This window comes from Macrotis lagotis, chromosome 1, assembly GCF_037893015.1.
Source record: "Macrotis lagotis isolate mMagLag1 chromosome 1, bilby.v1.9.chrom.fasta, whole genome shotgun sequence".
NCBI classification, from domain to species: Eukaryota; Metazoa; Chordata; class Mammalia; order Peramelemorphia; family Peramelidae; genus Macrotis; species Macrotis lagotis.
In genome coordinates this window covers 740,207,534-740,495,891 of record NC_133658.1, presented here as the reverse complement: position 1 = coordinate 740,495,891, position 288,358 = coordinate 740,207,534, and the positions used below count along the sequence as shown (strand labels likewise).

Sequence of the window (288,358 nt, the reverse complement as noted above, 5' to 3'; positions counted from 1 at the left end):
GGGAGAACGAACATAAATCAGCATCTCAGATCATATATCAAGACAATCTTAAAATAAAGATTTAGGGTTTAGACCCACAGGGTGACATCATAAACAACTTAGTGAAGCATGGAAGAAATTATTTGTCACTTCTATGGATAGAGAAAGAGCTTATGACTAAATAAGAAAAAAATTCATGGGAGATAAAATGGATCATTTGGATTATATTAAATTGAAAACTATACACAAAACCAAGGCAGCTAAAATTAGAAGAAAATCAGAACAATGGGGAAATAATGTAGCAACTTCCACTGCTAAAGATTTTATTTCTCAAATAAGTTGGGGATTGAGTCAGATTTGTAAAAGTTAAGAGTCATTTCCCAAGTGATAAGTAGTTAGGGGATATGAATAGGCAGTTTTCAGAGAAAGAAATCACTGCTAGCAATAGTCATATAAAATACTCCAATCACTAATAACTGGAGAAATACAATTAAAACCACTCTGAGTTACTATCTCACATGCATCAGATTTGGTTAAGATGCCGGAAAAGTAAAGTAACAAATATTGAAGGAGATATAGAAAAATAGGTATACAAAGTACTGTTGGTAAAGTAATGAATTGCTCTAACCATCCTGTAGAGTATATCCAAAAGCTATTAAAATATGTCTACCCTTTTAACTCAGCAATGCCACTACTACGAAGTCTATATCCCAAAGAGATCAAAAGAAAAAGAGAAGGACTCATATATACAAATACAATTTGTACTAGCTCTTTTTGTCATGGTAAGTATTAGAAACTAAGGTGATACCCATCAAATGGGAAATGGTTGAACAAGTTACTGCTTTGATGGAATGAATAGCAAAGGGTATAATTTCAGAGAAATCTGAGAAGGTTTATATAAACTGATGCAGAATGAAGTAAAAAAGAATCAAGAGAAAAATTTATATGGCAACTACAATATTATAAAGATAACCAACTGAGGGGGGCGGCTAGGTGGCATAGTGGATAATGCACCAGCCCTGGAGTCAGGAGTACCTGGGTTCAAATCCAGTCTCAGACACTTAATAATTACCTAGCTGTGTGGCTTTGGGCAAGCCACTTAACTCCATTTGCATTGCAAAAAAAACTAAAAAAATAAAAAGATAATCAACTGTGAAAGATTTTGTAATTGATTATCACAATATCACACCACGATTCCAAAGGATTCATGATGAAAAATGCTTTTCATTTTCACATAATTTCAGAGTGAAAATTGAAACATATTTTTTTCCTCTTTTTTTCCACCAAATATTGCAAATGTGGAAAAAAAAGAAATGGAGGAGAAAAAGGCAAAAGTGAAGATTGATGGGCTTCTATTTCAATGAGTCTAGTTGTTTAAATAAGGAGAGATATAAAATCAAAGGCTTTTTTTTAAGTATTAAGAAATTTGAACATATGAATATAAAAGAAGGAGAGAGTCAATAGAAAGGGAGAGATTGATGTGGGGTGGAGTGGGAATGATAACTAGGGCAGTCCAAAAGAAAAAATTGATTGGAGGATATGGAATCAAGCATAAATGTCACATGTTGGCCTTATTGAGAAGAGTGGCTTCTTCAGAGACTGGAATAAAGGAAATAGTGGAGAAAGAAGCCAAGCAGTTGAGAAGCCATGAAGAAGGAAGAAGAGGTCTCAGTGAAGGAAGCAGCTGTATGAAAAGTGGACACATGAAAGACATGACCACCTAGATGATATGATTCCTTTCCCCAGATATATACTTCCTAGACTTAATATCACACTTTCTTTCCCTTATACATTGTATGATTTTCTCTTAGAATGACTGTCCCATTTAGAAAAGCAAGTTGTAGATCATGCCCAAAAGACAATATTTATAAAGCTCCTAGAGAAAGTTTTTAGCTTCTATCATTTAGTCCAGATTAATTGGCAGATTTACTTACTGCTATTTCAGAAAACTCAGAGAGTCTAACCTTAGAAATGTAAAATACAGGGAGAAAGGAAAAAGCATTTATTAATTGTCTACTATTTGCCAGGGCCTGGAAATTCATTCTTGGATTTCAGGGGACAATATTTGGATTCAGTAATGGGTCAATAGGGGGACCTGGGCAGTTGAAATATAGCTTGAAGGCATTGACTGAGATGAGTCAAGGTGACTTAAAGTGCTGCATATGATGGAGCACCAAAATGGTGAATTTTTTAAAAAAAGAAAAGTACCAAAGACAAACAGACTATTTCATTTTTCCCCCATCATGTGCACAGTCTGTGTGAGCTATTCACTGCCTGGACTCCATAGAGAGTTCCAAGACAAAGACTCCCTAGTACTTCCCCACCTTCGTTGTTGTTGTTGTGTGTAACCCTAAGTAAGAGGAAAAATGAATATGGAAGGGTCAAAGGGATACTATTCTTTTTCTATGAATCCAGAAAACGAGAACTGTAAAAGAAAAGTTAAAATTCTACGAATGAAAAAACAACCTATCAAATTGAAAGAAGTCAATTCTGTGGGGTTTTTTTTCCTTAATCAAACTTAAACTAGCTTTTGGGGCCCCTTCTCAAGTACTACCTCTCTAATCTCATTTCTAATTATTCTTTAACACATATCTTCTGATATAATGCAGTCATTATCATTCTGATCCTAGCTTTTATCTTACAGACTCAGAATTTGAGAGTTGAAAGGGTCTTGAGTGGTCATCTAATCAAACAACTGCTTGAAAATTTTCAAGTAGGAGCAACTCATAACCTCCTGGGACAACTCATTCCACTCTTGGACAGCTCTTTGTTAGAAATTTTTTTTTTCCCTGACATCAAACTTAAAATGAAAACTTTGCCACTTCCACCCATTGTTCCTAGGTCTTCTTAAATCTAATCTCTCCTCCACAGGACAGCTCTTCAGATACTTGAAGATAGATCTTATGTCTCCCATAAGTCTTTTCTTCTTCAGGCCAAAAACACACAGTTCCTTCAACAAATCTTCAGATGATAAGAATTCAAAGCACTTTCCTACCCTGATTCTCCTCTTCTGGGTGCTCTCCATTTTATTAATGTTCTTCTTTAACCATGGCAACCAGATCAGAATACAATATTCTAGAAGACATCTGACAAGAACAGACTACAGTGAAACTCCTTATTCCTGTCTCAATGCAGCCCAAGATTGAATTAATTTTTTGGCTACTACATTTCTTTTATATATTTTTTTGATTTCACATAGTTGACTCTCATTAGGTCATTCTTGAATGTAGTGATTATCTTTTAGTTTTCTTTTTATCCTCAGAACTTAGTACGATAACTGGAACATGGTTAGTGCTTAATAAATGCTTATTGACTGATTAACAATATATTGTTAACTCAGATTGAGCCTGCAAGCCATAAAATTGCTAGATTTTTTTTTATCAGAACAAGTGTTATCTAACCATTCTTCCCCCATCTTGTATGTACTTTGAAGTTGATTTTTTTTTAATCCTTGAGACTTTAATTTATCTGTATTAAATTTTATCTTCTTTGATTTGGACAATACTCTAGATTATCAAGATCCTTTTGGATCCTGTTTCTATCACCTAGTGTGCTAGTTAATATTCATATCTTTGCGCCATCTGAAAATCTATTGGTTGTGATATTTTTGCCTTTATCTGAGGCACTGATAGTAATATTAAACAACACAGGGCCAAGCACAGGTTTATGGGGTACTCCAGTGAAAATTGTTGACATTAGCATTAAGTACTGTTTGAGTTCTTTTATCCAACTTGTTCTGACTGACTAACTTAATTGCATTATAGTTTAATCCATATCTCTCCATCTTTTCATAATAACAGTATGAGTAATTTTACCTCTGTGCCTTTGATTGTTCCATTACCTCTTCTAGGAAAGATTCCTTTACCATTCATCCAATAGTCAAAGTTTTTCACTTCTTTTAAGACCTGATTTAAAACCAGTTAGTTTCCTCTAAGTTTTTTATGAACTACAAATCTCTTTACTTCCCTCAGTAACACAAACTAACAAATTTCATGAAGTTGTCTTGAAACTTAAATAAACATTTGTTCATTGTTCCTGGTCCCACTTTCTACAAGGATCAGCTCAAATCCTATCTTCAGCAGGAGATATTTCCTTTCCTCTCCTTGTCTTTCCCCAAACTCTTCCCTCCTTTTGAAATTACATCAGGAGTAAGCTATTTATTTCTCAGACAGATATAGTTGTCTGCATATCTCCTCTTTCATTAGAATGTGAGCTCCTTGAAGGCAGGGTCTGCATTTTTTTTTTTTGCCTTTCTATATATCCTCCAGCATTTAGCATAATGAACTTTATAAATTCTTATTGACTTATTAACTATAGGGAATACCAAAAAATGACAAGATATGGCCACTGCCAACAAAGAGCACACACACTATCTTTGGAAATAAAAATAACATGTGTGAAACAGTGCTAAATCATATAGTACTAAGACAGTATCATTTATGCAGAAAAGGGAAACATCAATATATACAGGAGTAGTGAGTGAAAATTTCATGGTGGAGACAACATTTTAATTGGACCTTTTAATATGAATAAGATTTAATTGACAGAGAGATTGGGGAAGAGATGAATTCCAAGGTGGGGGAAATACACAAAGATGTGAATTTTTGTGAGGAGTATGGAATAAGTTTGTCAGATTGGAATCATGAGCAAATGCTTGGAAGTAATGGAAAATAATGCATTCTGAATTCCTAGAGAGGGATCAGATCAGAGTCTTATAAACTAGAAAGAGGAAGGTAGAGCTAAGATGGAGGAACAGTTGGAAGAAGTGGACTCTTCAATATCTCCAAACAGATTTTTAAAATATACGGACAAAATTCTGATCCAGAAATCTAAGGGGGAAAAAAATCTCAGTGAGTCATTTTTCTAACCCTAGTCAGCTTAGGGAGACAGACTATCAAAGAGATCTGTTGACCCTGGGGACAGAGTGTAGGCAGTAATGGTTGCACAAAGCATTCCAGACATGGAGAGGTTGTTTACATAGGGCAAGGAGAGTTTCCAGATCCAGCAAAGAGGGGCCCAACCTTGTGCAAGGTTCAGGGATAGATGCACCTGGCAGCTATTTCTCACTACCTCACAGTTCCAGGTCACAGATCTAGTCCTGACTGAAGAGAAGACCTTCATCTAGGGATGATACTCATGGATTAATCCTGGGTAACAAGCAAGGAGCAAGTTCAAAATCAAGGAACAGCTATATGGTTTTGACCCCCAAAACAGAATAGAGTCTGAGTTACAGGCACCAGTTCAATCTGAAGCTTGCAGTCCAGTCTGAATATTGCAGTGGAATAACTATGGCAGAATTCTTGAACCTTTTGGGAGACTGCAAAGTTGTTACTCTAAACCAGCTGAGCTTTCCAGTTGACTGGAAGGAGCTGAATCTTTCTACAATCTACTAGAACTCCGACTGGGTAAGCCAACAGGTGAATTGCTCACAGGTCAGCAAATTGCTGAGCTCAGATCAAAAGGGCAGAAATTGTTTTGCTATTGACTCAGGTCATTTTGGAAGAACTGAAAGATTGCAAGTCCACAGGCTGAAATGTCCCTAAGATTCTAGAATAATTCAATAATCACTACCCTAAAAAAGCAATAGTAGGATCAGCCCGGATATTTCCTCTAAAAATGCAGAGTCCTTCCCTAAAATAGTCTAGAAGAATAAATTTTTTTTAAAATTCATCATGAAGAATTATGACAACAGAGATTCTTTTAAAAATATTTAATTTATTTATTTTTCCAACTACATATATAAATAGTTTTCAACATTTTTAGGGGCAATATTTTGATTTTCACATTTCTCCCCCTTCCCTTTCTCCCTTCCCCTCCCCCTCCCCTGATAGAAAGCAATCTAATATAGGTTATACATGTAAAATTATGTTAAACATAAATCCATATTAATCATGTTGTGAAAGAATAATCAAATTGAAATAGGAAAAATTAGTGAGAACAAAACATAATATAGAAGATAAATTTTAAAAATTAAGCTTAAAATATTAAATGTTGCATTTAAACTCCATAGTTCCTTCTCTGGATATGGATGGTATTTTCTATCACAAGTCTTTTACAATTGTCTTTGATAATTGTACTGCTGAAATGAACAAGTCCATCATTGCTGACAACAGAAACTCTTAAGACACAATCCCAAAGGGAGAGAATGACTCAAAACTATCTATAAACAGTTTCAAAGAAAAACATCTTAAAAACAATTTCAAATAAAATTCCTATATGGAAAAAAATGAAGCAAGTGTTTAAAAAGGAGCTTTAAATTTTTTATTAAATGAAATGAGAATGGGTACTAAAGGGAAAATTTGAAATGAAATTAGTACTATGAAAAAAATAGAAAATGAATTAACTTAGTGCAAAAGGTACAAAAATTTTACCTAAGCAACTAAACTCCTGAAAATTAGAATAGACCAAATGGATGCTGATGCAATGAGACAACAAGAAATATTAAAATAAAAACAAAAGACTGAAAAGAGAAGAAAATAAGAGATATCTCATAGCAAAAGCAACTGAAACCCCAGGAAACAAGATTAGGAGAGATAATTTAAGAATCAATGTAATACCTGAAAATTATAAACAAAAAAAAAGAGCCTGGACATTATATTTAAAGACAGCACTAGAACAAAACAAGATGAAAAACCCTGACAAGATTTTCTGGAATTAGAAGGAATCTACTAGTTGCTTCTTGAAAAAGTAAAAAAAAAAGAAAGAAAAGAAAGAACTCCCAAGAAAATGATAGCCAAAATCCAGAGCTTTCAGGTAAAGGAAAAAAACTGCAAGTTTCCAGAAAGTAAGAATACAAATGCTGAGAAGCCATGATCAGCATCACACATAATTTTTCAGCTACCACTATGAAGAAGGGGGGAGTTTAAAATACAATTCTCCAGAAAGCAAAGGATAAGGGCTTATAGCCAAAAATAATCTATTAAAAAAAACACTTCAGCATGATCTAACTGGGGAAAATATAATTCTTTAATAAATTAGAATCTTTTAAGTATTCTTTTTTTTTTAAGGTTTTTGCAAGGCAAATGGGGTTAAGTGGCTTGCCCAAGGCCACACAGCTAGGTAATTATTAAGTATCTGAGACCAGATTTGAACCCAGGTACTCCTGGCTCCAAGGCCGGTGCTTCATCCACTACACCACCTAGCCACCCCTCTTTTAAGGATTCTTGATGAAAAGTATAGGGTTGTGTAGAATCTTTGAAATGAAAACAGTGGGCAAGAGGAAAATGGTAAACATGATCAAGCAATCATAAAGATCTAAAAAAGAATAAACATATTCTAATATATATTTATATATATATATATATATATATATATATATATATATATATATATATATATATATATGGAAATGATGCATTTGTCCTCTCAGAACCCTATAGTCATCAAATGCCATAGAAAGACAGAGAGGTTGGGAGTGATCCTATTATGTTCTGATGGTTTTAGAAAAAGAATGGAAAGAGAAAGGAAGAGGAATACATTGGGTAGGGAGGGGAAGAAAAGGCAAATGAAAGTTAGGGAAATTTATCTCACATAATAAGTGTGCACAAGTAGAAGTCTATGTAAACAAAGAGGGAGGGGTAGGAGGAACTACTCAAAAGGGGAAAAACATACTCACACATGGTTGAGAAATAGGAGGGGGAAAGGGAGAAGGGAAGAACAAAAAGGTAGGTAGATTGATGGAGAGAATAGTATTAAGCAAAATAAATGCTAAGTATGTATCAAAATATTTATGGTAATTCTTTTTGCAGTTAGAAAGGGAGTGACAAACAATTAAGGAATGTCTGATCAATTATGATACATAATTGTGATGAAATAGTATAAGTAATATAAATAATAAGTAATATAAGAAATAATGAAAGAGAAGATTTTCAGGAAAACCAGGGAAGAGTAAGTTGTACAAACTAATACAGAGTAAGGTGAGGAAAACCAGGTGAATGGTTTATACAGTGACAATATATAATGATAAATATCTTTTTTAATTTTTTAAAATCTATTTTAGGCAATGGGGTTCAGTGACCTGCCCAAGGTCACATAGCTAGGCAATCATTAAATGTCTGAGGCTGGATTTGAACTCAGGTCCTCCTGACTCCAGGGCCAGTGCTCTATCCATTGAGCCACCTAGCTGCCCCTTGATAAACATCTTTTAAACTTTAGGAACAATTGTATATTTTTATTGATTTAAAAATTAATATAAAAAGAAAAAACCTAGAGAATGTTATTTTCTAATTGTTTTCTGTGTTTGCATTTTTCCTCTTTAACTAGAGTGTGGACTTCTTTAAGGCAGGAGCCATATCTTCTTTTTCTTTCAGTAATCCCCTAATCCATGAAACACTCTAATTGTTTGATGGATGAATAAATGAATGCTCCAATATTTTGATGTTCAAAATCTCATTTAAAAACCTTCTCCATTGGGAGCAGCTACATGATGCAATGGATAGAGCACTGGCTTTTGAGTCAGGAGGACCTGAGTTCAAGTCACTCAAGCCCATTGCCTTACAAAACCAAAAAAAACAAAGCCCTCTTCATTTCTTTGGCAAGATCCTTGGTCATTCAGGGAATTAATATCTAGTTGTAGTTAACAATGCAGCTATCATCTTTTAAAGTCCTTGATTCTGAATACAAATATATGAATAGGAACTTGCAGAGCTAAGTACAGAATTAATATCAACTCTATCATCTACTAGATTCATTCTGATGAAAACTTCAGCTGAAAAACAGTACAATCATTGATTGGGGTGTGAGGTACTTTGAAGGAGGGAGAAGAACTATCTTCCATATTCCATAATAATTCTATTGTGTCCTTCTTAAGTTAGTACAGTTAGCAAGTGCATTCCTCTGAGTTCTGGTATATTACAACTTTCTATGACATTATGCTGGAATAGCAAACCTAAGAAACTTATTGAAAAAATGTTGCAAGCCCCTCCATCTATGGAAAAAAGATGTTTCAGACTTTTGGTTTCCAACAAGTCCAACAGGATAAGGGTGACTATTTAGCAATCCTGGTTTACCTGCAAGTTTGAGGGCAGACAATGAAATGCCAAGGAGTTGGGCATGCAGGGCCTCATTCTCTAAATTGTTTCTCTGCTTCACAGATGCGTAACAAAGTATGTGGTTGCATAAGGCAGGATTGCTTCACAAGGAGGAGGCATTTTTATATATATGTATATATATATATATATATATATATATATAATTGAGCAAAGCCCAAAGAAACACTGTCAAGATACAAATCACACTTTATACTCAAAGAAGTTCTATGTTGACACCTTACATTATAAAGAGGAAAAGGTTTGCCAGGACTGACTTCTCTTTTTATTGTGTATTAATTTACTTTTCATGAAGTCAGTTATGAAAGGGATATCAACCATCTCCCCGTTATTTTCCACTATGTTTATTGTCAACTTTATTGTCCTTCCTCAGTAAGCATAAATTGAATGCCATTATGATCACTCTTCAGACATTACATACAATACTTACAGGGAAGTATTGTATTTCTATCCTATGACCCCACAGAAACACACACGTATACACTTTCAAACCTTTCTGTAATATTTTTTACTTCCTTTTAAAATTTTTTACTACAATAAAGTTTCAGTAAAAATGTGTTTTATGCAAGGGGCAAAAATGTAAGGCTTCAAACAAATTGCTACTGCTGCTCAGTGTGTGTGTGTGTGTGTGTGTGTGTGTGTGTGTGTGTGTGTGTGTGTGTGTGTGTGTGTAGTAAAGGAGGAGGGGAAATGATTGATATCCTTGACTCTCTCCAGTTGTTCAGATTCATATCTGAATATGACCCAGATTGCACCAGAGTAGAAAGTGAGGTCAGTGACTTATCACAGAACTCCCTCTTCACCACCCTCCTCACCCCCCCAATCCCCCAGTCCCCACTCAAATCCAATTCAAATGCATGTCATGGCATCACCTCCCTGACATCATGGTCTTCTTCAAGAATAAAGGACAAACATCAATCATTATCGTCATCACCATCATCATCATTAGTGCTTTAAAGTTTGCAAAGCACTTTTCCAAATATTTTCTTATTTTAGTCCTCAGAATAACCCTGGGAGGTAGATACTAGAATTTTACAGATGAGGAAAATGAGACAAACAGAAATTAAGTGATTTACCTAGGATCACACAGCCTGGATGTATCTTAAACCAGATTTCAACTCCTCTTCTTAACTCTAAACACAGTGCTCTATTTACTATCCTTGTTGCTTCTAGTTTCTTTATTAAAAAAAAATCAGAAACAGAAGTGAATTCATATAACATGTATCTAACTAGCATAATTTAAAATGAACTATCTTCTAGAGGGAAGGTAGGTGATCAGTGGATAGAATGTTGGATCTGGAGTCAGGAAGACCTAAGTTCAAATGCAATCTCAGACACTTAATAGGCAAGTTCCTTAACCTTGTTTACCTTAGTTTCCTTATATGCAAAATGAGCTGAAGAAGGAAATGGCAATCTACTCCAGTATTTTTGCTAAGAAATTCCCAAATGGGGACATGGAGGGTTGGACATGACTAAACTACAACTTTCCAGGACTTTTTTAAACCTCATATTTAAGGTCACTACAGCATATTATTATGGATTTAGTTCACAGTATCATAGATTTAGAGCTGGAAGAGAACTTAAAGTCTATTTAGTTCAATTCTCAATTTACAGATAGGGAAACCAAAGCACAGAGAGATGAAGTGACTTGTCCAAGATCACACAAGTAGAAATAGTAGAGCAATGATTTGAACCTAGGTTCTGTGAGTTCAATGCTTTCTCTGATAACCTTTTGTTTTTATGAAACAATTGCTTTTTAATTCAATTCAGACATCAAAATAATATGTTGATACTGTGGTTTTTCAATAAATGGTTTTTGATGAGGATAATATTATGATAACAATGATATCCCACCTCAGGAGGAAAGTGGGCAATAATGAAGCTGTAATGGACAAGCACACTGAACTTTCAGGAGAGCTGCTAGCTTGAGGGGAAAAAAAAACCCTATAAGGGAGTCAGTAAACCAATATTGCTGATGTTATTAGATAGCCAGTAATCTAAAATTAGGGATTTGAGGATGGAACTTGAAAAATGTCCTGGAACTGATAACCTCAAAGGCCAAGAGAATGTTCTAGGTGAGAAGCTCTGTTGCAGGACTGGAGATATTTGAATGGGGGAAGGGTGCTTGGGGTGGGGGGGGGTAGGTTGGGAAGTTTGGTATTTAAGGTATGTAGAAATGGACTTTGGAAAAGAATAGGATAAGGGTGGAGATATGAGGAAGATAAATCCATAGAGGTTAAGAACTTGTTTCTGAAATGAGCAAAAATGTCCTAAAGATGATATCTAGGTTTGAATACAATGAAAACAATTTTTTAAAAAATGGTATATGTTATCAAGGCATAGTTTAAGGAATAGATGAAACAAAAGAAATTAGAGGAAGAATTACTGTGGATCAAAGGAAATTCAAGAGTTATGCAGAGAAGATGATAATGGTATATGTTATCAAGGCATAGTTTAAGGAATAGATGAAACAAAAGAAATTAGAGGAAGAATTACTGTGGATCAAAGGAAATTCAAGAGTTATGCAGAGAAGATGATAATTCCTGAACTTTAACAAAAAAAAAGAATTTCCTGCTATCAGCTAAACGTTTTCATTTGAATATCCCACTGGCCTGACATCTAATGCCCAAAATGACTAAAAGCACCCAATATCACCTCCACTCCAAAAATCAGCTCTTCCAACTCCTATCTTCTCTATTTCTTTTAGTAATTTACTATTTATTTTCATTTTCTTTTGTATGGATGCCTGAAATGGTCTTCTGTTATCCCTACCTTCAATTCTACATACCTGGTTAATCTTGAAAATTCCAGGTTTTGATCATATCAGCATGATTAAAAGAGGAAGAATAAGGAAATCTGAATTTTGGTCTTGGCTTTAATACTAACCAATCTCATGACCTTGAAAAAAATCATGTAACTTCTCTAATCCTGAATTGTCTCATTGGCAAAAAAAGAAAAGAAAAGAAAAGAAAGAAAGAAAGAAAGAAAATTGAATTACCTAGTCTCTATGTCTTCTAACTGGAAAGTGTTATGGGTCTATGATTCCGTGTCATTGTCCTATTCAAAAATATTCCTTGTTGCATCCCAACTAAGGCCTGTATTTAGCTTGGCATTCACAGACCTTCACAATCTGGTTTCAATCTATTTCCCCTTGTTCAACCTTATTTCCTACTATTTCCTTACAGGTATGACAAACTGCAGTAAAAGGAGAAAACTCACAGTTCTGTGAATTCCATTCCATTCATCAAACATTTATTAGCAAGGCATAAGATGAGGATTGGGAACTGCAAAGATATAAACAAAAACACAAAAATTTTCTGCCCTCTAGGAAATCATTTTTCAAAGGGGGAAATAACTTGCTAATAATTTGGGGATCAAGATACACCACCTAGGTTGTGTTTTGAATATCAATCATGCTTTTATGCATGCCTTTAGATCTCTCCAGAATGGCCTCTCCCCATATCTATCATCAAAAATTCTAACCATCTTCTAAGGCCCAGTTGAAATATCATCTCCTTCTTGAAATCTTCCCTTACTATTCCAGCTGAAATAGATCTCATCCTCCTACTACCTTCAGATATCACTTGTTGACATTTTGTACATATGATGTATCATAATTCAAAAATTTAGAATTGGAACCAGGGAGGTTACATTATTTGCCTAAAGTCATAGGGCAGGTAAGAAGGAAACAAGGTGATTAATCACCAGCTGTGAACCAAACTGTACTAAATGCTTTGCAAATAGATTTCATTTGATCTTCATAACAACCCTGAGAAGTAGATGCTTCTATTTTTCACATTTTTCAGATGAGGAAACTTAGGGATGTTTAATACTTGTCCCAGGGTCATGAAGCTAATTATAGAAGGTAGCTTCTGAATTTAGGGCTTTCTGATTTCAGATATAGCACTCTATCTACTGTACTACTGGACAATGTGGTATATTTTGCAAATTAACAACAACAATAATAAACAATTCATTTCTAGAATGCTTTCTATGTACATAGATATACTTATATTGTGATCTCATTGATGCAGATTTGTTATCCAGATTATAGCCCATGGATGCCTTTTTATCTTGTTAAGCCCTTTGTCCAAGACCTCTCATCAATTCTTCACAAGAAAAGGTGCTGGCATCCCATCTCTTATCTCTCTCGATAATTACTCTCATTATGTGACTGGATCTGGTCATTTGCTTCTCAGGTAATATTCTTAATATCGTTTCTTTCACACATGAACAATTCCTTGTTAATAGTATATTGCTACTTTCTCATGTCTATTCTTTCACTTTCCATTGTCTTTTGGATAGTATACAATTTTAATTCTTCAGATTGTGATAGTTCATCACTAGAAGCTATACACTACCACTGGAAGACTATTGATGTTTTTTTTTAATAAGCCTTTGTTTCAGAGAGAGTCTTGTGATTACTAAAAATATGTTCAATTTCCCAAAGTAATCCTTGCTCTCTCTTCTCATGACCCATGAAATTCATTGTCCCTTTGCAGTTTCTGTCCAAAATTCTAATATATTTTTTCCACTGTAGATTGGACTCATGATTTCCTCTGTGTATGAAGATCCCAGTAAGGCACTAATCTTCTTTTCTTCTACACCTTATTGCAATTTATAGTGTTTGTTTCCTGTGGCAGTAAGAGGTTAAGATTGAATTTGAACCAGCTTCTTCCAGATTATACCAAACTGCCTCTCTGGAGTTGCACTTACTCTGCCAAGAACAAACAAACTGGAATAGCCTTTAAACATAAATATACTAATAAAACAACCAAATGGTTCCTTTTTTGTTTTTGTTTAAGTTGTAATTCCTAAGCTTTGGGGAGATGATATAATGTTTTGTCCTTCATTTTAGAAGAAGACCATGACATCAGGGAGATGATGCCATGTTAAGAATATGAATTGGATTTGGGTGAGGGGGTGCTGTGCTAAGTCATCAGCCTCAATTCCTCCTCTAGAGCCATCTGGATTCAGTGGCCAGATAAAAATCAGGACAACTAGAGATAGCTCTAGATATGAGGCAATTGGGGTTAAATGACTTGCCCAAGGTCACTCCACTAGTAAGTGGTATTTGAGATTGTTAATTCCTGTTCTCCTGACTCCAAGACCAGTGTTCTATTCACTGTGCCCAAGAAAAGAATGCCCTTTAGCAAAACAGTTGTTTTAGGGACTTGAAGGTAGCTAAGTGGCAAAATGCACTGGACTTAAGAGTCAGGAAGACCTGGGTTCAAATCCAATCTCAGAGATTTATTACTCTATAACCAGGACAAGTCCCTTAACCCTATTTGCCTCAGTTTTCTCATCTGTGAAATGAGCTAGAGAAGGAAATGACAAAGCACTCCAGTATTTTTGCCAAGAAAATCCCAAATGGAGTTACAGAGCATTGGGCACAACTAAATAAGAGTGATTTGACCAAGATCACAGCTACAATATGTCAGAGGTGGAATTTGTCTGATTTATTAAAAATGTAACTTCAGAGAATTCATTACTATTTTCAACTACAGGTTCTCAATACACTAAGTCCTGCACTTGAGTTCCTATCTTAGATGAAAAGTTGGAAGGAACCCAAAATTTATCTCAGTTCAACTCCCTCATTTTATGATGAAGAAACTGAGGCCCAGTGAAGTTAAGCAACTTGCCTAAGGTCCCATGCCTAAAATCATAAATGGTAGAATTCCAAGCTCTCTCTCTCTCTCCATATTGTCTCAGTGCCTCTCTATATGACATTATAAATATATGAATTATAGACTATTTTCCAGACCACAGTATAATCAATCAATCACTAAATATAAACATACTATGTGCTAGAGATATAAAAAAGAGGCAAAAGAAAGTGTTGCTCTCTAGGAACTTACAATTTAATGGGAATTGTCAGTTAGCAGTCAGTAGGTATTGATATAATATTTCCAGTGTGTCAGTGGTGATATCAAAAAAGGGCCATCACCACTCATTTTAAATATTGAAATTCAAGAGCTCCATTAAAAGGAAAAATGGAAATCTTGCTCAGATCATATCTACAAATACATTAGCAAAACTCCCAAATCCCCAAAGTTGAAAAAGAATGAGGAATGAGTTCTCTTCTAAATCAGATAAATTATGTTCCATCCCTGTTCCGATGCTGTTAAGTTTTAGACTTAAGGTTCCAACTTTCCGGTTCCAATGTACTTCTCTAACTTCACTCTTGTAGTCCAGGTTTGAGCCTGGGGGTGGGGAAGGAAGGATGAGGATGATCTCAGTTAAGTTTTAATAAATGCCTTCCAGCTTAAATGCTAAACAAGACTGCAACAGAAAGGAAGAGAATCACAACTAAAATCTGGCAAGCAAGAAGCAACAGAAGAACAAAGGAAGAAGCCAAGAATGGTGAGACCAAAAGCACATAGAAAGGAGATATTAAAGACCAGAACAATCTGTGAGGACTGTAAAAGAGAGGGAGAGACAGACAGAGAGGGAAACAGAGACAGATATATATAAAGAGAGAGACTGGCCCAGAGACAAGAGACAGTCAATAAATATTTATTAAGGGGCCATGGTGCCAGTCATTGCACTATACTTTCTGGATATGAAAAGAGGCTAAAGAGGAAACCCCACCCCTCAAAAAGCCCACAAATCTAATGAGGAACTCAAAATAATGAGAGTGTTACCCTGTCACAGAAACACAAAATTTTTAAAAGGCTGAGTCATTTTGCCCTCTTTTCCTCAGAATGTATCTTCCAATAATCTTTTCAGAATACTTTTAAATGTCAAGTATATTTTTATTTAAATAAGGTTAAATCTCAGCAGATCACAAAGTTAGTGCCTTTTAATTAGTGGGCAGTGTAGAAAGAGGCAACTAAGTAGTAAAGTAGACAGAGCCCTAGAGTCAATAAGACTCATTTTCCTGAGTTCAAATTAGGCTTAAGACACTAGCTGTGTGACACTGGGCAAGTCACTTAACCCTATTTGCTTTCAGTTTCCTCATTTGTTAAATAAGGTAGAGGGGTGGCCAGGTGGCACAGTGAATAAAGTACCAGCCCTGGACTCAGGAAGACCTGAGTTCAAATTTGACCTCAGACACATAATAATTACCTGGCTGTGTGACCTTGGACAGGTCACTTAACCCCATTGCCTTATAAAAAAATAAGGTAGAGAAGGAAATGACAAATCATTCTAATATCCTTGCCAAGAACCACCCCCCCCCAATAGAATCATGAAGAGTCTATTGGTCAGAAAATTGGGATTAAGTGTCTTACCCAGGGTCACACAGCTAGTAGGTAACAAATATCTAAGGACAGATTTGAACTGAGGTTCTCCTGACCCCAGGACCTATGCTTGATCCCCTTAAATGTCACAAAAGTAAGGACATAAGGATTTTTTAAAATGCCAGAGCCCTGGGGATGAATCTATGGCTCTTTCTTGTGAAAGTTAAATGGGACCACAAATATTAAGACCTTGGTTTTTAACTGTAGGCAAAATAAAGTGTAAGCCAACTTCATGTTTCCTGTCCTTCTTCAGTCATCTTCCACTTAGCAGATGAATGCCCTCAGGCCTGATTATCCTGTAGTCATTTCCTCCACCAGCTACCAAGGAATTCCCACAAAGCTATTAGCTTCTGTTGATTCAAGGTGTTAGACACTGTCTTTTTTTAGATATCTTTCTTTTAATAGAAGACTTTTATAGATGGAAAGACTTTTTGGAAGAAGGAAATCATTCCTTCCAAAAAACCAGAGATGAGAAGGAAATTTGACTTACAAACATATCAAACAAAGAAACAAAGAAAAGGTAAACATTGTTAGGAAGATAACATTATGAAGTCACAGTTCTAGTCTAGACTTTCTAGGATGACACAAAATTAAGTGTCTCCCCCAATTCCACCAAAAAACCAAAATAAAACAAAAAACCAAAGCCCCTATACCCTCTCTTTAGTTTGAGGTCCTGAAGAGAACAAAGGAAAAACTATGGAAGAAATAATGTAAGGGGTAAAAAATATAAAGGGTTTAAAAGAATTGAGTTCAATTAATACTCTCTAAGTAAAATTCTCATTCCCTCATGAATAAATCCAATAGTTGAGGAGTTTGGAGAAATATAAAGGAATAGAGGGAGCCAACTACACAAACGGACCCTACCCTTGGACTTGGGCTCAAAATAGACTTGGGCTTAATGTTTTGTTTCATTCCCCTCCCCCAAATGGAAAGTTGGAACCATAGTCTAAACTCAACAGTGTAGTAGCAGGGATGGGTTCCATTTGGGGGAGAGAAGCTCAGTAGGCTTCTGTGCCCGTACACCTTATGGGAGTATCTTGGGTACTTGACAAGGATATATATCAAATGGTAGGATGAACTTTTTGAAGGACTCTTCAGTTCTCTTAGTGGTCCTGTTCCAGAGAGATTTAAAAACAGCTGCTGTAGTAGAAACCCATATCCTGCCAGTTTCTGAGTCTTGATAGCTGCCTGTCTTCCCCAGTTGGGAAGAAATACAATTTCCAGAGTACTTACTGACTTAAATCCTCTCAAAAAGCTGCTAGTCCAAGTCTTTCTAGGTTTCTGCTGTCCTCTCTTGTTTCCTGGATTTCTTTTCTTGTAGTTGTCCTCCTATCTGTCTGATTACTCCTCCATTTCCTGTGCTGACACATAATTCTTATCAGACTCTTTAACTTTGAGTGTTCCCCAAAGGAATTCTATTAGGGTCTGTTCTCCTCTTCTATACTTTCTCTTGACTGTAATTTCTTGAGCTCCCAACAGTCATAATGCAGATGACTCAAAATATGTGTATGTATCCACATATACAAACATACATATGAACATATATCTATGTATGTGTAGCAGTGTACATATAAATATATGTATATAGAGATATCTAGATATCTATACACACACACACACACACACACACACACACACATACACACACACAAACACAGTTCGTCTCTCCCTTGAACTTCAGTTCTGTATTACTAATAGTATTTTGGACATTTCCAAAAAGATGTCTCCATCCAGAACAGAACTTATGCTCTTCCTCCCAAAAAAAATTTCCCCCTTTTCCATACTTCTCTATTTCTATCAAGGATAACACCTTCCTTTCAGTCACTTAGGTTCACAACCTTGGCCATAACTTCTGAGCTCTCCCTTACCTCATGTATCAAATCAGTTGCCCCTTGTTACCAATATAATGTCCATAATGCCTCCCTCATTCTTCCCCTTCTCTTTAGTCATATAGCTAATATTAATTCAATTAATTAATTTTATTTCAAGTCCTTTACTACATAGCTGCAGTCCTCCTTTTAAATTTTCTAATGTATGTCTCCTCTTCTTGCCTTATGTAGTTCAGTCAAACTGTCCTCCCTGCTGTTCCTGATAGAAGGCACCCATCTCTTGTCTAATTGCCTTTGTACTGTCTGTTTCCTCATATCTGGAATGCATTCCTTCCTCATCTCCACCCAGTGTTGTGTTGGTAAATGTTTAATAAGTGGCTCTCCAAAAAAAAAAAAAAAACCCTCCTCCAAAACACACACAACATCTACATTATTAGCATTTTCTCCATCACTTTCTTAAATCTAGACAATCAACAAAACACAACTCTAGCTCTGATTTGAGGTGTTGACTTTCAGGAGCCAGGATAATCTGGCTCCAGTCTACTCCTGACTCCACCTCATGGAATCCCTTATGTCCTTCAAGACTAGTTTAAGCACTTTCTGCATAAAACCTTTTCCCCTCAACTATTAGTGCCCTCCCTTTTCAGTTAGTTTGCATTTATTTTATATTCTATAATTACTTCTGTAGACACGCTCTCTTTCTTGATAGTATGCAAGCTTTTTGAGAGCTGGAACTGTTGTCAATTTATTTTTATATTCACCATGTCTGGAAAACAGTAAGCACTTAAAAAATGTTTTATGATTAAGAACATCATGAATAATAAGCTGAAAAGCAAATAACAGAAGTAATATGAAAACATCAAAGAGAATGATAATAAGGCAACATTCCAAAACATATGGGATACGACCAAAGCACTCCTTAGAATATCATTGAAGTATATCAATTAAAAACATATCAACAAAATAGACAAAGCAAGAGTTAATGAGTTGAACTTGCAATTTAGACAATTAGCTACCAACAATTCTGTAAGCAGGATTAGAAGGAAAGCAGAAAACTGGGAAATAATTTTTACAGTCAGTGTTTCTGATAAAGATCTCATTTCTAAAACATATAGAAAACTGAATCAAATTTTAAAGAATGCAAGTTATTCCCCATTTGATAAATGGTCAAATGATATGAACAGGTAGTTTTCAGATTAAGAAATTAATCTGAAATTAATCTACAGTCATATGGAAATGCTCTAAGTAACTATTAAAAAGAGAAATGCAAATTAAAAATAACTCTGAAGTACCATCTCATACCTATCATATTGGCTAATGACAGAAAAGGGAAATGATGAATCACTATTGGAGTTGTGAACTGATTCAACAATTCTGGCAATCCCAAAGGGCTATAAAATTGTGCATACCCTTTGATCCAACAATTCCACTACTAGGTCTATATCCCAAAGAGATCATAAAATGGGAAAAAGACTATCATGTATAAAAATATTCATAGCAGCTCTTTTTGTTGTGGCAAAGAATTGGAAATTGAGGGGATGCCCATTAATTGGGATATGGCTAAACAAGTTGTATATGAATGCATGAAATATTATTATTCTGTAAGAAATAATGAGCAGGAAGATTTAAACTGATGCTGAGTGAAATTAGCAAAATAAGAAGAACACTCTACACAGTAAAGGTCAACATTGTGTGAAGAACAATTACAATAGATTTTTCTCGGAAATATAGTGATCAAAGACAATTTGATGGAAAATGCCATCCACATCCAGGGAACAAACTATGGAGTCTGAATGCAGATCGAAGCAGATTATTTTTATTTTTTTAAAATTTGTTTTTCTCATGGTTTTTCTCTTTTACAGCATGACTAAAAGGGAAATATGCACATGATTGTGCATGGACAACTTATATCAGACTACTTAGGGCAGGGAGAAGGGTGGAAAGGGGGAAAACTTTACAAAAATGAATGCTAAAATATATCTTTACATATTAATGTAAAAATAAAGTGAATGAAGGCAGGAGCACCAGACTTCAAGTTATATTACAAAGTGGTAAACATGAAAACAATTTGGTATTGGCTAAGAAACAGAGCAGTGGATCAATGAAATAGACGAGAAATGCAATACACAATAGTTAATGATCACAGTAATGTACTGTTTGATATAACCAAAGATCCAAACTTTTGGGGGAAGAAGCTATTATTTGACATAAACCAATGGAAAAACTGGAAAGTAATCATGCAAGAATTAGGCATTTAACAACTTCTCACAATGAATATCATGATAATCTCAAAACTGGTACATGATTTAGACAAAAAAGGTGATATGATGACCAAATTAAGGGGCCATGGAAAAAAATTACCTGTCAAGTCTATGCAAAAGGGAAGAGTTTATGCCCAAACAATAGATACTGAGGATTATGGAAAGTAAAGTGGATAATTTTGATTATATGAAATTTAAAAATTATTGGGGGTGGCTAGGTGGCACAGTGGATAGAGTACTGGCCCTAGAGTCAGGAGTAACTGAGTTCAAATCTGGCCTCAGACAATTAATAATTACCTAGCTGTGTGGCCTTGGGCAAGCCACTTAACCCCATTTGCCTTGCAAAATCCTAAAAAAAATTATTGCACAAAATACCAACACTGGCAAAATTAGAAGGAATGCAGAAAACTGGGGAAAAAATGTATAGCAAGTTTCTCTAAGAAAGGCCTCATTTCTCAAAAAAAAAAAAAAAAAATATATATATATATATATATATATATATATATATAGAGAGAGAGAGAGAGAGAGAGAGAGAGAGAGAGAAGGGAAGACAGTTTATAAAAATAAGAGCCATTTCCCAATTGATAAATGGTCAAATGATAAGAACATTTTTCAGAAAAAAGAAATAAAGGCTATCATTAGTTATTATAAAAATACTCTAAATTACTGTTGATCAGAGAAATTAAGATTAAAATACCAGGTACCACCTCATACCTTTCAGATTGATGAACAAATTGAAAAGGAAAATGACATATTCTTGAGGGAATGCGGAAAAATAAGGACACTAATGCAGCTAGGTAGCATAGTGGATAGAGTGCCTGGCTTGGAGTTGGGAAGACTTGAATTCAAATTTACCCTCAGATATTAGCTATGTGATCCTAGACAAGTCACTTAACTCTTTTTGCCCCAGTTTTTTCATCTGTAAAATGAGCTGGAGAAGAAAAAGGCAAACCATTCCAGTATCTTTCAAAAAAAAAAATGCAAAAAACAACAAAACCCCAAATGGGCCTTATATAAGCAAGGCTTAGAAGCAAAAAATGACAATAATACATTGTTAATTTAAAACAAATAAGAACTATTTTAAAAATAGAACAATTTAGCAGAAAGCAGTTTTATTTCATCCCTAAACTACAGGGAACTCAAAATAGATAAGGAACTAAAATGTAAGGTTTAGAGAAGATTAGATGGAGCTACATTTATAATCATGGATGTGAAGGGAATTCATAGCCAAACAAAGGATAGAGGAGATCTCAAAAGACAAAATGCACAAAATTCTTTCACTCTCTGCCTTTGCACAGGAGTTACTCCAAAAATGGAGTATTCCTATTCACTTCAAACTATTGTCCTTACCTTTCTTCAAAGATTGAAGGACAGTAATCCTTATCAACCCTCAGACTCTTACCTCCAAGGTAAGACCTTTCCTGATAACAGTTATGGCCTTTCTCTCCTTCAATTACTTTATATCTACTTAGTATTTACTTATTGGTGTGTATTTTGTATACCCTTAGTGGTGTGTAAGCTCCTTAGGGGCAGAAACTATTTCATTTTTGTCTTTGTAAACCCATAATTATTTGTTCCTTGGAAATTCTTAATAGATTTTTTTAATTCAAATTCAATTTTGAACATAAGAAATACAACACTTTCAACCATAAGAGAAATACCAATTGAAACACTTCTATGGGAGCAGCTAGGTGGCACAGTAGATAGAGCACTGTCCCTGGAGTCAAGAGGACCTGAGTTCAAATCTACCCTTAATAATTACCTAGCTCTGTGATCTTGGGCAAATCAGTTAATCCCATTGCCTTGCAAAAACTAAAAAGCAAAACAAAACAACAACTCTATTTTTCATTTCACTTCAAGTAATTTCACACTGCAAATTGGCATAAAAAAGAAAAGGGATATATTTATACTCTGTTGGTAGAGTGATGAATTAATCCAACTTCCTAAAAAACAATTTAGAATTACATGAGGAAAGTCACTAAATTGTTCATACATTATAACCCAAATATCCCATTTACTGGGTTTCACAGAAATCAGTGACAGATAGTTTTTATATACCAAAACATTCATAATAATACTTTTTGTAATACCAAAAAACTCCAAACAAAACTGGAAGCAAAGTGGAAGTCCATCATATGCAAGATGACTGAATAAATTGTGCTTATGAATGTTATAGAATAGTAATATGTTTTAAGAAGGAATTAATATGGAAAATTTAGAGAAGTGTGAACATAGGAAGATTTCTATGAACTGATATAGGGAAGAAAACAGAACAAAGAGAACAATATACACAATGACTACACTAATGTAAATGAGAACAATGTTCAAGATAACCAAGCTCAGATGAAGTGCAATGACTGGTTTTGATTCCAGAGGATATAGTACACTTTCATCCTTTAGTAGAGAGGCAGTAGACTATAGGTGAAAAATTTTGCATGTCCTCTCTTACAAGGATGCCCTTAAACTATTTTTCCTTGTTATAAGAGAGAATTTTGTTTTGAAAAAATGAACTGTGATATAAAAAACAGAAGCTTTCAATAAAATATATTAAAAAAATGAATGAATTTCTCATAATAGAATTTCAGTATCTATCAAAGTTGCTAGATATTTGGGAGGGATGTCTATTTGATGCCCCTTAAATCCTATCATAAGAACTGATCCTTCTTTGCCTATTTATATAGCCAAACTCACTTTAGTAGAAAATTGTTTCAGACATTTTGGGTCCTAAGCAATGTGCTTATGGTGCTTTTCCAATTTCCTTACTCATCCTTCTTTCTCCTAGCCCTTCTCCTTATGTTTATGTTCCCCCCAAAATAAAAATTCACCTTCACTGACCCACTTTTGTTACTTTCAACTGACTTGTCAAGGTTTTAACTTAATTAAGTTGGGCTTATCACTAGGAAGGTTGATAAATCTTTCATCCATAACAACTCTACAAGTTGCTCAGAATGGTCATAGGGAAATTGTGGTCTGTATAGGTGGAATAAGTAACTGTAATGAAATCATAGGGAGGCAGCAAATTGTCATGGTAAGGGAATGAACAGGACAGACATAGGTTTCTAGCCTACCTCTGACTCTTACTAACTATAGAATCATGGGCAAATGACATGATATCTTGAGTGTCTGTTTCCTTATCTGTAAAATGAGAATACCTGGGTCCCATCATGGAGCAAGTCCTTAAACACAGATTTGTAGAGAATTGCATATACAGGAAAACAGGATTAGAACCTTAGAGTTCTAATAAATGTAGATAGATAGAGAACTTGAGTTCAGTGTATAACCTTGAGTACATCATTTAATTTGCCTGAAACTAAGTTTCCTTATTTCTAAAATAAGGAGATTGGTCTAGTTGGTCTCTTCAATCTCTTCTCATTCTAGACCTGTTATCTTATGATCCTTTCTGTAAGACTAAAGAACTGCAAATTATCTTATTATTGTTGAGTTACGTCTGACTCTGCATGACCCCATTTGGGGTGTTCTTAGTAAAGGTACTGGAGTAGTTTTCCATTTCTTCTCCAGCTCATTTTATAGATGAGGAAACTGAGGCAAACAGGGATAAGTGATTTGCCCAGGTTCACACAGCTATCCTAAGCTAGTATGATTTGAGCTTAAGTCTTCCTAATTCTGGACTCAGCCCTTTATTCACTGAACCACCTATCTGTTTCCAAATGGTGATATCCTTTTCTAAATATGATACCCTTAGAGAAAGTACTGGAAGGCTCACTCTAGTTACAATTTGTGAATATGGCTTACTTAGTCTGCTACGTAATATAGAATAATCCTGTAAAACTAAAGATAAACCCTATTCTGTCCCTATGGGTCTTCAATTCAACAAATCAAATTATCTTCTCAAATCTGGTAAGGGGAAATGAATTTTCTGCTGGAGTTAATACCATATGCTACCAATTATAGAACACAGTTGCATATTTTTAATAACAATTTTTTAAAAGCCTAAAACAAGAGCTTTAGGATGATTACTAAAGAAGGCACAGTTGTGTCTGGAAACTCACAGATAACACATTGCTTTTCTCAAAGACCTTTAGTTTGATTTTGCCTGCTGTAGGAGAGGAGAAGGATCTAAAAGAATTTGGGGACTTTGACTGGAATTTCCCTAACCTTAGGAAGCTATGCCCCAGGCAATGTCAGTGCTGCCAGCTGGGGAATTAATTCTGAGCTACTTTAAAGTTTGATGATTGTTTAGTTTGGAAAGAGTTAGGAAACTGAAGCTCTCAAAAACTGGGGTTCCCTTAACGGCTATCATGGATTAATTCTAGCAGCATGAGAAGAGAAATGTAGGTTTAACACAGTCTAGAAAGCCATCAGTGACTTGGAGTTTGCTGACATTTTATTTGATGATTTTGCTACTTCAGAATCTGGGGAGATGTTTGTTTGTTTTAACATTAGTCACATAAATGAACTGATTTTTTTTTGAGAGTCAGGCTTTATCCTGATTCAAGGGGGAAAGATTGATATCAGGCTGAACTGGAAATGAGAAACTAGCTTCTTTCAAAAGGGCAGCCCCTTCACAGCACCCGATGCTGGCCTCCGCCCTGTTTGGTCAGTTCACACACCCAAAGGAATGTGTCACTGAAAAACTCTTAGAATGTCAGGAAATAGAGCTTGAGGGTGAAGAGAGATGGTCAAATGATTTCAATTCCTTCCCTCCGAGAAGCAATTCCTCACCCCATGTGGAATGTTCAGAGGAATTTGCTCTTTCATTTCCAGGAAATGGCTTCCCTATCTCCCATGCACTATCTGAAATGCCAAATGGATGGACAGAGAAACAAAAGCCAATAAGGGAGAGAGGCCCAGCTTACAAATCTCCTGCTAGTGTTTGATTGCATTGTGCAATGAAGTGATTTTTTTTTGCAAACTTGTTCTACGGCAAGATTCAAGGGGATAAAATATTGAAGATCTTTTCATTGGCTTAGAATATAGAAAAATTCCAAATTCTTTTCACAGTCCAAAAGGGATGTTCGGTATCAAACAATCAACTGATTAAAATTTGATTAAGTAACCTACTATGTGCCAAGCTCCCTGGGAAGTCAGGAAAGTCAATATATGTAGTGGAGGAGGGGGAGCATTCCAAGCATGGGGTTCATTCAGAGAAAATGCCTAGAACCAAGAGATGGAGTATCTTGTTTATGGAACATCTAGGAGGCTGGTGTCACTGAGTCAGAGTGCAGGTTAGAGAGTAAAATATAAAAAATTGATTATGTTAGATTATGAAGGGCTTTGAATATCAAGGCATTTTGTACTTGTTCCTGGAGGTAATAGGGAGACACTTAAAGTTTATTGAGTGGGGAAGGTGGGGACATAATCAGACCTGTGTTTTAGGAAAATCACTTTAGTGACTGAATAGCAAATTGCTTGAAGTGGGGAGAGACTTGAAGCACGTTGATTTACCAGCAGGTTATTGCAATAGTGCTATGGGTCTATACAAGGGTAGGATCCTTGCTGGGGAGAGAAGAGGGTATATTCAAGAGATGTTGCAAAGGTAAAGTTGGCAGGCCTTGACAGCAGATTGGATATAGGTGAGTGAGAGATAGTGCGGAATCCCAAATGACTACTAAATTGCAAGCCAGAGAAACTGGGAGAATGGTGTTGTTTGTTACAGTAATGGGGAAGGTAGGAGTGGGAAGGATTTAAAGAGAAAGATAACAAGCTCTGTTTTGAATATACTGAGTTAAAGACATCTATTGGATATCCAGTTGGAGATGTCTGAAATGCAGTTGGAGATGGTAGTTTGGGGTAGAGAGAGATTGAGGCAGGAAAGGTAGAATTGGGAATCATCAGTATAGAGAGGGTAATTTAATCTGTAGGGGTTGATGAGCTCATCAAGTGAAGAGGTATAGAGAGAGAAGAGCAGAGAGTCTAGGACAGAGGACCATCTACATTTGAAGGGTATAATGAGGAGATGGATGCAACAAAGGAGAGGGAGAAGTAGAGAGGTACAGGAAAGTCAGGAAGAGGTAGTGCTCTTAAAACCTAGAGAGAAGAGACTATCAAGGGGGAGTAATCAACAGTGTCAAAGGCTGCAGAGAAATCAAGGGAGATACAGATTAAAAAAAGCCATTGGATTTGGCAATTTAGATCACTGTAAATTTGGAGAGAACAATTTTGGTGTAATGATAAGGTCAGAAGTCAGATTGTAAGAGGTAAGAGAGTGAGAGGAGAGAAAGTAGAGGTAGCTATTCTAGATGGTCTTTTTGAGGATTTCTAGATATAAAGAGCAGAAGAAATATAGGACATGGGGGTTGGGGGGGGGGAAGCTAGTTACTACAGTAGATAAAACCCTGGAGTCAGGAGGATTTGAGTTCATATGTGGTACTTCCTAGTTGTGGAACCTGAGCAAGTGACTTAATCCTGATTGCCTCCAAAGTAGAAGGGGGGCAGAGAACAATAGCTGGATGAAAGAGTCTAGTGAGAGCTTTTGGAGGATATGGGAAATATGGGCTTGTTGATAGGCATTAGGAAATGATTCAGTGGAGAGGGAGAGATTGAAAAATAACTAAAAGAGTAATGATTACAGAGGAGGCAATCTGTTGGAGGAGACAAGGTAGAATGGGATCACTGGAACAAGTAGAGGGGTTAATCTTGGTAAGGAGAAAGGTAACTTTATCAATGGAGACTGGATTGAAGACTGATAAGTGGCAGAAGGCACCTGGGTGATAGGAGAAGTGGAAGATGGGAAAAGAGAGAGCTCATACAGAATGGCCTCGATTTTTTTCTGTAAAATATGAATCAAGCTCCTCAATTGAGAGTTTGTGTATGGTGGGGGAGTCAAAGGTAGTATGAATTGTTCAGCTCAAAATTCCCCTGCAGAACAGAACAATGGACTGACCATTAGAAAAATCACTTCTCTTGGAACACTCTCATATTCTGCAGAAGCTCCTGCCTGGATAAAGGCTAATGAGGATTAAATGTTTCCTAATATTTTCTAAGCTTCCTTAATATAAAAGGTAAATCATAGGCACTATAATTTATAAAATTCTTCCTGGGAGTTAGATGAAAATTCAATACTTAGTTTTTCTAAGGGTTATAACAAATAACCTGAGAAAGGACTAGGATCTCAGTCAATATTTATAGAGCACTTGATATCATAGAATCTATGTTTCACAAGTCCCAAATCAGGACACAAAATCTGACATTCCTTTTGTAAAACCTCCCTAAGGGTTCACTTTCTTTTCTTGAAATCTGGTCCATCCCAGAAAATCATCATCAACAAATAACATTAAGGTCTGACTATATATAAGGACCTATGCTAAATGCTGAGGAAACAAAGAAATGCAAAAACATGATCTCAGCCCTTAAAAGGGTTGGGGGGGGGATGGTTAGGTGGTACACTGGATAGAGCACCAGCCCTGGAGTCAGGAATACCTGAGTTCAAATCTGGCCTCAGATACTTAATAATCACCTAGCTGTGTGGCTTTGGACAAGCCACTTAACCCCAGTGCCTTGCAAAAAAAAAAAAAATCCTAAAAATTTTTTTTAAAAAAAGGGTTGGGGGTACACTCTAATGGGGAAAAACATGCAAACAACTGTTTACAAGAAAAATTCAGAGTAAATGGGAGATAAACTCAGAGGAAGGGAGCCAGTATGGGGAGTTGGGGTAGGGGGGAGAGGAAGGGATGAGGAAATTCTCTTGTTAGAAAGTAGAAGGCCTGAAGGAAGCCAGGAAGCAAGAACATTTCCATTCTAGACATGGGAATCAGTCAATGAAAATGGAATAAGGGGATGGAGACTTATGCTCAGTGTAGACCAGTGGTGCCAGGTTGTAGAATACAGGATAGGGAGCAAAGTATAAGAAAACTGGAAAGATAGGATGAGGTTAAGTTGTGAAGGGTTTTAAAATCCAAATAGAGGATTTTTTTTATTTGATCCTCGAAGTAGTATGAAGTCACTTAAGTTTATTGAATAGGGAGGTGATGTGGTCAGTCAGTCATGTACTTTAGGAAGATCACTTCAAAAGCTGAATAGAGAGTAGACAAGAGTAGGGAGAAACTTGAAGCAGAGAAACTAGCCAGTAGAGTCCAAAATAATAATAATGCTAGCTAGAATTTATATAGAGTTTTAAGGTTTACAATGAGCTTTATGCACATTACTCATTGGACCTCTTCTTTTTCCCCCTGCTGAACTCTCATTCTTGGTGGTGTTTTGGTTTTGGAGTTAGAGGCCAAGGGGTTCAAATCCTGGCTCTATCCTCTACTACCTGTATTACCTTGGGAAAATCACTTAACCCCTCTGGGCCTAAATTTCTCAGTCTGTAAAAATGAGTGGATTGATATGAATGACTTCTATTCTCTTTCAGTTCTAAATTTATAATCCTAAAAGGAGTAGGTAATCTGTCTGATTCTACTAGGAAAGTTATTTTCTCTAAAGTGTCAATGATTGACTACCTAGGTATAATCACATTTTAAACCAAATACATATCTAGTTGATGGGATTTGTTACTTATGTTTTTTAAGTAGATATCCTTAATGTGCTCCCTTAAACTTATACTATACTCTTTGACAGAGTAGTTTAAATTGTTGGATCATAGATTTAGAATTCAAAGTGAGTTTAGAGAATTACTCAAAGAGTTCCATTTATTTTACAGATCAGAAGCCTGATGTGGTATGGTGCAAGGGAGAGAGTACTAGGTTTGAATTTAGAGGATCCAAGTTCAAATCAGCCTCTTACTTTTCCCTATTGCCTAGGGGAAGTGATTTAATCTTTTTTGTTTTTAAGGGTTTTCATTTATAACACTAAGAAGTTTTCTGATCACTAAGATCCCTCCTAGCTCTAAATCTATGAGCCTATGGAGCCCAGAATTGATATGTCTAAAGTCATATAGCCAGCAAATGACAAAGCCACCCAGGTCCTCTGACCCTAAATCCACACTTTAAACTTATTTCATTCAGCAATGTCTTGAGTACTATATTAGGTTCAGAATCAAGCAAATTTAAGAAATCTTTTTAAAGGTCTGGTTCACATTTTATCATGATGTTTTGGAATTAGGGTAGACCTACCCTTTGAAGACTGGTCTGAACTGCATGTCTCACATTATTTTCAGAATAGAGAACTTTATCTTTTTTCTTTTTCTTTTTAAAATTTGTTTTTTTTCAATGAAGAAAGATCTTTCTCTATTTTCCATCCCCACCCATGAATAATAAAACAAGAAGAAAAATCTCTTTTAACAAATATGCACAGTCTAATGACTATTGGCATTGGCAACATCCAAATACATGCATATGTAAACACATATACTACTTACATACACAGGTATATAAGTATATATACATATTTGTATATATATATATATATGTATATATGAATTCTGCACCTCTCAACAAATGAAAGGATTTCTGAGTCCTTATGAGAAGATCAAATCAGTTGTAATCCTTACATACTTATATATTTTTTATGAAGTTGTGTCCAGCAATATAACATTATGCTTAAAAAAATGGCCAAAATGCCCATACTCTTTGATCCAGATATTACATTGCTGTGCATATATTCCAAAGAAAGACAAAAGGATCTTCTATTTACCAAGATATTCATTGCAGCACTTTTTATGGTAGCAAAGAATTGGAAACAAAACAAAAGCCCATTGAAAGGGGAATTACTAAACAAATTATAATATATGAATATTCTATTTGAATAATATACCATAAGAAACAATAAATATGAAACAATTCAAAGAAGCATGCAAAGATGTATTTGAATTTTACAGAATGATGTAAAAAGAACTTGGAAAAAATTCCAAATGGCTTTTGTTTATTTTTGGGGCAAACCTGTGATTTCATTGATAAAAGGAACTCCCTCCTGGATGAGGAAATCCCATTTTTATCAATGCTAATCCTCACCTACTCTGCAACCTATAAATTAAAGTTATCTGGGACACTGAGAGGTTAAGTATTTTTTTTTTCAAATCACCCATCAGTACATATCAAAAGTGAGTTTGAACAAAGGCCTTTGTGACCCCAAAGACACCTCCCATTACACTATACCACACTGCCTTTTTTCCAAACATAACTGAACAATGAGTAATTATAATAAACAAATTTGGATCGGGAAAAGAATTTTTTAAAAATACATTTTTTTTATAAGGCAATGAGGTTAAGTAACTTGCCCAAGGTCACACAGCTAAGTAAGTATTAAGTATCTGAGGTTGGATTTGAACTCAGGTCCTACTGACTTCAGGGTCAGTGCTCTATCCATTGTGCTACCCCTCTATCTCCCTTTATCACAGAGGTTTGGGACTTTGAATATGGAATGTTGCAAGCATTATCAGACAGGGCTGATCTGGTTTTGCTGAACTCTTTTTTTTAATCTTTGTTATAAAAGAAGACTTGTTCAGTGGGTGAAGGAATACATTTCTGAAAATTAATGTGATATAAATATAATTTTATTTATAAAATATAATTTTATAATATAATTTTTTTTTGCAAGGCAATAGGGTTAAGTGGCTTACCCAAGGCTATACAGCTAGATAATTATTAAGTGTCTGAGGTCAAATTTGAACCCAGGTACTCCTGACTCCAGGGCTGGTGCTCTATCCACTGCGCCACCTAGCCGTCCTGTCTTTAATTTTATGAAAAGAAAAAGAAAAAGAAAAATATGTAGGAACTGCCATCAAAGACTTTAGACTCTAGTTTGAGAAAGAGGTAAATAACTTATCACCTCCCTCCTTCCTTCTTATCTTCCTTCTTTCCATTTTTATTCCTTCTTTCCTTTCTTCTATCTTTGTCTTTCCTATCTTCCTTCCTTCTTACCACCTTCTTTCCCTTGTTTCCTTCTTTCCTTGCTTCCTTCCTTCTTTACCTTCCCCCCCCTTCCTTCCATCTTTCTCATTTTTCCTGTTTTCCTATCTTCTTTCTTTCCTGCCTGTCTGCTTTTCTTTCTAATTCCCTAAGTGACTAGATGTCAAGGATGTATTTGGAATGATGTACTTGATTCAGGAGTATTGAACCTAGGGTCAGGAAGACCTGAGTTCAAAGTCTGCCCCAGACACTTCTCAGATGTATGACCCTGGACAATTCACTTATCTAGTTTACTTCAGTTTCCTCAAATGTAAAATGGGAATAATAATGGTCCCATTGTGCAGATCAAATGAGATATTTGTAAAGTGTTTAACATTGCCTCAAACATAGCAGATGCTAATTAAATGCTTGCTTTCTATCTTCCCCTGAATTCACTTCCCAACCACAAAAAAGAAAAAATACAGTGAAACAAAATGAATACACATATTTGTCATATACAAAATGTATTTTTCCTTCTACACCCTGAATCTATCACTCTACTTTTAGAGATGTACAGCATGCTTCCTTCTCAGTCCTCTGGAGTTAGTGTTAATTATTGACTAGGGTTCTTAAATCTTTTAAAGTTTTTCTTTCAAATGTTTTTGTTATTGTACAAATTGTTCTGGTCCATTCCACTCTGCATCAATTCATATCTTCCAAAGTTTCTCTGGAACTACCTCTTTTATAATTTTCATTATATATTTCCTTTACATCCATATACCACAACTGGTTTAGCAATTTCCAATGAATGGGCACCTTTTTTATTTCCAGTTACTATAATGAAAAGAGTTTCTATCAATATTTTTTGTGCCTATGAGTCCTTTTCCTAATTCTTTGATCTCTTCATGATATAGTCATAATAGTAGTAGTATCACTGGTTCAAAGTATACTCACATTTGAACTGCTTTCTAGAATCTTAGAACAGTTTACAATTCCTATACAAAGATTTGGTGGGAAGATTTTTTTTCTCTCCACCTTCCCCATTCCTGATCCCACACCAAGAGTCTTCTCATGCAGAGAAGAAATACAGTTCCCAGTTGTTTTCCTTAGAATTTTAGTTATATTAGGGGCAGCTAGGTGGTGTAGTGGATAAAGCACTGGCCTTGGAGTTAGGAGTATCTGGGTTCAAATCCAGTCTCAGACATTTAATAATTACCTAGCTGTGTGGCCTTGGGCAAGCCACTAACCCCATTTGCCTTGCAAAAAAACTAAAAAAAAAAAGAATTTTAGTTGCATTGATTTTGTCTGTGCAAAAAACTTTTCAATTTTTTGTAATCAAAATTGTCCATTTTGATCTTCTATGTTCCTTTCTATCTCTTGTTCAGTCAAGGATTCTTCCCCTATATATATAGCTGTTAAAGGTATTTATATCTAGTTTGGAGTTTATTTTGGTTTATGGTGTGAGTACTTGATCTAACCCTGATTTCTGCCAGATTACTTTTGTTTTTTCAGAAGTTTTTGTCAAATAGTAAAGGAAGTCAAATAGAAGAAGGAAGTTAACATAACAGAAAGGGGGAAGTCAAATTAAAAAAGCCTGAGATTAAGACCCTTTTAGATCCCCATCCCACCCCCAGTACTAGTTTGAGTTCCCTGGCCACAGCTAATCAATACCTATAGAAGGTGGACTATACTCAAGTCTCTCCAAAGCATCTTTTTCCATGACTCTCCCAGAAACAGGATTCAAGTTTCTTCCTTGTGGGAAATGGCATCATCAATACTCTGGACATACTTGAAGGGACTGGACTCATTGGTCTTTTCCTATTATAATTGTTAATTCAAAGGTCTAGATGAATAGACCTTGCTTTAGTAGGTGGAAGAAAAAATTCCAGACACTTCTGGTTTAAGCAGTGACCAGTCTGCTTTAGAGATAATGAGATTAGCTCATGAGAGAGACAAAGATCCAAGTTCCATATGGCTTCTTTTCTTTGTAAAAGCTAAAAAACAAAACAAAATAAAAAATCTTTAAAATTCAAACTGAAAATATAATAATTAATTTCTCCAAGTCTCTAGGAAAGTCAGTTGATTGCCAAGTCAAAATGGTGTTCCCAAGGGAACTTGGCATAGTCACTCCCTTCTCTCCATTGCTGTCTGTTTAACAAACAAACCTAGGTTACCTTAAAATCATCTTATCTAAATATAGCTAACCACTGCTAAAAGGGTAAATAATCTGTAAGCAAAATGTTTAGATAACAAAGTAACCCTCAGTTATCAACCTTGTAGGTCATTCTAGGGGTAATAAAACACAAGGGGAAAAAAGAGTGATATCAATTCATCATTGCTCTTTGGACTGTTTTAATAATCTGAACTTTGGACCAGTGAAATATAAAGGTTCCAGTCTACTCCAAGACTTAGAGATAGATTCCTGGGAAAAGTCATCCATTTGCTGCCATCAATACCTATACCCTGTCACTCTTTTATCAATACCTTGTATTCTCTCTCTCTCTCTCTCTCTCTCTCTCTCTCTCTCTCTCTCTCTCTCTCTCTCTCTTTCTCGGACACACAGACACACACACACACACAATACCCTACTGTCTCTCTCCAGAAAGATTTTTCAAATTTCAGCTATCCTGGGAAATTTTCTCTCCACCTTCCCCATTCCTGATCCCACACCAAGAGTCTTCTCATGCAGAGAAGAAATACAGTTCCCAGGATCTTTATCAACTCAGACCTTCTCTGAGGCAGTCATTCCATCGAGAAAAGCTATTATAAAACCCTGTTGCTATACTCATTTGTTTATGTATGTTGAGTAGTTTAATGTTTTACTGATTGAGTTTTCTATTTTACAGACATTAACAAATAATTTGTAAAAGTGTGTGAAAAGTACCTACCAAAAAAAAAAAAGAAAGAAATGTAAGGTCCTGGAAAATGAATCGACAGTATGAGAAATGCCTTAGGTCTAGGGTTTTTTTTTTTTTTTTAGGTTTTTTGCAAGGCAAATGGGGTTAAGTGGCTTGCCCAAGGCCACACAGCTAGGTAATTATTAAGTGTCTGAGACTGGATTTGAACTCAGGTACTCCTGACTCCAGGGCTGCACCACCTAGCCGCCTCTTTGTATAGTCTTTTAAGTCTCAATTAGGGCAATATATAAAAAGATGTGTAGTTTTTAAAATCAGTTTTGTCCTGCCAAATAAGAGTGGTAAAATTTAGAGCATTATAAGTACAGCTTATACAAACATTGTTAATAAGGGGCAGCTAGGTGGCGCAGTGGATGGAGCACCAGCCCTGGAGTCAGGAGTACCTGAGTTCAAATCCAACCTCAGACACTTAATAATTACCTAGCTGTGTGGCCTTGGCAAGCCACTTAACCCCATTGCCTTGCAAAAACTGAACAACAACCAAAAAACCCCTAAACATTGTTAATAACAGAATTTAAATCACTGAAAGATTTTCAAAGAAGTAACTGTATAGCTAGGTCATTTTCTATGACAAAAAATTAGTTATAGTCATTGTTATAACTGGTGGGATTCTTAATATCAGTTTTGATGACTCAGGATCAAAATCAAAATTTAAAAACAAAAAAATCTTAATAATTATATTTTTTTGGTATAATTTATTATCACCTCTTTATTAAAAAGTTTGCTCAAGCTATGAATAATAACAATAGCAACAACGACTAACATTTATATAGTGTTTACTATTACAACTATTATCTCATTTGATCCTTACAATAACCCTAGGAGGTCAATGCTATTTTTTGTTATATTTTTTAATATTTAATATTTATTTATTCTCATTTTGTACAAATAATTTTTATACATTAATAAAATATTCTTGTTTAAGAGTAAACAAAATACCCCCTCCCCCAAAGAAAGTAGACTCTCTTGAGCAATAAAGTAAAGGGGAGAGAAAAAAATTAAAATTAAAAAAATAATAGTAATAATTGTAGGTATGGCCAGGTGGTGCAATGGATGGAGCACCAGCCCTGGAGCCAGGAATACCTGAACCCACATCTGGCCCCATATACCCAACAATCACCCAGCCGTGTGACATGCAAGCCACCCAAACCCCACTGCCCTGCAAAAACCAAAAAAAAAAAAAAAAAAAAGACCCAAAATAAAATAAAATAGTAATAATAGTAGGGGTGGCTGGGTCCAAATCTGGCCTCAGACACCCAATGGTCACCCTGCTATGTGGCCCTAGGCAGGCCACCCAGCCCCATTTGCCCTGAACCCCCCCCCAAAATAATAATAATAAAAAATGTGCTTCAGTCTGTTGTTCCAACACCTCCAGCTCTGTCACAGGTGGATCACATTCTTTATGATAAGTCCATCACAAAAGTTACTTCCATATTTTTCCACTGTTGCCATTGCTGATTGCAACTCCCTCCTTTCGTATTTCTCCACTACCATGTACTATATTTTCTCTCTCTCTCCTTTCACTCTGACTCTGCTGTAGGGTAGTTGAGTGGTGCAGCAGACAGATCCTCAGCCCTGGGGCCAAGAGGCCCCGCACCCACATACCATCCCTTACCCAGCATCCAGCCAACTCTACGATCCTGGCCAGGCCATCCAATCCCAGCCCCTTGCAGGAAGTAAAAAAGAAAATGTGTTATATCTGACTACTCTCCCCCTATGGTCCATCCTCTCCTCCATCACTCACATTCCCCCCCCTTCCCCCTGCCCCCCCCTTACTCTAGATGCCTATACCCCATTGAGTATATATGCTCTTTCCTCTCCTAGCCACCTCTGATGAGAGCAAAGATTCCCTCATTCCCCCTTGCCTCTCCCCTTCCATATCATTGCAACAGCTCATTGTAATAAAGAAAAATCTTATTATATGAAATATCTTGGCCCATTCCCCCTCTCCTTTTTCTTTCTCTCATTACATTTCCCTTTTTTCTATTGACTCCATTTTTACACACTATTTTATCTTCAAATTCAGCTTTCTCCTGTGCTTCAACTATAAAAGCTCCTTCTACCTGCTCTATTAACTGAGAAGGTTAATATGAATATTATCAGTGTCATTTTTCTATGCAGGAATACATGCAGTTCATCATCATTAAGTCCCTCATAGTTTCCCCTTCTCCTCCACTCTCTGCTTCATCTGAGTCCTGTATCTGAAGATCAAACCTTGTGTTCAGCTCTGGCCATTCCAACAGGAACATTTGAAATTCCCCTGGTTCATTGAAAGTCCATCTTTTTCCCTGGAAGAGGACATTCAGCCTTGCTGGGTAGTTGATTCTCAGTTGCATTCCAAACTCTTTTGCCTTCCAGTATATTATATTCCAAGCCCTATGAGCTTTCAATGTAGTTGCTGCTAAGTGCTGTGTGATCCTGACTGCAGCTCCACAATATTTGAATTGTGTCCTTCTGGCTGCTTGTAATATTTTCCCTTTGACTTGGGAGTTCTGGAACTTGGCTATAATATGCCTGGGGGCTTTTTTTTGGACCTCTTTCTTGGGGAGATCAATGGATTCTCTCCATTTCTATTTTGCCCTCTGCTTCTAGGATATCAGGGCAATTTTCCTGTAGTAATTCTTTGAAAATGATGTCAAGGCTCTTTTTCTGATCATGACTTTCAGGTATTCCAATAATTTTTAAATTATCTTTCCTAAGTTTGTTTTCCATATCAGTTGTTTTTTCAATGAGATATTTCACATTTTCTTCTAATTTTTCATTCTTTTTTGATTTTGAAGTAATGAGTCCTAATTTCTCATAAATTCATCAATCTCCCTGAGTTCTATTCTTTGTCTGAATGATTTGTTTTCCTCATAGAGTTTTCTTATCTTTTTTTCCATCATGGCCAATTTTGCTTTTTTAAAGCATTCTTCTCCTCCATAACATTTTGAACTGTTTTATCCATTTGAGCTAAGCTGGTTTTTAGCATGGTGTTTTCTCTAGCATTTTTTTCAATTTCCTTGACTAGGCTGCTGACTTCATTTTCATGTTTTTCCTGCATCTCTCTCATTTCTTTTCCCAGTTTTTCTTCTAACTCCCTCATTTGATTTTCAAAGTCTTTTTTGAGCTCTGTCATAGCCTGAGCCCAATTTCTGTTTTTCTTAGAGTCTTTAGATGCAGGAGCTTGTGTTTCCTCATCTTCAGACTGAGTATTTTGATCCTTCTTGGGCTCATATGCAAAATATTTCTCAATAGTGTTCCTCTTGTTTCTCTGCTTGCTCATTTTCCCAGCCTGAGCCTGGTTTTGGGGTGCTTCCTGAGCTTTTGGGACACTCCCACAAGGGTCTCAATGTGTGAGGCTCTGTCCTCCCTCCTGGTCTGTGAATGACCATAAGTGCCCACCTCTGCCACGGGGCTGAGGTGGGGGGGGGGGCCCTTGCTGTTCTATGGGGAGATCTAGACTGCAATCAGGATCTGAATGTGGTCAGAGCCCCAGAGTCCTGTTCCAGGGGCAGAGGACAGAGCTCTGCAGTCTCTCTCTCTCTTCACTCCCCTCCCTAGGTTCAATGGGCTCATGCCTTGGGGGCTCCTGCTTACTGGCTCTGCCTGCTTCTGTTCCTGGATCTGGACTGCCTTGGCCACGCTGCTCACTGTGTGCCCTGAGGGCTGGGCTTCATGTGCTCACTCTGGCAGAGGTCCCCCGCTGTTCCCCCAATTTGTGCCCAATGCTTCCCAGGGCATAGCTCAGGAAACTCCCCTGTTGCTGTAAGCTCCCAGCACCCTGGGGCTGCCTCTGGGAGGCTGAAGCTCTTTCACTCTGGCGGGCCACCCCTCTGGTGGACCGCCCCTCCGACCCCGGGGAGCAGAGCCTTTCTGCTCTTTTCCAGGTTACCTTGAGTAGGAAACTGCCTCACTGGGTCCCTCTGTGGGTTCTGTCTCTCGAAAATTTTTTTGAAGATTTATGAGAGAGTGCCTAAGACAGGATCGCTCTTGTCACCATCTTGGATCCACCCCCGGTCAAATCTATTATTATGCTCACTTTACAGATAAGGAAACTGAGGTAAACAGAAATTAAGTGACTTATCCAGGGTTACATAGCTTTAAGTATTTGAGGTAGATTTGAACTGAGGTCTTAACTCCAAGCCTGGAGCATTATCCATTGTACGAGGACTCACTATTTTCAGAGATTAAACATTAATTATATTTTAGTAACTGTCTCTTCTTATATATTCTCAATCTACTGAGCAATATTAGACCATACAAGTCTATTTCTAGGAGGCAGTACTAAAATCTCTAAATCATTAAAATTGATTTCATGATATCTTTCCTATGGTAGGCCAAGGATGTTTAGATAATGGAATAATTATTCATAGGACAATAGAATATTAGTTTTTTGCATTTAAAGTTTGACCAATAACATAAAATATGTGAAATCTAGTTAAATTATTTTAAGAGAGAGATCATATTTGAGATCACATGTCCAATATTTTCCTCCCCTTCTCCTGCATTCTTTGATGGAAATTTTAATCACTACTATTCTGTTTACTTTGTGAGTGACAGTAGTAAAAGAACAAAGCTGAAACTTTGTGGTCCCAACTCTTCCCATTTCTCTGGGTATTACAGATTCTTTGTGTAAATCAGTAGTTCAAATATACAAACTCTTTCTAACAATGACAGAAATGTCACTATGGCCATAATTTGTCAGATCACTGAACTAATTTCATCTGGAATATATATTTCACTTACTCATCTCTTGTTGCATTAACATCTTTTTCAGTCTTAGCACATTCAAAATCAATTTGCCACCTTTCAAGGACTTAGCCACTTTCGGTATTAGAACTCACCCCTACCAATTTCTGAAAGGAACACTTCTACAAGTCTTTGAGTTATTTCACTATATTATTCATGCACTTAATTAGATAAGGATTTGCTGATACAGAGTCCATATTTCTACTCTTGCATAAAAGGTATCAGATGGGTATACACCACATTGATACAAAATATTATTGATGTCAAATGGGAATATAGTGACTATGATGATACTGCTACCTGAGGTGATGCCTTGGATCAAGGTGAGTTACAGCTCCATATTTAGGGACAAAATGAGGGACAGGGACTCCTCTGGTGTGCTCTAACAATAACCCCTACTAATTTCAAAAGTAACAGAATTTTGCATTCCAGTTATCTCTTATTTTTATCCCCAATATACCTTGGCTTATTTCTTTAAATTTGTTTTTATTTAATTTATTTTTTTTTTAGATTTTTCAAGGCAATGGGGTTAAGTGGCTTGCCCAAGGCCACACAGCTAGGTAATTATTAAGTGTCTGAGACCAGATTTGAACCCAGGCACTCCTGACTCCAAGGCCGGTGCTTTATCCACTCCACCACCTAGCTGCCCCTTTTTTATTTATTTATTTATTTATTTATTTATTTATTAATTTTTTTAAATTTAGTTTTCTAATTCTTCTAAAACATTTTGTGGTTATTTTGATAGGAATTTCTCTTTCTTTTGAAACTTCACTCGATCCTACCATCCCTGTTGCTATTTAGTTGTATCTGACTCTTTGTGGATCCTTTGGGAGTATGCTTGACAAAGATAGTGGTTTGCCATTTCTTTCTCTAGGTCATTTTACAAATGAGGAAACTGAGGCAAATAGAAGTGACTTGCCCAGGTAAGTGTATGACGTCAGATTGGAACTTAGATTTTCCTACTTCCAGGCCCAATACTCTATTTGTTGCACCACTTAGGTGCTCCACCATCCCTAGTTGTTGTTTAATATCTCTCCTCCCTTTGGTGGATAAACTTCTTGAGAAAGTTATCTATTATGAGGGCTTCTACTTACTCTACTCTGCAGGCTAACTTCCAGTTTCATCGACTGAACTGCTTTCTAAGTGATCTTTTTAACTGACAAATCTAATGACCTCTTCTCAGTCCTTATTTTCTTCTCCTGGTTATGCTCTAGGTTTTTGAGGCATTGATCTCTCCTGGTTCTCTCCTTTGAACATTTTTTTCAGTTAACTGATTTCTCAGGAGTTTGATTCAACCTTCTTCTGTTCTTTTATATCTCTTAGTGGTTTTCTCAGCTCCAGTGGGTTCAAAGATCATCTCTAATGGTGATGGTTCTCGATTTTTTTTTTACTGAGCCCTGATCTCTTTTCTGATCTCCTCCATATTGAACTACATATTGAACAAATGTCTCATAGAAAACTCAAACTCAACATCATCAAAACAGAACTTATTAGTGTTTCTTCCTCATTTATGTCCCTAGTACTATCAAGGATAGACTTCTTCCAGACTTCTCACATGAACTTAGCCTAGATACACAATCTGTTGCTGTCTTGTTTTTTCTACCTTCACATCTTCCATTCTCTCTATTCACACAGTCACTACCATGATGCAGGGCCACATTACCTCATACCAACACCATTGCAAAAGCCTTCTGTTAGTCTCATTTCCATAAGTTTCTCCCCATTCCAGATCTTCCTCCACCCAAGATCCAATTTGAGCTTCTTAAACCCAGGTTTGACCATGTTAACCACACCCCTTTCACCACCTCACAGACTCTAGTGGCTCTCTGTTATTTCCAGAATAAATGTTACAAATCTTTAGTTTGGCTTTTGAAACCTTTGACAAACTGTGGCTCCTTCCTATCTTTTCAGTCTTCATACACTTTGCTCCTCTTCACAGATTCTAACATCCAGTAGCACTGGCCTTCCTTTTTGTTCCTTGCAAACATCACTCCTTTTCATTCATCCCCATACCTAGAATATTCTCCCTTTTTATCTCTTCCTCCTAGCTTCTCTGGTATCAGGCTTCATCTACACCCTTCTTCCCAGTCCCAGAGATAGTGTGATCACTCTGATTATTACATCTCATTTACCCTAAATATATTTTGAATGCACATAATTGCCTACATAGTTTATACATTTTGTATGAACACAATTGTTTCCTTCATTAGAATGTAAGGACCTTATTGTGTTTTTAATCATTTTTTGTATCTCCAGTGCTTGCATGATGCTGGCACATAGCTGCTAGATTTTGTTGTAAATATACAGAAAGAATGATGATTTGTGTAGTCTTATTTATAGCCTGGTATTTTGCTGAAGTTCTTACTTATTTCAATTAATTCTTAGTTGACTTTTTAGTGCTTTCTATGTAAATTATAATCTCATCTGAAAAAAGTGTAAGTTTTGTTTCTACCTTGCCCTTTGTTTATGTCCTTGATTTATTTTTCTTATATTGTTGCTATAGCTAGCATTTCTAATACTATATTAAAAAGTAATGAACACAGTATATGAATGTAAAAAAAATCATGCATGATCAAACTTTAGAAAAGCCTGGAAAGACTTTAATGAACTGATATTGAGTGAAGTAAACGGAACCAGGAGAACACTGTATACATTAATGTCAACATTGTTGCTGAGATGATCAACTATGATAGACTGCAGCTTCTCTCAGAAGTTCAGGGATCAAGGACAATTCTGAAAGACCTGTTATAGAAAATGTCATCCACATCCAGAGAAAAAAGCTATGGAGTTTGAATGCAGATTAAAGTATACTATGTTCACTTAATTTTTTTTTTATTTTATGCTTTTTCTTTCTTTCTCATGGTTCCATATCCCCCTTAGTTCTAACTCCTCCTTTATAGCATGACTAATATGGAAATATGTTAAACACAACTGTACATGTACAAATTAAATAAGATTGTTCACTGTCATGGGGACTGAGGAGGGAAGGGAGAATGGTAGAAAAATGTGGAACTCAAAAGCTTGCAAAAGGACAAATGTAGAAAAAACGATGAACATCCTTTCCTTATCTTATTGTGCTTATAGTTTTCTTAATAGTGAATCAAACTTGTATTCAGTGTATAAAACCTATGTTTTAAATTATAATAGCCTCTTAGCTAACATTTTATTCAAAAATTGAGGGTTGGTATTCTTTAGAGATGATGTTCTAAAAGTTTTCTTTCTTTGATTTAACTGTCCTTGGTTCAAGTTCTAAGACTATTCTTGTCCCAAAGTAGAATAACTTCTTTTCCTGTTTTTGCCAACAGTTTATATAACATGAGAATTAATTATTAATGGACAATTTATATAACAAGAATTAATTATTAATAGAATGTTTCACATAATTCACTTGTTAATTCATCTGTTCAGGATTTATTTTTTTCCCTTTAGGAATTCATTTATGACTTGTTCAGTTTCTTTTTCTAAGATTAAATTATTTAGGTTTTTATTTTTTGTTCTATTTATCTGAATATTTATGTTGTTTATAGTTCATTTATTTCATTTAACTTGCCAAATCTGTTGGCATATAGTTGAGTAAAATACTTTCAAATAATTTTATCTATTGTTTTTTTTTCACAGTAAAAGTTGTATTTGTAAAGTCTTTGGTCATAATCACAACACCATTATGACTCTTATTAGCTTTGGTTTATTATACCTTTAAAAAAATGCTTGCAGTACTGTTTACTTTTTAGGTGTGTCCTTACAAAGTCATTAAATATACTCCTTTCTAATAATCTAACTGAATAAATGTGTGAGCTGGACAGCTCATAAATGCTTTTCTCCTGATACACTCCCATATCCAAGGACATTTGTAGAAATTAATATTTTTCTCCTTAACTCCAAATTGATGCTTTTGTTCTTTTCTTAATTCACTGGAAGGACTTTATAACTTGATTTTTCAGATGTTCTTTTATAATTTTTTTACAATTAATAAGCATATATTTTATCTCCCACTACAACTGGGGGAAAAAAGAAAAAAAAAGAAAATCCTTGTAACAAATAGTCAACAAAAATAAATTCTCATGTTGACCATGTCCAAAAATGTATGCTCATTCTTCATTTTGAGTTCATAACCTCTCTGTCAAGAGTTGGGTAGCATTCTTCCTCACTGGGTCTCTAGAATTATGGTTTGTTATTTATTTGATAAGATTTAGATCAATCTTTCAAAGTTCTTTGTCCTTATGATGTAGTTGCTATTATATAAAATACTTTCCTGATTCAGCTTATTTCACTCTATAGAAGTTCGTACAAGTTTTCTTTTGTCTAAAACTATGCCTTTTGTTATTGCTTACTACACAATAGTATTCCATTAGCCTATGCTGTTATTTTGTGATGTTTGTATTTGTTTCAGTAACCTGAGATTATCATTTATTATCTAAAAAATTTTAGGTGCTTTCTGTCATGCCATGCTAGATCTATTATCAGTGTCAGACTTAATGAGAACTTGCCCAAGACAATTTGATTTGTTCAGCCTTAGAAATTCATTAGAATTTCCTTTATGTTTTCTGTATTTTTTTGGTGATTTCTTCCTTTGCAATTTTGATAATGGAAATTTGATTTTCCCTTATTTTTAAAATCAATTTGAAGAATGATTTGTTTATTCTCTTCAAAAAAAGCCAGCTCCTATTTTATTCATAAATTAAAAATGAATTATCAATAATACTTTTTTGCTATCATCTTTAAAAACTTCTTTAGGGGCAGCTTGATGGCACAATGAATACTGTATTAGCCCTAGAGTTAGGAGGATCTGAGTCCCATCCTGCTTCAGACACTTAATAATTACTAGCTATGTGATCTTGGACAAGTCACCCCATTGCCTTGTAAAAAAAAAAAGAAAGAAAGAAAATCTCTTCCTTGACTTTTAGAATTTTTATTTTAGCATTTTATTAGTGTTCTAGGTTTTTTTGGTTGCATGCCCCATTCATTGAACTGTTCTTTCTCTTTTTAGTTGCCAAAATCATTTAGAATATGTTTTTCTATAGGAGTGAAGTTTTGACATATTCTCTAATTTTCATTTTCTTCATTGCAATTTTCTATCATTTCTATGATTTGTTATTTGACACATGAATCTTTTAGGTTTGACATTTAGTATTTAATACATTTTTAATATTTTATTCAAAAGTCCTTTGTTAGATACTGTTTTTATTTCACTGTGGTCAGTAAAAGATGAATTTACCAAGGTTTCTTATGCCCTAATACAGAGTAAGATTTTTTTTTTTAGTTTTAAACATTCACCTTTATAAGATGTTTAGTTACAAATTTTCTCTTCTTCCCTACCTTTCTTCACCTATCACCAAGTCAGCAAGAAATCTGATATAGGTTATATTTATACAATCATATTAAACATATTTCCACATCAGTCATGTTGTGAAGGAATTAGAACAAAAAAGAAAACTATGAAAAAGGAAAAAAACTAAAGAGTGAAAATACTATGCTTTGATCTGCATTCAGACTCCATAGTTCATTCAATGTATGTGGATACCACTTTCCATCACAAATCTTTTGGAATTATCTTGGATAATTATACTGCTGAAAAGAAATAAGTCTTTCATAGTTGATCATCACTTTGTTGAACATCATAATGTTGCTATTATTTTGTATAATGTTCTCCTGATTCTGCTCACTTCACTCAGCATCAGTACACCTAAATCTTTCCAGGTTTTTCTGAAATCTGCTTGCTCATAATTTTGTAGTGTACAATAGTGTTCTATCACAACTTCTTCAGCCATTTCTCAACTGATGACTCTGCCCTTAATTTCCAATTCTTTACCACCACAAAAAGAACTGTTATGAATATTTTTGTATACATAGGTCCTTTTCCCTTTTTAAATGATCTCTTTGGGATACAAACCTAGTAGAGATATTGTTGGATCAAAGGGTATGCACAATTTTATAACTCCTTAGGAATAGTTCCAAATTGTTCTTCAGAATAGTTGGATCAGTTCACAATCACATCAACAATGTATTAGTACTCCAGTTTCCCCACATCTTCTTTAATATTTATTATTTTCCTTTTCTGTCATATTAGCCAATCTGATAGGTGTGAGGTGGTACCTCAGAGTTGTTTTAATTTGCTTCTCTTTAACCAATAGAGTATTTTTTCATATGACTACAGATAGCTTTAATTTCTTCATCTGAAAACTCATCTTTCTATCTTTTGATAGGGAAATTCACATCTGAGAAATATGCATTTACCTGTTTATTCACATTTATTAATTATCAGGGATCCATTATATTTATCTTTTCTAAAATTTTGTTCATGTTCTTATCTTCTTTCTTGTTTACCTTTTTTAGATTTATCTTTTTGCAAAAGGTATGTTGAAGTCTCCAAATATTATAGTCTGAATATTTTTCTTCCTAAATTGATTTATTTTTCCTTTGAGTATTTAGATACTATGTCATTTAATGCATCTATATTAAATGTTGATTTTAATTTATTATCTATTTTACCATTAGAAATGATGCAATTTTCTGTGGAAATTTTTGGCTGTTGCTTTGTCCAAGACTATTATTGCCCCCCCCCCCATTTTTTTAAATCATCTGAAAAATAATAAAATTTATTCATTCCTCTATTTTAACTTTGTGTGATTTTTTCTATTTCAAGTGTTTTTTTGTAAATAACAAATCATTGGATTCTGCTTTTTAATTTTGTGAGTTCATACCATCAGGTTTATAATGTAATAGAAGATTGGCAAATACAAATCCAGTCCTTATGCATATGCTCAGTGTGTGCCTACTAATACAATCTCTGATTTTGACTTTGGAGCATGCAAGAGTATACAATGACTGTTTCTTATTTGTTTACTGTGGGGTGAACAGGACTCTTGTGATTATCAACTGAACTGCAACAGAGTGATCATATAAAAGGCATCAATTGACTTAATTGGTCTCTTTTTCCTCAGCTCATTATAGTGAGGACAACCAAAATAATGTAAATTTTTGGATGGAGGCTTTCTTCCCCACTTTGTCACCACATTGCTCAGAAGCCCCATGGCATTTGTTATTGTTCATCCTTCATTCTTGAAGAGATCAGTGATATCATGAGGATGATGTCTTGACTTGCCCATGAACTGGATTTATAACTTAGCAAATAGGTCAGTCTCATTCTTTCTCCTTCAGGGTCATCAAAGTTCACCGGTGAGACAAAAGTCAAGTCAACTGGTGATGGCTTGGGATGTAGTGGGTAACCTTCATTAGTTCAATCTGGACTCAGACACTTATGTGACCTGGGCAAGTTTCCATCAATGTCTGTCTCTATTATTTCTGTTCTTTCATTTTCTTAGGTTAAAGAACATTGTGAGATTCTGAAAGTTGGAGAACCAGTGTTCCAGTGACAGGAATTCATACCAGAGTTTGCCAGAAGCCAGTTCCAGTGCAGAGGATGATCTGTGAGTTCAGCTAACAGTGAATGGAGATGTAAGAATGTTGCCATTTTCCTTCAAGTAAGGGAGCAAATGGTGGGTGGTATATGCTGTATTCAGCATATTTTGGTATAAATATAATTTGGTATAAATAGTAAAAATGCCTTGTGGCTGTTGTTTATGTTTGAGACAATTCTCCTCAGGGACCAAGGTATCAAAAGGAACAGTGTACCCTCAATAAGGGGAACTAGAGATATGTTCCTATATCTTCAGTCAAACTTCCTTTGTAAAATCAAATTGATTTTAATTTGCTAAATGATATTGGATTGCAAGTCATTGGGTCAGCCAGCAGTCAGTTAGTTCTTGTTCTTCTTTATCAAAGAAGACCAAAATGACATCACTATGTTTGAGACAAATTACAGTGTGTCCTACTGTGGCTGATCAGACCAATACAAGCTTGGAATACTCTGCCACAAATAGTTCATGTGAACACCTGGGGTGGGTGCTCTAAACTTAGGTATGTCACTTTTCCTTTGAGCTGCTTCAATTCTGCCTTCCTCATAGAGAACAACCCCCTCACTGATGAAGGCACACCATGCTGGGGGGTCCTGTGCCAGTGTCTCCCATGCTGAACAATCAATTCTAAAGTTCTTCAATGAGACCCTCAGGGTGTCTCAGCATTGCTTCTTCTGACCCCCTTGTGACTGCTTGCCCTGTGTGAGTTCTCCATTAAATAGCTTTTTTGGCCAGCATGTGTCTGGCATTCTAACAACATTTCCAACCCATCATAGTTGCACTCTCTATAGTAATGTTGGAATACTGGGCAGTTTATTTTGAGACTTCAGTGTCTGTTATCTTCTCCTGTCAGGTGGTCTTCAGAATCTTCTTAAGACAATTTAAATGGAATCGATTCAGTTTCCTGGCATGGTGCTGGGTAGACTGTCCAAGTTTCAGAGGTATATAGCAAAGAGGTCAACCCAACAGCTCTGTAGATCTTCAGTTTGGTAGTCAGTCTGATACCTCTTCTCTCCTATACTTTCCTTCAGAGCCTCCCAAATACTAAATTAGTTCTGGCAAAGTGAGTGTCAGTGTGAGGTGGTGCAGTGGATAGAGCACTGGCTCTGGAGTCATGAATACCTGAGTTCAAACCAGACCTCAGACACTTAACAATTACCTTGCTGTGTGGCCTTGGGCAAGCCACTTAACCCCATTTGCCTTGCAAAAAAACCTAAAAAACAAAAAAAGAACCTTGTGTTTTCTTGGTGTTAATTGTTAGATCAAAATGAGCACAAGCAGCAGAGACTAGATCCATACTTTGTTGCATCTCAGTTTCAGAGGCTGTATTGAGGGCATGGTTATCTGCAAACAGAAGATCATGCATCAACACTCCCTCCACTTTGGTCGTAGCTTTTCAAGTTGAAGACTTCCATCAGTGAAGCATATAAAGATGATATACCAACTGAAGCTGATAACTGACATTGAGGAGAAGTCTTAGGACTTCCTATTGAACTCTTTTGTGTAAATGATAGTTTGGATAAGGAGCACCAGAGTAACTCTATATATAATATACCATAACAATAATGATTGTTAATTATGTTTTTCTCTCCATCCCATCCTCTTGTACTTTTTCCTTTCTTTACACATACCTCTTCTCAATAATTGTCTTCCTTTCTCCCAGACCCCAATCACAGATTCTTGCTCTTTTTTTCTTTCCCTTTATAATCACTCTTTCACAATACACCCTTCAAAGTTGGAGTTTGTTTGCCTGTAATTAATCCCTCCCTTATTTTACCTTTCCTTTTATGCTTCCTCTGCTCTCTTCCTTTTCCTGCCTGGAAAGTGAGTTAATAGGAGGTCCATTCCCTGTCTTCTCTTTCTCCAAGTTTATGTACTGTTTTTCTCAAGCAATCCAATTGCATAGAAATAGTAAGTTCCTCCCACTTTCTCCCTTTTTCTTCTTTGGTATATTTCTTTTCCCCACCTATGCTTTCCTAGATCATCTAGTTGTCTTATTTGACTCCCTTTATAACCCTTAAAGACTTAGGATTCTGAAGGGATACTTGTTTCTTCTTCTCCAGTTTCACTATAAATACTTTATTTGTAGAATTCTTTCTAATTACTCCAATGTATTTGCTTTTCTAGGTTTCTCTTGACTCTTGTGTTTGCTTTTCAAAAATGCTATTCAACTCTGGTATTTTCATCAGGAATGTTTGGAATTCCTCTATTTTATTAATGGTCTATTTTTTACCCTGTAGAATTATACTTAGTTTTTCTAGTAAGTTATTTATGATCATAAGCCTTTATTTATTGAGGTTAAGTCACTTGCTTCGGGTCCCATAACTCGTACGTGTATGGATTTGAGCTCAAGTCCTCTTGACTTCAGGGCTGGTACTCTACTTATTTCACCACCTAACTTCCCCTATGAGCCTTTATCTTTTGCCTTTGGTAATCTTATTCTAAATTCCTGTTCTTTAAAGGGCTAGCTTCCAAGTCTTTTGTAGTGCCTGACAGTAATTTCTTGGGATTTCAACTTTTTCTTTCTAGTTACTTCCAGTATTTCCCCCCTAATCTGGAAGCTTTGTATCTTGACTGACTATTCTGAGATTTTTCATTTTAGCTTTCAAAAGATGACTGGTGGATTCTTTCAGTTTTTACTTTTCCCTCTGGTTCTGATGGGTCATGGCAATTTATATTCATGATTTCTTAGAATATAGTAGTCATTGATTTGTTTTGGGTTATTTGGACAAACTTTTCTGGAAGTTGATTCTTAGAATCATCTATTTTTCCATCCTTTTGATTTTCCTTTAATATTTCATATTGTCTCATGGAGTCACTTATTTCCATTTAGTCCATTCTTAATTCCAGGGACCCTGTTACTTTTTAAAGATTTTGCATATCCTGCACTAGTTTCTTGTCCTAGAATACTTATTTATTGTCTTTCTAACCCTTCCCTCTATAGTTCTCATTTCATTTGTTATATCCCTTCTAAAAAAATCTTGTTTCATTTCTTCCAAGAATTCTAATAAACCATAAGGAAAGGAAAGTCATACTCTCATCTAAGACTCTGGCCATGGAATCATTCTAAGCTTAGATCCTATCATATTTCCTTGAAAAATAAGTCCTAGCATGATTTTTCAGTATGTTTGTAATATAAACCCTACTTCAAAAATAAGCCCCAGTTAATATGGTCAGCCAGACAGATGCATTTAGTTCATCTATTGTAACATATGACAGATGAATTGAATTATGAAATAATAATATTAATATATAATTAAATATAAATATATATTATTGACATGAATGCTTAAAATAAATGATAAATAAATCATAGTTAAATATCTGTAAATACCCAAGAGGACACCATTGGATGAGAGGTAAATGCCTTTGTAAACACGAGAACTCAAAATTTATTGCCAAATGACCCATCTGAGTACAGACATAATGCACAAATAATGTTCACACTTGATGACATCTGGATGGACAGAAAGCCCCACCTCCAATCATCACTAAGGACAAGAAAGATAAGATTGAATGTGTTTCAGGCATTTATGTTCTTGAAACCAAAAAAATTTGGTGCACAGGTTGATTTAATGCTGCTACTTGTTTTGCAAAGAGGTCTGCTAGTCTGGGATTCAGCCAGACCTCACCATACTAAAGTTATGAAGAACTTCCTTGAAAAGAGAAGAATAGATCAGATAGCAATTCCTGCAAGAATGACTGCCTCTCTCCAGATATCCCCTGGAAATAAGTCCTAAGGAATCTTTTGGAGCAAAAATTGATATTAGACTCTGCCTTATTTTCAAGGAAATAGGATAGATGTCTGTGGAGGCATAAAATTTCTTTATTGAGAATATTTTCTTCAGTTTATTCATTATTTCAAGATTTTTTTCCTGACTTGAAATTTATTTTTTAAATCAGGGGCAGGATCTTCTTGTTCCCTAGGTGGACTAGTGGGCCCCTGTATGTTCTCAATTTGTATCATCTGAGTTTCTGTTACTGGCCCTCCCATGGCTGATATTTGCTGCATACAGAGTTCCAGGCACACCATATATAGGATAAGGAGGAATGAGCTCTTCAGAAATACTAGGAATAATTCAGTTTTGTTACTGCAGACTTACAGAGTTGCTCAGCTTTGTGCACTGTTTTTTCTTTTTTGCTTTCCCAACTGACTCCTGGTCTGTTTTTCTGAGCATTTAAACACTCTAGGGCCTATCTCATTGGAGCAACCAGTCTTCTGGTTCGGATGTGCTTGACCACTGTGGGACTACTTGCTTGGAGTACTCCCAGGTAATGGCAGCTAGGTATCTCTTGTCCCAACATTTCTGGTTGCCTCCCTTCCCTTAGTATTCACAGGTTTTCAGTGACTCCCTTTCCAGATAAAGGTACTCATCAAAGTTTCTTTATTTCCTACTTATTTTTTTTTTTTTAGTTTTTGCAAGGCAATGGGGTTAAGTAACTTGCCCAAGGCCACACAGCTAGGTAATTATTAAGTGTCTGAGACTGGATTTGAACTCAGGTACTCCTGACTCCAGGGCCGGTGCTCTATCCACTGCGCCACCTAGCCGCCCCCTCCTACTTATTTTTGAATCTGATGATCTTTTATTTTATTTTTTTCTGAAGCATATGTGACGGAAATGGGGTGCTCTGCTTGGGTTTACCTCATCATCTTGACTGGAAGTGTGACACGTTAGTTGCAAAAAAATACCAGAACCCAAGTTAAACCACTTAATGTTTTAATGGATAAGCATCTAGTCTATTTTCTTTTTATGCTTTTGCAAGACAGTGGGATTACGTGGCTTGCCCAAGGTCACACAGTTAGGTAATCATTAAGTGTCTGAAGCCAGATTTGAACTCAAGTACTCCTGACTCCAGGGTCTGTGCTCTATCCACTGCGCTGCCTAGCCACCCCACATCTAGTCTATTTTTTAAAGTTATTAAAGATCAAATGAGTTAACACATACATATATCAAGCATTTTTGAAATTTTAGAGAACTCTATGCATTAGAGTTCTACTATAAAAGGCTACTGTCTGTACTTTTTGAGGAGATACAAAGAAAGTCTAAAAAATCCCAAAGAACAAACAAGCAAAAACCCTGTTCTCAATATGTCCTTGCTGAATAGTTCTCCAAAATCACAACCTCTCCAACTAATGTTTTTCCATATACTTCAATGATCTTCAGTGCTAAGAAATGATAACGAAAACCAAAACCCCAAAACATTTAAATAGTATTTCTTTTGCTTTTTTGTTTTTTGCAAGGAAGGCCATGGGGTTAAGTGACTTGCCCAAGGTCACACAGCTAGATAAGCATTAAGTGTCTGAGGTCACATTTGAACCCAGGTCCTCTTGATTACAGAATCAGTGCTCTATCTCCTGTGCCACCTGGCTGCCCCTAAATAGTATTTTTGAAGTGTGAAAAATACCTTGCATTTATGATCTCATTTGATACTCATAACTCTGTGAGGTAGTTTCTGTATATGTATATTATTAACCTCATGTTATAGATGACAAAACTGAGAGATTGAGAAATTTACAGTCCATGCTCATGGTTATAGAACTAGTAAGTGTTTCATATATATATATATATATATATATATATATATATATATATATATATATATAAACATATGTATACATAGATGCACAGAAATATTTAAAAAGGATATTGGCAAAAATGATTCTTTAAAAGAAAAATGCTAAAATAAATTTGGTTACACAGCTAAGATTAAACACAAAGTAAAAGACATTAAGATGAATTAAGGGAAATGAATGTGGTAGGAAAGATATCTACAGGAACTAAAATGTATTCCAAGAAACAGTTACCATTGTGAGGCTCAGTCATGCATACCACTGAATAATAAAAACATCTGGCTTAGACAAAGCACAATATGGTTGAATGAAAAACAGTCAGCCACAGGCAGAAAATTATGTAGAGTGGAATTGAGAGATTAAGGAACGTAACAGAATATGTTTGAAAAATTATCTAAGTGCAGATGAAAGTATTAAAAGATTGCTGGATGAGATGGAGCAACCAAACTTTAAAGCATAAAGAACAAGAGGTGAGTGAAGTCTGTGGAAGAGATAATGCTAGCACAAGCTACCCCTATGGAATTAGGATGGTTTTGGTCACTCTTCAAGTTCTATCCCCATTTTTCAAAGTTCCTTCTTCTCATTCAATTTCAGGAACAGAGAATGGAAAGATGAAAGGAAAAAGTGTTAACTGATAAGACACTTCAACCAGGTCAAGTTATTTTCTAATTAGTATCCATAAAAATATGTGCCTAAAGGTGGAACCAAGATGGTGAAAGAATTGAGGATTTCTGCTGAATTCTTTCAACTCTCTAACTTTAAAAACAAATACCTCAAATCAAACTCTGAGTGAGATAATTTTTTGAAAAGCTATATAGTGTCTTATTTTTCCAACTTAGGATAGCTTAGAAGGACTAAAAGAGGGGTCAGCTTGTGGACACCAGGTAGGGACTGACCAGAAGATTTGGAGGAAGCAGCTGTGGCAGCAGCAGCAGCAGGACAAGCAGAAGCAATAGTGGCACCAAGAGGGATTAGCACTAAATAAAGAAAACAGACTCAACATTTGTAGGCTAAACAGAGGACTCCTTCATTACCTAGCTCTGATTGCAGTTCCAAGGGGGAGAAGAAAGGTTACTTTAATAGTAAGAAGGATGCAAGAGTCCTATCTGGGTAAGGACAAGAGCACAAACCAAGAGGATAGTGACCAGAATTCTCCCCAGATCACACTTCCTTGGAAACACTGAAAATCTACTGACCCCCAGAGCCAGCCACAGAAGCTTAGACTAGCTATTTCTCTCTCAGAGGTGAGAAGAGCCTAACTCTGACATAAAGTCTAAAGCCAAGAAATAGGCTGGAAAAATGAGCAAAAGGCAAAAAAGAACTTGACCATAAAAAGCTTCTATGGAGACACAATAGCTCAAGACACAAACTCAGAAGACAATGACTTGAAAACATACATAAGAAAATTGAAGACCAATGAAAATTCTTAAAGGAATTAAAGAATTTTTTAAAATATATTTTTATTGATGTTTTATTTTTCTAAATATGTTATGAAGGATTTTTTTTTAGGTTTTTGCAAGGTAAACGGAGTTAAGTAGCTTGCCCAAGGCCACACAGCTAGGTAATTATTAAGTATCTGAGACCGGATTTGAACCCAGGTAGTCCTGACTCCAGGGCCAGTGCTTTATCCACTGCGCCACCTAGCCACCCCAAGAATTTTTTAAGAGAACACAAAATTATTTTAAAAATCAAATCAGAGAAGTAGAAGGAAAACTGGGAAAAGAAAGGCAAATAATTAAGGAAAATTTCAAAAAAAGATTTTATTATATATAGATGATAGATACATAGATATATGCATATTTATACACATATATATATATAAAATTATAAAAAAAGGTTAAAAAATATCACCAAAGAAAAATCATTCCTTAAAAATTTGTATTGGTCAGATGGAAGCTAATGACCTTATGAAACATAAAGGATTTTTCTAGGTATACTTCTGTATCTATACTATAGATCTATACTTCAGTTCAGAGACTTTTGAAAGAGTCAAGGGGAAACAGTGATTATTGTTTTTTGTTTTACGAAATTTGTTCTTCCTAAACTTGGAATCACTCTGAGTTGGATTTTGGAGAGTCCAAAGGAGGTTGTAGTTTATCATGTGGTTTTGTAAAATTTGCTAAGACTGATTTTCACTGAAAAAATAAGATTCACAAAAAAAAATCTAAAAATATTAGAGATGCCTCCCAAAAACTAAGCAGTTAGGGGAAAAAAAGAGAGATCACCAAATAGATGAAGGACATTATGCAGTTCTCTCAAGATTGGGTACTTTCTAATCCATAGCTATATGAAAAAATGCTCTAAATTATTAATTATTATAGAAAAGCAAATTAAAGCTTCTCTGAGGTACCACCTCACACCTCTCAGATTGGCCAATATGACCAGCAAGGATAATAATCATTGTTGGGAGGGTTGTGGGAAATCTGGGACACTACTACACGGTTGGTGGAACTGTGAACTCATCCAACCCTTCTGGAGAGCTATTTGGAACTATTCCCAAAGGACAACAAAAATGTGCATACCCTTTGACCCATCAGTACTACTACTGGGTCTATACCGTGAAGAGATGATGAAAAAGGGTAAAAACATTACTTGTACAAAAATATTTATAGTAGCCCTGTTTGTGGTGGCAAAAGAATTGGAAATCAAGTAAATGTCCTTCAATTGGGGAATGGCTTAGCAAACTGTGGTATATGTATGTCGTGGAACACTATTGTTCTATTAGAAACCAGGAGGGATGGGAGTTCAGGGAAGCCTGGAGGGATTTGCATGAAATGATGCTGAGTGAGCTGAGCAGAACCAGAAAAACACTATACACCCTAACAGCAACATGGGAGTGATGTTCAACCTTGAAGGACTTGCTCATTCTATCAGTGAAACAATCGGGAACAATTTTGGGCTGTCTGCAAAGGAGAGTGCCATCTGTATCCAGATAAGGAGCTGTGGAGTTTGAACAAAGTGCAAGGACTATTCCCTTTAATTTAGAAAAAAACAGATATTTTATTGTCTGATCTTGTTACCTCTTAGACTTCTTGTCTCTTCTTTAAGGATAAGATTTCTCTCTCATCACACCCAATTTGGATCAAGGTACAACATGGAAACAAAGTAAAGACTGACAGAGTGCTTTCTGTGGTGGGGGGAGAGGGGGAGGGAAGCAAGATTGGGGGGAAATTGTAAAACTCAAATAATATCTTTAATAAAAATAAATTTAAAAAAAAGAATTGAGTACTTTCAAAATCCTAGTGACAGAGATATGTCTCTGTGAAACACTGGAGAAAAAGACCAAAGGCAACTAGGACAGAGGTACCTGACTCTGCTGCCCTTACTTGTTTAGAATGTTATTTTTCTTAGCTGAACTCTATATTTCTATAAAATGCCCTGGGGTTTAGAAACCTTCTATTTCTCACTAACTCCCTAGATATACCCTAATGTGAGTTAACAACTTTTTAATGCTTTATAAATAGATTTATCTTAAGCATCTTTCAATCTGACTCAGAAAGTCATTTTATGATGGAGCATTATAGCAAGTAGAAACTAGAAAGATACAATTTTTGTTAGGAACTATCATAGGCAATACATAAGGAATGTATGATTTTGTCAGTGTGGCAGCATGCACAGAGTTCACTTAGAAGAGAAGTTCCTCAAGAGCTGTCTGAGCCACATGGGTATTTGTGACTCACTTAGGATCTTATTGCAAGATAAGTCTCAGGTGAAAGATTTGAATCTAGACCTTCTTAAATTCATGCACGATACTTCTATCACACTGTCTTTGCTAACATTGCTGTGTAAAATTTATTAGTTTTGCTTCCTTATAAAATGAACTTCCTAAGGAAAGCAATATTTATAAATTTACACACAATATCTTGAGTGTAGAAATCTAACACTACAGTACCAATAAAAGGGACATTTTAATATAATATTTTGTGTTTTAGTCATTTATTTCAATTGTATCTGAATATTTATGTCCCCATTTGGAGTTTTCTTGTCAAAATTACTGAAGTGGGGTGCTATTTCCTTCTCCAGCTCATTTTCTCAGATAAGAAACTGAGGCAAGTGGGTTAAATTGCTTGCCCAAGGTCACATAGCTACTAAGTGTCTGAGGTTGGATTTGAACTCAAAAAGAAGAATCTTCTTAATTCCAGGCCAGCCCCTTTTAAAGACTTAAAATGTTTCAAAATTTGGAGAGGAAAACAAAGATGGATTAGTAACAAAGCAACTACTTCATAAGGAGTCAAAGAAAATTCAACAATTGCAGACTTTTGAAATGAATGATAGAAAAGGTATCTTTAAAAGAATTGAAATCAAAAGCTTAGGGTTGGCTAGAAGATATAGGGAGTGGATACTTTGATACATCTGTGTGTGTAACTACCCCTGAGCAGCACAGAGCCTATAACCTATCTAGGTCATCAAATCCTGTATAATGCTTGCCCACATCTTCTTGCAAATCTAAGAGGTCAAAAGATATAAACAAACAGTTCTCAAAGAATCGCAAGTTATTAACAATCCTGTGAAAAGTTGCTTCAAATCACTAATAATAAAAGCTATGTAAACTAAAAATAACTTTGAGATTTCAACTCGGCAAATTGGCAAAGATGACAAAAGATGGAAATAGTATTGGAGTGGTTGAGGAAAGACAGGCATACCAATATGCAGTTGGTGGACCTGTAAATTGGTTTAGTTGTTCTTGAGAGCAATAAATTGATTGTACTTTTTGGTCTAGACATCCTACTGCTAGGCATATCCTCCAGGAAACATGGGATCATCATCTGGAGCTGGTAAGGACTTTAGAGACCATTTAATATAATCCTTTCATTTTACAAATCAGGAAAATGAGGACCATACAGTGGACTTACATACAGTCACAAAGTAGTAAGTAAAGGTATTAGAATTTGATCAGAGGTCCTATAATTCCAGGTACAGTGTTTTATCTCTCTCCCACACAAGGTCTCAAATAGAAAAACTATAAAAAATGGAAGGCTCCTCTTAACTAGGGGAAAGTTAAGCAAGTTGTGGTGTAGGGATCATGGGCAGAGGAGGAGGACTGGCCAATAAGCCCAGTCCTTATAAGCTTTTAAGCATGCTTGGCAGATACAGTCCCCATATGGACCTTAGAGCACAGTCAGTTAAGCCGTAACTGATTCTGAGCTACTAACCGAGTGATGAGGACGTGATCTATTGATTGACTGCTTAGTTAAAATTAGAATGCTTATGACTTGGGTTGGAAAATACCATCCACATTCAGAGAAAGAACAATGGAGTCTGAATGCCTACCAAAGCATACTATTTTCCATTTAAAAATTTTGTTTTATGCTTTATGATTTTTCCCCTCTCATGGTTTTTTCCCCTTTTATTATGATTCTTTTTTAATAACATGACTAATATGGAAATGTGTTTTAATATTGTTAGACATGTATAGTCTCTATTAGATTATTTGCTGTCAAGAGGAGGAGGGAAGGAAGAGAGGAAGGGATAAAATGTGGAACTCAAAATCTTACCCAAAAATGAATGTGGAAAAACTATCTTTGCATGTAATTGGGAAAATAAATAAAGATATGTATGTATGTATGTATGTATTGAAAAAAAGAATTGGGCTGTTTTCAAAGGGCACTAAACAGTCTCATTCTACCTGTGTTCAAGTGAAGAAGCAAGTGGTGGGAGGGTTCCCAGGACTTTATTAGCTCATCAAGGCCATGTGATTTGTTATTGATTTTATCTCTATTAAGCCTATTCTTTATTACTTATAGATAAAATCATTGTAGAAAACAATGACCTTGAAAACTTTTGAAAGGTTGGAGGATCACAGCAACAAAAGTCTGAGATTGATGCTGAGATCTGGCAAAAGCTAGATGATGAGGGGTAATGTCCAGAGCAACCTGCTTGGGCCAGTCCAATAGGAGCAGAGATGTAGACTCATTCATGCTTCAGCTAGGCTGCATTTGCAAATACTATGTAGAAACAATTTTAAGTCCAAGCCTATTTTTTCCTGAGACTGAAATGAGATAGAGAATATAAAGAAAAGTGTGCTTCCCACATGCTGAGGAATAAGACTTGGAATTTTTGTATTTCTTTTCTTCATTTATCTTTGAAGACACCTTTTCTAAAAGGTAATTGATTCTAATTATTTAAGTGAACTATAGTCTGATATGGGATGGGGGCTCAAGATGATAATAGTATACCCTCTAGAAATCCTATAACATATCAGTCTCTTTCCTTAAAATCATATTAGTGTTTTTGGCTGTCATATCAACTGTTGACTCATTAAGTTTGTAGTCCATTAAAACCTCAGATTTTCTTCAAATAAATTGATGTTTTACTAGATTTCAGTTGACATATGTTTTTTGAGTTCAGGATTAGAGAAGAATTGGGGCAGCTAGGTGGTATAGTGAATAGTGCACCAACCCTGGAATCAGGAAGGCCAGAGTTCAAATCCAGCCTCAGACACTTAATAATTATCTACTTGTGTGACCTTGGACAAGTCACTTAACCCCATTGCCTTGCAAAAGCCCCCCCCCAAAAAAAAGAAAATAAATTATATAAATATAACTTCCAGGTAGCCCTGGTGAATGAGGTTGGCAGAGTTTTTAATCATCCTTTAGCCTAAAGAGCCTATCTGAATGTATGCTTTGTGGAATTTATTCCCTTTTCTCTTCATAGTAATGAGGTCTTCTTGTCCAGAAGCTCACATCCTACTTCCATTTGGCAGGTATAATTGATTGTATTCTCTTCTGTAGTCTTTATTGACTCATGTCTCTTTTGGGAAAATAATTAAAATTAAATAATTCTCCTATCTCTTAATCCTTGAAAACTTCCCCAATTTTCACTGGAAATAAGTTTACAAAATCATCCCCCAAATCTCTCAGTTTTATGTGGAGGAAGGAGAAATTGAATCCAATTGCTTTTTCAGGATTCCTGAATTCAGACCCAGGACTCTACCTACCATGTCACTAACACAATGAGCTAACATCTCATTGCAAGTCATAATCTTGGCAGCAAGAACTTTTTAATCTATTTTTTTTTTTAGTTTTTGCAAGGCAATGGGGTTAAGTGGCTTGCCCAAGGCCACACAGCTAGGTAATTATTAAGTGTCTGAGGTCAGATTTGAACTCAGGTACTCCTGACTCCAAGGCCAGTGCTCTATCCATTGCACCACCTAGCCGCCCTTTTAAATCTATTTTAATCTATTTTTTGACCAATGTGGACAGTTAGGTTGATCCCTTTCAGGTTAGCAAGAATCTCATTGAGAAAGTCCTTTTAGTATTCTAAGACTCCAGTCAGTTCATATATCATCTGAAAATAAGAGTATTTGGAGGACCTTTAAGGTTTTATTTCTACAGTTTTTAACCAAGTCAAATTTAAAAAAAATAATAAACAAATAATGCAGTGGGAGCTGATATTTTCTACATCTTTCAGGAAGTTACGTATGAGATATGTTCTGTTCTAGGAAATAATCTGTAAAAGTCTGACTGTTCCATTTTCTTGTTTCCATCAAAGATGCTCTCAAACCTGCATTCTCATCAATGTGAGGAAGCAGGCACAGATGGAGATCACAGATGGTAATATTTCTCCCCCCTCCCAAATGACAATGATCAGACATCAGCAACTACTGATACATTTGAGGCAGCTAGGTGGCAAAGTGAATAGAGTGCTCTAACTAGAGTCAGGAAGAACTGAATTCAAATTTGCACAGCCTAGGTGTGTGTCTTTGGGCAAGTCACTTAACCTCTGCTTACTTCAGTTTCCTCATCTGTAAAATGGAAACTATAATAATAGCACCTATCTTCCAGACCTATTATGAGGACCAGATGAACCAATATTTATGAAATGCTTTGCAAACCAAAAGGTGTTGTATAAATACTAGTTATTATTACCGTCCTGTTTTCTTTCCTTGATGTGTCCAGCATTGTAAACTTAAGGAAAATCTCCCCTCTTAAGAGCAATCAGGGCAAAACACTTTTTTGTTTTCAACCTATGATATTTCAAATAAGCAATATTTAGGGGAAACAGATAAAATTAGAGTCCCATACACTTTCCAGAAATTGCTCAGAAATTTCCCAGTTTCCAAACTAATCTTTGATGAAACTATGTCACTACTGGGCTTTTACTCCAAAAAAATCAAGAAAGAAGAAACAGATCTATATGCACAAAAACATTTATGGAAGTATTTTTCAAGGTAACCAGAAATTGGAAACTGAGTAGTATCCTCCTTTTGGTGAATGGTTAAATATATTTTGAGTTATAAATATAATGGAATATAATTACATACCATAAGAATTAATGAAAAAATTCCAGAAGTAAATGTCAGTGTGCTGATATAGAGCAGGAGCAGAACTAGGATGACAACGTATATAGTGTCAATAATAACGACAACCTAGAGGAGAAACAACTTGGAAAGACTTGAGAACTTTGATCAATGCTGTTATAAATCATAATTTCAGGAGACTGAAGAGGCCATACGCAATAACTTCCTGCCTGAGGTGATGGACTTAGAATTCAGAAACACACATTTTTAGATAAGGCCAGTGTGGGAACTGAGGCAGCTAGGCAGCTAAGCTCATGGGATTGATTCTTTTTCCTGAGTTCAAATCCAGCCTCAGACACTTGCTAGCTCTGTGTCTCTGGGCAAATCACTTAACCCTGTTTGGCTGTGTTTCCTCATCTTTAAAATGAGATGGAGAAGGAATTGGCAAACCATTTCGGTATCTTTGTGGAGAACCCCCCCCCCCCCAATGGTGCCATTAAAAGTTGAACAGGACTGCAATGATTGAAGAACTACAAAAATGTGGGAATTCATTTCAGTGAACTATGCATGTTTTTGATGATGTTTTTATTTCTAGTTTTATTATTGCTATTCTATTGGGGAGGGAAAATGGGAGGGACAGATTATAAATGCATGCAAAAGTAAATAGATTTATTACCTTAGAGGTGGTGGGGGTGAGGGGGAGGTTTATTATAGGCTTAGTCTGGGGAAAATGGGCACAACAGGAAACTACCTTTTTCTGAGCTAGGGTCGTGCTTCCCAGAACTACAGTTCACTCCAGGAGGGGAGATGAATGTGTCCCCAGGAGTGGAGAAGAAAATGTTTAAAGTCAAGCCCCTCAGGCTACTGGCAAGAAACCAAATGGATCCCTCCTAAGCATCTTTACCCCAAGGATTCAAAGAACTAAAAAGCCCTGATGTTCCAGAAAAAGTTGCTGAACTGGAAATTGAAAAGCAATCCTAAAAGGAAATATCCCCAAAGAGGGATGAATTTTAATTGTTAAACCCTGGTCATTACCATCAGCCTCCACCTTCTGCTTTTGTTCCGGCCACAGCTGGTCCCTAGTACTTCCCTGAAATTTCTCAACCTCCAGCTATTCTCAGCCTTCTTAGAGTAGAAAATAAATCGGACTCCCTTAATTTTTTTTTAAATTGGTGCTTACATACTTACTTATTTTGCAAAGGCCCTACAACAGTTCCTGTCATCAATTCCAATTTTAGCTTTGCTTCTTTTTTTGTATATATTTTATGTCGGCTTCCCTCCCTCAACTCCCCTCTGGCCCCCCAGGATACCCTTGTTGAACAAGATGGAAGAATATGGAAAGTGGGTTTTGGGATTCCCAGGTAGCATTTATTCCTCATATGTCATTAAAAGCAGCAGGCCTCCGATAATAAATAGTCCATGGTCTATGAATAACTAAGCAAAAGCCCAGGGTGAATGAAGATCGAACTGCTACTCCTCCTAATCTCACACAGGGACAAAACAAGCCTTGGATACTTGAAGCCTTCTAATGTCAAAAATCAACAATCTATTACCATCAAATAAAATGTGTATAAAGGAACCCACTGAAGCTTTTTGAGAATGACTATACATTCTCCATGTAAATTGCAGCATAATCACCAGGGAAATTTTGGGTTTTTTAACCATAAATCTGAAAAAAACCCTTTCTGTTCTGCTGAAAACGAGTTTTATTTAAGAGCATAATAGTAAACGAGGAGGTCTTTTCTTTTAGAGACTCAAAAAGCATTAATCAGTGGTAGGTACTCCCTTAGGGAGTTTTTTCCCTCTACTAAGGTCAGTCAGGGTAGATTCTTCAGAGAGAAATTTCAAAATTAACACACAATCTGGTAGCCTTTAAAGGGGAAAGGACTATTTGCTTCAGTGCTGACTAAAGAGAGTATCTCAGCTGGCACTACTTAATTCCCTACTCTCCAACCTCTCCAGTCCATCCACACCCTCATCCTCTCCATCCCCCACTTCTCTTTGGCTTTCTTTGTATCCCAACTTCTAACTTAGTGACTGGCACCTCTGGCTTAATAGTAAATATTTGTTGCTTTAACTTTTGGGATTTGGTTATGGTCTCTTGCTTAGACCAAATTATTAGACAAAATTATTAGAATAATTTTACTTTTCTAGAATGGATAGAGATCTAACAGAAGCTTCCAAAAAGTGTTTTAGAGAGTATGCCATGCTGATGGCATTCTCCCTAAGGATTTCACTGCCAACTAACTTTAGAGAGTCTCAAGGATATTAATAAGTTTAGAGAAATCATTAGGCATAAGGTGACTAGGAAGCCTTCCAATTTCCAAAGGAGAAGGTGGTGTGGCAAAAGGATTTGGAAATAAAAACAGACTTGGGATCAATAAATACAAATTGTAAAGTCTTGGAACTTATGAAAAAGACCAGAGACTGAATTTGGAGGGGAAAAATTTGGGAGAACTTGGGGAAAAAATGAAAGGAGATGGTCTCAAGTGGAATGTCTTAAGTAAGAAAAGACTCAGTTTGAAAAAGGGAAAGAACCTAAGGAGAACAAAGACAAACAGGTAATCAGTAAGCAAAGTGATTAAGAGAAAGGAATGTAGGGAGTAAGTTGTTCAATAGAGCCCCTTAATCAATGTAATTCTTTTATCACAGATTAGTCTCTGAAGGTGACATTTTTTATTTTATCTTCTTTAGTGAATATGACTATGTTGAGAAGCCTGAAAACCTCTTAATAGTATAAATAATTGGAGCTGTCCCCAAGAAGAATGAGTTGGCTTGAACTCTCAGGTAGATAGATAAACTCTTGTTTCAGAAGTCAAATATATACTACTAATACCCAAAGTGTAGGTTTCTCTCATTCCTAGAAGGGGGGGGTGAAGTGGCGGGCTAGAGGAAAATGTCTCCACATTCCAGGATGATGAAGTTTCCTAAAAACCTAGAAGGAGACAATCAATGTGAATCAGTGATCTCTTAAGTACCAAATCTAATAGTCTTTTCTCTCCTCATCTTTTGAGATCAGCTTTGTCAGGTTACCTTCTTTTCATTCTTGTCTCTAAGGACTTCAGTCAGGACAGGGCCACTGTGATAGAACCTGGTTTCCCCACTTCTTAACAGTAGGGATAAGTTTTCCCTAAAGGTAACAAAGTTGTCCCTGGGACTTGATTGACTGCTGCCTCCCTTGATTTAGCTTCCTGTTCATCTAAGGACATAAACAGTCCCACCCCATAAGCCTCTCCCTCTACACCAGTTTCTGTGGATTTCTGAAGACTACACTAGTCACCATGCCCTACTGCCCTGCCTATCATATAAGTTTCTATATGGAGGTTTATTAAGGGAGTTCATTCAGAGAAGTTGATGCTATTGTATCCTTATTGCATATTCTTGCTATGTTAGGGCAAAGTAAACTTCCCTTTGTTAAATGTTCAATGAGTTGAGAGTGTTCATTTTGTCCCAGCATTGAACCAGAACCAAAAGGGTATTGGCATTTGACCTGTCTTGGTACTCTCCAATAATCAGACCTGGTCCCTCTTCTCTTCTTCCTCTGTTTTCTGTTCTTAATCTTTTTTGTGTCATGGACCCCTTTGGCAGGCTGATGAAACCTCTGGACTCCTTAGAATAATTCTTTTTGTTTGTTTGTTTGGTTGGTTTTTAGGTTTTTGCAAGGCAAATGGGGTTAAGTGGCTTGCCCAAGGCCACACAGCTAGGTAATTATTAAGTGTCTGAGGCCGGATTTGAACCCAGGTACTCCTGACTCCAAGGCCGGTGCTTTATCCACTACGCCACCTAGCCGCCCTGAATAATTCGTTTAATGCATTAAATAACATACATAGATAGGGTTACCAAGGAAGTCGATTTATTGGAATATGGTTATCAAAGTATAAAAAATTCACAAGGTCCAGGCTAATAACTCTCCCTTACTTGATTTCTTCAGTTCCTGTGAGTTCAAAGGTCCTCTCCATGTAGATGACACTCATCTTATCCTAATGTAATCTCTCTCCTGATCTCCTGTCACCAATTGTTTATTAGATATATCAAACTCACCATACCCAAAACCAAACTCATCAATTTTCCCCCCAAACTCTCACCTCTTCCCAGTCTCCTGTGATTGCCAAAGACACCACTTTCCTTCTATTTACCTGGGCTGACAAACATGATATTGTGTTCTGGTCTTCTGTCATACTCATCCCTCAAAACCAATTTGTTATCAAGTCTTGTTTGTTTCTACCTAGCCAACAGCTGGGATATAATTGTTCTTTTTCTATGCATTCAGTTACCACACTGATGCATGCCTTCAATACCTCATTCGATGTCTATATGACAATGGTCTACTGATTGGTCTCCCTGACTCATGTCTTTCCTCACCTCAGCTCCCAAGCTAATCATCCTAAAGTCACTCCCTACTCCAATGTCTCCCTAGTAGCATCAGGGTCAAATAGAAAATCCTCTGATTTTTAAAGCCTCTCACAAACTGTCTCCTTATTTTTCCCAGACTTATTGTATTTTTATTGTACTGATTATTTTATGCTTCAGAATTACTAATCTTCTTTCTGTTCCTCAAACATGATAACCCAACTCTTGAGTCCTTGACCTTTTGTTGACTACATGGAGTGCTTTCCTTCCTCAAGTCTACTTTTTAGATATGTTTCCTTAAAGAAATCCCATTCAACTAAAATCCCACCTTTCCACATTCCTCTTCCTCCAGTTCTTTCCCAGTGCCTTCCTTCTGAGATTATCTCCCCTTTATTATATTTCTATAGTTATATCTCTTGTATGTGTATAGTTGTTTGTAGGTCATCTCTCCAGTTAAAAAGTGAGGACCTTGAGAGCAGGGACCATGCTTTTTTTTTGCCTTTCTCTGAATCTGGGTTCTTGACACAATGCCTGATACAGTGTAAGAATTTAATCCAGTACTTGCTCTTATCTAGACTTTACACTAAGCTATCAAAGTGATGTATTCAAATGGTATAGGTATGTCAGAAAGGAATTTGTCTATCTAGCAGCTTCAATTATATTGTCCTTCTGGAAAGATCCAAGCTCTCAGAAGGTCTCTATAAGGTGAAATTTCAAAGTGTTGGCTGTCTAGCAACTCTAAAATCTGTTTCTTTTCAAGAAAGGAGATCAAATCATAGAAAAGGACTACTAATATACAGGGATGCTATATAAGACCTGGCAGGAAAATGGAAGTTGACGGACTATAGGAGGGCTTCCCTGCTGGTAATCCCAAATGAGGTTCTCTTCCAAAGACACAAATCAATTAGTAATTCTTAAGTGTTTACTATATGTCAGAGTGCTGTATAGGTATACAAAAGCAAAACAGAACCAATCCCTAATAGGGACATATACAGGGTTATACAAAACACATACAGAACAGATGTAAGATAAACTTAAGGGGAAAGACATCAACAACTAGGTGCATCAGAAAAGGTCTCACACCTAAGATGGAACTTGAGCTGAGTCTTGAAGGAAACCAGAGATTCCAGGAAATAGAGAACATCATTTTAGGTATTAGAGACAGACAGTGCAAGGGCTTTGAGACTGAAGGTGAAGAACAGCAAGGAAGTCAGTTTGGTTAACTCATGGAACATGGGGAATACTTTAATGACTACTGGGCTGAAAATGGAGGTTGCAGCCAGATTTTTATTTTTTTATTTTGGAGGTATTATTTAATTTTTTAATTTTTTCAATTATTTTATTTTTCCAATTACATATTATGAAAGTTTTTCAACATTCATTCACATGCATATGCATATTTTTGTTACATAATTTCCTTCTACCCTCCCTTCCTACCCCCCCTCCCCTCAGCAGGAAACAATCAATGAATACTATGTATACGCATTTGAGTTTAACATGCTTGCAGATTAGTCATTTTCAGTATGAGGAATTAGGGAAAGAAAACCATTAAGTAAGAAAGATATACATAAGAGAAATTAAAAAAAATAAATGTAGTGTTCATTCAGATTCTGTAGGGGGTTTTTTGTTTATTTTGTTTTGTTTTTCTTCCTCTGGTTAGGGATAGCATTGTCCATAACTGGTCTCCTAGGGTTGTTCTAGCTCTCTGAACTGCTAAGAGGAGCTGCATCCATCAGGGTTGATCATCTCACAATGTTGTTGTTAATGTGTAAAATATTTTCTTGGTTCTGCTTCCTTCACTCAGCATCGGTTCCTATAAATTATTCCAAGCTTCTCTAGAGTCTGACCATTTATGGTTTCTTATAGAACAATAGTATTCCATAGTATACATGTACCATAACTTGCTTAGCCATTCCCCAATTGATGGGCATCCCCTCAGTTTCTAATTTTTTGCCACTACCAAAAGAGCTGCTATGAATATTTTGGAGCATGTGGAACTTTTACCATTTTTTTTTATGATTTCTTCTGGATATAGGCTTAGTATTGGAATTTCTGGGCCAAAGGGGTATGATCAGTTTTATTGGGCTTTGGGCATAGTTCCATATTGCTCTCCAGAATGGTTGGATCAGTTCACAACTCCACCAATAATGCAGTCAGGCTTTTAAAGAGCCTTTGTGACAAACGGAAGTTTCTATTATATCCACTTGGTACTAGGGACCAGCTAGGTTGGGGGAGGAGTGGGGTTGGAAAGTGATTAACACTTTAGGACAATTGCTTTGATTAAGTGGAGGATGAATTAGAGTATTTATAGGTGGGGAGAAACTTGAATCACATAGGCCAATTAAAAGGCTATTGCAATAATCCAGGCCAGAGGTGATAAGGGCTTCTACTGGAGTGTTGGTTGTCTGAATGGAAAAAAGTAAAAGAGAAAGGGGGCGGGGGATGGTACTAAGGAGGGGGAAATGTGTTGATTAATTGTGGCCTATTGTGAAAACTTTTATGTGTTTTATGAAATACCTGTAGGATCTTGTGATTCCTTTGCACCTTTCATATTTTTGCTGGATGAAATAAAACCTGCCAGTATCCATATGTGCAATGTTAAGCTGGTTTTCACAAGATCTGGGGGGCGCTGTTAACTACATCTATGGAAACTGAAATACCAGTTATAATCTGATGCTTTCCAAAGTTAAAATTTGGATGGAGATAATACAATTCAAAGAGATAGTAATTTTTAGGGTTCTCTATCCTAAGACTTGGCCTAGCCCTTGTAATACCAGACTAGGAATGCTAGAGCAAAGATTTGTTTTCTGGTTTGTTTTTTTTTTCTTTTTTTTCTTAGTTTTCATCTATCTATTTGACTGTCTATGTCTATCTATTTTTCTTTCTTTCTATCTTGCTCAAGACATAGGATTATTCTTGAGATCACCAACAAATCTTCTAGTCTCTTAGGTTTCACCCAACTGAAACTCTTCTCTTCAGAGTTAACATAAACATAAGGTCTTTCCCCAACCTCCTTAACCTCTCATCAGTATTTGACATTGTTGACCAAGTTTCCTCCTGGATACTTACTCTTCACACACTGAACTTCTAAAAAATGTTATAAATATTTTACCTATAAAAACTCACATTTAGGGGCAGCTAGGTAGAGCAGTGGATAGAACACTGGCCCCTGGAGTCAGGAGTACCTGAGTTCAAATCTGACCTCAGAAACCTAATAATTACCTAGCTGTGTGGCCTTGGGCAAGCCACTCAACCCCATTGCCTTGCAAAAACCTAAAAAAAAAAAAATAATAATACTCACATTTATATTCTTTACAAATGTGGGAAGAAAAATTTTCTGATCCATTTAGAAAACTTTCAAATAAATAGTTTCACTGGGTTTTAAATCCACTTTTTTTAGTAAATGTTTCCCTTCTACCAGATCCACATTGTCTGCCTTGTGCCACTCACACTGATACCCTTCTCTATCCCTCCTTTCTAGTTCCTCTTTATCTGTCGTCTTTCCCCTTGAGCTTCTTGAGAACAGGGACCATCTTAGTTTTTTGTTTTTATAGCCCTAGAATTTAGAATAGAGATTGGCACATTGTATGAGCTTAATAAAGTTTTTTTAAGTTTTTTTTTTTTAGTTTTTTGCTAGACAATGGGGTTGAGTGGCTTGCCCAAGGCCACACAGCTAGGTAATTATTAGGTTTCTGAGGTCAAATTTGAACTCAGGTACTCCTGACTCCAGGGCCGGTGCTCTATCCACTGTGCCACCTAGCTGCCCCTTAATAAAGTCCTTGCTTTGTCTGTTGGTTTGTCTATAGCATCATTATATTAATTTGCTAAAACAATTAATTGGTATTAGGGAAGATAGAAATTTACTAACTATATTTCAACAAAAATCTTTGCACAATTGGCAAATATGAATATTGTGATTTCAAGATCACTATGAGGTCTCTTTTTCAATTGTATTTATCAAAAGAAACCAGACTTAGAGCCAGAACTTTGAATTGTTGTATTACAAAAACTTACTTTTCCAGACTTCATTCTCTCTGAGCCCCACTGAGTGTCTTTTCTCTGAAATGATATTCTATTTACTATTTACACATTGTTTCCCCCATTAGAATGTGAGCTGCTGTGATGGTAGGGACTATTTCTTTCCCTTTTTTTTTTAAATTGTCAGTACTTAGGAATATGTTGGCACATAGATGAAACTTAATGTGAAAATTATTTTCTATAAATATTTGCACAGTACCTCCTATATGTTCAATATTATGCTAATCACTTTTACAAATCTTATGTTGTTTGATCCTTACAAGAACCCTAGGTAGGTGCTAATATTATTAATTCCTTTTTTTCCAAGAAAACTGAAACAGAGAAGAGTTAAATGACTTGCCCAGTAAGTTATCTGAGGCTGTATCTGAACTCAGATCTTCTTCACTTTAGGCCTAATGCTCTATCTGCTTTGATATTGTTAGCTGCTTGTTGAATGATCTTTCTCTCAATACATATAATATTAATAATATTTTTACTGAGAACAAAAAAAGGGATTTTTGGCCATTAATAAAAATTGTTTTCAAAATCTTACTATATCTTTGGGCCATCCTTTTAAATTTCTCTTTTTGCATTTTATTATTATATTTGTTTATATAATATGTATATAAACAAATAATTGTATAAATATAATTATATAATTATGATAGTAATATACAATATATAATATTATAATACTATAATATATAATGATATATTATTATAATATAATTATATTATATTATATATTCATTTGAATAACAGACACATGTTGGAGATTCATGCTTAAATTTTTTTACTTTGGATCAGAGTGTAAGATAAAACAAGTTCACTCTTGTTGTTTTCAGTTATTTCAGTTTTGTTCAGCTCTTTGTGACCTTACTTTGGATTTTCTTGGCAAAGATTCTGGGGTGATTTGCCTTCTTTCTCCTGTTTATTTTACAGTTGAGGAAACTGAGACAAACATGGTTAAGTGTCTTGCTCAGGGTCACACAGCTAATAAGTGTCTGAGACAAGATTACCCTGATGAAATTATAAGTTTCCTATAAATAGGAGAGTGTATTAACATAATCCATCATTTTTATACTTCCTAGACTTAGATTAGAGAAGATAAGCCTTTGAAGCAAATAAGAGCCCTGGAAAGAGAAATCTCATGTGGGAAGCTGCTGACGTTGAAGCATTCAGACAATGAAACAGGCCTAGGGAAATTGTGACTTGTCCAAGATCACACAGGAAATGGCAGTGTCAGGATTCAAACAGACAGTTCAGTGTGAGTTTGGAGAAACTGCAGAATGGAAGGGAGCAGGTGGAGGATATGGTCTCTGGGAAAGTGTCCAAATTTGCTTACAGAGCTTCAGAAATTTCAATCTGCTATTGCCCATCACCCACTAGGCTGTGGTGATATTTGTCTGACTCAAGGAGGGTGAAAACTCAAAAAGAGGGAAATTAATCCTGTTTTGTATTCTGAGATTGTAGGATGCCTTTGTGAATAATGATGATGATGATGATGATGATAGCCAGCATAGCCTTTTAAGGTTTGCATTTCTATTAGCTCATCAGTTCTCAAGTTTGTTTGTCTCAGGACCCCTTTACACTCTTAAAAACTACTGAGAATTTCCAACCAACACTCTCCCCAATACACCCCAAGGGTGTGCTGAAAACAACTTTAACCATTCTCAAAAGCTGATTGTAAATTTTCAGTGTGAACATTTTCACCTAGGAAATCTGCAAAATGCCACAAATCAGGGCTTGATTGTTTCTTCCCCAGATTTAAGAAAGTGATGGAGAAGGTGTTGATTATTCAGATTAAACTTAAAGCTGTTTGTATATGCATTTTTTATTTTTAGAGATCCAGTTGCTGAATGTTTACCAGCCCATCCCTAAGTATCTTATCCATATATACTGTCTGAGAAATGTAAATATCTTAACATTATAAAAATAGTTTTGACCTATAGAACTCCATGAAAGAGAGTCTTCCAGACCACACTTGGAGAGCCACTATATTAGCTAATTTATTAACTAATTCACTAACTTTGCAATAAACCATGTGGGGAAGGTAGTCTTCTCAGTCCCATTTTACAGATGACTACTTTGTTAAGAGAAATTAATTGACTTGAATAGGATAACCCAGCTCAAGTCTGAGTTAGGATTGGAAATCACATCTCAGCTTCCTCTAAGTCAGACCTCTGTTCATTCTAACAACCATCTGACTCACTCTAAATGAGGAGCTTCTCTTGACCCTCCCAGTATATTAACCAGGAGGAAAATTTGAGTTCTGGTCTTAAATGTGCTAACTTTCTACTCTTGAGAAAGTCAATGAATCTTTCTGAATCTCCATATAAGAGGATTGGATTGGTAGCTCAGAGATTCCAAAAGGGTGTGGGGAGGAAGCCCATTGGGGTTTATGTGGGAGAATATTCACAGGTCACCTCAGTCAAGCCCAGAAACTCCAGAGAAATTGAGAGTATAATTTCTTCTTTTAACACATGTAATTCCATGTACATATGTTTGAGCAATGAGACTTGAATTAGGAAAATTTATTTATATAGATGCTGTTAGGGATATTCTAATGGCTAATATTTAATAGTAGCTAGAAAGGGACAGCTAGGTGGTACAGTGGATAGAGCACTGACCCTGGAGTTAGGAGGACCTGAATTAAAATCCAACCTCAGACACTTAATTGCCTAGCTGTGTGACCTTGGGCAAGTCACTTAACCCGTTGCCCTAAATAAATTTTTTTAAAAAATGAAATAATAGTAACTAGATTTACATAGTATTTTAAGGTATTCAAAGAGCTTTACATATATTATCCCATTATGTCCTCACAACAAAGGGAAGACAGTACTATTATTATCACAATTTTACCAAAGAAAACAGGCAAGAAGAGGTGATTTGCCCAAGGTCACACAGCTAGAAACTGTCTGAGGGTGTACAGACCTTCCTGTTTCCATGTCCAGTACCCTATCATCCATGGCATCCATGGTTTCTAAAAAACAAGAAGAAAAAAATTAACAATATATTTGTTTATGTTTAAACAATGTGTGGTGAGAAAAGGGAAAGGAGATGCTCCTACTAGGTGGGAGAGATCTTCAAACATTTGAAACATAAAAACAAAACACACAAATAACACTTTTAAAAAGAGCTGTAAGACTCTAGTGATATTTATAGGAATAGTTTATCATTTGTATTTTTATCATACCTTGCAATAATTTTCATGTGTACTATAAAACGAATAGGATAGTTTAACTATGCCTTTTATTTTATTATGATACTAAATATCTGTTCATTTATTCTGATCCTTTGTGGCTTGCTACTTACATAACTATTTGTTCCCGGTTTTAAAAATTAGAGGAAACATTGCCCTGTACCATCCCTTATTGCTTTTCCTTTGGGAAATGCTTTCAATCAATTTATCTAGTGTGAACAGGGTTGAGGTTTCTGAAATTTTTTAGGAATATAAAGGCAATGTAGCTTTGTAGATCCAGTGCTGAGTCTGGAATCCAGTAAGTACTGAGTTCAAATCTAAACAATGGACTAGATGCTTAAATTCTTTGAAACTCAGTTTCCTTATTTGTATAAGAGGGATAATAATCCCTGTAGCATGTACCTCACTGAGTTGTTGTAAGAATCAGAGATAATGTCTGCAAAGTACAATGCAAATCTGAAAGCCCTCTATGAGATATCCTACAAATCAGTCTGGTGGAAACTTTTAAAGATAATCTCAGGCCATCCTGACTCTATGAAGTTTACAACTTCATTCACACTTTTGGGTTACCTTGTACTATCATGTCCACTGTGCTGAATGGCATCTCAGAATACAGATTATATGTCTTTAAATTTTTAAAAAAGGCAGCAAGTTTTAGTAGATTGTGTGCTGACTCTAGAGTCAGGAAGATATGAGTTCGAGTCTAGCCTCTAGCATATAGCAGTTGCATCCCATGGTTGAGTCGCTTGATCTTTCTGATATTAAAACCATGCTACAGAGGATTGCAGGTCTACATTGGTGGAAGAGGACTGGGCTCTCAGAGAAAAAGGAATCATCAGCATCAGAGCCTCAACAGACAGACAGAACTGTATCCAAAACCGGGCAGTGCAGCTGCATCTTGACAATGTCTAGTTTGTGGTACTCAAGGAAAAAGCTTTGGGAGAGTGGAAGGGGAAAGGAAGAATTCAGAGAGAAATTAAAAGCATGAAATCAAAGTGCCAGGAACACCCAAGGGAATTTTTTTAAGACATCAATTTAGAGGCATAGTAATTATAGTTTACAGTTATATAGTGTTTTATGGTTTCAAAGGGATTTCCTATATATCAAATCAAGGCAACAAGCTTTTATTTATTAAGTACCTACAATTCACCAAACACTGCTAACTGCTAGAGTCACATACACACACACATACACACACACACACACACACACACACACACACACACACGAAAATAGTCCCTTCTTTCCAGGAACATATAGTCTAAAGGGGTGGAATATGTTGTTGCTCAGCTGTGACCAAATCCTTTGATCCCATTTGGGGTTTTTTGGACAAAGATCCTGGGGGGGGGGGTTGCCATTTCCTTCTTCAGCACATTTTACAGATGAGTAAACTGAGGCAAACAGGGTTAAGTGACTTGTCCAGGATCATATATTAAATGTCAGAGGCTAGATTTGAACTCAAGTTTCCCTGACTCCAGGCCCAGTGCTTTATCTATTGTGCCACCTAGCTTCCCAAGGGGTAACATATAAATTACTATGTACAAAAATTTATATACAAAGTTAAATTTGAGATGATCTCTAATTGGAGGGAGGACACTGGCATTAAACAAGACTGGAATAGTCTTCTTGAAAAAAAGTATTTTATGGGCAGCTAGATGGTACAGTGGATAGAACACTGGCCCTAGAGTCAGGGGAACCTGAGTTCAAATCTAGCCTCAGACACTGATACTTATTAGCTGTGTGACCTTGGGCAAGTCACAATCTCATTGCCTCTCAAAAATGAGAGAGAGATTTTAGCTGGAATTTGAAGGAAAACAAAAGGTGGCTATGGAAGGAAAGCTCGTCATAGAAGCATCATGCTATCATTGAAAGAATATGGGATTTGGGGTGAGTTGGGTTGAAATACTGACTTTGCTACTTATTATTGGGAGCATGGATGAAATTTGATGTTTTTACCACAACCAGTTAATGCCTAATTCATATTGTACCTTGAATACCTTTCCTCCCCACCTCTTTGGGGAGAAAGAAGAGTCAAGACTCATCCTTAAAAAAAATTTAATTTTTAAAATTTCTTTTTTAAAAATTTGAAACTTAAAAATACAAAATAAAATGAGCATTTCTACAAAAAGTAGAATAAAAAAGGATTATACATGAAACTGAGAATTTCTATTTTGTATAGCTTCTTTTTTTTGTATAGCTTCTTAAAGCAATTTTTCAATCAACTCCTCGGTGTGTGTGTGTGTGTGTGTGTGTGTGTGTGTAAAGAGTCAAGAGTTTGAGTAAAGGAGCCTAATTACTTTATAACAGGGTATACATTCCTAAGAATGAAACCAGTTTCTCATATATGTGCAAGAGAACATTCTCTTTGTTCACATGGTCCTGGTGAAGTGGGGAAAATTGTTTGAGGGAGGAAGCTTGAAAGTAAGTATAGGTGGAAGTTCATTTATCAGTTAAGAAATCACAAGGCTAGGGGCGGCTAGGTGGCGTAGTGGATAAAGCACTGGCCCTGGAATCAGGAATACCTGGGTTCAAATCCAGTCTCAGACACTTAATAATTACCTAGCTGTGTGGTCTTGGGCAAGCCACTTAACCCCGTTTGCCTTACAAAAAAAATCTAAAAAAAAAAAACAAACAAAAAAGAAATCACAAGGCTCTCTGACTCAGAAGGGTAAGAAAAAGTCATAATTTTTAGCACAGGTTACTGCAAAGAGTGACAAGTTAATTCTCAGAGTTCTTTGGGAAGGCAGCAAGGTAAAGAAAATAAGTTTTTAGAAGATAGTAAAATTAAGAAAAGAAGAGAAAGCAGTTGGGGGAGGGGAGGAAGAGGAATACAGCTAAGATCAGCAAAAATTCAACATAAAGAAGAGGGTGAGCAGAACCTTTATGGGGAGCCTAGCCCCCTTCCTGTGCAGGGAAGAGTGGGGGGGGGGGTCAAGGAGTTGACTCACCTGAACATGACTAGAGTCAGGCATATTACCTTGGAAGGCTACATGCCGGACAGGTGAAGAAGAGCTAGGAGAAGGGGGTTGAGGTTGCTTCCTATTATCTTAGTTACACTTCAGAAAAGTGATAGACTGAACAATGGGGAGGAAGTCAGAGGCTCACAGAAAATGCCAAACACAGATCCTTAATATAACAGGAAAGGCTAGATAAATATGTCCCAAATATTTCTCCATCACTTACATAGATGGGCTTATTCAACCTAAACAATTTGTGATGGACTTTTGTGTAACTAGTTTTTGGTGGGAAGGAATTAAGCCTATGGATTTAAGCTTGGACTTGATTCTCCCTTTTAAGCAGGTGTATTCAATTTGTGGGCCTGCCAACCAATCAGCTGGCATTTTGCATTTGTTGTTGTACTTGTTGGTAGTGTGAGTTGCATTGCACTCATGAATGCATATTGAATTCTGTATGCGGCCCTTGAAGGGTTGTTGTTGGACAAAGCAGACCAAAAGAGCTAAAAGGTTGGACACTCCTGCTAAGGCATAGTGATAAGGAAAGTAGCTTGAATCCAAAAGGAAATCATTTCCCTAAACCAATCGATAGTAATTGTATTTCTGGCTCTCCTATCAAGAGGAGAATTAGAGAGGTCAGACTCATAGATTATTCTGATTCCTACCAGTTTCGAATCTTAGACTTAGCAATAATAGAGCAGCTAGCTAAGTAGTACAGTCTGGAGTCAGAAAGACCTAAGTTCAAATCTAACCTCAGACACTACCTGTATAACCACCTGGGCAAGTCATTTAATCTCTACTTACCTCACAAAGGGCAAGAACCTCAAATGTAAAAGTGAATAACAAATCTACCTCATGAAGTTGTGGTGAGAGTAAAATGAGATATTTCTTGAGCACTTAATAAAGTGGCTAGCAAACAGTGGGTGTTTGTTCCCTTTTCTTCTTCCCTAGTCTCCTTTGAAAAAGGGAAGAAAGGGGGCAGCTAGGTCACACAGTGGCTAGAATATTGGCCTTGGAGACAGGAGGACCTGAGTTCATATCTAGCCTCAGACATTTAATACTTACTTAGATATGTTACCTTGGGCAACTTGATTCCATTGCCTTGCCAAAAGAAAAAGAAATAGAAAAGAAAGATTACAGAGGTAGCTATCAATGCGTCCCTGTGACTACCTTTAACCATGAACAGCATACAATTTACATAACTATATAAATAAATATCAGAGAATTTGGAGAAAGCACCAACAACTGAAGAAAAGGCTTTATGGAGGAGATAGTTCCTAAATCTTCATGGAATATAAAGATACCAGAAGATCATGAGGGAGAAGTATGTGACACTCATTGGGTATACATTATGTGAATGAATAGAGGCAGGAAATAAGTTTTCAAATTCAGGAAATATTTAGTAGTACCCTTTGGCTGTAACTTAGTTATTTTGTGTAGTACAATATTGTGTGAAAAAGGCTGGAAAGAAAGGATATGTTAAAGTCAAATTATGGAAGATCTTAAATGGCAAAGTAAGGAGTTTTTCATTCATTGTAGAGGCAATAGTCAATAAAAGTTTTTGAGCACAGGAATGATGTGGTCTATATTATGCCACTGGAAGATGATAGCAACTATGTAGATGATGGATTGGAATTAAAAGAAAATTGAAAAGGGAGCTAAATTAAGAGACCCTAACAATAGTCCTGGTGAGAGATGGTAAGAATATATGTGAATGGAAAGAATGGGACTGATAAAAGATTTGCTATAGAATTAGACCCAACAGTATTTAGCAAGAGATTGGCCATGATGGAAAACGAAAAGACAATATGATTCCAAGGTTACAAATTTGGATATCTAGGTAATAGGAGGAGGAGCTGGTCCATAAGGGAAGAGGATGGATTTAGTTTTGGTCACATGGAGTCTAGAGGTGAGATATCCAGTGAAATATCCAAGTTGAAATGCCTGGCAGGCTATTGGAGGGTGTATGCTAAAAATCATCAGATTACTTGATGATTTTGTTCCTTGTCATTTGGATCTATAAATGTCATGGGGATTAGCCAAAGACTGCTCTAATGTAGTACACTGTAATATTTTTAAAAACCAGATGTCTAATTATTAATTCCTGTTTCTTTGAAAATAATAGAAAATTTATGAACTGTTATGATTGTTCTGTTCATTTCTTTCCATTCTCAAGTTTAAGTACTTAAGTGAAGTTTAAGGTTCCTAGAAGAGGGCACTAATGCAATCCATTTGCCATCATAAATGTGTGTTTCCAATATTTACCTTGAGAGAATCTGAATACATTTGGAATTCCATTACCTGATATTCAGATAATTTATTATATTTAGTATGTCTCTGTATCTGTTTCATGTTCCACATAGAAATTCCATCTTCATATTGAACTTTAAAAAGAAAACAATGAAGTTTGAATCTCATAACAATGAGCTTAAATGAACCATTTTTCATTCCTAAAAAATTAAAAAGTTATAATCATCTTTTCTGCCTTTTTCAATAATTCCACTATTATTGATAGCTACCTTCTAGTTTGGTCACTGGGTTATACACGCACACTTTCCTGGAGAGGCAGAATAGCTTGTCTTTAGCTGAAATGCTTTTGCAGTCTATAGGTATAACAACATACTATCCATTTTGGTGCCATTAATTTAGATAAGGGGGCAGCTAAATGGAGAAGTAGATAAATTACTGGAGTCAGAAAGACCAGAGATCCAATTTGACCTCTGACACTTACTAGTTCTGAGACTCTCACCTAACCCCACTTGCCTCACCTATAAAAATGAGCTGGAGAAGGAAATGGTAAATGTTCCAGCAACTTTGCCAGGAAAATCCCATGGACAATTGATCCACAGGATCATGTAGATTCAGATATGACCAGATGATAACAATTTGGATAAACGGAGAGAAAAAAGCAAGTTTTATCCCCCCCCCCATCTCTACTAGACTTTTGATTTCATTGGTATAGGGAATTCTGGAATGGAAGTTGGAAAGAACTTTCTGTTCCTCTGCATATCAGTTCCTAATCTGAAATATATAGTCTTAGACAGTTACCTGAGGCATTGAGAGGTTAAATGATTTGTCCAAGGTCACATGGGCATAACACATATATCATAACCAGAACGTGACTCCATATCTCCTCAACTCCAAGGTCCATCCATTACGCCAGATTACCTCTAAGATATATGTTTACATACACACACATACATATCCATGTATCCATACATACATACATACAACTTAGAAAATATCCTCTCAATCCAAAATACTCATTCTAGTTTTTAAAAAATATTATGAATTTGAAAAACACCAGCAAACATGAACATTTCCTTCCATGAAGAACAGAAAAGGACAATTTTTTAAATATGTAGAATCATTCATTTAGAGTTGGTAGGAACCTAGGATGAGGAATCTTCACTTAGAGAAGAAATGCCTGTTATATACAAGGCTCTGAAAATTGATAGATTTTCTTTATGGGAGAAGAGATTTTAAGGGATTTTTCCTAGTCTGATGACTGGATTATGAGTGACCTTCCTTTTAAGAATAGCATTAGCTTGGGTCTCTGGGATATTTAAGGTAAAAGTGAGATGACAAGGTCCGTTTTCCTCTTATGGGGAAATGTAGCTCCTCAGCTTTGCATTCTATTGAAAGCAACAAACTGTAACAATTTCTTACTCCCAAATGACCCTTTGAGTCACACCTTTACTTGGCAATGACCAAGTGGCATCAATGAGACAGGTGGAGGAATATTCCATAGGACCAGAGACTGTAAGACACATTCATTTACCTAGGAGAGACTGCATGCATATCATACAACTCTAATGGGGAATAGGCACTGTCCTAGATGCAGGACATCAGTAGCCTTGCAGTATCAGAGCTGGAAGATTCCCTTTCATATGTGTGGCCTGGTTATTCAAGTTCTTTCTATATGTGTATATCTCTATATATGTGTCCTGAAGTATTCTCTATGTGAATAATCTTTCCTACTTGTTCATAAAAAAAAATCTATTCTTTTCTATTAGACTGTACATTTGTAGGGGGAGTGAGTCTATTTCAAGGTTATGGGTGGAGATTTTTTCCTTATTACTTGTTTTGTACTATTTCATTAAATACCATTGCTTTGATTTGTGTTGCCTAGAAAAGTGGATAAAAATAAGCATATCAATAAAGGTTTGAAAGATATGGTTATGAGTGGTTGCAGATCTACCCAGTACTCCAAACCTGGATTAACTTGTTATGGTTTTACTGTGTCATTCTCTCCATAACATATCTATTTCTTTTTTGGACTGAACCTGTGATTTCATTGGTTTTGGGAATTTTCCAAAGAGGAAGCTCCCTCCATTACCAAAGGTCAGCAGCTGCTCTGTAATTTATAGTCTTAGACTTCAGTGTTAGACCTATGGTCACAGGGCCTCAGGAACTGAGAAGTTAACTAACTTACTCAATGTATGTAACAATGATTTATCAAAAAGAGGGAACTTGAATCTTGATTGGTGTGTTTGTTTTTTTAATTTAGTTTTCTTCCCTTCATTTTACATATTGAGGGAAAATTTTTTTCTAGTTATTTCAACTAATCGCACAGTAAACAAACACTTTTTAAAAAAGTGAGTATTTTCTACCTCTTTAGCTCTCCAAAAGTCTTTGCCCTACCATCTACTCTTCATAAGGAAAATTTTTATTGGCATTGGTGTCAGAAAGATGGTAGAAGGTGAAGCTCAAACCAGTTTTACTATTATTTCTGGTAAACATTTTTTTTTTAAAGGCAATGGGGTTAAGTGGCTTGCCCAAGGCCACGCAGCTAGGTAATGATTAAGTGTCTGAGGTCGGATTTGAACTCAGATACTCCTGACTCCAGGGCCAGTGCTCTATCCATGCCACCTAGCTGCCCCTCTGGTAAACATTTTTACCAAAAATTGAATTATTGGCTAGAATGAAGTTTTGAATTAGAGATGCTAACAAGCTCTCAAATGGTCAAAAGGCAATTGAAGAGAGTATGTGGAACTAACCCCCAAATAATTAAAAGTTTTATAAAGATGGGAAAGTCTTTTTGATTATAAAATGATTCATTCATTTAACCAATAGAAACTCATTACACAGATAGGTGAAAATTTCTGGGGAATAACAACAGAGAGGAAGTACTTTCTCACTCTATGCTTTTACTTGCTGCGGCAAGTTACTTAATCTCTTCAAATTTCCTCTTATGCATGTGTGAAAAAATAATAATGATATTTGCTTGCACTGTCTAACCTTACAGAGCCATTGTGGGAATCTAATGAAAGTGTTCTAGAAACCTCAGTGCAGTTTTAAATTATTAAAACTATTAAAGCTTAAAACTGAAGTAAAACTTCTGGGATACCCTGAATGTCAAAACCCTTTGTCACTATAATCTGATACTCTGAAGGATCTCAGTCATATTTCCTCCAACAATGTATTAAGTTAACTAATCCAAAAGCCTAACCATCCTTTGTCCTTTTCCCTCTATAAATCCTACCTGGGTAGCCAACTCAGTGGCTGGGGACTTTCTCAGCAAAGTATAGATCCCAAAGGAATAACCAGAATGTCTATCAGTTATCCCTGGTTCTCATTTCATAACCAGCTATCTTTTTTTCTGCTTTTATAACTTTCTGATAATAATTCTGTGTTGCTTCACCTCATCTGTAATGCAACTCTCCATAGCTCACTGGGTGAATCTTAATTTTGTTTCTTCAGAGAAGAATTTTGCAGAATTATGCAAATTACTGAAAATCTCAATAAAAATAAATGATTAGATTTATTATCATTATTAGTATTATTGCTAATATTATTATTATTATTACTTATTGCTTAGTTTCCCTGTCTGCCTGCTACTGGGACTTGTAAAGTTTGGTTAAGCAACTTAAAAAAAAAGTTTAATAAACAAAAAAATGATTGGTCTGATTAGTGAAGAAGAAGAATGAAGACTGGAAACAAAATTAAAAGGCCCTAAATATGGTTCATATCTTCTTCGACCTGAAAAGGAAAAGCAACAGAAATCAGTTTGATATTTATTCATAGATCAAGGATTATGGACATCATGCTTAGTATTTCCTCTGCCTACCAGCCATATCGTTGAACTCAGCCCTGACCTGTTGGGACCACCCTCTCCAGGAATGGAGATTATTTATTGTACATCCTGTTTCAGGCTCTCTGACCTCTCCCACACAGCAGCTGCTCTATTGTAATTGAGCATACTCACACTTTTTCTGCCAAAGAATTAGAGCTTTGCATTATCATCATTAGAGGCCACCGGGAGCTTGCCTGGACTAAAGTCAAGGACTGGGTTTGAAAATAATAAATGTATGTAATTACAGTTTGTCTCTTTAACACTGGTTGGCCTTTTAATCACTACCCAAGGAATTAGTGTATTGTTGTGATCCTAAAGTTAAAGATGAATCAGCTTCCCTTGGGAGTGGAGTCAAATTCCTCTTGTTTTAATTAAATTTAAAATGTTATGATGATGGCAATGTAGACTAATCAGGGATGTCACGGACATTCTTTGTATGTCTCTATGGGGTCTATAGGTTTAGTCTTTTGTTTTCTACCCCCAGTAACTCTAACCCAATATATAGTTCGGTTGAAAGGGTGACCCTGTTTTATATTTATTTTTCTTAGACTTTATTTTTTATTTTAAATAAATCTTTTGTTGATATATTTTTACATAGTTATCATTTCCTTGAGACTTCTTCCCTCTGCATCATAGAATTCTCCCTTGTAACAGGAACAATTTAAGCAAAACAAACAATACATGGCTGTGAATAATAACAATGTATGCCTCATTCTTCATTTGCAGTCTACTATATTTCTGCAGAGAGGAAGGAAGCCTACTTAGCAATTAGTTCTCTAAAGTCCATATAGGGTCATTGCATTATCCCAGTTCTGAGGTCTCAGAATCCCAGAGGGAGCCAGATGAGGTGATACACCCGGGTATCCTTGTTGCTGGAGAAGGCTGAAGCTGGTGGATAGATTAGGAGGGGGGCTCCGAGCTTCATTAGGGCTAAAGACAATGGCATATCCAGTCTAATGTCTATCTAGCAACAATAGGGAGAATACCTGAGAAGTGAAGGACCAACTAGCTGCCTAAAGAGAGATGAAAAGACCAACAACCGAGAAAAAGAGCTGGTCAAAGCTTCTATGTCAATTAGAAGTGGGTTAGGGTTCAGGAATGGCCCCTACAGTTTCTTCTGGGCAAGGTTGGGAGTTGTTCAGTTGTTTTCAGTCATGGCTGACTCTTTGTGATCCCATTGGAGTTTTCTTGGCAAAGATACTGGAATGACTTGCCATTTCCTTCTCCAGCTCACTTTACAGATGAGGACATTGAAGCAAGCAGGGCTAAGTGACTTGCCCAGGGTCACAGAGCTAAAAAAAAGTGGCTGTGTGCAAATTTGAACTCAGAGAGATGAGTCTTCCTGACTCTAGGCCTGGCACGCTATTGACTGTGCCACCAGAGTCAATCTCAAAAAAAATCACATAGAAAGAAATATCAACCTAGTCTAAGCTAAACACAAAAGGAATCCCTTTTTACTTATACTCAACAAGTAGTTTTTTTTAAAGCTAATATTTGAAGACCACCACACCCTCTACCCCAAAAGGGGGAGCACTTACTTCATTCCAATTTTGGACAATTCTAATTGTTAGGAAATTTTCCCCTTTGCCATTTCTAATTTTTGCTCCTGGTTCTACTCTCTGGAGACAAATGGAACAAGTCCAATTTCCCCTTCATATGACAGCTCTTCAAACAATTGAAGAGAATTCCCATGCTCCTGCTGAGTCTTCTCTTCCAGGCTAAACATTCCAGGTCCTTTAACTGATTCTCATGTGGCACAGGCTCAGGGTCCTTTGCCATCCTAGTTGGCTTTTTCAGGACACTATACAGCTCATCAATATCCTCCTTAAACTGTGGTCCCAGGGCTGAATTCAGAATTCCAGATGATAGCTGACAAAGCAGAGTACAGTGAAATCATCATTTCTTTTGCAGAGTGCAGCCCATGATGAAATTTGCTCTTTAGGATTACACTTCTCCCTACTGATTCCTGACTTTCAATCTTCTTTTCCTTTTAATTTTTACACATTGCTTTCATGGTTCTACTTACTTCTTTGCATTAGTTCATTCATGCCTCAACAAATTTCTCTTGGTTCTTCCCAGTCCTCACTTCTAATGCCATCATCATGTTCCACCTATATTCATATACCATGATTTGATCTGCTGTTCCAGTTAATGGACACCCACTTTGCTTTCAATTCTTTACTGTCACCAGTGTAGATATAAATATGTTTATTCATATAGGACTTTTTTCTTTGCCTTTCACCTTCTAGTTGTGTATGTAGCAGTGCTGTTGTGTCAAAGGGGATATCTGGTTTAATGACATTTCTAGAAAGATTCCAAATTGTTTTTCAGAAAAATCAGAACAATTTATACCATCATTACTTGTGCCTATCTTTCCACAGCCTGTCCAACTTTTAACATTTTAAACTTTGTGTAATTGTCAATCTGATAGGCATGAAGGGAAACCTCATACTGTTTCAATTTTATTTACTTTTCTAAACATAGTTCCAAAAAGATGCATGACACCAGAGCAAGAATATTGGCTTTAGAGTCAGTTGTCCTTGAGTCATTTTAATCATGCCCAACTCTCTGTGACCTCATTTGTGGTTTTCTTGCAGAGTGGAATGGTCTACTATTTTTTTCCTCCAGCTCATTTTATAGATGAGGAAACTGAGGCAAATAGGGTTAAATAATTCGCCCAGGGTGACCCAGCTAATAAGTTACATCTGAGGCTAGATTTGAAATCAGGTCTTCCTGACTCCAAGACTGACACTCTATCCACTGTGTCACCTAGCTGCATATATATATATATACATATATATATGTATATATGTATATATATATATGTATATATATGTATATATATAAAATATTTAAATGTATATGTAGGTATGTGTTGGTAATATATATTATATATGTATGTATTTTATATATATTGTATATATTAAATTTATATGTATGTATGTTAGTAATATATTATATATATATATAAAGTAAATAAAAATATATATATATGTATTTTTCCTTTCCTTCTTTAGTCCTCAGAGATATCTTTCTTCTTAATTCACCTAATCTTATTAGGACATCATCAGTCACATCTCATTTTTACTCATACAGACCAGGGTCCTCCAAATAATCCACTGACATATCTATGTCACGTGATGATAGTGGGAACTTCAATTTAGTCCCAGAACAGTTCCTATACAAACTAAAAACTTTCTTATTCAATTCCCCCCACTTAATAACTGCTCTTGGGTTTTCAGTGCTACAACCTTTGGACAATAAAGAACAATTTGCCAATTTTCTCATTAATGCCCACATTCATGAATTATAATTATACCACAATTATCATTATTATAATAATAGCTAGCATTTATGTTTTATCTCACTTGATCTTCATAATAACCCTGGGAGGTGAAATCTGTTGGATAGCTGGGTCTGTAGTCAGGAAGAATTAAAATCCAGCCTCAGACTCTCATTGACTCATTGACTATGTGACCCTGGACATGTCACTTTACCTCTATTTATCTTAGTTTCCCCTCTATGTAAAATAGGAATAATAATGACACATACCTATTAGGATTATTGTGAAGATAAAATGAAATAATATTTGTAAAGTGATTTGTAAACTTTAAAACATAATATGAAGCAAGTTGTTTTTCTCAAGAATGTATTGGTCAGAAGAAAGATCCCTTTATCAGCTCCCTTTGAATAGAGAAGTGGCCAGTTTACAACATCATCATTAAGGATACCTTGACATCTCTGAACTTTGGCCTAGTTTTCACACTTAGCAGTGATAGTTACCATTTGATTTTGATTTGATTATGTCTTTGTCTTTCCCTCTCAAAAAGGGCCACAATATCAGAAGTTGATGCCATGACAAACACATGAATCAGATTTGAGTGAGGGGGTGCTGTGCTAAGTCACCAGCCTCACTTTCTCCTCCAGAGCCATTCAGGTCCAGTGATCATATATGGATAAGAACGACGATGGTCCTGGATGTGAGGCAATGAGGATTAAGTGATTTTCCCAAGTCACATAACTAGTGTCAAGTGTCTGAGGTAGGATTTGAACTCAGGTTCTCTTCACTCCAAGGCCAATGCTCTTATCCACTGAGCCACCTAGGTAATTACCATGGCAATTACATCCAAACTCTATGGATCATAGCCTATATCTGGGTTTTGAGCAGAATGTATTTTATTAGAGGTCATTGAAGGAAGAAGGAAGTTGTTCCTAAACAGGTATCTTAGAAGCTGACCATCACTGGAAATTGCCAAAAAAATTTAGTTTCTATATTATATTATATTACATTTGGCAACTTTTCTAGGACTGAGTTATAATCCCAGGCTCTTTCATTAATTTTCTGTATGATTTTGGCCAAGTGACTTGACATCTCTGGGTCTCAGATTCCTCATCTATAAGATGAAGAGGGTGAAATAGATAATTTTTAAGCTCTAAATTTATGATCTTATGATTCAATTAATGCTGATTTATTAAACATTTACCAAGTATAAAACATTGTGCTAATCAAAGTTCTATTATACTATAAATTTCAAGAAGCTTATAATGGGGAATGGATGTGGTGACATATGCAAAGATAACTAAAATAAAGAGAGTAAGAAATAAGCACAAATGAACCATCCAAGGAAAGTACACTGGAGAAATACAGAGAAGAAAGGTAATTTTCTGTAGGAAAACTGATGGAAGAGGTTAAGGAAGGTTTCATGAAAGACTGGTCAGTAGTGGAATCTTGACAGGGGTTAAGGCTAATTCTAGGCATTGATAGAAGGGCCGTTGAGAGCAAAGTCAGAGAAATACGACAGAGTAGAATAAGACAAGGAATGGAGGGGTTTATGAAGAAGAGTGCTATGAGATAAGGCTGGAAAGGTAAGTTAACATCAGATTGTGGAAGGAATATTGAGTACACAGTTTATATTTTGTTTGTGAAAGAATGAATGTGTGCATGGAAATGCATTTATTAGGCTCTTACCAAATCTTGAGTCAAGTTCTGGACATTTCCAGTGCTAGAAAAGCAAGACAGCCTTTGCTCCCACAGGGCTCACATTCTAACAAGGGGAGACAATATAACAGAGTTCAGTTGCAAGACAGATGGAAATGTTTGGTGATCCTTATGGTGCAGTTACAAGGCAGATGATAATGCATCTTTTTTTAAAGTGTCATTTCTATTGATAAAACCATCTCCATTTCTGACACTGAGTCATTTGACACTGTCAATGATTGGTAGTATAAAACTTTCTTTTCTGGGTCTTCAGAAGACACATGCCTGCTAAGGAATCATGGGATGAAGCACTTTAAAGATAGCTGGGTCTTTGTAGGGATTGCTATGTTGGACAATGGTTTCAGAAGCCTGGCTGGAAGCAAGTCAGGTGTCCTAGGGAGATAATGTGCTATTCCCAAGACTGATAAGGAGGAGGATATGCCTACACATTCCTATTATGAGGTAAGAGGAATGATTTGACCTTCTTGAAATTTCTGCTCTCTCTCTCTCTCTCTCTCTCTCTCTCTCTCTCTCTCCCCCTCTCCCCCCCATCTGTCTCTGTCTCCCTGTGTCTCTCTCTACTCCTTCCCCTCTTCCTTCTCTTTCCCTCCTCTTCTCTCCCTTCTTGATTTACTTGGTGGAGCCAAGATGGTGGTATGAAGCTAGGAAGCTCCTGGAGCTCTTCCCAAAACAATTTTAAATGAAGCCTCTAAACAGATCCTAAAGTGACAGAATGCATAAAAAGGAGAGTGAAACAAATTCTTCACTCAAGATTTTATGGAGGATCTTCAAAAAAATGTCTGTCCCATGTGGGGGAATGGAGCATAGGCTATAGAGTTAGGAAACTAACAGGAGTCTCTTAGTCATAGCACAATTCAGATTCTGGCTTAGTAGTCAGTAGTGAAGATCCCAACAAAAACTTGGAAGACAAAGTTCAAGCCCAGCAAAACTGGTGAAGCAGAAGGGACTAGTTGGACTGCCATGAGGACCTGAGATGCCAGAATGGAAAGTAAGGCAACAGACCCCCAGTCCCCAGTTCAAAAAGTTTGGATACTTCCTGGGCCCCAGGAGCAGAGCTCAAGTATCAAAATGAGCAAAAAATACAAAAAAAGAGCATTAACAAAAATTAGAAAGCTACTATTCTAATTGGGATGATAAAAATGCCATTATTTATTCATTCAAGAAAAAATGCCTCAAAGGGGTTTATGAATTGATCTCAAAACTAAAAAGACCTCTCAGAAGAGCTCAAAAAAACATTTTAGGGGCAGCTAGGTGGTGCAGTGGATAGAGCACCAGCCCTGGAGTCAGGAGTACCTGAGTTAAAATCCGGCCTCAGACACTTAAAAATTACCTAGCTGTGTGAGCTTGGGCAAGCCACTTAACCCCATTGCCTTGCAAAAACCTAAAAAAGAAGGAAAAAAAAAGAAAAGAAAAAAAATTTTAAAAAACTAAAAAGAAAAGAAGAAAAATGGACAAAAAGAGAGAGTCATGCAGGAAAATTATCAGAAATTGACTGAAGAAAACAATACTCTTAAAAGAAAAATTAGCCTAATGGAAGAAGAAATCAACTCCTTTGAAAGTAAAAAATGACCAATTGGAAAAGGAAAGAAATTCATCTAAAATAAAATTAAGCAACTGGAAAAGGAAACATAAGAGTTCACTGAATAAAATAAAAGAAATCCTAAAAATTAGAATTGGACAAATAGAAATTAATGACACTATGAAACTCCAAGATTCCATCAAACAGGTCAAAAGGATGAAAAAAATAGAAGAAACTGCAAAGGAGCTTTTAGGGAAAAAATGACTGTCCTGGAAAATCAATCCAGGAGAGATAATTTATGAATTATTGATCTACCTTAATACCATGATCAGAAAAAGAGCCTGGAGAATATCTTTCAGGAAATTATCATAGAAAATTGCTCTATTATCCAAGAATAAGATAAATAGTTCTTGAAAGAATTCATCAATTACCTTCAGAAAGACATTCCAAAATAAAACTCCAAGAAACATTGTAGTCAAATTCAGAATTGTCAGCTAAAGGAGAAAGCATTACAAGTAGCCAAAAAGGAAAATTTAAATACCAGGGAGTCATGGTCAGGATTATACATGAATTATCAGAGAACCTAGAATATGATAAACTGAAAGGCAAGGGATTTTGGATTGCAACCAAGAATAGACTACCCTGAAAAATTCAACATATTCTTTCAGGGGAAAAGATGAATTTTCAATGAAATAGAGACTTTTCAAGGCTTTCAAACTTGCCTGATAGAAAGACCACAACTAAACAGAACATTTCATCTTCAGATCTTCAGATATAAGACTCAAGAGAGTAAAAGGTAAATGGAAAAAAAATGTTAGTCAATAATACTAAATAATCTACATCTTTACATGTGAAGGCAATACTTGTAACTCTTAAGAACTGTATTTCTCTTTGGACAGTTGAAAGGAGCATAATTAGGCAGAAAGTAAGTGTAAAAATTGACCATGACATGATGGTACTTTTTTAGCTCATGAGGGTTGTATTTCTATTGGGACAGTTGGAGGAAGTACCTTGGAAAGAGGGTATGGGTATAAATTGATGAGAATTGTTGATGAGACAGTTGAAAGGAGTATATTTTGACAGAGGGAATGAATACAAAACAGGTATAAAACAATTAAGATACAAAAAAAAAGGATTGTACTAGGAGAAGAAGATGGGGTCCTTAGAGGATGAATAACACCACATGAAATGTTGAGAATATCTTATTCTCAAGAGATTTAGCTCAAAGAGAGAATAACATACATTGCCAATTGGGTTTAGAAATTTATCCTACCCTACAGAGTGGCAGGAGGGGGAAGGGAAAAGGGGAAAGGAATATTCAGAGAGACAGCATTCAGAAGCAAAACATTAGAGAAAGGAGAGAGAAAAGAGATAGGATGGATGGAAATAAAGAATTAGTAATCACATTTGTGAATGGTAATAGGAATGGAAATGATATGAACTCTCCCATAAAATGGAAGCAGAAAGCTAAGTAGATTAAAAAAACAATTCTACAATACATTGTTTACAAGAAACACATTTGAAGCAGAGAGATATACATAAGATAAAGAATGGAGCAGAATAGATTATGCTTCAGCTGAAGTATGCAAGGGAAAAAATTAATTACATCCTCCTAAAAGATACCATAGGCAATGAAGTAATATCAATATTAAACATATATACACAAAGTGATATAGCATCTAAATTTTTAGAGGACAAGTTAAATGTGTTACAGGAAGACATAGATAGCAAAATTATATTAGTGGGGGACCTCAACCTCCCTCTCCCAGAATTAGGTAAATTTAATCACAAAATAAATAAGGAAGAAGTTAAGAAGGTAAATAAAATTTTAAAAAAGTTATTTATGATAGACATCTGGAAAAAACTAAATAAGAATAGAAAGGAATATACCTTCTTCTCTGTGGTACATGACATCCACATAAAAACTGACCTTTTATTAGGGCATAAAAACTTCAAAACCAAATACAAAAAAGCATAAATTTTAAATGCTTTTTTTCAGATTATGATTCAATCAAAATTACATGCAATAAAGGGTCATAGAAAGATAAACTAAAAATAAACTAAATAACCTATTTCAAAGGATGAGTGGATTAAACATTAAAGCACAGATATAACCAACAAATTCATCTAAGATAATGACAGTGATGAGACAGCATACCAAACTAGTGGAATGTAGTTAAATATCTCTAAATGCTTACATGAATAAAACAGAAAAAGAAGAGATCAATGAATTGGGTGTGCAACTAAAGCAATAATTAGAAAAAGAACAAATTGAAAAACCCAACTAGATATCAAATTAGAAATTCCAAAAACAGAGGAAAAAATAATAAATTTGAAAGTAAGAAACTACTGAACTACTAAATGATACTGAGTTGGTTTTATGAGAAAACCAATAAAATAGATAAAACTTTCATTAATCTTATTTTATTATTTCCAATTTTTACCTATTGTTTATTCTTTTAATTTAATCTTTCAACATACCTGTGATGAGATGTAATTTATATCTCATGCCAAACCTTATCAAGAAATGTTTTCTCCATTGTTTTTTACTGTTTTATGAGACATTAATGCTTATAATTTTCTTCCTTCTTTGAAGTAATTTACAAATGCATATTTATAATTTAAACAAAAGATTGTTTCTATTGGCTGCTATATCATTCCATTAGGCAAGGAAACAAGTGTTTACTGACAAGTGTTTTCTGGTCTCTTTGGGCTTTTGATAGTGATTACTTTAAATTAACTTAAATTGTGTAGAAAATTATAGAAATTCATGATGACGTCTTTCCAATGTCCATTTTCTTTTTTTTTCTAAATCGGTAGCTCATTTGAAAAGGGAGCTATTATAATTACCTGAGATATCTTCTTCTCAGTTTTTTCTTTTTTTTAGTTGTTTATTTTTTTGCAAGGCTATGGGGGTTAAGTGACTTGCCCAAGGCCACATAGCTAGGTAATTATTAAGTGTCTGAGGCTGGATTTGAACTCAGGTACTCCTGACTCTAGGGCCAGTGTTCTATCCACTGCACCACCTAGCCGCCCCTCTTCTTCTTCTCATTTTTAATCTGATTTTTTAAAAAAGAAGAAAATCAAATTTCCAGTATCAAAAATCAAAAGAATGAATTTACCACCAATGAAGAGGAAATTAAAGTAATAATTTGGAACTATTTTCTGTATGCCAATAAATTTGGCAATATAAGTGAAATGGACGAATATTTACAAAAAATATAAACAGCCCAGATTAATAAAAAATAAATTTCTTTAGAAATTCCATTTTTGTGTTGGAAGGGTTGTGGGAAATCTGGGACACTATTATACTGTTGGTGGAGCTGTGAACTCATCCTTCTGGAAAGCTATTTGGAATTATGCCCAAAGGGCAACAAAAATGTGCACACCCTTTGATCCAGCAATACCACTACTGGGTCTGTATCCTGAAGAGATGATGAAAAAGGGTAAAAACATTACTTGTACAAAAATATTTATAACATCCCTGTTTGTGGTGGTAAAGAATTGGAAATCAAGTAAATGTCCTTCAATTGAGGAATGGCTTAGCAAACTGTGGTATATGTATGTCATGGAACACTATTGTTCTATTAGAAACCAGGAGAGATGGGATTTCAGGGAAGCCTGGAGGGATTTGCATGAACTGATGCTGAGTGAGATGAGCAGAACCAGAAAAATACTGTATACCCTAACAGCAACATGGGAGTGATGTTCAACCTCAAAGGACTCGCTCATTCCATCAGTGCAACAATTGGGAACAATTTTGGGCTGTCTGCAAAGGAGAGTGCCATCTGTATCCAGATAAGGAGCTGTGGAGTTTGAACAAAGTGCAAGGACTATTCCCTTTAATTTAGAAAAAAACAGATATCTTATTATCTGATCTTGTTACTTCTTAGACTTCTTGTCTCTTCTTTAAGGATATGATTTGTCTCTCATCATACCCAATTTGGATCAAGGTACAACATGGAAACAAAGTAAAGACTGACAGATTGCTTTCCATGGGGGTGGGGGGGGTGGGGGAGGGAAGTAAGATGGGGAAAATTGTAAAACTCAAATAAAATCCTTAATAAAAATAAATTTTAAAAAAATTCCATTTTTGAAAAAGAAATTGAACAAATCATCAATGAACTCCCAAAGAAAAAATCTCCAGGGTCAGAATTATAAATGAATTCTACCAAACATTTAAAGAACAATTAATTCTAATTCTATATAAACTATTTGAAAAAATAGATGAAGAATGAGTTCTGTGAAATTCCTTGTATAACACCAACATGGTGCTGGATACCTAAACCAGGATGAGCCAAAACAGACAAAGAAAATTATAAACCAATCTCCCTAATAAATATTGAAGCAAAAATTTAAAATAAAATTTTAGCAAAGAGATTACAACAAGTTCTTACCAGGATAATACAACCATGATCAAGTAAAACTGACCATTATCAATAGCAAAATTAACAGAAATAGTATGAGATTTTCTCAATAGATGCTGAAAAAGCCTTTATAAAATATAGCACCTGCTTCTATTAAATACATTAGAGAATAAATGGAGTTTTTTCTTAAAATGATAAGCACTATCTATCTTAAATCATCATTAAGCACCATATGTTATAGGGATAAAGCAGAAGTATTCTCAAAAAGATCAGAGGTGAAACAAGGATGTTCATTATCACCACTGTTATTCAATATTGTATTAGAAATGTTAGCTTTAGCAAAAAGAAAAGAAAAAGAAATTGAAGTAATTAGAATAGGCAATCAGGAACCCAAACTCTCACTCTTTGCAGATGATATGATGGCTTACCTAGGGAACCTTAGAAAATCAACTAAAAAAACTTAATGAAACAGATAACTTTCACAAAATAACAGGATAATAATAAACCCACATAAATAATCAGCATTTCTATATATTTCCAACAAAATCCAACAACAAGAAATTGAAAAAGAAGTTCCATTTAAAATAACTGTAGCCAGAATAAAATACTTGGGAATCTGCGTCCAAAGACAAACCCAAAACCTATATGAATGCAATTACAAAACACTTTTCACACAAATAAAATCAGACCTAAACAACTGAAAAAAATGACAATTGCTCACAGATAGGCCAAGTTAATATAGTAAAAATAATAATTATACCCAAATTAAATTACTTATTCAGTGCCAACCCAATCAAACTACTAAAAAAACTTTATATAGAGCTCGAAAAAATAGTAACAAAAGTCATCCAGAGGAACAAAAAGTCAAGAATATTGAGGGAATTAATAGGAAAAAATGCAAAGGAAGATGGCCCAGCTATACCAAATATAAAACTATATTATAAAGCAAGAGTCATCAAAATTATCTGGTACTAGCTAAGAAAAAGAGTAGATCAATGGAATAGTTTAGGTACAAAAGAAATAGTAGCTTCTGGGATAAGTACTATTTTGGAAAATAGTATGGCAAAAATTAGGCATGTCTAGACCAACATTTCTCAACATATACTAAGATAAGGTCAAAATGGGTATAGGATTTAGACATAAAGGATGATATCCTAAGTCAAAAAATAGTCTACCTGTCAGATCTATGGAATCAGGAGAAATTTATAATCAAAGAAGAGATAGATAATATTATAAATTCCAAAATGGATAATTTTGGCTACATTAAATTAAAAGGATTTTGCACGAACAAAACCAATGCAGATTAGAAGAAATGCATAAAGCTGGGAAACAATTTTCACAGCTAGTGTTTCTGATAAAGGACTCATTTCTAAATTATATAAAGAACTGAGTAAAATTTATAAGAATCATTTTCCAGTACAATACAAGTTAAAGGATATGAACAGGCAGGTTTCAGATGAAGAAATTAAAGCTTTCTATAGTCTCATGAAAAAATGCTCCAAACCATTACTGCTTAGAGAAAAACAAATTAAAACAACTCTGAGATAACTACCACATACTTATCAGATTGGCTAAAATTACCAAAAAAGGAAAATGATCAACATTGGAGAGGATGTGGGAAAAGTGGAACACTAATGTACTGTTGGTGGAGTTATGAAATAATCCAATCATTCTGGAGAGCAATGTTCACAAAGGACAATAAGGCTGTGTATAGTCTTTGATCCAGCAATACCATGACTAGGTCTATAACTCAAAAGAGATCATAGAAAAATGTGCTGTATGAATGTGATAGAGTGCTATTATTCTGTAAGAAGTCATGAGCAGTCAGATTTTAGAAAAGTCTGGAAAGACTTGCAATGACTGATGCTGAGTGAAGTGAGCAAAACCAGGAGAACATCATACACATTAACATCAATGCTGTGAGATGATCAACTGTGATGGACATAGTTTCTCTCAGCAGTTCAGTGATCAAGGACAATCCTGAGAGACCTGTTAGGGAAAATACCATCCATTAAAAAAACAACAAGCAAACAAACAACAACAAAGAAACAGCTAAGGAGTCTAAATGTAGAGCAAAGCATACTATGTTCACTTCTTAAAATTTATTTTCTTTTTTCTTTCTTTCTCATGATTTCCCCCGCCTTAGTTCTCATTTCTTTCACAACATGACTAATATAGAAATATATTAAACACAATTGTACATGTACAGCTTATATAAGATTATTTACTGCTCATGGGCATGGAGGCAGGAAGGGAGAGTGGTAGAAAAATGTGCAACTCAAAAACTTGCAAAAGGATGGATATAGAAAACTAACTTTATGTGTAATTGGAAAAAATAAATTTAACAAACTTAAAGAGTACAAAAAAAATTAAAGTTCTTGCCACCAAAGACTTGAAACTAATAGGATTTTATCAGTGGAAATGATGGTAAAGCAGCTTCTTTGTTATTACATCCTAAGGCATTTGGGAACCTTTCCATCTGACTTGCATCTGAAATTTTCCTCTCCATATGAGTTCAATGAGAGTAGAGACAGTCTAATCTATTTATATCCCCAGAACTTATAGTGTTTTAGTATACCATAAGCAATGAACAAAGGTATCAGCAAGACCATGTGGACTTCATGGCGGAGCTGGTTAGAAGATAGTAATGATCTGCTATGATAAACTTTGCTCCTTTCAGCAGTTTAGTGATCAAGGATAATTCTAAGAGACTTGTGATGGAAAGTGCCATCCACATCCAGTGGGAAAAAAAAAGTATGGAGTCTGAATGCAAATCAAACCATGCTATGTTCACTTGGTAAAACTTATTTTTTTTCTCTTTCATGGTTTTTCCCTTTAGTTCTGATTCTTCTTTCACAACATGACTAATATGAAACTATATTAAACAAGATCATATATGTACAGCCTATATCAGATTCCTTGTTATCATGGGGAAGAAAGAGGAAAAGGTGGGGGGTAGAAAAAGTGGAATTCAAAAGCTTACAAAAAGTTAAATGTTAAAAACTATCTTTTCATGTAATTGGAAAAAATAAAATTAAATAGCATTAAGAGTAGGACCATGCTCTTGCAGATTGATACTGGTTCTAAGTGAGTGAGGCTTACATTCTGAGACTTATGGCTTATCTTTCTCCCTCAAGCACAGCCAGGCAGGAAAGAAAAAGAGCTCAGCTTTGGTGAGTTGATGCCTTTTTAAAAGTACACCGAATTCCATCCCAGTTTCCAATGATAGATGAGAGGATTAAGAAACGGGGCAGATATAGGAAGGAATGGGTTTTGGAGGGAAAACATAGGACTGTTTCAAAGACTGAAAATACTCTAAACAGAGTTTGTTGGGAGACAGTTTTTTCATCCCAGAGTCCCAGTAGCACCATAGTCACACATTCCTTGCCCATGTGACTATTAAATGTAACAATCTCTTCCCATGGATCTGTTCACCATCCTACTACTTCTGGACCAAGAGAACACTTCAGCTCCACATGAATTGTAGCAGCAGGAAGGAGTACGATTCCCTCCATCTCCTATGGGCTCAAGAATAAAAGATTCTAGTCACATAAATAACCTTTCTTCTCATCACAGTCTTGTGGATATACTAGAAAGAAGACCTTGAGGCCATCACATAGAACAATTGAAATGAAATTACTTTCTTAACCAAAAGCTGAGTAAATACAAAGAAGCCATACCTAGACTATGACCTTGTATCTACCAGTGCAGTCTTCATAGGATTATAAATAGCAAGATTGAAAGATTTTAGAGGAAATCTAGTACAATTCTTTATTTTAAAGATGAGGAACCTGATTCCCAAACAAATCAAATGACATCGTCTAATGTACACAAGTAGTAAGTAATAGAACCAGGATTCAAGCCCTAGTTCACTGACTTCAAGTCCAGTAATTTCCCACTGTACTATGCTACCTCCATCCAATTCAATTCAATTCAACATATCTTTATAAATATTTACTTTGTGCAAAGCATCAAGCTAAGTGCTTTGGGATTCAAAGACAAAAATGAACTAATACCTGCTTTCAAGGAACTTATATCCTACTGGAGAATAAAACTTTTTTCTTGTTTTTTTCTAATTAATTTTTTAATGAACAAAAACTAAGTTTTTTCCTACCTTCCACTATTAAGGAAAAGAGAAGAAAAGCAAAATCCTTGTAATAAATATACTTCATCTTGCAACGTGAGTTTATCACCTTTGTATTAGGAGGTGGGTAGCACACTTAATCATTTGTCCTCTGGAATTATAGCTGGTTGTGAATTGATACACATTCTTAGGGCTTTCAAAACTCTTTTGACCATGTAGTTGTTTCGTGTACAACTTTTTCTCTTGGTTCTACTCACTTTATTTTGCATCAGTTCTTACAAGTTTTTGCAGGTTGCTTTGAAACCACTCTTTTCCTTATGATGCAACAATATCTCCTCACATTATGCTATAATTTGTTCAATTATTTTCAGTAGGTGAGAGCCCCTCTTAGTTTCCAGTTCTTTGCTATTATATAAAGAGCTGCTATGAATATTTTTGTACATATGGGACCTTTTCCTTTTCCTTTGATTCTTTTGTGGTATAGACCTAGTAGTGGAATTGCTGGGTAAAAGCATTTGAACCATTTTTTTAAAATTCAAATTTAATATTTTGTATTTCTCCCAATTATATTTTTTTAGTTTTTTGCAAGGCAATGGAGTTAAGTGACTTGCCCAAGGCCACACAGCTAGGTATTTATTAAGTGTCTGAGGCCAGATTTGAATTCAGGTATTCCTGACTCCAGGGCCAGTGCTCTATCCATTGTGCCACCTAGCTGCCCCCCCCCCCCATTACATTTTAAAACAATTTTAGCATACTTACTCCCCACCTCAAATTTGGAGTTCCAAATTTTCTCCTTCCCTCCCACTCCTTTCTTGTTGAAAAGGCAAGCAATTTAATATAGACTTTACATGTGCAGTCATGCAAAGCATAGTTCCATGTAAATCATGTGAAAAAAACCAAGCAAAAAAGTAAAGAAAGTAAAGAAGAATTATGTTTTCAATCTGTATTTAGACTCCATCCATTCTTTCTCTGGAGATGGATAGCATTTTCATAGTCCTTCAGAATTGTCTTGAGGCATTGTATTTCTGAGAATAACAAAATTATTCATAATTAATTATCATACAATATTCGTGTTATTGTAGACAATATCCTGATTCTGCTCATTTCACTTTGTTCACAGTTCATCTAAGCCTTTCCAAGTTTTTCTGAGAGTATCCTGCTCATCATTTCTTATAACACGATAGTATTACATCACAATCATATACAACTTATTCAGCCATTCCCCCAAGTGATGTAAATCTCTTCAATTTCCAATTCTCATCTCTGAAAAAGCTGCTGTAAATATTTTTTATACATGTGGGTCCTTTTCCTTTTTGTTTTTTATTTCTTTGTTTATAGCCTTTTGGATATAGGATTTGAACAGTTTAATAACTTTTAGGGAATAGTTCTAAATTGATTTTCAGAATTGTTGCACTAATTCACAGTTCCTTTAACAGTGTGTTACTATGTCTGCTTTCTCATAGACCTTCCAAAATTTATCTTTTTCAGCTTAGTAAAAAAAGGATCTGTGGGATCTTCATTGCCTTCCCTTCTGACCTCTCTCAAGTTCTTTGAGATAGTATACACTTTTTTCTTTTAGTAAAGTTTAAGCATAATAATTGCTTCAAAATAAATATACAATATGGGAATGTAATAGAGAATATAAAAAAAAGAAAATCAAAGGCTAAATTCACAAGCTTACACTGTTCTTAAATTCAAGTTCTGTTTAGTCTTATTCTACTTGGCTCTTTTTTGCTTCCTTACTTACTCTTTTCTTCCAGGTCTTGTCCAAAGGCTTTTTTTCCCTGTTGCTATTCTTTCTGGTTAGTTGGTTTGTTTTGGCAAGATAATTGTGAATCAACCCTCTGGCCTCCTTGCTGTTCCTCTCACACAACACCCATCTCTGGACTCCCAGTACTTTTTCATTGACCATCCCCCATGCCTGGAATACTTTCTCCCTCATCTCTGCCTTCAAGATTCTCTCATTTCTTTCAAATATCAGCTAGTCTTACCTTTTGCAAGAAGTCTTTCTTAGTCCTCTCTCTAATCTTAATGGCTTCCTTTGTGAGGTCTCTCTCCAAATTTGTCTTCTAGTATCTTGTTTATAAAGAGCTATTTGTATATTGTCTCCCTCATTAGACTCTGAGTTTGAAAGGACTTTTTTTAACCTTTCTTTATATCTTCAGCACTTAGCACAGTTCTTGAGATATGACAGGTAAGTACTTATTATATAATAAAAATATATATATATGCTAATTGATTTTCTTTCTCAATTTTGCCAATCTGACAGAAGGTCAAGGTTGTTTTACTTGGAACTATTATGGTTATTAGTGATGCAGAACATTTTAATGACTATTGATAATTTGGATTTTTTTCTTAGAAAACTGCCTATTTATATCCCTTGACTATCAATTGTGGAATAGCTCATATTCTTATCAGTTTAAATTATTTCCTTATGTATCTTAGAAATGAGATCCTTATTAGAAAAAGTTATTGCAAAGGTTTATTTGTCAGTAATTTGTTTCCATTCTAATTTTAACTATATTGGTTTGGTTTATGAAAAACTTTTTTTCAGTAACCAAAATTATACATTTAATCTTCTGTGATACTCTCTATCCCTAGTTTAATCAAGAAATCATACAATATCGATACCTTGAAAGATAATTTCTTCTTTGCTCCTCCAATTTCTTTATGATGTCATTACTAAGACATGTGTCCATTTTTAGCTTATTTTGGTATATTGTGTGAAATGTTTGCCTTCAACTAGTTTCTGCCAGACTTCTTTCCAATTTTCCTATTAGTTTTTGTTGAATAGTGAATTCTTACCTCAATATCTTGGTCTTTGAGTATTCTATGTTCATTTACTTCTGTCCAGTTCACTAATTGTCTTTTTCTTTTTCTTAAATAGTACCAAATCATGTCAGTGATTATTGCTTTGTATTATAGATTTAGATCTGATACTGAAAAGACTTCTTTCTGGGCAATACATCATAACACAAGTAGGATAATAGAATACAATATAGTGTAACAATAAATTATAACACAATATAATATAATACAATGTAACAAAATGCAACACAATATAATACAACATAAAATATATTATGATGTGACATGATGTAATAGAATAGTATAGTATAATGTAGTATAATATAGTATAGTATAATATAGTGTAGTATAGTATAGTGTAGTATAATAGTATGATGTAGCTTAGTATAGTGTAGTGTTAGTGTAGTACAGTATAGTGAGGTATAGCATAGCATAGCATAGCATAGCATAGCATAGCATAGCATAGCATAGCATAGCATAGCATAGCATAGTATAGCATAGTATAGTATGGTTGATTCTTGTCCTTCATTATTGAAGAGGACCAAAATGATAACATGATGTTTGAGACAAATTACAGTGTGTCCGCCTGTGGCTGATCAGACCAATACAAGCTTGGAATGCTCTACCACAGGTTGAGCCCATGTGAACCTCTGGGGTGAGTGCTCTAAATGTACACATGTCACGTTTCCTTTGAGCTGCTTCAATTCTGTCTTCCTCATAGAGCACAGCATCCTCACTGATGAGGGAATACCCTGCTGGGCCATCCTGTGCCAGTGTCTCCCAAGCTGTAAAATCAATTCTCAAGTTCTTTAATGAGACCTTCAGGGTGTCTTGGCATTGTTTCTTTTGACCGCCTTGTGAGCGCTTGCCCTGAGTGAATTCTCCATAAAATAATTTTTTTTGGCAAGCATACATCTGTCATTGTAACAATGTGCCCAGTACACTCTCTGTAGTAATGTTGGAATGCTAGGCAGTTTAGCTTAAGAAAGGACCTCAGTGTCTGGTATCTTCTCCTGCTGGGTGATCTTCAGAATCTTCCTAAGACAATTTAAATGGAAGTGATTCAGTTTCCTGGCTTGGCATTGGTAGACTATCTAGGTTTCAGGGTCATATAGCAGCACAATAGCTGTGTAGACCTTCAGTTTGATGGTCAGTCTAATACATCTTCTCTCCCACACTTTCTTTCAGAGTCTCCCAAATACTGGGCTAGGTCTGGCAATACGAGTGTCAACCTCATTGTCAATGTATACTTTGGAAGCGACACTGCCAAGGTAGGTGAACTTGTTCACAGTACTTGAAACTTCTCTATTTGTTATAATCAATGTCCACATATGGATGGTGTGGTGCTGACTGATGGAGCACCTGTGTATTCTTGGTATTAATTGTTAGATCAAAATTAGCACAAGCAGCAGAGAATCAATCCATACCTTGTTGCAACTGAGCTTCAGAGGTTGCAATGAATGCAAATCATCTGCAAACAGAAGTTCATGCACCAACACTCCCTCCACTTTGGTCTTAGATTGTAGCCTTTTCAAGTTAAAGAATTTGCCATCATGTTCATACTCACTGAAGGCATTTGATAACACAACTGAAAACATGCTAAAAAGCATGGGAGCAAGGACTTATCCTTGTTTTATTCCATTGATGACTGGAAAATCACTAGAGCATCGTCCACTATTCAGAACCTGGGCATGCATACCATCATTAAACTCCGAGCAACCAAATTTTGACATAGTTTTCCATAAACCCTCAAGACTCACAGTATCAAAGGTCTTGGTCAGATCTACAAATGTTGTATACAGACCTCTGTTCTGTTTCTGGTATTTTTCCCAGAGCTATCAGGCAGCAGACACCATATTGACTATTCTTCTACCCTTTCAGAAGCCACATTGGCTCTCAGGAAGGTGACCAACTTCCAGGTGAAGGATCAGCCTATTAAGAATGAATCTGTCAAGAATCTTATCATCAATGACTAAAAGAGAAATGCCCCTGTGATTGTCACAGGACAGTCTATTCACTTTACCTTTATAGAGATGGATGATGTAGGCATCCTTGAATTCTTGGAGGATAACCTATTTATGCCATTTAACCTGGAAAATTTCAGTCAGTTTTTGGATGAGTAATGGACCCCCACCTTGTAGATCTCAGCTGGAATAGAATCAGCACCAGGTGCTTTGGCACTTGAAAGGAGCCTAATGTCATTTAAAACTTTTTCTTCAGTTGGAACTTCAGCTAGGGACTGATTGACTTTAACTTGAGATAAGCTGTCAGTAGCTTCTGCATTGATTGATGATGGTCTGTTAAGAACATTATGGAAATGTTGAGCCCACCTCTCTAGGATCAAGTGCCTATCATTAATCAATGTGGATCCATCAGCACTGAGTAGTTGAGATGCACCATATGTCTTTGGCCCACAAATAGCGTTCAGGGCATTGTAAAAGCACTTTGGTCTGTTACTGTCTGTATAAAATTGATTTCATCTACTTTCTTACTGAGCCAAGAGTCCTGAATCTAAGCTTTGCTTTGATTTTACTTTTAATGGAATTAAATGCTGCCTTCTTAGAAATGGATGAATTATCCTACTGGTAAATCCTGTGGAGTTCTCATTTTTCATTTAGCAGCTTCTGTATTTCCATATCATTTTTATCAAACCAGCCTTGGTATTTGTGAGTGTTCTGGTTCAGATGAGTGAATGCAGAGCTGTACACCAGATCACTGAAAGCTGCCCACTCTTTTTCTGCTCCACTGTTGCCAACTGTGTTTTGGCTCAGTTTTTCCTCCAAGTTAGCAACAAACTGTTCCCGCTCAGAGAGACACTCTAATCTCTTGACATTAATTCTTCTAGTGTTCATTTTGCCTTGGGAGCTGCCACTTTGGTTAAATATGAATATGTAGCTTAGAGAGGATGAGTCTGTGGTAAGTCTAGTTCTACATACTTTGCCTTTGTCACACATCCTATCCATCTCTTCCCCTTACAATCACATAGTCTAATAGATGCCAATGTTTGCTTCAGGGTGCATCCAGGAAGTTTTATTGTGTTTAGGTAAACGAAAGTCAGTGTTTGTGATGAGAAGGTCATGAGATGCATAAGTCTTCAGTAGAAGGTAACCATTGCTGCTGCTGTTTCCAACTCCATTCCTCCCAAGGACTCTCTGCCATATCTGCTAATCTGAGCCTACTCTAGCATTAAAGTCACCCAGAATTATAAGCTTGTCCTCTTTTGGTACACTGATGATAAAGGTCTCCAGGTTTTCATAAAATTTATCTTTAACTTCATCAATATTTGTCATGGTGGGAGCATAGGTACTGATGATGATGGCATGGCATTTTTCTGTAAGTGGTAATCTCATTGTCATGAACCTGTCATTTACTCCTTTTTGGTAGACATTTAAGAATATTGACTAGAGTAGTTTTGATTGCAAAACCTACCCCAGCTTCATGGCGTTCTATTTCACTGCGATCATTCCAGAAAAATGTGTATCTAGCTCTGATTTCAGTAAGCTGGTCTTCATTTGCCAGCTTTGTTTCACTCAGAGCTGCTATTTGGATACCATGCTGAGTTTTCTCACAAGAGTTTTTCATCTTTCAGTTCTATTGGATCTTGTGCTACCTATGAGTATGTACACGCACCAATGATAAGTGAAGAAATTTTTGTAGATCCCACACTGTGGGATTCCCTGCATTCTTTGGTAATCAGTCCAAGGTTGGGTAATCAGATAATTTTTAAGGAATCTTTTCTAGCTCTTTCTTCTCTTCAGGAGGTGAACAGTTCAGTCCTTAAAAGGGCTGCTCAGTCACCCAGGGGGCTGCTGAATCTCACTGCTCTTTCAGTGGAGAAATGGCCCTAAGGCCCCAGCTGCCTGTGACAGGGTTGTCACTACAGCTCCCAGTATATCCACATCTGCTGCTTCATCACTTGCCAGTCTCCACAGAACTTATGAGTGATGCCTTTTGTTGCATGTGTAAATTGGATTTAAGTGAGGCACAGCTGCACAAAGCCAACTGCCTCACTCTTTCTTCCAAAGACATCACAGTCCAGTAACAAGATAGAATCAAGATAACTGATGATGGTTCTAGATGCAGTGGGTGACCTTGGTGTCTTCGATATCTAACCAAGCTCTCTCAGCATTCCTCAGCAGCTGCTTCATTCAGCTGCCTTCGTGGCCCTGGAAATGAAATGTTCTTAACTGCATATTCTACCAGTGAAAGACTTCACACACTTGGGGTAGACAGCCCCCACTGGCCAAGGAGTCTGACTCCTTGGTTACCCTCAACCTGGGTTAGCCCGCCTGCCAAAACTGTTTACCAGGGTGTGGCCACTGTGCATGCTACAGCTTCTTGGAACCATGGGTGAGAGTTAGGTGGCTCAGATGGACATCAAAAAGGTGGAAAGCAGCCCTTGGGCCAAAGTACTAGTCTTTCTTGAACACACCCTGTATAGTATAGTATAGTATAGTATGGTATGGTATGGTATGGTATGGTATGGTATGGTATTGTATAGTATAGTGTAGTATAGTATAATTTATAATAGTGTACCATATGTGGTATATACTGGATAATACAAAGGAATTTCAAGGAGGAAGGGTAGACATCAGGAAAGGTCTTATGTAGTCTGGAGCACCTGAGCTGTCTTTTAAAGAGAGCTAGGATTCTGTGAAGTCCAGGTGGGGAGCTGAGTCCTCCTAGGGCAGAATGGACACACTGCCTACTAAGGTACTTCCTACCAGACAGGACACTAAGGTCTCAGCAGCTTTTGACTCTTGAAAATCCCATGAAGCTCATTGATGATATGACAGAAACACTTGATAGGAGTTTGGAGTCCAAGATCCAGGTTTTATTCTGACATCCTGCCAAGTAAAATTGGCTCTCTAAACACTGGCAGCTTGTGTAATCAGGAGCTGGATGTGTTCACCTTCCCCACAATAGAGAGATAACCTGGGTGGTACATGTGCAATTTAGTTTCTATAGCAAGTTAAACTCTCTCTAAAGGGAGGTAATAAGGTATAGTAGGAGCTTAGAATCAGAAAGAGGTTCAAGCCAGGTCTTAACACTTCCTAGCTATTTTCAGGGAAAGAAATTTCTTCTTCTCTCTCTAGACCTTTGTACAATTTGGGGTAAGGGTGGGAAGGAGTTGATTTAAGAGATTCAGGTCGGTCAGTACATCAGAGTCCTGGCAAGGACCAGAGAGTAACTGTATTTCACTTAATGTGTATAGAGAAAACAATGTATTTGATTTTTTTTCCTTGGGGGGGGCAATTAGGTTTAAGTGATTTGCCCAGGTCACACAGCTGGTCCTTAATCTTCTGTGATCCTCTCTATACCTTGTTTGAATTTGACTGGATTTGAACTCAAGGAGCTGGTGCTTTATTGTACCACAAAGTTAACCTGAGGGCACATTTTAAAGTTTAATCTGTCTTTTGAACAATTTCTCCTAAGACTAGAAGACTATGATCATTTTGTCTTGAGTCTAGATAATCAACAAAAAGTCACGATTTGTAGTGATTGCCAATTTCTGAGGTGTCAATGCTCACATTGAAACAATTGGCTCCAGGGAGCTACATGGAATTGGTTCCCGCACACCCTTGTTGTATCACCTCAGTAGATAAACTCTTTGAGGATAGGGCTGTTTGATATCTTCTGCCAGACCTCTTTCCTGTTTTCCCAGTAGATTTTATTCTTACCTCTGTGTCTTGGGTTTTTGAAAATGTCAAACCAAGGGGTGGCTAGGTGGAGCAGGGGATACAGCACTGGCCTTGGAGTCAGGAGTACCTAAATTCAAATCCAGCCTCAGACACTTAATAATTACCTAGCTGTGTGGCCTTGGGCAAGCCACTTAACCCTATTTGCCTTGCAAAAACCTAAAAAAAAATGTCAAACCTTAATCTACTGGATTCATTGGCTTGTGCCTAGCATCCCTAGAAACCAGAGGTAGTGTGATATCTGGGCTGGTCAGATTTTTCTTCTCCTGCCTATTAATAGTGCGACCCTGGCCAGGTCATTTACCCTAACTAAAATTCTGTTGCTGTCAATAAAGGTCTTACTTAGCACTGTGCAAACTAAGCACTATAGAAAGTTTATTCCTTTATTCCTTTCCCAATAGAATTTCCTTGAGAACTGAAATTTTTATTTTTTTCTTTATCTCCCTAGACCTAGAACAGTAATTTTTTTTAGATTAAAGATTTTATTTTGAGTTTTACAATTTTTTCCCTAATCTTACTTCCCTCTCCCCACCCCCCACAGAAGGCAATTTGTCAGTCTTTACATTGTTTCCATGGTATACATTGATCCAAACTGAGTGTGATGAGAGAGAAATCATATCCTTAAGGAAGAAACATAAAGTATAAGAGATAGCAAGATCAGACAATAAGATGTTAGGGTTTTTTTTTTTAATTTAAGGTAATAGTCCTTGAACTTTGTTCAAACTCCACAGTTGTTTCTCTGGATACAGATGGTATTCTCCATTGCAGAGAGAGAGAGACCCAAATTGTCCCTGGTTGTTGCACTAATAGAATGAGCACGTCCTTCAAGGTTGATCATCACTCCCATGTTGCTGTTAGGGTGTACAGTGTTCTTCTGGTTCTGCTCATCTCACTCAGCATCAGTTCATGCAAATCCCTCCAGGTTTCCCTGAATTCCCTTCCCTCCTGGTTTCTAATAGAACAATAATGTTCCATGACATACATATACCACAGTTTGCTAAACCAATCCCCAATTGAAGGACATTTACTTGATTTCCAATTCTTTACCACCACAAACAGGGCTGCTATGAATATTTTTGTATAAGTGATGTTTTTACCCTTTTTCATCATCTCTTCAGGGTATGGACCCAGTAGTGGTATTGCTGGATCAAAGGGTATGCACATTTTTGTTGCCCTTCAGGTGTAAGAACAGTAATTATTAAGCACACAGTAGATGCTTTAAAAATTATTCTTGATTGTGTTAGACCATTCCCTAGGATTTCCCATACTAAATCACAGACAAAAATCTATCTCTTGTTAGAGCAGATTCCTATACCTGGTACCACTATGATAAAAGTACAGATCCTTCCAGGATTTAGTATCTCTAGTGTCTTGAACAGAGAAGACATTTAACACTGTGTTTTCAGTCAATTCAGTTGTTTTTTCGTTTGTGTCTGACTCTTTATGAGTCTATTTGGGGTTTTCTTGGCAAAGATATGGAGTGGTTTGCCATTTCTTTCTCCAACTCATTTTACAGAGGAGGAAACTGAGGTAAACAGATTGAAGTAACTTGCCTAGGGTAACAAAGCTAGTGTCTGAGTTCAATTCTGAACAAAAAAATGAGTCTTTCTGACTTCAGTCCTGTGTGACCTCAGTCGTCCCAATAAGTGTTTATTTAAATAAATAGAATTTCATGATGGAACATCTATATACTTTTTATATAAGTTAGGTTGTTATTCCTTTGCAATGATGTCCATGCCATGTTGTGAACTGTGCTAGAGCAGTAACTATGTTTTCTCTTTTAGCCTTTCTCATCAAAAGCAGGAAATAATTAAATAAAAATTAAATTGAGTTGAACTATGACTTGGGTCATAATGTTTACAAAGATTAGAGCAAAATGTTATACTTCGAGGTGCAAAACTTAGAGCAGCATCATGTTTTAGAAGAATATATATAATTATTTTAATTTATTTACTTACTAATTTTATAATTAATTTTTTATTATTTAATAGCAGAGGTCAGAATAGGATGGAGAGCTTTGGCCTTAGAGTCACTGAAGTTGAAGTGTGAAACTTAATCATCTTAATCACTTCATGTTCTAGTATGGCTTATGGACAAGTCCCTTTACTGAGCTACTGTTTTCCTCATTTGCAAAAATATAAAAAGGGGGCTGGATTTAAAAAACCACTATGATCCCTTCCAGCTCAGATATTCTATGAGTTTATTATTTTGCTTCCTTCAATAATAAAACAAAGTTACCCCCCCCAAGAAAATTATTGTACTTTAAGGTTAGTGAATATTATGTTTTACTAAACAAGAGACTCTCAAAGGTCTGACCCCTTCACAACAACCACCACCACCAAACCCAACTCTTTATTATAATATTCATTGGAATTATCAGCAAAAATGATATTTAAGAGACCAAAAGTCACAACATGAATCTAAAGTAATAAATATGTTCAAAATCAGTTAGTTTCTCTCTCATTTTATTCCTCAACCCTCCCAAAAAAATTTATTTCACTATAATACTAATTTAGCAGCTTCTTTTCCTGCCTCAGGCTGGACAACATAACATCCTACATTTCTGCCAACTGTGGTTGTTTTCACCTGGCATACAACCACTGTTTTCCTTCTTTCAGAACTGTTCTAATTTAGAATGACTTTTTTTTAACTAAAAGTTAGTAAGTTGCCTTGAGCAAAACAATTTGTACACTAGAGTTATTGTCTTCTTTCTTGGCTGGCCATTTTGCACTTTCTTCCATGTATAATGAATGTTTCTCTCTCTCTCTCTCTCTCTCTCTCTCTCTCTCTCTCTCGTTTTCTACCTCCCCCTCCCTCTCCTCTCTCTTCCCCTTAGAGAAAATTGAGAAAATAAGCAATCATATGAACTTGAACCTGCCTGCCAAGAATCCAAGAATGTAAGTGATTCACTATGACCTTCAGGGAAGCAATATTACCTAAATTCAAGATATAGGTGAACAGAAAAGATAAAGTGGATGATTTCAAATGAAAAAGGAAGCAATTGGGGAAAATCTCAAAAGGAAATTTATCTTGATAAAGGTCTAATATTCATGATATATGAAGAATTTATAATATAGGCTTTATAAACTCTGAAAGTCTTTATCTTAGCTCCTAATCATACTGACAAGTTGGGACCCACAGAGAAAGGCCAACTCTTCTCCTAAGAGTTCTAGGAGTCCTCTGAAGGGCATGCAGTGTCTTTCTAATGCTATTAATTCAACCCATTATTTCAGTATATTCTCAACATTCAATCATCAATTTAATCATCAACTCAGTATCTCCTATCACTGATTGGCCCATTGTCAACATACTATCATTTGGTCAATTGACATCAATTAACCTTTACAAAGGGATATTTTCTGAGAAGGCATAGCAAGAATAGAAGCAAAAAAAAAAATTCCTTCCAAAGCTGGGGCACATTTTCCCCATATCACTTCAGTTCCCCGGGGGAGTGGGCTCAACTTAAAAATGGCTGTTTCTAAGCATTTAGCTCACCAGGGTCACTTCTCAATGCTCCCTTGCTTACAGAAAGCAAATCTGGTATAAATACATTGCTAGGTCATGCTCCTCCTTAGCTGTCTATGAACTCCGGCACTGATTAAGGAAAAGCCTTTCCTCAACAGACTGTAAATGGACTAGAATCAGTTACAAGAATATGAAGTTAAAATGAGAGATTGCATTGGCTAAGTATACTACACATGGTCATAAAGACTGGGCAAGACCAACCATACCTTATACACAAATATATAACAAGAACAAATCTATTATAGATAAAGTCATAGGATATGAATAGATGAAGAAATTCAAACTATGAATAATCATGGAAAAATCTTCTAGACCATTAAAATTAGAGAAATGCAAATTAAACAGCTTTGACTTTCTATCTCATACTTCATCAGATTGAAAAAGATGATAATAGAAGAAAATAACCATTGTTGGAGGAGTTTTAGAAGAAATGGCATACTAATGCATTGTTGAAAGAGTTGTGAATTCATTCGCTTATTCTAGAAAACAATTTGAAACTATAGCAAAATTAGTAACGTGTACATATGATTGTTTTTGTCCTTCATTCTTGAAGAAGACCATGACATTAGGGAGGTAATGCCATGACAAGTATATGAATTGGATTGGATCTGAGTAAAGGGGGGCTGTGTCTAGTCATCAACCTCACTTTCTCCTCTAGAGCCATCTAGGTCCAGGGGCCAGATATGAATCAGGATGACTGGAGATGGCCCTAGATGCAAGGCAATCAGGGTTAAGTGACTTGACTGAGATCACGTAACTAGTCAAGTGTCTAAAGCTAGATTTGAACTCCTATCCTCCTGACTCCAAGGCTCTATCCTCTGTGCCACCTAACTGCCTCAACTTGTACATATATATCCTCTGACTCTGTGATAAATTAGGTGTATATCCCAAGGAATTTTAACTAAGGAGAAGATAAATTGTGGTAACAGAATATTGTGCTATAAAAATGATGAATATCACAGATTCAGAAAAATATGAGTCATATGAGTGTTTGCAAAGTAAGGAGCAGCTATTGAATAGAATGCTGGGCCTGGTATATGAAAGATCTGAATTCAAATATGGCCTCAGATATTTACTATGTGATCATGTGTAAGTTATTTCACTTTTCATTTTTTTAACACACTGGAAAAGGAAATGGCAAACCACTCCAGTAACTTTGCCAAGGAAACCTCATGAACACTATTGGTGTCTTAAGATCCATAAGGTCACTAAGAGTTGGACTTGACTGAACAACTGAACAATAATGCCACAACAAAGTAAACTGAGCAGAACCAGTAGAATAATTTCCATAATTATGACAACAATAATATGAAGAAAAAACCAACTTTGAAACAACTCTTATCAAGACAATAAACAAGAGTAACTTCAAAAGAATGATGAAACATAGCTTCAGTCGCCTTGTGATAGGAAGGATAGACTTCAGATACATAATGATATATGTATTCTCAGACATGGTCAAATGATTGATCCATTTTATGGGGCTCTGCATATTACTTACAAGAATGGTTTTCCACCCAGGTAGACAGAGGTGGGGATAGTATGTGGGTTGTGTTTCAGTATTTAAAAAAAAAATCAATACTTTTTTTTCTTTTTAGGATTTTTGCAAGGCAAATGGGGTTAAGTGGCTTGCCCAAGGCCACACAGCTAGATAATTATTAAGTGCCTGAGACCAGATTTGAACCCAGGTACTCCTGACTCCAAGGCTGGTGCTTTATCCACTAACACCACCTAGCTGCCTCAATACTTTTTTTTTCTAAAAAATGCACAGAAGAAAATAAAGAGGTATAGAACAGAACAAAAAAAACATTTTATACTATTCTCTTAAATGCTGTTAAATGTACAAATTGTTTTTCATACAAGCCTTTTTCTTTTTATATATTAAAGTGTTTATGCTTGTTTACAATGTCCACAATAAAAAAAGAAATGTTAAAAGATATTCTTCCCCACCCAGCTCCCAACCCTTCCTTGAACACAGCAAACATAGCTTTTCCTCTGAACAAACAAACTTTCCTGCTCAGAAAAATTCTGTTTTCAATTTCATATCTTCTCAAATTATTAGAATACTTGTTAATAGTTATTCTTAAAATAAGGAAATGCCACTATCAGTGACAATTTAAGCATTAATCTGAATGACATTTACTATCTCTTTATATTTGGATTTCTCAGGAAAATATACTTAAAGCTGTTTTATTTTGTCCTCTGTAATCTGTCTACAGTTTTGGGGGTCAGAAACTGCCATATGGACAGGAGTACTTGAGTTTTAACAGCATGATGCAAACAAGGCATGATAAATTGAACTAAAGATTATAGCATAACTTTTCCACCCTTTTTTTCTTTTTCTTTTTTTTGCAAGGCAATCGGGTTAAGTGACTTGCCCAAGAACACACAGTTAGGTAATTATTAAGTGTCTGAGGCTGCATTTGAACTCAGGTCCTCCTGACTCCAGGGCTGGTGCTCTATTCATTGCGCCATCTAGCTGCTCCCAAGAGATCAAGATTTACATATTTATGTAATTAAAAAAATAATGTTAGTTGAAATAAATAGGACTAGAATGTTCTAGTTTCATAAATAATAAAGAAATGAGAATGATATTATATATATATATCTACATAATTTCCATAATCATTAAATTCATTACATGGGGCAGAAAGATGGCAGAAATTGGGGGGAAAGGCAATGACTACCCTGGTTCTCCCCCAAACACCTTTAATAATGCCAAAAAACAATTTCTGGGGAAGCAGAACTCAAAAAAGGATGAAGTGAAATAATTTTCCAGTCAAAGACAATTTAGAAGGTCAGCAGGAAAGGTCTGTTAGACTCGGGTGAGAGTGGAGCACAGTCCAGCCCAGACCAGGCCCCAGCAGACCAGATATAGGCCTTGGGGGTCATGGGATTGCAACCAGAGCTCTCAGCCCACAGATGGTAAGGGGTCAAACAACTAATCAGAAGGAGATTACCAGGGCCTCAGCTGGCACTGGGGGCAGGATTCTATTCCTTTGCCCATACTAAGATCTGAATCACAGTCCTTAGGGGCAGTTCCAGGATAAGGAGGAAAACTAGCATACCAGAGTTTGCATCTGCAATGGCGTGTAGACCCCATTACAGTTCCAGGGTGAAAGAGAGTGCTTGTTGTTGCTCACAGACCAATGGATAGTACAGGAAAGTAGCCAACATACCTCTTCTTAGATTATACCACCTTGGAAGAACTGAAAACTTACAAGTCTCTGGAAGTTTCTCTGAAACAGCTGCATAAAACCCTTGAAACTTGAAGGGCCAATGCATCCTCCACCCTGGAAAATGAAGTAACAGCCACATGAAAAAATGCTCTGACTCACTATTGATTGGAGAAATGGAAAATTAAAACAAATGTGAGGGACACTTCACATATACTAGACTGGCTAATAGGATAAAAAAGAAAAATGAAAACTTTTGGAGGGGATGTGGGAAAAAAATGAAGCATTAATTTATTGTTGGTGGAGTTCTGAAATGATTCAATCATTCTGTAAGACAGAGTTATAAACCTTGTATCTCCTTTGGCCTGGCAATACCACTACTAGGTCTGTATCCCTAAAGAGATAAAAAAGAAAAAGTGCATTATGTATATACAAAAATATCTATAGCAGCTCTTTTCTGGTGGCAAAGAACTGGAAAGTGAGAGGATGCCCCTCAAGTGGGGAGTGGCTGAACAAATTGTGGTTTATACGATTATGATGGAATACTATTGTGCTATATTCTTATATATATATAGCATCATGTGTAAGATGTTCTTAGAAAAACCTAGAAAGACTTACATGAGGTGATGCAAAGTGAAATGCACTCTGTACAAAGTAACAGCAATATTATAAGATGATTAGCTGTGAATGACAATTCTCAGTAAACAGTAGTACTACAAGACAATTCTGAAGGACTTACAATGAAAAATGTTTTTCATCTTCAGAGAAAGAACTAATGGTGACTAAATATAGACTGAAGCATACTTTTTAAGCTTTATTTTCTCGAGGGTTTTTGGGGGGTCTATGTTTTTCCCCCAACAACTTAACTAATATGGAAATATTTTGCATGACTATATTGCCTATATTGAATTTTTGCCTTCTCAAGGGGGAGAGGTGGAGGAAGAAGGAAGAGAATTTGGAACTCAAAGTTTTAAAAAGTGAATGTTAAAAATTTATGTGTAACTGGGGAAAAGAAAATGTCAAATTCAAAAAATAAAGACATTGAAAGGTAAAAAAAATAAAATTCATTGCACAATTTGTTTCATTTCTTTAATGATTTTACTCATTGACACAAGTACTCTTCAAACATGCATACCATAATCCAACCATGACTTTTCATAATGTGTAATGTACATTCATGGTTTCCCATAGGTCTGTGTTCCCTTAACCATGAAGTCTTGGTATGAAATAGGAGTTCCCCTTTTTTCTTTAGAAAGTGGGTCTGAGTTCTCTTGAACATAGCTTTCAAGGTAATGGAGAAACTAGTATGGTTTAGGCTCTCCCCTCCTCTCTCTGGAAGGCTGGTCCACAACACTCTTAAATCTGAGGTTGATGATGAGGTCATTTGTTAGGTTGATACTGTCCATGATTTTCCTTTCTCTTTCTAAAGGCTCCATGTTAGTAATATGCACTCTTTGGTTCCATGATTTCCCTCTGCTGGGACCATGTAATTGAGAGTGAGTTTTCTTCTGTTGTTGCCTAATGAGAGCTGGATCCACTTCTTAGAGTCCCAAAATTATGGATTAAAGGTCTCCCTCCCTCTGGTCTCATGGGTGAAAGCAGGTGCAACTCCCATGAATTTTGTCACTCTGCAGTCGTTAGTGACTCCTGGAATCTGATCTTAGTTTTGTAAGTCTGAAGTCTTTCCTCCAAAAAGGGAAGAAAATAAAGGGGTGGGGGAAAAAAGCAAAAAGTCAAGTGTGTGAGGAAGTTTCCCTTTTATATTTTAGTGCTAAGTGAGGGAGAGGAAGGAAGGGAGAAGAGGACATTTTCATAACAGTTGAAGCCAGTCAATTCATTCTCAAACAATCCAAACTGAATGAAGATTGGATCCAATGGGCAGTTTTCATATTCTTCGGGAGTAGATATGAAGTGGTATACAAAAGATTTACCTTCCTATAAATTTTTCAAGTTGATCAGGGAACCTGATCAACCCCCCTTTATTGACATTTTCCCCATAAATTAAGCTAAAAGATAAAAAGGAAGTTAAGAAAAATGATTCATAGATAAGGCAATAAAGGAGTTGATATTACATGCAAAGGCAACAAGAATCATCAATTCATGAAACATTTGTCTTGTATTACAGTGATTGTGATGAATATTTACAAAAATGTCACTATTACATATATATTATTATATATATTAGAAGAATTTCAGCTATTTGAAATTATACTAAAAAAAGTTACTAAAATGTTCCTCTTTGACCCAGAAATCTTGGTGCTAAGAATATGCCTAAGAAATTAAAAAACAGAAAGGTCCCATAAATATGAAAACATCCATTTAAATATTTTTTGTAGTAGCAAATAAGTAGAATCGAAGTAGGTACCCATTAATTGGAAAAATGATCCATGAAGGTGATGGAAAACTGCATTACCTCAAAGTCACATATGAAGAATTCATGGAAAGACATTTAAATTGCTAGAGGATGAAGTAAGCAGAACTGGGAAAAGTATATATATATATATATATATATATATGTAGAGAGAGAGAGAGAGAGAGAGAGAGAGAGAGACTATAATAATACATATAGAACAAGAAAAATTAACTGAAAACTATTTCTTGACATCGAAGAAGGGATGGAAAAAAAAAGCATCTCTCCCTTCCCTGTAGCATTGTGGGACTGTGGGTGTGGAACATTACATAAGACCAAGGGTCAGTAAACTCTGGCTCAAATGCCCATTCCAGCCCACTGATGGTTTTTGTATGGCCAGGAGATAATAATAGATTTTATATTTTTAAATAAAGTTTTATTGGAACCTAGCCACACTAATTTGTCCAAAAGTCAAAGTCTAAGGCTGCTTTCACATTATACTAGCAGAGTTGAGTAACTGAGACAAAGACTTAGTATCCACTGCTGCCTGGCTCACTACAAATCTCAGTGACACAATGATAACTCTACAGAATTTCAAATTCCAGGCAAATGGCCTTAGTGACTTTTTTTAATTACCAGTATATAACCATCATCTCAAAATAAGAAAAAAAGAGGAAAAAAGGTTTATTAAGATTTTTGAGCTCAGGCTAACATTGAACTGTTCTAAATGAGAATTTCCCTCAACCACTAACATCAAAACTTGAATGGCTTTGAAAATTAGCTTTTGTTGTAGACCTGATAATGTTTCTTAATGAATTCAAACTATAATTACTAGATAAACCAGTACTTATATGAGAAGCAATGCAGTAAAGTCAATTTGATGACAACTAATGTTTGAATCACAAGTAATTTCAAGCTTCTTAAATTCTTTCTATACTGTAAAAAAAGCAGCACTTTTGGACGTTGATGAAAGTGCAAAAGGAATTTCTATATTTCAAAATACATTTAACTGTGCATTTGAAGAAAGTCCACCTAATCTTCCATTCAAAGTGATTGATCTGGAAGGTAATGACATGCTAAGAGACAAATACCAAGCAAAGACTAATTGAATTCTAGAAAGTAAGAAGTAAAAAAAAAATTAAGTCAATCTAACAAATATTTATGAGCATCTACTATATATCAGTTACTGTGCCAGACTCCCAGTTAGTGATGGGAATGCAAAAAGAAAAATTAACAATTTCTTTCTCTTAGGGAGCTAACAAGAGAGGTCTAACCCTGGTCAACTAAACAAAGTCTCATACCTCTATATTTTAGATATTTTCTTTAAGCAGAGATTTGCAAAGTGCAGGATATGGTGAATTCCAAATAGCATCACAAATTGAAACTGATTGTATTTTACCAAGTAAGAAATAATTTTTTTTACTGGTGAGGCTAATCCTATGTGTAGAGTCAGTCTGTTTGGTTTATTAGAGCAAATATCCATAACAAACTAGAAGGAATAAAAATGACAAGCTATAACATATAATTGAAATAATCTGATCTGTTTTTAAAAGGTGTGAATGCTGAAGAAATGGGAAATGGATAAAAGAACAAATGTCAATCCAGATTCTTAGCACTTATGGAAATTTAACAAACAAAAATCAATCACTACTACAAGGAGAGAAAAGATCTCTGCCACACAGCCAGCAAACATTTGATTTTTTTACCAAAAAGAAAACTATGCAAAATTCATTTGTCAAATTTTATGGGGGCAAAAATGGTGAAAGGCTATAAGCAATATAACCTTATAAAAACAATAAGAAGCTATGGAGGGAAAATCAACATATATAAAGTTTGGCAAGAAACTCAAATCTGTTTTGAAAGGAGCAGGTAGACTTTTATAAAAGATATTGTACAGCAACCCACAAATCTTTACAGTTAAAACTCAGAAAATAAGAGATTTCATTCTTTCTCTTTTTATTCTGAACTTCACTTTCACATCTAAGTAGCACAGAAAAAGATTGCATATGAAACTGTGAATCTGCATTTCAGAACAGCTTGTTTTTCTTTTTAAGTATATTTAAGTATAAATTCAATATGTTCTTTTCAAAGCTTTCTTGTATTTATTCTTTGAAAAAGCATTTAATATAGGAGGACAAAACTCTACCTCAATGACTTTCTTCAATAAGATGTCTCCCAAGCATATGTTAAAAACCATGTAATACTTTTTTTTTAGGTTTTTGCAAGGTAAATGAGGTTAAGTGGCTTGCCCAAGGCCACACAGCTAGGTAATTATTAAGTGTCTGAGACCAGATTTGAACCCAGGTACTCCTGACTCCAGGGCTGGTGCTTTATCCACTATGCCACCTAGCCGACCCCCATGTAATATTTCTTAAAAGAAATCAACAGAGATAACATTATTTAAGTTTGATTACTAACATACATAGACAGGAAGTAGCTGGTGGCACAGTGAATAAAGTGCCGGGCCTGGAGTCAGGAAGATGTGAGTTCAAATCTGTATAGATATTAATTACTAATGTATTGCCTCTTTTTTCCCCCTCAGTTTCCTCAACTGTAAAAATGAGGACAATAATAGGACTTACCTCATGGGGTTGTTGTGGGGATCAAATGAGTTATTATTTGTAAAAAGTGCTTCCTTCAAATTTATAAAGTTACAAGTCATTCTCCAATTGATAAATGGTCAAAGAATATGAACAGTTTTTTTGTTTTTTAGTTTTTTGCAAGGCAATGGGGTTAAGTGGCTTTCCAAAGGCCACACAACCAGGTAATTATTAAGTGTCTGAGGCTGGATTTGAATTCAGGTACTCCTGACTCCAGGGCCAGTGCTCTGTCCACTGCACCACCTAGACACCCCCAGACAGTTTTCAAATGAAGAAATTAAAGCTTATAAAATCACATGAAAAAATGCTCCAAATCATTACTGATTAAAGAAATGCAAATTAAAACAACTATGAGCCTCAAACCTATCAGATTGCCTAAGATGACAAAAAAGGAAAAACTATCAACGATGGAGAAGTTGTGGGAGGATTGGGACATTAATGCATTGTTGGTAATGTAACCATTCTGGAGGGTAATATGGAACTACTGACCAAAGAGCAATAAAACTGATCATAACCTTCTTACCCAGCAATCCCAATACTACCCTATATCCAGAAGAAATCAGGAAAAATGGGGAAAATCCCACATGTTCCAAAATATTCATAGTAGCTCTTTTTGTAGTGGCAAAGAATTGGAAATTGAAGGGATGCCCATCAGTTGAGGAATGGCTGAATAAGCTGCGGTATATAACTGCTATGAAGTACTATTGTTCTATAAGAAACCATGAAAGGTCAGATTCTAGAGAAGCATGGAATGAGTTACAGAATCTGATGCTAAGTAAAGGGAGCAGAACCAAAAGAACACTGTACACATTAACAACAACATTGTGATTTGATCAACCTTGATGGATGCAGCTTCTCTTAACAGTTCAGAGATCTAGGACAACCCCAGGAAACCAACCATGGACAATGCTATCCCCATCCAGAGGAAGACAAACAACACTACAGAATCTGAATGAACACTATGTTAACTTAATTTCTCTTATGTATTTCTTTCCTATCTCTTGGTTTTCTTTTTTCCCCCCTTAATCCTAATTCCTTATACTGAAATAACATATCTGTAAACATGTCAAATACAAATGTGTATGTATGATACTCACCTGACCTGACTGTTTGCCTCTGTGGAAAGGGGGGTGGGGTGGGAAGAGAGGGTGGAAAGAAATTATGTAACTTAAAAATATGCATGTGGATGCATGTTGAAAAACTTTAATAACATGTAATTGGAAAAATAAAATATCAATTTTTTTTAAAAAGTGCCTAGCACATTTCCATATAAATGCCTATTCTCTTTTCTTGCCCTCCCCAGTCATACCAAACAAAGGAGACATATGAACCAAAGGTCTAGCCACTGTCATGGAAGATATTCAACACAGAATCCAAAAGAGATTTCATGCTGATGGAGAAGTCCTTTAGATTTTTCTGCTTTTAGATGACCTTATATTGATTGTATCAAGCCCAGTGATATTCTGAAACTAGATGGCACAGTGGATAGGATACTGACCCTAAAGCAGAAGACACAAGTTCAAGTCCAACCTCAGACACTTAACAGCTATATGATCCTGGAGCAAGTTAACTCCATCTGCCCCATTTGTAAAAATGGGGAAAATAATAATAATAACAATAATAATAACAATAATAATAATAATATCTTTCTTCAAGAATTGTTAGGGGGAATAAGATAATGTATATTGTTATATAAATGCTAGATGTTATTATTATTATTAGAGAGTCTAATAAATTAAATCTGTAATCACTTTTAATAGTTTGGCCTGCATGTATAGGAATAACCAAGCAGATGAAAAATGTCTTTCAGCCAAAGTATGATATACAGGCAGATGGTCAACTCTTTGGAAAATTGTTCGATGCTTTTAACAACCCCATGTTTCTCCCTCTAATAAAGGCTTAACCATCTAAGACCAACAATCTAAGACCATTATGTAAACCTTTCATCATAAAATAACATAAAAATCTGAAAAAGTAAAATAGTGGATTATTCACAAGGCAATGAAGTAGCATATGGTGGGCATATGGAGGGCACATTACAATTTAAGAATTCCTCAGGAGAAGCCACATAAAAACTGTCATGAAATAGTTATGTGATCAGGGGGAAAAAAAGGAGTTACTCCTATAGCAAGATGGAAGAATAATCAGTCTGTCTGCTCCAGGGCTCTATAGAGCATGTCCTGAGAACTAGAGAAAGACTTTGACAACACTGGGTGGGGACCAATGGAGATTTTGTAATTGGTTTTCAATAAATGTTCACCTTTAAGCAAATAAATAAAATCCTTTGGGTAATATGTTCTCTGTAGGTCTATAGATAGGAACTGGATTTTTGATTTCAATGATAATCTAGAACTCCCTCTGGTAGTGTAGGTCAGCACCTTCTCTACAACCTGGAGTCTCAGAAAGTTGACTAGATCATTTATTCTCCTCTCTTCCCCTCCCCCAGCCATGCCAAATGAGGAGACATGTGAACCAAAGGTCTAGCCACTGTCACAGCAGACATCTAAAGAGAATCCAAACTGAAAAGGGATTCCATACCAATGAAGAAGTCCTTTAGAGTCTTCTCCTTCTAGATGATCTATATACAATCTGTGATTGTATCAAGCCAGTAATATTATGAAACTAGATGGCACGGTAGATAGAGTACTGATCTTAAACTAGAAAATCCAAGTTTAATTCCAAGCACAAATAAGTTGTGATCTGCATTGTATGGAGGGATCTATTGGAGTCCAAAATCTAATCAATTATTGAAGCATAATTTAACCATATCCTATGGGAAAACACAATTGATCTATTAGGTATAAGCTGAGGGAAGGAGGATGAATTAAAATACATGCACATTGGCAAAACATTTGAATTCTTTTTAAACATCCTGTTAGTCCTTAGGTTGTTTGTAAATAGTCAATATTTATATATTGCTCACTACCTACTTTATATACATTATGCCATTTGAACCTTACTATAAACCACATTTATTTTCATCTTACAGAAAAGGAACGAGGATCTTGGAAGGGTTAATTGAATTGTCCATGATCACACAATTGGTCAGTTTTGGAAGTGAGCCTTGAACTGAGGTTTTTTGGCCTCTAATTACTACTCTTTCCATCAGGATATACTGCCTCAGTAAAAGTGCCTTCCTGTAAAGGTATAGGGATATCTGGTTACTATCTGGGTCATTTTCACACTACTTATGGTTAAAATAATTGACATTTCTTGAAGATCTTTTATCTGGTATGTGAAAGATGCTTGGGTGTCCCTCAGGGATCCTTTATTTTCTCTTTTAGGAAAAAAAAGACATTCTTGCTTTATAAGAACAAGTGCCATAATGACATTCAAATCTAAGTAATTCAGTGCTAAGTATGACAGGGTAGAAACCAAGATTCCATAATTGGAGTTTTGACCAAGTTATAAAATTATTTTATTAGTCTGTGGAGTACTTAAAATTTCTGCAACATACAAACAGATGTATTTTTATAGAGAAATGACAATCCATATTAATGAATTCCAGGTTTATATTTTGGCAATATTTCTACTTAAATTTATATTTTTGTAACTCATAGTCTATTAGCCCACTGGGGAAAATCAACTGTGTGTTTAGTATGTTTGAGCAGAGGATCTTAATGTATAATATGGAACTGGTATTTTAATGGACTTTATTCTCCCCAGGGTCTAAGGCATTCACTCCCTCATTATAAATGAAGTTCTGAGAAAAGTAAATTAACTCTTCCAGGGAAACAGCATCATTTAGGATGAGTTAGGGAAAATTTTGAGGGTTTTGTGATCTCATTGAGGTGGGTACAATTGTACTTTAGACCCTTAGAAGAATATGCCTCTTTAAATAAATGAGAATGATAACTATATTAAATAAAATTATAAAGTTATATTCATTATACATCAAATTCTTTCTATGAAAACCTCCTTATTCTTAAAGGTTTTCTTTAATTTAAATTGTAATATTTGAGGTTACTGAGGTATTTAGGTAATCCTCAAAAGTTCACAAAAAGGCAACTATGGTATAATGAATAAAACTAGCCTTGGAACCAGGAGGATCTGGAATTGTGTCACCTCTAAAACTTGTTATGTGACTGTGAGCCAATCATTTAACCTCTCAGTGATCTAGTCAGCTCTCTGAGACTCCAACTTGTAGAGAAGATGCTTACCTACACTGGTAGAGGGAGTTCTAAATTATCATTGAAATCAAAAATCTAGTTCCTATCTATAGGGATATATCTTCACTACAGGGAATATATCACTAGAATGCTCACCCAGAAGATTTTATTTATTTCATTAAAGGTGAACATTTATTGAAAACACAATTACAAAGAATAACTAAAGAAACTAAAATTCACCTAAGCTTACTTAAAAAATTAATAGTTAAATGTCAGTTATATATGAATAAATATTGCTTTAAAATGCAAAATTTTCAAAACTTTTAATCAAATATTTTGCTTCTCCTAAAACTCAGAATAATTCTCTCAGCCTTATTTTTTTTTTTTACTAAAAAGTTATCTTTCCAACTGGATTCCCTCCAATCATTCAAAAGAATTTGATGTAATCATTCATACAGGACATAAACATTCATACCCCAAGAAGATGAAGAATATTTATTACCAAAATTGGATAAACTACTTGTCTTGCCATATCTACCATATTTTTTGGTCCAGGACAAAAAGTCCAACTTTACAATTACTTTCTTTTTTTTCCAGAATGAATTTCCTTCCTTTCCCGATTTCAATTTCTGGTCCAAAGACCTACAAATGACTTTCACATTGTTGTCCTTCATTTTTAGGGCAAGTGTTTCCCTATCTCCAGCACCTTCTGCCATATAAACTTCTTGGAAGTTAGAAGTCTTTCAAGACAGAAACAGTTTTTCTATTCAAAGTTAATGGGCCTATTCAAGGGCTGAATCTGTGACCTTGGCTTCATTAGCACATAAGCAAATCAAATAAACTAACAGTTGAAATTATATGCTTCAAGAACAAATCAAGCTTAAACAATTTTAAAGACTCTTTAATGAACCCTTTCCTTAGATATCAGTACTTATATTTGAAAAGGAAAATTTTAAAATTGTTTCCTCTAAATATATCTAGACATTCATTTGTTAAAAGCATTTTCAGACCTGACTATAATAACCTCTCTTCCAGGTAATAATTCTGCTGCCTCAAGGCTTGATTCTCATGGGATTAATTTATAAATATGTGTTTTCTTTTCTTGGTAACAAAACAGGTGCTTTTTTGATAGTATATCTAATACAAATTTTTCCCACCAGAACCTTATGAAGTAAATGTCTATAAATTCCATAAACTTGACCTGCTTGCAAACATACCTGAAGGAAACTGAGTCTTTGATATACCTGAAGAAATTATAACTTTTTTTTGTTTGTTTTTAGGTTTTTTGCAAGGTAAATGGGGTTAAGTGGCTTGCCCAAGGCCACACAGCTAGGTAATTATTAAGTGTCTGAGGTCGAATTTGAACTCAGTTACTCCTGACTCCAGAGCCAGTGCTAGATCCACTGCTCCACCTAGCCACCTTGAAATTGAAACTTTCTAAGAATCTGAAAAAACTTTAATAATCCCCAAAGGAGATTCAAATGTATAACCCAAAGCAGTTTCTAGAAAGAAGCGGAAAATTTCCTTGAGCCCCTTTTGAGAGCTTCACTGTATTTGGATATATTTTTAAGAACCTCAATTTCTTAATTCAGGAAGGCACTCTTACTGATCAAAACAGCAAGAAAAGGAAAAAAAAATGTTCAAGTTGTTAATGACAGACTGAAGAATATTCTGGGAATGTTCCCATGACATTTTTCTAATTTTAATAAGACAATCTGCCTTTTTTCTTCCCTCTTGTCCCTTTCATAATGCAAGGGCCAGAGAAATAAAGGAGAGAAAAAGGAGAGAGAAATAGATAGCTTTCACAGGCTTATTTTCCAATGTCACACATCTTACTATCATTTCAGGGGTTTTTCCTCCTACAGAATGCAGCAATTTCATTATAATTTTATAAAGAACTCTTTCTCAAACTTTTGTTTGACAATATGCTCCCAAACAAAAAAACAACAAATCATCCTTTTCTGTTACCTTCAGTACTGTTAATAACTGGATTGTAAGTGCTTGTAGAACCTCAGTCTGCTATTTTTGGGATTATTCAATCATTTCAGTTATGTCTGACTTTTTGATCCAATTTTTTTGATTTATTTTGTTTTGGCAAATGCTGGAGTGGTTAGCTATTTTCTTCTCCAGCTCCAGGAAACTGGGTTAAGGGACATGTCCAAGGTCACAGAATCAGAAAGTGTCAGAGACCAGATTTGAACATAGGAAAATGTGTTCTAGAATCTAGAATCTAGAATCACTAGATTCTAACCACTTACTTGGAGAGGACTTTTTGTTTTCCTTTCCATTTCAAATATAACTGTTTTTAAAGTCAGTTTTTGTAAACAATAGCAAACATTAATTTTAATTTTCATCTTGAGAATTTTTAAGTTAGTGGAAAGAAGCATGGTATAGTGGAAAGAGCATTGAATTTGAAATTCAAGAATCTGAGTTTGAATCACTACTATAATACTTACTATTTTGTGACCTTCAGCAAATCACTTCCTCATCTGTGAAATTATAGAGGAAGGAATACTGAATTGGGTGATTCCTGGGTTTAGAATGAGGAAGACTCACCTTCCTGAGTTCAAAACCAATCTCAGACACTTATTAGCTATATGACCCTGGGCAAGTCATTTTACCCTGTTTGCTTCAGTTTGCTCATTTATAAAATGAGCTGGAGAAGGAAATAGCAAATTGCTTCTGTATTTCTGCCAAGAAAACTCCAAATGGGGTCATGAAAAGCCAGTCATAACTGAACAACAAAAGGAAGGCATTGGACCAGAAGGTTTTTGAGATCCCTTCCAGGTCCAAATTCTACAAACTTAGGACCAAGTTCTTGGCACATAAGCAAATTAACCAATTCTTCCATTATTATTTAACAACAAGTAGTCCAAAACAACAGAAACAATCTCTAACAAGATCACAATACACTAAAATGTGACCAAAGATGAAATTGAGCAAGGGTGAGTTATTATATCTAGAAAGCAGTTCCTACATTAAAAAAAAAAAACCTTGGGAGTTTTGGTGAACCCTAAATAACTTCATTATAAGCCAGCAATGTGTGATGACAACTAAAAGAGTTAATGACATTGTCAGTTGTGTAATAGAAGTATATGATATTCAGTAATAAGAGAAAGGATAGATCCACTATACTCTGCCATGGTCAGACTATATTTAAAGTTTTGTAACATGCCCAGATATAGCATAGTTGAAAGATAAAAAATAAGCCATAGAATATATAGGAAAGATTGATCAGGATGGTAAGGGGATTAGAAACCATTCCATTAAGAAAATTAGTTGGAGAAACTAGAGATGTTTGGTCTGTAGAAAAAAAAAGAATTAAATTAGACCCAGAAGCAAAGTAGAGAAATTAGGGAGAGAGGTACATTTTGAATTAGTACCAAGAAACCATTACTTAGAATTTCTACATTCCAAAGTGGATTGGGCTAGCTTGGGAAGTAGGGATTTTAATGTCAGTTGAGATATGTAAGCAGAGCCTGGGTAATATGATTATTAGCTCTGACTTATTATCAAGTTTGATTCAGAATTTAGTTTGGGCTTTAGTTAGATGGATAGAAAGTATTGGTCTCTTAAGTAGTTTAGAATCCTATTCTTATGTGAAGCCTTTCTGACCTTAGTGGTCATACTTTTAAATTTTTTTCTTAAAACTCACTTATCTTGAAGAAATTCATGTTTAGTCCATCAATCTGAATTTCAAAAATGAAAAATGATAAACAAAAAACCAAAAAAAAATCAATATATTTAACTCAAATGGTCTAATTTGTGTCTGTGTTATCCTAATCATAGGCAGAGTAGGAGGTTTGAGGTATGTTGAAGAGCTTGTCTACCCAAAAATATCTCCCCAGGCTGCCACTCCTTTGAAAAGTCTGGTCAACAGGACAAAGCATGATATGGTAGCAGTTTTAAGTGAAGGCTAGAAGATTGATGATGTTAGAAAGAGATTGGGAATGGGGTCCAAATGGAGATGATGAGTAACATTTTTTTTTACTGAAATAGGAAGCAAGGGAGAAAACACAGGTGAAGAGAGAGTTATGTTAAGGTGTAAAAGATGAAAAACAAGGGAACTTATTCCTGATAATCTTGATTTTGAAAACTATAATATAAAGTGATCATCTAGGAGTATGGTAAGGTAAGATTTGGGAACTGAGGTCGGGGGAGGTTTGAACTAGCCATGTACTTCTGAGAGTAGACAACAAACCCTATGAGAAGTGAAAAAATAGAAATTATTGAATAGCATTGAATACAGATGAAGCTAGATAACACGAATTTGTTATGAGCCACGTTAGCACAGTACCTGATTTTTCCCAACAGTCTGAAACCAGGATGTAGGAACAGGGAAAGCAGATGGTAGATAGTAAGTGCTATTTGGTGACTCAGGGGTAACCAAGGAGCTATTTATCAGCCTGATAACAACAATACAGAGGTCTGTTGTCTTCCTGAGACACGAATCTAAGATATAACATGCAACTTCTCGAGACTTGTCAAAACAAATGACTGCTATCCACTTCTGGTGGTATGTGTGGGCATAAGAGATATTGCCAAAAGGAACCTAGAAAATATTGCCAAAGCTGGCAAAGTCTTAGGGATAAAACTGAAGACTATTGGGGCACAGGACTGTATTTTTGCCATACTGTCCACTGACAACAAGTAATGCAGGAAAGAAAAATATTCATTTGGGAAGGGAATAATAGGTTAAGAAGATGGTATCTGAGGCAGCTAGGTGGTGCAGTAGCTGAAAGACTGGCCCTGGAGTTAAGAGACCCTGAATCGGACTTCAGGAATAATAATTACCTAGCTGTGTGACTTTGGACAAGTCACTTAAACTCCATTGCCTTGAAAAACAAAAACAAAAAGAAGATGGTGCCTGAGAACATGATTAGGATTTCCAGATCATACTTTAAAATGTAGAATGAAAGGGTCCTAGCAAGAAGAGATCGCACATAACAAAGGCTGATGAGAATGTATTAGTCTACTTCCTTTCAAATTTGATCAATTAACACCCATTTACTAAGTGCCTACAGTTAGCTACTGTGCTAAGTATTAAGGATACAAGTACAAAGAGTAAAATTCCCCACTTCCAAAGAGCATCAGTTCTATTAGGGAAGGGAAGAAGTGCACATAAAATATATACAGTATAGTTAATAAATACAAATACATCCCAAATAGTTAAATATAAGGTAGTTGGGGAGGAAGTACCAGCAGGTAGGGTGTGTCTGTGTCTGTGTCTGTGTCTGTGTCTGTGTCTGTGTCTGTGTCTGTGTCTGTGTCTGTGTCTGTGTTAAGGAAAGCCTTCCTGCAGAAGATAATTCTCAATAGTACTTCAAGGAAGAAAAAGGGACCCTGGGAAGAGGCCATAAGGAGGAAGAGCTTTCTAGGTATAGGGGGTGACTAGGGAAAAGTCATTGAGAAAGTTTGCAAATTTGGAAAGAATATGAGAGGAAGAAAATTGTTTATATATGAAGTTTGTCCTCATATGCATTTTCCAAAGAAAGACTATTTCCTGACAGGTGAGGAAACGGTTGGGTCTAGAAAATCAGTCATTCTGTTCTCCCCAGAGGCTCTGGACTAGATTTATAACTAATATCCTCTTCAACATTATTAATTCAGGGAACATAGTTTCTAGTTTTAAGTTGAACATTTGATTGCTATTCATTTTGGGGGAAGCTTATATACAAAGTTTGACTGTTCCCACCTTTTGTACCACAAGTCAGTTTTACAAAGAACACATGGAGGAAGTAGCAAAGAAACTCATTTATCCAAGTCAATAGCAAAAAAAAGAAAGCCTAAATTAACCCATTGGGAATGAGGCAACAACTGAATCAAAAGAGTCCCAGATCTCACCCAAGTAAAAATTTCCTAAAGTCTTTAGTGAATCAAGTTAGGGATGAAACATAATGAAGACTCCCAGCTTCTCTCCTGATGGCTTCTTCCCAGAGTCTTTTCTCTCTCTTCAGAAACCTGAAAGTGGGTTTGACATTGTCCATCTACTCTTTTGAAACTGTAAGCCACAATAATTTGAAACAATTGCAGAGCCTGAAGAGCCTCTGAAAAACCTCAAACCTCAAGAGTCTTGAAAAGACTCTAAGAGAAAAAGGGAAAAAAGTTTTTATTTAGTACCAGATTGTTTTGATGATTCAGTACCAGTGTATTTGATGATATATACTACAATGTTGTAGTATAATTTGAGAACTAGTACTTCTAGTCTGCCTTCATTTTTTTTTTCATTAATTCCCTTAATATTCTTGACTTGTTCTTCCAGATGAATTTAGTTATTATTTTCTCAAGTTCTGGATAGTTTTGTATGGCACTGAATAAGTAAATTAATTTAGATAGTATTGTCATCTTTACTATATTGATTTGGCCTACTCATGAGCAATTAATTGATTTCCAATTGTTTAGATTAATCTTTATTTGTGTGAAAAACACTTTTTAATTGTCTTCATATGGTTCCTTTTTGTGTCTTGGCTGGTAAACTCCCAAGTATTTTACACTGTGTGCAGTTATTTTAAATGGAATTTCTCTATTTCTTGATGCTGAGTTTTGTTGGTAATATATATAGAAATGTTGATGATATATGTGAATTTATTTTATATCCTGAAACTTTGGTAAAGTTGTTAATTATTTCGATAACTTTTTTAAGTTAATTCTTTTTTTTTGTTTGTTTGTTTTTTTAGGTTTTTTTTTTTTTTGCAAGGCAAACAGGGTTAAGTGGCTTGCCCAAGGCCACACAGCTAGGTAATTATTAAGTGTCTGAGACCAGATTTGAACCCAGGTATTCCTGACTCCAGGGCTAGTGCTTTATGTACTGTGCCACCTAGCCACCTCTTTAAGTTAATTCTTTAAGATTCTTTATAGCCATCATGTCATCTGTAAAAAAGTGATACTTTTTTGTTTTCTTATTGCCTATTCTTATTCTCAATTTCTTTTTCTTGTCTTATTGCTTATATTGAATAATACAATATTGAAAAATAGTAATTATAATGATATCTATGCTTCAACTCCAAAATATTAGACAGGCTTCTAATTTTTCCTCATTATAGATAAATATTGCCCTTGGCTTTAGATAAAAACTATTTATTTATTCATTCCTCTGGTTTCTGGTGATTTTACTAGGAATGGATTTTTTAGTTTGTCAAAAGCTTTTTTATACCTGTTGAGAGAATCATATAATTTGTTAATTTTATTGGTACACTTAATTATGGTGATAGTTTTCCTAATATTGAACCAACCCTACATACCAGTATAGATCCCACCTGTCATAGTGTATGATGTTTGTGACATGGCTGTAGTACCATTGCTAGTATTTTATTTAAATTTTTGCATCAAAGTATCAAGAAAATTGGTCTGTGGTTTCTTTCTCTGATTTAACTATCTCTCCCTGGTTTAAATATCAAAATCATATTTGTATCATAAGAGAAATTTGGTTTGTCCTTAATCTATTTTTTGAAATACTTTAAATAGTAGTATTGAAATTGGTTGTTTCTGAAATGTATGGTAGAATTTGTGTATAAATGCATCTGGTTCTGGAGATTTTTCTTAGGGTGTTTATTTATGATTTGTTCAATTTATTTTTCTAAGAAAATATTCTATTTCCTCTTCTTTTATCTGGGCAATTTATATTTTATGAATATTCATCCATTTCACTTAAAGTATTAGTTTTATTAACATATATTTTGGCAAAATAATTCCCAATGATTGTTTTAATTTCATTTTATTAGTGGTACAGTCACCTTTTCATTTCTGATACTTGTAATCTGGTTTTCTTCTTCTTTTTTTTGATCAAATTAACCAATGGTTTATCTATTTTATTGTTCCTTCTCCCATAAAATCAGCTTCTAGTTTTATTAGTTCAATGTTTTTTTCTTTCAATTTTATTAATCTCTTCTTTGATTTCCAGGATTTTTATTATGGTATTTTTAATTTGGAGATTTTAAGTTTGTTCTTTTTCTAGTTTTGCTTTTTTCTAGTTTCATTGATCTACTATTTCTTTATTCTACTGATATATACATTGATATAAATTTTCCCCTAAGTACAGGTTTGGTTGCCATTCACAAATCTTGGTATGTTTCATTTTTGTCATTATCTTTAATGAAATTATTGAATATATTTTCTATGATATGTCTTTTAACCTATTCATTATTTAGAATTATACTATTTAATTTCCAATTAGTTTTTAATTTATGCTTCCAAGGCCCTTAATTAAATGACAATTTTATTGCATATGGTTGGAAAAGAGTACATTTACTATTTCTGCCTTTCTGCATTTGTGAGGTTTTTAATGTCTTTATACATGACAAATTTTTGTGAAGGTGTCATGTGTAGCTGAGAAAAAAGTATACTCCTTTCTATTTCTATTCAAAATTCTCCAGAGGTCTGTCATGCCTAAATTTTATAAAATTTTATTCATTTTTTTTAACTTTTTTTATTTTAAAGTTAGATTTAGGTAGATCTGAGAAGGATAAATTGAGGTACCCAAGAAATATAATTTTACTGTCTATTTCTTTTTTTTTAGGGTTTTTTTTTTTGCAAGGCAAATGGGGTTAAGTGGCTTGCCCAAGGCCACACAGCTAGGTAATTATTAAGTGTCTGAGACCAGATTTGAACCCAGGTACTCCTGACTCCAGGGCTGGTGCTCTCTCTACTGTGTCACCAAGCCACCCCTGTCTATTTCTTCTTGTAATTCCTTTAACTTTTAAGATTTTAGATACTATGATATTTGATGCATATATGTTTAATATTGAAAATAATTCATAGTTCATGGCATCTTTCTAGTAAAATGTTTTTCCCTGATTATCTCTTTTAATTAGCTCTATTTTTGCTTTGTCTGAGAACATGATTGCTATCCCTGCCTTTTTAATTTCAGTTGAAGCATAAGAGATTTTGTTCCAATTCCTTATTTTTAAATCTATGTATATCTTTTTGTTTCAAGCACCTCTGATAAACAACACATTAGTAGATTTTGATTTCTAATCTATTCTGCTTTCTGCTTCTATTTTATGGGTGAGTGTATTCCATTCACATTCATGGTTATGATGACTAGGTTTGTATTTCACTCCATCCTATTCTCTTGCAGCTATTTTTCTCCCCCCCCATCTTATCCATGTCTTGCTTTGGACTCCTGACACATTAATCTGCCCTCTCTCTCATTTCCCTTCCCTAGTCTTCTTTATCCCCTAACTCCCTTCTACTTCCAGGTTCAATAAGATGAATTTGATGTATGTGTATATATTCTTCACTTTTTAAACCAGTTCAGAGGAAAGTGAGGTTCAAGTGTTGCCTGCACACACTTCCATCCAATATTTTCCTCTTCATTGTAAACACTCTTCTTTGAATGCCTATTTTATGGCTGTAAATTTGATGGTGTTAGGAGGGATAGCTAATATACTGAATGATCCAAACAGGATTCAAAAAAAATCATGACTGATTAGTTGGGCTGAAACTTTTAATATGGAATTCAATAGGCCAAAATACAAATTATTACACCTGGGTTCAGAAAATCAACTTTGCATGTTCAAGATGGAGGGGGCATGGTTAGTTAGAAGTTTGCCTGAGAATTAAAGATAAATGGACTGCAAGCTTAATATGAGCTAGCAGTGTGATGTGGCAGCTAAAAAAATTTAATTTGATTTTGGATTACAGTAATAGTGTTACATTAACTATATTATCAATTACATTATCAACTACAATTATCATTATGTTATAATTATCATTAGTTAATTAGATTAACTTTCCAAAAATAAAATGTTTACTCTGCCCTAGTGCCTGAAGTATTATGTCCTACTCTCTGCATCCCAGAGGGGCAGGTAAATGTCACTATAGTGCACAGAATGTGGAGCCTGGAGTCAGTAAGATGAATTTTCCTGAGTTCAAATCCAGTTTCAGTCACCTACTAGCTGTGTGACCTAGAGCAATCCCTGTTTGCCTCAGTTTCCTCATCCTTTTGGAAAGTGAGTTCGAGAAGGAAATGGCAAAGATTCAGACCCAACTGAAATAACTGAACAACAACAACTCTACATTAGAGTATAGGAAGGGTGTTCATAAACTGTATGATGTCTAGAGAAGGGATAGTCAGGCTGATGAAGTCCCTTGTCATGATGTTAAATGAGAACTGATTGAAGGAACATGAAATGTTCAAGTCTAGAAAAGAGACTCAATGGAGACATTATAGCTATGTTTGGGTATTTGAAGAGCTATGGGAAAAGATTATACTTATTTTGATTGTCCAAATGGTAAAACCAGCATCAATAGATAGAAAATGTAAAGGGAAAACTTTAGACTGGATGTTAGAAAACTATTTTAGCAATCAGAACTGCACAAAAAAGGAAAAAACATCTGTAAGTGCTTACTTACCAGGCACTACTGTGTTTACAAGTAAATATATCATTTGATACAACAACCCTAGGAAGTTAGGTGTTTATTAACAATCTTATTTTACAGATATGGAAATTGAGTCAGACAGAGATTAAGTAACTAATTGCCCAGGGTTACACAGCTAGAAGTATTGGAGGCTGGATTTTAATACAAATCCTCCTAACTTCAGACCCTGTCCAGTTTTCTAACTAGTGGTGGTTTCCTACACTTTGGAAGTCATTAACCAAAGACTGGATGACCACTTGTCAGATATAAAATTCCTTTCAATTAAGGGTTGGTCTAGATGTCCTCTGAGGTCCCTTCCAACTTTAAAAAATTTTGTGATTTTGTAGTAAGGATAATTCAGAGTTGGACAGTGGCCCAGTAGGAATAGCAAACTTTGAAGAAATAAGGGAGCAGGTTTTAAAATCTTGAAGGTAATACTCAAGTTGGACAGGAAAGAGTCAGAAGGGTGCTACGAAATATCTGCCAATTGAAATGTAAATCAGCTCCTATGAAAACTTAATACAAGATATAAAAACCCATGATTGCATGTAGAAAGGCTTAGTTTATGTGATAAGGTAGTTAACAACTAGAAAAGAACAGGGCCTTAACAGTAACCCCATCAATTAATTCTGATAAACATTAGAAGCTGAGAAACTTCCCAGCTGAAAAAAGCTTATATTGAGCAAGAATACCAATCAAAATTCATTGGTATCCACAAAGGACAAATTAACAAAACAAAATAGCGTGCCCAAGTTTCAAAACCTTGGATGTTTTCCCCTCTGTTGTCATTGGTTAGAGTGCCCTCATGTGTCTCTTTGTCTATATATCCTAGGAAATCTTTTGAAGGGTTCATTCTTAAGTTACAGAATAAAAAAGCTAGAATCCTCATTTTATAGAGAAAGCAACTGAAGCCCAGGTAGGAGAAATGATTTGCCCTAAATTAAGCAGCCTCACTATGTCTCTGTTAGTGGAGAAAGCTACAGCTGGAAAAAAAAGGTGGCCTCTATTTTCTACTAAGAAACTAAGATACTAGTCTTAAAGCTGCTTTTTACTTGTTAACTATGATTAAAGATCACTTTCAGATACATCATTGCTCAGAAACATATACACACACTTATAATGGCAATCAAATTCTCATTTAATAGTGTCTATTTTTAATAGCTGCATCAATGATATTTATATATCTATATTCATCTCTATCCTCTTGTTCTCTTTATCGTCTATCTATATCTATCTATCTATCTCTATCTCTGTCTATAATCTTCTCTTTCTCTATCTTCTATCTATCTGCCATGGGGAATCACTAAGAAGTCAGATGAGGCAGGATCCTTTATTGTTCAAGATTGATGTTTGGAGGAACCATGAACAGGAGTAATATAAAGAAGGAGGTGTGAACTAAAAAGGATGAAAAAGAACTCCTAATTGAGAATTTTTTTGGGGGGGAGAGAAAATGTCTGTTTCATAGTTTTTAAAAAGTACATTTCTGGGGGGGCTGGATGGCACAGTGGATGCAGCACCGGCCCTGGAGTCAGGAGTACCTGAGTTCAAATCTGACCTCAGACATTTAATAATTACTTAGCTGTGTGGCCTTGGGCAAGTCACTTAACCCCATTTGCCTTGCAAAAAAAAAAGTACATTTTTGTTTCAGTCCTTTCTTTGAAGTGGGAAGTTAAAATTCACACAATTTCAATAATTTAATTTACAAAATGCTACATGGAACAAAATCACCAGGTGTAGATAATAAAGTGAAATCTAGACAAATAAATCAGTCTTTGCCAGTGTAAGTATAGTTTGAAGGGCTAGTCTTGTATGATTCTCTATTCTGAAAACCTTATTTTGGAAAGTTTTCCAAATACAGCTATAGTGAAAGTCACTAAGAGGTAATGCCCTTTACTTTGGGACCTCAGAAAATCCTGACAAACATAACTAATAAAAGATACAGAAAAGAGGACTGGCCTCCTGGGATGGCAGATGAATGACAAATTTTAAAAATACATGACATAGTTTGAAGGAGTTTTTTTTAAAAGGCCTAGGAATTTGAAATCATGTGTCCATTATAATAACTTTTCCAATCCATTATATTATATCCTTCTAACCTATATTGAGTTAAGACTTCCTCAGTTCTGTTAAATGAAAAAGAATTAAGATTGCCCAGAGTGAGTCAACTCTGCCCCCTTGCATCCATTTCTGATAGGACTTTGCTGTAAGCCTTTAGCCTTGTTGCACCTAATCATCGACCACCAGAAACTTTGACTCCAAACATGACTCTCTCTAGCATTGTTAGGTGAACTTTTGCCTTATCTGACCCAGAAACAGACCTCTACCCCATTTAGGGTACTCTTGTCACCATGTTCCCCAACTCTGGTACCCTCTCTACCTCCTTTCTAGTATCCCTTTGTTCTCTTTCCATTTTAATTTGTGTTGAAAGCAAGAATCATCTTACTTGCTTGTACCTAAAGCCACATAGTAATTACTTAATATATGCATTATCTATCAGTCAATAATGAATAATTATCTATCAATCATTAGTCAATATCCTCAATCAATAATTATTAAGAGCATATTATGTTTATGCTATAATTTGAAGATAACAAAAAGAAGCCAAAGACAATACCTGCCCTTGAGGAGCTAACAATCTAATGGAAGTCAACAAAACAAATACATATGTATAAACAAGGATAAATATCAGTAGGGAGCATTAGTAGTGAGATTAAAAACCAAGTCTTCAGATTCCAAGTTCCTGGCTCTTTTCAAGGCATTACAGTGTCCCATATGATGGGTAATTAATGTTTTTTTTTTCTATTAGGTTAAATTCCATTCATTGACTACTCGTTGCCAAATCTCAGGGTTGTTGAATGAACGTGGAGGAAATCATAAAATCAATCTGAATGAGTCCACTACAAACATGTTATACAACCTCAATTGGACCTTCACTACTGTTAGGCAATCCTTTTATATCTGCCTTCCCAACTTACTATCTCAATCTCCACAGTGGTTCTTCTTTCCTTCCCTCCTCAATTCTTCCTTCCCAGTCTCAGCTAAAATCCTTGGTCTCAAATTTTGCAGGAAAAGAAATTGATTTGTCCTTCTTCTGTATCACCTTTCACTCATGTATCTTCTGCCACTATTTCCTCCTTCACTCCTGTTTCATATGATAAAGTGAATTTACTATTTTCCAAGGTTGACCCCTTTACTTATTCAAGAATCTCATTCCATTCTGTCTCCTCCAAAGGATTTCTCCCTGTCATTCTCACTCTATTATTTATTTTCAATTTCTGTATTGGTTCAAACCTTTACTGCCTACAAACAGCTTTTTTTCATCCTGAAAAAAAATTGCCATTTAATCTTTCTATCCCTGCTTATCCATCTCTTCTGCCCTTTTTAATCTAAACTCCTCAAAATAGCCACCTATAACAGGTGCTTCTACTTTCTCTCCTCTTGCTCTCTTCTTATCCATTTATTATCCAGCTTCTGAATAAATCATATGGCTTTTTCTCAATCCTCATTCTTCCCCCATCTTTTCTCTAGCCTTTGACATTGTTGATCATCCTCTCTTCCTTGACACTTTTATAGGAAGCCTCTCTCAATCCCTCATCCTCTCTTCCTTGATATTTTTATAGGAAGCCTTTCTCAATCCCTCATCCTCTCTTCTTTGTTACTCTTTTGTAGGAAGCCTTTCTCAATCCCTCATTGTCTCTTCCTTGATACTCTTTTACAGGAAGCCTCTCTCAATCCCTCACCCTCTCTTCCTTGACACTCTCTTTTATTCTCAATTCCTCACCCTCTCTTCCTTGATATTTTTATAGGAAACCTTTCTCAATCCCTCATCCTCTTCCTTGATACTCTTTTATAGGAAGCCTTTCTCAATCCCTCATCCTCTCTTCCTTGATACTCTTTTGTAGGAAGCCTTTCTCAATCCCTCATTGTCTCTTCCTTGATACTCTTTTATAGGAAGCCTCTCTCAATCCTTCACCCTCCCTTCCCTGATACTTTCTTTTATAGGAAGCCTTTCTTGATCCCTCACCGTTTCTTCCTTGATACTCTTTTATAGGAAGCCTTTCTCGATCCCTCACCCTCTCTTCCTTGATACTCTCTTTTATAGGAAGCCTTTCTCGATCCCTCACCCTCTCTTCCTTGATACTCTCTTTTATAGGAAGCCTTTCTCGATCCCTCATCCTCTCTTCCTTGATATTTTTATAGGAAGCCTCTCTCAATCCCTCACCCTCTCTTCCTTGATATTCTCTTTTATAGGAAGCCTTTCTCAATCCCTCATCCTCTCTTCCTTGATATTTTTATAGGAATCCTTTCTCAATCCCTCATCCTCTCTTCCTTGATACTCTCTTTTACAGGAAGCCTTTCTCGATCCCTCACCCTCTCTTCCTTGATACTCTCTTTTATAGGAAGCCTTTCTCAATCCCTCATCCTCTCTTCCTTGATATTTTTATAGGAAGCCTCTCTCAATCCCTCACCCTCTCTTCCTTGACACTCTCTTTTACAAGAAGCTTTTCTCTATCCCTCTTGTTTCTAGTGCCTTGTTCCCTCTGATAGTCATTTTCGATATAGCCTATGAATAGCCGGTGCCATCTGTTCTGCATGTTGTCTCCATTGGACTGTCAGGCCCTGGAGGGCAGGGATTGTCTTTTTACTTGGCACAGTGTAGTGCTCCGTATATAGGGGGGTCAGTGGATTAAACAATTTTGGCTACGTTTTTCTAGTAAGCAGATTTAGGCCTGCTGGCCTACCTACCCTCGCCTGAGTGATTTCAGAATCGCCTGAAGTTAACAAAGCCGGGTCGGAAGGAGGTCAAAGAAGCCCAGATTCGACCTTTGGCTCCTTTTCGTCCCGAAAGGGGGAGAAGCTTCGGGAAAAGGACAATGGGTTTTTCGGAGGAAGGAGCTGGGCGGTCGGGGAGTTCTTCCATTTATTAGGCAGCTTCGTTATAAACTCGGTTCAGGAAGTCACACCTCCAGGAGAGTCTTGCGCATTCCGGGGAAGGGGTTTTTCCGCTCAGCGAGGGGGAAACCGGATCTTTCCGGAAGGAGGTGCGAGAACTCGGAGGCGGGAAGGGAGCGAGGCGGGGCCCGAAGCGTAAGCGGGCCCCGCCCTCCGCGCTGACCCCGCCCCCTGACTCGGGGCCCCGAGTGCGCAGGCGCCGTAGGAAGGGCCTGGTCATATCGGGCGCCTGCGCCGGAGGCCGCCTCGCCTTGCTCCGCCTCTTCCCTCCCTATAAGTCTGTCGAGATTCTCCTCGCGAGAGACTTCGTTCATTCATGCTCGCGGCCGGGGTCGGAGGTCACAGTGAGCGTCTAGGAGGCCGCAGAAGGAAGATGGCAGTGGAGTCCCTCGTCACCCAGGAGGAAATTAAGAAGGAACCGGAGAAGCCCATCGACCGGGAGAAGGTGAGGGCCCGGGGCCGCCGGGGTTCCGGCGGCGCCGGAGGCGGGGCCTCGCGGGCGGGTGGGGGAGGGGCGGGCGGCCGCGCCGGGGCGGTGGGGGCGGGGCGGGGCGGCCGGGGGCCCGCGGGGGGCGGCCCGCAGCCCCCCCCGCGCTCAGCCGCGTCCCGCGTGTCCGCCCCCGCACGCAGACGTGCCCGCTGCTGCTGTGGGTCTTCACCACCAACAACGGCCGCCACTACTGAGTCCAGGAGTTCTCCTGAGGAAACGTGCCTTCCAGCGAGCTGCAGATTTACACGTGGTGAGTGGCGGCCCCCGGCCAGGACCCCCTGGGCCTCATCGGGCGGGTCCCCCCGGGTAACAGGCAGTGGGGTTAGGAGGCTTGCCCAAGCCCACACAGCCAGGCCGGTATTAAGGGCCTGAGGCCGGACTTGAACTCAGGCCCTCCTGCCTCCAGGGCCGGTGCTCTATCCCCCCTGCACTCCCTAGCCGCCCCTACCCCCGTTCTATTATGAAAATTGCCATTTTACCAAACGAGGGATAAGTCAGAATTGAATCCGGGTCTTCTGAACCCCCAAATGTATCCTTCAGGCCTCAGTCGCCCCAGCACAGTCCATCCCTTAGCTTAGCAGATCTTGGCTTTCCTGAGTGAGTTCTTGTAGCAGGAAAACATCCCCGTTTCCATGGACTCTTGGTATCTCTGTTGAAATGCTGGGGTAGTCTGGGGGGGATGGGTTGACTATATCTCACTTGCCTTTGACTTTGAAGATTTAAGCTTTGTGATCAGACTTTGAAAAATGTTCTTGTTTATTTGTTGGGATAGACTAAGGAAACTGGATATCAATAGATACAGGAATAACTGAAATTATCTTATGTGAATGCAATATAAGTTTTTTTTTCCCCATAGCATCTCATTTATTTATGCCCTTTCTTTGTTATAGCCCTGTAAGGATAGAAAGATAGGATGTTGGTGCCTGGAAAGGTCAGTGGCTTGCCCAAGGTCACACAGCTAGGTAATTATTAGGTGTCTGAGACTGGATTTGAACCCAGGTACTCCTGACTCCAGGGCTGGTGCTTTATCCAGACTCGTTTGAGCGATAAAGTAAAGGGGAGAGGAAGAAAATTAAAATTAAAAAATAAATAATAGTAATAATTGTAGATGTGGACAGAGCACCAGCCCTGGAGCCAGGAGCACCCGAGCCCAAATACAGCCCCATATACCCAACAATCACCCAGCCGTGTGACAGGCAAGCCACCCCAACCCCATTGCCCTGAAAAAACCAAAAAAAAGAAAAAAAGACTCCAAATAAAATAGTAATAATAGTAGGGGCAGCCAGCTGGCGGACAGAGCACTGGCCCTTGAGCCAGGAGCACCCAGGTCCAAATCCAGCCTCAGACACCCAACGATATCCCTGCTATGCAGCCCCAGGGAGGCCACCTAGCCCCATTTGCCCCCCCCAAATAATAATAAATGTGCTTCAGTCTGTGTTCCAACACCACCAATTCTGTCACAGATGGATCACATTCTTTATAAGTCCATCACAAAAGTTACTTCCATATTTTTCCACCGTTGCCTTTGCTGATTGCAACTCCCTCCATTTGTACTTCTCCACTACCATATACTATATTTTCTCTCTCTCTCTCTCCTTTCACTCTGTCTCTGCAGTAGGGTAGCTGAGTGGCGCAGCAGACAGATGCCCAGCCCTGGGGCCAAGAGGCCCCAAACCTACATAGCATCCCTTACCCAGCATCCAGCCGGCCCTATGGTCCTGGACAGGCCATCCAATCCCAGCCCCTTGCAAGAAGTAAAAAAGAAAATGTGTTATATCTGACCACTCTCTCCCCATGGTCCATCCTCTCCTCCATCACTCACATCCTCCGCCCTTCCCCCTGTCCCCCTTCTCTCCTTATTCCAGATGCCTATACCCCATTGAGTATATATGCTCTTTCCTCTCCTAGTCACCTCTGATGAGAGCAAAGTTTCCCTTATTACCCCTCACCTTCCCCCTTCTATATCATTGCAATAGCTCATTGTAATAAAGAAAAATCTTATTACTTAAAATATCTTGGCCTATTTCCCCTCTCCTTTTTCTTTCTCCCATTACATTTCCCTTTTATCTATTGACTCCATTTTTATACCACAATATATCTTCAAATTCAGCTTTCTCCTATGCTTCATCTATAAAATCTCCTACCTGTTCTATTAACTGAGAAGGTTCATATGAGTATTATCAGTGTCATTTTTCTATATAGGAATACATGCAGTTCATCATCATTAAGTCCCTCATATTTTCCCCTTCTCCACTCTCTATGCTTCACCTGAGTCCTGTATCTGAAGATCAAACCTTCTGTTCAGCTCTGGCCATTCCAACAGGAACATTTGAAATTACCCTGGTTCAATGAAAGTCCATCTTTTCCCCTGGAAGAGGACATTCAGTTTTGTTGGGTAGTTGATTCTTGGCTGCATTCTAAGCTCTTTTGCCTTCCAGTATATTATATTCCAAGCCCTACAAGCTTTTAATGTAGTTGCTGCTAAGTCCTGTGTGTTCCTGACTGCAGCTCCAAGATATTTGAATTGTGTCCTTCTGGCTGCTAATATTTTCTCTGACTTGGGAGTTCTGGAACTTGGCTATAATATTCCTGGGGTTGTTTTTTTTTTTTCATCTCTTTCTTGGGGAGATCAGTGGATTCTCTACATTTCTATTTTGCCCTCTGCTTCTAGGATATCAGGGCAATTTTCCTGTAGTAATTCTTTGAAAATGATGTCATGGTTCTTTCCCTGGTCATGACTTTCAGGTATTCCAATAATTTTTAAATTGTCTTTTCTAAATCTGTTTTCCATATCACTTTTTTTAAAGATGTGTTTCACATTTTCTTCTAATTTTTCATTCTTTTGGTTTTAAAGTATTCAGTCCCAATTTCCCATAAAATCAGTTCTATTCTTTGTCTGAAGGATTTGTTTTCTTCACAGAGCTTTTTTATCTCTTTCTATTTGGCCAGTTCTGCTTTTTAAAGCATTCTTCTCTTCAATAACTTTTTGAACTGTTTTATCCATTTGACCCAAGCTGGTTTTTAGTATGCTATTTTCTTAAGCATTTTTTTGGATCTCCTTGACTAAGCTGCTGACTTCATTTTCATGTTTTTCCTGCATCTTTCTCATTTCTTTTCCCAAATTTTTCCTCTATCTCCCTCACTTGATTTTCCAAGTCTTTTTGAGCTCTGTCATAGCCTGAGCCCAATTTCTGTTTTTCTTGGAGTCTTTAGATGCAGGAGCTTGTGTTTCCTCATCTTCAGATGGAGTGTTTTGATCCTTCTTGGGATCACAGGCAAAGTATTTCTCAATGGTGTTCCTCTTTTTCTCTGCTTACTCATTTTCCCAGCCTGAGCCTGGTTTTGGGGTGCTTCCTGAGCTTTTGGGACACCCCCACAAGCATCTCAGCGTGTGAGGCGCTGTCTTCCCTCCTGGTCTGTGAATGATCATAAGCTCCCCCCTCTGCCACAGGTCTGAGGTGGGGGTTGGCCTAGACTGCGATCAGGATCTGAATGTGGTCAGAACCCCAGTGTCCTATTCCAGAGGCAGAGGACAGAGCTCGGCAGCCTCTCTTCACTCCCCTACCTAGGTTCAGAGCTCATGCCCTGGGGGGTCCTGCTTACCTACTCTGCCTGCTTCTGGTTCCTGGATCTCAGGTGCCCTGGCCATGCTGCTAAGCTGTGTGCCCTGAGGGCTGAGCTTCACTCACTCTGGCAGATATCCCCTCTGCTGATCCCCCAAGTTGTGCCTGTTGCTCCCCGAGGTGTAGGTCAGGAAACTCCTCCCCTTCTGTGAGCCGAGGCTCCCAGTACCCTGGGGCTGCCTCCTGGAGGCTGAAGTTCCTTAGCTCTGGCAGGCCACCCCTCCAACCCTGGGGAGCAGAACCTTTCCACTCTTTTCCAGGTTACCTTGAGTTGGAGAACTGCTTCACTGGGTCCCTCTTAGAGTCCTTAGCTTCTAAGTTTTAAGAGATAGAACCTAAGAGACATCCTCTCTTGTCACCATCTTGGCTCTGCCCCCCCCCATAAGTTTTTTGTGTGTGGTTTTTTTTTTAAGGTTTTTGCAAGTCAAACAGGGCTTAAATGGCTTGTCCAAGGCCACACAGCTAGGTAATTATTAAGTGTCTGAGACCGGATTTGAACCCAGGTACTCCTGATTCCAGGGCCGGTGCTTTATCCACTACGCCACCTAGCTGCCCCCTGTAATAAGATTTTAAAGAAAAGATGAACATCAAGAATTCAGATGGGGGTCAGCTAGGTTGCCCAGTGGATAGAGCACTGGCCCTGGAGTCAGGAAGAACCTGAGTTGAAATCTGGCCACAGACACTTAATAATTACCTAGCTGTGTGGCCTTGGGCAAGCCACTTAACCCCATTGCCTTGCCAAAAAAAATTCAGATGGGCATAGATTTTAATGTTCTTATTTTGACTCACCAGAGCTCATACAGGTGTAACTAGGGTTCTCTGATTCCAAAATTTCCACCACTTCTGTGGTGCACAAATAGTTTCTTTTCGATGAGAACCTAACTGGAAAAAAGGTTAATGTCCTTTATTTTGTGTTTTGAATAGGACACATTTATTATTTGTTGAGTTGAGTTTAACTTTGTAGTCTCTGTAAATTTTATCTCTATGCAATTGTGAAGTTTGATGGTGATTATTTTTTAATTTTATTTAAGCCAATGGGAATATGTGACTTGTCCAAGGTCACACAGCTAGACAATTAAGTGACTTGAAGCTGGATTTGAATCCAGGTCCTCCTGAGTCCAGAGCCATGCTCTATCCACAGGGCCATCTAGCTGTTCCTGGTGATTACTTTATGAACTAACATTGCATATCCTTGAAGTATTAGTAAATTTATTTTCTCTATGTCCTCTACCTACTACAAACTTCATAAACTTTTTGTAATTTGAATTTTTTTCTCTAAACTTGTTGCCTCAAAAATTCATCACCCTTGTGGCTGTAGCAATGAGCCTATCCAACCCTAAGCTAGAGAACGGTATGTTTAAAAAAAAAAGAAAGAAGCTAATAAAAGGATGTATAATAATGTGAGTTTAGTTTGCTGTTCACTGTTCTAGATAAAAGTAGCTTGGGGGCTCTCTCACCTCTCCAACATGTACCTATGCCCTTAGGCAGTTATAAGTTTTTATGACAGCCCACTCTGAATTATTTCTGAGTAGTCTTCCTTGATTCAAATTTCTCTCTTTCCCCTCCAAGGTTATTTCCAAGTGTTGGCAGGATTGTGGGAGGGCAGCCACAATAATAGAATGAAAAAGAAAACAATGCAAAAAGAGTGATTCCTTTACCTCCCTAGGAGATCATATATATAGTTCCTGAATAGGTGAAAATATTCATAACAGTACTTGTTGTGTCAGCCAAAACATGAGGAATTAAATGGATGCCAGTTGATTAGGGAATGGCTACACAAATTTTATATTTATAAATAATAGGTTATCATTTTGCTGTAAGAAATGAGACTTGGGCGGCTAGGTGGCGTAGTGGATAAAGCACTGGCCCTGGAGTCAGGAGTTACCTGGGTTCAAATCCAGTCTCAGACACTTAATAATTACCTAGCTGTGTGGCCTTGGGCAAGCCACTTAACCCCATTTGCCTTGCAAAAAATCCTTTAAAAAAAGTTAATACTTAAAGGTTATTCTAAAGTGCTGCACTTGGGAGACAAGACCTGAGTTTGAATTTTATTCTTATCACTTAGGCTCTGTTATGGTTCTATATGAACCTGTTTTCTCTCTGTCACATGGAGATGAAACTTGCCATAAATCTAGAGATTTATCAGATGAGAACTAATTTTGTGGAAGATCATAAAATTTAGAGATATTAGGAGCCTTGGATTATCTGGTCATTAACCCTAATCTACAGGTTAGGAAATAGACCATGTAGAAGTATGTGTAGAAGTATGTGGTAGAATGGAAAGTATGTTGAATGTGAAAGTCAGAAGATTTGGGTTAAAACGTTAATTTTTTTGGCTTGTGATCTATGTGATTTTTGTGCTGTTCATTTTATTTTCTGGATTTGTTTCCTAATCTTTAAAAATGAGCACTTTGAGGAGATTGACTCTGGAAGACTGATGATGAAATCATCTATTCACTTTCTGAGAGAGGTGATGAATTTGAGGTGTAGTATCAGAGATTTTTTTTTGCTTAACTAAACTAAGGCAGGAGTAGCAGTAAATGATAGCCAAAAGAAAAATTAGAGGACTATTAAAGTTCTTTTTTAAAGCGCATATAGAACAAGGAAGAGATTGAAAGAAATAAAGAGGGAGACTAATGTGTTGAATTTATTTTCATACTTCTTTAAAAAGCTGAGATACTATTTCAGGTGCAATTCCTGTTTTTGGCATATAGAAATGCTCAAAGTTAATCTTTTAATAAAAATTCAAAATAACAGGAAAATTTTTAAAAGGGAGCTTGGATGGGGCAGCTAGGTGGTGCAGTGGATAGAGTGCTGGCCCTGGAGTCAGGAGTACCCAAGTTCAAATCTGGCTTCAGATACTTAATAATTACTTAGCTGTGTGGCCCTGGGCAAGCCACTTAATCTCATTTGCCTTGCAAAAAACCTTAAAAAAGGAAGCTTGGATTTGATAGGATCATAAATTTAGAGCTGGAAGGGATTTTAGAGACTAAATGAAATAATTGTCCACAGTCATATAATGAATAAGTAATAATGCCAGTACTTGAATCTAGGATAAATTTGTTAATGGTTTTTCCAGTAGCTTTCTGACTCTACTTGTATTTAAGACCCTAACCAAAGCTGTTGAAGACAAGCTATTACAAAGCAAGAACAGATAAAAACTTTTTAGTATTAATCCATTTGCTAATTTAAAATAAAGGAATTTTAGTATTTTATTATTCAAGTAAATTGAAATTTTCTTCACTTAGGATGGATGCAACCTTGAAAGAATTGACTAGTTTAGTAAAAGAGGTTTACCCAGAAGCTCGAAAGAAGGGTACACACTTCAATTTCGCTATTGTTTTTACGGATCTTAAAAGACCTGGTTATCGGTAGGTAACTTTTATAAATTTAGTTATTAAGTTATTATGTTTAAATATCAATATAGTTGGGGTGAAAAGACTTACAGCACAGAAACAAGATGACCTATTCAGCTTTGGGGTATTTTAAAGATATATAAGAGGCAACTTTGTCTAATAGCAAATTCTTAATTTTTCTACATATTCTAAAAGTAATTAAGTGTAAATAATTGACACTTTAATTTGTTTCCCATTCTACAGAGTGAAAGAGATTGGGAGTACTATGTCTGGCAGAAAGGGGACTGATGACTCCATGACCCTACAGTCTCAGAAGTTCCAAATAGGAGATTATTTGGATAGAGCAATCACTCCTCCAAATAGGGTGCCACCTACCTCAGGGCGCATGAGACCATATTAAACTTTGTTTACTATTTCTTGCATTTGTTTGACATCTTGTCATTATCAGCTCTTCTCTTTTTTGCCTTTAAGCTTTGGAAGCCCTAAACCTATTTTTAAAAATCATCTGTTTTAAGAATTAATGTTGACTATGTTCTGGTGATTATTGTGTAAATATTGACAGATGAGGGGCCATGTTTCAAATCCTTGTATAAAACATAAAGAACATAAAAGTGCTCTTAGCATTCTGATTGAAAGTGTCTTGCTAAAATACACCCTTGCAGTTCAACTGATTCTGTAATGTAGCAACACTGGGGAACATGGAGATATTCAAAGTACTTAAATTGTTGTCACATGAAATACAAATCTGACAGCCCCAATCCTCAAGTTTCACATTTTAGTTAGAGAATATCAGATCCTAGATTAGAAGTTATAAGAAAAGTGATTTGAAATTATGGGAAAGTTTAAATTGGAGCTTGATGGATTTCAAATTTGTAAATGGTACTAATAGAGATCTAGAGAAAGGGCAAAGGAAGTTAAGGTAGGCTGTTCAATAACAGTGAGCATGGTATGTGGCAATATTTAGACCTAGAAGGGACCTTTGTTGGAGATTATTATGTCCCCTTCTTATTACAGATAAACTAGGATCCAGGAAAATGATTTTGTAATGTAACATTGTAGGTGTCATGGGTAGTATTTTGAGATTCACTAATCTGAAAACTTACTTTCCCACCTCATACCATACTGCTGCCTTCACTGTCTTTTTCTCAGGTCTGCATCCCAGAAGTAAACCAAGAGAGTGTGATTCAGGATCAAAGTGATTAGATTATGGAGTCTGTATTGACTAGGAAGTCTTGTGTGTATTAGGGGACAAATGGTCTGAATTTAAAAGGAAGAGCAAAAAGGTATAATTTTTATGGGTGATGGTATGGTGTGTTAAGATTGATTTTTACTGTGTGCAATACCCTGGCTGAGGCACGAAGAATACTAAGACACTGGTTCCACTCTTCAGGAACTTAAAATCTGAAGAAAAGACTGGAATATATTATTGCACTAGGGTGTAGTATTCCAGTCGTGCCATTTGCACATCAAAAAATACAGAAGAGAAAAAAATGAGATCAATTGAACATTTTAAGCTGAAGAACAATTTGTGGAGGTTTAAGTAGGTTTTGCTGAAGATAGAAGCAGCTTTCATGAAAGCTTTGTCTTCAGCTATAATCTGCTGTTTGGGGATTTTATAATACCATTATTTAAATTCATTTTTGGCCCAGTATTAGATCTGAGTGAATTTTATATTCTTGTATTTCTTTAGCCAGTCACAATAGACCTCAAATAGTTTAAAATAGGAAAGGAATTGAGGTTTCTGGTTATATTTTTTTCAGTGATAAAATGAACTTCTAGAACCAACCTTTTTCCATTACTACTTCTCTCTGATTCTTTACCCAGAGAAAAATAATATAGACATTCCTAATCTGCATTTAAAAATTGGAGAATCCTCAGAATAAATAGAAGAGGTCAGAAAGTATGCCTCTTGTCAGCCTCAAGAAGCATAAGTGGCTAGGTGGCGCAATGGATAGAGCACTGGCCCTCTAGTCAGGAGTAACTGAATTCAGATTGGCCTCAGACACTTAATAATTACTTAGCTGTGTGGCCTTGGGCAAGCCACTTAACCCCGTTGCCTAGCCAAAACTAAAAAAAAAAAGTAGTTATCAAGGACAACTACATAGTTTGGGTCTTTTCTTTTTCCAGTGGATTAAGGCAAACAGGTTTAGTGATTTACTTGGGGTCACGCACCTAGTGGGTAGTCTTGAGCCTAGATTTGAACTCGAGGCTCAGTAAGGATAGGAGTGAAACTGAGCACCAGCCAGAGCAGAGCACATTAGCCTCTACCCACCTTTTCAGGTGCTGCAACACCACCTCTGTGTTTTAGAAGTTGACCACACTTTAAAGCTTGCCATGGATGATGATATTGCCTGTCCTCACTATTGACAATATCTTCAAACTGTTCAAAGCTTCATTGTTGACTCCTCCAGTTATCAAAGTAAGAAAGAGCTACCTTGCTACCTCATGATAAGCATGAAAGATATTCTGACCCTGAGATCCTAACCTAATTATGAAACACTGGTATTGTACTAGGCTCTATTGATGGTATGTGAGCCACATTGTACCCAGATATAAAGATTATGTTCCGTGCTATTTTCTGTCTGGTTGTGATCTGAAAGATTATCTCATAAAGATTCTGACAGGTTATATTGCCTCAGTAACACAGCTAAGAGGGAAATTATGGCATCCAGGAGAAATGTTACCCTAGGCTTCTAGCAAGAGATGACCAATGCTGCAACTAGCCCTTCTAGAGAGTTAGCCAAGAGCTTGCTGATGTCAGGCTATCACTGGCAATGGCAGGTTTTATGACCCGGAAGTTCTCTTCCAGTTATCTTTCTTATACCTGTGATATTCAGAAACTACTTTAAATTCCTCTATAAACTGATGTTTGTAGCTGTTAGATCTTAATTGATAATATTGTATTTTCTGGCTGTGCCATTATGTACTGAGGAGAATTCATCCCTAGCTTCCAGCACAAATCAAAATCAAAAATCATTACCCCACCTGACCACAATTGCTCTGATTTGGAATTTCTATCCTGATCTTTGTCAGCTTTCAGACAGATGTGAATCAGGGCTCTCCATCACCTACTGCAAATGCTACTGAATGGACTTGTGTTTTTATTTTTGTCAAAAATATATAAAACAATTGATGGGTGTAGCTTTATTTTTTAAAACTTTTAAACTATCAATATTTTTTGTGTGTGATTGATTCAGGAATTAAAAATTGGAGTGGCAAAAGTGATTAATAGTCTAAATACATTGAAGACATACCCCCAAGTAATAAAGTGAGTCCTCAGAACTGTATACATTTGGTTTGTAAAAAAAAGTCATTCTAAATAGTGTATAATACAGTATTACAAGGTATTTGAAGGTTACTCTACAAAAAAGGACCTAATACTGAGAGAAGGAGTAGGCTGGTGTATTGCTTACATGTGAATTATGTAATTAAAAAAACCCAACACTTGTATTTTCTGCCTTTATACTTTTTTTTATTTAAATTGTCAGAGCTGTTGGCTCCTTCTTGCCTTCCGTTTCCAACCTATATGTTACTGAAGGCTTTCTATAATCCCTTGCCTCCCCCCTTCCCCCCCAGATTTAATAAAATTGGTTCCAGTTTGGGGGGGGAAGGGGAAGGAGCTTTTACCTTTACACTGCCCTAAGACCAGTTCAGATAAAAGTATATGGTAAAGAAAAAAGACAAGGAAGGGAAGAGGCATCCCCTGAAACTCCATAGCTTTGAGCCACCCCATAAAGAATAGAACTTCAGAGTTAGAAGCAATTCTAGAGATCAGAGAGGTTTAGTTAAACTTCCTAGACTGTAGAAGTTCCCAAATTAGGCACTAGAAATTCAGAAGAGAGTCCCTACCTTCAAGGAATTTGCATTCTGTGGGTTGATTAAAATAAGCAGTCAAGTAATTTCAAGAGGAAAAGAGTCATAATTTGGAGGATTAGGAAAGGTCTTATAGTGGTTCTGCACTGCTAATTAGCAAAGCTGGGACCAGAACATGAATCTCTTGATTCCCAGGCTGATAATCTGGAAGTACCACTTCTATTCCCTAGGAATGATGAGGGTTCAAAAGTGTCATAAGACAAGTCATGCAGTATTAGGTCAGAAGGAAATATAAGAATAGTTTCTGACTCCCCGATAGCCTGTTTTCCCAGGTGCATACTTAGAATGGGAAAAATATTCCAAGACTATATCAATATATATTGTTAGCTATGCCGATTTTGAATTCCTAGTATTGATCACCTCAGTTTCACATGAGGAAGAAATAAAAGAAAGCAAAACTAGAAAGCTTTTCGAGAGATCTGAATAAGATGATCTTAGAAATATAAACAGCATTTTAAATATTTTTGCTAGAGAACTTAAGCACAGAAAGACAGATGAGAAGTGAATAGTTAAGAAGATGGCATATGGAAATGGTATTTGGATGTCTATTCTACAACTTGATATAGAATGAAAGAATTTCAGAGTTGGAAAGGATCTCAATGGCCAGTTAATCTAACCAAAAAAAAATCAATTCAACATAGTAGATAAGTAGTCACTGATATTTTACTTATGGATCTCCAATGAGATGAGTCATTAATTATGATCTAATTGGGTTTATAAGGATGAAAACTTGGTTTAACATTAGGAAAATAATATAATCATTAAAAACAAGAACATCCAAAAGTACATGCTTATCTCATAAGAAGCAGACAAAACATCTAAATCTACAAGCTTATAAGATGACAAAAGTATAATACTCATGCTCAACAAAATATATTTTTTATTATAAAAAGTATCCAGGGTGGCTAGGTGGCGTAGTGGATAAAGCACCGGCCTTGGAGTCAGGAGTACCTGGGTTCAAATCCGGTCTCAGACAATAATTACCTAGCTGTGTGGCCTTGGGCAAGCCACTTAATCCCATTTGCCTTGCAAAAAACCTAAAAAAAAAAGTAAGCATCTTGTGCAATGAGGATATAGTAGCACCTTTCCCAATAAATACAAGAATAAAGGATGTCATTTTATATAGTTATGGAAATGCTGGCAATGGCATAAAAATGAGGGAAAAGATAAAACTATCCTTATTTTCTAATGATAATTATATCTACATTTATATATATGGCTATACTATTAGGTTTGCTTGAAACATCCTAGAGAATCAAAGATAATGAGACAATAGTTTCAGCAAAATTGGTACAATACGACCCCTCAAAAGTTGACTGCATATCATATATAACAATCCAAGAAATAATAGGGAAGTCCCATTCTAAATGCCTACAAAATGAAGAAAGTATCTGGTCATCAGCCTACCAAAGTACACAAAAAACCTGTACAGATGTTCATATAAAATGTTCCTTGAAGAAATAAAGGACATCTAAACTGAAAGATTATTTCATGCCCATGTCTGGACCATGCCAATATTAAAGTGACAATACTACCAAAGTTAATTTATGCTTTTAATGCTATACTGATCAAATTATCAAAGTGAACTTAAAAAACAATAACTTATTTGAAAAAATATCTGGATTATCAAGGGAAATGTTCAAAGGAAGGATTAGAAGAAGGATAGCACTTTTAGAACTCAACTATTTTATAAAGCAGCAGTTATCAAAACTATTTGGTATTGGTTAAAAGATGGAAGTAGATCAATGGAACAGCCCAAAACGGAAAACCAAACAAATTAACTCAACTTTAGAAAGAACTCCCTGATTTAAAAAAAAACAACTACTGGACAAATTGGATATTATATTCCATAATACATTTAAAGTGGATGTGACCTTAATTATTGATGATAGTGCTATTAAAAAAAAAATAAAGTAGCTCATATACTCACAGCTATGGGCAGAATATATTCTTAACCTAAAGAGATAGGAGCAATTACAGAAGTTAAAATAGGTAAATTCAGTTACATGAATCTGAAAAGCTTTTATACAGACAAAATGAATGTACTGAAAACAAGGAAAGTTATTGAAGGAGAAAAATCTTTGTATCGAATTTCTCTGAAACAATTGGTTTGGCATCCAAGATATATTAACAATTAACAGATCCAAACACATAACTTCACATACAAGCACTCATATAAAAAGAATATATGTGTATGTATGTATAAAATCAATAGCCACTTCCCAATAGGTAAGTGGTCAAAAATATGAACAATTCTTAAAAGGACAGCAAAGTATTAAAAAACCACATGAAATAATGCTCCAAATCTTTACTGATAAGAGAAATGCAAATAGAAACAACCTTGAGGTTTTACCTTAACCCTGTCATCTTTGCATCCATTTTTTAATGTGGTAAACATGACAAAAATCAATGTTGGAGAGGTTGTGGAGTGATAAAAAACATGTTTCTTGGCTGTGGCAAATTGATACAACCATTTGAGGAAGCAATCTGGAAATATGCAACTGATGTGACTAAAATATTCATATTCTTTTAATCAAGGATTCCATTACTAAGTTTATACTCCAGAGAGATCACTGATAAGAAGAAAGGCCCCATGTACAACAGAATATTTACAGAAGCACTTTTTGTAATGGCAAAGACCTAGAAACAAAATAGATTTTTATCAATTGGAGAAAAACTGTAGTTCATGAATGAGATGGAATATTTCTGTGCTGTAAGAAATGAATGTAGTAAATAGAAGCATGGAAAGAACCACATGTACTGGTGCAGAGTACAGTACTTAAAAACAAGAAAACATCCTCAATAATGTATACAAACCACACAGGAAAAAAAAATCAAGTGAATATTGGAAAATTATAAAGAAAAATAATAGCTGAAGAGATCTGGGAAGATACTCCCCTTTGCAAGGGTGGAGGTCTACAAATATTTCACATGGCACATACCTTTAGCCTTTTTCAATGTATTAATTTATTTCCTCTTTATCTTTTTTTTTAGGTTTTTTTTTTGCAAGACACATGGGGTTAAGTGGCTTGCCCAGGTACTCCTGACTCCAAGGCCGGTGCTTTATCCACTACACCACCTAGCCATCCCCTCATCTTTTTTTTAAATTTATTTCTAAAGATATTATTTGAATTTTACAATTTTCCCATCAATCTTGTTTCCCTCCCCCCACGGAAAGCACTCTTGTCAGTCTTTACTTTGTTTCCATGTTGTACCTTGATCCAAATTGGGTGTGATGAGAGAGAAATCATATCCTTAAAAAGAAGTCTTAAGTAACAAGATCAGACAATAAGATATCCTCGTTTTTATCTTAAAAAATGCTGTTATATGGGATGTTTCTATGAAAGGAGAGGGGAAGGAGAAAGGAGCAAGCATTTATTAAGCTCCTGTTATGTATAAAACATACTAAATACTTAACAAATATCTCATTTGATCCTCACAACAATCTTTTCAACAACTCTGTGAGGGCTGTGTTCCATGTATAAGGAACCTTTTATTATCCCCAGGACTGTAATGATGAAAATGTTTGTTGTTGTTGTTGCTTGTTGTTCCAAATGTGTCCAACTTTTCATGATCTCAAGGCCTTATGACTGAAGATGCCAAGAGTAAAGGGTTCTCTTGAAAAAGCCCTGGGGGGGCGCAGCTAGGTGGACCAGTGGATAGAGCACAGGCCCTGGAGTCAGGAGTACCTGAGTTCAAATCTGGTCTCAGACACTTAATAATTACCTAGCCATGTGGCCTTGGGCAAGCCACTTAACCCCATTGCCTTGAAAAAATCTAAAAAAAAAAAGCCCTAGGGAAGCCTCAGGGAATGGCAGTGAAGAGCAACTAGCACAGTACCAACCAGTATGGAGCTGCAGAGTTCACACCAGGACATCCCAGGTCCAGAGACTGTGCTGAGATACCAGAAAGAGCTTTGAAGATGTAGTCTTTGAACCTTAAATAACCTTAAATAAACTATGGGAGGAATAGGTTAGCCCATAAACTCAGGGAAAGATGAGCAGGAACAACTACCACAAAAGTGCATAACCTGGCACAAGTACATAGTCCCAATTAATGCATTAAGCTGGAGAGGGGAGGAAGTTTAATAAAACTACAAGCATCAAAAATTACTGCAATTCTAACTGCATAACATGTAAGCAAAGACTCAAAAGAAAAAATAGATTTTTCTACAAGTACAATATATGTAAATATTTGTAAATCTAGAAGAAATGAAAAATGCAGTAGTATTCTTCCAGTTCTTTCAAGAGCTTTTCTTCCCTACTGGAGGAAATTAAAGAGATAATTTGGAACTATTTTGCCTAACTGAATGCCAATAAATTTGATAAACTGAAATGGGAGAGGAATAGAATGGAGGGAAATACAGTTAGCAATAGCAACTGTGGGAAAAGATATATATCTCTGATGAACTTATGATAAAGAATGCAACCATCCTAGAGACAGCTGATAGTATCTGAACACAGAATGAAGTAAATTTTTTCCTCTCATTTTATTTTTTTCTTGAGGTTTCTCTATCATTTTGGAGGGAGGGGAATTATGTTTACTTTAACAAGATTATTGTAGGTGCGGCTAGGTGGTACAGTGGATAGAGCACTGGCCCTGGAGTCAGGAGGACCTGAGTTCAATTCTGGCCTCAGACACTTAATAATTACCTAGCTGTGTGGCCCTGGGCAAGACACTTAACCCCATTGCCTTGCAAAAACCTTTAAAAAAAAACCAAGATTATTGTAATATAAAAATAGATAAATCGTAAAAAATACTACTGAAGAAAGGAGCAGATAGAGAGGGGGAGTATTTTGCCTGACTACTTAACTGAGGGGAGGGAGACTTAGAAAGCTAAATAAAAGGATGAAGGAACATAGAATAAGTAAAGCAAAACTCCAAAACAAGGGAAAGGGTTGAAAAACCAGAGATGGGCTTGAGGGTGAAAAAGAAAACAGCCAATGGAAATAGAATGACTTTACAGAAGAATAAGATAAAAGAATTTGAGACCAAGGCCTTCTCTTTAGAGAAAACAAGGGGGAATCCTAATTTTGAAATTAACATGTTAGAGGAAAAAATAAAGGAAATAAAAATGCAAAAAAAAAGGAATATCAAGGAAACTGATGAAAAAATGTAAAGCAAGGTGACTAAAACAATACTATAAAGCTGCAGTTATCAAAACTGCCTGGTACTCGTTAAGAAATAGAGTAATGGATCAGTGGATTAGGATAGGTTCAAAAGAAATAGTAGTAAATGACTAAAGTAATCTACAGTTTGACAAACCCAAAGACATTAGCTTCTAGGATAAGAACTCACAATTTGATAAAAATTTTTGGGAAAATTTGAAAATAGTATGGCAAAAACTAGGCATAGATTCACATCTCACACCCTATACAAAAATAGGGTCAAGATGGGTATAGGATTTAGATATAAAGGGTGACACCATAGATAAATTAATAGTCCAAAAAATTTTCTATTAGATCTATGAAAAGGGGACAAATTTATGACTAAGAAAGAAATAGAGTAGATTATAAACTGCAAAATGAATGATTTTGACAATATTAAAAAGTTTTTGCACTAATAAAACCAATGCTGCCAAAATCAGAAGGAAAGCAGAAAGCTGGGAAACAGTTTTCACAGCTAGGTCTCATTTCTAAAATAGAGAATTGCATCAAATCTGTAAGGTTCCAAGTCATTCCCCAATTGATAAATGGTCAAAAGATATGAACAGACAATTTTCAAATGAAGAAATTAAAGCTATATAGATAATCATGAAAAAATGTTCCAAGTCATTACTGATTAGAGAAATGCAAAGGGAAAAACAACGTTAGAAGTTGTGGGAGGATTGGGACATCAATGCATTGTTTAGTGGAGTTGAGAACAGATCCAACCATTACAGAGGGCAATACAGAACTATGTCCAAAGAGGAATAAAACTGATCATACCCTTTGACTTAGCAATACCAATACTAGGCCTATATCTAGAAGAAATTATAAAAATGGGAAAAGTTCTACATGTTTCAAAATATTCATAACAACTTTTTATAATGGCAAAGAATTGGAAATTGAGGGGATGTTCATCAACTGGGGAACAGCTGAACAAGTTATGGCATATGAATGTTATGGAGTACCACTGCTCTGTAATGATTAGACCCTAGAGAAGCATAGAAAGAATTACAGAAACTGATGCTGGGAGAAGGGAGCAGAACCAAGAGAACACTGCATATTAACAACATTGTGAGATGATCAACTTTGATGGCTGCAACTCCTCTCAGCAGTTCAGAGAGCTAGGACAACCATATTAGACCAGCTATGGAAAATGCTATCCTCATTCCTAGGTAGAAAAACAAAACAAAAGAAAATCTGAATGAACACCACATTCATTTTCTTTCCTCTTGTGGTTTTTCTTTTCCCTCCATCCTAATTCCTCATACTGAAAATGACTAATCTACAAACATGTTAAACAAATATGTATGTACAACATTCACCAGACTGTTCACTGCTAAGGGGGGGGGGGGGTCGGAAGGGAGCTTGGAAGGAAATTATGTAACAAAAATATGCATATGCATGTGGATGAATGTTGAAAAACTTTCATAACATGTAATAGGAAAAATAAAATATCAGTTGAAAAAATACTATATAATAAAATAATGGTAGAAATAAAAAATCAGGGGTGGCTAGGTGGTGTAGTAGATAAAGCACCGGCCTTGGAGTCAGGAGTTACCTGGGTTAAAATCCAGTCTCAGATACTTAATTACCTAGCTGTGTGACCTTGGGCAAGCCACTTAACCCTATTTGCCTTGCAAAAACCTAAAAAAAAAAATCACTAAGAGAGGTTGAGGAAAAATTGGGAAAAAAATAAGTAATGCAAGAAAATCATAAAAAAAAGTTAACATTTGGTAAAGGAAGCACAGAAAAATACTGAAGAAAATAACACCTCAAAATCCAGAATAAGTCAAATGGTAAAAAAAAAAAGGCAGAAAAATCTATTGAAGGAAAGAACTCCTTGAAAAGCAGAATTGATCAAATGGAAAAAGTACAAAATACAAAAGCTCACTGAAGAATGTAATTCCTTTTTTTTTTGTTGTTTGTTTTGTTTTTTTTGGCAAGGCAATGGGGTTAAGTAACTTGGCCAAGGTCATACATTATGGTCTGAGCACAGATTTGAACTCAGTTCCTCCTGACTCCAGGGCTGGTGCTCTATCCAACTGTGCCACCTATCTGCCCCAGAACATAATTCCTTAAAAATTTGAATCACATTTAAAAAAAATTTTGCACAGCAAGTTTCTCTGATAAAAGACTTGTTTTCCAAATATTAGAAAACTGAGTCAAATTTATAAGAATGAAAGACAGTTTTCAGTCAAAAGCTATCTAGAGTCATGTGAAAAAGCTCTAAATATTTTTTAGAGAAATGCAAATTAAAACAACTCTAGGTACCACTTCACACCTGTCAGATTGGCTAAAATGACAGAAAAGGAAAATGTCAAATGTTGGAGGGAATATGAGAAGATTGCAGCACCAAAGCACCGGTGGCAGAGTTGTAAACTGATCTAATCATTTGCAGAGTGATCTGGAACTATACCCAAATACCATACATATCCTCTGACCCATTCATAACACTTCTAGGTCTGCATCCCTAAGAGGAAACAAAAAAGGAAAAGGATCTATCTGAACAAAAATATTTGTAGCAGCTCTTTTTGTTGTAGTAAAGAATTAGAAATCAAAGGGATGACCATCAACTGGAGAATGGTTAAACAAGTTGTGGTATATGATTGTGATGAAATATTGTGCTATATAAAATGATGAGGTCTATGGTTTCAGAAAAACCTCGAAATCTGACTTATATGAACTGATACAAACTGAAGTGGGCAGAACCAGAAGAACAGTGGACACAGTTAAGAGTATGACTTGGTTATTCTCAGCAGTCCAATGAGCCAAGATAATTCCAAAGGCTTTAGTATGAAAAATTCTATTGTTCTCTAAAAAAGAAACTGATGAGTGTTTGAATGTCGATTGAAGAATACTCTTTTACTTTTTTTAGGTTTTGGGGTTTTTTTTTTAGGTTTTTGCAGGGCAAATGGGGTTAAGTGGCTTGCCCAAGGCCACACAGCTAGGTAATTATTAAGTGTCTGAGACTGGATTTGAACCCAGGTACTCCTGACTCCAGGGCTAGTGCTTTATCCACTACCCCACCTAGCCACCCTTTTTTTAGGTTTTCACAAGGCAAATGGGGTTAAGTGGCTTGCCCAAGGCCACACAGCTAGGTAATTATTAAGTGTCTGAGGCTGGATTTGAACTCAGATACTCCTGATTCCAGGTCCAGTGCTCTATCCACTGTGCCACCTAACCACCCCCAAGAATACTATTTTAAACTTTATTTTTGTTGGGATTCTTTTGGTCTGTTTTCTTTTTTGCAAGGCAAATGGGGTTAAGTGGCTTACCCAAGGCCACACAACTAGGTAATTATTAAGTGTCTGAGGCCGGATTTGAACCCAGGTACTCCTGACTCCAGGGCCGGTGCTTTATGCTTGGTCTATTTTCTTTCACAGCAGGACTAATATGAAGATATTAAATTACTTGCCTTCTCGAGGGGGGGAAAGAATAGAGAAGGATAACGAGAGAAAATCTGGAACTCAAAAAAATTTAAAAACAAATGTTTAAAATTGCTTTTACATGTCATTAGAAATAATAAAATATTAATATAAAATATTTAAGAAGAGAATCATAAAATACAAAGGGAAAAAAGAAGCACATTTAAGCAGGATAGTTTTTAAAGTAACATGGAATTACCAAATGATTACCATAAGCAAATGGTATGAAATGCAGGTTTCATATAGTATCATATACAATCGTGTGTGTGTGTGTGTGTGTGTGTGTGTGTGTGTGTGTGTGTGTGTGTGTGTGTCTTCTGTTCTTTTATGTATGTATAGTTCAGGGTAAGTTAATTTTTTTGAAAGTATTAACAATTAGTTCAATTCAATTCAATAAACATTTAATAAGTATCTAGTGTGCAGGCACTCTGCTAGGTCTTGGAGATACGGATAAGAAAGACAGCCCTAGTCTTCAAGGATTTTACAATCTGAGGGAAGGAGGGAGGGACACCAGGGATACCTGATGCAGGGTAGGGATGTGTGGTGATGGCATATCCCAGGGGCATCTTACTCCATGGGGCTGAAACCAAGTAGAATTGCAAAGGAGTGATCTGGAAAGTTCATATGCTGCCTTCTATAAAGGAAAACTGAGAAAATTCTTACTCCACATTCAAGCCCTCTGGGGGGGGGGAGGGGCTGAAGAAAGTGGGAAGGAGTTGAAATAGCAGTGTAGTGATTTGTTAGGGAATAATCTCAGCTCACTTCTGACATTCTTACTGAACAGTGCTATGCTTTTTAAAATTCATCTTCTAGGGGGTGACTAGGTGGTGCAGTGGATAAAGCACCTGCCCTGGAGTCAGGAGTACCTGGGTTCAAATCCGGTCTCAGACACTTAATAATTACCTAGCTGTGTGGCCTTGGGCAAGTCACTTAACTGTTTGCCTTGCAAAAACTTAAAAAAAAATTAAAATTCATCTTCTAATATTAATCCTTATTTCCATATTCTGTACCGCTTTTAAATATTTAATTTGGCTATTTCTCTGCAGTCATATAGGTCTCTGCACAACTCTCCCATCCCTTTTTTAAATGAATTATTCTTTTTATTTCTTTTTTCATTGTTCAGTTTCCCGCTTTTCTAAGTTCAATTTCCCAGCAGAATCCGATTTCATTTGATTTTACCTATCCTTTCTTTGAACATGTTTGTCTTCTCTTTTTAGTGCATTTCAGATTGTGCCCAGTTTTATTATTTATGATCACAGATTGTAAGACAGTAACTTCAAAGTTCAAATCATTTCCACTAAGAACCCATTGTTTCTTTGATCTTTTAAAAATTAAGTTATCTAGGCATCTGATACAAGTTGGAGATGGTAAAGTGGACATGGAATAAGAACAATTGATGAATCAATGGATATACTCACCCATGTTTATCCTTATTTGACTTATTCATGGTCTATAGCATATAAAAACGTTCCTGGGATCTATTTACCAGAGCAATTTCATAATGAGGTCATGGCCAATTAGTGGAGAAGCCCAAAACAAAGATCCAGAAGCAGGAGATCACTGAGATTAAAATGATAAGATCAAAACAAATTTAGCAGTGAAAATCAGAGATAAAACACCTTGGAATAAGCAGGTAGAAAGAGGACTGTTAGGTTATTTTGCCTCTATCCACAGACAATATAGTATACATCAGTGTGTTTCGGGAAGTGTTCTTTGGGGAACTGAAATGGCAAATATCAGAGAGGCTAAATAAAACTATAAAATCTTTTGAGACAAGGCTAACTGTGGAATTTGTAGCCTTGAAGGTATTACTGAATGAAACTGAAACCACTAACACCTCTATGTGTGGTGGTGTTTCTGAGCTAAGGGGGCACAGTATCCTACTGATTAGATCTTGAAGGTAGGGAGGGTGATCATCCCATTTACCTTGGAGCTTACATAATGTTTGCTTAGGACCTGTGACTGAACTGGACTCTTGCCTCCCAATACAATTGATGGTGTTCACTTCTTTGAAAAAAAAATTGGAAAACATACTGAAACTTGTTTTGACACAGTAGTCACTTCCCAAACAACAAAACTACTGAATTACATTTAGAAGAAGAGTTCAGTATCTGGCATGACTGCAACTAACAATACATCACTTCCTACATTTTTAGTTTGCTATTGTTAAGAGAAATTATGTCTATTTAAATTCTAATAATTTAGAAGCAAAACCATCCATTGTATTTGACTTCATCTTTTTTTTATATTTTAGTATTGTTTCCAATTATTGTTGCATTTGTGTTTTTCTCTTCTTGGTTCTTCTTTTGTAATTCTCCATCAGTTCATATGTCTTCCCAAATTTCTCTAAATTCTTCATATTCATCATTTTTAGTATAATAATCCTCCATTGCAGTTATATATGCAGTGGCTTTTTGGTTTTGTTATCTCTGTATACTTCTAGAGAAATCTTTCATTGTCAGATCTTTTTTCTCCTTTTTATAAGTTCATTTATCTTGCAACTTGCAAGGGTCCCTATGATTTTTTTCATTTTGTATTTGTGGCAGTTCTATGTTTTGGTATATTAAGACATCAGTGACCTTAAGATTTGTTGCCAAATCCCTTTTCAGCTGTTTTCTTCTGAATCCTTTTTTTGCTGCTATTTTTCATGTCATACCTAAAGTTCTCCTTAGTATCTGTGGATTGAGTTTTTTGTTTGTCTTTGTTTACTCCAAGGAATATACATTTACTATCCTTTTCCCCTCATTTTTTCAAAGAGTAAAATATAAAAAGCAGTGTGACCCTGGGCAAGTTACTTAATCCTGTTTGCCTCAGTTCCCTCATCTAGAAAATAAGCTGGAGAATGAAAACACTCTAGTCTTTGTCAAGAAAATCCCAAAGGGGGTAACAAAGAGTTGGACCTGCTGCAATGACTGAAAAACAACAAGAAAAAAATGTAGAAATATATGTTGCAATCACATTTCACTTAGTCAATTTTTCTCTTCACTTTTGCAAATGGCTTTAATGACTGGGTTTGGTTCCCTGCTTCTATATTATGTCCTAGACTCTAGGACCAAGGATCCTGAAGCTTAGCATCATGCCTTTTTGCTTGGTCTTCTTTGACAGTGCTCTAGTTCTAATAATTGGGTATTGCTTTTTTACTTGTAATCAAACTCTTGGCTTGAATCTATTTCCTTATCCCTCCCTTCCACTTACCCTTGCAGCTTCTATTCTGTACTTTCATGTCCAAACCTCTTTCTTGGAGACTTGCTTAGGGCAATAGGGCATCTGAGCTTGGGGTTCTGCCAAATTCCTGTTGGTCCCCTCCCCCTATCCCCAATAAAACAGGAATTAATGTCAAAAATATGGGCCCTGATTGTTGACCAATTCTGTTCATTACCTACTACTAAATATCTCAAATGCTGGACTTCTGCTTGTCTAGCAAGTTCCTGGTCTGTGCCAGAACTTCTCCATCCTAATTGCTTGCTTTTTTGGACTTCTGCAACTCATCTGCCAACAGACTGCTGTAGACCACCCAAGACTGAACTGCCCTGATGATACCTGTCTGGGCCTTCACTAATTAACTGCTAATAAATTCCCCAGATATTGTACCTATCCGTCTAGACTTCCTCCTGTTGCCCAAGGCTGAGACCTTCCTAGGTTTGTCTAGTTTCCAGATCTGGTCAACCTCAGAATTTTTTGGCTGCCACATAAACCATAATACTGTAGTAACTTCCATGCAAAGCATTTCAGGTATCAGACGGAATCCATCTAAATTCCCAAGTCATCAACAAAGCATAAGAATATGAAAAAACAATCTAGGATTTAGAATTGACAGTTTTTTCCTTATTTTCTTTGTTCAAAGACCTTCCAGTTAATTCACTACAAAGAGGCATTATCTTTCTTTTGATAGATAACAGATTTTTACATTTGGATAATACGTAAAATTTTTTTAAAGCACCATACATATTTAAGAATTTTTTTCAACATGGAAACAATGTAAAGACTAACAGACTGCCTTCTGTGGGGGGGAGGGAAGCAAGAATAGGGAAAACTCAAAATAAAATCTTTCTTTAAAAAAATGTTTCTCAAGAAACAGAGTGATGGATCAGTGGAATAGACTGGGTGCAAAAGAGATAGCAGGACATGATTATAGTAATCTGCTGTTTGATAATCCCAAAATGTCCAGCTTCTGGGATTAAAAACTCTCTCTTTATAAACTGTTGGGGAAAATTGGTAGTCTGGCAGAAACTTGGATTAGACCAACATCTCATACCTCATACCAAGATAAGATCAAAATGGGTATAGGATTTAGATACAAAAGACAATATTATAAGCAAACTAGGAAATCAAGGTACAGTTTACCTATCAGATCTATGGAAAGGGAAGCAGTTTATGACCAAAAAAAGGGATGGAGACTATCATTAAAAACAAATTAGATAATTTTGATTACATTAAAAAGTTTTTGCACAAACAAAACCACTGTAACTAAGATCTAGAGAAATATAGTAAATGGGGAATCAATTTTTACAACTAATACTTCTGACAAAGGACTCATTTCTAACATGCACAGACAACTGAGTCAAATTTTTAAAAAACAACTCATTCCCCAATTGAGAAATGGTCAAAGGATATACAAAGGCAATTTACAGATGAGGAAATCAAAGCGACCTATTATCATATGAAAAATTACTCTAAATCATTACTGATTAGAGAAATGCAAATTAAAACATCTTTGAGGTACCACCTCACACTTCTGTCCCGTTCCTGGTATTTTTCCTGGGGTTGTCTGGCAGCAAACACCATATCAATTGTTTCTCTACCTTTTCTGAAGTCACATGGCTTGAGGGCAGAGCCAAGATGGCAACAGAAGAGCCTCTCCTAGGTGTTCTCTCCATAATATTTCAAAAATCATAAAATTATGACTCTAAATTTTTGAGAGACAACCCCAGAGGGATCCAGTGAGGCAATTCTCCAGACCCAAGGTAACCTGGAAAATAGTGGAAAGGCTCCACTCCACAGGGTTAGAGGGGTAGCCAGCCAGAATGAAGGAACTTCAACCTCCTGGAGGCAGCCCCAGGGCACCTGGGAGCTGTGGCTCATGGTCAGTGGGGGCAGTTTCCTGACCTACACCCCTGGGAGCACCGGGCACAACTTGGAAGATCAGCAAGGGGACCTCTGCCAGAGAGAGCACTTCACTGGGGGCAGCTAGGTGGTGCAGTGGATGGAGCACTGTCCCTGTAGTCAGGAGTCCAAATCTGGCCTCAGACAGTAACAATTACCTAGCTGTGTGACCTTGGGCAAGTTATTTAGCCCCATTGCCTTAATAAAATTAAAAAAAAAAAAAAGAACTTTGCTAACCTTAAAGTACTATATAAATGCTAGCTATTTTTAGAGTATATATATTCCAGACCTACACTGGAAGCCATGCCTTATGAGAAAGAATGAATGAATATGGGAGATGAACTGTTGAGTTTAGATATCTTGAAGGTAAAGGTCATGAAAGGGAATATCAAATAATTTTGAGGCAAGGTTGTAGGACAGCTTTAAAAAGCTCTGTTCCTGTTCTAGAATCTACAAATTTGGGAAATTTTTGCAACCATCTACCACAGACAGAATTTCACTGGGTATGGATCAAAATCCTAAGTCAAGTGGAACCTCATCTTTGGTTATGATGTCTGTAATGGCTGGTCTCAACTTTCTTTGGCTGAAGGAACTAAGATTTTTGTCCACAAGGCACTAGGTAATTGTTGTGTTTGAGGCCGGTTTGGACTCAAGTCCTCCTGACTACAGGGACAGTGCTCCATCCACTCCATCCACCTAGCTGCCCCCAGTGAAGTTCTAAGGATCCAGAGAGGTAGTTTAAGATTTCAGGTGAAGATAGACTAACGAGAAAATAATGCTGGTTGCCTGATCATGTTGCAGTAGGATAAGCAAGAAATATCAAAATAAAGCTAGACTGACACAGATCCATTTGAAATCAGTAGAACAACAGCCATTTATTTATAAACATTAGGTAACTGCATATCGAATTGAATTAGGCCTTCATAAGCCTTCTAAAGTTAAAAACAATCTGAAATGTAATTAACCATAAAGAAAGCACTATATGATAAATTTCCATTTTTTATTTGCATAAAACTTCAACAGTCTAATTCAATATAACAGACGTTTTATAAATTACATTTTCTAATTGTTTAGGGTCTTTGTCCCAGCAGTTGGTTCTCCCTATTTTATCAAGTCTACAGCTGGCCATTTCTACTTTAGCCACTGACTGAAGTATTACATGAGTATGATCTGGCACAAAGAGAAGTAGTGGTGGTACTCTAAAACACTCCTGTTATCTCCTGAAGGCATCTTGTTCTAGGGTTTGTCAGTTTTAAAAAAAGTGACATTTTAAAGCACAGGAGGATTCTAATGGAGGAAAAGGCAATTTCTGTAGTGTGCGAAGGAAAAAACTTAGAGCTTGCCCATAGCAAAACTAGAATGAGTTCAGAAAAAGTTAACTACTGTTTTCTCATTTTAAATGAAAGAGTAAAATCTGGCTTCTTTTTCTTTTACACACACACACAACACACAACCATATGTGAGAAAGAATTTAAAAAAAATAGAGACAGATTTGAAAGATAACAGGAATTTCCCCAATTTGAATTTATTCCTTCAGTCCTAAGATATGGCCAATCTGGGATCAAGCAAAGGGAATAAAAATTACAAAGGGTACCAAAATTTATACAGGATTTCAAAGTTTCCCTGCCTTTATTAATGGACTTTTAAACTGCAAAATAAGAAATTGGAATATTTGCAATCAAAGCTTTTCTTTTACATTTTCTCTAAAATGAAGATTATGGAATAACTGGACTGATTTCATTTCTCTCTGATAGACTAGGGCTAACTTTTATGTGGTCTAAGCCCTGGAATGGAAAGGGTGTGTTACATTGCTCTTACAGCAAATTGATTTAATACTAAATATGGTTCCCATTTTCCCAACATCATAGGAACAATCTGTCTTGCTCAACTAGGTGGGAAAAGCATCTTCATGACTCTAAAGCTGTATCTGGATATGAATGTTTCTTCCCCTGAAGCTGCCAAAAAATAAAGAACACCATGGCTAGGCAAAGAAAAAGAAAAAAATACTGATATTTTCTAGCAGACACGGCAATCTATATGATGACTCAAGTTATCCTTGATGAAAGATTCAAAGGAACCCCTGTTATACCATTTAATCTGTGATCCTGTTCATGGTAGAATTCTATCAGTTTAAGAACTTAAATCAAGTTTTCTTTATTACCTACACCTAAGAAAATTGCCAACATGCAACAATACTAAGAGGAGAACAATGACTCCAACAGTTATGATTCACCATGATAACCCTTGCTAATTGAAGCCAAGCTAATTGCTGATTGGGAGGGCTGTTTAAGAGAAGTGTTGGATAGATTACCCAGTAATGAAGAGGACTTACCACATTGGTGCAAAGCCAACTGCTAAGTCTGGGGGAATGGACCTTTACATGAGTATAGAGGATCCTGCATAGACAGACTACTTACTTAAAATGAGGTCCATGCTGTAACACAGAACAACAATGTCATGCCTATAGCCCTGACTTTCTTAGCAAAGTTTCACAGTATTATCTGCATAGTAATAAAATTAATAGATTTCATAATGATCTCAAATAGATTGATAGTCTGTTCAGCTGATTCATATTGGTAGTCTTTAGTAAATGTGAAAGGTGGGTCATAAGCGGCATCTTGGCTCTTATATCCATAGTCCTTAGTGTTATGCTTGACCACACTACACCTCTCTCAAGCTTTCTACTACCACTTAATTTCTCTCAAAAGGAAGAAATTCATCTAATGGTCCTTGATTTCTATAAGGATCATTAGTACAGAATTGATGATGGCTGCCTTTTCAGACTCACTGACAATGAACAAAGTCCCAAATTCTAGGATGGTCCTTGTGCCCTAGAAGAACAAAATGAGGATAATTTAGCATCAGTACTTTAAGCCTGTCTTCATTAATTAGAACCTAATATTACTATACAGAGATATTGATAGATAGATGTTGCTGACCTGAAGGATTATGGTAAATTATCTATATCATGGGAAACTATTGTTTCTAGACAAAACAAATGAAAATACCTGCTCAACTTGCTATAATCAATTACCCTACTAAATGTTACTTGCTTCCCTGAAACATTTCAGGAACTCTCTCTGCCTCAATAAATCAACTTTTTACATTTATCATTTGTCTTCTAACTCTGTATTAGCTCAATGATCTCAATCATCCAGTGTATCTTTTTTTGTCTATACAAAGATTATAAAAATACTGACTTTTTGTTTAGCTTTAAGAAACTTCTTCAAAGCAGTAAGAATGTTTGATTCTCTTCCAATATAGCTACAGGAAATCAAGAAATACCTTATTCAAGCAAAAAAACCTCAGGGTACTAAGTTATTTTAACACTACTCATGCCTTCTCATTCTATGCAACTCCTATTTAGATCCTTCTGAAAATTTTATTTCCATAAAAACATCAACAGTCTAATTCAATATAACAGATGTTTTATAAACCCCCAGTGGGGGTCCACCCCAACATGTTGAAGTCTTCCTCCTAATCCTGACCAGTACTTGCCAATTGGGAGAAAAGGCCTTATGGCAGAGGTACCAAATCATGCTCACTTTACCCCCAGCTCAATTAATTCTCTGGCCAGTTCCATTGCCTTATCAGCACAGTTGTGCCCCCTCACAGATATCCAAATCACTTTATCTCTGGCCCTTGCCTTCCAGGCTCCCAGTTATATTTTGTTTTCTTCCTGTGAAAGCAAACTCCTTGAGAATAGAGATAATCTAGTTTCTTGTTTTGTATGTCAAATGTTTAGCATAGTTTCTGGTACATAGTGTGCCAGAAATTCTTTCTTTCTTATCTATCTCAAGACATTAAGTGGATCCCAATGAACCAAGTAGGCTATCAATCAGTTGTCCATCTTTCTTATTTCATCATTCTTATTTCAACAGCTCCTTTTCTGTTTAATGGCACTGGCTGTCTTTACACTACTTTTCTTGATCAATTCTCCCTAAAGAAGGATTGTGGCAGAGTGAATAGAGCACTGGACCTACAATCAGGAAGACTTAGATGAAATCCTATCCTGAATGCTTGCTACCTGATCTGGGTGATTTACTCTACCTTTCATGAGACTCAATTTCCTCATCTGTAAAATAAGCACAATAATAGAATCTACTTCACAGAATTACTTTAGGATTCAATGGAGAGAGTATAAAAACACTTTATAAATGTCAGCTTGTACATCTATTGCTCTTTGGTTGGTTGACAACTTCAAGTCTTTTTCAGGGACTAGTATTCAATTACTTGCAACTGTATAACATTAACAGCAAAATGCTTATGTTAAAAAAAAAGATGGACTTTTGTTTCAAAGAGAATCTTGAGCTCAGTAAAAGCACTATACAATTTTCCTAAAGTAATTTAATTTATTCTCTTCCTCTTAAGATATAGTTACAGCTCATTATTTATCCAAAGTTCTGTTTAAGATCTATATATTAAAGAACTAGCTCCATGTGCTGTCCATCCATAGCCTGGAAAATATAAATTTTTCATCCATTTATTTTATTCCCTATTTGTCATATGGAAACAAGAATATCTGGAGCACCTCATCATCCAAGGGGAATCATTTTTCCATTTGACCTATGTGTTAAATACCATCCATCAGTAGCAAACAATATTGGTAAGCATATATCATTTGTCTTTTATATCAATGGAAAGTCAGAGCTCTCTTTTGATATTTTAAGCATTCTTATATGATTTTGACTTGTAAACAGAAGCAAATCTTTAAGGTAGTATTTGTTCCATCAAAGCAAATGTTTCTCCCCTTTTTTTTTAACCAAAAAGAATGGTGACTTGTATTCCCTATACTTTTAATTAAATGGTAAAAATTTTCTTTACAAAGCCTGCCAATTCTCTCCTATCTTCATTATGTCCTTAATGTATAAAAATACTAAAGTCTTAATATATACATTATTTCTCTAAAAATTTAGTACAAATGCGAAGCAAGCATATGGGTTGAATTATTGGCATTTTCTCTGTCACTTTTTGGGTGAGTAGAAATAAAATCTAAAATGTTTTTCCAACTATTTGGTTTTCTCCTTTTTCAGGTTTTGAGAATCTATTCCTTGAGTGCCTTAGAAAATATTTTGGTTTCTGCATGGAAAGCCACTAAAAATACTAGGTTTGGTATAGTTTCCTTTCCCATCTTTGCTTTCAGATGAAGTTATTAAAAGCAAGAATATGGATGAATTATGAAAAATTACAAACTGTAAAAAAAAAACCCAAATTTGTAAAAAACTTTTCAACTTTGTCAGTAACTTTTTTAGAAGACAGTAAAATTACTTACTCTTTTTAGTAGTTTATTTTGTTGTACACATCTTGAGTAACATTTCATTTAAATTCAGGAAAAAGGGCTTTGCTGGGTCCTGGTTTAAATGCTACTTGTGTGGCTAATTTTGAATCATACTTTGATAAGAGCTAAAATTTGAAAAAAATAAAACAAAATATTTTTATTATATTATCTGAACAAAGTATATTCTGTTTTTAGAACATTTTTGGAAAAATGCTAGTGTGCATATGTGTCTGTGTACACAAAGATGTAGATGTAAATTTTTTCTGCAGTATATATGCTCTTTTAGAAAAATTAACAATATGATAGTGAAAGTAAAATTTTTGTTTGGGACCTGAAGGTGAATGAGGCAAGACCTGCAATTATGGGTTAAAAAAAAAGGATTAAAAATTAAAACTTATAGAGACACACACACACACACACACACACACACATGTATGGAGAGAGAGAGAGAGAGAGAGAGAGAGAGAGAGAGAGAGAGAGAGAGAGAGAGTTCTGAAAGCCAGGATGGATAGTAGTTACAGAGAATAAAATATCAGCTCAGTATAAGAAAAGTAGTTACTATAACCATCAGTTACTCCCAAATAGAAGGCAAGGTACTGAATTCACTGACAGGAGTCTCCTCTCTATCAAACCTTCTATAATATTCTTATGTGGAAAGAACTGTCTTCATCTTCAGAATTTGCATACCAAGTATTCTTACACTTAACATGTTTAAATATATTAGTTATTTGTGTATATCTTGTTTCCTTTATTAGGAAATTATTAGAAAATTCGTTATTATAAATTCCCATATGGCAATTTACTTGCTCTGTTATTTCTATGATATCAAGCACACTTCTGAATTGGTAACTGGTTGACTGTGTGGACTGGACAACAAAAGGTAAGGTAAAACACCAAGGTTTTATGTTGGGGTGACTACTATGGTTAATACCAATAATAAAGAAGAACAGATTTGGGGGAAGGCTATGGATCTGCTTCTTGATATTATGAATTATGAATTGGGGATAATAATCAGAGGTAGTTGTGGAAATGGAAAGATAGAACTCAAGTGAGGCATGGCTAGAGTTCAAGACATGAGTGGATACACTTGTCAAGGAAGAGTAGAACAAACAGAAGAGGGTCTATAATACAGCTCTGGAGAATGCCTGTATTTCAGGATCAGGAGAAGGAAGAGGAGACAGTTGTGTTGGCCAATAAACATTTATTAAATACCTACTATGTTAATTCCTACTAACAGGAATTGCATTAAAAAAAACCTGGGATACAAAGAAAGGCTTAGCTCCTGTTTTCAAGAGATTTATAATCTAATGAGGGAAAACAATGTACAAATGGAAGCAGAAAAGAGAGGGGAGAGGAGGAGGCACAAAGGCACAATCAAGAAATCTGGGAGGGTCACTAGATGGGAAAAGAAGAGATAGTTGACCTGTTGGGCACCCTCCTTAAATGGAAGTTCTGGGAGGAGGAATCTCCTCCTTGAAATTAGAAGGGACAGGTATGAATTCCAGTTCTAAATCAATCTTGGAGAAGTACAGGAATGTAGCTGGATGGGAAGTGTTAAATCAAGAAAAGTACAGTATCAAAGAAAACAAAGGAGACTCTACTCAAAAGTATATCAAAAGCTATAGAGAGATCAGACAAAAGATAGAAAAAAAGTCACTGGCAACCTCTGAAAGAATAATTTCTGTCTTTTTTTTTTTAAGAAGTAATTTCAAGGGGCAGCTAGGTGGCGCAGTGGATAGAGCACTGGCCTTGGAGTCAGGAGTACCCAAGTTCAAAACCAGCCTCAGACACTTAATAATTACCTAGCTGTGTGGCCTTGGGCAAGCCACTTAACCCCATTGCCTTGCAAAAAAAAAAAACAAAAAAAACTAAACTAAAAAAAAAACCCTAAATACTAAAAGAAGTAATTTCAATAAAGTAGTGGATACAGAACTTGTAAGGAATTTTAAAGAAGCTTAAATTTCTATTGTAAGGAAGATTGTAGAGAATGAAGAAGTGACTGAATAATGAAAAAGAAACAAAGAAAGCAGATTACTTGGAGAAATGTAGTCTGAGGGAATAATAGGGCAAAGGAAAGGTGATCAAATAAGCCAATAAACTAGTGAAAAAGAAAAGTCTGAAGATATGTGAGAGGGAATGGGATTATCTGATTAAGTAGGGATATGGAGGAATTAGGAAGAAGTATAATTAAAAATACCTTCTGGCCCTATTGCTTAAATAAATAAAAATTTAAAAAATACCTTCTGGATTGGTTTTACCTGAAGGTGAAGGGAGTTCTTAATTGGGGGAATCTTTGAACTTGTTCTGAAAATGCATTTTGATAATTATACTTTGATATAATTGATTTCCTTTGCAATCTCATCTATTTTATGCATTTGAAAACATTATTCCAAGAGGAGGTTCACAGGCTTCAAAAGACTGTCAAATATAAGTTTAGAATCTGGAGGATAAGAAGAAATATTGTTCCTGCTAAGATGGAAGTGAAGAAAGAGAATGAGTTGATATACAGAAAAATAAGGTCATCAATAGAAAGTAAGAGTGATTAAGAGAATGAAAAAGGTATGGAATAGTTGCTGTGGGTTTGACATTAGCAGTCTACAAAAATCATATCCAAATTATAAAGCAGAAGTTGAACAAAACAGAAATATCATACTTAATGTATGTAACTAAAAAAAAAAAATTAACCTGAAAGATATGGTCCGGAATCATAGTTACTTCTGGAGGTGTGGGTGTTCTTAGCAAGTTTTCACTGGCAGAAATCTTAGGAGAGAGTTCTTCATGATGTTCAAAGTACTTGGCAGATTGTGAAATAAATGAAGTATAATCCTCTGAATCCAAATTACTTAGCAAAATATTTGAATCTGATGTTGTTGGTGGAATTATTATTCCCTGTTGTAAAAAATTGACCAATTATTTTATATAATAGTAAAATTGATTTAGCAAACAGAAGCTTATTTGATAGTTATTATCCTAAGCACTATGGATACAAATACATACATATTATATGTAAACATATGTACACATATCTAAATTCTGTGCATGTAGGTATATATTTCATACATGCATACAGTAAGATAGGAATATATAAGAAAACAAATCTAAGTAAATCCTAAATAGTTAAATACAAGGTAGTTTAGGAAGGAAGAACAATTCATATTAATCATCATTAGTAAATGTGCCATATACTTCCTCATCAGATTGCATAGCAGCAGAGATAACACTCATCTTACTTTTTCCCCCTAATTTATAAAAAACTTACTTTTGTTTCTTTTTTCAATTCATCCATTTTAAAATTTGGCTGAAGTCCTATTTCTTTGTCATTAGTGAAGAGATCAAGATCTTTAGGTTTAGGGACATTTAAAACTGGATTGCTGATTCTAGATGGTATTTTCAAGACAGGAGTGAAGAATACAGGCTCCAAAGGGGAATTGGCATGGTTAGCACCTACAACAGATGTGTATATAATATGGGAAGAAAGTTATAAAGATTTTAACTTTTAGGAACTTAGCTTTGATATATACTAGATGATTAATCTGGAAATGCTTTTTAAACACTTATTTCTCCACTGGCCCCCCCACCCCACCCTGGCTTATTTTTGGAAACAATGATAAATGATGAGATAAATCAGGTCATGAAGTTCTGTGGACAGTCCCAGTAAAGACTAAGGAGATATTTATACAGTAAAGACTAAGGGCAGCTAGGTGGTGCAGTGGATAGAGCACTGGCCTTGGAGTCAGGAGGACCTGAGTTCAAATCCAGCCTTAGACACTCAATAATCACCTAGCTGTGTGACCTTGGGCAAGTCACTTAATCCTACTGCCTTGCAAAAACAAACAACAAAAAAAAGACTAAGTTAAGTATTTATGGTTAGGATAGCTAGGACTAATGATTCCTTATAAATACGTCAACTATTTAAATACTTATATTAACTAAGCTACTAGCAAATATTTGAAAATGTAGGACTTCCTGACTCCAAGACCAGGGTTCAAAACATTATAATAGACTACCATTCAAAAATACTTGCAGAGGTGTCAGAAGAAAAGGAATTCAATCCAAGTCTATACTTACAATTTTCTCTCAACTGCTCAAGTTTGGAACCAGAAGGGATTAGGATGCTGTTGGAACCTCCTAATTTTGCTTCTACATTTATTTCACTAGTATTATTCTTAGGTACACTGAGAGGGGAAAAAAGTTTTAGAACTTTTTAGAAATCAATTTTCACATACTATCATAGAAAGTTATTTTCCATTGTCTTTTTACATTATTAATGCATTTTTATCTCTCCCTCCCCAGCAAGCCTTCAGTAACAACGATCTAAAAAGGAAAAATCAGTACATTCAGTGTTAGCTAATAAGTGCAATATTCTATAATTCATAGTTGATGCCACCGATGAAAGGAGAGGTGCACTTTTCTCCGAGGCTTTGCTCATTAGGGTTGTAATAGTACATTATTATCATGTTAAAATTTTTTTTTAAAAGCCACTCCTCTAATTCTATTTCCAGGTGTTTCCTACAATAACGTGGCAATATCTACTTTGATATCTCTGTCTTTGACTTCCTTAAGTTATGCTGAATATATACAATCAGGACTCCAAGTCAAAAGGTACAGATTTTTTTCAAGCATTGTTCTCAATTTTTCAGAAAAGTTGTACTGATCCATATATCAAAATGAGCAATGAATTAATGGGTTTGTCTCATTGCAGTCCTTCTAACACTTAAACTATTTCCACTGTTATAACCCCCCATTACATGCAAAAACAATTTTCTTTTAAAGTTTTGAGTTTCCAATTTTATCCTGTCCACTTTAGTCATTTTGTGGAAGAAAATCTGAACCCCCCCCCCCCCAAAAATGAAAGAAGTAAAGTGAAGAATAATATGCTCAGATATTATTAGTTCTTTATCTGGAAATGAAAAGCATTTTTCATCATGAGTCTTTTGGGATTATTTTAGATCGCTTGTATTGCCAAGAATAGTCAAGTCACAGATCGTTCTCTTAGTTTTTGTTCCCTTTATATCAACCTAAATAAGTCTTTTCAGGTTTCTCTGATTCTGTCCATCATTTCTGGGATATATAAAGAATCATAAACCACAACTTGACAGTTGTTACTCAATTGACAGAACATTCCCTTATTTTCCAATTTTTGGCCACCACAAAGAGTCACTATAAATATTTTTGTACAAATCGATCCCTTTCATCCTTTTTTGACTTTCTTGAAATACAGACCCAGAAGTAGTATTGCTAGATCAAAGGGTATACACAGTTTTATAGCCCTTTGTGTACAGTTTCAAAGTACTCTCCAAAATGGCCAGGTCAATTCATAGCTCCATCATCAGTGGTTTGTAATTCTTTTGAGAACTGTTTGAAGAATAATTGTATCTGGTCATTTATAATTATATTAATTTCCTATATATCTTCAACGTAGAAATATACTTTTAGGAGATAGTTAATGAAAAGGCTTTTTTCTTCAATTGAGATTTCTCTTTCCAAGTCTAGTTGAACTGATTGTGCAAAATCTTTCCAAATTCATTCAATCAAAACTATCTATTTTATCTTCTATTAATACTTTCCTCATCCATCATTATAAATGGTTTAAGTTGGTCTGAACCTTCTTTTTGCTAAACTGTTTCCAATTTTTCTTAGAAGTTCTTCCTCAAGTAGTTAATGTTCTCAGATTTCATGAAAGACTGGATTAAACAAGAATCAGAAAACAAACTCAAGGAAATCTATTATGTTAATATACTTTTGACCAGTATCATATTATTTTTGCTTGTTATTTCTTTTTAATCCCTCCAATTATTAAAATTCATTCTTAATTCCTTTAAGTGCCTTATAATTCTATTTATATATCTTTGTAGATTGACTCCCAGGTATTGTGAATGGAATTATACTTTCCATTATTTCTTCTCAAATGTTGAATCATATATTCTCTTACTATTCCCCCAGTTTTATTGACACTACTTTCTCAATTATTTTACTGATTTTCTGGGGATTTAAAAAAAATTGTCGGCAAAAAAAAAGAGATATTGGTCTCACTCTTTACCAATTCTATTGGCATCCTTGTTTAATCTCTACTTTTGTGAAAGTTCTAGGACCTTGTGGCTTTAGATGCAAACTTATAAGAAAATGGTCCCATTTTTACATGCCCATTTTTGGGAGGATTGTAGTTTCAACGAATGTTGTACTTTGCCAATGTTTTTCCCTCCTCATCCATTTACTTCCTTTTGGAAAAATATAATTATGTTAATTGATTTTCCAAACCTTGTGTCCCTGGTACAAATAGAATTTTGTCATGGTGAATGATTTTTTTCTTCTTTCATTTTGGAAGTTGTCATTCTTGGCCTCTTTACCTCAGCTTTCCCTCTCTTACCTAATCTAACTAATAGGCACTGCCTCAGTTAAATTGACCCAGGAAAGATGTTGCTTTAAAAAGTCTAGGACTCCTACTTTATCCAGGGCCACCTCTAGCAGTCCTGAAACAAATTTGGAAGTCATCTACATAATGATAACTTAAATTCAAGGGTTCTGATTAGCTCATCAAGGGGATAAGAAAAAGAAAGTCAAGGACAGAGGTTTGGAAGATGGTAACAGTGGGCAGAAGGCCCATGTCAAAAAAATCAAATTCTGAACATGGGAAATTATATGAGACAGCAAGAGAATAGCAATGTGACAGAAAATGATACTTCAAGAGCTATTATGAGGAAAAATAAGTTCATTTGTATTTATCTTGAGCTTTAAGTGCCAACTTAATATTCTCCTATAGATGTGGAATCACAGCTTGGAAGAAAAGTTGGAGCTAGAAAGTCCTAACTAGTCCTTTATTGCAAACAGAAAATAGTGAACTTTCCCCATACTTTCCTCTCCCTACCCTTTTTCTTTAACTTCATTCTATTTCTTTCTACACTATAGTTCCTGGAACATACCATTTAATGTTAGATGGGACCTAATGATGATCTATTCCAACTCCTTCATTTTACAGATCCAGAGAGGTTAATTGATTTAGCTCAGAACCCCCCAAAAAGTGAAGTTCAGATTTAAATTCAGGTCTTTACTCAAAAAAAAAAACTATGCCATCTTTTTTCAATAAGTATCATCATAGAAAACCCATCCTGTAGCTACTTTTTCATTCTTTCAATCTGATACTTAGCAACTTCTTAAATTAATGGTCTTTTACTGCCTAAAATAGAAACTAAAATATTGCAAACTCTAATTTATGTTTCAGAAATTTCTAGTTGAATTATTTAGCGGTATCAATTTGATTCACAAAAATGGTCCATTCTATTTTTATCATGTAACAGGTCACATACAAGGGCAGCCATGTGACACAGATAAAATATTTCCGATTAAACTGAGCTTCTTCATTGAGACTTGGTTCTCCTATGCCTGACACTGTGAGATATTCTTTCTCCCTTCCAGAGAACACTTAAGGGTTGGCTCTCTCTTTTTTTTTTTTTTGAGGAACTTGGTGACACCACACAGACCTGTTAAAAATATTACTTCTTTAGTAAGGCATAGGTATAAAATGTGAAGAACTATGTGTTTTCTAGGAAAAAAACCAAGACCTTAAGAGTAAAAACAATGGCAGATTTATCTAATGAAACATAATCCCCCTCCTTCCTTTATAAAAGCAGACAATAGAAAGCTTAACAAACAGAGGTGATTGGTGGTGATGATGATGATGATGATGATGATAATGGTTCCTCAAATTCTGTGTGGGTAAACTAGAAGGATCTTTTTTTTTTAAAGGTTTTCAAAAGGCAAATGGAGTTAAGTGGCTTGCCCAAGGCCACACAGCTAGGTAATTATTAAGTGTCTGAGATCAGATTTGAACCCAGGTACTCCTGACTCCAAGGACCGTGCTTTATCCACTACGCCACCTAGCTGTCCCAGAAGGATCTTTTAGATTTAATTAAAATCTATAAAACTAATGCATCTAATGAAGTCCTTTTTCATATACCAGGTAAGGTTCTTACAAGATGAGTACATCTTTTAGAGGAACATTAAAACAATAAGAATTAAATTGGGGTGGCTAGGTGGCGCAGTGGATAAAGCACTGGCCTTGGAGTCAGGAGTACCTGGGTTCAAATCTGGTCTCAGACACTTAATAATTACCTAGCTGTGTGGCCTTGGGCAAGCCACTTAACCCCATTTGCCTTGCAAAAACCTAAAAAAAAAAAAAAGAATTAAATTAAAATCTCCATTTCTGAAAAATAAATCAAAAAACTTTCCATTTTCACCTTACACGATTACATTAAAAAAATACAAATATAAAGATACTAGGTAACTGAATTACATGAGAAAGTATATAATGCAAAAGCAACTATAACTATCAACTAAGAAAGAGTTACTTAACAGATTTTCTTACCTTTTATTTTTCTGGGCATTTTTAAGCACCATTGTGTAATCATTATTTAAACACATGGTATGTTCTGAAATACCAAAGTGTTCCAGCTTAGGAGTTACCACTGCATAATCATCCATCTTTAAGGTGCATTTTGGAGTTCTCAGAATTTTAGGGGAGGGTTGTTTAAAAGGTGTATTCATAGCTATTTGGTCTCCCTTAGAAATATTCATGGCTGGTGGATTAATATTCCAATTTCTGGAAAACATATACTTTTCCAGTCCAAAATCTGAAAGCTGTGGACTACGTGGAGGGCTCTGAGAAACATGGTTGTTTTGAACAGAATCACTGTCTGTCTCAGACTTTGGAGAGTTTCTGCATTTAGCTTCCTCTGGTTTAACATTATCAACATCCTCATTTTTCACTGAAAAACACATTCAAAATCAAAGAGATACAACAATTGTTAAACAACTTTCCACATTTCATGTTTAAAACATTACTGCAGAAAAAACAAAAAGCACACTAGACACAATTACAAAGTTTCAGTCATTTTTCCTTCTTTTCTGTGATTATTAGCCATGTTCTTTTGGACATTATTTTCATGCTTTGATCTACTTTTTGGATTTACAAATAAATAATGTGGGGCAATGAATGTGATAGAATATAGTGGGATTTGGACTTGGAATCAAGGAGACCTGCATACAAGTACTTTTTTTTTTAATTTTAGAAAGGTTGTATTTATTTTGAGTTTAACAACCCCTCCCCAATCTTGCTTCCCTTCCCCCCACCCTCCACAAAGGCTTTTTAGTTAGTCTTTTACAAGTACTTTTTAGATACAGAAGAGTTGAGTGACTCAATCACCTTTTTATTTTGTTTTTGCAAGCCATAGGATTAAGTGACTTGCCCAAGGTCACACAGCCAGATAATTAATTATTAAATGTCTGAGGTCAAATTTGGAAGCAGGTCCTCCTGACTCCAGGGTCAGTGCTCTATCCACTGAGCTACCTAGCTACCCCTCAATCATCTTTTAAGACTTTAAATGATCTTATTTTATATTAGATTTTTTGTCTTCATGTTCAAGTAAAATGGAAATTATTATATACAAATGAGAAAACTGGAACATAGAGAAAACATGTTTAATTACAAATGGCAAGGCAGGTTTAATTCAAAAATCCAAAATGGGCTGACTTCAGGTCAAATTACTTTTTCCTATATGATTTTTATATACCTTTTTTTTCAAAAGAATTCAATATATTTTCAAAACTATCATTTTTTTGTCCTTTTAGGATCCTATGACAGAAACAGTGTTAATGATTCCCATTTTAATGGATTTAGGTAACTGTGTCTAAAATCACAAAGTGGGAATAGAAAGTTTTTGCCTCGAGTTTTTCCATTTTACCATACTGTCTATCACACTACACAGGGTCTTTGAAATTTCATTTGGAATATGAGGTGGTAAATTGAGATAATTTCTTCAGTCCCCTCCAATTGTTAACATCCTATGACTGAATGATGGTAAAATATCTCATTATGAAGCAAAAATTATTCAAACCTGGATCTTCCACAGCACTTGGCTTATATCCATATTTCTGGAATAAGTCTTTTATTTTTGTGATATCCATTTTATTCTTTTCCATCAGCAATTTGACGTTCTTTATAAAATCGTTGCTTTCTTGCCTCTCTGAATGACTTCTATCAAGGAGAATATTAACATCATCCTTTTAAAGGGAAAATAATGACAAACAACTTTTGGTCAGAAATGCCATTAGAATAAATGAACTGACAAACACTGAAACAAAGACAATAAATTTAACATTCCAAAAGATACCTTTAGTGTCTTCACTTCCAAATGAAAGTCATGCAAAATTCTCATTGGAGACTCTTCAAAGTCTTTGATACAAATGGAAAGGAATAAAAATATCCAAAGGAGACAAAAGGAAACCAGGAGACAAAACGGTGTAAATTAGCCTAGACTTTTATGCTGGCAAATATTTTTAAACACTCCTTTTACTTTAACAACAACCTGTCCTTTCCTCATCCCCTACCCACCCCAACTAATCATCATAATCTTCACAAAATTATATTGAGAGAGGGAAGAGAGCTGTCAAATATTTTTAAACACTCCTTTCATTTTTCTCTTTAAAGGACCTCCTGTCCTTTCCCCATCCTCTACCCGCCCCAACTAATCATAATCTTCACAAAATTATGTTGATCGGTGGAAAAGAGCCGAGAAGATCAATTAATCCAATTCTCTGGCTTCATAAAGGAGGAGTCCGAAACCACGACGGGATCAGGTGAGGTGCCCAGTCATGCCGTCAGGGCTCTGAGTCCAGGCCCCTGGCCACTAGCGTCCGCGGCAGCAGGCCCGTGTGTCCACTCGTGCGCCTCCGCTGGGCCTTCCTGCGAGTCAGTGCCCGCTCCGGGTCTCAGCTCCCTCGCCAGTGTGGAGGGGGACCCCCCCGCCCCCCTCCGACCCCAGGCCCCTCACCCTCCTCGTCTCCGTCCAGCGCGCGGTGCAGCTGAGCCGTCTCCCTCTCCAGGGTCACGGCCAGGCCACGGAGCTTCGCACAGAACTTCCCGACGGGATCCATGGGCGAGGCCGCGGAGCGTCCGGCCGGCCCGGGGCAGCGACCTTTCCTGCCAGCAGGAGGGCCGCGCCGCGGAGAATTTGAATCCCTCCGCGCCCCAAACCGTATTGGTCCGGAGGAAGCGGGGCTTCCCGCGGCTCCTCGCGCGAGAGCGGAACTCTCGCGCGAGGAGGAGGAGGCAGGCGATTGGCCGGGCCGGCGCGTCGGGCTCAGCTCTGCGTCCGGCCTCGGATGTCCCGGTCGCCGGGTCACTGGGGCCCCCGCAGCGCGTTCTAGCCCCTCTCTCCCCTCCTCGCTGGCGCCATGTTCCTGACCGCCCTCCTTCGCGGCAGCCGGATCCCCGGGAAGCAGTGGATCGGGAAGCACCGCAGGCCGCGGAAGGTGACGTGGGGGATGAAGCAGGGGCTGATCCGCAGGCTGGAGATCGAGGCGGAGAACGAGTACTGGCTGAGCGCGCCCTACCTGACCGCGGAGCAGGAGCTGAACCACGCCGCCGCCCGCAGGCGCGCCGACTTCGAGGCCATCAAGCAGGCGCGGACGGCCAGGTTCCCCCCGCACCGGCTCGTGGCCGACCAGCTCCACCACCTCCTGGTCTCCAAGAAGTGGGCCTGAGCCGCCCCGCCGCGGGCTCCTCGCGTCGTGCGCCCGGCCCTTGGGAGGGGCGCGAGCTCGGGGGTCCCGCCCGGGCGGCCCGCACCCCGGGGCGCCACGCCAGTGAGTTACCCAGACTGCGGAGGCAGAAGCCCGAATGCCCCGCGGGGCGGGGCCGGAGTGAATGGCCACCAGTACTGCAGATATTTTAGAAAACCAAATGCAGGCTTATGGCCTCCCGAGGTTGAGAGGCCCCGGTCCAAGTCTAAAAGTAACAGGAAATTGACTTTTTGGACTTGGCTAGAATGGTTATTGTAAACTGTTCTCAATGAAGGATTAACAGTCTGAAAGTTGGTGAAAAATTGAGATGTAATAAAATTGTTGAAAGGGGATGAGTGTCACTTCTAAATTATTTAGATGAAGGAATGGGTCTCGCTATGTTAGGTCAAATTCCAGTTACTTCATTTAATTTTTTTTAAGAAATATTTTATTTTGGGGGCGGCTAGGTGGCACAGTGGATAAAGCACCGGCCTTGCTTCCCACCCCCCCACAGAAGGCAGTCTGTTGGTCTTTACATTGTTTCTGTGGTATGTGTGCATTGACCTAAGTTGGATGGGATGAGAGAGAAATCATATCCTTAAGGAAGAAACATAAAGTATAAGAGATAGCAAAATTACATAGGTAACTTTTTTTTTCCCAAAAATTAAAGGTAATAGTCTGGTCTTTGTTCAAACTCCACAATTTTTTTGTTTTGCAAGGCAATGAGGTTAAGTGGCTTGCCCAAAGCCACACAACTAGGTAATAAGTGTCTGAGGTCATATTTGAACTCAGGTACTCCTGACTCCAGGGCCAGTGCTCTATCCACTGCACCACCTAGCTACCCTTTTTAAAGTGTTTAAATTTTTTTTTCTAGGTTTTTGCAGGGCAAAGGGGTTTAAGTGGCTTGCCCAAGGCCACACAGCTAGGTAATCTCTAAGTGTCTGAGGCCTGATTTGAACTCAGGTACTCCTGACTCCAAGGCCAGTGCTCTATCCACTGCACCACCTAGCTGCCAAATTCCACAATTATTTTTCTGAACACAGATGGTATTCTCCATCATAGATAGCTCACAACTGTCCCGGATTGTTGCACTGATGGAATGAGCAAATTCATTAAGGTTGATCATCACCCCATGTTGCTGTTAGGGTGTACAATGTTTTTCTGCTTCCTGCTCATCTGGTTCAGCATGTTTATGCAAATCCCTCCAAGCTTCCCTGAATTTTCATCCCTCCTGGTTTCTGATAGAACAGTAGTGTTCCATGACATACATATACTACAATTCACTAAGCCATTCCCCAATTGAAGGACATTCACTTAATTTCCAATTCTTTCCCACCACAAACAGGGCTGCTATGAATATTTTTGTACAAGTGATATTTTTACCCTTTTTCATCATCTCTTCAGGGTATAGACCCAGTAGTGGTATTGCTGGATGAAAGGGTATGCACATTTTTGTTGCCTTTTGGGCATAATTCTAAATTGCTCTCCAGAAAAGTTGGATGAGTTCACACCACCAACATTGTATTAGTGTCCCAGATTTCCCACATCCCTTCCAACATTGATCATTATCCTTTCTGGTCATATTGGCCAGCCTGAGAGGTGTGAGGTGGTACCTCAGAGATGCTTTAATTTGCATTTCTCTATTAAGTACTGATTCAGTGTAATTTTTCTTATGACTATCCACTTTGATTTCCTCATCTGTAAATTACCTTTGCATATCCTGACTGTCAATTGGGGAATGGCTTGTCTTTTTAAAAATTTGACAGTTCTCTGTATATTTGTCAAAAATACTAGTTGTAAAAATTGTTTCCCAATTTACTATATTTCTTTTGATCTTGGTTATAGTGGTTTTGTCTGTACAAAAGCTTTTTAATTTAATATAGCCAAAATTGTCTATTTTTAATGATCTCCATCTCTTCCTTGGTCATGAACTGCTTTCCTTTCCACAGATGACAGGTAAACTAGTCCTTGATCTCCTAGTTTGCTTATAATAGTTTTTTTATGTCTAAATCCTGTATCCATTTTGTTCTTATCTTGGGGTGTGAGGCATTGGTCTAATCCAAGTTTCTTCTACACTAACTTCCAATTTTCCTTAACAGTTTTTATTGGAGAGTTTATATCCCAATAGCTGGACTCTTTGGGTTTATCAAACAGCAGATTACTAAAATGAATTCCTGCTTTTGCACCTAATCTATTCCACTGATCCACCACTCTATTTCTTAGCCAATACCAGACACTTTTGATGACTGATGCTTTATAATATAATTTTAGATCTGGTAGTGCTAAACTACCTTCTTTTGTACTTTTCAGTAAATCTCTAGAAATTCTTGACTTTTTATTTCTCCATATGAATTTACTTAAAAATTTTTTCTAACTCATTAATTTTTCAGAATTTTGATTGGTAGGGCATTAAATAAGTAGTTTAATTTTGGTAGAATTGTCATTTTTATATTAGCTCAGCCTAGCCATGAACAGTTGATATTTGCCCAGTTACTTAAATCTGATTTCATTTGTGTGAGAAGTGTTTTGTAATGATTTTTCAAAAATTTTCTGAGTCTGCCTTGGCAGGTAGACTCCCAGGTATTTTATATCGTCTGAAGTTACTCTGAATGGGATTTCTCTTTCTAGCTCTTTCTGGTGCATCTTGCCCGTTATATAGAAATATTGAGGATTTATGAGGGTTTATTTCATATCCTGCAACTTTGCTATAGTTGCTATTTTTTTTAGTACTTTTTTAGATTTTTTGGTATTCTCTAGGTATACCATCATGTTATCTGCAAAGAGTGAGTTTTGTCTCTTCCTTCCCTTCAATTTTTTTCTCCTCTTATTGTTGAATCTAACATTTCTAATACAATATTGAATAGTAGTGGTGATAACTGGCATCCTTCTTTCACCCCTGATCTTTTTTGGCAAGGTAATGGGGTTGACTTGCCCAAGGTTACACAGCTAGGCAATTATTAAGTGTCTGAGGTCAGCTTTGACCTCAAGTCCTCCTGATTCCAGGGCTGGTGCTCTATCCACTGTGCCACCTAGCTGTCTCTACTTAGTTTAATTTTTCTAGAATCACATTTATAGCAATTAAAGTCCCTGGCCCAACTTTAGTCTTATAACACTGCTAGATAGGGAGTTCTTGTAATCAATGCTGTCACAACATTAATAATGGATGACCTTAGCAAAGTCACTTATTTCAACCTCAGGTTCCTCCTTTGTAAAAACGGAGTTGGAGAGGCAAGAACTGGAAAGAGTGATAGTTCAAAACTGATGACCTGGAAAAGTTTCGAACCTTGTCTTGACAATGCCTACCCATACCCTCTAACTTATGCATAAGTGACTTAATTGTGGGTAAGTTTTAAAGAATATGGTAAAAGGAAATTTTTATTAATCTGTTATTGTTTCTGGTTAAGCTGTATAAAAACAATTGTAAATAGCTAAGATTTATATTTCCAGGGGAAAAAAACTGATGAATTAAGTGTTTATAGCTTTTTTTATGTCAAATCATTAATTTCTGAAAAAATCATTAATTTCTGGTCCTGTCTCATCTCCAATTCCCCTTTTTTTAAAAAAAGGAGGGAAACTGGACTAGATCTTTTCCCTTCCAGCTCACTTTATGATTGAATCAAGTAGGAGAATAGAAAGGAAGTGGTCTTCAATACCAAGTGCTAATTTATGGAAGGCCAAGGAGGTTGACAATCAGGTAGTTGAGGTGATTTGGTATCCTTTGAATAAAGGGTATCTATGAAGTGATAAGACCAAAAGGTTAGAATGGGTCCATAAGTAAATAAAGTCAGCTAAAAAGCAGAGTCCTGTCTTTTGACATTGGCTGGAAATTAGGAATAGAAGTAGGATCATTTGTTAAAAGATTTAAACATGTAAGCAGACTCATTCTTATTTTACTTTGCAATATATGCTTTCATTTTTTTTACATGAATTCATCTTTCAACGCCATTAAAAATGGCAACTTCAGTATGTAGTATGATCTAGGAATAAAACTTTTGGATTTAGAATCAGGAGACCTAGCAATATCATTTAGTAGCTGTGACACAGCAGTCAAGTCACTCCACCAGGTAAGGTCACCCTGACTGCCTGTTTCGTAATCTTTTAGTTGGGGATAATTTTTTTTTTCCATCTTGGTTATTAATTGTGAGAAAAGCACTTTTTGAGCCTGAAGGCAGTATATAAATGTGAGCCATTGTCAGAGTTCTTAACGTTGTAAGATCTTAAATACTACCCTAATGAAATGAAATAGTAACTGTTTGGGTTTTCAGGTGGAATTTTTTTTGGCAAGAATCCTGGAGTGGTTTTACAGATAAGAAAACTTAGGCAAAGAGTTTAAATGACTTGAGTTTGAGCTCAAGAAGATGGATGTCTTCCAGGTCTGGAACTCTCCACTGTGCCACCTAGCTATCCACAATAACTAGCATTTATATATAGCAAATGATTTATCTTTTGGGCACTATTATCTTTATCCCCATTTTAAGATGAAGAAGCTGAAGTATTGCTCACTTTTTCTACCTTTTTTTTGTTGTTTTCCAATCCAGATCCAGTCCATCTGTCTACCCTTCTTGATTTATTTTCACATTAATCCACTTCATTCCCCGCTCCAGTCAAAATGGACTACTTGGTGTTCCCAGAATTTGGCCTTCTCCTTGCCTGTATAATCCTGTTTCATCTTTGCTTTAGAATCAGTCCTTAGACTTGACTCAGATGCCATCTTTGATGGGAAGCCTTTCCTGATCAACCCTAGTTTATCAGAGCCCTTACTCTTCTCAGATTGCTTCAGAATGCCTGTTCTTTATGAGCAGGATTATTTTCATTTTTGTTTTTGAAGCACATGGAGAGTTTTGAAGCACATGGAGACAGAGAGAGCGTGCGCCTGCATGTGCTCAGCAAGTCATGTAACTGCTTGTGTTTCTTCATCTATAAAATAAGCTGGAGAAGGAAATGGTGAACTACTCTCTACGATCTTTTCCCAAGAAAACCTGAAATGGGTTCAGGAAAACTTGGAACACAGTTGACCTGAGATATGTTTGAATAGACCTCAAAGGCATCACCCACTCCCCCATGAAGTTCATGGAAGTTAAATGACTTTTCCACAGTCACACAAAGTAGTATCATAGGTGATTTGAATACAGATCTTCCTGATTCTGAGCCCAGCTCTATGCCCCATGATGCTTTCTTGCCTCTCAGAGGAGGAACTTGTTTGTTGAATTAAATATGAAGATCTCAGAGGACCTTAAAATCATCAACAATGACTTCTTACCATCCTGTTTCATTCCAAAATCTTGCCATGAACAGTCATTTATGGCTTCCTAGACAATAAAACATCAATCATGAACTTACATAGATGGTAAAGGGCCTTAGTTCAGATTATCTAGTTTAATTTAATTTTGCAGTGGAAAAAACTGAAGACTGCAGAGGTTATGACATGTCTATGTTCATATTTGGAGAGCTTTAAGCATCAAAAAAGGAACTCACTTTGCAGATAGGAAAATTGAGGCTCTGAGAGATGGTGATGTTTATAGAAACATACCAGTTGCAGTGCCAGGAACTGGAATCAGGTTTTCTGATTCAAAGCCTAGTACCCTTTTTCTGCCATATAATACTAAACAAAATATGGCAGTTCAGTTTTAAAAAGATGATCAAGGACATGAGATCTTGTAATTTTTTAGCCATTAGAGGAAGGAGGGGAGAAAATAATTGTTGAAACTCTACATTCCCTTTATATGAATGAGAATCTACATATTTTAGTTATCTCTTTCATATCAAGACTTAACCCATCACGATTTTGATAAGAAATTAAATGGGACTTTCTGAAGAGTTTTGCAGAAGCCGTGGATGACCTGAAGACCAGCAGACAAAGAAAAAATTTAGAAACTCAAAAATGCATATAAAATAGATGTATAATATAAATGCTATAATAATTAAGACTTCTCTGGTACAAAAGGAGTCAAAAATTTTTAAATATTTTCCAGATCCAAGGGGGTACCAGACCCCTAACCCCTACAGTAGAATATATAGTAGTGATAAGAAAAAAGTTACTTGTTTCTATCAGATACATAATATCCAAAAATAAGTCGGCTAAGATCTGGTGACAATTCCTTTAGCCATAGGTATGTCCAAATTTCCTTTGAATTTAGTTCAAAAACCTCATTGAGGTCCATGTTCCAGATTTTTGTATATTTTTTACCATAGAGAAAACTGAGAAAGGGTAAGGAGAGAAGTTTGTTAATTGGGAGTCAAGCAAATTAGAAGATAAATGAATAACATGAATGTAGACTCTTTGAGGATAGGGATAATGTGTGATAAACTAGGGTATCTGTAAATCGGGGATAAACCAGATTGCTTTCTCATAACATAATTAGGAATTTGCAGTTTTCATTCTCCCATCTTTATCAGTCATTGTATGTGCCTTTCCTCCCTTAAATGGTAAACAACCTTCAGAGTTGTATCTATTGTTATATCTCCCAGATCTGTCAGAGTGCTTTGCACTTATTAAATTTCATGTTCATTAAAATGAATTTACCATATTTTCAAATTGATCAAAGCTAGTAAGTATGCAGAAAATAAGTTAATATTTAATTTACATTTTTTGGTGAAAATACTAAACATGCAGAGTGTACAAGGTCTGATAAATAAACACCAGTTAGGTTTTGGTAAGGCAATGAGGTTAAGTGACTTGCCCAAGGTCACACAGCTAGGTAATTATTTAAGTATCTGAGACTGGATTTAAATTCAGGTGCTCCTGACTCCAAGGTGGGTGCTCTATCCACTGTGCCATCTGGCTGCCCCTCCAGTTAGGTTTTGTGTATGGGTTCTCAGATGGGTCTGTATGCCTGTCATCTCCTTAAAGTTAAGATAGCCTCATCAAAAATTGATCTCTTGATGTTGAATTTTTTTTAGCTACAGAAATAATACAACAGAAACACAATTACATGGTTGTAATATATATTGATGGAAAGAATTCTCCATACAATAAAATTATGGATCCTTGAAGTATTTGGTATATATGATTTTTGGACAAAGACACTGCTAAAATATTTTTTTTTTTGGATTTTATCTTTATTTAGTTAATGGTCATTGAACATTTTTTGAAGAAAAAAAGGAACTTAAAAATGTTTTACCTTCATGTTAATGTCTAATAGATCAAGAAGCATAATGCAAATATTCATGTAATGGTCCAGTGTTACATCTGTTAAAAACTATACACATGACTTATGATACAAGTAAAAATGTGAAGAAACCAAAACAAAATGTATTTAAAATCTGTTTATATAAAAGCATTTAAAAAAATCATTTCAAAATATTACAAGTGGCCATGTTTTCCCTTTAAGTAGGAACAGTCTCATCTGCAATCATATATAAATATAATAAACTTGACATTTTATTTCATGGCTCTGTATGATCCATACAGACTTAAATACAGTTCTTTGCCTCTTTATGCAACACAATATAATGTAAGATGAAGTCATTAGAAAAATATGGACTTTCAGAAACACTTGGAATTCAGGTTGAAAAAATACATAATCTAGATTTGGAACACAAGATTTTATTTTTACATGTTGTTTTAAAGTCATAATGAAATATTGGATATAGTCCTTATTCTAGCCAAAATGCAAAAATGTCATGAATTTAATACCATCTTAGAGTCTAATATTTTATGCTCTGCATGTACTTTGATGGACAGAATTTGATTCTGTGGCCTAAGAAAATGTAAACAGTAGAAATCTGCAGGACACTGTCGATTCTTATGTCCTAGCAATTCAGAAATCCTACCACCAAGCCCTTAAACACATCTATTTTAGAGATTAGTGTATAGAAATCCCAAATGTTTGATGGTCAAATAAGTGATACTGTAAACAGTCAAAATCAGCTACCTTGTGGAAACAAAATTCAAGTAACCATTTGCATATCTGATTTGAAATGACAATGATCATCTATCTTACCATGATCACTACATATGTAAAATACATTAAAAACAGATCCCTACATAAAGATGAACCTGGACTTCTGTAAACATATTCAGCTGCTCTTTGGTTTCATGGAATGATACTGATAGGATTCTGTAGATGCTGAATGTCTAGCTAAATTTAAGATATATTGATGAAATGGGCCTCTTCTGATTTATTAACTAAAAAGAATAACTACATCACTTAAAATTCAATTTTATTTTCTTCAGTTATCCTAATTTTTTTAAAGGTTCAAAGGGAAAAAGAGTAATGCTTTTGATTTATAAACAGATATTCATTTTTTAAAAATCTGTCTTCTAGAAATCAATTAAAAGTATTAGTTAATGCCAGAACAAATACAGATAGAGCAGCCTTTCCCAAATAAGTCTACTCACTGCCCTGATTTCTTCAGTATCGGGTCATTAGAAAACAGGCACATATTTAATTATAGCTCCAGAATGGTGCTAATTTGTTGATAACAGACTGATATATGTACTGAGATCAGACCAAATTCAAACTATACAGGCTTACAATAGGGATGAAATGGAACTTAATGTGCTAGTTTTTCAAAGAATTAAGGAATTGGATTGGAATTAAGTAAAAGAATTTCAAAGAGATACCAAGCACCATAAAAGTACCTGCACAATTCTAAAGATGAAAAGCATGCAGATCAAAGATACATCTTCCTAAAAATGTGAAAGGCCAAACAATGGACAGAAGCACCAGTAGAATATTTTTGATTACAATCAATTTATCTATAGATGACTAAAGTGAATGCTGTCAAGATTAAACGAGCTGGTACATTTGACTGGTAATAAAGTTCTTTTCATTCCTTATTTAAGAATGATCCAAATTTGAGCAAAGTAACAAAACTGAATATTGAATTTACAAACTGAACATTAAAAGCTTTTGTTCTTGGGGAAGTAGATAATTTTGAAACTTATTTTTTGAATAATTCAAAAATTAGGTATCCTCTGAAAATTAAGACCAGAATGTTCAATATTATTTACTGCTTAAATAAGGAAATAAATAATGATTCTTGAACTGGTTAAGTCATTTTGGAAGCATTTATCAGGCAACATATGTAGGTCCTTTGTTGGAAAGGGAGATGATGGTATGTGAGACAACTTTCCAATACACATGTTAAGATAAATTAGTAGGTCTGAGCTTTTAAAAACTCAATACCAGAAACAATGAGTAGTTTTGACTCAGGGATAGAGTATCCCAGATTTCAAACCTTGAAAAATAACAGAAACTATTCCTATGCTATTTTTAACAAAGGCATGTTTTATATTGATGAAAATGAACTGACAAACCATGTAGTCCTTCAATTTCAAAACGTTTTTATCCAACCAACATTCAAAACTAGATTTCACTTTGGAAGTGAAGATCATCTGTTTAAGTGGTAATGGATACACAATTTTAATTCTATGTTTCCTGAGGTTAGTCAGTTTCTACTTCATTAATGGAACAATATTTCCCTTAATAATTTTCTAATTTAAATGATAGTAAAACTTTCAACGTATTACGTTTTAAAAAAAAATTTAAGGAAAATGTCACTACCCTGCTTATCCTAATTTACTTAGGCCTTGGTCCTCTATTAAGTATTCCTCACATTACTAAAGGACATTACTAAAAGGACATAAGAATCTTCATGTAGCAAATGAACTTCACAGTTTCCCTGCTTGCACAAAATCCCCTGAATATCTCCAGAAAGCAGAATGAAGCTAAAAAAATCTTTTAGCTCTACGCTGCCACATTTGCATCAAGCTACTCTAGTAGTAAATGCTACTCTGCAAGGCATATGAATGTTGGCTAAATTTAACAATTGTAGTCAGGTATTTGAATTCCCTCTGAGTGGTACTATACAACCACCAATAAAAAAGGCCTTTATTAAAAATAATAATATAAAACTATTTAAAAACTTGCAAATTCTTAGTATATAAAAAGCAAGAATTCTCTGTAATCATTCCTTTATACAGTACAAATTTTATACAGTACAAAGAGGAATGCTTCTTACTAATGAATTTCAGGACGTATAAACTACCTATACCTTCCTCTATCAGAATTCTATTTGCTTGTTTTTCTGAAGTTTCAATTTTTATATATACTAAGATAACTGTGACGTTATTCATGCTTTAAAAAAAATTATACAGCAAGTTAAACATCTGATGTGATAAATCATACTATATTGCAGTTTATAAAGTAATCATTTAAAAAACAGTCAAGTCACTTTCATAGCAGGATAAGTCAGTGTTGCATAAATACACATTTAAGGTTAAGGCATCTGTCTTATTTCCTGCTCAGCAGTAATGTTTATGAGCATCAACTTATCTGTACAGAGACTTCATTTTCATATATCTCATGTAATATTTGATTTGTTTCATTCCACTGATCAATTCTTCCAAATAAAATTTAAAAAATTCAAGCAGAATATGTTGCATAAACCTATTAAAACACAAATGATTGATACTTGATTAAAAACTTGATTTTATATTTTATTAAAATATATGAATAATCAGGATCTAAATATGGGCCTGAAGCTAGGTCTTCTGACTTCACATCTTGTGCTCTCTACTATACCACACTGCCTCTCAGGAAGCATACCCAAATAAATTATGTTAGATAAATAATCACCTTATTCTTAAAAAAGGGACCCCTACTCAATGACTCCACCTTCTCCTCTCTGCCCCACCCCATCCCCAAACACACAGAAAAAGAGAAAGGAGAAAAGTTGGGGGGGGGGGAACAAAAAGAGAAAGATTCTACAATCTCTTGCTGGACTCGGTTTAGTAGTTAAACAAATTTCATTCTCAAGAAATTACTATGTCTGACATGTATTTGGCTACAATTTAAACTAACTTCCTCAAATTCTTTCTTCTGGGAACATAAGGGACAGTTGGTCAGCATCCTTGTATGCCTGTGTGTGTGTGTGTATATATATATATATGTATGTGTACATATATGTATATGTATATGTGTATATGTATGTATCTGAGTAAGCTGCCCTGGAGCCTTATATCTTTTACACATTAAATGTCACCACCCCTTATTGATCTCTTTGCTCATAATTACTTTAGTAATTCTTTGACTCTTGTTTCTTTTCTAAATGTGACTTAAGATGAAAAGGGCAAAAATTATTTAAGTAGTTAATTTTTTTTAAAAGCTCAATTCTTTCTACTAACACTAAATTATTCTTAGCAGTTTTATTAACTAATCAGTTAGCAAATCTTGAGGACTGAACTGCTAGGAATAACAGGTGAAACTACCTAGGCTACAACTCATTCAGAGAGCAATATTGATATTGCTAATATAAGCAAACTTTTTCATTGTTTAAATATCAACCATTTTGTGATTTTAAAAATGTGCATATAAATTCATTTCTTTAATAAACTGCTTTTATGTTAATCTTACCTTACTCCCATCAAATGTGAACAGGCCATCAACTTTCTATTGAAACTGTAACCTGGTTTTTTATCCCTAAAAGAGATTGCCACCAAAAATAAAAAAGTTACTCCTTTTTGAAACAAGAAGGTAGACCTTAAAAAAAAAAACCCAATCCAATAATACCCTGTTTATTTAGCATTCAGAAGCCTAATGTCCTTTCTTTCCAAAAGCTGATAAATCCAGAAATAAACAATAGCTGAAGAAATGAAATCACACTTTTAAAACAAATGATTTAGTGGGCAGAATGAAGCTGACAGAGAAGACAAGGTTATATGAGGGTTTAAGGAAATTTCAAGATAAGACCTGAGGCTATCAGAGAGCTATACTCAGAACCATTACACATCATTCCCCTCCCAGCTATTTCAGACTTTCTCAGGACTCAAAATCATGCCCTCTACTGCTGGCACCTGCTAAAACTCTGCTCAACACCTGGGACCTCCTTGACCTGAAACACCCTAACATGCCTATGCCACCCTGTTTATCCCTTGAGTCACACTTACCGAGTCTCCCCTTGATGAAATCCTTTTAGAGCCTCCATTTTGTGGAGGGTCACAGGTTAGTCTGCCTTCATTCCTCTCCTAGTCCTATTCTTGATTTTTCTTTAGATTTCAAAATCAAGCCCCCCCTATTGCTGGCTCGCCCTGCAACTTTCCTAAGAGTCTTGGAACCTTTTTGAACTGAAATAGTCAAATATCCTGAGGATGCCTGCTCATTCCAGTCTATCCTTCTGCAAGTCCCATCCCTTTCTCCCAATGGTGAGTTTCCCCTGGTGCTCAATTGTGAAGAGGCCAAGTCTGGACACCCATTGTCCACAATTTTAAAACAATAATTTGGAGAACAGCTTCAGATACTTTACTTTTCCCTTAACTCTCCCTACTTGCCTAGGCTGAAAATACAGCTGCCACTTATAGGGCAGATCCCCTTTGATCTGAAGGTCACTTCTCAGCCTGGTGACCCATGGCTTCTAGGGGCTCATCATGTACATGCCAGATTCTGTGTGGAAAGCTTTGGTTCTATTTAGCTCAGCACTGCCAAACTCAAGCAAGCTATCAGTCCCCAGTAGCAGTGATTATTTAACTGTGTGGTGTGCCACCACACCTAGCTGAATTTTTAATAATAATTTCTTTCATTTTATGATGACCTTATTATACAATAACAATTTTTTGTCATTTAATTATTAAAATATACCAAGTTAATGTTACTATATATAGACATATTAGAATAGAATGATAAATATGAATATGTATTACCTGATCTGACATCTTGTTCTGATTCAGTGCCCAACAAGAAATTTTTTGATTCACTCAGTGGTCCAACAGGTAAGTTTTGAGTTGATCCAGAACTACAATGAACAACAAAAAATGTATTTTATCATTTAAGATTCATCAATGACACCTCATAAATTTGGTAACAATTTAGAATATCTGTCTGGAATTGGGAAGACCTGCTAACAGAGATGTCTTTTTCCCTCTTGTATCACTCCCTTTATTCAACTCTGGGATAAACGTTTATTAATCATCAACTATGTATCAGAAATTGGGCTAAATTATTGGGGATACAAAAAGAGGCAGAAGACAATTTCTGCCCTCAAGGAGTTACAATCAAATGGTTTGACATGATAATGGTGGGCCACTGAATCAGATTCCACTAACCAAGCTTCTGGTTTTGATTTATGAATACATTATACAACACAGCAGGGAGGGGCAAACTCATCATGTAAGACAAAGCAGAAAGAAGTGGTGTCAGAAGGCATTGTGTGATATGAGACAAGGTGAGCAAAGAGGGAGAACTTGGTGACTAATTTCAATTTTTTTTTCCTGTAAAACATGAGGCAAGGTTCAGAGTTGAGAGGCTGGGAAAGGAAGAGTAATGAAAGGTCTGAAGAAGAATGAAAAGACTTGGGTAAGTTGCTATAGTGAATGGAATGGAATAGTGATTCACTTAGAGAAGTACAAACTGCCTTGCAGGACATGACAGATTAAGTCAGTAACACAAATTTATCATGGATCAGGTCATCACAGTGATTTTTCTTGAACCAGAGCCATAACCACTCAAAAGAATTTACTCTAACCCTGTAAATATGAAAACCAAATGACTGAAAGTTGCCTTATCCTTGGATTGTACAGATGATGATATACAGTTAGACAACTTGTAGAGATTGTTTGTACATATACAGATGTTTTGAATAGATGGTGTATATAGACAGTGTAACTGGGCCTAAAATTAAATAGGAGGAAAGCTAGTTGTGTTACATTGGGAAATTGCATTGTTTAAAGACTTCACACTTTCCCAAGAGACTCATCTTTTTAATATCAATATTCTATCAACATTGTTATATGGAGGTTAATCATGGATTACTCTCTCCAAGAAAGAGACAATAAAAATATAATCAAAAAAGAAAATGGTCTGATAATGTGGTCACACTGAGCAATAACTAATGATCCTGCTATCTTTAAAATGTTATGGAAAAAGTGTGGATTTATTGCATGCTAGTGCAACCATTGGGAGCTGTGTTCTGGGAGATTATGAACATGTCACATAAAGACACCTTTATTTCTTACCAGACTATAATGCCATCATGCCCTAGAAAGCTTTTCATTTTGGAAGAAAAACTTAAGTCCTGGAACTCAATGCTCAGAAATGCCTCAGCCCTGTGGTCCCTCCCTCTGAATGGATGGCTTCTCCTAGAATCTCCAGTTAAGGAAGGCAATTTCTTTATTTTTCACCAAGCAATCCCTTGATTCCTCTTATCATGCCCCAGGCCAGGAATCTTATATATCCCTTCTTCAGTTCCCTTTCATGCATTGTCTTTTCTATTAGAGTATAAGCTCCTTGAGGGGCAGAGATTTCCTATTTGCTTGTATTTTGACTTCTCAAAGAGTTTAGCTCAGAACCTGAACATAGAAAACACTTAAATCAGTGACTGCTGACTGGTCAGACAGAGGGATAAGTCCTGTCCTGCATCATCAGAGGTAACAACCACATCAATGAGATCAAAAATTAGTATTTGAGTACTAGAATATCTGAGATAGCAAGAGGTAGATGGAGAGACATAGGCTGGGTATTAGAGCCAAAGGCTCTAAGCTTAAAGACAACTGTTGTACTCACCAAGAGCTAACCCTTTCCTCAACTATTATGTGTAATGACTAATTGAAAGAACATATAAAGGCCAGGTTTAAATAAAGAATAAAAGAGGATTTCCCCCCTGACCCTCAAAAAAAGAGTGGTGAGAATCAACAACAGTGAAGCAGTGAGCAGAGAAGGAATTTCTCGTCATTTTGAAGCCTGAAATCCAAAGTTGTGAGTTGCCCAAGTACAAAAGTTTTTTTTTTTTCTCATATGCTTCCAGGACAGAAATATCAATCTTCATCATACTGAGTACATTGGTGGAAAAGTTTGATGTAAGTTTATAGGAACTCTATGATATATTTTATTATTTGTGCATTTAATATATTAATTGTTCACTTTCCAGCATGTAGTCATGATTCAATTGCCTTCTCTCTCCCTCCACTTCTGGTCTGCCCCTTCTCCCTCTGCCCTCATTGGAGCTTTCCTCTTGGAACCTTCATTTGGAGGAAGGGCCCAGACCAGTTATCCTTTACTCTCAAGACTTTGCCACTATGCCCCCACACAGGCACTTTTCTCTTCCTTCTCCCCTACATCCCATTCTGGCTAGTCTTCCCTCATTAGAATGCAACAAAATGCCTGTTGACTCGCCATATTGGTATCTTACTATTGTTATTTCTTCTACATTATTAAGTAAATGGTTATATTTGTTGATAACATTACTGTGAGTGGATGATTATGTAAGTATCAGGCATTATATGGATAAATTCCCTTGTAAGTGGCTGTCATTGTGGGAAAGAGGCCTCAAAGTATGGGAAATAGATTTCTCCTCAATCTTAGAGGTGACCTCCAAGACCTTGAGAAAATCTGAGTGCAACTGTGGTAGTGGCCTAACTCTGAGAATTCAGACTACTGTGAGGAATAGAGTGACTGACAGCAGCAAGTAGTGTCTCGTGTGTCTACATGAAAGGTATGAGAACCCTTTATTTGAGCAGAAACTAGACCCTCTGGTAATACAAATAAAGTGTTAGGTTTTGTGAGATCTTGATGGGTGTGCCTTGAGAGGCACTAGCAGTGCTGGGGAAAGACCTATCATATAAGACCATCCATTATCTGAATCGAAATTTTGCCTATCTTTAATGATTTAAAAGAGCTGAGGCTCTAACTTAAGAGTATAAAAGAACATCAAACACTTGGGAGTTAGAAAACTTGGATCTGAGTCCCAGCACCAATACTTAGTAGCTGTGTGACTGGCAAATGACTTAATGAGAGGGTACTGGAGATACAAGAGGCTAGATATTGAGTTGGACCAGGTTCAAGTCCTGACCCTGCCATTAACTTCTTGTGATCTTTTGGGGGGTCTTTTGCAAGGTACAAGGCCACACACTTAGGAAATTATTAAGTGTCTGGGGCCAGATATGAACTCAGGTACTTCTGACTCCAGGGCGGGCGCTCTATCCACTGCACCACCTAGTCGCCCCACTTCTTGTGATTTTAAAGGCTACATCATTTTATTTAAGTTGTGGTAGCTTCTATCATGCACAAAAATCTCTGAGCATGACCTTGGTGAGTCTGTGTTCCAGGGCCCCTCTAGTTAAATACAGTTGAAGGCTCATCACTGGAAAGCGAGCAACTTGGTGATGAGGTTTTTGGCTACATCAAAACAAAGATCCACAGGCTTGTCCATTTAGACCTATTAGGCTGTAGAGCCAAACAATTCCACCCCCCTCAGGGCAGATGAGAAATTGAGGCCTAGAGACTTTTGCTGACATGAGGTGGTAAAGTCAGAATTTGAACTCAGGTCTTCTGACTGTAAATCCAACAGGATTTCTTACTGCACCACACTGAAGTACAACTTGAGTGCTTACTTGGGACAAGTAAAAAATTCACACTGGTCTCAGTCCTTAGTGGCCCATTTTGCTATACAGTAATGTGGCTTAGTGGAAAAGTTTGCTAAGAATTATAGTTGTTATATTGTAATCTATAAATTTAATCTGACAGGTCTTCAAAATATTAGATCCTTGACAAGGGACTAATGAGTAGATAACTTCTGTAATCAAACTTGACATTCTTGCTCTCAAAGAATTCCAAGGAATGAAGGTAAAGCTAAGTGGAAGGATGGTCACAGATATTCCTGGGAGAGGCCGAGAGAGGACACAAATGATATTTTAAGGGATAGCTGACCATCTCATATTTCTGTACTGATTCATATTTCTGTACTGATTTTAAGTACAACTTGAAAAAAGGATTGTTCATAAAATTAATTACACTTTATACACCACCATCTTTTGTTTAAGTAGCTTTCCCTTTTTTTTGAACCTAGGGAGCAAAGAGGATAGACTACAGGTCTTAGAGTAAGGAAGTCATGAGTTCAAATCTGACCTCAGATATTTACTAGCTGCGTAACCTTAGACAAATCATTTAACTTTTATCTGTCTCAGTTTCCTCAAGTGTAAAATTAGTATAATAATAGAATCCACCTCACAGGGTTAGGATTATTGTAAGAATCAAATTTTTAAAAAATCAAGAACACTGTACACATTAACAATCACACTGAGATGATCAACTATGATGGATACAACTCCTTCTCAGGAGTTTGAAGATCAGGAACAACCTTGAGAGATCTGCTGCCATGAACATCCAGAGAAAATCATCATGGAATCTAAATGCATACTACTAATTCATCTTATTCAAAATGATTAATATGTAAATGTGTACATGTACAACTTTTACCAGACTGTTCACCACCATGGAAAGGGAGGTGGGACAGGAGGGTGATAGAAAAATATGTAACCCATAAATTTACAGATGGATGAACATTAAAAAAAACTACCCTACAATAGCATGAAATTGGAAAAATTAAATTAAATTAAAAAATCCTCAGGTCACAGTTCAAGATATTCTTACATGGAGGTAGAAATGGCTCCAAAGAGAATAAAGATGGCAAAAAAATTGTACTAAACAAAGAGTATATGGAACATATCCCTGCTGAAGAGAGACAATTGTGAGGGCACCTGGTGAGAGCACCAGGCAATGTGAAAGAGAAGATACTAAAGGTTTACAAAAAACATGGACCTTATTAAAATATGATACAAGGATAACCATGAAAATATCCACAACTAATGATCTATATGCAAGCTGCAATATAAAAATTAAATAATAAGTAATTTCCAAGGACAGCAACCAAAGATGTCATTAAGGAAAAATCTAGTAAGAACAGATAGGTTGGTCATGGGCCCAGGGACAACAGGGGATAGCCAGAGTCCTCCATGGGTACCTTCACAAAGTCAGTAGAAAGTGAGGAAAGACTTCAGCTTATCAGGCGAATCCATGCCAACTTACAGGAAGAAATGGACAAGAGTTGCAGAGGAAAGCAGGCTTGGGCCAACTGAGACATCTTCCATAAGTGGAGGGTACTCCAAATTGAGAAGATCCATTGGATTATTACTGGAATACTATTATTTATACTGGACTGGTACAGGGAACTTCCAGTGAGGAAATTCCTTCTAAAAGAGCAGACTGGCTCTTGATTATCAACTTACTGTCTTGGGGAATTGACTGGGACATTAAATGATTTGTCTCAGGTTACATCAAGAGTCAGAGGTATGATTCAACTTAGGACTTTCTGATTCCTTTATCCATTATACCACGTCATCTCTATGTATTATGTTTAGTTAAATTTTGTATTTTGATGAAGAATGCTCAAATTATTCTGAATGGTTTAACAGATTTAAGATCTAGTCTAATAAAATATTATATAGTTAAATAAATAAGATTAACTAGTACAATCATGAATACCTGAAAGAATTCTTGAGCACCATTCTTGACCATCTGTGCAAGGCTGTACACTCTGTACATAAATGGTGAAACACAGTTAACAGGAAAATTTAAGTCAACTAGAACTCTTTCCTCAATTATGCCAATCAGCTGACTTTCAATGAATATATATTGCTACCATATTAATTTACAGAACTAAATGTACTACAGATGAACGGCAAGTTATTACTTACATGTACAAAAAAGATAAAAGGCTCACTCACCTCCTCATGTGTTCATGGTGGTTTATGCCAGTAACCTGTTCTGTATCCATCATGAGGCGAGTTGGGAAATTAATACCATCACCTAAACTGCATGATTAAAAATATTAGTGATTACTTTAAATTTTACTGGACTTTTAAAGAGATTTTTTTATTGCCTGCTTTTGAGATAATTAAAAAAGAGTAAAATATACAAACAAGTTACTCCTCTATAAGTGATCAAAGGTTAAAATTACTTACAAGGAGAGAAAAGAAAATCCAAACAACTCTTGAGGTCTTACCTCATATTTTGCAAACTGATGAAAATGACAAAAGATAGGAATAGTCTATATTGGGGTGATAGGAAGATACACAAAACCGTTGGTGAAACACAACTGCTAGTGATTCATAAATTCATAAAATATAACAACTTTAGAAAGAAAGACCCAATTATCTCACAAGGTTGTGGGGGAATCAAATCAGAACAATGTGTTGTTTTAATTTCTTCTATTATAAATGATTTTTATCATTTTTGAATATAATTCTTTTTTAATATAGTTGTTGATCATATGCATTTCTTTGAAAAATTTCTCATATTCTTTGATCACCATGTACTATGGAATAACAGTGTTTGGACTTTGCACACTGATAGCAATTCCCTAGGTTTCTTACATAGGACTTTTATTTTAGATATATTATGCCTGAAAACTAAAATAAACTGAAAGATAATGGGCTGAGCATGATCAATTTATTAGTCTAGCAGCAATCAATAAATTGAGTCTATGACTTATCTCAATAACTAAAGATCATAAGTTAGGACCCACTAGCCTTCATATAGACTTCTGAAGTATAATAAAACAAAGAACAGAGTTGAGTAGGTAGGAAAACAATGCAATTAGTTACAAAAATGACAGCATCATGGCTGAGGACAAAATGATTGGTTATATCAATAAGAGTAGGCTAGTAAACATGGGAGGCTAACCCCTCTCTGTCATTAAGAAATGCTTGATTGATTTATAAGAATCATCTGCATTGTAAAGATACTGTTAGTGAACCATGGTTAAAAGACTCCTTGGCTTCTAGGAGATTTTGTTAGGGATTTAAGACCATTCTTAATTGTACAAAGACAAGCAAGGTTGTGAAATAAACTAGATGAGTTTGTAAGCCTTTAAAGCTCAGGTATGATAGATTAAAAAAGTTTTTCTTTTAATTATACCTTTAAAATAACTCAGAGGGAAAGCTAAATTCCTGAGCTCAGCTCAAGGACATAGCAAAGTGGCAATAGGCAGATACAGACTCAATTATAAAAATCAACATACTAGAAAGTCATTTACATTGCAGAATCAATACAGTTAAAATTCAAGGTAAAATTAACTTTTATATTTTCAGATATTTTATATAAATATTTTACTTCAATTTAGTTTCTTATCCTAGGTACTCTGATTTTGTTGTGTAAAAGCTTTTTAATTTCACAAATCAACACTGTAATTGTTGTATCTTTTATGTTCTCCTCTCTTCTTTGCTTAGTTATTAATTCCTCCCCCTGACTATAGATATGAAGGATACCCTCATTTGATTTTGCCTACATTTTTTATTTGTCATGTGTCAAGTTGGTGTTTATTGTGTTATAGTGTAAAAAGCTCCTCTAGACTTATTTACTGACAAACTATCTTACAATTTTTCCATTACTCCTTGTCTAACAGAGTCACTCCCCTAATAATCTTTGAGTTCACTATACTTTTGAATATTGAATGCTATATATTATTGTATGCTTACCTGCTTTGTTTCACTCTTATACTTTTCTGTTTTTTTAAGTACTAAACAGTTAGAAAGATTATTGGCTGAATATTAATATGCTCTATATATTAAGTAATATATGTAATACTATAATGTATGTGTGTATATATGTGTAATACTATATATAAATGTATGTATATGTATATATAATATATAATATATATTCACATACACACAGACATTATTCACTTATTTGCAGGTTTTTGGTTTCAAGTTTTGGCAAGGATCATAATGGTGGGAAATTGAGAAGATATCAAGGGTCAGTTCACTACTTTAGAGATTAAATATTCAAGTGGTTAGGACTTAGATGACTTTTGAGGACTATTTTGTAAAAAATTATAGATGTGAAATTACAGACAAAATCTATATCTGACTTTGTGATTCTATTTGAAGTTTTCTTGGCAAAGATAATTAAGTGGTTTCCTTCTCCATCTCATTTTACAGATGAGAAAACTCAGGCAGAGTAAAGTAACTTGCCAGGGTCACACAGTAAGTATGAGACCAAATTTGAACTTAAGTCTTTCTGATTGTCACTCTTATCTACCATGCCACCTAACTGTCCACAACATTTCATAGCAAATTTCTTAATTCTACTTCACTGATTAAGTGCCTTTTTGGAAATTTCAGTAAAGCATTGATACAGAACAGCAGTATTAATAGCTAGCATTTATATAGCATTGAAAGGTCTGCAAAGTGTTTTATATACATATCACTTCATTTTATCCTCACAACAACCCTGGGAAGTAGGTGATACTATTATGCCCATTTTACAGATGAGAAAACTGAGGTAGATAGTAATGTGCCCAGGGTCACACAGGCAATAGTTGAGGTGAGGCCATATTTGAACTCAAGTGAAGAACTTCCAGTTCTTTATCTTTTACCAAAAAACTGTCATACAGAATTAAGCCAATCTGAATGTTATTTGATTAGCCATAGACTATTCCATTCCTTGGACATGCAGGATACTAAGAAATTTAGCAGACATTTTTTTTAATTTAAATACATACTTAATTCTTAAATATTCACATTTTATATAGAACTTTATAAAAGTACTTTTCTCAAAAATATCCTGTAAAATAGATAGTACAAATATTATTGAGCTCAATTAACAGATGAGCAAAAATAAGGCTCATAAAAATTAACCTAAGTTCACAGAACCAGTATGCATTAGAGTTTGGATTTAAACTCAAGAGTTTCTAGTCCTATTACCATTATGTTATCTTGCTTAAGTACAACCTCCAGTACTATTTGATAATTCAATTTTCTTTCAAGATTAGAATTCTTGGTAGTTTGTCTTTGCAGTGGCTTACAGGGTGCAAAGCAACAGATAATGAAAAAGTTATGTATACTGTTTCTGAATGCAGAAAACAAATTTATTTCCCTTCTCCTGTCTTAAGTTCCAAACGTCCATTTGCCATAATGCTTCAGCAAATAAGACAAAGAATTTCATCAAATCTACCACTTTGGTGATCAGAGAGGTTCAAGCTAAGTAACTTACCTTGTAAATATAGGAAATAACCAATATTTTTTTTCATCTCCAAACACTTGTCTCCAATTTTTACTCCATCCAAGAGAGAAACCATTTTTATCAGGTCCATTTAGAAATACAGGGGCACGGAATGCCTCTGTAGAAAATAAAATCAAGAAACTAAGCAATCTATCGTTTGTGAGGATGATGACAATAAAACATTTTCCTGTTACAGCCTATACCATGACAGAAGAAAAACATTTTTAGACAAAGCATAATGTTGGGAAAAGATCTCCATTTTTAAAAAATGGATTTAAAAAGATGATTAAATATTGAAGGGAAATTTTTTAAATGAAAAAAATATTTAGGCCTGTCCATCACAACAGGAAACAGTTATTGATGAATGAGTTGTTATCTATACCACTGGAAGGAGAATTCTCAATTATGTGAAACTCTTATTTTAGGTACTATGATCATTGACCATGCAAATCTAAATGGATAGTAATTGAACTAAAAAGTAAAAGTAATGGTAGAAATTAATATTTAAAGAATTTTTAAAGATTTACAAAGCACTCCTCCTAGTTACCTGAGGTAACCAGTAAAACGATCATTCTAAAAATTTAGAATAAAGATTGATCAATTTTACTAAGATCAGATACTGACCTGTTAACACCATGCAAAAATATTGTCCAAAGATTTTATTTGGTTTTAATTTTTCCCATACTGTCAATATTTCTTTTTCCTGTCTTTCTCATTCCATACTTATTTAATGGAAATACCTTTTGAGAGTAAAGATCTTGAAGTCTCATTTATAAAAATTCTATTTTTCTACAATTTTCTCAAATTAGAGAACATACCATTTTAGATAAGTGATAAGAAAATGCCTTGTTTCAGGGAAAATAAGCTCTAATACTGATTATACATATTTACTTTTGGCTTGGTATGCATAATTCCAATTCCATCAACTAGTTCATATTTTAGCTGGTTCATAGTTCTGCATAAAACAAATATTTCAAAATTATACTTTTTTATGATTATATTGTAACTCCTCTTCAACACATTATTCAAAACAGACATTAAACTGGGCAGTTAGTGGTTTTAGTTTAATCAACTGACCTATTGTTGTTCTATTTTTTCCAACTAGCCAAAGGTGGTAGCAAAAAAGGGACAGGATGCTAATGAAGAACATAGTAGCCACAAAGAAGAGAAAAAGGACGTGGAATTGTGCACGTGTGTTTCTTAAGTTGGTCTGAGAAGAAAAAGAAAAAAATAATTTAGAACATGACTGATCTTTTCATATTTTTTCCATTTTATACCATTTTCTGGTAAAATATTCCTAAAGATTTAAATATTTCAACCAAATTTTCCAGAAACAAATAATAATATATATGATAAGACTTATTCTAAATGTAAGAAAAGCATGAAAGGAGATGAGTTGGTCCAAATCCAATCACTATGGAAGTCTATGGAAGAGAGAGTTCATAATCTCATACCACTATGGATCAGTTATTTAAAACTACTTTCACAGGTTTCACAGTGATAGCAAAAAACAACAAAAAGCATCTTTATGGCCAAAAGGAAGAACTCAATAATTTATCTGGAACACTATAGTGTCATGTTTGAAAATTAAGGTGAGCTGAGAGACAATGGTTTGAGCAAGACTGATTTTTTAGGCTATCAGTAAACAAAAAAATTGGGTCTATGGCCTCTCCCTATGACCAAAGACCCTGAGATGGGGCTCATCAGCCTTAATAAAATTCTGGGAAGCAGAGCTGGATAGGTGGCGAAGACAATGCACATGATTACAGGACAGACAACCTCAGGATGAGGACAAGATGACTGGTTACATTAAAAATTACAGGTTTGAACCATGTGGGACTAATAATCACCCCTCTCTGTCATAGGAGACTGCTTGACTGATTTATAGGATTCTTCTGCACATTGCAGACATTTGCAGACTTAAGTTGGCAGACTCCCTGGTACCTAGAAAGTTTGTTAGGGAGATAAAACTTTTCATTGTTAATGGTACAAGGACAGTTCAGGGACAGTGTATTCTTAGAGCTAGCTTCAGGACTTAGCAAGAAATCTTATATAATCTTTCATTTTCCCAGAAGCTGAAGCTATAAGGATTAACAAGTTTTCTTTTAACTAACTGAGGGGAACTGAACTGCTATGACTAAGATGTGAGTCTACCCAAGGTTAGAGATAGAGGACCAGACTCTCTAAGCATCCACCCACATCAAGATAACAGATTTTCTTGAAACAAAAACAGATCATTAGCAGAAAACTTGAACTTCTAAACTTAACTCATGGGAAGAGACAAATGTTTCTTCAGTAACTGTACAAAATGGGGCAGAAAGACAGAATGGAATAAATTATGCAATGATGCAGAATTAATCTAATTCAAAAAAATTCACACTTGAACTGACATCAAGTATAATTCTTTAAAATTATGTCAAAAATTGTATTCATGCTTCCTAAGTAGTACCTGCTATAAACAAAACCATGAAGTTTATCTCTGGGTTTCCTTCTGATAAATCCCTCTTTTTATACCAGGCTTCCACTGACCTCATGCTGTCCCCTGGTTAGCAAGTTTCATGTTTTCTTAACTCTAGGCCTTTCAGTCCCCATACTCAACTTGTTCAGTATTTTGAAGTTAATGGAGAACCTAATAAAATAATCCTAAATTACCTACAAATGAAAATGGATGAATGAGTTACATTTTAAGGAAAGTTAAAGTATTACCAAAATGTTAGAAATCAAGAAATCAGAGGAAAAACTAGTGAAGGAGTTACATCTTTTTCAGTAATACCCTTCCAGTTTTACAAATTTAGCAACTTTCTATTCCAATCATACATAAGACTTTGCGTTTGTCTTAATAAATGCTATAAAAGAAATAATAAGAAATTTAAAAAGATCAATTTATAAATGACATCAATAGTGTATTTTACCTTTGGACAATTCTCTGCAGACTTCCTGCGGCAAAGCTTGTACAAACAAAGATAATATATTAAGATACCAATATCAAAAATACCTGAAAACATCAATTTTTAAGACTGGCTTACATTCAAGAATTACTAGGTTAACTTTCATCCTTCAGATGAAAGAAAAACAGTCAAGAGTACATGTATGTGAATATATTGCCATCTCCAAATATAGGAACATATTTCTAAGGTTCTTTAAAGGTTACTGGATTTTTTAAAATGGAGTTTTAATTTGAAGGTACATTATTTAAAATCTGAGTTGTTTTTTGAATTAAAGCTATCCTTTGAATGATTGTATTCAAATATGTGAGACAGGAAGAAAGTTTATTTAGCATTTTCTTGGCTATTTTAATTTTAAAAAAATGGTTTTCTAATTTGACTAATACATTATTGGATGACAGTTATAGAGTTGCTCTATCTGAAAGCATTGGGAACTAATCTCATCTAAATGAATTATGCAGATATGATAAATATTCCTTTAAATGCCAAAACTTGAATATTTTTAGGTATTTTTGATGACACTATAGCACAGTGGATAAAGCACTGGACTTGGAGTCAGGAAGAAAGATCTAGGCTCAACTCCAAAATGTGATACTTAAAAGCTCTGAGATCATGGGTTAACCAGCTTTAGTGCTCTGAGTCTTCACTAACTCTCTAAGTTGGTGTGTCATAAAGCAGGAGGGAGAGTATCTAGGCAAATGAAATCACAGACCATTTACCTACTGATATACTTTTTTTTTTTAGATTTTTGTAAGGCAATGGGGTTAAGTGACTTACCCAACATCACACAGTAAATTGTTTTGAGTGTCTGAGGCTAGATTTGAACTCGGGTCCTCCTGACTCCAGGGCTTTGCTCTTATCTACTACTGCAATATCTAGTTGCCCTGGATATATTTTTGATAGCAATCTTTCTTAGGTGCATACATAATTTTAACCTTCTTAAATTGAGGCTATTAAATAGTTTGGCCTTTTAGCTTGGTAGGGACAAGGGCTTTTGTCAGAATATCCTACAGAATCCCCTGGCTACCTCTACACAAAGAGGTATCAGACACTTCATGGAGGTACTGGAGAGCAAGATGATGGGCTATATGGGAATTTTGACTTCCAGATTATGGGACATGGAATGCTAATCACCTACAACCTATCCCACTGCTTTCATTGGTTTGCAGCCTCATGTAGACTGGATAAAAGCAGATCTAGGATTAACAGTTAAAAAACAGGATTGCACAACTTTTATCAGTTAAAATCCTCCACCAAGTTAAGGAAGAATCTATATATACCCCAAAAGACAGATCAGATTCTAGTTATTTGGATTTTCTAGATTAGTCCAGCAGTAAAATCTTACTCCAGATCTCAGTGTGAAATTTAAAAATTAGGCAAATAATTGTGTTGCCTTTTCTTTATCTGTAAAATATGTTTTGTTGCTGTTGCAGTCATTTCAGTTGTGTCCAATTCTTCATGAACCCTATTTAGGATTTTGACAAAGATGTTGGATTTGCCATTTCCTTCTCCAATTCATTTGAGATGAGGAAATTATGATTATTTTTCTCCCTCAATTCTTCTCAGCTTCCTTGATTTTATTTTGGCCTCTACCATCTTAACCTACCAAGTCTTGCTCTTATGAATGATATCAACCAGTTCCCTCCTTCCCTCCCTTCTATCTTTATATCCTTTCACAATTTGTTACCCATCCTTCTCTTTCCTTATGAATAACAGTGAAAGGAAGTGAATAAGACAATGGAGAACGCAAGAGGAAAAAAAAAAATCATTCCAAAAGACAACAGCAAGCAAAAGTTTTTCCAGTGTTGTACTCCAGAGTGGGTATCTTAAAAACAAAAACATCTTCACATTTCAAAGCGGAAACAGACTAACATTACGAGTATGAGAGCAATATACAACTTCACAAAAGAAAAACTTGGGTGTCTTCAATCAGAGAATAGAATTGGTTCTTGGTTAGGCAAGAGTTAAAAATCAGGAGATTATGAGGTTATTACCTCTAAGATTCTAGAACTTTTGAAAATTAAGGTTTGCTATGAATCAATGAATTTTAGAGATGGAAGGGATTTAATGACCTCCTGGTTCAATTTCTCATTTAACTGAGAGGAAATTGAGGTCCCAGAGTTTAAGTGTAGAATATCTTTCTGAAAAATTTCCATCAAGAGAAAATGGTTTTTAAAAAAATTCTAGTGGATCAACTATCTATAAAATTAATGATTTGGGTCACTAATTCCACAACAATGCCAGAAAAAGAAGATAGTGCTATAATTAGAACCATATTATATATTACAATGTTGTAATCTACAGCTCAATTATAATTCATTAAAAGGATGCCAAGCAAAAAAGAAAATAAAACAAGAAAGCATTAATTTTTAACAATGTTCAACTCAAATTCCAAAGGGTTATAATAGTTGGACAATGCTTTGACAGTTGATCACTGTGCATGGGGAATAAAGTGTCTAGAAATTAACGGGAAAGTTTATGACCCAGAAGTTTAGAACTGATAAGGATGAGGATTATATTAGAAAGATGAAGGTGGAATAAATGGTAAAAGCACTCTGGACTCTATGCTACTCACTGCATTGAAATAATGACATTAACATAAAGCTTTAGGGTTTTGTAAAGTATTTTACAATGTCTCAATTTCAGCCCACAAAAGAGACAAGAAAACAAATCAAGAGACTTACTCAGGGTCACAACAACTGGTAACTTAGTCTGCATTTGAGCTCCAGGTTTTATCTTTTTTGTTGTTGTTTTTGCAAGGCATGAGGTTAAGTGAGTCTGAGACAGGCTTTGAACTCAGGTCCTCCTGACTCCAGGGCCTGTGCTCTAATGCCACCTAGTTGCCCCCAGGTTTATCTTTCTATCCATTGTCATATCTAGCTGCTTCTCCTATTTCTTCATCAGATTAAACTTTGGTACTTTATCCACTAATGTTACTCCAGCTTAGGATCACAGCAGTGAGAGCTGTTAGGGCAACTTAGAAGTCATTTGGTTTCTGAACACCTTCATTTTTAGGATGAGAAGACTTTAGAGAGATGAAATGATTTGTGAAGTATTCCAGAGGTAAGTGAAAGATCCAGGATTGAACTAAGGTGCTTTGACTCTAAATCCATTATTCTTTTTTTCTTTTTTTACTAAATTTTCCATTACAGATTCTGAGTCTGTGTGTGTGTGCGTTCGTGTGTGTGTGTGTGTGTGTGTGTGTGTGTGTGTGTGTTTGTTTAAAACATATAGGTTAATATAGTTAGAAAGTACATTTGTATGTCTATTTCCCCCCAACCCTCCTAGATGTCATCATCTATCTCTACCAGGGCTTGTAGAATATAAAGAAGTAGCAGCATTGGCTCAAGCGGGGCACAAATATCAAATTGAGACCAAGTAAAAAGTAGAAATAGAAATACATTTGTTTGCTGTGCTCCACTTTCCCCATTTCTAATTATTATGTGGGAGAATAATGTATATTGGTGACTAAATAGTAAAAAGAAAAAAAATTCTGTTAATTCAGTTTATGGTTCTGGGACTCTGATCTCACTAAAGGCAGAGACAAATTTTTTCCCCCTAGGTTGTATTTTCTTAGTGCCTACCACAGTGACTGGCAAGTCTCAAGCACATAAGAAAAGTTTGTGAAATCAACATTAAACAGTTGTCTCTGTGACCCCATTTGTCAATAGCTCTAACTGTGGAAAGGCAGGCTATAGCCAAATTGAGTAAGACTTCAGATGCAGTGAGGGGAGTCTATCCTTTATTCTAGATTTGTTGGAGAATGACTAGACAGGCTTGAACATGGAAATGACGTGACCAGACCTGTGTGTTTGAAGGAATTTCATTGTGCCAGTTATTCAATGTGTTTCCCTCGGTTTCCTCATCTATAAAATGGGGAAAACATAAGTACCTAACTCCCAAGAATCAGATAGGATAATATAAAATACTTAGCCCACCATTGCCTGGCCCACAGTAGACCTATTCAAAGGCTGGCTCTCATCAGTAAATCATAGGCAAAAGTGTACAAATTCAACTTAGAATGAGACTATTTGGAGAAACAATTTTTTTTAAATCACAGGAAGTCTTTGCAAATGATATTAACATTTATGTAAATAGATAATTCATTATCTAACAGTCACTAGGCATTTATTAGCTATTTAATCTATGCCAGATACTGTATATCACCTATATTGATAAATACATTTAAACATTTCATCTGTAATAATATAAAAACCATCAAGGTATAACTAAGAGAATACCTTGTAATAAAGCCTGTCAACTCAGATGGAGTAACAGACTTAAAAAGTCCCATTTGTCTTCTCATTCTAAAGGAAGGTTATCTTATCTTCTAACAGACTAAACTTTTATTTCCAAATAGATAAAAGTATTTATTTGCTTAGCTTCTGGATAGGGCTAGAAAAAAACAAAGGGAGAGAAGGCAAAGATCAGTTCCTATAGTTTATCTTTGACAAAGAAATATTATATCCAAGACAGTTAATGCTCTTAAAGTATTGATGCAGAAGCTTTGGTTTGCTGTCATTTCTGAATACATGAATCATATTAATTGGGTCTAATTTAAAGCACTAGTCTGAAGAAATGTAAATTCTAAATCCTTATAACTATTAAGTTAATTATTTGCATTCAAATAATATAACAATGCTTAACTGTGCTTTTAAAACAGTTCAGAACACTTGGAAGTCTGGAAAGATTTGCAGGAATTGATGCTGAATGTAGGACCAGGAGAACATTGTACACATAAACAGCAACAATGTATGATGACGATGATGGCTACAGTTCTTCTCAGAAGTTCAGTGAACAAGGACAATTCTGAAAGACCTTTTATGGACACAATCTATATCCAGAGAAAAAACTGTGGAGTCTGAATGCAGAGCAAAGCATACTATTATCCACCTTAATGTTTTTTCTTTCACTCTCATGGCTTTTTCCCTTTAGTTCAAATTCTTCTTTCACAACATGACTAATATGGAAATATGTTAAATATGACGGTACATGTATAACCCTTACTAGATTGCTCATTGCCATGGGGAGAGGGGAGAGAAGGGAGGGTGGTAGAAAAATTGTGGAACTCCAAAGCTTGCAAAAGAATGAATGTAGAAAACTACTTTTGCATGTCATTGAAAATAAAAGAAGCAGGTTGGGAGGGGAGTTGGTTGGTTATGAAGGGCAATGAAAGTTAAACAGATTTTGTATTTGAAGGTGACAGGGAGACACAGGGTTTATGATTTAGGAAAATCGCTTTGGTGACTAAATGAAGAATGAAGTGCAGTAGGGAGAGATTTAAAGCAGGCAGATCTCCTATGGGGTGTGGCAGTAAATTGGGCAGAAGAGCCTGCATCAGAATATGGCAATATCAGAAAAGGGGGATTATTTGAAAGATGTTACAAAGATGCAATTCACTGACCTTGTTATAGATAGGATCTGGAGGGATAAGAGATAGTGAGGAGGTCAGACAGCAAAGTCTAGGGGCAGAGGAGGTCTGGCAAAAAGACACTCTGTTTTGGATGTGCTGAGGTTAAGATGTCTACAAAACATTCAAGGTTAAGATGTCTGAAAAGTACCTACTATGTGCCAGACCTCAAGCTAGATGCTTCTTACAGATATGACCTTGACTTCCAGACAAGATGGCGGAGAGAAGACAGGCACTGTGCTAGTCTCCCAGGGGCAGAGAGCAGAGACCCTGCCCGGAGGAGTGAGAGCCGGACTGTGGGGGCTGCCATCTGAGAGCCAGCTGGGGAATGGAGGCGTTGACTATGAGACTGACAGTCTGGGGCTTACCAGCAGGGCTGGAGGACAAGTTCCAGCATTGAGTGCAGTTGGACATTGATCCACTGGGCTCTGGTCTGGAGGACCTCAGATTCCATACCTTTGTTTCAGCTGAACCCTCTTCCCAGAACAAACACAATTACAGCCCCCACCCCCAGGCATGGGCAGCAGAGCTCCTTCAACTGTGAATAGGGAGAGTAATTACCTCTGCCCAGGGCACAGCCCACATTGTTCAAGAATAAAAGTATCCAGCAGCACAGCAACCCACTGCCTCTAGGCCAAGGGAAAGGGCCTCAAATCAGGGTCACAGACACTCCAGAGAAAGCAACCAGCACACCCCTACTGGCTAGTGCACATGGACTTAGTACATCCAGTGAGTAAAGCCTCTAGGGATCCCAACACCAAACCTCTGTGAACAAGCCCCATCCCCAACACAAGATTTTAGGAAAATGAAGAGAGGCCCGAAAAGGGGGGGGGGGTCCATAAAAGAATTCCTACAAGGTAAAGACCCTAACTCAGAGAGATCTAGAACCTCTGAGGAGAATATGATTTGGTCTCCAGCACAGAAAGACTTCCTTGAAGAAATGAGGAAGGAGTTTAAAAATCAATTGGAAAATTTGGGAAAAGAAACCCAAGAGAAGATTAACACCTTACACCAAGAAAACAAATCTTGGAAAATATGTTGGACAAAGGAAAAATGAAAATATTCTCTCAAAACCTCATCTGGTCAAATGGAAAACTATTTCAAAAATAGAATTGATCAATTGGAAAAGGAGTTGCAAAACATAAATGAAAATTCTTCTCTAAAAAAAGACCTCTCAGACTGGCCAATATGATCAAAAAGACCAATTATCAATGTTGGAAAGGATATGGGAAACCTGGAACACTAATACATTGTTGAGGGAGCTGTGAACTCATCCAGTCTTTCTGGAGAGTAATTTGGGATTATGCCCAAAGGACAACAAAAATGTGCAAACCCTTTGATTCAGCAATACCACTACTGGGTCTACACCCTGGAAAGATGACGAAAAAGAGTAAAAACATCACTTGTACAAAAATATTCATAGCAGCCCTGTTTGTGGTGGCAAAAATTTGGAAATTAAGTGAATGTCCTTCAATTGGGAAATGGCTTAACAAACTGTGGTATATGTATGTCATGGAACACTATTGTTCTATTAGAAACCAGGAGAGATGGGAATTCAGGGAAACCTGGAGGGATTTGCATGAATTGATGCTGAGCGAGATGAGCAGAATCGGAAAAAGCATTGCACACCCTAACAGCAACATGGGGATGATGATCAATCCTGATGGACTTGTTCATCCCTTCAGTGCAACAACCAGGGACAATTTGGGGCTATATGAAATGGAGAATACCATCTGTATCCAGAGAAAGAATTATGGACTTTGAACAAAAACTAAAACTAAAGACAAAAACTAAATAAAAAAGTATTACATTATTATGTAATTTTACTATCTCATACTCTATTTTTCTTCCTTAAGGATATGATTTCTCTATCATCACATTCAACTGAGATCAATGTATAACATGGAAACAATATAAACACTAAAAGAATGCGTTCTGTGTGGGGGGAGAAGCAAGAATGGGGGAAAAATTGTAAAACTCAAAATAAATAAAATCTTTAAATAAAAAAAAAGAATGGAGTCTGTGGAAACTAATGACTTCATGAGACAACAAGAATCTGTTAAACAAAACCAAAAAATCAAAAAAACAGAAGAAAATGTAAAATAACTCATCAGCAAGATCTCAGAATAGATCAAGAAGAGACAACTTAAAAATTATTGGTTTTCCTGAAAACATTGAAGAGAAAAAAAGCCTGGATTTAATATTACAGGATTTAGTGATGGAACCAGAGGGCAAATTAGTTATCGAAAGAATACATTGATCCCCTCTGGAAAGGGATCCCAAAATGAAAACGCCAAGGAATAATGTGGCCAAATTCAAGGATAAAGGAGAAAGTCCTGCAAGCAGCCAGAAAGAAACAATTTAGATACCAAGGAGCCACAGTAAGGTTGCATCAACAGATATGATCTCATTTAATCCAACAATTCTGTGGAGCAAAAGAGCTATCACTATTTTCATTTTACAGATAAGGAGGCAAGGTTGAAATGGGAGTTAAGTTGAGGAGAGTTGAAAAGGGTCTGGGGAGCCACTGCTGAGAGTGGGATATAGTGAAATGATAAAGAGTTATGGTCCAGTCTTCTAGCAGAAGTGAGATCCTAGTTGGGAATTGTGTCATCAATTTGTAATGGGCCCACTCAGAATGATTGAGTATTTCTCCATCTTTGCAGCATGTGTATAGGAGTCAAGGCAGAGTTGATACTGGGTCAAAAACTCTGCAGAGTAGGACAGTAAAAAGAGGAACTAACAGCAAATGGGGAAGATGGTGTGGGAGAGACCTAAGGAGTTGAAAAATTAGAGGTTACAGAGTAGAAGAGTAGGATTTGGTAAAGGAAGGCAGAGGAATGGGTGGAAAGTCATTAGATTATTGTCAGATAAGGGATTCTTGAACATGGAGATGGTATATGAGATATAATCAAGGATATCCCTGTATATGTGGCTGCATTAAGGTGAAAGAATAGGTCATGGAAAGTGAGGGGGTTGAGGAACTGAGTGATTAGAACATTAGAAAGAGAGAAAGAATATTTATGATAAAGTCTTCTATATGAATTAGGAGTAGGGGAAAAGAGAAAAATTGTAAAACAGGTACTAAGTTTGTTGAGGAAGGAAGGGGAGTAATCTGAAGGCCAACAGACAACAGTTACCACGTCTTTGATCAAGTGGTAGATGTGGACTGTAAGAACCTCAATTGAAGGAGATGTTACTGAATCTTGGAGGTAGGAAGAAACTGAAGTAGCAATGGAAAGTAGTAGTATTCAAACTCTCCCTCTTTCCATTTGGTTCCATGTAAATTTTAAATAGTAGACACTGGTTAATAAACTCTTCTATTAGTACTGAGTCAAATGTTTAATTCTTTAAATATTATAGCAATAGAACAGCTTAATGAAAATTTAACTTTATACCATTTAAAATTTTAACAAACTTACCGTCCAGAATTTTATAAAATATTCTAAAACTGTTGTGGTCACCAGAATACAATACACAAGGGAATAAAATAAAAACAGCAGGAAGTATTTGTAGTTAGAAAATCCCACACAGTTATTCACCCTGGAAAAGTAAGGACATAAATGGTTGTAATATAAAAAGCTAAAGATATCAACACACATTTAAAAGTAAAAGAAAAGCTACACAGAGCAAAATTATATTAAACCAAAGAGCATAGTTGGAGAAAAAAACGAGGCAATTAAATTACTCAGCTAGTAAATAATTCTATATAGAATAATAGTACAACATCTCAATTCTTAAATAATTATCAGATTTCAGAATATATTATTAATCACATAGAGAAACTTCATGAATGATATTTTTAAATGAAAAAAGCATTGTTTCAAAATTTAGAACTTTCTCCTTCCCCATTAAAAAAATTTTTATGTTTTTCATACATACCAAGGACAATGATGATCCATCTTAAGAACACATCTAAGAAAAAAGTACAATAAAATTCCATATTCAAATTTCCATACACTTAATTTTCTGTAAAATTTTATCTAAGAACATTATACTCAACATTTTTATTCCAATAGAATATATAGAACTTTCTCAAGTGATTAATATTCAGTAAACACTATATAGTAGGTTCTAGGCATACAAAATAATCTTTACTTTTGGGGAACTCAGACTGATACAGAGGAAGAAGATTTGGCTCTGGGGTCAGAGGATGTGGATTAAAATAACATTTCTGATGATTACTATGTATATGGTCCTGGCCAAATCCACACTGGATCTTGGTTTCCTCATTTGTAAAATGAAGAGGTTGGCCAATTATTGCCTTTGAAGTTCTTTCTTATTCTAGATTTATAATCCTATAGTGATGATAATGATGTTACATTTGTACTCCGCTTTCTTTTTATTTTTTATTATTTTTTTTTTAGGTTTTTTTGTAAGGCAAATGGGGTTAAGTGGCTTGCCCAAAGCCACACAGGTAATTATTAAGTGTCTGAGACTGGATTTGAACCCAGGTACTCCTGACTCCAGGGCCAGTGCTTTATCCACTATGCCACCTAGCCACCCCTGCACTCCACTTTCAGGAGACCATAACATCAGGGAGGTGATGCCATGACATGCATTTGAATTGGATCTGAAGAGGGAGTGCTGTGCTAAGTCACCAGCCTCATTTTCGCCTCCAGAGTCATCTGGGTCCAGTGGTCAGATATGAATCAGGATGACTGGAGATGGTCCTGGATGAGAGGCAATAAGGGTTAGGTGACTTGCTCAAAGTCACACAGCTAGTAGTATCAAGTTTCTGAGGATGGATTTGAACTTTCATTCTCCTGACTGCAATTCCAATGCTCTATCCACTGCAAAGACAAATGTAAACATGCTACAAATCCAACCAAGAATTCAATCTGGGGCATTTACTAAGGGGATGAAAAGGTCAAGGAAATCCCTCATTATATTCTAATGGGAGAAATAACACGTGAATGACTAGATATAGAGGATATCCAGGATAAATGAATCTAGGCTGGAAAAGCACTAGCAACTTGCCAGGGGAGGCAGACAGAAGAAGCAGAGTGGGGTAGATGGACCAGATTTTATATTGTTTGTATTGTTTCAGCATTAAAGATTTTTTTTTTAGGTTCTTGCAAGGCAAATGGGGTTAAGTGACTTGCCAAAGGCCATACAGCTAGGTAATTATTAAGTGTCTGAGGCCAGTTTTGAACTCAGGTACTCCTGACTCCAGGGCCGGTGCTCTATGCACTGCGCCATCTAGCTGCCCCAGCATTAAAGTTTTAAAAGAATATGAGTGAAACCACTTCAGGGCACAAGATTTATTTTAAACTATTTTCCTATGGAATTATGAAGATTCAAAACTGCAGACAATATAAGTTTTTAATAATTTGACTCCATCAATCTTAAAATTTACATAAACTTCACTGACAAGGCAAAACTTACAATTTTATATTATTGTTTGGGAAATGAAATTGTCTGGTTCAATGGAGCTGATTTATTTGCTTTAATCATATTTTATTGTATCCAAATGTGGGGCAGGATTATATTTTAAGGTCTATAAATTTAGTGGGACTTAATTTCTTTGAACAAATCAATTTGTTCTAAGTTTCTTTTACATATAAAATTTCATTTATTTATTTATTTGTTTGTTTGTTTGTTTGTTTATTTATTTATTTATTTGCAAGGCAATGAGGTTAAGTGGCTTGCCCAAGGCCACACAGCTAGGTAATTACTAAGTGTCTATAAGTGTCTGAGGCTGGATTTGAACGCAGGTACTCCTGAGGGCCGGTGCTCTATCCACTGTGCCACCTAGCCACCCCTTACATATAAAATTTTAAATAATAGCCACGGCTAGGAGAATTCTCTAAGAAAGCTGAGAGAGAGAGAATTCAAGAAGCACTCATCTCTAAACTAAGTCCTGAACTACAAAGTAGGTTAACCATAGTTAAGACAAAGAAAACCAGAGTTAAAACAACTAAGCAGGGGCAGCTAGGTGGAGCAGTGGATAGCGCACTGGCCCTGGAGTCAGGAGTACCTGAGTTCAAATCCGGCCTCAGACACTTAATAATTACCTAGTTGTGTAGCCTTGGGCAAACCACTTAACCCCACTGACTTCCAAAAAAATCTAAAAAAAAAATAATAATTACCTAATTGTGTGTCCTTGGGCAAATCACTTCTACTGCCTTGCAAAAAAAGAAAAAAAACCAACTAAGGAAAAGGGTTTACAAATTTATGAATGAATAGAGTAGAACAGTTAATTCTTAATTAAAATCAAATAATTTTTTTTAAAAAGGTGAATGAATTCATTTAAAACAGATGCATATGGGGGGGGGGGGGGGGGCGTCTAGGTGGCTCAGTTGATAAGAGCACTGGCCCTGGAGTCAGGAGTACCTGAGTTCAAAACCAGCCTCAGACACTTAATAATTACCTAGCTGTGTGGCCGTGGGCAAGCCACTTAACCCCACTGCCTTGCAAAAATTAAAAAATAAAAAATAAAATAAAACAGATGCATAGTACTCCAAAGTGAATAGACCTCCTTTTTATATAGAATACTACAATGTCTGAAGAATTAAAATTATGGTTCACCCAAAGGGCAATGGAGGGGTGAATGGTGAGCATGAGTTAAATCTATTACTAACAAAAATCTTCATAAATAATAAGAAAATAATTGAGGGAAATGATTAAATTAATTGGCACATCATTTGTTATAATTTAATTTCAATATTAAATAGGAACCGTGAAGTTTTCTTACTCTGAAAAGATCAAGAAGTCTTCTCAAAAGTCAGATTATTGCAGCATGCTTATAATTGCTTTTTTGGACACCAACCTAGAAGGTTAAGCTAAAATTATCAAGTACAGAACAAGGTGACACACCTGAGATCTCTTAAGTAATGGGAATGATTTACCTCAGAGCTATCCAAAATGAGGCCCGGAGTACGAATTTATGCAACCCCTTGTGGGTTTACTAAATACTTTAGTAAATGAAGCCAAACTACCACAAAGTTCCCATTATAATGGCAAATCAAGATATACTGTCTTTTTTTAAAAATATTTTTTAAATTTATTTTTTGGTTTTTGCAAGGCAACAGGGTTAAGTGACTTGCCCACGGCCACACAGCTAGGTAATAAGTGTCTAAGGCCGGATTTGAACTCAGGTCCTCCTGACTTCAAGGCCATTGTTTTATACACTGTGCCACCTAGCTGCCCCTTAAAAAATTTAAAAGTAAGGTTGGACAGCCGTGATCTAGCTCATGGAAGAAACTTCATCTGTTATTCAGAGCAAACAACTGTAACATTTACTTCTTCAGAAATGAATGTAAACTTTTAGAGCTAAGGTATAAATATAAAACTGTGTACATTTGTAACATTAAATTTTCCCCTTTGACAAAATTTCTAATGCTATGCTCAGTAAGAGTGAAAACTGTGGTTCAAAGTAACTTACTTGTTACATACAGAGCAATGGTGACATCGATCAGGTTTAATCAGCTGACATTTTTCACAATATCTGATTACTAAATTCAAGAATAAAAATGAAAATTGTTAAAACATCAAAATATTACTTAATTAAACTTCAACAAATAAACCTATTTTAGTTTCCAAAAAATCTGTGCAATTACCTATTTAAGTTTCCAAAAAATCTATGGAATTACTTTTAACTGACACCTATAAAATAACACCAAGAATAAAAGGATATTGAAAGTTGGAAAGGTAGGTGCAATAGCAGGAGACAATTATATTAATCTGCTGTTTGATAAACCCAAAGAGTCCAGCTATTGGGATAAAAAATTCTCTCTTTGATAAGAAAGCTCTCTGAGGAAAACAAATCCTTCAGACAAAGAATAGAACTCAGGGAGATTGCTGAATTTATGAGAAATCAGGACTCAACACTTCATAACCAAAAGAATGAAAAATTAGAAGAAAATGTGAAACATCTCATTGAAAAAACAACTGATATGGAAAACAGATTTGGGAAAGATAATTTAAAAATTATTGGAATACCTGAAATTCATGACCAGGAAAAGAGCCTTGACATCATTTTCAAAGAATTATTACAGGAAAATTGCCCTGATATCCTAGAAGCAGAGGGTAAAATAGAAATGGAGAGAATCCACCAATCTCTCCAAGAAAGAGATCCAAAAAAAACCAACCCCCAGGAATGTTATAGCCAAGTTCCAGAACTCCCAAGTCAAAGAGAAAATATTACAAGCAGCCAGAATGACACAATTCAAATATCATGGAGCTGCAGTCAGGATCACACAGGACTTAGCAGCAACTACATTAAAAGCTTGTAGGGCTTGGAATATAATATTCCCAAAGGCAAAAAAGCTTAGAATGCAACCGAGAATCAACTACCCGGCAAAACTGAATGTCCTCTTCCAGGGGAAATGATGGACTTTCAATGAACTGGGGAATTTCAAATGTTCCTGTTGGAATGGCCAGAGCTGAACAGGAGGTTTGATCATCAAATATAGGACTCAGATGAAGCACAGAGAGTGGAGAAGGGGAAAATATGAGGGACTTAATGATGATGAACTACATGTATTCCTGTATAAAAAAATGATCCTGAGAATACTCATATGAACCTTCTCATTTAATAAACCAGGTAGAAGGAGCTTTTATAGATGAAGCACAGGAGAAAACTGAAGTCGAAGACATATTGTAGTGTAAAAATGGAGTCAATAGATAAAAGGGAAATGTAATGGGAGAAAGAAAAAGGAGAGGAGGAATAGGTGAAGATATTTCATATAATAAGATTTTTCTCTCTTACAATGAGGTATTGCAATGATATGGAAGGGGGGGAAGGAGAGGGAGAATGAGGGAATCTTTGCTCTCATCAGAGGTGGCTAGGAGAGGAAACAGCATATATACTCAATGGGGTATAGACATCTGGAGAAAGAAGGAGAGGAAGGAGGACAGGGGGAAAGGGGGGGATGTGAGTGATGAAGGAGAGGATGGACCATGGGGGGAGAGTGGTCAGATATAACACATTTTCTTTTTTACTTCTTTCAAGGGGCTGGGAGTGGATGGCCTGTCCGGGACCATAGGCCCGGCTGGACACTGGGCCTAAGGGGTGGTATTTGGGCTCCGGACCTCTTGACCCCAGGGCCAGGGATTTGTCTGCTGCGCCACTCAGCTACCCTACAGCAGAGACAGAGTGAAAGGAGAGAGAAAATATAGTTCATGGTAGTAGAGAAGTATGAATGGAGGGAGTTGTGATCAGCAATGACAACTGTGGAAAAATGTGGAAGTAACTTTTGTGATGGACTTATCATAAAGAATGTGATCCACCTGTGACAGTTAGTGGTGTTGCAACACAGACTGAAGCACATTTTTTGTTATTATTATTATTGTTTGGGGGGGGTTGCAGGGCAAATGGGGCGGGGTGGCCTGCGTGGGGCCACATAGCTGGGTGATTGTTGGGTGTCTGAGGCTGGATTTGGACCTGGGTGCTCAAGGGCCAGTGATCTGTCTGCCACCCAGCCGCCCCTACTATTATTATTATTATTATTATTATTACTATTTTATTTTATTTGAGGTCTTTTTTTTTTTTGGTTTTTATGTAGGGCAATGGGGTTAGGGTGGCTTGCACAGGGTACACAGCTGGGTGTCTGAAGACGGATTTGGGCTCAGGTACTTCTGGCTCCAGGGCCAGTGCTCCGTCCACTGCGCCACCTAGCCATACCTACTACTACTACTACTACTACTATAATTATTATTATTATTATTATTTATTATTATTCTAATTTTTTCCCTCCCCCCCTTTATTGCTCATGTGGGTCTAGATTTTTTGTGGGGGGAGGGGGTATTATGTTTACTCTTAAACAAGAATATTTTAGTAATGTATAAAAAGATACACTGGTGATGTGGTGGGATAGAGCACTGGGATCTGGATATGTAAGATCCAAGTTCCAATATGGTTCCAGATACTTATTCAGCTATGTGACCCAAACAAGTTACTTAACCTCTCAGTAGGCCTCAGTTTCTTTATCTAAAAAATCGGGATTATAAAAACACCTAATGCTCAGGGTGGTTGTGAGAAAAATCTAAGGCAATATTTAGAAAGTGCAATGTAAATGATAGCTGTTATCAATAATAATAAAGTTACAGAACAGAAAAATGTTTCCCTTTTTAAAGTATATTTATAAATGGACATTTTAAATATTTTTTAACAAAATAGATAAAAATAGTACTGGCACTGGGGGAGAGGCAAAGAAAAATGGGAAGTAAGAAAAATGAGAAGTAAGAAAAATGATCAGTGTCTCATTATAAACAGATAATTAATAGGATACTATATGCTACTATGGAAGTGAAAAAGCTGAAGATATGTTCAAAGTTAAAGATCTGTTTCACTTACATCTTGTTGATGTCAAAGTATAGACAGGTAACTCTTTTGCTACTCTTTTCAAAATTTCTTGTTGTACTTCAGGTCTTTCTTCTTTTTCATAACGTTCTTCATCAGCCTGGGATAAAAAAAACTAAAAAAGAAGAATTGTTAATTTTTGATCTTAAAATTAAATCTGTTCTAAATTTTTCTAATTTAAAAATATAGTTATTTGCATAAAGAAAAACAAAAATAAAGAAAAAGACAGTCCAGTTATTTTAAATATGCTTGGATAACAGTTCTGAAATTTTCTTTGACAAAAATATGTATTTGCAACACTAGGTGGTACAAGTGAACAGAACACCAGCACAGGAGTCAGGAGGACCTGAGTTCAAATTTGACCTCAAGCATGACATTTACTAGCTGTGTGATCTTGGCTAAGTCACTTAACTTTGATTTCTTCACATCCAGGGCCATCTTGTCTTCCTGATTCATATCTAGCCACTGGACCCAGATGGCTCTGGAGGGGATAGGCTGGTAACTTTGCACAGCACCCCCTCACTTAAAGACAAATCACCTGTTTGTCATGGCATCACCTCCCTGATATCATGGTCTTCTTCAAGAACAAAGGACAAACCATCATCATCACCATCATCATCATCCAACACTAATAAAAAAACTTCAAGATTCATATTTCAAAAAATTTACATACTTAAATTTGTTCTTTTATAGCACTATAAGTGTTTCTAAGCTTAACCATTTCCAAAAATGTTTTTTAGTTTATTCTTATTATATTTAGGATACAAATATCTTTGAAAATACAGGTGCTTTCTATTAAAATACTTTTGTGTGAAATACACCAAATACTGGGATTATAAAATCAAACTATGAATGATCATTAAAATTCTCATGTGATTATGCTTCAGCAAAAATTAATTTGCATATATGTCAGCAGTGAGTATATTCATTTCCCCACAGTTCCCTATAACCACTGGACTTTACCACTGAAATTCATTTTAATTAATTCATCTCCACAGTTATTTTAATTAGCATTTCCTCAGTTATTAGTGACTGAACATTTTCTCATTAGCCTGCTCTTTCTTCCTAGGATTATATAGATTTAGAAGTGAAAAGGGCAACAGAGACCATCTAGTCTAGTCTCTTCATTTTAAAAAAAGAGGAATCTAAGGGTAATAGAAGGTAAATGATGTGCTATGGTTACAAAGTCAGAAAGTGTCAAATGTATATTTGAATCCATGATCTCTGTGATCTTTCTGCAACACACTGAATTGTTTGTTCATATACTTTGACTAATTATCCATTGAAAATAAAGTACTGTTCTTACAGACTTCTTTTTGTTTAATATAAATTCTGGAGTCTTTTATTCCCCTGTTCTGTTGCTTTCGTTTTTCTTAGGTTTGATATCTGTTGTATGTCTTATTTTTTACATAACTAAGTTTTTTTTATTTTATACATCTGTACATTTTATTTTATTTTGTACATTTGGGGAAATTATGTGAGTTTTTTCTAGCTGTTTTATTATTGTTTTAACATTTCAGTTATTATCTGGTGGTATGAATTTAATTTTGTATTTACTACATAATTTCTCCTATTAACAGTGAGTAAACAAAGTCTGTTTTCCTCACCTATACATTTTCACCATTTTATTATGGGATTTTTTTTAAAGACAGGTTTAAAGAAGACAAATTTGGAGCTGGAAGAATCCTCAATGGTCATTTAGTTGTACTAGGATCTATTTTAGTCTTGGGTTTTACTTATCAGTCTATTTTATTGGTCTAAGATACCTCAATGCATCAAGTATTGAACAAAAGGTCATAAATGAATGTCAACCTATGCATCATTCCTATAGAGTCTAATCTGGAGGGTAGTTCAAGTACTCTTAAGACCCAAATCAATAATTCAGAATATAAATAATCTCTGGCACCTCTGTTCTTTCTAGGAGTTTATAATCATATAGGCAGGAGAAGTGAGAATTTCTAAGAAAAGGTACAAAGTCAATTATGGGTTAAGTCTTCTCATTTTTTTCCCCTAATAGTCCTTTGACTCATCAACCAATTATGATGTTAAAAAATCCCAAAGGAAGATCTGGAAGCAGAGATTAACAGACAACATGCTTTGCTTTCTCATCAGTTACAACTCTGGAACCTCTCCAAAAGAAAAGGAGCATCGCAAATCACAGATGGGACTCTTCCTGTACAAAAGAGGAAATATGGGAAGCTGAGGAACTGCATATTATCACCCCCAAATCTGTGCAGACATAGATAGCCAATATGGATAGTCACAGCATTCCTCCTGGCTGCAGTTCAGCTGTTTGTAAAGACTGTTCTTTAATAAGTCTTATTTAGCATTTCCGGCCAAGATGGCGGAGACAAGCCAGGCACTATGCTAAGGTTTTCTGGCTTTTCTTTGGAAATATATATGTATTAAGCCTCTTAACAGAATTTCAATTGACAAAAGTGAGAAAAAGAAGGGAGGAGAACATCTCCCAACAAGGGCTGTCTCAGTGGCGCATGGGGGAGCTAGGAGCAGAGAGCAGTCCAGTGCAGGGGCGGCAGGGTGAGGCCCGACAGCCAAGGAGGCTTTGGCTGTGTGAGTAGCGGATGGGGGAGCTACAGTGGGGCTAGAGAGGGAGTTGCAGAGTGTGACTGGACATCATTCTGCTCTAATCTGCTCTGCTAGGCTGGTCTGGAGGACCAGGGCCATGGGTCCCATACTTTCAGCAGAATCCTCTTCCCAGAACAAAAATAGAACAAGTGTTCCATCACATACATTTACCACAGTATATTAAGCCGTTCCCCAATTGATGGATATTCACTCAATTTCCTATTCTTTGCCACAATAAACAGGGCTGCTATGAATATTTTTGTACAAGTGATGTGTTTTTACCATTTTTCATCACCTCTTCAGGGTATAGATCTAGTAGTAGTATTGCTGGAGGATATGCACTTTTTTTGTTGTCCTTTGGGCATAATTACAAATTGCTCTCCACAAAGGTTAAATGAGTTCACAGCTCCACCAACAATGTATTAGTGTCTCAGATATCCCACATCCCTTCCAACACTGATCACTGTCCTTTCTGATCTTATTGGCCAGTCTGAGAGGTGTGAGGTGGTACCTCACAATTAGAGAAATTTTTCATATGACCATGGATCACTTTGATTTCCTCATTTGTAAATTGCCTTTGCATATCCTTTGATCATTTGTCAACTGGGGAATGGTCTGTTTTTTTTAAAAAAAATTTGACTCAGTTGTCTATATACTTTAGAAATGAGTCCTTTGTCAGAAATACTAGTTGTAAAAATCGTTTCCCAATTTACTACATTTCCTTTGATCTTGGTTCAGTGGTATGGTCTGTGCAAAAATTTTTTAATTTAATGTAATTGAAATTATCTATTTTGTTTTTAATTCTTCCTTTTTCCATAGATCTGACAGGTAAACTATTACTTGATTTCCTAGTTTGCTTATATTATTTTTTATTTCTAAATCCTGTATCTATTTTGATCTTGTCTTGGTGTAGGGTGTGAGGTGTTGGTCTAATCCAAGTTTCTGCCATACTAACTTCCAATTTTCCCTACAGTTTTTATCAAAGAGAGAGTTTTTGACCCAATAGCTGGAATCTTTGGGTTTATCAACCATCAGATTACTATAATCATTTCCTGCTACTGCACCTAGTCTATTCCACTGGTCCACCACTCTATTTCTTACACAATACCAGACAGTTTTGACGACTGATGCTTTAAAATATAATTTTAGATCTGGTAGGGCTAAGCCACCTTGTTTTGTACTTTTTTTCATTAAAGCCCTGGAAATTCTCAACTTTTTTTTCCTCTATATGAATTTACTTACATTTTTTTCTAACTCTAAACTAATTTTTTGGAATTTTGATTGGTAGGACACTAAAAGAACTAGTTTAATTTTGGTAGAATTGTCATTTTTATTATATTAGCTCGACCTATCCATGAGCAGTTGATATTTGCCCAGTTATTTAAATCTGATTTTATTTGGGTGAGAAGTGTTTTGTAATGGTTTTTAAAATTTTCTGAGTCTGCCTTGGCAGGTAGGCTCCAGGTATTTTATATTGTCTGAAGTTACTCTAAATGGGATTTTTCTTTCTAGCTCTTTCTACTGCATCTTGCTAATCATATATAGAAATGTTGAGGATTTATGAGGGTTTATTTTATATCCTGCAACTTTGCTAAAGTTACTAATTATTTCTAGTAGTTTTTAGATGATTTTTTGGGGATTCTCTAGATATACCATGATGTCATCTGCAAAGAATGAGAGTTTTGTCTCTTCCTTCCCAATTCTAATTCCTTCAATTTCTTTTTCTAATACCATATTGAATAGTAGTGGTGATAATGGGTATCCTTCTTTCACCCCTGATCTTGTTGGGAATGTCTCTAGCTATGTTTGTTGATGGTTTCAGATAGATACTGCTTATTATTCTAAGGAACAATGCATTTATTCCTACACTCTCTAGTGTTTTTAATAGGAATGGATGCTGTATTTTGTCAGAAGCTAATCACCTTTAATTTAAAAAATATTATTTTATGTATTATGTAAGTTTTCTATCTCTTTATTTCTTCCTTAAGGATATGATTTTTCTTTTAATCCAATTTTGATCTATGTATAGTATGGAAACAATATAAAGCCTATCAGATTGTCTTCTGTGGGGAGTGGGAAGAGGGCAGTGAGATTAGGGGGGAATATGTAAAGACTCAAAGAAAACTGAAAAATAAAATTGAAAAAAATCATTATTATTTGGTCATATAAGACTTTTTCCCCATTCTTAGGGTACATACTGAATTATCACATAAACACACATTTGGAGAGGCTTTACCATCATCATATGTAAGATTTGAAAAGGGAAAGAGAAACTGATCAAATATTCTCATTTTTAGAATTCTAGTGAGTAGCCTTCATTAATTAGCTCAATCTAACAATACAAAAGTTAAGTAAACAGTTAATTGTTCAAGGACCACATGGGAAGTAAATGGCAGGGCAGAGCCAAGATGGTGACAGAAGAAAAGCCACTCTTAGGTGCACTCTCTCTATATATAATATTTCAAAACTCATAAAATAAGGACTCTAAATTTTCGAGAGACAGAACCTACAGAAAGATCCAATGAGGCAGTTCTCTAGCCCAAGATAACCTGGAAAAAAGTAGAAAGGCTCCACTCCATGGGGTTAGGGGGCAGACTGCCAGAGTGAAGAAACTTCAGCCTCCCTGGGAGACAGCCCCAGGGAGCCTGGGCACCGTGGCTCTTGGCAGCAGGGGCAGTTTCCTGACCTACACACCTGGGAGCATCGGGCACAACTTGGAAGATCAGTGAGGAGACCTCTGCCAGAGAGAGCACATCAAGCCCAGCACTCATGGCACTCAGCAAGCAGAGGTGGCCACCACAGCCCAGATCCAGGAAGCTGAAGCAGGCGGAACCAGTAAGCAGGAGCCCCCAGGCAACTGAGGCTTGAGTGCTCAGCCTACCAAAGGTAGGGGAGTGGAGAGAGACATCAGAGGTCCGTCCTCTGTACCTGGAACAGGACTCTGGCACTCTGAGCACATTCAGATCCTGATCACAGTCTAGGCCCCCCATAGAACAACAGGGCCCTCCCCAACCCTGTGGCAGAGGGGTGCACTTGTGGTCATTCACAGACCAGGAGGGAAGACGAGCTTCACAAACTGATATCCTTGTGGTGGAGTGTTCCAATAATACTCAAAATTGGAAGCACCCCAAAACAAGGCACAGGCTGGGGAAATGAGTAAACAGAGGTAAAAAAAGAGGAACACCATTGAGAAATACATTGTCTATGATTCCAAGAAGGATCAAAATACTCAATCTGAAGATGAGGAAGTACAAGCTCCTGCATCTAAAGACTCCAAGAAAAATGGAAATTGGGCTCAGGCTATGAGAAAGCTCAAAAAATATTTTGAGAATCAAATAAAGGAGATAGAAGAAAATTTGGGAAAAGTGAGAGAGATACAGGAAAAAAACATGAAAAATAAGTCAGCAGCTTAGTCAAGGAGATCCAAAAAAATGCTGAAGAAAATAACATGTTAAAAACCAGCATAGGTCAAATGGATAACACAGTTCAAAAAGTTATTGAGAAGAATGCTTTATAAGCAGAATTGGCCAGATAGAAAATTAGTTAAGAAAGATCTCTGAGGAAAACAAATCCTTCAGATCTAGAATGGAGCTAAAGGAAGCTGCTGACTTTATGAGAAGTCGAGACACAATACTTCAAAACCAAAAGAATGAAAAATTAGAAAAAATGTGAAACCTCATTGAAAAAAAAACTGAAATGGAGAACAGATTCAGGAAAGATAATTTAAAAATTATTGGGATACCTGAAAGTCATGACCAGGAAATGGGCCTTGACATCATTTTTAAAAAATTCCTACAGGAAAAACTGCCCTGATATCCTAGAAGCAGAGGGCAGAATAGAAATTTAGAGAATCTATAGATCTTCCTCGGAAAAAGATCCAAAAAAAAACCCCCAGGAATACTATAGCCAAGTTCCAGAACTCCCAAGTCAAAGAGAAAATATTACAAGCAGCCAGAAAGACACAATTCAAATATCGTTGAGCTGCAGCCAGGATCACACAGGACTTAGCAGCAACTACATAAAGGGCTCGTAGGGCTTGGAATACAATATCCCCGAAGGCAAAAGAGTTCAGAATGCAACTGAGAATCAACTACCCAGAAAAAATAAACATCCTTTTCCAGACAAAAAGATGGACTTTTAATGAACCAGGAGAATTTCAAATGTTCCTGTTGGAATGGCCAGAGCTAAGCAAAGTTTGATCTTCAAATACAGGACCCAGGTGAAGCAGAGAGTGGAGGAGAAGGGTAAAATATGAGGGACTTAATGATAATGAACTGCATGTATTCTGCATAGAAAAATGATACTGATAAATACTCATAAGAAACTTCTCATTTAATAGAGCAGAAAGAAGGAGCTTTTATAGATGAAGCACATGAGGGAGCTGAATTTGAGTCAATGGCTATAAGGGAAATGTAATGGGAGTAAGGGAAAGTAGAGATGGAATAGGCTAAGATATTTCACATAATAAGTTTTTTTTATTACAATGAACTATTGCAATGATATGGAAGGGGGAAGGCGAGGGGGAATGAGGGAACCTTTGCTCTCATCAGAGGTGGCTCGGAGAGGAAACAGCATATATACACAATGGGGCATGGACATCTAGAGTAAGAAGGAGAGAAGGGGGGTGGGAAGTGGGGGGGGGATATGAGTGATGGAGGAGAGGATGGACCATGGGGGAGAGTGGTCAGATATAACACATTTTCTTTTTAATTTTTTGCAAGGGGCTGGGATTAGATGGCCTGTCTGGGACCACAGGGCCAGGTGGCTGCTGGGCCATAAGGGTGGTATGTGGGCTCAGGTCTGGTGATTGATCTCCTGCACCACTCAGATACCCTACAGCACATTTAAGAAGAGGGACAGATTGAAAGAGAGAGAAAATATAGTGTATGGTAGTGGGGAAGTACAAATGGAGAGCTGCGATCAGCAATGGCAATGGTGGAAAAATATGGAAGTAGCTTTTGTGATGGACTTATAAAGAATGTGATCCACCTGCAATAGAACTGGTGGTGTTGGAACACAGACTGAAGCACATTTATTATTATTATTGCTATTATTATTGTTGTTGTTATTACTGTTATCTTATTTCTTTATTGTTTGTTTATTTAGTTTTTGGTTTTTTGGAGGGCAATGGGATTGGGGTGACTTGCCCAGTTGTATGATTGTTGGGTGTCTGGGGCCAGATTTGGGCTCAGGTGCCACTGACTCCAGGGCTAGTGCGCTGTCCACTGTGCCACCTAGCTGCACTATTAGTAATTTTTTTATTTTAATTTTTTTCTCTTTTCTTTATTGCTCATGAGGGTCTATATTTTTTGGGGGGGAGGTGGTATTATGTTTACTCTTAAACAAGAATATTTTAGTAATGTATAAAAAACATCATTTGTACAAAAATATAAAGAAGTATAATAAAAGTGATGTAAGCAAGATTCCCCCACCCCCCAAAAAAAGTAAATGGCAAAACCAAGATTGGGATATTTGGATATACTTCTGAATTCTCTATCCGTTCACAGTGCTACATGATCTCTCTTTCCTCCTTTCTTTCTTTCCTCCCACCTTCCCCCTCTCTTTCCCAGAATTAAGAAGATATGATTTCTGTAATGTTACAGATAACATAAAGTAATAAAACTCTGTCCTAAATTTATAGATAAATGAGTTAAAATGTCTTAATGGAGTTTTCCTAGGGACAAGCTAAAATAAACAGAGAAAGTGTATAAGAAACTTTTAGGAATGTTGCTTTTGATTATGTTTTAAAGCGTAGAAGGAAAAGTTCTTTCCCCTTTCTCTGCTTCCTCCATACATTATTTTATTTTTAAAAATCTTAACTGCTCTTTTCCCATATGTATTTCACTTATTTTATTTAATTTTATGTTATTCCATAAATATTTCCATCAATATTGTATTATATCTAAAAGTTAACTTGGAAGGAGATATTTCATTTCTAACACACACACACACACACACACACACACACACACTCTCTCTCTCTCTCTCTCTCTCTCTCTCTAATTGAGAATAATGCATAGCTCTCATTTGTTCTATTGCTTCTGCCATTAATGGCTTGTAACTCATTTATGTGGAGCTCATGGAAGTCTACATAACTTCACTTAAGCCTAACTGATGCCTAGGGAGGGTGACCCTAGATTCTCAAAGACTTTGCTAGTAAGAGAACTCGGGAAGAGTCTAACTTAAAGGCAATTTGAGATAATGTATTAATACTAGGTTCAGTGAAGTTCAAAGAGATTCTTCACCAGAAGACTGGATCAAAAGAATGATAAAATTTTCTGGCCACTGCAATTCTTGAAGAATGTTCTACTAAGACATGGAAGGGCTGCAAAATTAGGTGAGGAAAAGTAGTGACACACTAGTGAAATCAACTTCAAAAGTTTAGAAGTGTCCAAGTTATATCTAGTATACAGAAATACAATTATTTTCTTAGTTTATCTTTTAACCTAAAAGTTTAATGAATTCAATACCTCTATTATAATTTTCCTACTTTAGAAGTACTCTGATGCCTCATGGTATAAAGGTGACCTTGGATCATAAAGCCTATGTCAGCAAAACACAGTCTGTCAGTTCTACTAAACTGGAAAGACTAAGTCTGAACTTGGTAAGCACAGGGAGCTAGCTGTCTCTGGCACCATCTTTCTCAGGCCACAAATTGGGGGGAAGGTTGGCAAAGCTCTCTGATATGTCTGCACTAAATTGGGTGAGGAATGTCACCAGCATCCACAGGATAAACTACTGTGCAACCATCTTGCCATCTGTCCTAGAATGAATTTTTGAGCCTGAAGCTTCTTAGACTAGGTTTCTTGTCTGTCTCAAGCTTTCAGTACTCTTTTGACATACTGATATTAATCTGACCCCGATTCTGGTTTACATTTGCTCATCTTAGCTTATCTCCAGATTTGGACTTCAACCAGGGATAAGCAAGACCACTTGCCATGCTAAGTAGCCTCCAAAAGGGGATCCAAAATCCATTGTGCTGAAGGAATATTTGTCCCACATCTCTGCTAACCTGGCAATGCTATATAAAAGGTTTTTGCATCTCTGAAGAGAGGCAAACTCCAGGCTCAGATAGGCAGATCTGAAAAACTCCAAGCACTTTAAAGCAGTTAGCTCATGGTGGAGAACTCACACAGGATCCCTACTTCATGGAAAAGGTCAAGTTGGCCTCGTGACCCCAACTAGGAGACCAAGAACTCTTCCCTAATTAAAAAGAGGTCCCTATTTATTGTAGTGATAATTATTTTTCCCATCCAAGTAAAAAAAATATGAGAAAAATTAATTCAGCATAAGTAAATGACACATCAAACATGTCTGATAGTATAACAATATTTCACATCTATAATCCCCAACTTTTGCATGAAGGAGAGAGAAAGGCCCTTAATTCATTCACAATAGCCTTATAAGATTTAGCCTTCATAGATTTTTTTGATACTCCCTTAAGAGCATCTACTCCATCAGGAATATAAGATGGAAAATAAATAATAACAGCTCCTCCTAAAACCTACTGTTGCTTTTCAAATTGTACTTGAAGAGGACCAATGATAGCACAAATGATATGGTCAAGGCACAATGTGTTTAATTGTGGCTAATCAGTCCAATATGGGTTTGGAGGGATCCTCCACAGACTGGGCACAAATAATCTGTGTGTATGCCCAAAGAGTAGGAAAACTGCACATCCTTTGATTCAGCAATACCACTACTAGGTCTATATCCCAAAGAGATCGTAAAATAAGGACCCACATGTAAAAAAATATTTACAGCAACTCTTTTGGAGTAGTGACAAAGAATTGGAAGTTGAGGGGATGGGATGCTCATTAGTTGGCAAAAGGCTGAATAAATTATGGTAAATGAATGTGATGGAGGACTATTGTTCTGTAAGCAATCATGAGCAGCTAAACTTTAGAAAAATCTAGAAAGATTTGCATGAACTGATGCTCAGTGAAGTGAGCAGAAACAAGAGAACAATTGTACACATTAACAGCAACATTGTGAAATGATCAACTATCAGAGACTTATTATAGAAAATGCCATCCACATCTAGAGGAAATATAGGCGTCTGAATGAAAAGCAAAGCATACTATGTTCACTTTTTAAAATTTTCTAATTTTTTTTCTTTCTTTCTCATACCCCCCCCTGGTTCTAATTCCGCTTTCATAACATGAAAAATATGGAAATATGTTAAACACAATTGTATAAGATTGATCACTGCCACGGGGAGGAAGAAGGGAAGGGAGGGTAGCAGAAAAATGTGGAATTCAAAAACTTGCAAAAAAGAATGTAGAAAACTAGCATGAAATTGGGAAAAATAATAGTATTAAACAGATAGTCTGATTGAAGATTTGATATGGAGATATCTCTAGATTTATTTATCTCACAAAATTTTTGTGCTTTGCTCATAAAGCACAACATTGTCTTTGGGGTGGTCCTGTGTTGTCTCATAATTAATACTAAAGGTTCTTCGGGGACCTTGAGAGCGTCCTTTACCCATCTCTTCTGACCCTTGTATGAGTACTTGCCTTTTGTGAGTTCTTCACAAAATAGACTACTAGGTAAATATATGTTTGGTATTTAAACAATGTGGCCAACTCGTCAGAGCTGTGTTCCCTGAAATAAGGTTTGAATGTTGGGCAGTTCAACTTAAAGCGGACCTCAGTGTCTGGTGCCTTATCTTGTCAGATGATCTTTAGAATTTAAGGCAATGCAAGTGGAAGAGGTTCAGTTTTCTGGTGTGGCACTGCTAAGTTCTCCAGGTTTCACAGGCATGCAACAATGAGGTCAGTAAAATGGCTCTGTATATCTTCAATCTGGTAGACAGCTCACACTACTTTGGAGCCTCCTAAACATTGAATTAGCTCTGGAAATGCATGTTTGAATCTCATTATCGATGGGTACATCCCTGGAAACTCTATAGTCAAGTCCAATAAAATTATCCACAGTATTCAAACCTCTATTTGATATATCTGATAGTTTGACATATGGATGTTATGGTGCTGGATAACCTGTATTTTCTTGGTGTTAATTATTAGATCATAATTATCACAAGTAGTATTGAACAAATCCACACTTTGTTGCATTTCAGCTTCAGAGGCTGCACTAAGTACAAAATCATCTTAAAACAAAACCATCCTTCCAATTTAGTCTTGCTTTGTGGCCTTTTCAAGTTAAATACTTTTACCATCACTGTAGCAGCTGACCTTGATATGATTTCTATCCTCAGAAACTGGGCATTGCTGACAACATTGCTAAAAACCATGCTATAAGGAATGGGAGCAACCGCACAGTTTTGCTTCACTCCATTGATGAATGAGAAAGCACCAGAGAATTGTCTATTATACAGAACCCAAGTCAAGCATACCATCATGAAACTGTTATATAATACTGATGAACTTCTCTGGGCAACCAAATTTTGACACAATTTTCCACAAACTTTGACTGACAGAATCAAAAGTCTTGGTCAGGCAGAAGACCTGTTTTCCTCTTGGCATTTCTCCTATAATTGTTGAGCACCAAATCACCTTTATCAACCATTCCTCAGTCCTTTCTTAAGCTACACCAGCTTTTGCATAGAGGGACTTTGGCAAGAAATCTAATTTAAATTAGGATGTATAAGATTACTTCTACACTAGAGGATCAATTTTTTGAAGGCCTGACCATGTTCATCCAAAGCAAATTGCTCATTTGGATATGGCTATAAATTTATCTCCATCTTTACAGCATCTTTTTGAGTATGTTCTTCTTTTCACTATGCTACTCTTCTCCTCTGGTTTGGCCTTTATCATCTCTCACTAAAGCTTCCTAAGTTTTCTTGCCTTGGATCTATCCTTATACCAATTTATCCGCTATACAACTGCCAAACTGATTGCACAGGTCTGACCATATCATACAATTCCTATTAACTAAATAAACTGCAGTGGCTCCCTATTTCCAAATCAGATTTTGGACCACACATAAATTTTCAGTTTGGTTTTGAAAGATCTTTTATTCTCCTTCAACCACTCTAGTTATTCCAGCTTTCCTGCCATTCTTCATATATATTTTGACAAATATGCATTTATATCAGCTGTCCCTCATACCTGAAATATTCTGGCTCCTCACCTCCACCTTGGTTTTCTTTAAGATTCAGTTCAGGGGCTGCTAGGTGGCGCAGTGGATAAAAGCCCCGGCCCTGGAGTCAGGAGTACCTGGGTTCAAATCTGGTCTCAGACACTTACAAATTACCTAGCTGTGACCTTGGGCAAGCCACTTAACCCCATTTGCCTTGCAAAAATTAAAAAAAAAAGATTCAGTTCAAAGGCCACTTTTCTTCACAGTTGTTCTTGGTCCCTCCTTAAAAGGTAACGCAAAGACACTATTACACTGTTGGTGGAGCTGTGAACTCATCCAACCTTTCTGGAGAGCTATTTGGAACTATGCCAAAAGGGCAACAAAAATATGCATACCCTTTGACCCAGCAATACCACTACTGGGTCTATATCCTGAAGAAATGATGAAAAAGAGTAAAAACATCACTTGTACAAAAATATTCATACCAGCCCTGTTTGTGGTGGCAAATAATTGGAAATCAAGTAAATGTCCTTCAACTGGGGAATGGCTTAGCAAACTGTGGTATATGTATGTCATGGGACACTACTGTTCTATTAGAAACCAGGAGGGATGGTATTTCAGGGAAGCCTGGGGGGATTTGCATGAACTGATGTTGAGTGAGATGAGCAGAACCAGAAAAACACTGTACACCCTAACAGCAACATGGGGGTGATGATCAACCTTAAAGGACTTGCTCATTCCATCAGTGCAACAATCAGGAACAATTTTGTCCTATCTGCAAAGGAGAATACCATTTGTATCCAGATAAGGAGATGTAGAGCTTGAACAAAGTTCAAGGACTATTCCCTTTAATTTAGAAAAAAACAGATATTTTATTGTCTGATCTTGTTACCTCTTAGACTTCTTGTCTCTTCTCTAAGGATATGATTTCTCTCTCATCACACCCAATTTGGATCAAGGTACAACATGGAAACAAAGTAAAGACTGACAGATTGCTTTCAAGGGGGGGAAGTAAGATTGGGGGGAAAATTGTAAAACTCAAATATCTTTAATAAAAATAAATTTAAAAAAAAGGTAACCCAAAGGTACCTTGGATCAGCTTTGTTTACATACTAGTATATATGCAAAGTGATTCATAGAATAGAAGCTCCTTAAGGGCAGGGGATGTTGCACTTCTGCCTTTGAATCTCAGTGTACAGTAGTGGTACTTAATAAATTCCTGTTGATTGATTTGGAAAAACACATGTCAAATTCAAACTAGTGAAGGAAACTCCCATATTTTTCCAGTCTATTCACTAGGAGCAGGCTGCACAACATCAGAGAGTTTGCATTCCAGAAGGGATCTGTGTCCAGCCCACACCTGAGGTCCCTGAATGGAAGCCGCCTCACATTCTAATGTTAGATCCGGCTGGCATGGCAGGAGGGTCTCTCTGTGTCTCTATTTTTTTTTTTGCTTGAGGTTTTTTCCTTTCCCCTTATTTTTAAAATTTTTTAAATTTATCTAAGGCAATGGGGTTAAGTGACTTGTCCAAGGTCACACAGCTAGGCGATTATTAAGTGTCTGAGGCCGGATTTGAATTCAAGTCCTCCTGACTCCAGGACCAGTGCTCTATCCACCGTGCCACCTAGCTGTCCCTTGAGTTTTTTTTCTTAATGAGACAATGGGGTTAAGTGACTTGTGCAAGGTCAAACAGCTAATAACTATTGAGTGTCTGAGGTTGCATTTGAGCTCAGATCCTCCTGATTCCAGGGTCGGTGCTCTATCCACTGTGCCACCTAACTGCTCCCTGACCTGAAGTTCTTAATAAAAGTCCTGTGGCTGGAGTAGATTCAGCAACCCCCAAAAAGTATTACAACACTATCATGTATAATGTATTGTTATCCATAATTCACATAAAAGGAAACAAAGTCAGAGACAATAAACGACTTATCAATCTTTGAATACAATTTGTGTTCAAGAAGTAAGAGAAACCCATCCAACCTTTCTGGTGAGCAATTTGGGGTTAAGCCCAAAAGACAACAAAAATGTACATCCTTTGATCCAGCAATACCACTACTAGGTCTATACCCTAAAGAGATTATGAAAAAGCATAAAAATATCACTTCACAAAAATATTCATAGCAGCTCTGTTTGTGGTGGCAAAGAATTGGAAATTGAGTGAATGGCCATCAACTGGGGAATGGCTTAATAAACTGTGGTATATGTATGTCATGGAACACTACTGTTCTATTAGAAACCAGGAGGGATGGGAATTCAGGGAAGCCTGGAGGGATTTGCATGAACTGATGCTGAACAAGATGAGCAGAACCAGAAGAACAGTGTACAACCTAACAGCAACATGGGGATGATGGTCAACCTTAATGAACTTGCTCATTCCATCAGTGCAACAGTCAGGCACAATTTGGAGGTATTTGCGAAGGAGAATACTATCTATATCCAGAGAAAGAATTGTGGAGTTTGAACAAAGACCAAAGAGTATTACCTTTAATTTTAAAAAAATTGTTATCTTATTATGAAATTTAGCTATCTCTTATACTTTATGTTTCTTCCTTTAAGGATATGATTTCTCTCTCATCACATTCAACTTAGATCAAAGTATACCATAGAAACAATGTAAAGACTAACAAATTGCCTTTTGGGGGGGGAGGGAAGCAAGATTAGGGGAAAAATTGTAAAATTCAAAATAAATAAAATCTTAAAAAAAACAAGAAGTAGGAGAAATCAAAGATTTGTAGATTATAAAAAGGTCTATTTCTGTATATCAGGTATATTTTGCTTCAAGAAAATCAGAAGGCAATGGACATGGTAGGCACTAAATAATATTAAAAAAAGGAGAAAAACTACCTGAATACTGGAAAGAAAATGAATGAGTAGTAAGACCCAGGGGCGGAGCCAGGATGACGACAAGAAAGGATTCTGTCTTAGGTGCTCTCTCATAAAACTCATAAGCGAGGCTGTTCTCCTACTCAAGGTAACCTGGAAAAGAGCAGAAAAGCTCTGCTCCCAGGGTTAGGAGGGGAGGCCTGCCAGAGCGAAAAGAACTTCAGCCTCTCGGAGGCAGCCCCAGAGCACTGGGAGCCCCAGCTCACAGCAGCAGGGGAATTTCCTGAGCTACGCCACCCCAGGGAGCACCAGGCACAAAGTGGGGGAACAGGGGGGGACCTCTGCCAGAGCAAGCACCTGGAGCCCAGCCATCAGGGCACACAGCAAGCAATGTGGTCTTTCCACAGCCCAGATTCAAGAAACAGAAGCAGGTGGAGCTGGTAAGCAGGAGCCCCCAGGGCATGAGCCCATTGAACCTAGGGAGGGGAGTGAAGAGAGACTGCCCAGCTCTGTCCTCTGCCCCTGGAACAGGACTCTGGGGCTCTGAACACATTCAGATCCTGATCGCAGTCTAGGCCCCCCCATAGAACAGCAGGGACCCCCCACCTCAGGCCCATGACAGAGGGGGGTGCTTATGGTCATTCACAGACCAAGAGGGAGTACAGAGCCTCACACACTGAGACCCTTGTGGGAGTGTCCCAAAAGCTCAGGAAGCACCCCAAAACCAGGTTTAGGGTGGGAAAATGAGCAAGCAGAGAAAAAAAGAGGAACACCATTGAGAAATATTTTGCAAATGAGCTCAAGGATGAAAATACTCAGTCTGAAAATGAGGAAGCACAAGCCCCTACATCTAAAGACTCCAAGAAAAACAGAAATTGGGCTCAGGCTATGACAGAGCTCAAAAAAAGACTTTGAAAATCAAATGAGGGAGTTAGAAGAAAAACTGGGAAAAGAAAGGAGAGAGATGTGGGAAAAACATGAAAATGAAGTCAGCAGCTTAGTCAAGGAAATCTAAAAAAAAAAAAAAATGCTGAAGAAAATAGCATGCTAAAAACCAGCTGAGGTCAAATGGATAATACAGTTCAAAAAATTATTGAGGAGAAGACTGCTTTAAAAAGCAAAATTGACCAGATGGAAAAAGAGATCAGAAAACTCTCTGAGGAGAACAAATCCTTCAGACAGAATTCAGGGAGATTGATAATTTACCAGAAATCAGGAACCAATACTTGAAAACCAAAAAAAATGAAAAATTAGAAGAAAATGTGAAATATCTCATTGAAAAAACAACTGATATGGAAAAGAGATTTAGGAAAGATAATTTGAAAATTATTGGAATACCTGAAAGTCATGATCAGGAAAAGAGCCTTGACACCATTTTCAAAGAATTACTACAGGAAAATTGCCCTGATATTCTAGAAGCAGAAGGCAAAATAGAAATGGAGAGAATCCACCAATCCCCCCGAGAAAGAGATCCCCAAAAAACCAACCCCTAGGAATATTATAGCCAAATTCCAGAACTCACAAGTCAAAGAGAAAATATTACAAGCAGCCAGAAGGACACAGTTTAAATATCGTGGAGCTGCAGTCAGGATCACACAGGACTTAGCAGCAACTACATTAGAAGCTCATAGGGCTTGGAATATAATATACTGGAAGGCAAAAGAGCTTAGAATGCAGCCAAGAATGAACTACCCAGCAAGGCTGAATGTCCTCTTCCAGGGAAAAAGATGGACTTTCAATGAACCAGGGGAATTTCAAATGTTCCTGTTGGAATGGCCAGAGCTGAACAGAAGGTTTGATCTTCAGATACAGGACTCAGGTGAAGCATAGAGAGTGGAGAAGGGGAAAATATGAGGGACTTAATGATGATGAACTGCATGTATTCCTGCATAGAAAAATGACACTGATAATATTCATATTAACCTTCTCAGTTAATAGAGCAGGTAGAGGGAGCTTTTATAGTTGAAGCACAGGAGAAAGCTGAATTCGAAGATAAAATATGGTATAAAAATGGAGTCAATAGAAAAAAAGGGAAATGTAATGGGAGAAAGAAAAAGGAGAGGGGAAATAAGCCAAGATATTTCATATAATAAGATTTTTATTACAATGAGCTATTGAAATGATATGGAAAGGGGGAGGCAAGGGGAAATGAGGGAATCTTTGCTCTCATCAGAGGTGGCTAGCAGAGGAAACAGCAAATATACTCAATGGGGTATAGACATCTGGAGTAAGGAGAGAAGGGGGACAGGGGGAAGGGGGGGATGTGAGTGATGGAAGAGAGGATGGACCATGGGGGTAGAGTGGTCAAATATAACACATTTTCTTTTTTACTTCTTGCAAGGGGCTGGCATTGAATGGCCTGTCCTAGACCATAGGGCCAGATGGATACTGGGCCTAAGGGGTGGTAGGGGGGCTCAGGGCCTCTTGGCCCCAGGACCAGGGATCTGTCTGCTGTGCCACTCAGCGACCCTGCAGCAGAGTCAGAGTGAAAGGAGAGAGAAAATATAGTACATAGTAGTGGAGAAATACAAAAGGACGGAGTTGCGATCAGCAAAGGCAATGGTGGAAAAATATGGAAATAACTTTTGTGATGGACTTATCTTAAAGAATGTGATCCACCCGTGACAGAATTGTTGATGTTGGAACAAAGACTGAAGCACATTTTTTATATTATTTGGGGGGGGGGTGCAGGGCAAATGGGGCTGGGTGGCCTGCCTGGAGACGCATAGCAGGGTGATCGTTGGTTGTCTGAGGCCAGATTTGGACCCAGGTGCTCCTGGCTCAAGGGCCAATGCTCTGTCCGCCATCCAGCCACCCCTACTATTATTACTATTTTTATTTTATTTTGGGTCTTTTTTTCTCTTTTTTTTTGGTTTTTGCAGGGCAGTGGGATTCGGGTGGCTTGCATGTCACATGGCTGGGTGATTGTTGGATCTACAGGGCCGGATGTGGGCTCGGGTGCTTGTGGCTCCAGGGCTGGTGCTCCGTCCATTGCACCACCTGGCCATACCTATAATTATTACTATTATTTTTTTAATTTTAATTTTTTTCTCTCCTCTTTACTTTATCGCTTAAGCAAGTCTATATTTAGGGGGAAGGGTATTTTATTTACTGTTAAACAAGAATATTTTATTAATGTAAAAAAACATTATTTGTACAAAATGAAAATTACTATTTAATAAATAAATAAATAAATAAATAAATAAATAGATAGATAAATAATTTGAAAAAAAGAAAAAGAAAATGAATGAGTAGTTAGAGATGTCATCACTACAGATGTTTGTAGGTTATCAACTCACTGCAACACAGGTTAAACTTGACCAAATAAACTCCTATCAAATTGGGAGGAAAAAAAGATGAGGACACTGTATGTAGTTAAAGCAACTTCAATCTGTTCAGTTTAAAAAGATACCAACCCTGAAGATTTCTATCATTATTCCTTAGAGAAATTTAATCTAACTGATACAAAACAATTTTAGGCCAAAGAAATCTCAAAAGACTTTCGTAGCAAAGCTTAAGTCTTCTAAACAAATGGAGAGATGGAATGACAATGGAGGGCAGCACTGGTTAGCACCAAAAAGATTGAAGAAAAAAAGGTAATGGAGAAACTGAGCCTGCAAAGAGTTTGGCATGAGATACAACCCAAACCATAAAATGCTAAGAGCATCTGTAAGGCAAAAATCAGACAAAATAGAAAAGAACACCCAACATTTCTAGTGATTTGTTCTTATTAACAAAAATAGACACCCCATTTGTGAACTCTACCATCTTAATACTTGATATATATTCATTATGTGAAGAAATGGTAATGGGAAGTATCTAGATGGTAGAAACAAACAGAAGTCAATACTGAATACTACACTATTTTGACCTATTTCCAAAATATCTAAAAAAGGGGAGGAAAGGGGATTCAAAAAATGTTTTGGTGTTTTTCTGGGACAGAGGAGGAGTGGTTTGTGTTTTGTTTGTTTTTGTGGGATCCAAAAGCTGAAGATTGGAGAGGATACTTTTATACCCAAAATGTGATCAGAATAAAAATAATTAAAAAGGGATGTCCATACATCATCAGTAACAACCAATCTACATGTTTAATTGCACATCTTTAAAAAATATATATTAATGGCTTATATACACAAAGAAGTCACCATTGGTGAACATTTCTAGAACAGACCATATTTTAGTATTACATCTTTGGTAGGAGCAGAGAACATAAGGATCTTATGTTTAGTGTTTGTTGACTTTACAATAATATTTGACTTGGTAGGAAAAAATTCAATCTTAAATACTGTTCTGAAGTAAGGTAAGATGTGACTACTGGAAGAATACTGTTGAATGAATTGAGAAGTGTGGGAGACATTCTCATCTACACTGTTTAAAATTTTCACGAAGGATGTTCTGTACACAATCTAGGGATAGTTTGTCCAACAGCTCATACTTGCAAAAGACAATGCACCAATTAAGTCCTCAACACTAGAAAGAGGAAGAATTAAATGTCAAATAATAGATACAAAGGATCTCAGAAATAAAACATCAACTTTTATTATATAAAATTTAAAAAGTTTTTAAGCTAAAGAAACAAGCCCAACCCATCAAAACAATGCAACTAAAATTAAAGAAGAAAGTTAAATGGGATAATTTTTTACAAAAAAGTTTTTCCAATAAAGTTTTTCATATCAAACATAAAGGAACTGATTCAAGTTGAGATTAATAAGGGCCAAACTCTAACTCATAAATGATAAAAGGATATAATCAAGCAATTTTCAAAAGAAGAAAGCTAAACTATAAATAACCAGGTAAAAAGAAACCCCCAAACTTATCTTTTGTTCCTCACATGATTTCTAATTTCCTACTCTTTAATTCTTTTTCTAAGACATCAGGCCTACTATGAATTAATTCTTCTCCCTTCTCCACTTGACCATTTGGTGAATCAATTCAATTTTATATTGTCCTCATCTCACAAATCCTTTGCTTTTTTATCTTATTGAAAATCTTGCATTGCCAAGTCAGGGCCTGGATTACTCCCACCATTAATTAGCTGTCTTTGCTCCCATACACAATGACACTAGAACACAAAATTGTGCTGCTTAGATCCATACCAAATATACTGTATAATTGCACCTAGGCCCTTACTATACCTCTCTGATTGACTCATTATTCTACTCAATATAAAACTTAAAACAATTCTGAAGTCTACCTCATCAAATTGGCAAAGATGACAACAAAGGAAAACAAATGTTGAAAGAGCTTTAGAAAACAGGGCTCTGATCTGAGAATTTAATTCAACCATTATGGAAAGCATACCCTTTCAGCAAAACCACTCCTAGGTCTACCATATCCCAAGAAAGAACAAAGATAAAGGAAAAGAACCCAAATGTACAGAGATATTTAGAGCAACTCTTTTTTTGCAGTGGTACAGAACTAAAAACTAAGGGCAAGTCTATCTACTACAAAAAAGCTAAACAAATTATGGCATATGTATGTCATGGAATAATATGGTACCTCCAGAAAACAAGACAAATGAGATATTTTCAGAGAAGCCTGCAAATTCTTTTATGAACTAATTCAGAGTAACCATGAACAGAACCAAAAAACAATCTGAACAAAGCAAAAAACAACACTGAAGAGATGTACAAACTTTAAAAGACTTAAGAAATCTAATCAACTCAATGATTAACCACAATAAAACATGCTACCCACTCCCTGACAGAGGGGAGAGATTCAAAATTTAGAATAATATGTACATATTTGTTCATGGACAGTATGAGGATTTATTTTGGTTGACTGCATATTTGTTAAGTGTGGTTCTGTTTTTCTTTTTTCAATGGGGGATATTGGAGAGAGAAAAACTTATTTTAAAAAATTAGATTATTCAGTCTAATGTTATTTCTTTTCAATTTAATTTTAAATATAATTTTTAAATTTTTCATTTAATTTAATCTAATTTCTTTTAAAAAGAAAAGGAAAGGTAGCTAGGTGGCACAGTAGATAGAGAACTGGCCCTGGAGTCAGGAGAACCTGAGTTCAAATCTGACCTCAGACACTTAAAAATTACCTAGCTATGTGACCTTAGGCTTAATGCCATTGCCTTGCAAAAATAGACAAACAAATAAAAAGAAAAGGAATACTTAAGAAATTGTATCAACTCAATGGCAAACCATGACTCTAGAGGAACAACGATGGAACATGTAACCTACCTCCCTAACAGAAAAGAGAGACTCAAAAGACAGACTAAGAAATATTCATTTTTTGATATAGCCATTGTAAAGATTCCTTGTGTTTTTTCTTTCTTTCAATTTGGGGAGGTAAGTAAAAAGGAAAAAAAAAGTTAACAATAGGGTTCACCAAAAAAGGATCACTGAAGCATTAAAAAAAAAATGCAGAAAGATCAGAAGGATGTCTATGAAGAAACAAAGACAAGGACATCTTTGAAAGTTATATGCTAGGGGCTGCTAGGTGGCAGTGGATAAAGCACCAGCCCTGGAGGCAGGAGTACCTGTAAAGGTCAGAATTATTCTGATCCTAACCATTCAATCTCTGCTTCAAGATCTGTAGTAATAAGGAACGCATAATAGTAACAGCCCTACTCCTAAGGCAGATCATTTTGCTTCTGGATAACTATTAATTGGTAGAAAAATTTGATCTATCTCCCATTTCTACCAACATAAAAAAATTGTAATTGAACTAAAAAAAATTTAAATATTTTACTGATTTTTATTTTTGTAATTTACTTAAGGCAATGGGGTTAAGTGACTTGCCCAAGGTCACACAGCTAGACATTTATTAAGTGTTTGAGGCTGGATTGGAACTTAGGTCCTCCTGACTCCAGGGCCAATGCTCTCTATCCACTGTGCCACCTAGCTGTCCCTTTACTGACTTTTTTTTTAACCCTTTTATTACTTCCAAATAATCTCTCTCCTATCCTGCCCACATCAAAATTGTAGAACAAAACAAGTCAATGTCTATGTCTGGCCTCATTTTATGCCTCACAAAGCACTTGGAGTCCATCACTTCTCTTTGAAATGAAGAAAATACTTTTCATTATCAATTTTCGGTGTTTTTTTTTACTTTAGTTTTGATATCTTTTAGTTTGTCTTTCCATTACTGTGGTCCTGAAATTTGTTGCCTTGGTTCTATTTATACTATTCTGTCACACTGCTCTGTTAGTTTATGCCTTCCCAAATTTCCCTCAGTTCTTTATATTTATGTCTTAGAGAAATGTTTCATTCCATTTATTAAAATGCCACTATTTTATTGTGCACCAATTGGTGAATATCCACTTTGCAATTTTTTGGAACAACAAAACAGCTGCTATAAATATTTTTGAAAAAGAGAGCATTTCTTCTATTTCTGATTTCCTTATAGGTACAGGAAGTAGTATCTTCCATCCTTGCTACTGATTCTATTATCTGGCATGAACATTTCTCCCGTATGACAAACCTTAAAATAACTAAACACATATATATTGTCTCCTCCAAATTTTCATTTCTCCAGGATAAACATTTCTAGGACCTTCAACCAATGCTTAGATGATACGTCTGTAGTACTGTTACCATCCTAAGTACCTTTCTGAAAAGACTTAACACAATGCCTAGAATTCAACACAACAGTCTAGGTATATAGTTTGGTCAGGACAGAATACAAGAAGACCACCAATTTCTATGTTTTTAAATCTTTGACTCATTTAAGGTAAACTAACATCCCACTGGTATTTTGGGCTACCATGTTACTCTGTTGACTCATACTGAGTTACTAGTCAAAAACTTTGAATCTTTTTCATAAAGTCTAATTATACTCCTTTCTCCCTTGCCACTTATACTTTTGAAATTCATTTATTGGCTCTGTTTTAGGACATATCTTTATTAAACTTAAACTGGTCATCACTCTAGCCTGCTACAACTTCTTACATTTAAAGATTTGTCCCGGGGGCAGCTAGGTGGCACAGTGGATAAAGCACCAGCCCTGGAGTCAGGAGTACCTGGGTTCAAATCCAGTCTCAGACACTTAATAATTACCTAGCTGTGTGGCCTTGGGCAAGCCACTTAACCCCATTTGCCTTGCAAAAACCTAAAAAAAAAATTGTTCCAGTTTTCTTATTATATAAACATGTAATCTGTGCATTCATCTAAATCATTATGAAAACTTTCTAAATCCAAGGGAAAGTCCTTGGAGTAGCTCTTAGCAAAATAATGATAATTACTACCCCTGGGGGCCAATGATTCAGAATTCTAAATCCACTTACCTGACACTCACAATTTTTCTATCTTGTCTACAAAGATGACATGAGAAAATCTAAGTAAAATGTGTCTACAGCATTTCTCTAATCTCTACCAGTCTAGACACTTGATTTAAAAAAGGAAATGAAGTTAGTCTGGCACGAATGTCAAGTCAGTTCTTGACAATTGCTATTATCTTTTCTAGATGTTTATAATTAATTATTAAATTACATTAACAATATCATTATTAATGATATACAATTATAATTATATTAATAATATATTGTTTATAACATTTTCACTAAGAATTGAAAAAGCTAACTAGCCTATAGTTCACATCACCGCTGTCTGACCTTACTTTTAAAAGTTTTTATTGAAGCAATACACAATATATTTTGATTTGCCATTTAATGAAAGCTCTGCAGTAGCTCCCCTTCATTTACTAAAGCATTTAGTAAACCCACAGTGTTCCCCCACAAGAGGTCACATAAAAATCACACTGCAAGCTGCATTTTGGACAACTCTGGCTTATGTAATCAACTCTTCCACATTCTATAAAGTTAATACCATTTCTTTTTATAAATTGGTACATGTACACTTATACACTTTTTTTTAAGGTTTTTGCAAGGCAAATGAGGTTAAGTGGCTTGCCCAAAGCTAGATAATTATTGTCTGAGGCCGGGTTTGAACTCAGGTCCTCCTGACTCCAGAGCCAGTGCTCTATCCACTGTGCCACCTAGCCATCCCACTTATACACTCTTGAGGTACAATCTCTACCATTTTTCAAAGAATACTGACAATGAATTTATTAAAAAACAAGCCATTCCCCATTTGACAAATGGTCAAAGGATATGCAGAGGCAATTTACAGATGAGAAAGTCACATGAAAAATTGCTCTAAATCATTACTTATTAGAGAAATAAAAATTAAAGCATCTCTAAGGTACCACTTCACACCTCTCAGACTGGCCAATATGACCAGAAAGGACAATGATCAATGTTGGAAGTGTTGTGGGAAATCTGGGACACTAATATACTGTTGGTAGAGCTGTGAACTCATCCAACCTTTCTGGAGAGCAATTTGGAATTATGCCCAAAGGGAAATAAAAATGTGAATATCCTTTAATCCAACAATACCACTACTGGGTATATACCCTGAAGAGATCATGAAAAAATATCCATAGCAGTTCTGTTTGTGGTGGCAAAGAATTGGAAATCAAGGGGATGTCCATCAACTGGAGAATGGCTGATTAAGTTGTGGTATATGTATGTTATGGAACACTATTGTTCTATTAGAAATCAGAAGGGATGGGATTTCAGAGAAGCCTGGAAAGACTTGCATCAACTGATGCTGAGTGAGATGAGTGGAACCAGAAGAACCTTGTACACCGTGACAGCAACATGGGGGTGATGATCAACCTTAATGGACTTGCTCATTCCATCAGTGCAATAATCAAGGACAATTTTAGGGTACCTTCGATGGACACTACCATCTGTATCCAGAAAAAGAAATGTGGAGTTTAAACAAAGACCAAAGACTATTTACCTTCATTTTTTTTAAAAGCTCTTACATACTACATATTTCTCTAATATTTTATTTTTGCTTTGAGTATATGATTTTTCTCTCAACATATTCAATTTTGATCAATGTATAGCATGGAAACAATGTAAAGATTATCAGACTGCCTTCAGGGAGGAGGGGGAGGGAAAGGATGGTGGGGTATAAAATTCAAACCTTACCAAAAATTGATAAGAAGAAACTACTATTGTATATAATTGGAAAACAAATGAAATATTTATATAAAAAAATACTGACAATGCTGGGCAAATTTATCCGGCACTACTTTCAATAACTTGGGATGTAATTCCTCCAAGACAAGTGACTTGAATTCACCTGGGACAGTTAGCTGTTCTCTTATACTGGCTTTCAGCTCACTGTTACAAATTTTATTCTTTCCTTTTCAGTATATAAATCATTTTCCTTGGCAGGAGAAATAAAAACAAAAGAAAAGACTTGCAGGTCTGTCTTTTCTCCATCACTCCTTATCACTGTCCATTCTGCCCCAAGAAGAGCCCTCTGGCTCTGGTTTGAGTATTTTAGTCCTAATTGGGCATGTACCATAAACTCTGGACAAATCACTTCCTATTTCTGGGTTTCACTTTCCTCAACTGTAAAATAAGGTGTTAGACAAAGACCCCTTCACGCTCTAAATTTATGACTCTAATATCTTCTTATTTTTTTCCCTTTTCCAGTAACAGCATTCATTACCATTCTTGGTTTATTCTGAGTTTTAATGTTTTCAAGGACTGTTTTGAAAAGATAATGCCATATTTTTATTCACTCTCTTACTTGCTTTTCTTTCCACTTTCTAGAAGTACTTTATAGAAAATTTAAACTGGTAAATGAGAACCCCATATATGCAAGATTCTGTTTAAACAACTCTTTTTCTTTCACACTAACATGACTTCTTTTTAGAACAAGTATCATAAAGTTCTTTCCCTTGGACCAAGACAAACATGTAGAGGATGTAAAAGTAGGTTGTAATATAATACCAATATTGGCCTGTGTAAGAAAAATAGCAATAAAATACAATGTTCAAGCTAAAGAAAGGTCTCCAGCAAGTAATGTATATTCCTTGTTAGATTTATGGAAAGACCCAGGGATGATTACTGGGTTGCAATCTATATGGGTGGAGACCTATTCTGATTAGCTCAAAGGATTAATTTAAGCATCAAAGGAATTATCTGGAGCATAATTCAAGTTGTATTTCATTATTTATTATGACTAGTATTATTTATCATGCCTTTGTGGGGGTTTGCAAGGCAATGATGTTAAGTGACTTATCTAAGCAAGGCAATGATGTTAAGTGACTTATCTAAGGTCATACAACTAAGTATTACATGTCTGAGGTCATATTTGACCTCAAGTCCTCCTGACTCCAAGGTCAGTGTTCTATCCATATATCATGCCTTTTTAATCTTTCTCAGTGCTTTTCCATTTAAATTGTTACCTAGTAATATGATTAATAATCTAGTCTTTCTTCTATCATCACAATATAGTCCAAAGTTTTAGCCCATATTTTCTTTCTTATTTTAGCACATTCTTCATACATATTATTATATATATTTTTCTAATGCCATAGTACAGGCTATGGCTTATTCAAAATTTAATTCTAAAAAATAGAAATTTCATCTATTTTCTATCATTCATTTTCTCCACTTATTTAGATATATTTCTGAGATCAATTTTTTAAATCCTTGAGAATTAAAGAATAATATTTCTTAACCTAGTTTACATTCTATTCCTAAAATTAATATAATTGAACTTAAGAGTCATTCTTTCTTCCCTGAATATTCTTTCTGCTAGTGGAGAAATTTGCTTCAGAGTTATCTTTTTAAACTTACTTTCAAGTTTATTCCTTATAACCCACAAATTAAATTTTACTTCTTGTAATATATCCTCTTCAGAGTATATAAATAATCACAATTAAATTTCTTAATTTAAATTGGATAAATATGTCACTGTTTAACACCTTAACACCTGTATGGCCTTGGTCAAATTACTTAACTCATATCACTCAAGCTTTCTTATTTGACAAATGAGAGAAGTTGGGCTACTAAACATGGCTTTTAGGAACCTTCCCAATTGTAATCTATGATTCCATAGTTCCTTAAATAAATGTCTTTTCCACTTTTCCTAGTTCAAGTATAATTCATAATGATCTTGTTGGTCAATATAATTATAGATTAAAGACTGGAAGAGGCCTTGGATGTCACCTAATCCACTGTCCTAAGTGGTAGTGGACAGTGCACTAGGTCTATAGTAAGGAAGATAGACATTCAAATCTGGCCTCAAGTCACTTCACCTTTTTTTGCCTTAGTTTATAGTCACAGCACTTAATTTTCAGATTATTGTGAGCATCAAAAAGAAATCATATCTGTTAAGTGCTGGGCCTACTGCCTAATATATAGTAGGAACTACAAAAATGCTTAGTCCTAGTACTTAGGAGTTACATAAATGCTTAGACCTTTCCCCTCTCTTTCCTTTCTCATAAAATGATGAGGAAAATATGGCTCACAGAGATTAGTCAGAAGCTTAGGTTCATAGTCTACTTGTGACACTAAATAGCTTGTATAACCATGTACAACTAACTTCCCTGTGATCTCAGCTAAGAAATGAGGATAATAAATATCCACAACACTGACTTCATAGAACTTCTAAGTGAAAATTCACTTTATGGCTTAGAGAGTAAAATAAATCTTCATGTTCATTCCTGCTGCTCTTAAAAAGCAACCCCAAAGCTTATCTGAAATTTAGGAAAATATTAGAACTCTACTGTCCAAACCTAAATCAACTTTTAAATAATTCTATGCAAGACCTTAAAAGACACATACTAGACAAATTAAAGTTTTATTACCCAAATCCCATGACAGTTTCTGAAGCTCATAACTAAGACTTACAATATGAGTTAATCCAGCAACCTAATGAATTGAAACAGAGACCAGGTACATTGCACTATGCTTTAAATAAGTGCCACAGAAGGGAAAATAATTCCTCAGTCTGCGAAGTTTATAGCTTTTACCAACATTAAATTTACCTCTTTGTAGGGGCACACAGGAGGTGTAAAAATTGTCTTCCAATAGGACCACATAAACAAGACAAACGACAGATGGAAAATCACAAGGTAGATAGCTGCCTTTCCTGGTAAATAAAAATAAATACAAATAAGGTTTCAGTGAGTTTGGGTAAAAATAACAAAGCATACAACATACTTGGAGACTTGCATGGTTTTCTCTAAATGGATTAAAATGCCTAATCCAGGTCACTATAAATATCAACAAACTTTTTTATATGAATTTATCTAGGAATTTTACCAAAGGGGAATAAAAATTATATGTTTATAATAGATATATACTAAATATAATATACTTTTCCTTGCATTTATCAACATAACAACTTAGTTTAAATGAGGCAAATGATGAATAAATTAGGTTTTGATTTCATAAAACAAATGGAAGGTTTTTGGAATTAAATTTCCAAAGATGATTAATGACCTATGACTACCTTTACTTAATTTCTTTTCAGTCTTATGAAGAATCAAAAAAATTTCAAAACAGGAGCAAAAATGGTTTGATTTGTATTTTTAGCACTGTGAAATACTCAACTTGTAGAATCACAAAATAAAAGTAAATGAGAATAGTAATCTTCTTGTAGGATCATGAAAAAGCTTCCTATTTTTCACCCCCTTTTCAACATCAGTCAAACAAGTAAAAGCTACTATTACTAATACCATTGTTATTATTACTATTATTATAATCTTGAACTATTTGAACATCATGTTATGACTTTTCTGATAACTTCAACATTCTCTTCATTTATGAATCTTAAATTCAAAGTTATATTCAAATATGGATCTAAGTTTAGCATGGTCACAAATATAGAGCCTACGTCAGATTGCTTTCTGTCAGGAGGAGGGAAGAGAGGGAGGGAGAAAAATGTAAAACTCAAAGCCTTGCAAAAAAAAATTGGTAAAATCTACTGTTGCATGTAGAAGGAAAAACAAATAAAATATTAAAAAAAAAACGAAGAACTCACAAAGGCAATACCCCAACTGTTAGTTTTGAAAAAAAAACAACCCCCAAAAACTATATTGGAAATAACCTTTATCATTCACATTGAGAGAGACCATACACACATAATTGTAAAATTTATGGAGAATATTTAAAAGCTTATGTAATCTTGGAGCAGGTAGGTGGCTCAGTGGATAGTTGAGTGCATTGGTCCTGGAGTCAGGAGGACCTGAGTTCAAATTCAACCTCAGAAATATTCTCTATAATTTTTTTTTAAATTCTAAGTTGACATGAAGCATTAGCAGGCAACCAAGCTACATTTATAACAGCAAGAAAATAAGTGGTGACCAGTGTACACAAATATAATAAAATGCATCCTTTTTCTTATTTTCTTGCTGTTGTTGAGTCATTTTAGTCATAGCTGATGCTCTGTAACCCTTAGAAACCTTGGGGTTTCTTGGCTGTTACTGGAGTAGGTTGCCAATTCCTTCTCCAGTTTATTTTACAGATGAAGAACTCAGGCAAACAGTGTAAAGTGACTTGCCCACCATCATACAGCTAAGTAAGTGTTCAAGGTCAGTTTTGAATTCATGAAGATAAGTTTTCCTGATTCTGAGCTCAGTGCTCTAGCCACTATACTACTTCCTTGTCTTGTATTTATAATCAATTTAATGACTGCATGATGCCATGTTCATTTATTATACCTCATACACATCCAGGATCAGAAACTGAAAAAGACAAGATTTTTATAGTAGAAACCCAGAATGGAATTCCAATTCCCTTATTTAATTGCTTATGTGACCATTAGGCAAATTAATTCACTTAACCAAATCTAAGTTTTTCATTTGTAAACTGGTTACAGTACATGAGCTATACCTTAGTGATAATGCACAAGGTTGCATTTACTTCCTTACATAAAATCTCAAATTCACTTTCTTTTATTGGTTGAATTCTTGTTACTGGTATATGAAAGCACGGATCTAATTTCTGTGCCTCTTTTTGCTATTTTGTTCTGTAAGATAATGGTCAGTTCCTCCAATACAGTTCTTTATCCTCTGATGGTCTCTATAGTTTCTGGTTTAACAGTTATACTGGATACTTTTCTCTCTCCCCTTTAAATTACAATTACAAGTATGTAGGAAGAAAAAAAAATCTGATCCTGAAATATTAAATTTGGCTTTATCATAGAAGATTAGGAAAAGTTTACATAAGCAAGAAAATCAAGGAAAACAAAATTACAGAAGTCCATTAAAGGAAGCACATTAAAATAACTTAAAAATTTCCATTCCAGTGTGAGAAGTGGTTATCTTTTCTTCTTCTATTTGCAGAAGATTGTCATGAATCTCTCTCAAGAAGAATTAGCAAAGATTATCTTTTGGTAGAAAGAAAGTATATGAAGACTTCAAGGAAATTGTCAATATAATTTATATTTGGTCACAACAAAAAAAGTCATTATTTTAGGTTTGTAGAATGACAGACTTACTTTTTTGGGGATTCAAGAAACATCAAACAATAAGCAAGTCACTGAAACAACAAGATTGGGGACATTTAAAGCTAAGTAAAAACAATCTCTGCCCTCAATCATCTTACAATTTAGTAGATAAGATAAGATGCATATACTATAATACAATATATAAAAACAATGGGAGGTAATCAAATAGTTCAGAAAAACCCAAGTGGATGAAGTAAAAAAGCTAACACTACCTTGAAGTACTAGGAGACATCCAAATAGTTTAAAGAAGCCCAAGCAAAGTGGTCAATCAGTTAATACTACATTTAAATAAAATGGGAGGAAAGCCCCTATAGATATGTAGAGAAGATAGTCTTTTCACAAGATTCCAGAATTTGAGTTGGATGCGAGCTTAGTGGCCATCTAGTCCAATCCATACATTGGCTTTCTCAGGAGATAAGTATTATTAGCCAAGGGCAGCTAGGTGGCACATTGGATAGAGCACTGGTCTTGGAATCAGTTCAAATACAGCCTTAGCTTCAAGTTCACTAGTGACCCTGGACAAGTCACTTAATCCTGATTGTCTTGCATCCAGGGCATATCCAGTCATCCTGATTCATATCAGACCCTTGTCCCAGATGGTTTTAGGGGAGAAAGTGAGGTTGATGCCTTAGCATAGTACCCCCTCACTCAAATCCAATTCATGTGCTTGTCATGACCTTCCCGATATCATGATCTTCTTCAAGAATGAAGGACAAACATCTTCATTATTAGCCAACATATCTATGTTGTCAAAGCATGGTTAGTCAAGGATCAAGATCATCAGACTGAATCTCAAGATTGTAGCTCACAGGACTTGAACCTGGATCCCTAACTATAACTCCATTTCAGAGATGAAACTGAAAAAAATAGAGATTAAGAGACTTGACCAGGGTCACAGAACAGATAAGTGTGTAAGATTGGATTTCAAGTCAGTCTTTATGATTCTAGCCCGAGCATGCTAGATAAAAGCAGATGATACGATAAATTTCAATCCAAAGAAACTACATTTGAAAATGCTGTGGGCCAGGTTTCAGTCCAGATCAGTCAGGTAGTTCAGGCTTGATATAATAAATGTGGGACAATTGGAACATTAATGTCCTGCTGGTGGAGTTGTAAACTGATGTCATTCTGGAAAGCAATCTGGATTTGGAACTATGTCCAAAGGGCAATAAACCTGATCATACTCTTTGATTCATCAATTCCAATACTAGAACTATCTGCTAAAGGAATCTTTAAAAAAAATGGGAAAAGCCTCATATGTTCAAAAATATTTATAGCAGTTCTTTCTGTAGTGGCAAAGTAGAAATTGAGGGGACATACATGAATTGGGGAATTGTTGAACAAGTTATGGTGTGCATATTATGAATGTTAGGGAGTACTATTGATCTATTAAGAAATCATGAGCGATTGGACTTTACAGAAGCATGAGAAGACTTCAATGAGTGAAGTGAACAGAACCAAAAGAACATTGTACACATTAACAACTTGGTGAGATGATCAACTCTGATGGATGCAGTTCCTGAGTTCAGGGATCAACAACATTCCTGAGAGACCTGCTATGGACAATGCTATCAGCATCCAGAGGGGAAAAAACTATTGTCTTAATGCAGAACAAAGCATACTATGTTCACTTTTTAAAATTTTTTTTGTTTTTCTTTCTCATTTTTTTTTCCTTTTTGCCTTAGTACTAACTCTTCTTTTACAACATGACTAAAATGTAAATATGTTAAACAGGAATGTACATGAACAATTTTACCAGACTGTTCATCAACATGGGAAGGGAAGGTGATAGGAAAATGTAGAACTATAAATTTGCAAATGGGATGAATATTGCATATAATTGCAAAAACAAAATTTCAACTGGGCTCAACATCAGAGCAAAGAATATTGAGACTAAAACAAACAAAAAACAACAACAACAAAAAACCAGCACAATAGGTGCAGCTAGATGGCACAGTGGATACAGCACCGACCTTGGAGTCAGGAGCAAATTTTCAGATCAGAGAATGAGAGAAATTTCCAAGAAGAGCCAGTGAATGCCTGGGTGCTGAATACCCAGTCTTTAAATTTTAAATGGGCTAAGAAAAGAGACTTGAGTAGACTTCTAGAAGTCTGGGGAAATGAAAGAAGGAAAAATAATAAAGACAAAGAGGGAGGGACAGAAAGGCTAAAGACTAAACACCAAAAAACCCTGGGAAGAAAGAAATCCCTTTCCAAATTGTAAGTAATTTCAATTAAAGACAGGGCAATGAAGTCAAAATTTCATACATTTCTGAACCTCCTTAATTCCATTATACTTAGGAAAGAAAAAAATTCAACCTGGTAACCATCAACAAAAACAATCAAGAGAGTTAAAAAATCTTACCCCAAACCCCTGGCTTTTAACAAAGCAGAACAGAAACAAATTAAATAAATAAATAAATAAATAAATAAATAAATAAATAAATAAATAAATAATACCATTTTGAATCTTTTTTACAGACTTACTAAAATTCAACCATTTTTGATCCTGTTTTCTTTCCTTCCTTCCTTTTATATAGTTAAAATAACCAACATATATTTATTTGAGGTACTGCTAATTTTCCTCAATATCACCTTGTATAGGTTATATTTCATATTTCTCTTAACTGTCCTGTATGGAGATCAACACTTGAACACATTTGAAAATCAGTAGCAATTTGTCCTGGCAGATATATAAGAAAAGAAGGAATACAGAATGGAGGCAAATTTCCTAAACAACTCAACAAGTCCTTTTTCCTTGCTCCCAGGTTTATCTGATGATGATCTGGAAGCAAGCTGTTGACTCAACTCTCATTTAGCTTTTGCGGGATATATTGTTGGGTGCAGTATCCAAAAATGGATTTGAAGACAGAATGACAATGAAAGCTTTGACTGAAATGAAAAAGATTTTCTAAATCCAAATTAGATAACTGGAAAAATTTTAAAAAGCAGCCAAAAAAAGTAAACAATCTTACTCTGGGACTTATGGGAGTTTTGCTGAATTATATTTGTCAATCCAAAATTTATTTGTAAATAACATATATACAATATGCTGTACAATTTATATATAAAACTATATATGTCATATCCTAGGACTTTACCTAGTAGCTCACTGCTCTAAGCTTTGCATTGAAAGAGACTTAAAGCTTTCCCAAGAATGCATTAAACCCATAGCATCCCTCACTACCTGTTATACCTTGACAATGGTTATAAGAGAATAGTAAGTGGCTTTGAAGAGATTGAAAAATTGAAGCCCAGATGACAGAGACTCGGTAGCCATGAGACCAATGGCAAATACAATGAGACTTTATGCTGTATTTTGTTCCATGAATATACGTGAATTTATTGACTTCAATTTTTACTATTTCTAGGGTTAAAACCAAAGTAACCACCTAGAATAATTCTGATTGTACATAAGCTACTTAATTCTGCCCATCTTTAAAGGCTCTTCTGGATCTGATTGTTTCCAACAGCAATATGGCCTATCAGATATATTGGATGAGGGCTGCCTGTTGTCGAGATTATATGTAGTTCAAGGGTGAAGGGTTAAGTTGAAATCTTACCTATCAGGTGTTATGGTTCAAGGAGAAGAAACTTCCTAAGCACACAGAACTGAAGCATAATTGATCAAGGCATGTTCCAGGGCAGAGAGTGCTGGGGAACATTCCTAGTAAACATGTTTTAGGGTCCATACCTGGGGACTTGGCCCATCCCTGGTGCTTGCCACAAGACAGCTGGAGAAAGTGATTGTATTCAGGATCTGAGCTGTTTTAGCCGAAACTCACTGATCATTGAATTTTTGTAAACCCTTGGACATGTACACTTTTGTGTGAGCACTATAAAGGTCTTACTTGGAAAAATAGGTTTTGGAAGTCACCCCCTTTGGAGAAGACACTGCTGAAGGGACTTTCCCAATCGAGATCCTGGAGTTTGTGACTCAACATCCCTAGCCAGTCAGATTTCCAGGCACTGGAGTATCCTCAGTTGAGTAATTCTTTCTCTTATTTCTTATCTTCCCTTTTCTTTATCTATTCTGATGTTTTTCTTCATATATATGCATATATGTAATTGTTATAAGTATATTAAGTAATAAGTATATTAATCTTTAAAAGTAATCATTGGGGCAGCTAGGTGGCGCAGTGGATAAAGCACCAGCCCTGGAGTCAGGAGTACCTGGGTTCAAATCTGGTCTCAGACACTTAATAATTACCTAGCTGTATGGCCTTGGGTAAGCCACTTAACCCCATTTGCCTTGCAAAAAACCTAAAAAAAAAAGTAATCATTAAATTTTCATTTAAAGACGAGACAGCTCACTCTGTCATTGTGGGACAGATGTGAGTAGATCAAATTGAAAATCTGTGCAGTCCGTAACCCTTTCTGTTACAGTAGTTAAAGTGGTACCTCATAGAAATGGACTATCAATTAATTTATTTTGGACAGATATGGAAGAAAATATTTTAAACTTTCTGCAGTAGAGAAGACAGGCACAGTGCTTATCTCCTGATCTTCCCTCATAAATAATATGAAACAAACCTTTTAACAGAAATCCAATCCACAAAACCCAAAAAAGAGAAACTAGAAGATCTACCTCAAGGTTTGTCCTCCAGGATCGTGGGTGAGCTGGGCATAGAGGGCTGATTCTGCTGGGAGCATAGGGCAGGGTCAGAGCCTGAGAGCTCAACTAGCCTGATCAGTGGGGTGGGTGAGATACTGAGACCCTGAAAGTGCAACCAGTCTGATTGGACATGGGGTGGGTGAGAGTCTGAGAGCTCCAATAGCCTGATCAGCCAATCGGACTAGAGCCTGAAAACCTAAAAGCAGGGCAAGCCTGATGGGCCAACTAGGGGTCAGAGGCACTAGTTGTGGCACAGGAGGTCTGGAACTTGCAGGCAGAGCTGAACCCTTTTCCCAGATCAAACACAATTACAGCCCACCTCTGCCTCAGGCTAAGAGCAGCAGATCTCCCTCAGCTGTGAATAGGGAGAGCAATTACCTTGCCCTAGGGAAACTCCATCACTGATCAAAGATAAAAATACTCAACAGCTTCATCCACCCATTCCAAGTTAAGGGAGAGGGCCTCAAATTAAGGTCACAGACTCTCCAGAGAAAGCAACCAACACAGCCTTCTGGCCCATCCCACTTGGAGTTACTAAACCCAGAGAGTAAAGCCTCTAGGGATCTCAACACCAAACCTCTGTGAATTAGCCCCTAGCCAATATAAGGTCTTAGGAAAATGAAGAAAGGCAAGAAGAAAGGGAGGGGGGGGGGGGGGTCCATAGAAAAATTCCTAGAAGGAAAAGACCCTAACTCAGAGAGACCTCAAACTTCTGAGGAGAATATGATCTGGTTTCCAGCACAGAAATATTTCCCTGAAGAAATCAGGAAGGAGTTTAAAAATCAATTGGAAGATTTGGGAGAGACAATTAACACCTTGCAACAAGAAAACTAATCATTGGAAAATACAATTGGATAAATGCAAAAAGAAAACAATTCTCTCAAAACCTCAATTGGTCAAATGGAAAAAACTCTTTCAAAAATAGAATTGACCAATTGGAAAAGAAGTTGCAAAAGGTAAATGAATAAAATTCTTCTCTAAAAAAAAAGAATGGAGTCTGTGGAAATTAATGATTTTGAGACAGCAAGAGTCTGTTAAACAAAACCAAAAAAATCAAAAAAATGGAAGAAAATGTAAAATACCTCATCAAAAACCACTGACCTTGAGAACCGATAGAGAAGGGACAACCTGAGAATTATAGGTCTTCCTGAAAACATTGAAAAGAAAAAAAACCTGGACTTAATATTATAGGACTTAGTGATGGAAAACTGCCCTGATATCATGGAACCAGAGGGCAAAATTGTTATTGAAAGAATACACTGACACCCTCTGGAAAGAGATCCTAAAATGAAAACACCAAGGAATGTTGTGGCCAAATTCCAGAACTATCAGATAAAAGAGAAAATCCTTCAAGCAGCCAGAAAGAAACAAGTTGGACGGGGTATGACCATGGACAATTAACTGGGTCCAGAATTGAACAAGAGGAGAGATGGATCAAAGAATCATACATAGATTTAAAATGGGAAAGCACGTCAAAGATCATTTAATTAATTATACAGATAAGGAAACTGAAGCTCAGAAGTGACTTATTCAAAGTGATACAGGTAGGAAGAGTCAGATATAAGATTTGAACCCAAATCTTTGGCTTCCAGAAACAGTGTGGCTTGCCTTTGCGAAAAAACACTGTACTTTTAAGGATCCCAAATTTCTTCCTGAAATAAAGGTCTACCTTTTAAACAAAAACATTCCTCATGTCATAAGGATGAGTCATGAAATATGACAGTCTCTGAAGAATTGATGTTGTGAGTCACCCAAGGGACAACAAACAGGAAGGCATGAAGTGGGAGTGAGCATGTGATATAAAGAATATGAGAGACGTTATAATTAGAAAAAGAAGTGGTTTGGTCATAGAGGCAAGAGGGAAAGAAGTCTCAGCTCAAATCCCACCTTCTGTAAGAATGCTTTCCTAGGCATCCTTTCCCAGCTAGGATTATCTTCAACTTTCTACGTATACACTTCCTTTTCTTAATTTCCTATCAGACTGAACTCCTTGAGAGCAGGGACTGTTTTTCGGCCTTTCATTTTGTCCTCAGCACAATGCCACATAATGAGCTTAACTGTCTGATGAACAGCTACACAGTTCTGCTGGAGGCAGCTGGGTGACCTATGAACAGAGACTGAACTTGGGAAGACTCAAGTTGAATCTGGTCTCAGATACTAGCAATGTGGCACTGGTAAGTCATTGAATCTCTGACTACTTTTTCCTGTAAAATGAGGATAGCAAGAGTAACTACTTTACAGGATTTTTGTGAGGATAATATTGGAAAAGTGTTATACAAACATTAAAGTGTAGGATAATATTGGAAAAGTGTTATACAAACATTAAAGTGCTACATAAATGCTAGCTATAATGAATTATTATTATTATTATTATTATTATTATTATTATTATTATTATTTGAAGGAAAGCCTCCAAAACATTGTGTGGACCTTCTGAAGTTTTTATGAGAGGTTAAGGGCAAAAGTCATAATAAAAGGGGTTATGATCTCACCACTTAAGAGAGAACTGATGATGGGTCAGAGTCTATAGCAATCAAAAGATCAAACTGATGAGGTCACAGATTCAGAACATTGACAATATCCCATTGCTTTTCCCCAAACCCCTCTATTTCTGTAATCACCATTTTATTTTTGTAATCACTCATTTCTTAGTGCTTCTGAAACCTGCTTTCTACTTGTATGACATTTTGGGAAAATTTTCTTTCAATCTGTTTATCCTACTTGACTTTATTTCACTTTTATTTTTGTAAGGTTCCTTTTCAAAATGTGATGACACTGTGATTAATAATTAGTCTACTTACTAAAGGAAAAATCTGGTAAGAGTATTTCCAAAAAATGAAGATCATCTTGTTAATTATACAAACCCCCAAAAGTTACAAAGTTGAATATATTTAAATCCCATACAACGATAGCATTTTTCACTGTCAAAAATAGTTGACCCTCATACACAATGATTCAGTTAACCTTTGTCCTCAACCATGTGCCAATTATTTTATTATGATAGCTAGATTCACAAATGAACTTACCTAAGTCTTTGAAATATTCATGGACTACCATGCCTACTATATATATATACATATATGTATATATATACACATATATAGATATATATTAAGAAGTTTAAGGAAAGAGAAATTAGGTTAAGTATGTATATAAATAGAATAGAGTAAGGGTGCTAGAGAGACCTTTAAAATTTTCATTACTAATCTCATTTAGAGAACCAATAAAAAATAAATGAAAAGATTCTAAATGAGTGGGAATAAAATCTAGTATCCAACATCATTTTTTAAAATGCTTTAACTTTGAAACACATATGTATTATTCTACTTTACAAAAATATATGCATTAATGCACTTACTATAACATGATTTAAAGGATCACTATGTCCTTAATATGCCAAAATTATTTAAACATAACTAAATTTCAAAAAAATGCTTACCTTTTTCTTCTTGTGCAGCAATAGTAACTGGAATAAAAGAAAAATACAGTAAACAAATCTACTTTAAATATTAAGAAAATGTTTCATTTTATTCATTCTTATCAGTTTTTTTCTTTAAATGAGAAATTAAATTGTCTATATTTGATTACTTGTACATAGAACTTGAAGACATTCAGAAAATCATCACACAATTTGCCCAATTATCGATAGGTTCATATATTTGAGGAATACTAATACTCAAGGCTATAACATTTTTTAGATCTTTCTTCCATGTAATCATATGGATGAAAACTGTCTACACTATTTACACTTCTCATTCCTTTGCAATCTGGCATCTGACCTCATCACTAAACAGCTTGCTCTTTCCAAGTTTACCAGAAAACATTTTTTTTTGCTTTTAAATGAATTTGAATTTTATTACTCACAGCAATAATGATGATATACATTTGAAAATCAGTACTATGTATATTGGGATATATATATGTATAGAAAAATATATATATATATATATGAAAAGGAAATTTACTTTTTTGTGATTCCAAATATGGATTTGATGCAATAAATAAAGAAATGTTCTATCACTCTTCCCATCTACCCCTCTCCCTGAAAAACTATGCCTAACATTGGTCACCCACATTGGGAACAAAGAGATTAGATATTCTCAAAGGTAAGTATATGAGTACTGACCTTTTAAAAAACATTTTAATGATGTCTTTTACTTTCTAATCATATTCATTTCTGAATGTATTCTTCTTCTTCCAGGGATTCTGCCTTTAATTTTTTAAGTTTAATTTTATTCTCAACTTAAGAAACAAACTATTATTTCTAAGAATTTAAAATTAGAGAGGTTGGAGAAAAATTGGGAATAAAAGCAATCCAAGAAACTAAGAAAATTACAAAAAGAGTCAAATGAGAGATTCAAAATCTTAAAGAAACTAGCTCCATGAAAATTAGAAATGGGCAAAGGGAAGCAAGACACCAAGAAATAATAAACAAAATCAAAAGTGATCCCTCCTTTGTTACAAGGATTTGGGGGGTGGAAGGAGAGGATAAACATTTCAGCCATATTACATTCTATATATCTACACACCCAATAGTTGTATTTTTTTCAACTCTCTTCCATGGGCAAGAATGACTCTTATAATGACAGTTTTTTCAGTTTCATTTTAGTTTTTTGGTTACATGTCATATTTTTTCTTGAATTGTGTTTCTCTGCTGAATATATGTATATATTTGCTTTTCTGAATTCTTCTTATTAGTTGACTTATGGGACAGAAATATACCATTTCATTCATGTAGCATAATTTGTCCAGTCATTTCCCAGTTAATCAGCAATTATTCTTTAAAATTCTTTTCTACTTAACAAGGGCTGCAATGAATGTGTACGTGAGAACTTTTTTTTTAATCTTTGACTTCAATGTGGTTTATGTCTAGGTGGATAGGATCTCTCAGTCAAATAATCTGAACACTTAAATCCCTGCTTTAGAATCATTCCAAAATGCTTTCTACAATGGCTGGACAAATTCACTATCTTTTTAGATGTATTAGCCCTTCCAGAATTGAATTTCCATCTACTGTCATCTTTGCCACTTTCCTGCACAACATAAATAAAACCTCAGTTATTTGGATTTGCATTACTCTTATTATAAGTGTTGGGGCAATCTTTCATATATGACTGTTAATCAAGACAACAAATTTTATTAAGTGCCTTCTATATACCACATATTGTTCTAACCCACTGGATATACAAGAAAAGACAGAGACAATTCCTGGTCTCAACTTGCTCATAATCTAACTGGGAAAGCAACACACACACACACACACACACACACACACACACACACACACACACACACACACAGTTTTTTACAAACAAGAAATAAGCAAAACAAAAACTGGAATTAATCAACAGAGGAAAAGTACAAGTGCTAAGAGAGATCAGGAAAAGGTTTCTGGTTGAAAGTGGGATTTTAGTTATGACCTGAAGGGAGCCAGGGAAATCTGGAAAAAGAGAAGAGAAAGAGAATTTCAAAATAGGAGACAGCAAGTGAAAATGCCCAGGGAAAAGGAGGAAAATGTCACTGAAAAACAGAGTACATGGAGAGGGGTCAAGTGGGTTTTGCATGCAGTTTGCAATTCTTCTTTTAAGAAGTGTTTATTCATTAATGTTTTTTGATCACTTGTCCATCTAATGATATAAATTGTTAAATCTGATAGCTTTTTCTTAGTTGTCATAATTCTTGACCTTTTCCCCCTTGCATGATATTCCCTCTTCCTGTTTAACTTTTCTTTTTGGGTTTCTCTGGCACTTTTCTTCCCTGATTCTCTTCCTACTGGTTTGGTCACTTCTAATCAGTTTCCTTAAGGGACAAAAATATTACATCATCATATCTACATGAGAAAAGCTCCACTGTCTGAAATTGAAGCTGTATGACAGAACTATACTCTCCTTTTTCAAGAGTGAAAAGTATACCTATATAATATTATTTTCTGTTTATAAAAAATGCAGTTGGGTGACATAGGACTTTAAGTTAAGAAAACCATATCATGTCACTTAATCCCTAGCTATGAGAATCAGAGAAAGTAACAGTCTCTCTGCTTAAGTTTCCTCTTCTATAAAATAATGTAATTAAATTACACTACTAAGGTTCTACCTTAGTCAAATGGAAACATGCAGTTACCTACTAGGAGAGTCAGAACAAGTTAAGGTATTTGAATGTAATAGAATACTTTGTTCTATAAGAAACCATGAGTCAGACTTTAGAGAAGCATGGTAAGAATTATATGAACTGAGGCTGAGGGAAGGGAGCAGAACCAGGAGAACATTGTACACATTAACAACAACATTGTGAGATGATCAAAGATCAAAGATAACCCTGAGAGAGCCATGTTATGGACAAAGCAATCCACATACAAAGGGGAAAAAACCCACAAACTCTGAAAGCATATTTTGTTCACTTTTTTAAAATTTCTGTTTTTCCTATCTCACAGTTTCTTTCTTTCCCCTTAATCCTAATTCCTCTTGCAAAAAATGACTTCTAAATATGCTACACACAAATGTACATGTATAACTTTTACCAGACTGTTCACTACCAAGGCAGGGGGAGGGGGAGGAAAGGAAGAGTGACAGAAAAATGTGTAAGAAAAATCTGCAAGTAGATAAATGATGAAAAATGACCATAGCATGAAATTGGAAAAACAAAATGAAGTATCAATTAAAAGAAAAGAAATAAGAACCAGAGGCTTTCTTGAGGCAGAAAACAGACTTAGTGAGTAATCTAAAAGGGCTGGGGTAACTCAAGCTGCCTCAATTCTCCTAGCATCCTGTCCCACAACATTCACCCCTATACTCTAGACAATGTACTAAAAAACAGAAACTTCATCTTGCTGACAATGGTTTATAGAGTCAAAGATGTGTTTTTTTCTAGTAGCAATATATGGCTGTGAGAGTTGGACTAAAAGGAAAGCTGAGCACCACAGACTCAATTTTTCAGTTTTTTGAATTATGGGCCTGGAGAAGACCTGTAAGAGTTCCCTGGACAACAAGATCAAATCTGTCAATATTTTAATTCAGGTTATTGACTAGAAGATCAAATACAGAAGCATTAGAAAATATGAGTCCTATTCAACAGCTGACTTTTATTTACTTGTGTTAGTACCTTGTGATTTATTTACACCATAATTAACTTTCTAATACCCTCTTCTTCACAGAAGCTTCCCTTAAACAACTGACAACATCTAACTGAACAACTGACTTACAGAGAACAAAATTCATAGGGAAGATGCAGAAAAGCAATGAAAATATCATCTCATTTGATACAATGGCCTAGTAAAGTAGTACACAGATTAAGTTTTATTATCCCTATTTTAAAGATAAGAGGCTATGACTTTCCTATGGTGAATATCTATTATGTATCATAAATCCACGTGACCCATTCTTTTCACTGTATACACACTACTTCAGGGGGATACAGCTACTAAGTATTCTGAAGCAATAAATACCGAGTATTTAGCCTTGGGTTGTTTGCCACCCAACTCCCTTTTCCCCCTTCAAACTAATAGGGGATCTACTAAGAGGAATAAAGAGTATGCTGACAGATACTATCACTACCAAACTACATTATTAACCAACCTCTCCTACTTAGGCAAAATTGGGAGCAAATAAGGTTCTGAATAGATTCTATGAGTGATAATTCATTCTTTCCATACAAGAATTTAATAGTCATGTTTGTTCCTCCAAATACAGACAATTGGAAATGTTTTCTTTCACATACTCCATTTTCAATTTCTCAGCTACTCTTCCTTCTTCCATAGCTTCTCCCTGATAATTTAAAACAACAATACCTCACAAATTAAAGCCCTCCTACCCCCTGACAAAATCTACTCATTTTTTTACTTAAAAATGCTTAAAGATGTGCATTCTGGTGAATAACTTTTTTCCTTCACATTCACCCTTGTGAAGAATTATCTGAGGGGGCAGCTAGGTGGCGCAGTGGATGGAACACTGGCCTTGGAGTCAGGAATACCTGGGTTCAAATTTGACCTCAGACACTTAATAATTACCTAGCCATGTGACCTTGGGCAAGCCACTTAACCCCATTGCCTTGAAAACTCTAAAAAAAAAATTATCTGAAAAAGATGAGATGAAAAAAGGGAAGGAAAAGGACCCAAATGTATAAGATATCTACAGCAGCTCTTTTCTGATGGCAAGGAACTGGAAATTGAGGGGGATGCCCATCAGTTGCAGAATGGGTGAACAAACTGTGTGGTATGTGATTATGATGGAATGCTATTCTGCTATAAGAAATAATAAAAAGGATGCTCTCAGTAAATCTGGAAAGACTTACATAAGCAGATGCAATGTGAAATGTACTGTATAAAAAGTAACAGCACTGTTGTAGGATGATCACCTGTAAATGACAGCTTTTCTCAACAGTACTGTAACCCAGGACAACTCTAAAGGACTTAAGATAAAGGCTATCCATCCCCCAAAAGAAAGAGCTGATGGTGTCTTAACACAGATTGAAGTATACTGTTTTTTTAGCTTTATTTTTCATGAAATTTTTTTGTGTGGGGGGGAGAAGAGGAGTTTGTTTTCTTTCACAAGATTGTTATAGAAATTTTCTTAAGAAGTATGCAGTTAAGGGCAGTTAGGGGCAACTAGGTGGCGCAGTGGATAGAGTACCGGCCCTGGAGTCAGAAGGACTTGAGTTCAAATTCTACCTCAGACATTTAATGATTACCTAGCTGTGTGACCTTGGGCAAGTCACTTAAACCCACTGCCAGCAAAAACAACAAAAAACAAAATAAAAAAGTAGGCAATAAAATGTAATATCATTTGATCTAGATGTTAAGGAGGTTTTTGGTTGTTTTATTCTTTGCCCCTTTTTCTTTCTACTATTTTCCTTTTGCTTTGTTGATATATTTAAATGTTTTTACATAATAAACCTTTCCTAAAAAAATTATTTGAAAATGTTATATCCCTTAACCTTTTCCCACCAATTTTTAAACATTTTTATTTAAAGTTTTGAGTTGCAAATTCTATCACTTCCTTTCTTCCTCCTTTTATTGCTCCCTGAGATGGTAAGCAATCAGATATAGTTTTTAAATGTATAATTATATAAAATATTTCCATATTAGTTGTTCTATACAAGAAGATTTGGTTAAAGGAAAACAAATTTAAGAAAGTGAAAAAATAGCATTACTGATTCACTCTATTCAACAGATATTAGTTCTTTCTTTGGAGGTAGATAATACATTTGATCATGAATCCTTTGAGATTGTCTTGGTTAACAGCATTGCTGAGAATAGCACTAAGTCATTCACAGTTCTTCATCAAACAATATTGTTCTTATTGTGCATATTCTCCTGGTTCTGTTCATTTCACTATGCATCAGTTCATGTAAATCCTTCCAGGATTTTCTGGAATCATCCTGTTTGTCATTTCTTATAACACAATAATATTGCATTACAACTAATTACCACAGCTTTTTTTAGTCATTCCCCAATTGATAGGAATCCCTTAATGTCCAATTCTTAGCCATCACCAAAAATAAATATATCCTTTCCCCTTTTTTTGTATGCCTTTAGGAAATATAGACCTAGCAGTGTATTGGTGAATCAAAGAGTATGCAGTTTTATTGCCCTCTGGGCACAGTTCCAGAGGCTGGGTCAGTTCACAACTCCACAACAATTCATTAATGTTCCAGTTTTCCCACATTCCCTCCAAAATTTTCCTTTGTCATATTAGCCACTCTGGTAATTGTAAGGAGGTAATTCATTTCCATTTCTCTGATCAAAAGTGATTTAAATTTTTTTTTCATATATTATAGCTTTGTCTGAAAACCACCTGTCCAAGTCCTTGACCATTTATCAATTTTTTTACTCAGGTCTCTATTGACAAATGAGGTCTTTATCATACATTCCTGTTGCAAAATCCTTCCCCTCACTTCAAAATTCCCATTGGTTTTGTTTGTGCAAAATCTTTTTAGTTTTATATAATCAAAATTATTTTACATTTTGTAATACCCTCTATTCCTTTTGAACTAGATTTCCCCTTTATCCATAAATCTGATAAACTATTCCTTTGTCTCTAGGTATAACATCTTATCAGCAAAGTGACAATTTTGTTTCTTCATTGCCTATTCTAATTTTTTCAATTTCTTTTTCACCTCATATTGCTTTATTGAATATTTCTAGTACAATATTAAATAATAGAAGTGATAATGGACATTCTTGCTTACAGATAATGCTAGCTGATGGTTTTAGCTAAATATTATCATTTAAGGTAGCCTCCATTTATTCCTATGCTCTCTAGTGTTTTGGGGTTTTTTGCAAGGCAATAGAGTTAAGTGACTTGTCTACGGTCACACAGCTAAATAATTATTAAGTGTATGAAGTCTGATTTGGACTTAGGTCCTCCTGACTCCAGGGACAGTCACTGTGCCACCTAGCTGTCCCACTCTCTAGTGTTTCTAAAAAGGAATGGTTACTGTATTTTCTCAAAGGATTTTTCAGCATCTATTGAGATAATCATACAATTTCTACTGGTTTTGTTATTGATATGTCAATTATGCTAATAGTTTTCCTACTGAACCAGCCCTGCATTCCTGATATAAATCCCATTTGATCATGATAAATTGCTATAATCTTTCTGCTAGTAATTTATTTAAAACTTTTTGCATCAATATTCATTAGGTAAATTGACTTATAATTTTTTTGTTTTGCTTCTTCTTGTTTTAGATAGCAACACCATACCTGTGTCATAAAAGTAATTTTGTAAGACTCTGCCTATCTTTCCACAGTTTATATAGTATTAGGATTGTTTGAATGTTTGGTAGAATTCACTTATATATATTCTTCTGGTTCTGCGATTGTTTTCCTAGAAAATTCACAGTTGGCTGTTCAGTTTCTTTTTATAGGATTGGGTTATTTAAGTACTTTATTTTTTCTGTTAAACTGGATAGTTTATATTTTTTCAGTTCAGAATAATTTAACTTTATCTTTTAATTTTATTTATTCAGTTAGTTTTTTAGTTTTTTGCAAGGCAATGGGGTTAAGCGGCTTGCCCAAACCTACACAGCTAGGTAATTATTAAGTGTCTGATGCCAGATTTGAACTCAGGTACTCCTGACTCCAGGGCCGGTGCTCTACGCACTGCGCCACCTAACTGCCCCCTTAACTTTATTTTCATATATTGAGATATTACATTTTTTTTCAACCAATCAACATTTATTTTGAGTTTTTTGAGTTTTACAATTGTCCCCCATTCTTGCTTTGCTCCCCCCCTCCATAGAAGGTAGTTAATCTTTACATTGATTTCATGGTATACATTGATCTAAGTTGAATGTGATGAGAGAGAAATCAATATCCTTAAATAAAAAAAATAAAGTATAAGAAACAGCAAAATTACATGAGATACCAGGTTTGTTTTCCCCCGAAATTGACGGTAATAGTCTTTCATCTTTGTTCAAACTCCACATTTCTTTCTCTGGATACAGATGGTATTCTCTATCGCAGATAGTCCAAAATTGTCCCTGATTGTTGCACTGATGGAATGAGCAAGTTGTTGATCATCACCCCCATGTTGCTGTTAAGGTGTACAATGTTTTTCTGCTTCTGCTCATCTCGCTCAGCATCATTTCATGCAAATCCTTCCATGCTTCCCTGAATTCCCATCCCTCCTGGTTTCTAATAGAACAGTGTTCCATGACATACATATACTACAGTTTGTTAAGCCATTCCCCAATTGAAGGACATTCACTTAATTTCCAATTCTTTCCCACCACAAACAGGGCTGCTATGAATGTTTTTACCCTTTTTTATCATCTCTTCAGGTTATAGACCCAGTAGTAGTATTGCTGGATGAAAGGGTATGCACATTTTTGTTGCCTTTTGGGCATAATTCTAAATTGCTCTCCAGAAAGGTTGGATGAGTTCACACCACCAACAATTTATTAGTGTCCCAGATTTCCCACATCCCTTCCAACATTGATCATTTTCCTTTCTGTTCAAATTGGCCAGTCTGAAAGGTGTGACATGGTACCTCAGAGATGCTTTAATTCGCATTTCTCTACTAAGTAGTGATTTTGAACAATTTTTCATGACTATGGATCGCTTTGGTTTTCTCATCTGTAAACTGCCTTTGCATATCCTTTGACCATTTATCAATTGGGGAAGGTAATTTATATTTTTTGCAGATATTCATCCATTTCATTTATATTATTAAATTTATTGACACATAATTGGGCAAAATAGCTCCTAACAATTGTCTTAATTTTCTCTTCAATAGAACTGAATTCATTCCTTTCATTTTTGATACTAGTAATTTGGTTTTCTTCTTTCTTTTTTTAATCAAATTAACCAGTGGTTTATCTCATTTATTTGAGTCCCCCCCATAAAACCAGTTAAGTTTTATTTATTAGTTCTATGATTTTCTTATTTTCAATTTTATTCATCTCTCCTTTGATTTTCAGGAGTTCTAATTTGGTGCTCAACTGGAGATTTAAAATTTTTCTTTTAGTTTTTTGATAGTTGAATGTCTAATTCACTGACCTGCTTTTTCTCTATTTTGTGATTTAAGGAATTAAGAGAAATTAATTTTTCCTATATGTACCATTTTGGCTGCATCCCATTTTCTTTAATGAAATTATCGATCGTCTATGTGATCTGTTCTTTGATGAAGCTGTTTTTTACAATTAAATTATTTAATTTCCAATTAATTTTCAATCTCTTTCCATTGTCCATTAATGAATGTAATTTTTATTGCTGTTTGATCTGAAAAGGATGTAATTACTATTTCTGCTTTTTTTGCATTATGTTTTTATGGTCTAGCACATGGTTAGTTTTTATGTAGGTGCCATATACGACTTTTTGTTTCCATTCAATTTTTCTCCAGAGCTTTTTCATATTTTTTTGTACCTCCTTAACTTCTTTCTTGTGTAGATTACATTTATCCTCTTCCAAGAGGAGAAAGTTGAGGGCCCCCAATATTAGCTCCTGTAACTCATTCAACTTCTTCAGAAATTTAGATGCTATACCATTTGATGCATGTATTTTCATAACTTCATTATCTATGGTACCATTCAGCAAGATATAGTTTGTCTTTATCTTTCTTAATTAGATCTGTTTTTGTTTTTGCTTTGTCTGAGATCATGATTTCTTTGCTTCTGCGGAAGCATAAAAGATTCTTCTTCAGCTCCACAAAAGATTCTTTGTTTATTTGCTTCAAATGTGTGCCCTGTAAACATATTGTAGGATTCTGGTTTTTAATCCATTCTGCTACCCACTTCTGTTTTATGGGTGAGTTCCTATCACTTACATCTATAATAATGATAACTGTTTATTCCCCTTCATGCTATTTTCCTCTTTCTCTTTTACTACCCCCTCCCTCACTCATAAATTTTACTTTTGATACCACTTTTTTCTAATATACTTCCTTTTATCAGTCACCCTTCCCCCTTATATTATCCCTATTTCTTTTTATTTACTTAGAGATTAAGATAAGACTTCTGTATCCAAATGAGTGTATTACTTTTTGAACCAGTTTTTATGTAAGATTTAAGCTTTGCCTGACAACCCCCCTCCCCCCAAGTTCCCCTCCATTATAATAGCTCTTTTATGTGAGATAATATTTCATTCAGTTTCCTCTCTTCTTCTTCCAGTACAATTTTCCTTCTCACTCCTTTATTTTGTTTTCGGGGGGGCACTTTCCCATCAAAAACACTTTATATTTATATCCTTTATGTATGTGCTTGCTTTCTAATTTAACTAATAAAGTTAAAAATTACAAATATCATCTTGCCATAAAAATATATAGTTTAACTTAATTGAATTTAAGTTTTACCTTTCTTGTTTCCTTTTTTTGCCTTTTTAATGTTTCCCTTGAGACTTGTATGTGGAGGTCAAAGTTTTTATTCAGGTTTGATATTTTAATTAGAAATTCTTGAAAGTCTTCTGTTATGTTAAATGTCTCTCTTTTTCTCCTGAAAAATTATATCCAGTTGTGCTGGGAAGGTGATTCTTGGTTGTAATCCTAACTCCTTTGTTTTCTGATATATCATACTCTAAGCCGTCTAGCTCTTTAATGTAGAAATTGCCAAATCCTATATAATTCTGACTTGTAGTGCCAGGATATTTGAATGATTTCTTTTTGGCTGCTTCTAATACTTTTTTCTTGATTCTATAAATTCTGGAATTAGGCTATAATGTTCCTGGGAGTTTTCATTTTGGGGTCTCTTTCAGGCAGTAGGCAGTGGATTCATTCAATTTCTCTTCTGCCTATTTTCTTTGATAACTTCTTGAAAGATGTTGTCCAGGCTTTTTTTTTAATCATGTTTTTCAGGTAGTCTAATAATTTTTATATTATCTCTTCTGAATCTATTTTATAGGTCAATAGCTTTCCCATTGAGAAATTTCACATCTAATTTTTTTTTAGGTTTTTGCAAGGCAAATGGGGTTAAGTGACTTGCCCAAGGCCACACAGCTAGATGATTATTAAGTGTCTGAGGCCAGATTAGAACTTAGGTACTCCTGACTCCTGGGCCTGTACTCAATACACTGTGCCACTTAGCTGCCCCCACATCTAATTTTTTAACTTTTTTGCTTGTTATATATTTTGATGTCTCAGTCATTAGTTTCCATTTCTTCAATTTTAAATTTTAAGGAATTATTTTCTTCAATGAGTTATTGCATTTCCTTTTCCATTTGGCCAATTCTACTTTTTAGGAATTATTTTTCTTGGTAAATTTTTGTGTATCTTTTTTTTACATGACTTTTTTTTTTACATGAGACACTTGCATTACTTTCATTTATTTTCCCAATGATTCTTCTCTTCTAATTTGCTTGTTAAAATTCCTTTTAAGCTCTTCCAGGAATTCTTTTGGGCCTTTAAACCAAATTACATTTTTCTGTGAAGCTTCACATAGTCATTTTGACACTACTGTCATCTTCTCAATTTATGCTTTCAGCTTTCCTATCACAATGAAAACTTTCTATAGTCAAGCTTTTTTTTTGGCTAATTTTTTTTTAGGTTTTTTTGCAAGGCAAATGATGTTAAGTGGCTTGCCCAAGGCCACATAGCTAGGTGATTATTAAGTGCCTGACACCAGATTTGAACCCAGTTACTCCTGACTCCAAGGCCGGAGCTTTATCCACTACGCCACCTAGCCACCCCTTAGCTAATTTTTTTATGATTTGTCATTTTTATGTGAGAGTTGGGCTCTGGTCCTACATTATCCCAAACTTTTTGTATGGGGAGTCTGAGTCTTACTGCTGGCTTTCACTGGGCTTCAGGGCTTAGCTCTTTGCTTTCTCTAGGAGATATTCTTCCCTTCTGACTGGTACTAGGGGTTGAGGACTTCCCTGGACATGGGGTTTGGTTGCTGCACTGCTCCAGGAGTGGGGTTTGGGGCTGGAGTGCTATGATAAGTCTTTCAAATGGCTGGCCCTATGTCATGGAACACTATTGTTCTATTAGAAACCAGGAGGGATTTCAGGGAAACCTGGAGGAATTTGCATGAACTAATGATGCTGAGTGAGATGAACAGAACCAGAAAAACACTGTACACCCTAACAGCAACATGGGAGTGATGTTCAAGCTTGAAGGACTTGCTCATTCCATCAGTGCAACAATCGAGAACAATTTTGGGCTGTCTGCAAAGGAGAGTGCCATCTGTATCCAGATAACGAGCAGTGGAATTTGAACAAAGTACAAGGACTATTCCCTTTAATTTAGAAAAAAAAACCAGATAGCTTATTGTCTGATCTTGTTACCTCTTAGACTTCTCTTTAAAGATATGATTTCTCTTTCATCACACCCAATTTGGATTAAGGTACAACATGGAAACAAAGTAAAGACTGACAGAGTGCATTCTGTGGGGGGAAGCAAGATTGGGGGGAAAATGTAAAACTCAAATAATATCTTTCATAAAAAATAAATTTAAATTTAAAAAAAATGGCTGGCCCTGCTGGAGGAGGGATCTTGGTGCTGGTCTGTCCCAGGGGTAGAACCGTGATGCTGGGTGCCATGGAAACAGAGTCTCTCTACCCTAAACAAATAGCTTTGTTGCTGATCTGCCCAAAGGGTGGGACCTGGCTGCTGGGCTGCTATAGAAATAGGGTCTCTGTTCATAGGTCCTAGGGGTGAGGTCTAACTGTTAGCCAGCTCCAGGGTGGGGCTTTACTATTGGTCAGCAAAAGGGTCAAGTCCTCTTGGCAGCTTTTGCTAGGGATGGGGGGGCCCTGCTGTGCTACATTAACTGTTCACTTGCTTAGGGGTCTGCTGCTTTGCAAGAAGGTGGGCTTCACTAGTGCATTTCCCCAGGCTTGGAGCTTTGCTGCCCCCTCCTGCCCTGCTGCTGCTGCTTTTTGGAACTTGCTCCCTCCTACGAGTCCAGTAAGACAGACCTTTCCTGTGGGACTGGTAAGATGCTTCTCTGCTCCTGGATAAATTCTGAAGCAATTTTCTAGTTGTTTGAAAGCAAATTTAGGAGGGTTTCAGAGGTTTCTTTCTTCACTCTACCATCTTGGCACCAGAAATCTCTAATCTTTTTCTTACTTTATTGTGACACACAGACAAAATCCTACACATACATTTCCAAGTATGAACTATTTGCAAGAAGTGGAATAAGTGATACAAAGAAACATTATCTAAAAAGAATGTGGGCTGACCATTTCTTTTGAAAGGGACAATGTGGCCAATCTGAATTCCTACTACCAAAAATGCTTTTAAAAGAAAATAAAGGGGCGGCTAGGTGGCGTAGCGGATAAAGCACCAGCCCTGGAGTCAGGAGTACCTGGGTTCAAATCTGGTCTCAGACACTTAATAATTACCTAGCTGTGTGGCCTTGGGCAAGCCACTTAACTCCATTTGCCTTGCAAAAAAAAAAAACCCTAAAGAATAAAAAAATAAAAGAAAATAAAGCCTCCAAAATGTGAAGAGAGTTCTCCAACATGTTGGATTGAGTTTCTGTAAAAGGCATAGAAAAATTTTAAGAAGACTGGGTGTGGATATATTGTAATGTGCAGATCATAGATCCCATATAGTATAACCTCAATGCCTAATGAGCAATCAATGTATGTAGCAAATTTAATTATTGCTAACTGAACTCAGATTAGCTTCTCTTTATGCTTTGTTAAGCAATGATTTCTTTGGGGACAAAAACAAAATTAACAACTAACTGATAAAAATGAATAAGCATAAGGTTTTATTATTCTAAAGAAAAGGTAAATAATCTTTTTGATCACTTTTATTTCAGCATTTTCCTTCAAACTCAGATTGATTTTACTGTTTTTCTAAATTCTATCACCTTCATTACATTAAATTCTATTATAAATATAAAGATAACAGGATCATAAGTTAAAAGCTAGAAGAAATCTTAGAGGTCTCTGAGTATAACTTCCTCATTTTACAGGAGGAAACAGAGGCAAAAAAGATGTTAAATGACTTGCCCAGGGTCACACAATTAGTCAAATACCACACACAAGTGGTATCTGAAACCAAGTTTCCTGAATCTTATATTCAGTACCCTATTCACCATATCATGATATTACAAAACTGAATATAAATCTCTTAGGTATATTCTCTAGAAGACAGATACATATACAAATATGCAATATCTACATTCTGCTTGGTCATAATAATAAATTTGGCAACAACACAATACAGAATATAGAAATACAGATTATCTGGGTCTTGAAGTATGGATATTCTACCTAGAAATAAAGTATGAGAAGTCAAGCACTCAAAGTATAGGGAACAACATAAGATAAGGCAAGGACTAAATAAAGATATGTATAAGGAATGATAAATAGTCCAGTTCAACTAGACTGAAAGTGAAGGGCCTTATATCCATGCCACATGACAATCAACTAAAGGAAACTGAGAAGTAAAGTTAGGAAGAAAATAATGTTGTCCTCAAATATCTAACAGGTTACGTCATCTCAAATTCTATCACTATGCTTTCAACTATTTTAATATGTGTGTTATATACATGTATATATATATATATAAATTACATATGTGCATATATGTATGTGTGTATATATGTACATACATACACACACACACACACACACACACACACACTAATTATTACAACTGAGTAAAGTCTAGGAGATAGGCCAATGTAACCTCCTGCCTAGAGACTGTACCAGGAAAGGTAGTCTGAAGTTACAGACTTCCCAGAGAGATGACAGTAGGAGATGGGGTTAGCACTACTTCCTAGTGGAGGAAGAGTCTCACTTTTAAGGCTGCAATAAGCAACAGATCTTGGGCTAGTCATTTCATCCCATGATATGGGAGGACCTCAACCTGGCCCTGGTACAAAGTCTAAATTCAGGATCTGACCCTGCAGGCATGAATAAACAGAAGAAAACTCCTAATACACTAGAAATAAACTGTAAGTTAAGATAATCCTAAGTGAAAATAATTACAAATAGAACACCAGAAAAAAAGGACAGGATCAGCTACAAGGACTCCAAGTGTGGAAGAATGATTATAGCAAATAACTAATATTTATAAAGCACTTACTATATGGCAGGCAATGTATTAAGCATTTTATCATTATTATCTCATTTGAACCTCACAATAACTGTTCGAGGTAAGTGTTATCATTCACATTTTACAGAAGAAATGGAGAACTGAAATATGAACCAACAAATGAAATTAAAGCAAGTAGAAAAAGAAAGTTTAGAACAGAAAGCAGAAAACCTTACTCAAGTAGTAGACACCAGGAAAAATAGAATGGAGCAAACAAAATTAAATTGTTCAAAGATGGAACAAGAAGCATTAGAACGAAGTGCAAAGACTAACATATTAGAAGATGACTGAGGGGCAGCTAGGTGGCTCAGGGGATAGAGAATGGGCCCCCATTGCCTTTCCCAAAAAAACCATGATGACTGAGGCATGGTCTCTACTATCAAAAACAACTGACTTGATAAACAAGAAAAGGAGAGAGAATTTAAGAAGCTTAAGATTACCTGAAAACCATGTCTAGACCTGGATATGCAGAAATCTGGATATCATAGTTCTAAATTTGATAAATGAAAACTGCTCAGAATGATCAGGACCAGAGGGCAAAGTGAAAATAAAAAGAACTCTTCACTGCCTGAAAACTCCCAAAAATGTCATAGCCAAAAATTAATGCTTCAAGTTCAAAGAAGTAATACTACAAGCAACTACAAAGGAAGCAATCAAATGCCAAGGAACCACAGTCAAGATTACACAAGATGTGTCACAATTACAATAAAGGAAAGAAAATTTAGATTATGATATATCAAAAGACAAAAGAAAAAGGGTTACAACCTTTACTATGCTGCATAAATGATTTAATTTCAAATACACCTGAATATCATTTGAATGGATGCTGTACCCTATGGATAATAAGACCTCCACTAGAGAGCTTATGCTTTGGGAAGCTTAGCTAGCTTTGAAACTCTATATAGGAAACTCTATCTTAGCTAGTTTCGTATCATACCATTCTTCATAACTCATCCAACTGGCCACCGTGACCATGGGCTTGTCATTAGCACTGCTATTACATTCACATTTTGCTCTCCTCTCCAATCACAGTGGGGTAGGGTGTTTATTTTAAAAGAAGAATAAAGGAAAAAAAGGAAGAACAGAGAATTACACTAGAGAAGGAAAAAAGAAGAAGTTACCATTTTCCTAATTAAGTTGTCAGAAGACTACAAATATGGTGTAGAGAAGAGGGAAGCAGACACCTCATGAACTGGATTAAAGAAGTTTAGAAGTATACAGTCTTGCATGAATTGATGTTGACTGAAGTGAGCAGAACCAGAACAACATTAATACAGTAACACTGAGTGATGATCAACCATGGTGGGCCTGTTCATTTCAGCAGTATAATAAAAGACAATTCTAAAGGCCTTATGATGGAAAATATTATTCTTATCCAGACAAGGAAGTGAGGAGCTGAAATGCAGATCAAAATTTAATATTTTCAATTTTTAAAAGTTATATTATGTATTATGACTTTTTTTCCTAATTTTTCTCCATTTTGATTTGATTCTTCTTTCACGCATGGCCTATTACATCTCTTTCTATCAGGAGAATGGGGGAGGGAAGGGAGAAAAATTTAAAATCTTGCAAAAAAATGATTGTTGAAAACTACTGTTACATGTAGTTGGAAAAATAAATATTTAATTAAAAAAAATAGAAGCCAGGAAAATAAAATTTAAAAAGTACACACAGTCTAAGTAGAAATGCATTAATAAGGAAAATGGAACTGGAAAAGGTTAGAGGGAGGGTTTAAAAAAGGAGGTAGAATTAGATAGAAAAATCACAGGCAGTTTAATGGGAACAGAATTATTTTTGTCTATGTCTTTAATGTGTATAGTCACTTAGGTAATTCCAAGCAATAAGAGACAAGGTCCCACTAATTCATTGTTGGTGGAACTGTGAACTCATCCAACCTTTCTGGAGAGCAATTTGGGATTATGCTGAAAGGGCAACAAAAATGTGCCTACCCTTTAATCCAGCAATACCACTACTGGGTCTATACCCTGAGGAGATTATGAAAAAAGGGTAAAAGCATCACTTGTACAAAAATATTTATAGCAGCCCTGTTTGTGGTGGCAAAGAACTGGAAATTAAGTGAATGTCCTTCAATTGGGGAATGGCTTAACAAACTGTGGTATATGTATGTCATGGAACACTCGTGGTCTATTAGAAACCAGGAGGGATGGGAATTCAGGGAAGTCTGGATTTGCATGAGTGAGATAAGCAGAACCAGAAAAACACTGTACACCCTAACAGCAACATGAGGGTGATGTTCAACCTTGATGGACTTGCTCATTCCATCAGTGCAACAACCAGGGACAATTTTGGGCTATCTGCAATGGAGAATTACCATCTGTATCCAGAGAAAGAATTATGGACTTTGAACAAAGGCCAAAGACTATTAGCTTCAAATTAGAAAAAAAACCCATTATGTTATTATGTGATTTTACTATCTCATACTTTATTTTTCTTCTTTAAGGATATGACTTCTCTGTCATCACATTCAACTGAGATCAATGTATAACATGGAACCAATATAAAGACTAACAGAATGCTTCTGTGAGGAATGGGAGGGAGGGAAGCAAGAATGGGGGGAAAAATTGTAAACAAAATAAATAAAATTAAAAAAAAAAGACATGGTCCCAAAACTATCTGTTATACCCATCACCATCTTCTACACAATCTCACTGCTGTTCAGATGAATCCAAAGAAGTTTCCTTTCTTTACTGTACTACTTCTAGAACTGCCTACCTCTACATACAAATAACTATGAAATGGATTATATTTCAAATGTTCATCCGGAAATTGGCTATGTGAAAGCCACAACTAAAAGACATTTTTCTTCAGAATCATCAATTCATGAATCAAAAATTTAGTAAGATCCTACCAAATAGTAGGTTAAGAAGTTAAAAACTAAATAGGAAGAATCCTTCCATGATTTAGGGGTGTGCATGCTAACTGCTTTTGGAAACCAGGTAAATAGTGATTCAGTGAAGTTCACTATCTAAACTAAACCTGAGGTCTTATATACAAAATAAATGCTAATCATTATGTTCCAGACACAGAGCTAAGGGGCTGAGAATGTTTGTCCTTCATTTTTTTTTATTTAAGGCAATGGGGTTAAGTAATTTGCCCAAAGTCACACAGCTAGGCAATTATGGGTCTGAGATGGATTTGAACTCAGGTCCTCCTGACTCCAGGGCTGGTGCTCTATCTACTTCACCACCTAGCTGCCTTCATTTTTCAAAGAAGACCATGACATCAAGGAGGTGATACCATGACAAGCATGGGAATTGGATTTGGTTGCCAATCTGTCCATGGGCATATGCTGCATATTTCTGTAATCTTAACTTGGTATTATTTATTTGCTTGGAACCTGGCACTAGTATTCTTAAACACTAAATTCTAACCTGACTTGGAGACTACATCCTTTTAGTTAAGCTATCTTTCTATACAATGTCAGGTTGAATAATAACACTGAAGTGGGAGTTAGCAGACTGGATTTTCATTGCAGATCTGCCCCTTAGTAGTCATGTGGTTGTCAACAAGTCATTTACTAACCTGCACATCTCAGTTTCCTTATAAGAGTAAAAACTGCATAACACCACAAGTCTGTCTCAAACAGGAGAAAGGTAAATTCTTGGCATTTGTTACTTTTCATTATTTACATCTTTATTTGTGCTTCAACACAATAGACTTTTACCCTCAACTCCTACCTTCACACTACTTAAACTTGCTGACCTCCCAATCAATCAGTAAACATTAAGTGTCTATGTCTATTATGAATTGCATAGGTGCTGTGCTAACAGCAAAGTTTATAAAAGAGGCAAAAGACAGTCCCTGCCTTCAAGGAACTTACAGTTTAATAGGGAAGACAACACACAAATATTATACACAAAACTAGCTCTAAATTAAGTAAATACAAAATAATTTACAGAGGAAGGCAGTAAAATTAGTAGGGGGTAAGGTAAGGTTGGGGAAGGCTTCCAATTCAAGTGAGTACATAAGAGTTAAGAGAGGATAGTATTCCAGGCCTGACAGACAACCAAGAGAAAAATGCCTGAGCAGAAAAATGAAGCATTTTGTTCCTGTAATAGCCAGTATTACTGGGTCTGAAGAGCACAAGGGGACAAGTAAAGTTAGGAAGGGCATTAGATACCAAAAAAAAAAAAATTTCATATTTGATCCTGGAGATAAATAATAGTGAGTCATTGGAGTGTACTTAGTAGAGAGGGGTTATATAACTGAACCTGAACTTTAGGAAAATCACTATAAAATGACTGAATGGATGATGGGATGGATTAGAGGAAGAACTCAACTTACTTATTATTTCACATGATCTTTTCCTCCTTGCAACTTTATAGATACATGCAGAGATGATAATACCCTTGATCCTCCTATCATCCACATTAGCCACAACCAACACTTCATGTTTGTGCACTCTAAAATTCCTTTATCAACTCACAATGTTGCATTCCACTTCTCCCTCTTCCTTTCAACCTCAAAACCTGATCTTCATTTTGACCTCCATCAACCTTTAGTTCTGTTCCAGGTCATCATCCCTGCACTGGCTATATATTCTCTTCCCTTCTCCATCTTGACCCCTTGTTGAACCAGTTTAACTCTACATTTTATTCCTAAGCCCTTATCCCACCCAATATTCAGTCATGGGGTCTACAAGGCTGCCTATTCCTATTACCTTCTGTCTTGGCTCCAACTCACATACTACTAAAGCTAGAGGAAATCATGAAATGTTGACTGGATCCAATACAAATTTATGTTACATAATCGCAACTGGGTCTTCACTGTGGCAAGGCAATTTTTAAGCCTAATTGACTTACTACCCCACTCACCAGAGAGCACCTAGAAAACTTTTAATTCCTCTTCAAACTACATATAGCTTTCCCGTCCCTCCCATCCATTCAGCTGAGAACCTGATCTCAAAAGAATAGGTGTGTGGTTGTGGCTAAGACAAGCTCCACAACTGACCATTCCATCTAAGTTGGAATACAATGTATCTTTCTATCAATAGGGATGGTCCCCACTTTGAAGATCCCTGATTTAGTGGTGTCAGCTTTTGCTTCCAGCTTAACGTCCTCTGCCAATATGAAGAGCACTTTTATTCAAATCATGAAAAAAATATTAACTACAAAGCCAAGTCCAGATTCCTGGAATACTTTTTTTTAGGTTTTTGCAAGGCAAACAGGGTTAAGTGGCTTGCCCAGGGCCATACAGCTAGGTCATTATTAAGTGTCTGAGGCCTCATTTGAACTCAGGTACTCCTGACTCCAGGGCCGGTGCTCTATCCACTGTACCACCTAGCCACCCTGAGACTTTTTAATTTACTGTGGTTTTATTCTAAACTTAAGAAATAAAATAAGCACTTTGAAACATAATAGAATAGCAAAAAAAATGGCTATACATGAAACTAATAATATAGTATGTACAACTTATTGCTTTTAAATATATAATAGTTGTCTTTCTTCCCTCCTTTTTTCTCCCCCATGTCTCCCAAGATGGCTACCAGTAGACAAAAATGTATATGTGTGTGTGTGTGTGTATATGTGTGTGTGTATGTATGTATGTATGTATGTAAAACCATTCTAAACATTTTAGTTATTTCTCTGAAGATAGTATCTTCCTTCATTTGGTTATTTATAATTGCCAAAATGACTATTCAAAATGACTTAGTCACTTAAAGTTATTCAATATTATTACTGCATACAACATTCTTTTGGTTCTGCTCCTTTAAACCACTCATTATTTCAAGCAAATCTTTCCATGTTTTTCTATCATCAAACTCATCATTTCTTACAGTACAGTAGTATTCCATCACAACCAGAAATCACAAGCTGTTCAGCTATTTCCTAAAATTTCTGGTTCTTTGCCATGAGAAACAGAGTTGTTATAAATATTTTAAAACAGATAAATTATTTTCCTTTTTCCCTAGTTGTATTGATTAACAGAGACCTCAATCTAAGCAGTTACTTTTGTTTGCTTCTATTGCCTAACACATAATCTTTCCCTCTTTTTTCACAAGAACAACATAAGAAAGTCTGACAAATACTTTGCTTCAAACTAGGAAAACTGCATTTACAGGATTTAATCTACTAATTTAGGAAGCCTGCCAAAAGATAGAATAAAGTTAGTCTGGCACAACCTGTTCTTCACAAAGCTTTACTGCTTCTAGATGTGCATTAACCATCTGTTTAACAAAATTTGACCTTGGAAATTGAAGTCAAACTTGATGCTAGAGTCTGCATATCCTATTTTCTTCCTCTTTTTCCAAATCAGGATATCTGCCCTTCTTCAATCCTATAGCACTTCTCCATGATCTTTCAGAGATCATTTAAAGTAGTAGTAGCAGCTCAGTAATATCTTTCACCAGTTCCTTTAGCTCTAGATCAGATGACTTGAAGTCAAATGCTACTTCTTATTTATCTTTGACATCTACTACCTAAAAGCTAAGATCACAGTTCTAGGTGGAATAAATAGAAACAAAGCAAAACAAAAACAACCACTACCCCAAACAAAACCTGAGCAGCTTTGCCTTCTCTCTAAAATCAGTCTAATATTACTCATCCCAACCATTTACCCTAACCTCTCATTGATCCTTCCTCCTATTCAATATCTTAAAACAAACAAAAACAACAAAGCTTTTTCATCCCTAGATTTGCTTACTAAGTATCCCCTCAAGACTTCGATCATTTCTGAAATTATTCTGAAAATGTATTTTATACTCATCCCTCCCCATTACCTGATTTTTATCTGTACTTGTCTTCCCCCCCTTACTTTGTTGCCCTCCACTTGTTTAATGTAGATTAATAATAGCTGACATTTATATAGTTGAGGCCTTCTTGCTTTAACATAAAAAAATTAAAATTGAAATATCAAATTTTTAAAGGTTTTTGCAAGGGAAATGGGGTTAAGTGACTTGCCCAAGGCCACACAACTAGGTAATTAAGTGACTTGGGCAGGATTTGAACTCAGGTACTCCTGACTCCAGGGCCGGTGCTCTATCCACTGTGCCACCTAGTTGCCCCAAAATTATCTTTTTTTAATATCATCTGTGTTTAACTCTCCTCCTTTCTACCTTCTAGAAAACTATCCTTTTAAAGAAACAAACATCAAAAAATAGTTCATCAAACTAGCCAACACATCAAAAATTAAAAAACCAAAAAAACCTGATCAGGTTTGTTTCATAGTCATGTTATCCCACCTCTGAGTTATCTTTTCTCCTATCTCTGATTTGGGGACAAACTTTGGTTATTATAATTTCACAATATTCAGACTTGACAGTTTTGCTGTTATCCTTTTCCTTTACATCGTTGTCAATATTAAGTATTCAGGTGTAAACAAAGCCTTTCCTTTTTTTATTAACCTCCTTGGTGTATAAGCCAAGCAATAGAATCTCTAGGTCAAAACACTATGAATGACACTTTAAGTCATTTTCTTCCCATAACATCAAGTTGCCTTCCAGAGTTGGATGAATTTAAAACTTCATCAAAGCTTCCATTTAACGATTCATTTGTATGGCTTTCCACAGTCTCTTTTGCAGTATTTCCAATTTTTGTCAACTTTGCCAATCTGTTAGGCATGAGGTGAAACATCTGGGATTGTTTATTAGTGATTATGGAACAATTTTTCACATGTTTATTAACAATCTGCAATTCTTTTGATTACTACTTGTTAATATCCATTGACCACTTGCCACTGAGAATATGTACACGTCATATTACAATCTAAATCTGAGTTCTCTGTGGATTCATATTAATTTCTTTAGAAAACAATCTCTTGGGGTGGCTAGGTGGCAATGGATAAAGCACCGGCCCTGGAGTCAGGAATACCTGGGTTCAAATCTGATCTCAGACACTTAATAATTACCTAGCTGTGTGGCCTTGGGCAAGCCACTTAACCCCATTTGCCTTGCAAAAAACTAAAAAAAAAAAAAAAAAAAAAAAAACCAAAAACCAATCTCTTCTTTTCCTTACTGCAACTGTTTCTTTTTCTGTGATCAGAATATTTTTCTTGAAAGTTTTCTATTCATCCTACTGACTTTTGAAAAATTTCTGTCCATGGAATTTCCATCTGACACCTATGATGTCAAGTCTCAGAATGTTTTTAAATGCATACAATTGAATCCACAGGATAACAAAGGAAACTTCTACTGAAATATCAAAATATTTTTAAAAACATGTTCACAGACCCATCTTAACTCTAAACTCATTGAAATTTGGTCTCCCTAAATCTAGAGGGTATGCTGAATCACAAATCCTAAAGAAGGAATAATCATTTTCTCTTTTTTAACTCTTCAGATCCAATTATTTTTCCACATTTCAGGAGCATGTACAATACTGCTTGAGAGAAAGTGGCATAAGAGGTGCATCAGTTTCTTTTATTTCATGGAAACCATTTCCATATTAGCCATATTTCAAAAAAAAGCAAAAAAACTTACATTTCAGTTTGCACTCGGAGTTCAATTCTCTGAGGGTGGCTATCATTTTCTCATCAGGAGTCTTGGATAATTTTATTTTATCAAGTAGTCAAATCTTTTACAGTTATCATTAAAACATTGCTGTTACTGTTTACGATGATCTCCTGCTTCTTCTCATTTTACTTTTCAACAGTTCATAAAGGTCTTACCATATTTTTTCTGAAACCACCCTCCTTGTCAATTCTTAGAGCATAACAGTATTCCATCTCAAATCATATGCCAAAACTTGTTCAGCCATTCTCCAGTTAATGAGCATGTCCTCAAATTTCTAATTCTGTCACCATAAAAAGAGTTGCTATAAATATTTTTGTACATATATAGAAGTGGTATTGCTGGGTTCAAAGAGTTACCTGCAGTTTTGTAGCCCTTTGGGCCTAGTTCCAAATTGTTATTCAGAATGACTGGATTAATTCACAACTCCAACATTTATTTTTCTTTTGTCATGTAAAACAATCGATTGGGTGTGAGGTAGCACCTAAAAGTTGCTTTTATTTGCATTTCTCTAATCAAAAGTGATTTAGAGGGGCAGCTAAGTGATTCAGTGGATAGAACAGCAGTCCTGGAATCAGGAGGATATAAATTCAAATCTGGTCTCAGACACTTGATACTTGCTAGCTGTGTGATCTTGGACCAATCACTTTAATCCTACTGCTCTCACCAAAAAATAAAAAAAAGTGTTTTAGAGAATTTTTTCATATAACCATGGGATAGCTTTGATTTCTTCTTCTGAAAACTGCCTCTTTATATCTTATGACCATTTATCAATTAGTCAATGGCTCTTATTTTTAAAAACTTGACTCCATTCTATACTGAGTATATGTGTGTTTGTGTGTGTGTGTGTGTGTGTGTGTGTATGTATGTATATGTATTTGAGAAGAAAAGCCTTTAACAGAGAAACAGGCTATAAAAAAATTTTTTATACTTCATTGTCTAGAGTATATTTTACCAAAATGAAATTTACCTGATTTTCCCTTTTAATTAGGCCATTTTTGCTTTTACTCTGTCTGAGACCATGATTGCTATCCCAATTTTTTTTTAAAGTTCAGTTGAAGCATATTAGATTCTGCTCCAGCCTTTTATTTAAATTGTATGTCCTTCTATTTCCAATTTTTCTTACACACATAGCCCTTTTTTTTATCCCCTTGAGTCTCCTATTTCCCTACTGGTCAAGTTGTATTTCTATATATACAACTTAATGTGTTATATACACACACATGCTACAATGTATGTACATGCACACTTTTATCACCTTCTTTGAACCAATTCAGATGAAAGTGAGTTCAGCATTACCAGCCACAGCCCCATTTTCTCCTCCACTATAAAAGCTCTTTCTTACGCATTTCTTTTATGGGATAAAATTTTCCTCATTCTACCTCTCCCTCCTCCTCTCAGTACATATCTCTGTCATCCCTTCATTTTTTTTGGAGATCATTCCAACATGTAAACTCCTTTTAATAACCCTAATAATTCTTAGAAGTTACATGTATCATCTTCTAATAATCACTTTCCAGTTGTTTTCTTTTTGATAAAAAGTCAAATCTCCAATTGAAATTTCCCTTGTTGGTTCTTATGTATTTCAAATGATGGTTAAACCAAGTCAAGAAATTATCAGTTCCTCTAATTCTGGGAGAGAGATTCCTATTAAGTATGACAGATGACACTACAATAGTCATCCTGTGTACCAGAGTCATTGTTTCTTAAACTCATTTATTTTCCTTTTCAGTCCAAGTAATCTATAGTATGCTCTAGTGACACTATTGCTTCTGTTGCAGCATCCTTTGATCTTCACCCAAATGTTCTCAAGCATGATTATTCCCTCCTAGAATCCCTTATATGAATACGCCTTCTTAATAAAACAGAGACATTGTTTCTTTTGAATAAGTTATACCTTTTTAGAGTAATAGTCTTATCCAGGGTCTCATCCCACTAGGTTGAGATGATACCTATAAGGTTAAATTTGCCTCCTTACATTAGGATCTTCCTAATTTATCTTGCTTGTTAACCAGATTTTGTAAATTTGTATATAGGTATTTGACCTTTTATATACTGATCCTTTTCTTGAATTATATCTCCTGTGAATTTCCCCATATCTTAATTATTATTCTTATGTCTAATGTGGTAGCTACCTTTTAAGACATCTAGCTTGGTATTGACACATATATATTTACATGCCATTAATAATAACAGCCCATCATTTTATATAGCCAATTGAGGTTTACAGAGAACTTTTCTCACAACAACCTCGTAAGGTAAGCAATACCATTATCATGCACATTTAATTTATTATGGACATGCTTTCACATGTTTATTTGTGGAATAGGAAGCTCAGAGAAACTGTTACTTGTCCAAGGTCACAAAGTTAATAAATCAAGAACTCATATCACTGATAAATCTAATGTTCTTTTCTCTCTATGTATGTATGTATATATATATATATATATATGTATATATATATATATATGCTACCTTTTCTAAAATGAATGATAGTCTAGGTTAAGAATGAATTTTAAAAAAGTATTTATAAAATGACAAGAAGGGTCTTGTAAAAAATAAAAGGAAAAATTCAGTAGAGTGGAAAAAGCAGGACCCCAAAATAAATTCCAAGTCCAGACTGATCAAAAACTGAATCTTTATTAGGTCAAGAACAATTGCTGAAATGTCATGGAAAAATTAAAAAGCATAAAAAATTAACAAAAATCTGTCCTTAAGATTTTTTTTCAATATTTGTTCATATAAAGGACTTTGTCTTTACCTCCTGTGGCTATCTTTTGGAGCACAGTTACAGTTCCAATCCAATTAAAACTGATGTCAGAGACTACAGTTACTAATTCATTGATGCAGAATCTCAAGAGTTAAAAAAGGATCTCAGAGAGTCCAACTGGTGAATAATCCTTTCTAAAGGATCTACAGTAAGAGATCTTTTAGCCTCTGGTTTGTTTGTTTGGTTTCTTTTTTTAGGCTTTTGCAAGACAATGGGGTTATAAGTGGCTTGCCCAAGGCCACACAGCTAGGTAATTATTAAGTGTCTGAGGTCTGCTTTGAACTCCTGACTCCAGGGCTGGTGCTCTATCCACTGCGCCACCTAGCAGCCCTAGCCTCTGTTTTAATAAAGAAGTTCCTCGTTCCATTTTTAGACAACTAATTATTAAGGACTGTCTTCTTATATAAAGCAAGCTAAAAATCTAACCATGCAACTTCCATTCCATGTTCCTAGTTCTACCTTCTGGGAGAATGCAAAACAAGTCTAAGTCTCTCTCTCTCTCTCTCTCTCTCTCTCTCTCTCTCTCTCTTCATAGGGTCCTTCTAGCACTTGAAGATGACAGCAATGACTACACTAAACTATTTTTCTAGGCTTAATATTCCCAAGTCACTGTGCTCTTCTAGGTTATCAACCTATTCCACTCTTCTCCCAAGTACCAGCAAAGGCTTGGAGGCACTATCTTGTACACTCTCTGATCACATCAACTTTCATCAGTAGACATGAAGACATTCAGCCTTCTAAAATCGGATTATTGTTTTCACTGTTCTACTCACAATGCTAGAAGATGATGAAACTGAGGTTCCCAATATGATGAAGTGCTTTGTCAGAGATCAAAAAGAAACACAGGCTCTGCACCATGATGTTTTGGAGATACTTAAATAACAGACCATTTCTAGTTAGTTGTTTCAGGATTTTCTTGCCTTGGCAACATTTGACAATCAATAGAAAATTCTTGATATTCTTAATCTCAAGAATGAAAAAGTATTGCACTGTATTATGAGAATAAAAATATCTTGGAAATCCAAGCTTAGTCTCATACAAAGGGGAACAAGGCATTTAATTATATCATGCTTCCTAGGTACCAGGAACTGTTTAAGCACTTTACAATCAAGGCAAGTATTATTATACCTATTTTATATGTGTGTGTGTGTGTGTGTGTGTGTGTGTGTGTGTGTTTTCTACCTAAAAATACTTGAATGATGAAATATGAAATACTAACCTCCCAAAATATTTTTTTGAATCCTTGATTTGAGTCCGATGGGTTTCTTTTTAAGTTTCTAAGTGTCTGATTTGCTGGGGAATTCCAAAATGCCAGCTAACATGCCAGCCTGATCTATGAAGAGATGAGAAAGCATCCCCCGATGCCTTACTGGAACTACTGATGATCTTTATGCCTTTATTCTTGGTTTGTTTCTGAGTTTATGCTTTTAGATCAAGCATATGTGCAAGTCAAGCCATGCCCTTGACAGTAACGTTCTGAACAAGCTATTTTGACCTCTGTATCATTTCTCCACTCACCCAAATTGGGAAACCCTTGATCCTCTGGCCTCATTGCCTTAAAGTTCTCAGGACTTCTGGGAGATATCTCTCTCCTTTCACTTTTAGATAAGTGAAGTACGATTTTGTTTGTTGTCAACCTTTTTGGGGGGATTTTTTTGTTCACCTTTCTCACCCTAGAGATTGTCACTTGCCCAGCTGGGCATCAGATGGTTCCTCTTTGCATCCTTTGTGTGTTAAAATAAAGCAGAAGGATTAGTTTTGTTGTTTTTTTGTTCTATCGTGTCTGATTGTTCATGACCCCTTTTGGGCTTTTCTTGGCAAAGTTACCCATTTTATAGATGAGGAAAGTAAGTCAAATAGCAACACTGCCCAAGGTCACACAACTATTAAGTATCTTGAGGATATTGGTCAGGAAGATGAGTCTTCCTGACTCCAGGCTTGGCACTCAAACTACTGTGTGCCATCTAGCTGCCTATATCATGCTACCTTTACCCAAGTCTATCTGGGTTTTTTTCCCTCATCTATAAAGAGTTACTGAATTAGCTAGCTCCAAAAAGTCTATAATTTTACAATTGTCAAAAGATGATCCAATTGAAATAAGAAAAGATTTCAGAAGAAAGCAAGATCATGGGATCTAACTTCAGGGTTGGAAGAGATCTCTAAGTTCATTTATCATGAGCTCTTTGATAGTAGGGACTCATGCCTTTCTATTTGCATACATTCTATTGTACACATCATTCATTCACAGATGGTTTCAAAAGAAAGGTGAAACTTTAGCTGCACTATGAAGGATAGGTAGAATATGGATAAGTGAAATGGGAAAAAAACACAAGAAATTAGGGCATGTAAGAAGATAACATGAATAAATCCTTCAAATACAATGATGTGTAAACTGCATTATGGGGAGAATAATTAGAACCATTTCAAGTGGTGAGAAAAAAAGCAGATTATGAAAATAAATTCTAAATATAATCTAAGCTGTTTCAAAAAGAGTATTAGATATTAAATTCAAATCATTATACAAGGGGTGGCTAGGTGGTACAGTAGATAAAGCACCAGCCCTGGAGTCAGGAGTACCTGGGTTCAAATCCAGTCTCAGACACTTAATAATTACCTAGCTGTGTGGCCTTGGGCAAGCCACTTAACCCCATTTACCTTGCAAAAACCTAAAAAAAAAATCATCATACAAGACCAATTCTAAGTGACATGATAAATGAACAATCAAGTACAGAAAAAAAATTTTTTAAACTTTTCATTGCATAATTTGCCTACCACATAACACACATATAGGTCTAAGATTTCCCTACAGTCAATCAAAGTAGAAAGCCTACCACTAAAAATATTCTAATCTCTAAGATTTGTCTATATATTATTAGTTTATTGCAGATTTGGACTCAACATCCCAGGTTGTAAGTTTATTTCAGGTCCTTAAAATAAAAAAGTACAACTTTCCTCCCATGCTTTATCTTAGGAGGGGACAAGAAGAGATCTGCAGTTCTAAATCAGTGGTTTGCCTCTAAAGATTTGAATAACTTCAATAACTTTAGGTAGTACTACTTGCCATTGGTCCCGATGTTAAGAAAGTTTCTTTGAAGTCAAGTAAGCAAGCAGGAGAGGGAGGAGAAAGGAAGAAAAGAAATCCAGGAGCCCAACAGCAAACTACAAACAGTTCTCTTCTTATAAATGCACTATATTTTTTTCAGAAATTCTTTGTAAGTGCCCAAATTCTTTTCTTCCTCTAGCTGCTGGTCTATCAGGAAAGCTTCCTCCCTTCTACCCCATACTTCTGCAGCCTTTGGAAACGGGATGCTGCTCTGTCTTGCACAAGAGGGGGAAGGGAAGGGCTGTCACCTTTCACTGCATTGAAGGAATGTGCAGAGAAAAGAGAAAAGGAGACAAAGGAGATGGTGCCTGACTTCAGAACTGGGCTCTTCAAATGTTTTCACAAAGATGGCAAAGGTTCTACTGTTGGAATTTACATTAGTTTATATTACTATAGGCACTCCTAAGAATGCCCATCAAAAGCAAGGGATAATGAAAAAGCACTCTGAAAGCTGGGAGTCCTGGTTTTCATGCTAGTAAAAGCTGTGAGGCATTTCTCTGAACCTCTCTAGACTTCAGCTGCCTATATATAAGATTTTGCTCAGGCAAAATGATCTCTAAGGTCCCTTTCAGAAGCATAGTGTAGTGGAGTGAATAATAGAACTGGCATTAGCCTGGGCTCAAATCCCAGCTCTGCCCCTTATTAGTAATGTGACCTTGGGAAAATCACTTATCTTCATCTGTAAAATTAGATGGTTGAACTATATCTAGTCCAGTGCTAAAACTATGATCCTATTATCCTATGACCTCTAATAGCCCATAAATCTAAGTCAGTTTAATCCAGTAGTAACATTATGGAACAAATAATGGGGGATAATAGTGTTGGTTAGTATTGAAATTACAGGCAACCCCCAATTTCCCAAGTTTTGTTTTTCTCAAGTTTTTAGTAAGTAGGTTGTTTGGAACTTGGCATTTTCTCTTTAACTTCTCTGAAGGACTTAAAGATGATAATCTTTAGTCAGTAGCTTGTTAGCATAGTGCCTTGTACATAGCATAAATATTTGCTGATTAATGACTAATTCTCTCTGCATATGTAGAGCCAAATTAAACAAGTGACTTAAGATCCCAAGAAGTGAATCAATCACATTAAAAACTCTCAAAAAGGAAATATAAATTGTGACCAGAAGACGCCACTGCTACCCTTCAAGGTCTAAATAAAATAAAGAGGGAGGCGTATCTCCTTCATTTCTCAAACTTCTCCAAAAGGATTCTGCAGAACAGTTACAGAACTCAAGCTTCAAGCAAATGTAGTTTTTTACAAGAAAGATCCCGCCTAGAGGCCCTTTAAGCAGACTTCAACAAGAGGAAAGATGTGCACGTGCTACCTACAAACTAGTTATTAGTCAATAACCCGGATTCCCCACCCAATCTCGTTCCTCTTTTGCACAATACAGATCAGCCTACTTTTTTTTTACAAGTCATAACTATTTCCTACACGATCTGAAAAAGCGAATAAATGAGGCCAGCCGTGATTTCTTCCCCACAGCTCCTAGGAACAGCTCCCTCCTGCACCCGAGCTTCACAGGGGGTGGGGGTGGGGTGGGGGTGACTCTACAGCAGGCGCCGCGCTGCACTGGGGGACACAAAGGGGAGGGAAGGTGGAGAAAGGAAGAAAGAGAAGGTGTTGGGCTTCTGGCCCTGGCCCGCGTCCGTGGGACACAAAGAAGGGGGAGCCAAGAGGAAGGCAGCGTGTATTATGCAATGCCCGGGGAGAAGGGGAGTGAAAAGGGGGGGAGAAAGCGTTTAGGAAGCACTTCTGTGGGGGCTGGACACGGAGCTGAGGGAGGGAAGGGGAAGCAGCTCCCTTAAACACTTGCAGAGGGGACGGGGGCGCAGAGCCCCAAAGCGATGGGGGGCAGTAAGACCCCCGGAGGCTCTAGTTCTGCCCCGCTCGGGCCGCAGTAAGGCGGTAACAATTGGGGTGATGAGGAGGAGGAGGGGTGGGGCGGCGGGGGGTGACCTCCCCGCCCCGCGGCCCCGGGCCGGGCGGGCCGGCTCGGGGCCGGGCGGGCCGGCTCGGGGCTGGCCGGGCCGGGCCGGGCCGGATACTCACAGAGGCAGAGCTCCACCACAAAGGTGTAGTAGGACCAGCAGATGACCACGGCGATGAAGAGCACCGGCACCCAGGCCGCGGCCCGCTGGCAGCAGCGCAGCAGCTTCCAGGGCGTCATGCTGGCCCGGCGGGGCGGGCCGGCCCGGGGGCGCGCCCGGCCCAGGACCTGCAGCCGCGGAAGCCCGGCAGCCCGCGGCGCCTCCCCCTCGGCCTCCTCGGAGGCGGCGAGGGCCTCGGCTCCTTCCCCTTCCCCTCCTCCCTCCTCTCCCTCCTCCCCCTCCTCCTCCTCCTCCTCCTCCTCCTCCTCCTCCTCGGCTGTCGTCGTGGACGACGGCGTGGCCCGTCCTCGCACTGACCTCTCACCCCGCCCTCCCCCACCCCCCATTCCCGCCCGGGCCCGGGCCAGCTCCAGTCAGTGTGCGCGCCCGCCGCAGCCGGGGGTGGGGCCGGGCCGGGCCGGGCCTGGGCGGCCCCCGGAGCGCGCGGGGGGCGGGGCGGGGCCGGCGGGGCGGGGCCTGGGGCCCGGGGGCCCGGGGGCTTCATCCCGGGGCGCTCCAGCGCCTCTGGAGAGCGCACGGGGTGGGAGCCGGGGTGAGAAACACCGAAGCTCGTCCTGAGACCCCGACCCACCCTGTAGCCCAGGACTCGAGGACCACGAGTGGAAACTGGACCCGGATCTCGCAGGTTGACCCTGGTGGAAGGAGGTTGAGCACCTCCCAAATCTGATTATTTGGGGGTTGCAAAGTCTTGAA

At 36.1% G+C, this 288,358-nt stretch overlaps 4 protein-coding genes, 1 long non-coding RNA gene and 1 pseudogene across 7 annotated transcripts; 3 read left to right on the top strand and 3 right to left on the bottom strand.

Annotated features, from left to right (window-relative positions):
• Positions 1-38,520: 38,520 nt before the first annotated feature.
• LOC141506516 (mitotic spindle assembly checkpoint protein MAD2A pseudogene) lies at positions 38,521-40,509 on the bottom strand (annotated as a pseudogene).
• A 94,772-nt stretch (positions 40,510-135,281) lies between these two features.
• On the top strand, positions 135,282-143,195 carry SAP18 (Sin3A associated protein 18). The gene is given in 4 exon segments (XM_074216225.1): positions 135,282-135,542; positions 135,728-135,837; positions 142,459-142,581; positions 142,810-143,195. Coding segments are annotated over 4 exon segments (519 nt in total). The 5' UTR covers positions 135,282-135,413; the 3' UTR covers positions 142,967-143,195.
• A 12,707-nt stretch (positions 143,196-155,902) lies between these two features.
• On the bottom strand, positions 155,903-177,047 carry SKA3 (spindle and kinetochore associated complex subunit 3). Of its 2 annotated transcripts, none has more exons than XM_074216222.1 (9): positions 176,219-177,047; positions 175,559-175,620; positions 175,283-175,448; positions 173,755-174,154; positions 169,461-169,567; positions 168,652-168,836; positions 168,078-168,281; positions 165,387-165,517; positions 155,903-156,571 (listed from the first exon to the last, which is right to left on the bottom strand). In XM_074216222.1, the coding sequence occupies exons 1-8, from the start codon at positions 176,319-176,321 to the stop codon at positions 165,431-165,433; spliced, it is 1,314 nt and encodes a 437-aa protein (XP_074072323.1). In that variant the 5' UTR covers positions 176,322-177,047; the 3' UTR covers positions 155,903-156,571; positions 165,387-165,430. The 2 variants fall into 2 exon arrangements, with proteins under 2 accessions (XP_074072323.1, XP_074072322.1); XM_074216221.1 differs by lacking the exon at positions 155,903-156,571 and adding an exon at positions 160,272-162,945.
• Positions 176,544-177,018, top strand: MRPL57 (mitochondrial ribosomal protein L57). Its single transcript, XM_074216226.1, has one exon. It carries the CDS (start codon positions 176,622-176,624, stop codon positions 176,928-176,930), a length of 309 nt encoding a protein of 102 aa, XP_074072327.1. The 5' UTR covers positions 176,544-176,621; the 3' UTR covers positions 176,931-177,018.
• A 62-nt stretch (positions 177,048-177,109) lies between the features above and the next one.
• On the bottom strand, positions 177,110-287,991 carry ZDHHC20 (zDHHC palmitoyltransferase 20). 2 transcript variants are annotated; one of them, XM_074216224.1, is made up of 14 exons: positions 287,607-287,806; positions 256,175-256,201; positions 245,656-245,759; positions 217,383-217,503; positions 214,470-214,539; positions 210,965-210,997; positions 210,505-210,625; positions 201,640-201,675; positions 199,805-199,937; positions 198,719-198,845; positions 195,448-195,534; positions 189,592-189,683; positions 188,309-188,374; positions 177,110-187,342 (listed from the first exon to the last, which is right to left on the bottom strand). In XM_074216224.1, the coding sequence occupies exons 1-13, from the start codon at positions 287,722-287,724 to the stop codon at positions 188,337-188,339; spliced, it is 1,107 nt and encodes a 368-aa protein (XP_074072325.1). In that variant the 5' UTR covers positions 287,725-287,806; the 3' UTR covers positions 177,110-187,342; positions 188,309-188,336. The 2 variants fall into 2 exon arrangements, with proteins under 2 accessions (XP_074072325.1, XP_074072324.1); XM_074216223.1 differs by lacking the exon at positions 201,640-201,675 and having other exon boundaries at positions 287,607-287,991.
• Positions 268,718-287,027, top strand: LOC141507995 (uncharacterized). The gene is made up of 3 exons (XR_012474314.1): positions 268,718-269,096; positions 285,694-285,910; positions 286,591-287,027. It is a non-coding gene; the product is annotated as an uncharacterized LOC141507995 (long non-coding RNA).
• Positions 287,992-288,358: the final 367 nt, after the last annotated feature.

Coding starts and splice junctions, on each gene's coding strand:
- ZDHHC20 (XM_074216223.1), bottom strand. CDS start 287,991: ATGGGGGGTGGGGGAGGGCGGGGTGAGAGGTCAGTGCGAGGACGGGCC. Junction 214,540..217,382: donor TACTTTGACATCAACAAGAT/GTAAGTGAAACA, acceptor TCTTGAATTTAG/TAATCAGATATTGTGAAAAA. Junction 189,684..195,447: donor CACCATGAACACATGAGGAG/GTGAGTGAGCCT, acceptor TGTTCATTGTAG/TTCTGGATCAACTCAAAACT.
- MRPL57 (XM_074216226.1), top strand. CDS start 176,622: ATGTTCCTGACCGCCCTCCTTCGCGGCAGCCGGATCCCCGGGAAGCAG.
- SKA3 (XM_074216222.1), bottom strand. CDS start 176,321: ATGGATCCCGTCGGGAAGTTCTGTGCGAAGCTCCGTGGCCTGGCCGTG. Junction 175,621..176,218: donor GCTGGACGGAGACGAGGAGG/GTGAGGGGCCTG, acceptor TTTGTATCAAAG/ACTTTGAAGAGTCTCCAATG. Junction 174,155..175,282: donor AAGTGCTGTGGAAGATCCAG/GTTTGAATAATT, acceptor TGTGTTTTTCAG/TGAAAAATGAGGATGTTGAT.